The following is a 288,358-nucleotide window of genomic DNA, read 5'->3' as shown; positions in this document are numbered from 1 at the left end:
ACATATATTCCGGTTTTTTCGAAATTCAAAAACATTTTGGATTTTTTGGCTATTATATTCAAAAATCTATTTTTTATTTTTGGGGGTCAAAATCCGAAAAAATCGAAAAAACCGAAATAGCAGTTTTGTAGCCCTCCTAATTCCACACCTTTTATGTGTGAAACATTTTTCTGTATCTCTAAAGCTGTAGGCCTGACAGCTCTTCCCGCGAAACCTTTTTTTTGGGTCGAAAAGGGCAAAAATGACGTCACTCTGACGTCATTAGTGGCCAACCTATCATAGCCTTTGGAAAAAATTTTGGTCATAATGCGCGCTAGCTGCTCCCGGGAGGGTACTGAAAGTTTGGTGACGATCGGCGCAGCGGTTCTCGAGATATATCGAAAAAACTAAAGGGGGGGGGCAAAAAATGCCCCCCCACCGCCTGGAAGGTTAAACTTTGGCATCTAAATTCTCCCGTTACCCGGAATTGCGCGAACGGACGGTAGGGGTCGGGGTCTACGCAACAAGCTCTGCTTAGCGTGGGCTCTGGCTCTATCAATCCGTCCATTCAAACATTCGAGCTAAATTTATTTTAAAAAAATAAATAAAAAATAAATAAAAAATAAAAAAATGTCTCTGATGATGACTATAGGGTGCTTATATGCCAAAGAGGGGCGCCTATGGTGCTAGGGGCGCTTGGGAAACGAGGAAGACATTTGTATAAGGGTTTTCAGGGGTCATGCGCCGTTTACGACAAACAGATTCTAAGAAAGAAAAAATCGGAGAGGGGAATAACTTTTAAAAATAGTGCGGACTTTCCGCGCTGTTTGCTTAAGCGGTTACGCCCCTGGCCCCTGGGTACATCTGCCCGATCTCAGAAGCTAGATTTGGAGGTCATACTTGAAAGCAGTACGATGAAAAAGTTGGAGGCCCCTGAAAATAGGAGGCCCCCTGGAAAATGAGGCCCCTCAACAGGGTGGCCCACCCACTTTTCATGACGTTCCTACGCCCGTGTATATGTTTAAGAAGTCTTAACCCGCGCCGGGCGGGGGGGGGGGGGTTTGAACACCTGTGTGGTGAACCACCTGCGGTTTTCGCAGATATCTAAAAAAACGGCGGCGCTTGGCACACCTGTTTGTGCATCTTTTCCGCACATGTGAAAATTTCAGACCCAGGTCGCCTAAGGTCAGGTGACCAGGTCACGCCAAGTGACCTCGTCCTCACCTCAGAAAAAAAAAATAATGCTCGTCATAGCTACACCGACTGAACGATTGCCTTGAAACTTTCAGCGATTGATAAGAGTAACATCATCTATAAAATGATATGGATGACCTAAGGTCAGGTCAATTGCTTGACCTCCCCTTTATAAGTCAATGAGGAAAAATCAACTGCCTGATTTTTGTTTCACTAAACGGCGTCGTAATGGCCTAATATACCATAAATGACTTCATATACGATCAACTTTTACAAACTTGAGGCCTCTTTTTGCTCTTGAACAACTGTAAGGTCATTTGGCGTCATCACAGGTCACAAAGGTTGTTTTGCCTATAACTCCTTACAGGAACGAGATACAGCCGCGCGGATGGTCTCATTGTGTTCAGCTCGTCAAGGCGCGTCGAATGGTATTAGGTACAGTCCACAGCAGAAGTAATGTGGGGTTTCAGTCATAGGTATATTCTGCTTCTGAAGCTTAGGAACGATTGGTAAGACTACAATAAAACTTTGAATGTAGCTTATATGTATCGTCACCCTTGCAGCTGCAACTTCAGCTATTGACATCTTCTTTTCGATCACTCCGCATTAAACAATCACCAGTCAAAGCCAACCGTTGAGATTGGTAAAACCCTACATTACTATAGCGGTGGGCTGTATGTACATGATAACCTCGAGGTCATGTGACCTAAGGTCAACCCTTTACCTTGACCTTTCGAGATCAAAATGCATAGTTATGTTTCGATGCGGATCGACGAGAGAATCACTATGATTCTAACCAGTGCGCAAAACGTTGTTAGTTCGTTCCTAGCTTGGCTACTTCGAAAATTATTCGAGAAAACATCTACAGGGTGATTTTTTTACTTGTTAAAAAGTAATTAGGTCTAGTGGCATTAAAACACAAATATATATTGGAAAATCATATACCAGGATGACAAGCATGCTGGGACATTTTGATTTCATGCAGACACGATGTGAAGGAACGTCCATCGTGTATTTTACTTGTGCTTGAAGTTGCCCCCTCTCTCACCAACACGACTCAGCCCGCCTGATCACGTGTCAAACAGCACCATGGACTCACATACTCATTAGGCGGACTGAAAAGGCTCCTATCACCCATTTTCAGCTCTGACAGATATTTCCAATGTTTTCTTGTTATATCTGCCATAGCTGGGTCCAAAAACTAGAAATCTATTAAGGGCAGGTCGAGGATTTCGATACTGGCGGCCCTGGTGGTGTCTGATTCGTTGTTTTCTTTCTCCCTGAAGACTGATTCTTCAGAGGCTGCACATAAGCCAGATGAACCGTTTGAAGGTTATTTATGACTACAAGCTTGTTCGTGCATTATTTAACGTCTTTCTGGGGTGTCTCCTTGATGATCGCATGCTTCGAACTGCCTCAATGCTTCAAAATCATCGTTTTGTGCCGTTCCTTACTGAACGGCGGTGGACCATGCGTGCCCGATTGGTGGGACATTTTCAGGCTCCATTGGGGCCGAGGCCTTCGGTTAAAGCTGGACACTCCCACCTTAACATTAGTTTTGAGTTGAGATAGCCAAATTGGTGGCCATGGCCTGCAAATACCGGTTTGGGCACTCACAACATCGAAAAATGCTTTAATTCGAAGATATGGAATTTCAAACTTGCAGTTTTCGGATTCTAAGGGGCTAATGCATTGGAATGCCCCCTTAGAATTTGTGACGTCAGCGGAGATCTAACGATTTTTAAATCTTAGACTAAAACCATCGTTAACACGTGGTGGTATACGCTGCTTTGCGCGCAACGTCTGCCGCACTTTAAGGCTGCCAAATTATTGCTTCCAAATAAAGTCGCTAGTAACAGGGGAGATCCCAAAAAGTAAACAAAAGTAAAAGCCTAATATCTTGAAAACCAGTGAATATTTTTCGGTGAAATGTGGCAGATATTCGTTTTCGCTCTTTCTGAACCAAGGGACATCACTTTCATGCCAATTCATTAACTTTTTTGAAGGTGGGAGGGTCCCTTTAAAAGGGACAAATCATGACACCATACAAAATGTCCCAGATTTATCTATCACGTGCATTGCTTTTTTGCACGCGATTTTTCGATTTAGGGACCACCATTGACATTTACTTTTTAATAGTTAAAAAAAATCACCCTGTACATCTCTAGCACCGCCATTTCGACTTTTTTACCCCTGTGACGTCATCTATGACCTGACCTGAAAATGACCTCATTAAAAATTGTAGACCTTGTCCGTACGTACCTCGTGCCGTTTACCGCTTCTCGCTATCTTGCTTTGTTCTGGAGATCTCAGGGGGCGGGTATCCGCCCCCCCCCCCGTCTGTTCTAAGTTGGCGCGGCCTGGTCGGTGCGCGGGATAAGTGGGGCATTCCACGATAGATCGTACCACTTTTTTCCAATTTGACACCCTCATCTCTCGGAATTTGACGAGAATTGGTCTCAGGGGTAATCAGGGGCTCTGAATCCACCTGTAACAATTTCAGGCTTATCAGATAAGTATTTTTTGAGTTATGGTGTATAACATTTTTTGGATCTTGCTTTGCAGCGCTAAGTTTGGCGGGCTGTAACTCTAAGACGGATTATTCAAATGCCAAATGTTATATAACATTGAACTTGCAATGAAACAGAGATTAACATGTATTTTTGAAATTTCGAAAAATACGCTATTTTTGATATATGACATATCGAGTTTTCTTTCATTTGTATTTTTTGGACTTTGGGACCAAATTTTTTTGAATTTTTATTTCTTTAAAAAAATATTTGGCTCATTGTTAAGAAGTATGCAAAAAAATTAGGAAGGTGTTCTTTCTATAAATGTGTTTATTTTACGTCACCATAACGGTTTCGAATAGTGATTTCGGGAGGGGAGCTTACAAATGGCGTGGTAAAGCTGCCTAGTGACATCACGGGTTACTGAAATTTCAATTGAAGTCTGAGTCATCTGAAAAAAAGTGAAAAGAGGGTTCATTCAACCCTCTTTCCTATAAGCGCGAGGGTGAAAAGGCTGTTTGGTTCTGACATTGTTTTGGACGCCAATGACCATAGCTGTCCGAGATGAAAGTTACAGGACGCATACATGGTGTCCTCCAGAGCTCTCACAACTTTTATATCTGGGAATTTTTCAAGGTTACATGAGGTCAGGTCGGTCACGTGACATCACTGTTATAAATCAATGGGGAAATATAAAAACTGTTATTTTGGCGCCGTGGATGATCTAAAACTATCCCACGTACATGGTATCGTGATTTTATGCACTCCTTGCAAAGTCCAATGCTTTACTTTTGCATTGTTAACCTTACGTGACGTCATTTATGACGTCACTAGGGTCGTACGAGTTTTTCGTCAATAACTCCCGATCAAATGGAGCTAGAGAGTCGGGAAAGCCACCAATGGACTCGGGAAGACCTTCCGAATCGAATGATATGTCATATGATACCCTTTGCCCAGCTTCGTGACCTGAGGGGCTCTGACCTGACCTTGACCCGAGGTCAACTACTTAAGTTGACCTCACCCTAGCAAAAAGTATACCATTCGATGCACCTGAGCTAGGCGAACACAATGATGCCAAAATCGCGGCTCTACGACCATTTTTTGCGAAGTTATTTACTAAAAACCGAACCCGTAACTTCAGTCACGTGACCTGACCTCAGACGCTACCGGTTAACCTGAGACCTTAAAATCGGGTACCAATCGCTGCGACTTGTAACGGCACACACGCTCGTTTTTTCCGCGAGGCTCTAGCTCTATTAGAAGCGAAACGGCGTGCTGGGGTCGTATCAACCCCTCCGAAACCCATTTTGTTTGCGGGAAAATGAGGAATTTATAGAAAGAACACCTTTCTATTTTTTTGCATGTCGATTTGCAATGACATGAAGATTATTTTGAAAAAATAAAAATGTGAAAAATTTTGGTCCCAAAAGTCATTAGAGGCAAATGAAAAAAGATTAAGGTTTTTGCTCAATAATGAAATTTTTTCTTTCGAATTTTTAAATGGTAATATTAATTTTTGATTTATTGCAAGCTTAGTGTTGTTTACTTTTTGTTGGTTGCTTAACCCGTTCTTGAGTTATAGGCCATCAAACTCACCGTTACATACCGAAGTTAAAAAAATATAATGCAATATAACTCAAAAAGTTTTGATCTGAGAAGTCTGATATTTTGCCAGGCGTCTTTGGGGCCTATGATTACCCCTAGGACTGATTTTCATTAAAATCTGAGAGATGAGGGTGACGGGCCTGGTACGATCTATCGTGGAATGCCCCAAGTATCTTGTGTCCAATAATAAAATGATCCGTATTATGCTTTCTTTATCATGTGTAGCTTTTCAGCCAATATTCGTAATGCCCTGTACGCGACAAGAGTAATAATCGCTGCAACGATCCGTGTTTTGCTGGTGCACCTGTCTGTCAGCAAGCCAGCGCCTGTCGGTTGGGCTGCAGGTGTTCTGTTCACAGCCAATATTTATCAGCGCCGCCACAGATGTGAGCGGCTCCGAACGATGGCGTGGCGCCGGCCCGGCAGTGTGCGGCGGCCCGACTCGGGAACACACGCCATCGCACAACACGCGGAAAGCAGCGAGAGCAACCGAAGACGCGGAACATGCTGCGGCATTGGCTGCTGACCTCAGGTAAGCCTTGCTGCTTAACACCGCTGCACGACATCTTCTTGGTATGGAGTGGACACTAGCAGATCCAAAAAGGCGATCCTGGACGCTGCGGGGGAGGGGGTGTAACCCCCAAAATTCCTCTAAAATCATGATATAGATTTCGATTTTTTTAATTTTTTTTTTTTTAATTTAGTCCGAACCTTTTGATGGGAAGGATTCACAAGGACAGAGCCACCGCTAAGCGAAGCTTGTTGCGATGACCCTGCCCTCTACCCTCCGATCGCGCAATTCCGATTCTATGGCAGAATTTAGAGTCCAAAGTTTAACGTGCGCACAAAGCCGCGCACGGCCGGTCCCCTCGCTGACTTCGCCTGGCTACGGCCTGCCACCAACCGCAACCATACCTGTCAGGAGGCCCATAAATGTCGAGCGCCCGTCGCGCTTCGAACCCGGACTGTCATAACCGGGAACGCGTGCTCTCACCACGCGGAGTCCAACGCTCTAACCAACTGAGCTACGGGACCGGCATTCATTCGCATTGCTGTGCAACTAAAAGCAAACTTTCATAATAAAAGTTCTCTCTCTCTCTCTCTCTCTCTCTCTCTCTCTCTCTCTCTCTCTCTCTCTCTCTCTCTCTCTCTCTCTCTCTCTCTCTCTCTCTCTCTCTCTCTCTCTCTCTCTCTCTCGCAGTGGCCGCGGGTCTGTGCAGCTGTGGCTGGGCCGGTTTCCCTGCCGTGGAGCCCACTCAGGGAGAGCCATGGCCGGCGCCGTCTGACCTCCAGCTCGGCGACACCGCGCTGCTCATTCCGATGCCCGACCAGCTCGAATTCCGCGTCACCGGTCACAGCTGCGACTCCCTGACAGCGGCCATCTCGCGGTATCAGGCGATCGTGGCTGGTCTGGCGGCACCGCGGCCCGGCCGCAGGCGCCGGCCCACCGGCACCCCCGCTCGGCGCGTGTCTGCTGAGCTGGCTCGTGTCGACGTCAACTTGACCACCGAGTGTTCAATGCCCTACCCAGAGTTCGGCATGGACGAGAGCTACCGGCTGGAGGTGGCCTCGTCGGGCGCCACCTCCGGGCTGGCGGCGCTGACCGCCGACACGCTCTGGGGCGTTCTGCGAGGCCTGGAGACCCTCGTTCAGCTGATGTACGCTAACGGCGTCGGGGGTCTGTACGTGCGGGAGGCATCGGGCAGCGACGGGCCGCGCTACTCGCACCGCGGCATCTTGCTGGACACGGCGCGCCACTTCTACCCGGTCACCGCCATCAAGGACATGCTGGACGTGATGGCCATCAACAAGTTCAACGTCTTCCACTGGCACATCGTTGACGACCAGTCGTTCCCGTTCGTTAGCGAGACGTTCCCGGCGCTGGCGGAGGGCGGCGCCTACGCCGAAGACATGGTGTACTCGCAGCAGCAGGTCCAGGACATCATCGAGTTTGCCAGGCTGCGCGGCATTCGCGTCATCCCCGAGTTTGACACGCCCGGCCACACGCGCTCCTGGGGCGTCGGGCTGCCCGGCTTCACCACCGCCTGCTACGGTGCCGACGGACAGCCGGACGGCTCCACCGGCCCCGTCGACCCCAGCAACGAGGACGTGTACACCATGCTCTCCATCTTCCTCACGGAGATCTCAGAGCGCTTCCCCGACAACTACATCCACCTAGGAGGCGATGAGGTCCGCTTCGGCTTCGACTGCTGGTTGTCCAATCCGCAGATCGTGGCCTGGATGCAGAGTCTTAACATCACCACCCCGGAGGAGGTGGAGAACGTCTTTTTCCAGCGACTGCTCGACCTGGTTGCCGACATTCCCGGGGACGTCCAGTACGTTGTCTGGCAGGACGCCGTCGACAACAACGTCACAGTTCGGCCGGATACCATCGTGGAGGTATGGAAGGGCGGCTGGCAGGTCGAGATGGACAAGCTGACCGCGCAGGATCTGCGCGTCATCCTCTCCTCGCCGTGGTACCTGGACTACATCAGCTACGGCAGCGACTGGCACACCTACTACGACACCGAGCCGGAGAGTTTCGGCGGCAGCGCGCAGCAGAACGCGCTCGTCATCGGCGGCGAGGCGTGCATGTGGAGCGAGCTCGTGGACGAGACGAACCTGATGGCGCGCCTGTGGCCGCGGGCGTCCGCCGTGGCCGAGCGGCTGTGGTCACCCAAAGGCACCGTGCGCACCGACTTCACCGCCAGCAGGATGGAGGAGCACAGGTGAGATATACACTTAACTAATACTAAAGACCACAAACGCAGATCGATCTGTCCTTCAGGATGAGCAATAGTGCAATCTTATGCGTTGCGTGGCTTTGACTTATATCAATATTAACCCTCGCCGGCACAGGCCATTTTGCTTCCTTCGACGGCACAAAGGTTGGTTGGCACGACCCCCCCCCCCCCCACACTCGCGTTTGGCCCCTGATCGAACTAGAGCTTCGCAGAAAAAAACGAACGTATTGCCCGTCACGAGAGGAAGCCGATGATACCCAATTTTGAGGTCCTAGGCCATCGGTTGACCTTCCAGGTCAGGTCAAGGACCCAAAATTCGGGAAAATCGGAACCTGTTAGAAAGTCGTAAAGTGTGGGTGCTATGGGGTTTTCGGGATGCTGATCACGAATATCGTGATAGTTTTGATCACAGATGATGTCTTTAAGTATTTAGACCAGGTCGGGTCAGGTCAGGTCAGTTCAACCAGTAGGGGTCGTGACAGGTATTCGTAGTACGCGTCAACCGCCTCTGACAGCTTTGTAACAGTGTTACGAAGGCAAAAAACTACTTCGTAAATGTTCAAATGGTGGCTAAATTCGAATTCGGCTAAAAAACTAGCCTAGAAACATGTTAAACTCGAAAAAGAAGCATATAGAAAAATTTTAGCATATAGAAACTCATAAAAAAATTATTTAAAAAAACGACCAAGATCACCAAAGGTCAATGACCTGACCTTCAGGTGACCTTGACATCCACCCAAATGCATGGGAGCAACATTAAAGCACATGTTTGAACGTTTGGAGCCACGAAAAGCTTGCAAACGCGCGGCTAATGCGAGCCGACACACGCCGAATCGCGATTCCGGCCAAACATGGTCTCGGAAAATAGGTCACAGGTCAAAGGGCATTCAGGTCAAGGTCATGAAATTTTCAGGGTAGGTGTAAAAGTGATAAATGCGAGGGTACTGCAAGTTTAGTCGCGATCCGCCGCTTTTTGCGCGAGTTATTCGCGAAAAACTTTAGGGAGGGTGCATCAACCCTGTGCCGGCGAAGGTTAAGGCATGCTGTCTTTGCAGTAGTCTTAGTAGAAAATATATATAATGGATGCTCACTGACAAGATGTAAGTTTTCAAGACATAAGCTGTAGTCGAGTTCTAGGAATTTCGCTTAGCCTTTGTTGAGAATGCTCATTTGGCGAGTGATCATCCGTTTTATAAACTAAGGCTATTTTGATCCGTTTCAGGTGTCGAATGGTCAAGAGAGGTTACAAAGCACAGCCCGCAAATGGACCCGGCTTCTGTTAATGGGCCGTCACATCAATTAATATCAGTTACAGTTCAGGCGTCATCACCAGAATGGCGATGGTAGACATTTATTGAGTTCTGTTAGGCTAGTTTATGTTCATCAGGCCTTGCGCTTTTAAAATCAAGTAAATGGAATCAAACACGAAAGCAAAGTTTGCATCTGTCAGTGTCGTCTGTCATTCTGTCGTCTGTCGTCTATCATGGTCTGTCAATGTCAAAAAATAGTTTCTTTAGGCTACGTTCAAATGATGCTACCATGCTTTCAAAGCAATAGCTGTCATTCAAGAAAGTTTTCTATCTTCCAAAACGTTTGAGCCGATATTGTATCGCCTTGCCGTGACAGTCCCAATTGACACGCATTGCGTGGCTGTCAATTTGTGTCTCCATTAACTTGGGTCCGGTGTTCATTTGCGCAAATGCGAAAGCCGAAAGTAACCAATTATAATCATTAATCATCGCTATCAAGCAGCCAGCAATTGAAGGCATTCTATATAAAATACAAACCGCGATTTAGAGCGAGCGCTTAAAGGGACTATCCCACCTTTAACATGGGGTTTGAGTTGAGATAGCCAAGTTTGCGGCGAGGTTCAGAAACCACTATCTATCTAGGTTGCAACCCCCGCGGCCTCTTGGTGTTGAAGAAATTCGTTCCCTTCATTTGAAAATGGGCCTTGTACAAGGCCCTATCTTCAACATGGAGCGACCGTTAGTGTGACTTCACCTCGTTTAGTCATTCTGATTTAAATGGGTTTGTTCGTTGAAAAATCGCTTAAAACTTGGTCTGAACTTTGTTGTGGTGCCTACAGAGTAAAAAGAATCAGCTTTATGACAGTAATGTGGCCTGGGGAAGGAGGTAATTTTGGGCTGTGACGTCACATATTTGAAAGTTTGTGTTTGGAATATGGGAAGCCTAAGATGTTTAATGAAAAATAAATGCCAGAACCGTGTTCCTGGTCATCCAATCTATAAAGTCGGGCACAATTTAACTGGTTTTAAAAACATTTTAGAAGGTGGGATAGTCCCTTTAAGGTCTTAACGAGAATGTTTCTGAATGTGAACAGCTTACACAAAACGAGGCTAGTGAACACTGACAACTGACAAGCCAGTTCCGCCGAAAAGACGGACATTTCTGGAACACAGCCACCACAATGGTCGTAGATTAGTGTGGATATTTCGCACATTTTGTGAAGAAGCAACACGTTGGCCATAAACGGTAATGATGAAATACAAGCGGTACGCACTATACAGTATACACATTACATTCGTTCCCGTTTGCTGCTTACCTGATCAGTGCTCACAGCAGGATCGTGGTAACGGACTCGTTGAGAGCACAGTCCAGTGGCGCGGGAACCGGGGGGGCTAGGGGGGGCTGAGCCTCTCCAACTTTTCGGCTGGGGGGGCTCGTAATGTATTTGAGCCCCCCCCCCCCCCCCAGCTGGAGGAATCGAAATCGGAAATCTACCAACACAATTTCATAGATTCATACATAAGCGCGGGAACCGGGGGAGAGGGCAGTGGGGGCGGTGCCTCACAACTTTTCATGAGGCCAGGAACCGTTGGGGCAGCTTGTCCTCCCCAAATTAGGGGTTGTGAGTCACAAAGGAAGAAAGCATGTGAGTGTAAAATCTACCTATTTTACTGACTCGGCAACTCATTTGGCAGCTTAAAACCTTTATTCCAGGTTGCCAAAACGTTAGTTTCTTCACTCAGCTGAGACGGAATACCTCACTTTTTTTTGCAAATACTTTCTTCTTTTTTTCGTTGAAAAGGCCAAGGTTTGAAAAATAAGTGGCCTAAAACCGATGAGAAAGCTAGATTTGGGGGTACCCTAGGTTGATCTCTATGATGGTTCAGCCCCCCCAGTCTGGAAGAAGTTCCCGCGCCACTGGCACAGTCATGAGTGACTGGCGGTGGCGAAACAAGGCACCGCCTTGTTTCGGCTTCTGCCTGTATCAGGTCAGAGGCCGAGCCAATCATTGATACGGCTGGTCACGCTGTGTATGTTAATACATTCAATGTCGCTGTACCCTTCACAGGCGATACCGATAGTCGATAGCCATGCATGCGTCGGCCACACGTGAACATGAGTGGGAGGGTTATGGGCATGGGTTGAGAAAAAGGGAACAATTTGATCCATTCATTGCCAAGTTTCAGGGTATCCGTGGCAAAAAAACGCTTTGTGATGCATGAACCTAACGACACTCAGCTCCAAGGGCTCCGCCACCGTCTTTTGGTTGGGGGGGGGGGGGGGGGGAGGAGAGGACGGTCTGTCCTTCGGCCATCGCCCTAGTGTCTCCTTTAAACCTAAGGTACCCCCAAATCCTGTTTTCTCATGGGATTTAGGCCACTTGTTTTTCGTCATAACTCTGACACGATGAATATTCAACTAAAAAAAAAAAGAGAGAAATGGTAGGCCACCTGACACATTGTTTTTACCTATATTAGGTTGCAGCTTCCTCACATTGCCACACCAGACGGTAAAAAAGCCAAGGTCAGGGTAGTGGAGGCTAGCTAACGAGGCTGGCCGTTGTTTTGGACCGTTTTTAGCCCGATCCTTCCATAAATTCGAGACGTTATCCGGTACCCCGTCATTTGACCTCAAATTTGACCTTGAAAGTCAGAGGTCAAGGTCAAGGTCATGGTCACGGAGGCTGCCCACGGTGACGAGCTATCATGTATGTATACCCACTTTTGGTCCTCTGGGGCCCATAATTCGGGACGTTATTGGATACCCCGTCTTTTGACCTCAAATTTGACCTTGAAGATTACCTTAAAATGTGTTTTATGTCCATTTTTAGAATCAGCGTGTCCTACTTCATCTGATAACATATTTCAATTAATTCTGAATCCGACGCTGAATCCGTCGCTGAATCCGTCGCTATCTTCACGCACGTCGTGTAGTCACAGTTTTCAATAGGCTTACTACAATGCGGCGGCATTGAGCATAGTGATGTTTCTCTATTCTGTTCCACACATTCGGCCAGACGCTAAATCCAGTACTTGTGCATAATCGTCCGTGGTATCTGCGTGGCCTAATGGATAACACAGCACGTTCTCCAAACGAGTTTGCGGTCGGGTGCGGGCCCTCAGAGATCTGCGTGGTCCCTGTAGCCTCCATGGGGTCGTCCAAAGACGTTGTGAGTGCCCTCAGAACCTACGTTGGTTCCTGGAAGCCGTTGAGAGGGCCCTCAGAGACCGTCGTGGGACCCTCAAAGACTGTCGTGGGGCCCTCAGAGACTAGAGTGGTCTCTGGAGCCCACGTGGGGGACCCTCAGCTATCGTCGTGAGGGTTCTCGAAGGTCGTCATGGGGGTCCCAGAGGTCACATCAGAGGTCATCAGAAGTCATCGTGATAGTCCCCAGAGACCGTTGTGGGGACCCTAAGAGGCCAGCGTGGCCCCTGGAGTATCCGTGGGGCCCTCAGAGGCCGTCGTTGTGGCCCTCAGAGGCCGTCATGGGCCTCCAAACGTGACTTGGGGCCCGGAAAGCCGGCTTGGGGACCCAAAAATCAGGCGTGCAGCGCTCCGGATTCTAATATTGACCTTTCTATGATCCCACATCGGCTATTGTTTCTCGATCACTAATTTTCAGGAGGAAATTTCGACAATTTCGACGAGGTCCTCGTGCAAATTTTTTCGGGAGCAAAAGAAGCACCTGTACCCCATGTTTTTGGATGGAGGTGCAGCTGCATCCCTTCACCCCTCTTCCGTCGCCCTTGCTTGCATGGTTAAGACGATGTTTACCTGCAATGATGTATTTATTTCAGCAAATTGATGAACGCTGTATTTATTTCAGCAAATGTTGAAAAGCTAAGATGTTATAGTCTGCTCCTGTCAAGCTTGCGGTCGAAGTTCCTTCGGCAGTTCGCTCCTCCGTTCAAAAATTTGCGTCTTTGAATGTAAGAGCTCAGAGCTGTATGTACCTACAGAAATCACGCACTTTTCAGCAGAGCACATCGGCTGCAAGCTTGACAGGGAACAGACTATAGCGGTTTCAAAATCATGTCGTAATTATAATTGCTCTACTACTGGCATGAATATTAATGTATATTAATTCACACTATGTACATATCTTGCGGCACGCTCATTGTTCATCGTAACCAGAGTCCGTGTGAACTTAAGCCAGTGTCCCTGTCATTCCGTGTCATTGTCATTCCGTGTTGTTACGTCCCGTTTCGTTCCATGCCCGTGACATCAGAACCCTGCACGTGAACGTGTTCGCCACAGTCCGTGCTAACGTTCGTGTTAGCCGCAGTCCCGCGTCGGTGACGGATTACCTCAGTGACGTAATTGGATCACATCAGTACAGAGACTGATCAGTCCAAACAGTGACCGACTGGTCCACCACATCAGTGACCGACCGGTCTGCATCAGTGATCGACCGGTATACATCAGTTAGCGACCGGTATACATCAGTTAGCGACCAGCATACATCAGTTAGCGACCGGTCTGCATCAGTGACCAACCGGTCCACATCAGTTAGTGACCAGCATCAGTGCAGCGAGCGACTAGTTAGCATAGCAGTACAGATTAGTATAGGCAAAAGGCGATCATGATGCGGGTGCCACCGAGCGTCGGCGGTGCTCCACGCCGGCTGTACCGGACGCGCTCAGCGCCGTACCGGCCGTGGTCGGCGGCCAGCGCCGTACCGGCCGTGGTCGGCGGCCAGCGCCGTACCGGCCATGGTCAGCGCTCAGCGCCGCACACCAGCCGTCTCCCGTCTCCCCGTCTCCCCGCACCAGCCGTCTCCCGTCTCCCGTCTCCCCGTACCGGCCGTCTCCCGTCACTGCGGCTCCTGCCAGGCTGGGCACGGCTCCTTCGCGCGTCGGTTCACGGTGGCTTGCGTGGCCCGGGGCACTGGGGTCGCGCCGTTCGCGGACTGCGGGGTCGCGCCGTTCGCGGACTGCGGGGTCGCGCCGTTTGCGGACTGTGGGGTCGCGCCGTTCGCGGACTGTGGGGTCGCGTTGACGGGCGTCGCCGGCTGGTGAGGGGGTGTCCTCGGCAGCGGTCGGCAGACGCGGCGTCGGTAGACCAGCTCTGCACAGAGTAGCAGAGCGCCGGCCACAGCTCCCACCGCCAGCAGCGCGAACGCCGTCAGCGTGTGGCGCAGGGAGATGGTCTGGAACGACTGTAACGACAGGGGAACGACAGGGGAATTACTGCAACGGCAGGGGAACGCGTTACAGGAACGACTGCAACGACAGGTGAACGACTGTAACGACAGGGGAACGACTTTGGGAACCAATGAAACGACACGGGGGCGATTACAATCAGAGAGTAACGACATCATAACGACTGAAGTGACACGAGAACGACCGGTGCTCATGGTATACTAAATGCCAGTTTCGGGGGAGCCGAATGACAACCATTTGTGGACTGGCCCGCGCCCTGGAATGCGTGACATCACAGGTCGCAAGCTCGCCGGGTCGGGAGGAGCGGCCCGAGGCCCTTTTTCGTGACCGATCTCAGTGACGGCCGGTTGTTCACGCATACCGCATCTCCGGCTGAAGGTAAGAGCTGCTCAGATCCGCAGTGGCTTCTACTATGCGGATTAGCTTCGTACATTTGATGTTGAAGCTCAACTTAGCGACAATCTGATGTGGATCGATCTTGATACCGCCGGAGTTGCTTTTAATGCCCTATACTATTATCATTTGGGTATTGAATTTGATATCGGTCTGTCTCCCGCATCCCCCTGTCTCGGCAATAAGCTAAAAACTACCCTAGAAACACGTGAAACTCGAAAAGTGAGCCCAGTTGATCTAAAGTAAATGACCTTGACCTGACCTCGTGACTGGTCAAGTGGTGGATCGGCTGCATGTTGCTAGAGTTATTCGCGAAAAAAGGGGATGTCCGTTCAATCCCTCTCTTTTAATCCAAGTGCATGTTATTTAACCCGCGCGGGGCTGGGGGGGGGGGGTAAATTTTACCCCCCCTGTTATCTCCCGAACTAATGGTCCGATTTGGAAAATTCAAACGCCAATCAAAAGCTCTCATCACGAACTACTAAAAACATGTACTTAATTTAAAGTTTGAGGTCAAGGTCAAGGTCAGGTCAAGGGTACAAATTGCAAGTTTCTACAGTATCGGCCTTGCACCGTAGTTGCCGAAGAATGGAGTCATGGACTGAGACTGATCGCCCAAAACGTGTTCTTAGGCTACCAAGACAATATTAGTTGCATACAATATCATTCAGAGGTCAAGGTCAAGGTCAGGTCAGGTCAGGTCAGGTCACCAAAAAACAAAATATAGAAAAGGGCATGTGCGACACATGTTTTATGGGCCATTTTCCTCATAGAATTCAATAGGCACACTCAATAAGTGATATGGACCACCTCTGGATGAATTTCAGGTCGAGGTCAGGTCAAGGTCAGGTCAAGTGAGGTCAAATTTTGAAGTTGGTTGTTAAGGCCTAAAAAGGTGTCTATCTGATGCAGTTTTTCACGGCGAATCGAATGGTGCTATTTTTGTTTCCGTACGAGGTCTAGAACTTCCAAAAAAGTCATTTTTCAAAAATTTTGTGTGTCGTGACGTCATAAAGTTTTGAATAACTCCCACATTTTTGAACCGATTCTTCTAAAATTTGGTATGTAGGTGCACATAGACCACTTCTCTGACATATATTCCGATTTTTTCGATAGACTCAAAATTTTGGATTTTATAATGATTTTCCCAAAAAAATCAGTTTTTTGAAAAAAATTAGGCCAAAATCCAAAATTTTCAAAAAACCGAGATAGCCATTTGATAGACAAAGTAAAATTACGTATAAACTTTTTTGTTACGTCTTGATTCCTTTAAAAATGAAGATGTTAGCGGCATTTGAACTTTTGCCGTTTTTGAGGCGAAAATGGCGAACATGACGTCACTAAAACGTCAATTTCTCAAAAAATTTCCGACGGATTTCGCTCAAATTTTCAGGGAAGGTGTCAAATTGATGTAAGAAAAGGTACTGAAAGTTTGGCGGCGCTGCGCGCCGCCGTTTTTGAGATATCGCAAAAATTCGCGAGGGGGGGTAAAATTTACCCCCCCCCCCCAGCCCCGCGCGGGTTAATGAGGTTAGTGCTTGTGCGAGGAACATGTTCATAAATAGTAGAAAATGTAAAAACATGACCTTATTTCCTCGATAATTGCCAAAACTAATGCTGTACAAATATATACTTTATTTGAAAGAATGTAATATTTCGACCACAGGTCTTTTTCAAACAGTTTCAAATTAGAAACGATACCATTTCCATTTGCCGCATTTCCAACTGTCTTTCAACAAAAATTTATGGTTGAATCGTGCCCACTAGCTCACTCGCACCACTCATGAAATATTTGGCTAGCAAAAATAGCATCACATAGGGCACCTATTTTTCAAAATACATAGTTTCAGCCGTACGAGATAAGTAAGTATTAACATACCGACTGACCATAACACAAAACATCCTACAGGCCTTCGCCATTATTTCTCACAATTTCGTCCAAAGTCACCCAGCTGTCTACAAGGCATAACAGATGCAGCATGCCAGCAACTATCATATGCTGTCCAGGCTTTTACACATTTACGTGTCTATCCGTCCAGTATTCATATAACACCGTAACACCAGAATGGAATACAAAGAAAGCAAAGATGGGCATAATTGGCATACTCGCATTAACATACCTATAGCGTTCAATGCCATAACATATAGCGTTAATCAATAACACACATAGTCCACCCTCCCCCCCCCCCCTCCCACACACACACAAACACTATCTAGCTTTGAACGCGTGAACATACGCAGTACCTAGTGCACAGTAAACATATACAGTACACATTTACACATACATCGGCGTTGTTCCTAGCATTGTTTACCTTACAAAATAGGCCAAGACGATACATTACTGTTGAGTTCCGGGCGGTTCTTTCTTATCAGCAGCGATTCAGCTATTTTACGGTCTGGATGGTCTTTAGACTTGTACAATATTTTAATTTTGAGCGGAGCAGACGTCCCATCTACGATACTGTCACCGTGTTTCTCCGTAAAGTGATCACCCAACGGAGTGTCAGGGGTCCTGTTGGTCATGTCGCGCACGTGTTCATTGAACCTGAGGCGGTCCCCAATCCCACCGGTCCCCAATCGGTGGGTCGCCCCGCCCCGTCCCGTCCCCAGTCGGGAGTGTGTGGCCGCCCCGCCCCCGTCCCTGGTCGCGGATGTGGCCGCCCCCCCCCCCGCCCGGTCGGTGGGTCGCCCCACCCCCCGGTCGGTGTGCCGGCCTGCCCCAACAGACTCGCCCCACTCACCGCGGTGGGATTGCGGCACGAGCCGCGCGATACGGCCCAGGGTCGCTGACTGCGTGAGACCACCCCGGCCTCCACCAGCCGGTTCAGTCTGCGGACAGCAACACACACGAGCCGTGGGATGGCGTGCCGCCAGCGAGCAGCTGACACGGGGCTGGAGATGTCCGTCGGAGGATTAGAATTATTGGGTCCCAGCCAATACCAATCTGATATTGATAAGGTATATACGACACTTCGAGGGTAACGTTATGTTTGGGTACATTGCTGAATTCGGTATAAAGCCGACTGTTGTTTCTATTTCCTCACAGTGTTCTGGTTCGTTCGATTCAGGTTTTCGTTCTATTTCTCTACGGTTACTTTCACTCACAGGTTGGCTATGCGGGCGCCGTAGGGGAGTTGTTTCTGCAGCGCCCAGTGTGTGTGCACCACGTCCAGACGGAGCGGCGTCCACACCAGGCTGCAGCTGCTCCGTACCAGGTGGTCCGCCTCCGTGTGACTGCGACGGCAAACGTATGATTTATACGGCATACAGACAGGTGATATATTAAAGGAAGGGTGCCACCTTTTGGACACAACGCAGTTTTTACAAGATTAGCCTCACATGAACCTAAAAACCGGCTTCACTTACCTATGCTCGAGACGGTCAGCATTGAATCCGCACGTGAAGTTATCATTTGCGAGTTTTGCTGCCAGCATTCGGGCAGGCAAAAATCTTCAGCACTATTTCCTCGTCGTGTTAAGGGTATTTTATAAAACATGAAATCAGCAAAGGTATGTATAAAAGTTATACTTTTGAAGCATGTTTTATCATTTTGAAAGGGTATATTTTTTCTTTATGGTATACACTTAACCCATTTATGCCCAGGAATATTGACCATCATGAAAATCGACGAAATCAAAATATGTTATGCTCCTACCAGGGCCTTGCATGGAATCGAAAATAATTTTTGCCTGCAGCAAAAGTTTTTCGAGAAAAACGTAAAAAACATGCGTTGCGAAATCGCAACGAAGGGCACACCGGGCGCCATCAGCGTTGCGAAAACGCAACGACGGGCACACCAGACGGACATAAAGTATACACTGAACTGCCGTATATGCTAATTTGTTTTGACAAAACATCAATCAACTGTTGACAACTATTGCTTGAAAATGCGGAACCCACATCCGTCATGCTCTATAACCCGCCTAAGAGCCTCAGTGAGGAAGCATAACCTCATGATTCGCGAACGGGGAGATGGCAACACGGTCATTATCAACCATTTACGTTGTCCATTGCTGTTCATTTAAAGTTGTGGTCGACACGTATCCAGGGTGATGTTTTCTTTTTGGAAGCTAGACAGAGCCATTACCCCCACCTATCAGACCCCACACTAATACAATTAAACGGAGGATTGGGAGTAAACCAGTGCCTCACGTATGCGCGTATATCCGCAATCATTGTTAACCACCCTCCTAGGAGTAAAGTTAAATTCCATTGCAGGTTAGTCGTACCCACTCTCAGCAAAAAGAAAAAAAAGGACCGATCCGGCTCTAACAAATAACCCGCGTAAGGCGTAGCGCATCACAACAAATCGACTCCCAGTTTATCATGTTTACACCTAATCCAAAATTTTCATGGCCCCACTCTCAGCGACCTTCACGTGTAACCTCTTTCTCGAGACAATGCCAGGACAGAATGGTGATTCGACGTCAATCCGTCCTTTCCATCTTCAGGATAGTTGAATCCTCCTCCACGCCTCAACCCCCTGTTCCGGGCTGGACCGGCAACGTATATCGCAATCGGGCAGCTCACATAGGAGCGCGCCTGTAGCCGGGTGCAGTGAGTGCTTGGGAGGGGGGAAGGGGGTGGGTCATGGGTGGCCTGCCCACTTCTGGGCTCAGTCTCCAGTCTACGATTAACCGTGTCCGGTCAGACAAATGTCTCCCCTAATTCCAATAATCCTGCTAGCTCTAAAAATGGTCTGATTAGATAAAAAGCCTATCAAAGCAAGAAAACAAGCGTATACTCTACATTAAGCAGCTTATGAATCTATGCGAGTTATGAATCCTAAAAATCATTATTTTCCCAGGTCCGCCCTCATTACCCCTGCCGAAGGGCTCAGCTACCCCCAGAGGGGGCCTATCCCACTATTTGCCGACCCTCAGTTATCTTTTCTAACGTAAATGTTGGTAGTCAGCAGATTCTATCCAGAGAATGGCGATGCCTATCGGTCGCCTGATACCAGAATACATCCCCCTTATTCATTATATATGCACAATGTACATAGTAGATCCAATTTCCAAAGGACCTAATTATCTCTCAGCTCCGTTAGCATCGCCGACTGTTTGATGCATGGGTCCTTTTCCTACCATGCGATTTTCAGATGCATGGGGACACATTGCTTAGTAACAGCCGGAGGCCGAAATCTGCGAGAGAATAAGAAAGGAGTGTTAAAAATATGAAATGTGTCGCAACATTTTACGTGCGAACGCACCTTGCAATAAACATACCTATACACGTCCCTCGACCCTCATGGCATAGGCGGCGAAGCGCGGGGGAGGGGGCACCGGGGCACCGTGCCCCCTTGATTTTGCCATTTTAACATTATCCCTATAGGCGTTGCATGGAAATGGAAATGGAAAGAATGGGACCAAAAGTCGGCAGTGCCCCCCCCCCCCGCCCTTAATTGAAGATGTTCCGCCGCTACAGCCTCATGGCTACAAAATGAGAGAGAGAAAGAAAGAGAGAGAGAGAGAGAGAGAGAGAGAGAGAGAGAGAGAGAGAGAGAGAGAGAGAGAGAGAGAGAGAGAGAGGGAGGGAGAGAGTTGGGGAACGAGGAGGAGAGGGAGGAAGATGGGGGAGAGAAAGAGAGAACCCACAGCGTATCACGAGTGAAGTCTATTGTTGATATTCATACTTCCGCTACCCTGCAAATGTGCCCATCGTTGCGTTTTCGCAACACCGCTGTCTTTCCGATGTGCCCTTCGTTGCGTTCCCGCAACGCGACCGTAGTCATATTTGAAAATAGTCACAAACCCTTTTTGTAGCATTATTTCTTAACAAAATGCATATCTACGCTATTGTAAGGACTCTGCAGAATATGTTTACACAATTTTCATTACGATATTGTTAAGCACTTAGCCTACTTATCTTGGTTTTCGTGACGTTATCACTCACAAAACCTTCGACTTCCCTCTGAGAGCTCTAGGCAGTAACTTACCGGCCGCACAGACTTGTAACTGCGTAGCATCATGCGCGCAACCATGCTACACACGCTGAAACTTGTCTCATCGGTTAGTCTCTTTTACACACTTCTCAAGCTTCGATCACGTCGACGCTTGCTTGCGTTGCGAAAACGCAACGAAGGGCGTAAATGGGTTAAGAATTAAAATTTTAATTGGGAAGTTTTTCTAGTAAGTTGCATGAAGGGTGAAGGGTTCCATAGATCTCTTAAAGGAAATAGTTCACTTTTTAACATGGGTTTTGAACTGGAATAGCAGTTCCGTAGCTTGGGCTGAGACGAGCATAAATCAGGAGCTTTTACAGCCCAACGATCACCCTAGGCAAAGATATTCTATTTCTCGTCCCGAAAAAGGTGTCTTGCGTTGAGGATGTGTGCCTTGCATATATTTCCATCCAGTATGAAAAGAGCATGGGTCCCGAAAATTCTTCAGAAACTAGAGAAATTATCTACGAGAACTCTAGAGAAATTCTCGTACTGATCAATTAGGACATTCAGGGGAACATTATCAGATCGAGCAGATCGCCCAAATGCCGGTGGCTGCGATAATTTCTCTGTTTCTGAAGAATTTTCGGGACCCATGCTCTTTTCATACTGGATCGCGTGTGCCTTACAGAAACTGAAAAGTTCTTCCTATATCAAAATATAGAAAATAATCTTTTGTTATAAAAAGGTTTTATTTTCTTTGCTGATTATTTTGAACATAAAAAATCATAAATCCGTTGCAAAAAAAATAATTTCGTGAAAGTGAACTATTTCCTTTAAGCATTGTAAAGGAAAAACCTTTACTCGACTTATTTGATGTTCTTTTCTGATGTTCTTTCTGATGTTCTTTTGATGAAACCTTTAGTTCAAATCATGTTATCTTCTTCCTTTTTATTTGTTCATCTTTTTGTCTCAGTTGCGCCATCAATGCAAATGGCAGAATGATATGTTGCCATGACAACAGGATATGCCAGCCGTCCTAGCTGCCACATCAAACGACCTTGAGTTGTAGTGGTGATATAAACAACGATCTTTTTTTTGGCCAATGTATTAAATGCAATGTTTCGGTTTTTTGTATATTGTGGACGCGCTAACCACGTCTAAAAATTCAAATAAGTAAAATAGATTCATAGAACAAAAATTTCGGAAGGTGGCACCCTTCCTTGAACAGATTTTCCTCCTGAGGTATAAAAACTATGAGGCGGAGTTGGAGGTGGTCAATGCTTGTGTCAGCTGAAGCTGGCAATTTTATCTATGTACGGTCCACAGCAGAAGTAATGTGTGGTTTCAGTCATGGGTATGTTCTGCTGACTGCTTCTGAAGCCTAGGATCGATTAGCCAGACTGCAACGAGACTTTAAATGTAGCTTACATGTATATTCACCCTTGCAGCTACAACTTTATCTATTGACGTCTTCTTTTCAATCAGTCCGCATTTAAAAATCGTCGGTCAAAGCCATCCGTTGAGATTGGTAAAACCACACATTACTTAATAGCGGCATAGGCGTAGGAACAGGGGGGGCCGGGGGGGCCATGGCCCCCCCACTTTCGGAGGTGGGGGGGCCAGCAATGTTAACTGGCCCCCCCACTTTTTGCTGACTTAAGTGTCTGTCTGTACCTAACCTACCACCCGGTAACTTGACAACATTCAGCTTGCCCTTTAATGAGGATTCCTTTTTGTTTCTACAGCGTTATTGACCGCAATTTCCTTCACTCAATGAAGGAAACCATATCAGAGACAAGACTGTGAGTCCTGGTGACAGCATTTTGTTGAATACGAGGCGCGGGACAGCGAGCACTAAAAAGGTATAGGCAATACTAAGACAATACTTGCACGGTGCAGGAGAATGCGTATACAAACGACCAACGCTTGACCTTATCTGCTTGGGGTCGGCATAGTTCGTCAAAGGCGTACTAGCTGGGGGCCAGGGTGACCATGCCTCAGCCTCGGTTCAAACAGGCTGGGGGCCAGCAATGTCTGTATCTGCCACCTCCCCCCTTCCACTTTCAGTGCAGTGGCGGTCGCAGAGGGGGATCAGGGCCATGCCCTTCCCCCCTCCAAAGGCTAATCAGGGGGCCATCATATCATTTGGCCCCCCCAAACAACCAATGGGCCCCCATGGGCGTATGGGGCTCTGGCCCTTATTCGATTGTCACGAGACTCAAGAATCCCACGCTAGCTATTAACAGCTCCCAAGCCAGTCTTTGAGGGTCCTACACTGATCTCGGAGGGCCCTTCAGTGGCGGTCAAGCGCCCACATTGACCGCTGAGAACCCACATTGACCTCATTTGAGGGCCCCTAAACCGGCCTCAAGGGCCCAGCCGGCGTCTGAGGGCCTCACACCGGCCTCTGGTGGCCTCATTTCTGTCTCTGGGGTCCCAAGACTAGCCTTTAGGTGCCTTTGAGGGCCCCGCACTGAATTCTGAAGACCCGATGCCGGCCTCTAAGGGTCCGCATCGGCCTCTGAGGGTCCACCTTGGCCTGAGGGGTCCAACGCCGGCCCATGCCGGTCTTTTAGGGCCCCACACTGACCTCTAAGGGCCCATGCTGACCTGTAAGGACCCACATTAGCCTATGAGGCCTTGCACGGGATTCTGAAGACCTGATGCCGGCTTCTGAGGCCCATCTTGGTTTTTGAGGGTCTTCTGCTGGCCTCTGGGGTCCAACACCGGCCCATGCCGGCATTTTAGGGTCCCACACTGACCTCTGAGGGCCCATACTGGCCTGTAAGGACCCACATTAGCCTCTGATGGCCCAAGTCGGCATCTTAAGGTCTCATCCTGCCCTTTGCAGGCCCTGTACTGGTCTCTTAGGGCCTAAACCCTCGCCGGCCGGGGGGGGGGGGGGCGGGTGCCGCCCCTCCATAGGTTTTTTTTTCGCGATAGCTCCGAACACGCCGGCGATAGAGAGCTGAAGCTTGGCATACCTGACCTTTGAATCAAACGGGATCTTTTGACACCAACCGCATTTTCGGGTCAGATCAGGTCACTGGCCCATGTGGTCATAAGTGAACCTCTGCACGGTCTTCAGATGTCGCAACTTCGCAACGCCCTCACTGCCAGAGGAGATTTCACAGGGAAATGAACCTTGGAGGACCTAGTATCCAATAGGAGTCTCTCAACTTGTATAATGTAGTATATCTCGGATTTTTCCTAAAGTTCATATGAGGTCAGGTCATTTTCGTGACCTCACCATTAGGTATAAGTCAATGGGGATAAACTGAAAACTTTTCTGGCGCCGGGAACGATCGATCTCCAACTATCTCAAGCACACCGAATCGTGATTTCATGCACTCCTTGCAAGGTTCGATGCGTCACTTTTGCAATGTTGACCTTGCGCGACGTCGTTTATGAAGTTATAAGGGTCTTATTAGTTTTTCGTCAATAACTAGGTACCGATCAAATTGAGCTAGCGAGTCGGGAAAGCCACCTATGGACTCAAGAAGACCTGCCGAATCGAATGATATGCGACATGACCTCCTTTGACCAATTTCGTGACCTGGGGACGCCGACCTGACCGTGACCCGAGGTCAACACCCTAAGTTTACCTCACCCAAACAAAAAGTATATCATTCGACGCGCCTGAGAGAGGCGAACACGATGCTGGCAAAATCGCGGCTCTGCGGCCATTTTTTGCGAAGTTATTCACCAAAAACGGAACCGTGCCTTGAGGCACTTGACCTGACCTCAGAGGTCACCGGTTTTTGTTTGTTTTGTTGGGTTAGGCCCTTTCGGTCCAATGAGACCATTTCAGAGCCGGAAGGATGATAGGATATAGGGGGAGACATTGGTCTGGGCAGGCACCCTAATGAGTCGCCGGGGCTGAGCCCGTCCAGAGGACAGGCCACCCAGCCCCAAGGCACTCACTGCACCCGGCTACGGGGTGCGCTCCCTCGGGTGCAGCGGTGCCGCTCCAAGGGAGCAGCCCGCATGAGATAAAGTTGCCTGTCCAGCCCGGAGGGGGTTGCGGCGTGGAGGAGAAGGATTTCAGTGTCCTGAGGATAGAAGCACGGAACGGTGTCAGAGGTCACCGGTTGACCTAGGACCATAAAATCGGGTAGGGGAGAGCGGGGTCATTTGGCCGCCCGGGTCACTTTGGCCGCCCCATGCCTACGCGTTTTGACGGTCCCGAGCGATTATTTTTTAATATGGCATCATCCGCCGTCATAAGAACTACTTTGGAAAGAAACTAAGGAAACTCGGCGACGCCCAGTTTTTTGTAAAGCCAACGATATTTGAATTTTGGCTAAAAAACGTAACTTTTTCTTCTTTACGAAAAGTTGCATGGTGTCCCTTATTTGGGTGACATCAAAATTTTAACTCTATGGTAGAACAATCTGGTAATTCAGGAAGCTGTCTGACCCTTTTGCAAGTTTGAGTAACAATTTTTGCTTGTCTGCGGACCCCTTTTCCTAAAAATGTCATATTGGGGTAAATTGGCCGCCCCATACGGGGCGAATTGGCCGCCCAGCGACTCAGTTGATTTTTTGCCTAGTCTGCGAGCGACGCTCTGCGCTGGCTAAGTTCTGCCACTGCGGATGGTAATGCGGCGGAGTCTAAATTCAAGGGACGACCTAACCAAGGTGTCCGCTGATTGGCTTTCGGCACCCGGCGGCAGATGGTGAACCCGGGACGTCACATCGACCTCTACCAGGTGGCGCCGATTTTTCGTCGTGCCTAAGACGCCACCTTCACGCGGAAGAACATCCTTAAGGGATTCGAAGCAGCCGGGATATCGCCGCTCAACCGGGATATCTCCGACGACGAAGACTGCGCCGACGGCGGTCTTCGCACCGGTCGTCGCCCCAGCGACGGCAGATCAGCACGCCGCGGCCCCGGCCGTGCTCCAGCCGCCAGCCTCGGCCGTGCTCCAGCCGCCAGTCTCGGCTGTGCTCCAGCCGCCAGCCCCGGGGCCGGCCGTGCTCCAGCTACCTGCCGCGGCCGTGTCTTAGTTGCTTGTCGGAAGCCCAGAGTCCATCCGACCACTTCCGCAGCTGCGCATCAACGTTCAAAAAGCCGGTCGGAGGAAAGGGCGTTCTAAAATCATGACTAACAGCCCGGAGCGGACGATTTTGGAGAGCGAGCAACAGGCACGTATGGCGAGGAGCAAAAAGCGGGGTCCACAAGCTGGACCGTCGAACCATCGAACGTCGGGAGCTGGACGTCGAACCATCGAACGTCGGGAGCTGGACCGTCGAAGAAACAGGGGCGCTAAGGTGAAAAACAGTGAAGCGCAGTGATGACTGGAGTGGACATCCATGCCGTCGGGACCGTATTTTACAGTGGATGTGTTTAAGTGCTGGGTCGAAGACGGGGCCTGCTGGAATCGTTTTTATTTCATGTTTACGACAGAGTTTGAAATAAACAAACAACTCGTACACAAAGGACTTTTTTTGCAGTGTGATTGTCGTCTAAAGCAATCTACGATTTGGCAGCCATTACAGTTGGCTGTTGTTATCACTGGGCAGTGCTCAACTCATGAGTCGTAAGTTCGTAAATCAAATGTGGCTCCTCACTTGCACTGATTCAAATGAATCGAGTGTAAGCTTAGTCTTTTGAAAAATTTGATTTCAGGCGAATCAAAGATGAGTCACGATGCTCATCATTTGGGTCAGCATTGGGGCATCTGGATCGTCACATCAGTCATGCGTCGAGTCAATCCAGAATTCATGAGTTAAGCAAAATCTTGGGCGTCAATATTTCAGGTTGTCTCAGCTCTGTAATGGGTATATCTCTGAATCACATGCCCGGCCAAATGACCCCACTCCCCCGGCCAAATGACCCCGGTACCGGGGTCATTTGGCCGCCGTGCAGTCTTTGAAAGAACGGCTAATTACTACCGAAACGAGATGTCCCGGCATGATGCAGGTAATATGCCGGAACAACAATTGAACGCCCCACACCCCTCCATGGAGAAATCGACCAAACGCGCACTGGTTTTCTCAAAATATCGTTTTTACAAAAGGGCGGCCAAATCGCCCCGTTCTCCCCTACCGATCTCTGCGTCTCGTAACGGCGCACACGCTCGTTTTACCGCGACGCGCTAGCTCCACCTGGGGCGAAACGGCGAGGGGGGTCGTACCCGCCCCCCGCCCCCTCGGCCAGCGCGTATGTAGAAAACCTATAGGACCGAGCCGTGGAGGGTTAAACTGGCCTCTGAAGGCCCAGACCGTCTAAAAGTCCCACACCGGCCTCTGATAAGTGATAGTCAATCAGCCCAGTTGCAGTGGTCGCTGATATAAAACCTCTTAAAAACGTTATAGGCCTGGCTGAGCCTAGCTGGGCCGTTCATGCTGATTTTTATAGGTATATGGAAAAGACTCGCTTTGCACGTTTCACGCTTGCTCGTAATGAAAAAGTTGCTGGATGCCTCTGGAATTTGCATGGGTGCCAACGGCTGCGGAGGACAGGGGAACGCGTCCATCAGTTTGAGTTTATGGACGGGAGACTCCCTGAAATTTCAACCAATTTTTTTCTTTTTTTGTCATTTTTTTTTACCTCTGAGCATGTTTGCGAAAACAAAGTGGCCGAAATCCGAGGAGAAATCGGATTTTGGGGGTAGGTTAGGTTTTGGACCTCTGGGACCCTGGCCCCCCCACTTTCGAAAACGTTCCTACGCCTATGAATAGCGGTGGGCTGTACCTACAGCAAAACATGTCATGCTTTAAACGGAAAGTGACGTGATAGAGCAACACATGAAATCTTAGATTCAAATGGTTGAAAGTAAGATCCCAATCCAAAATTAATTTTGTAAGCAAAATTCACTCTATCTCACAACCAAAAGCTCAAGTCAAAAATCGATACAGAATATAGTGTAGCCAAAATATAGTCAAAATATAGCCAAAGGTCAAGATCTGCTTGTCCTTGCAACATATATTCTATGCATATTTTCATTAGTTACGCAGGATCAGCAAAACTCTGAAAATACTCACCCTGCGAATACTGTGAACTTGTCATCGCGCAAAATCCTCTCCAGACTATCCTTCAGAGAAGACTGGTAAACGATTTCATGATTTTGCAGTTCTGTTCTACCCTGAAAATACATAAACAGAAAGTTTAAGATCTATGGCTACCTCATTCAGCGCGTCGTAAGAGCTCATATTTCAAATGGGGCTGGAACATTATCACCACAAAACAAGGTCATCAGGCGCTGGTCGGGGTCATTAAGTGCCATCTGAGGTCACCGGGCGTCAACTCAGGTCACCAGGCAGCGGTCACTGTGCTCTGACCGAATTCACCAACCCCGCGTTCAGAGTCTCTCGGACGACGAAGATTCTACGTCGTCCGGCCAATCACGTTCTATAACCGCAGCCAAGCCCCCGCTGACCTTGAACGGGATTGGCCGGACAATGTAGAATCTTCGTCGTCCGAGAGACTCCGAACGCGGGGCAAGTGTCATCTGAGGTCACTGGATGCCATCTGGGGTCATCGTGCGCTAGCCAGGGTCACCGGGCTCTGGCTGTCCCGATGACGTGGTCACCTGCAGCAGCGCGTCGGCCCTTCCGCCGGGCTGGACGGCCACCCGCCAGCCGCGCCGGCCGGCCAGCTCCTGCAGCGTGCTGAACGGCAGCGCCCTCCCCACAGACACCAGCAGCGAGATGATGTTGCTCGTGTAGCTGGCCAGCAGGATGACGCAGAAGATCCAGAAGCAGCCGACCACCTGGCGCGCCGAGACGGAGCGCGGCGCCAGCTCCGCGCCTGAGGACGCGGCAATGTCAGAACAATTAGGAGTCTAGCCTAGGTAGGCTAGAGCAGCGTCACACATTCTTGCCTCACATCTTGACAATGTGAGGCTGGGGTTCTGCGCCACCCCTCTGTGTGTGGGGCTAGGGTTCTGCCCCACCCCTCTGTGTGTGAGGATGGGGTTCTGCCCCACCCCTCTGTGTGTGAGGATGGGGTTCTGCCCCACCCCTCTGTGTGTGAAGATGGGGTTCTGCCCCGCCCCTCTGTGTGGGAGGCTGGGGTTCCGCCCCACCCCTCTGCCGGGGAGTCGCGGTGGGTGGCTCCGCCTTTCTGCCGGGCGGCGCCCTCTGTGTCGTAAAGCGGGGCGGCCCGGGCGCATGCGCGGTGACCGGCCGGTGGTCAGCCGGGGAGGCGGCGCCTGGCGGCTTTGTCAAGTTATCTGAAGATCAAGGCGGACAAATACAGGCCGTACAATTACAGGCCGCAAGTGACTGAACGCCGTCTTTACCTAACAACAAGATCAGCTCTACTTTGGCGGGGTTCGGTGGATTATTAATTGCTTCATTTTAGCAGGCAAATCAACCATATCAATTCAAATTATTGTGTGACAGATGGATAATCGGAGAATGCTCGTGCCTCGTTTCACCCGGTGTCAGTGTCGGTGCGCCCTGACCTTGTTGCATCAGTATGCAGAGCACCGACCAGGCGGTGTCTCGGAGGTGCGGGGGTCGCCGGTCGGCGGCGCGCTGCACCAGACACCAGATGAGCCACACCAGCGCCGCCATGGCCGCCGCGCACAGCCACACGGCCGGCGAGAAGGGCCGCGAGTAGGCCCGCCAGTTCACCGCCGCCGCCGACGTCTGCCGGTCTGCGGAGCCAGGGCCATCGTCAGCGCCCGGAACACTCGGATCCAGTGCCGCCAGCCTCCGACAGCCCCGGAACACTCCGGTCCAGTGCCGCCAGCCTCTGACAGCGCCGGGCCCGGAACACTCCGGTCCAGTGCCGCCAGCCTCCGACAGCGCCGGGCCCGGAACACTCCGGTCCAGTGCCGCCAGACTCCGACAGTCCCTGTTAGGTAGTCTCAGGCAGGCCGGAGACCGCGGCAACATCTCAACCCCCCCCCCCCTGCGGTTTTTCGCAGATATCTCAAAAACGGCGGCGCTTTTTGGCACACCTGTTTGTGCATCTTTTCTGCACATGTGAAAATTTCAGACCCAGGTCGCCTTAGGTCAGGTCACCAGGTCACGCCAAGTGACCTCACCTCAGAAAAATAAGAATGCTCGTCATAGCTACACCGATTGATCGATTGCCTTGAAACTTTCAGAGATTGATGAGAGCAACATTATCTATCAAATGTTTATCTCGGAATTTTGAAATCGGTGACCTGAGGTCAGGTCAAATTTGCGGCCTCTCCATTATAAGTCAATGGGAGAAAATTGAAAAGCGTCTGTTTTGCACGAACGCTATTCTAGACACTCTCAAACATCGAGATGTAGGTAAAATTGACACACTGAACCGGAAAATGGCAACCGTGACCCCTCGTTATGCCCCCGATGTCATCTCAGGTCACGAACAGAATCTAACAGTTTTTCGCTAATAACTTCTGATAGAGGCGTGCTAGAGCGCTGAAAACGCCTTAGATGTGTTCGGCTCGACGTTGCGGATCGACTGATATGCAACATGACCATTTCCGGTCAGGTCATGACCTTGACCTGAGGTCAAATTTTCAAGTTGACCTTTCAATGTCAAATTATAGTTCCTTCGACGCGTCTCGACGAGAGGAACACGATGCTGGCAAAAATAATGTCATGGCTTATTTGAGTCAAAAGTTATTGCCGAAAAACGTTTTTCGTAAAAACGGCTATTTTTGGAGTTTTTGCCCTCTGGAGGGTAAACCGTTGACCTGAGGTCAAATCTGAGAACATTACACAGAAATGTCTATAAAAGGGCTATCGAATGCGCTTTTCCGCGGCGCTGTAGCTCTATCGGTTCCCGAGATAGCCGTTGGCAGTTTCCAAAATGTTGGAATAGTCAACATTGTATTCACACATTGTATTCACATTGTTTCGGAACTTTCCCCTTACCTTTGGTGACCTCTGGTGACCTAACCTTTGACCTGACCCAAAAAATGACCGAAGTGTTTTCGTTCTTATTTTGGACGTTCTTTCGATTGCCGCTTACCGCGTGTCGCTACGTGGCCCAGGAGTCGAGTTAGAAGGGGCTGTTCCTGTTCAGACACCCCCCGGCCCGGCGCGGAATCTCCGAGCACCGGCCCGGCGCGGGTTAATGCAGGCATTTGGCTCCCCTGAATTGAATTAATAAGAACTTATAGAAGTCATCGATAGACCCCAGTCATATAATTATTTGCTCGTTGACCAGATCACCCGACTGTAGAGAGGAGAGTTCTCACTGGGGTTGGCCACGACGAAGCTGTACGAGTAGTCCTGCAGGCCGGGCGTGAAGTCCACCATGTCCAGGCTGGCCCGGCGGATACGGAACTGGCCGACGGCCACCTCGGCCTGCCGTCGGCGGACCAGTTTCAGCGGGCCGCACAGGACCGAGTCCGGATCGCGGCACAGGTGCTCATCGCGCGCCAGCACGATCTCCGCCCTGACAGAACGGTGGACGGTGAAAGCAGGGGCCCTGGGGCGGTTCTGCAGGGCTCTTGAAATTCGCTTGCGCGATAAGCACGTGACCACATTTCAGCTTGGCCCATGGGTGGCTTTTAAACTATACCTACCTACGGTCAAATGGAATGATATATAGGCATTAATGGCGCGGCTGCTACAAAGTGAGTGACGCCCATCAAACATATAGCCAATGTAACACACGCACTGACAGGCGAGTGTGCTACCATTCTGTGTATTTTTCATTATCTCTCATTTATTCATTGAATTAGATTTTTATGAATAATTTATGAATACGTACCCAGTGATAATGATTGTTTTTAGACATCGGCATATTAACTGGAAAGCATTAAATGATATCTTATCACTGAATTCTGCATGGTGCCATTTTTGTTATTGAATAAGTAATGAAGCCGAAGACGGGATATAAACCCCACTGGCCCACTATTGATTAACTTAATGCCAACTGACATGTTTCCTTAGTGTTGATATTCACTTAAACTTACTGTTTTTTTTTTCTACATGACGTAGGTAGAATTAGGTAAACGGAGAATTTATATGCGTTGGTGTAATGAACGGGATACTCGCTGAGCTTACTGGCTGCTGCATAAGCGTCAGCTCTCAAAAACAGTTCATTGTTCATCTGTATGGTTTAATCTTCATGTTATCCACAGGGACAGAATACAGGCATTCGTGACATCAATGACTATATTTTTAAGTCATTTCTCACTTCTCATGGTTCGGGGATGATCGATGATCGATGATCATTAAGATGAGGTGCCACTAACTCACCAGCAGTTTCCTTCAATGCAGTGCGAGTGTGTTGAGCGAATGTTTTGTTATGGTTTGACACATCAATGGACTTTCGTAATGACCACTATCATTCTACTCGTATGTGGCATGGCAGCCACTTATTTTATTATTTATTGGGTTGGCGTGCGTCTTCTGAAATTCCTAATAATTTGCATTATTATTCTTCATTTTGCTATTTTTTTCCTGGTGTTCATTAACTGGCTACTTTGGACCACGCTTTCTTCAGGCATGCAAAGTGACACCAATAAGAAATGCAAATGGCACATTATCAGTCTCTGAACTGTTACGACCTTTAATATTTGTTGACATCAAGCCTTCATGCATGTAATGATAGGTCGCATCATGCACGGCGCAGAACTGAAAACGCTGCAAAAGGAGCAGCTCTGTCGGCGGTCCTGGCCAGCGGCGGTTAGAAGACGAAGCGGCATACCCTCCGGCACCACAATTCCCGGAACTTGAAGGTCCAGGTGTCACTTATACACCCGCAGCGTCATCACGGTCGACAGATCGAGCCGGTAGCTTCAAAGAAAGCAAACACTTTTTGTACATCTTTTAAAACAGCCTTGCATGAGTTGCTCTCAGCTCTTGTCATATTACCATACATTGCAAACAAAAAGTCTAAGCCCACTCATGCTAATTTGAACTATGAACCTATTCTGTTATCCCCCTTGCAGTGTCAGGCGTTGCGGACAACGACGGCAGCGAAATTGGACGCTCTGCTGGGCATGAGTGGAGAATAGGTGGCTACCTCTTCCATCGCCCAGCCGGAGGCACGCGATACATCTTTCGACACTAAAATCCTTCCAGAGCGAGCTGCCATCAAATAAGGTCACGGAAGACACCGGAATGTACTTCTGACGACGGGCACCCGAGTGCACCCGAGTGGACTCCTGTGTGGCGGGAAAATATAATTGCCACAACCAACAACTGGCTGGAGGGATTCCGTAGTCAACTGAAGCGTTGGCCGTTGTACACGAATCGGAACGTCACCTTGTAAGGCATTCTTTAACATTACCACTGTGCACTTAATGAGATAAGATGGCTTCGTGTTTACGTGCATAATAGTGTGCTTCACTGTAAAACGCACGTGAAAACCTTGAGTACCCCAGTGCGTCACTTCATTACAGAGCACTCCTCTGAGGACAAAGAAATCCAGGCAGGTCTGCTCGGCCTACGATATGCGACTAGTTGTTAGTTGTTACCGACGAGAAAGTTCGCCAAAGCGTCCTCAACGGGCTGCTTGCCCTGGAAAAGGACGTTATGGCGACAGCCGCAGCATTACAGCAGCCGCCAACAGACAAGCGGAGGCCAGGGGCCGAACGCACTAGGCGAAAACGCGACCACCTGGACACCATGGACAGCATGCCTTTCTGCCGTATCATGAAAAGAAGGAAAACGAAGGAAGTGATTACAACCGGCACATGCTGGGAGCAAGACTTCAAGGCCCAGCGACTAGCATTATTCAGCGAGTGATGGGCGCAGGTTCCGTAACCAGAGCGGATCGGTACCTGAGCGATGAGCATAGCTTATGTGCAAGACCGGTAACCTGCGAAGGTCAGGCAGGAGAGGGCACTCGTCCAATGAAACTACCGAGGCCCGACATGAAAATAATATGTTAGCAAAACGGGCAGCGGTGACGGGCGTGGAAGAAGTCACAGGAATGCATAATTATACGCTAAACATAGCTTTTTTCGAAAGCCATATTGTTTGTGAATCAGTGGGGGGGGGGGGGTGTTTGTGTGACACAATGTATGTAGTGTGCATGATTGCTCGCGCAATGTGCATGTATACGCAATGCGCATTGCGTAATGTGTATGCATCGATACATGCGTATTTTTAGTGCTCTTAAAGTGTAACGGAAATATTTGTGATCATATTTGCTTCCTTCTGGCTTTCTTGGTGTTCATCGCTACAGATACTCATTTTGACTTACATACATACGTTAAAGACCATCAGAGTAGACGGCCAATACTCTATTATCGGAACATGTAGCGTCTGTTTACCGAGAAAGAAAGAAGCGAACCTAGACCAAGACATAGTATGATAAAGACAGAGATAAACGAAGGCAAATCAGGAGACAACGCTACTCAGTTCCTAACCAGCGAGAGAACCAAGGACGGTGATTCCCTGACTAGTTGAGCCGGCCGCGGACCGCACCCGCCCGGCCCTGCGCTCCAGACAGCTCTGCCCGCTGCCACGCGGCGCACCCCGTCCGCCTGGCCGCGCCTGGTCACGTGACTGGTTGGCGGCCTCAGGCGGTGACCAGTCACAGGTCGGCCGCCAGTGACATGGCACAATAACACTACATACATACAGCCAAATGGCGTAGCGGGGCACCCCTCTCCTTTTACTGGGGCACCGCCCCTCTGCTGGGGTTACCCTTCCGCTGTCAGGGGCGCCCCTTTTGTGTAGATTATACTCATTTTCTTCTTGTAATGGGGCGCCCCTCTTCTACTGGAGGCGCCCAACGACTGCTGTCTGCTGGGCCTGGGGCGCCCATCTACTGCTGGGGCGTCTCTCTTCTGCCGGATATTGTCAATGGGGCGCCCCTATCCTGCTTGGCGAGCCCAACCTCTGCTGCGAGCTCCTTATTTCTGATTAACTTTTGCTGTGATGCCTCTCTTCTGCTGGGGCGCCCCTCTTCTGCTGGGAGCGTTCCTCTGCTGGAGTCCCCTCTCTTCTGCTGGGGCGCCCCTCGACTTTGCTGGGGGCGCCCCTTTCCTGCTGGAGGCCCCTTTCTTCTGCTGGACCCCTTCTGCTGCCGGGGGCGCCCCTCTTCTGCCAGTGGCACCCATTTTCTTCTTATATAGCTCCTCTTTTTTTGCTGGGGCGCCCAACTGCTGTCAGGGCGCCCCCTCTTCTTCTCGGAATGGGGCGCCTCTCTCCTCATCAGTCATGTGCGGCCCGCCCTTAGTTGGCAGCAGCATGGTTTTTTGCCGGGACGTTCGTGTGTCACAAATTTAGGTTCAATGTTGCACAAAGTATGGGACAACATATCCGCTGGCTCTCAAACTGACGTCATATACACCGATTTTAGTTCCGCCTTCCAGAGCGTGAACCACCAGCTTCTGATTTTCAAACTTGAAAAATCGTACCATGTGAATGGAAAGACTTTGGCTTGGCTCAAATCGTATTTGTCTGAGAGAAGCCAGCGGGTTGTTGTAAACGGTCAATGCTCGGCGTGGGCTCCAGTACCGTCAGGGACGCCAGAAGGCGGACTTCTATCTCCTCTCTTGTTCGCATGCTATGTAAATGACCTGCCGGATGTGGTATCCTCAAATTGCCTTTTGTTTGCCGATGATTTTAACCCTATTCCTGGCGGGGGGGGGGGGGGCCTCAGGAGCCCCCCCCCTGAGGTTTTTTGGGTATATCTCCCAAACGCGTTGAGCTAGGAAGCTCAAATTTTCTGACTTTTCCTAAAAGGCTTCTACGCAACATGTCTGAAAATTTTGAGTTGATCTGACCTCAGGTCAGGTCACCAGAGGCGGTTTGGTGACGCTACCTCAGAAAAGTTTGCAATCACGCCAGAGCTAGAGTTTTTGACCGATCAATTTCTTCTCTTCAGGGTTTAGTGAGGGTACCAGTATGTGCAATTTGTATATCTCGGAATTTTGATATCGATGACCTAAGGTCAGGTCAATTTCGCGACCTCCCCATTATAAGTCAATGGGGGAAAAATCAACTCCCTGTTTTTACCACTAAAACGGGTCGGAATGGCCCCATATACCATACATGACTTCATATACGATCAACCTTCACTACCTTGAGGTCTGTTTTGCTGTTGGGCAGCTGTGAGGTCATGTGACGTCATCAAAGGTCACAAAAGGTTTTTGGCCAATAACTCCGTACAGGAACAAGATACAGACGCGTGGATGGTCTCATTGTGTTCAGCTCGTCAAGACGCATCGAATGATATACATGATGACCTCGAGGTCACGTGACCTGAGGTCAACCTTTGACCTTGACCTTTCGAGGTCAACATATATATCATTTGATGCGGATTGACGAGAGGATCACGATGATGCCCTTAGTTTGTTCCTATCTTGACTAATTCGAAAGTTATTCGAGAAAAACTCTCTCCATATCTAGTGCCGCCATTTTGACTTTTTCGACCCCTGTGACGTCATCTTTGACCTGACCTGAAAATGACCTTAGTAAAAATTGTAGATCTTGGCCGTGCGTATCCGATGCCGTTTACCGCTTGTCGCTATCTTGCTTCGTTCTCGAGATCTCAGGGGGGGGGCCGAATCGGCCCCTCCCCCCCCCCCGCCAGTTTCTTGTCCCGGCGGAGCCCGCCAGGAATAGGGTTAAGCTGTACGCTAGAGTCGACGGTTTGGACGATGTTCGTAAACTACAAGCCGACATAGAGGGGCTTTGTCAGTGGTCAGCAACCTGGCAGCTGAAATTGAACCCTGCCAAGTGTAAGGTCATCTCGTTTACCCTGCGAACAAGGCCTATCACAGGTGTTTACACGATAGCAGGTGCAGAGGTTGAGAGAGTGCGGGAAATGCGAGATCTGGGTGTGATCATTGATGAAAAGTTGACGTTTGGTACCCATGTCGATGCCGTGCTGAAAAAAGCCAATAGGGCTCTCGGTCTTCTGATTAGATCGTACCAGACGGGCAAAAATGGTCATTCTTTGTATGATGTGAACCCCAGGCTGATCATATCAACATACTGTGCGAACATCAGATCAATAATGGAGTATTGTTGTGTTATATGGGGTGGAGCTGCCAACAAGCACCTGAAAAGGATCGAGAATGTTCAACATAAGTTTCTCATTTGGCTCTGCGCTCGATGTCGTGTTCAAAACGTCTCGCTTGATTATAAGACCCTTCTTCGGCGCTTTGGACTCGCGTCTCTCGCTGCAAGGAGACTGCAGTACGACATCAGGCTCCTGATAACAACAAAATTGACTCTCCTCTCCTTTTGGCGTCATTCCCTCTGGCAGCTCCTCCCCGTGTACTCCGCAACAGGATGCTCTTTAACGTGCCACATGCAAGAGTGAACACAGTGAAGAACAGTATGTTTGTGAGAGCACCTCGTCACTGCAACGATTTCCTAAACACCGCTCGGGCCGTAGATATCTGGCACACAGGGATGGGCGTTTTTAGGAAGCAGGTTGTCATGTATGTACTCTATGACCGTGCTCTAGTGCTATATCCAGTGTCCACCCTCACATTATTTTATTATATTTTTATTCTTATCGTCATCATCAATCATCATTTTTTTGTAGGCGTATATGTGTTTTATATGTGTATTTTATGCGTCCTGTGTTTTATGCAACGTATGACTCCACCTATAATTGGGTTGCACCGACCCGTTGATGATTATGAAAATAAACTAAACTAAACTAAATTAAACTTTTGCTGGGGCGACGCTCCTCTTCAGGGGGGCACCTCTTCTGCTGGGGCGCCTTTTTCGGATGGGGGGTTGGCGACCGCCCCCGCCGCCCCCCCCCCCCTGGATCCGCGCCTGCCACCACTCCCGGAACTTCAGAGGTCAGGTCCAGGTGTCACTTATACACCCGCAGTGTCATCACGGTCGACAGATCGAGCCGGTAGCTTCAAAGAAAGCAAACACTTTTTGTACATCTTTTAAAACAGCCTTGCATTAGTTGCTCCTGTCATATTGCTATACATTGCAAACAAAAAGTGTTTATTTAAACATGAATCTGTTCTGTTTTCCCCTTGCAGCGTCAGGCCTCGCGGACAACGACGGCAGCGAAATTGGACGCTTTGCTTGGCATGAGCGGAGAATAGGTAGCTACCTCTACCATCACCCAGCCGGAGGCACGTGATGCATGTCTTTCGGCACTAAAATACTTCTAGAGCGAGCTGCCATCAAATAAGGTCACGGAAGACACATGAATGTACTTCCAACGACGGGCACCCGAGTGGGCTCCTGTGTGTCTGGAAAATATAATTGCCACAACCAACAACTGGCTGGAGGGATTCCATAGTCAACTGAAGCGTTGGCCGTTGTACACGAATCGGGACGTCACCTTGTAAGGCATTCTTTAACATTACTACTGTGCACTTAATGAGATCAGATGGCTTCGTGTTTACGTGCATAACAATGTGCTTCACTGTAAATCGCACGTGAAACCCTTGAGTAACCAAGAGAGTAACCTATGCGTCACTTCATTACAGAGCACTCCTCTGTGGACAAAGAAATCCAGGCAGGTCTGCTCGGCCTACGATATGCGACTAGTTGTTAGTTGTTACCGACGAGAAGGTTCGCCAAAGCGTCCTCAACGGGCTGCTTGACCTGGAAAAAGACGTTATGGCGACAGCCGCAGCATCACAGCAGCCACCAACAGACAAGCGGAAGTCAGGGGCCGAACGCACTAGGCGAAAACGCGACCACCTGGACACCATGGACAGCATGCCTTTCTGCCGTATCACGAAAAGAAGGAAAACGAAGGAAGTGATTACAACCGGCACATGCTGGGAGCAAGACTTCAAGGCCCAGCGACTAGCATTATTCAGCGAGTGATGGGCGCAGGTTCCGTAACCAGAGCGGATCGGTACCTGAGCGATGAGCATAGCTTATGTGCAAGACCGGTAACCTGCGAAGGTCAGGCAGGAGAGGGCACTCGTCCAATGAAACTACCGAGGCCCGACATGAAAATAATATGTTAGCAAAACGGGCAGCGGTGACGGGCGTGGAAGAAGTCACAGGAATGCATAATTATACGCTAAACATAGCTTTTTTCGAAAGCCATATTGTTTGTGAATCAGTGGGTGTTTGTGTGACACAATGTATGTAGTGTGCGTGATTGCTCGCGCAATGTGCATGCATACACAATGCGCATTGCGTAATGTGTATGCATCGATACATGCATATTGTTAGTGCTCTTAAAGTGTAACGGAAATATTTGTGATCATATTTGCTTCCTTCTGGCTTTCTTGGTGTTCATCGCTACAGATACTCATTTTGACTTACATACATACGTTAAAGACCATCAGAGTAGACGGCCAATACTCTATTATCGGAACATGTAGCGTCTGTTTACCGAGAAAGAAAGAAGCGAACCTAGACCAAGACATAGTATAAAAGAGACAGAGATAAACGAAGGCAACCCAGGAGACAACGCTGCTCAGTTCCTAACCAGCAAGACAACCAAGGACGGTGATTCCCTAACTAGTTGAGCCGGCCGCGGACCGCACCCGCCCGACCCTGCGCTCCAGACAGCTCTGCCCGCTGCCACGCGGCGCACCCCGTCCGCCCGGCCGCGCCTGGTCACGTGACTGGTTGGCGGCCTCAGGCGGTGACCGGTCACAGGTCGGCCGGCCGGCAGACCACCAGCCGGCCACCGCGCGGCCAGTGACATGGCACAATAACACTACATACATACAGCCAAATGGCGTAGCGGGGCACCCCTCTCCTTTTACTGGGGCACCGCCCCTCTGGGGTTACCCTTCCGCTGTCAGGGGCGCCCCTTTTGTGTAGAATATACTCATTTTCTTCTTGTAATGGGGCGCCCCTCTTCTACTGGAGGCGCCCGACGACTGCTGTCTGCTGGACCTGGGGCGCCCATCTACTGCTGGGGCGTCTCTCTTCTGCCGGATATTGTCAATGGGGCAAAAGAAAGCAAACACTTTTTGTACATCTTTTAAAACAGCCTTGCTATACATTGCAAACAAAAAGTCTGTTTATTTTAACATGAATCTGTTCTGTTTTTCCCCTTGCAGCGTCAGGCGTTGCGGACAACGACGGCAGCGAAATTGGACGCTTTGCTTGGCATGAGCGGAAAATGGGTAGCTACCTCTACCATCACCCAGCCGGAGGCACGTGATGCATGTCTTTCGGCACTAAAATCCTTCCAGAGCGAGCTGCCATCAAATAAGGTCAAGGAAGACACCGGAGTGGGCGGAGTGCACCCGAGTGGGCTCCTGTGTGGCGGGAAGATATAATTGCCACAACCAACAACTGGCTGGAGGGATTCCGTAGTCAACTGAAGCGTTGGCCGTCGTACAAGAATCGGGACGTCACCTTGTAAGGCATTCTTTAACATTACTACTGTGCACTTAATGAGATCAGATGGCTTAGTGTTTACGTGCATAACAGTGTGCTTCACTGTAAAACGCACGTGAAACCCTTGAGTAACCCAGAGAGTAACCTATGCGTCACTTCATTACAGAACACTCCTCTGAGGACAAAGAAATCCAGGCAGGTCTGCTCCGCCTACGATATGCGACGTGTTGTTACCGACGAGAAGGTTCGCCAAAGCGTCCTCAACGGGCTGCTTGCCCTGGAAAAAGACGCTATGGCGACAGCCGCAGCATTACAGCAGCCGCCAACAGACAAGCGGAGGTCAGGGGCCGAACGCACTAGGCGAAAACGCGGCCACCTGGACAGTGGACACCATTGACAGCATGCCTTTCTGCTGCATCACAAAAAGAAGGAAAACGAAGGAAGTGACTATAACCGACACATGCTGGGAGCAAGACTTTAAGGCCTGGAGCGACTAGCATTATAGCGAGTGATGGGCGCAGGTTCCGTAACTACATAGAGCGGAGTCGGTACCTAAGCGATCTGTTTACCGAGAAAGAAAGAAGCAAACCTAGACCAAGACATAGTATAAAAGAGACAGAGATAAACGAAGGCAACTCAGGAGACAACGCTACTCAGTTCCTAACCAGCGAGAGAACCAAGGACGGTGATTCCCGAACTAGTTGAGCCGGCCGCGGACCGCACCCGCCCGACCCTGCGCTCCAGACAGCTCTGCCCGCTGCCACGCGGCGCACCCCGTCCGCCCGGCCGCGCCTGGTCACGTGACTGGTCGGCGGCCTCAGGCGGTGACCGGTCACCGGTCGGCCGGCCGGCAGACCACCAGCCCGCCACCGCGCGGCCAGAGACATGGCACAATAACACTACATACATACAGCCAAATGGCTCTCTTGGAAGTTGGATGTTGGATTACCTATTGTTTTATGTTTAACTCGCGACATGCTGAGGGGAGGGGGCTTTTCACGCCCTCCTCCTCAGATTTTTTCGCAAATACCTCAAAACGGCGGTGCTTGGCGAACCTGTTCATCCATCTTTTCTGCACATGTCAAAAGTTCAGACCCGGGTCGTCCAAGTTCAGGTCACCAGGTCACGTTAAGTGACCTCACCTCAGAAAAAGTTCAAAGGTTCGCTGTAGCTACACCGACTTAACGATCGCTTAAAAAGTCAGTGATGGATAAGAGTATCAGTATGTATGTATGTATAAAATGTATCTCTCAGAATTTTGAAAAACTGACCTAAGGTCAGGTCAATTTTGCACCCTCTCCATTTTTAGTCAATGGGAGAAAATTGAAATGCACTTTTTTGGACGAATGTCGTTTTTAACACCTCAAAACATCGGCTTATAGGTGAACATGGCACACTGAATAGGAAAATATGCAGAATATGCCCCCCCCCCCCGCAGCAGCGCTCGTATTGCTGGATTGCTGAATACTACATATATGGTTATGGTATCAGACTCTCCCTCTCTCTCTCTTTCTCTCTCTCTTCTCTCTCTCTCTCTCTCTCTCTCTCTCTCTCTCTCTCTCTCTCTCTCTCTCTCTCTCTCTCTCTCTCAACATAATACAAAGATTTTAAACTACGTTACAAAAGCTATTTTCGGCCGCAAAAAGTACGATCATGGTTCTGATTTGATGTGTATTTCTTACCGTAATTGAAGCTTTTTCTCGATAAACTTAATCAGATTGCCATGAAGACCAGTCTTTCTAAGCGTTCCATTGTTCGCGGCATCGTAGATCACATCTCCAGTAGCCTGAAACAAGTTCAACATTCAGTATAACGGCCGGACCGAACGGTGGATGGTTGTCGAATAACCCATTTTTTTCTTGCAGAGACTGTTTGATTGTGCAAGTGATGAGTCCATGTTTTGGATGAGTCGATGCTATGCATGACAAGGCATGTCCTTAGCATGTCCATGGTTCACACACAGCTGATAGAAATGAATGGCTCACATTTGACGTGGCAAAGCGGATTGTCCTCCCCTGGAACGAGGCGGGCCCGCCAGCCCTCTTGGCTCGGAGGCAGAGGCCGGCCGCGGCGCTCCAATGTCCGGACGACTCGAACAGGGGCCGCTGGCCGTTAGGAAACGTCCACACGTCTGTGACCGTCGCCGTGCAGTTGCTCTGAAACATGGTAACCAAACGACACATGGATTTAGCAATTAAAATGTCGAAACATTTATCTTGCGCACTGATTTTCTGTTGTCATAAAGTTTTCTGATTTTATGACCATATATGGTCATCGCCCCGCCCACTCCAGCCGTTGATAGGCTGATCAAATTTCAGTTCGGTGCCTCGTAGTTTCCCCTCACTGACTTAATGACTGTCATTCACCTACCCCAGGTAAACAAATAGTGATGGGTCAATTGTAATGCCTTAGTAACATTTAGGCAGCTGTGCCTCAGTAACAGTTGTGTCAGGTCAGCTACGGTTCAGGCCGGCGTTCCTCAGTCTCGGCTGCCGCCACCCACCGGGTCCAGGCGCGCGTGCATCCATGCCGCGTTGGCCGGCGCATCTGGGAGTGGTCTGGGCGGATCCCGGGCGACGACCAGCAGCCGTTCGGGGCCGCCGCTGTTCCAGAGGACCTGCCTCAGCCAGCCGGTGGGCAGCAGCACGGCCACCGTCAGCCCTCGGAGGACGCGCCTCTGCTGCGAGGAGCGCCACGCGCCGTGGCCGCAGGTGAGACGGACGGCGCGCCGGCGGCCGGCGAGCAGGTGCCAGGAGACCGAGCGGCACACGGCCCGGGCCAGCGGCGGGTCTGCCGGAAGGACATACAGGCGGCCGTCACTGGAGGACAGACGAGAGACACGGCCCAGGTCTGGGGAGGACAGACACGGCTGTGGCGGCTGGAGAACAGACACGGCATGGGTCACTGGCGAATCGACACGGCGTCAGGCATGGATCACTCGCGTGCGGACTGCGGACTGCTTGCCTTTTGTGGGATTCTGTTGAAAACTGCTAGTTCGTGAATGTCAAGAGGAACAGCTCGTGCTCACATATCATCTAATGTGAAGCGCACGGAAAAGCCGATTTCACGTTTCTCTCACCTCTCAAGATGAAGTTGACGTAGCCAACATCCAGGTGTCTGACATACTCTTCCACAAGGCCGGCCACGGCAGAGGCGAACTGACACTCGGTCAGGCTGTTGTGTCTCCTCTGGCCACCCTGTCTTGTCGCCGAGTGTGTCAGGTGGTGGCAAGCGGTCACATCAGCGCTCTGTGTCCGGTCAGAACCTCTGTCGTGTCCATCTGACACAATGCGGGGCGGGACGCCGCACACGCCGGTTCTGGGCGGTGTGACGGGCGGACTGTGAGGTGCCGCAGCATCGGCCGAATACTGGGCGACAAACGTCAGCACTGCGGTCACCGCCGACACTCTGAGCGGACACATTGCACCGGCCACGCTCCCCCACTGAGTGGCACCGACCTCTCGCCTGATGTGGCCTCCTAAACAGGCGCGAAAGGCGTCCATTACCGAAATGATACGCGAACGGAATGCACACGCAAAGCAGCTTGCTGCGACTGGGAATGTAATTCACTTTACGGAGACCTTGGTGAGGATTCATAGGGTAGAATCCCAGGGGAGAGTTTGATCGTAGTCCTGAACGCACCATTCGTCGGAGGCCGTCTTAATCAGCTATCGTGCCGGGGTCTTACCGCATTGTGTGAAGGTCGCTGCCGTCCAGTCGCCGCGCAAAGATGACAGTGAGCCCTGCACTTGTCACGCCAGAGCTGAACAAATGACAGTCATCCTTTTCCACATTGCGCTAAATGAAAGCAGAATGTGTAAGTGAATGACTTAACCCTCGCCCGTATGGGGGGGGGGTCGAACGGACCCCCCCCATGGTTTTTCGCGAATAACTCGCGTAAAAAGCGGCCGATCGCGACGAAACTTTCAGTACCCTCGCGTTCATCAATTTCACACCTACCCTGAAAATTTCATGACCCTGACCCAAATGACCTTTGACCTGTGACCTACTTTTCGAGACCATGTTTGGCTGGAATCGCGATTCGGCGTATGTCGGCTCGCATTAGCCGCGCGTTTGCAGTGTTTTCGTGGTTTCAAGCGTTCAAACATGTGATATGATGTTGCCCCCATGCATTACGGTGGGTGTCAAGGTCACCTGAAGGTCAGGTCAGGTCATTGACCTTTGATGACCTCGGTTCACTTTTTCGAGTTTTACATGTTTCTAGGCCAGTTTTTGGAGCTGAATTCGAATTTAGCAACCATATGAACATTTACGAAGTAGTTTTGGTGCCCTCGTAACATGTTACGAAGCTGTAAGAGGCGGTTGCCACCTACTACGAATACCCTTACTGGTTGACCTGACCTGACCTGACCCGACCTGACCTAAATACATGAAGACATCATCTGTGATCAAAACTAACATGATATTCGTGATCAGCACCCCGAAAAACCCCATAGCAGCCACACTTTACGACGTTCTAACAGGTCCCGATTTTCCCGCCTTTGGGGTCATTGACCTGACCTGCAAGGTCAACCAATGACCTAGGACCATAAAATTGGGTATCATCGGCTTCCTCTCGTCACGGGCAACACGCTCGTTTCTAGCTCGATCAGGGGCGAAACGGCAAGGGGGGGTCCAACGGACCCCCCCCCCTTATACGTTCGCGGCTGGAAAAACACCAATACGGGCGAGGGTTAAAGACTGAATGAAAGCCACCAGCAACACAAGTTCAGTACCTATCTGTTAAACGTATGAAGGATGGCGCCTGCACAGTGCACAGCCTACAAAAAAAGGCTTGCTTCAATGTGACATGCTTAGTTACGGTTACTTGAGACGTTGAGGATTATCAAATGAAGATGTGACATATATATAAAATGAATTCAAAAGTTTAGGCCATACATGAACTTATGTGTCACATACTCGAGACGTGTCGTTCCTAGCTACCGTGCTACCCTCGCCCGGCGAGGGGGGTTGATGCAACCCCCTTAAGGTTTTTCGCAAAATTTGGCATACCCTCTGGGGCAACCTTTGCGCACCTATCCTGAAAATTTCAGGTCCCAGTCTTTTCAGGTCAGGTCACCAGGTCACAAAAACCGGTACAAGGTCAGGGGAAAATTGGACTAGTTTAACGGCAACTGAATGCTAGCCCGCGCCGGGCCGGTGCTCCGAGATTCCGTGCCGGGCCGGGGGTGTCTGAGAACACCCCCCTTCTTACTCGGCTCCTGGGCCACGTAGCGACACGCGGTAAGCGGCAATCGAAAGAACGTCCAAAATAAGGACGAAAACACCTTGGGTCATTATTTGGGTCAGTTCAAAGGTCAGGTCACCAGAGGTCACCAAAGGTAAAATGTTGACTAGTTCAACATTTTGGAAACTGCCGACGGCTATCTCGGGAACCGATAGAGCTACAACGCCGCGGAAAAACGCATTCAATAGCCCTTTTACAGACCTTTCTGATTAATGTTCTCAGATTTGACCTAAGGTCAACGGTTTAGCCTCCAGAGGGCAAAAACTAAAAAATAGCCGTTTTTACGAAACGCGTTTTTTTTCGGCAATAGCTTTTGACTCAAAAGAGGCATGACATTACTTCTCGTCGAGACGCGTCGAATGAACTATACTATTTGATCTTGAAAGGTCAACTTGAAAATTTGACGTCAGGTCAAGGTCATGACCTGACCGGAAAGGGTCATGTTGCATATCAGTCGATCCGTATCGTCGAACTGAATACATCTGACGTGTTTTCATCGCTCTAGCACGTCTTTATCAAAAGTTATTGCCAAAAAACTGTTGGTGACCGTTCATGACTTCCGATGACCTCAAGGGCACACAGTGGGGTCACAGGTGCATTTTTCCGATTCAGTGTGTCGTGTTTTCCTATGAAACGATGTTTCAGAGGGTTTTGAACATCATTCGTCCAAAAAAGGCGCATTTCAATTTTCTCCCTTTGACATAATGGAGAGGTCGCAAAAGTTACCTGACCTTAGGTCACCGATATCAAAATTCCGAGATATACATTATGTACATACTGTTACTCTTATCAATCGCTGAAAGTTTCAAGGCGATCGTTCAATCGGTGTAGCTATGACGAGGATTGAAACTTTTTCTGAGGTGAGGTCACTTGACCTGACCTGGCATAGGCGTAGGAACAGGGGGGACCGGGGGGGCCATGGCCCCCCCACTTTCGGAGGTGGGGGGGCCAGCAATGTTAACTGGCCCCCCCACTTTTTGCTGACTTAAGTGTCTGTCTGTACCTAACCTACCACCCGGTAACTTGACAACATTCAGCTTGCCCTTTAATGAGGATTCCTTTTTGTTTCTACAGCGTTATTGACCGCAATTTCCTTCACTCAATGAAGGAAACCATATCAGAGACAAGACTGTGAGTCCTGGTGACAGCATTTTGTTGAATACGAGGCGCGGGACAGCGAGCACTAAAAAGGTATAGGCAATACTAAGACAATACTTGCACGGTGCAGGAGAATGCGTATACAAACGACCAACGCTTGACCTTATCTGCTTGGGGTCGGCATAGTTCGTCAAAGGCGTACTAGCTGGGGGCCAGGGTGACCATGCCTCAGCCTCGGTTCAAACAGGCTGGGGGCCAGCAATGTCTGTATCTGCCACCTCCCCCCTTCCACTTTCAGTGCAGTGGCGGTCGCAGAGGGGGATCAGGGCCATGCCCTTCCCCCCTCCAAAGGCTAATCAGGGGGCCATCATATCATTTGGCCCCCCCAAACAACCAATGGGCCCCCATGGGCGTATGGGGCTCTGGCCCTTATTCGATTGTCACGAGACTCAAGAATCCCACGCTAGCTATTAACAGCTCCCAAGCCAGTCTTTGAGGGTCCTACACTGATCTCGGAGGGCCCTTCAGTGGCGGTCAAGCGCCCACATTGACCGCTGAGAACCCACATTGACCTCATTTGAGGGCCCCTAAACCGGCCTCAAGGGCCCAGCCGGCGTCTGAGGGCCTCACACCGGCCTCTGGTGGCCTCATTTCTGTCTCTGGGGTCCCAAGACTAGCCTTTAGGTGCCTTTGAGGGCCCCGCACTGAATTCTGAAGACCCGATGCCGGCCTCTAAGGGTCCGCATCGGCCTCTGAGGGTCCACCTTGGCCTGAGGGGTCCAACGCCGGCCCATGCCGGTCTTTTAGGGCCCCACACTGACCTCTAAGGGCCCATGCTGACCTGTAAGGACCCACATTAGCCTATGAGGCCTTGCACGGGATTCTGAAGACCTGATGCCGGCTTCTGAGGCCCATCTTGGTTTTTGAGGGTCTTCTGCTGGCCTCTGGGGTCCAACACCGGCCCATGCCGGCATTTTAGGGTCCCACACTGACCTCTGAGGGCCCATACTGGCCTGTAAGGACCCACATTAGCCTCTGATGGCCCAAGTCGGCATCTTAAGGTCTCATCCTGCCCTTTGCAGGCCCTGTACTGGTCTCTTAGGGCCTAAACCCTCGCCGGCCGGGGGGGGGGGGGGCGGGTGCCGCCCCTCCATAGGTTTTTTTTTCGCGATAGCTCCGAACACGCCGGCGATAGAGAGCTGAAGCTTGGCATACCTGACCTTTGAATCAAACGGGATCTTTTGACACCAACCGCATTTTCGGGTCAGATCAGGTCACTGGCCCATGTGGTCATAAGTGAACCTCTGCACGGTCTTCAGATGTCGCAACTTCGCAACGCCCTCACTGCCAGAGGAGATTTCACAGGGAAATGAACCTTGGAGGACCTAGTATCCAATAGGAGTCTCTCAACTTGTATAATGTAGTATATCTCGGATTTTTCCTAAAGTTCATATGAGGTCAGGTCATTTTCGTGACCTCACCATTAGGTATAAGTCAATGGGGATAAACTGAAAACTTTTCTGGCGCCGGGAACGATCGATCTCCAACTATCTCAAGCACACCGAATCGTGATTTCATGCACTCCTTGCAAGGTTCGATGCGTCACTTTTGCAATGTTGACCTTGCGCGACGTCGTTTATGAAGTTATAAGGGTCTTATTAGTTTTTCGTCAATAACTAGGTACCGATCAAATTGAGCTAGCGAGTCGGGAAAGCCACCTATGGACTCAAGAAGACCTGCCGAATCGAATGATATGCGACATGACCTCCTTTGACCAATTTCGTGACCTGGGGACGCCGACCTGACCGTGACCCGAGGTCAACACCCTAAGTTTACCTCACCCAAACAAAAAGTATATCATTCGACGCGCCTGAGAGAGGCGAACACGATGCTGGCAAAATCGCGGCTCTGCGGCCATTTTTTGCGAAGTTATTCACCAAAAACGGAACCGTGCCTTGAGGCACTTGACCTGACCTCAGAGGTCACCGGTTTTTGTTTGTTTTGTTGGGTTAGGCCCTTTCGGTCCAATGAGACCATTTCAGAGCCGGAAGGATGATAGGATATAGGGGGAGACATTGGTCTGGGCAGGCACCCTAATGAGTCGCCGGGGCTGAGCCCGTCCAGAGGACAGGCCACCCAGCCCCAAGGCACTCACTGCACCCGGCTACGGGGTGCGCTCCCTCGGGTGCAGCGGTGCCGCTCCAAGGGAGCAGCCCGCATGAGATAAAGTTGCCTGTCCAGCCCGGAGGGGGTTGCGGCGTGGAGGAGAAGGATTTCAGTGTCCTGAGGATAGAAGCACGGAACGGTGTCAGAGGTCACCGGTTGACCTAGGACCATAAAATCGGGTAGGGGAGAGCGGGGTCATTTGGCCGCCCGGGTCACTTTGGCCGCCCCATGCCTACGCGTTTTGACGGTCCCGAGCGATTATTTTTTAATATGGCATCATCCGCCGTCATAAGAACTACTTTGGAAAGAAACTAAGGAAACTCGGCGACGCCCAGTTTTTTGTAAAGCCAACGATATTTGAATTTTGGCTAAAAAACGTAACTTTTTCTTCTTTACGAAAAGTTGCATGGTGTCCCTTATTTGGGTGACATCAAAATTTTAACTCTATGGTAGAACAATCTGGTAATTCAGGAAGCTGTCTGACCCTTTTGCAAGTTTGAGTAACAATTTTTGCTTGTCTGCGGACCCCTTTTCCTAAAAATGTCATATTGGGGTAAATTGGCCGCCCCATACGGGGCGAATTGGCCGCCCAGCGACTCAGTTGATTTTTTGCCTAGTCTGCGAGCGACGCTCTGCGCTGGCTAAGTTCTGCCACTGCGGATGGTAATGCGGCGGAGTCTAAATTCAAGGGACGACCTAACCAAGGTGTCCGCTGATTGGCTTTCGGCACCCGGCGGCAGATGGTGAACCCGGGACGTCACATCGACCTCTACCAGGTGGCGCCGATTTTTCGTCGTGCCTAAGACGCCACCTTCACGCGGAAGAACATCCTTAAGGGATTCGAAGCAGCCGGGATATCGCCGCTCAACCGGGATATCTCCGACGACGAAGACTGCGCCGACGGCGGTCTTCGCACCGGTCGTCGCCCCAGCGACGGCAGATCAGCACGCCGCGGCCCCGGCCGTGCTCCAGCCGCCAGCCTCGGCCGTGCTCCAGCCGCCAGTCTCGGCTGTGCTCCAGCCGCCAGCCCCGGGGCCGGCCGTGCTCCAGCTACCTGCCGCGGCCGTGTCTTAGTTGCTTGTCGGAAGCCCAGAGTCCATCCGACCACTTCCGCAGCTGCGCATCAACGTTCAAAAAGCCGGTCGGAGGAAAGGGCGTTCTAAAATCATGACTAACAGCCCGGAGCGGACGATTTTGGAGAGCGAGCAACAGGCACGTATGGCGAGGAGCAAAAAGCGGGGTCCACAAGCTGGACCGTCGAACCATCGAACGTCGGGAGCTGGACGTCGAACCATCGAACGTCGGGAGCTGGACCGTCGAAGAAACAGGGGCGCTAAGGTGAAAAACAGTGAAGCGCAGTGATGACTGGAGTGGACATCCATGCCGTCGGGACCGTATTTTACAGTGGATGTGTTTAAGTGCTGGGTCGAAGACGGGGCCTGCTGGAATCGTTTTTATTTCATGTTTACGACAGAGTTTGAAATAAACAAACAACTCGTACACAAAGGACTTTTTTTGCAGTGTGATTGTCGTCTAAAGCAATCTACGATTTGGCAGCCATTACAGTTGGCTGTTGTTATCACTGGGCAGTGCTCAACTCATGAGTCGTAAGTTCGTAAATCAAATGTGGCTCCTCACTTGCACTGATTCAAATGAATCGAGTGTAAGCTTAGTCTTTTGAAAAATTTGATTTCAGGCGAATCAAAGATGAGTCACGATGCTCATCATTTGGGTCAGCATTGGGGCATCTGGATCGTCACATCAGTCATGCGTCGAGTCAATCCAGAATTCATGAGTTAAGCAAAATCTTGGGCGTCAATATTTCAGGTTGTCTCAGCTCTGTAATGGGTATATCTCTGAATCACATGCCCGGCCAAATGACCCCACTCCCCCGGCCAAATGACCCCGGTACCGGGGTCATTTGGCCGCCGTGCAGTCTTTGAAAGAACGGCTAATTACTACCGAAACGAGATGTCCCGGCATGATGCAGGTAATATGCCGGAACAACAATTGAACGCCCCACACCCCTCCATGGAGAAATCGACCAAACGCGCACTGGTTTTCTCAAAATATCGTTTTTACAAAAGGGCGGCCAAATCGCCCCGTTCTCCCCTACCGATCTCTGCGTCTCGTAACGGCGCACACGCTCGTTTTACCGCGACGCGCTAGCTCCACCTGGGGCGAAACGGCGAGGGGGGTCGTACCCGCCCCCCGCCCCCTCGGCCAGCGCGTATGTAGAAAACCTATAGGACCGAGCCGTGGAGGGTTAAACTGGCCTCTGAAGGCCCAGACCGTCTAAAAGTCCCACACCGGCCTCTGATAAGTGATAGTCAATCAGCCCAGTTGCAGTGGTCGCTGATATAAAACCTCTTAAAAACGTTATAGGCCTGGCTGAGCCTAGCTGGGCCGTTCATGCTGATTTTTATAGGTATATGGAAAAGACTCGCTTTGCACGTTTCACGCTTGCTCGTAATGAAAAAGTTGCTGGATGCCTCTGGAATTTGCATGGGTGCCAACGGCTGCGGAGGACAGGGGAACGCGTCCATCAGTTTGAGTTTATGGACGGGAGACTCCCTGAAATTTCAACCAATTTTTTTCTTTTTTTGTCATTTTTTTTTACCTCTGAGCATGTTTGCGAAAACAAAGTGGCCGAAATCCGAGGAGAAATCGGATTTTGGGGGTAGGTTAGGTTTTGGACCTCTGGGACCCTGGCCCCCCCACTTTCGAAAACGTTCCTACGCCTATGTGACCTGGTGACCTTACCTTGAGAGCCCTGGGTCTGAAATTTTCAAAACATGTGTGGAAAAGATGCATGAACAGGTGTGCCAAAAACGAAGAACTGCAGGGGGTTTGTTCAAACACCCCCTCCCCTGAGGCCGGGGGCGCTGCTGGCTGGCACAGCGGTAATCCCCACGACCGAGCGAACACTCCCCAGTTACTGCCATCTCCTGGGTAGCAGCCGGCCGAGGAAAACGCTGCAAGAGATTAGCTTTGATCCAAGGACCTCCCACACCAAACGTGAACGCACTTGCCAACTGCGCCACAAGGGTGGTCCTATATATTAACCCGCGCCCTGCTGGGGGTCCTGGATTTCCACGCCCTGCTGGGGGGGGGGTGTTTGAACACCCCCCCTTGTAACTCGGCTCCTGGGCCACGTAGCGATACGCGGAAGGCGGCGTTCGAAAGAGCGTAAAAAATAATGACGAAATCACTTCGGTCAATTTTTTGGTCAGGTCAAAGGTCAGGTCACCAGAGGTCATTGAAGGCAAAATTTCGCCGATTTCCAGGTCGAATGTCGAAAATTTCAAAGAAGCCAACGCATAACTCGGGAACCAATAGAGCTACAGCGCCGCGGAAAAGCGCATTCGATAGCCCTATTAACGCCCTTTCTGAGTAATTCTCTCAGATTTGACCTAACGTCAACGGTTTTGCCTGCAGGGGGCAAAAACTGCAATAATAGCCGATTTTTTTCGAAAACAGTTTTTCTGCAATAACTTTTGACCCAAGCCTTGTACGAGCTTACTTTTACCGGCATCGTGTTCCTCTCGTCAAGACGCATCGAATGAACTATAACTTGACCTTGAAAGGTCAACTTGAAAATTTGACCTCAGGTCAAGGTCATGACCTGACCGGAAAGGGTCATGTTGCATATCAGTCGATCCGTATCGTCGAGCTGAACACATCTAAGGCGTTTTCATCGCTCTAGCATGCCTCTATCAAAAGTTATTTGCGAAAAACTGATAGATACCATTTGTGACCTAAGATGACCTCAGGGCATAAACAAGGGTCACGGACACCATTTTCAAGTTCAGTGTGTCTAAACCACTTGTAATTCGGTGTTTGGGAGTGTTTATAATGTCTTTCATCCAAAAGAGGCGCATTTCAATTTTCTCCCATTGACTTATAATGGGGAGGTCGCAAAATTGACCTGACCTTAGGTCATCGATATCAAAATTCTGAGATATACATTTTGTACATGCTATTGCTCTTAGCAATCGCTGAAAGTTTCAAAGCGATCGGTCACTCGGTGTAGCTATGACAGACATTGAAACTTTTTATGAGGTGAGGTCACTTCAAGTGACCTGGTGACCTGACCTTGAATGACCTTGGTCTGAAATTTTCACAACATGTGTAGAATTGATGTATGATAAGGTATACCAAAAACGGCGGCGCTCCGCGCCGCCGTTTTTGAGATATTCGCGAAAAACCACAAGGGGGGGTGTTCAAACACCCCCCCCCAGCAGGGCGCGGGTTAACTTAGAGTCACCAAATTTTCACGAGGGCGAAATCTCTTATGGGCCCACTTACCCTGTAAATTTGGCGTTTCTAAGTGCCATAGGAGCCAATAGCCAGAGGGGGGGGGGGGTCGTACCAATCCCCCTCGCCGTCCGTGTTATGCTAAAGGCCGCCGCCTGCCGAGGGTTAAATATGATAGAGAGGTGACATGGAAATGCTTGGAAAACATTTTTGTTCTTTTAGCGAATGTCTATGAGACATGATGGAATAAAACCCGGAAGAAGAAGTACACTTGTATAGTCGACTGCAGAATGATGTTCCACACCTCAGAAGCTATCAGTTGACCGGAGCGCTAATTTGTGCCGTTTATCACGCAATTAAGCGTGTCGATTGTGAGCCTTGGGACAAAGCTATACTTTGTGAACTCAGCCCGCGGATGCGGCACAGCCGCATCACACGGGCAAATAATCCAGGCAAATAATTGCCTGTGAAAAGTGAAACATCATTCTGTAGTCGACTATACAACAATGAAGACAGCGTATTGATGTCGGAACATCACTGACCGAACAGTAGGTCATCGACGAAGGCATTTAATTGTTGGTATAAATTCGAAATAATCATCGGACTTGGAGCAGGACTGATGTGGTCCCTCGGTTTGTCGTGAATAACTCATAAAAAGCGGGCGATACCCACAAAACTTTCAGTACCCCAGAATCAAATTTACACAAGCCTCAAAAAGTTCATGATTATCCTATTGATCTCTGACCTGTGATCGGTTTCTCGGGACTGTGTCAGGCCAGAATTATGATTCGTCGTAGGTAGGTATGTCAGCCCACATCATCCGTGGGTCTCCGGACTTTTTGTGACTAGGGACGTAGCGAGCCTTTGAGCTTTTTCCATGAGGTAACGTCACTTGACGTGACCTGATGACCTGACCTTGAACTGAACGACCCGGGTCTGAAATTTTCACGTGTCGGAAAAATGTATAAATCGTTGTAAAAACGCCGCCGTTTTATAGATATTCGCGAACGCATGAATACATCATCTTTGATTAAAACTAATCTGAAATTTGAAATTCGGACCCCGAAAACCCCATAAACGGGCTCATTTTAAGGAGTTATAACTTCCAAAGCTAGCATGTCCCGATTTTACCGACTTTTCGGTAATGGACCAGACCTGGTACCATTACATCACGATGCCAAGGTGAGCCAGTGACCAAGGACCTTAAAATTGGCTATCATCGGCTTCCTCTTGCGACGGTCAACAAGCTTGGTTTTTTTGCGAAGCTGTAGCTCGATCAGGGGCGGAACGGCTGGTAAGTGAGGAGGGGCCATGCCTCCCCCGTAGGTTAGTGGCCCGCTGACGAAACGCCAATACATCCCAAGGTGAGCAGTTCCGTTTTAATTATGATAAAAGGTGTAACCCGCATTGCATTTAAACTACGGTTATATGCATAAGATTAACAACAAAAATAGGGTTATTAGATCATAACGTTATACGGGAGTTGCCAGACGTGAATCAGAACTGCCGAGGCTTGATGGGCTCGGGGGTCGATGGGCTTCAAAGGCACATTGACCTAAAGGCGTCACGATAAGGAGGCATTAGGAAACGACCCTCGAGTTATCAGAGGTAGCGCACTAGCACAATGCATTGGATCAATAACTGTCGTGTCTTGCAACTTACTGTGAAGGACAGAGTCTAATGACCTATTATTCAGAGCAATCAGCAGCAATTCAATGTAAATGGACCATATCATATCCGAGTAAAGAGAGCCAAATTGTTGAACAAGCTCCTAAGTAGCCATTCAGAATTGTTGCCTGTTGGAATGGCCTGGTTCTTGGGAAGGCTAACTATATTGATCTTCAAATGCGCCGTTCTTGAGCGCTCAAGATTTTCAATACATCATAGGTGTTTGTGACTTCAGTTTAAATTTCCTTTATTTGTATGGCGATATTGCAGCCAACTATGCAGGTTATCCCTAGTTTTGACAGCTGTGTTTGTGTGTCGACGCCGTTGGTAATGGCACCTAAGCGCTTACCAGACGACAGTCTAGCAACTTTTACAATATCCCGCGGCCCGCGCCCTGCTGAGTGTGTGTGGGGGGAGGGGGGAGGGGTGCACACCCTTGCGGTTTTTCGCGAATGTCTGAAAAGAACAGCTACTTTTCATTATAAGTCAAGGGTAGAGAATTTAACTTATGTTTCTTCTTTTGGACGAAAGTCATACAAATGCTCTCAGACATAACTATGTATTCTGCATTAAATCGAAAAATTGCGCGAGGCACGGGACATTAGCCATTAAGAAATATTCAGGTTCGTTTCGAGTTGCTGGGATCGGCGGCAGCTGCGGACTCGACCAGTCACTGAGACTGAAACAACTGAATAGTACAGCCCTTGCCACTAAAACAATGTGTTTGCAGAGTAGTAAGTACTAAGTCCGATTTTACAGCGGCGGTTCAGGTGGTCAGTGGCTCTTCGCTTTTTTCCTCTTTAACCAAGGGCAAATGCAAGCGTCTTACCCCAAATAGGTACTTTCAAATTCAAGGGGCTTATTGCGCGATCCACTTTAACTGCGAAACTGGAACACTCAAGCGATACTTATTGCCCATTTCATTACTTGCAACTGTCATGCAGCAGCCGCTAAGACACGTGCAGTGGTGCAGCCGCTTTTGAAATTTGATACGGATCTTTACGATGCCAAGCGATGAAATTCTAGCGTCCAAGTGCGAGGGTCTCAGACGGCGTTACTGACAGCACCTCAAGCGGCTTTTCTGGATCGGCGGATGTCACTGGCGCGTCACGCATCAGGCGGTTTACCGCGCGAGACCGTCACGGAACACGGAGCTCTCACTCCCCGCGTCTGGGGAGCGGTGTCAGACGTCAGTCAGCTCCCGCCTGCAGTCGGCTCCTCGGGTCTGTCAGGGGTCAGTCAGTCACCCGGGTCGCCAGCTCTCCGGTGACAGGGGACAGCGGCGATGGCCGCGGCAGCCGGCGTGTGGCGCCGCTGGCAGCTTGTCCTTGCGTTGCTTCAGGCTACGGATGGTTTCGGCTCAAACATTACCGCCAGTGTACCTGAAGCTGCTCCTCCGGAGGATGGGATCGTCTGGTCCAGGGACGCAGTGATTCGACGTCTCGTGAAAGACTTCGTGAATGAGCTCAACATCGACTACATCAACTTCATCATCGAAGGTTTGTCACAAGGGTCAAAATTGATACTTTATGCATTCGGTATGCATGTTCATGTTTCAAGTTCTTTTGCCTTTGAGTAAAACAAAAGCATCAGTTCAATTTAATACCGTTTAAGTGCCATGAAAATGACGAGCACGTGTCCCTGTGGGCAGACGGGGCGCTGCTGCGGAAGGTGTGCGCGACCACCGTGCACCAGCTGTACACGGGCCGTCAGCGCGCGTTCCACGTCACGTGCAGCCGGCAGCTGGGTGACTGGGCGGCCTCCCAGCGGAGCGCGCTGGTCAGCGGACGGGGTCTGACCGTCAGCGCGGCCCCGTCGGCCGTCCAGCTGGCCGCCCAGCTCGCCTATCTGACCGAGAGGAGCCGCTTCAGCGAGCAGATCCTGGTGATCACCGAGGACGACTGGGTGCCGGACGTGGCCGAGCACAACAGCCACTGGTTCCAGGCGCGCCTCGGCCAGGTCAGCGGCAGGATGGCCGATGGGCGGAAGAGTGTGTGCCGTTGTGTGTGTTAGGTTAGGCTGCTGTCAGACATGTCTGGGAAGCAAGTGGCCGTTTTCACTTCCCCACTTTTCTTATTGTAGGTCAAAACTCAACGTAAAGGGACTATCCCACCTTCTAAAATGTTGTTAAAACCAGTTAAATTGTGCCCGACTTTATATGTAGATTGGATGACCAGGAACACGGTTCTGGCATTTATTTTTCATTAAACATCTTAGGCTTCCCATATTCCAAACACAAACTTTCAAATATGTGACGTCACAGCCCAAAATTACCTCCTTCCCCAGACCACATTACTGTCATAAAGCTGATTCTTTTTACTCTGTAGGCACCACAACTAAGTTCAGACCAAGTTTTAAGCGATTTTTCAACGAACAAACCCATTTAAATCAGAATGACTAAACGAGGTGACGTCACACTAACGGTCGCTCCATGTTGAAGATAGGGCCTTGTACAAGGCCCATTTTCAAATGAAGGGAACGAATTTCTTCAACACCAAGAGGCCGCGGGGGTTGCAACCTAGATAGATAGTGGTTTCTGAACCTCGCCGCAAACTCGGCTATCTCAACTCAAACCCCATGTTAAAGGTGGGATAGTCCCTTTAAAACACCCCTCTGCCAGCGTATCTTTTGTCACTGGAATCCATTTTTTCGTAGACATTTCGAAAAGGTGGAAAAGGTCAAAATAGGCGCTGGAATCCATTTTTTTCGTAGACATTTCGAAAAGGTGGAAGAAAGTCACTCCCACATTTCCAATTGCTGATCATGCGTACATTTGGTTTCAGGACTTGCTTTCAGCCGTCATAACAGAGGCGTGGACTTTCCCTTACGACCCGAAGCCCATTGTGGAGACGAGGGGAACCTGGTCGGTGGAGGATGGCCTTTACCTGTGCCCCCAGCTGGCCCAAGGACCGACCTCCTTCGAAGGAAGGACACTCAGGGTTGGAATCGTAGACGTGAGTTGTCAACATAGGCTTCACCGTGCTCAAGTGTCGTATTGTTGGTTATCAGAAAACTACCGATAAAGCACCAGTTTTCAAATGCAACCTCAGCAAGACGCCGCGAACGCATCTGGGAAGCTGAAACAGCCACGTCGAGATGTTTGTTTTAAATCGAGTCTCCTTTTTATTCTCACAGGCTGAATTTAAGTACCTCTGAAAACAATTTTGAGAAAAATACAAAAACATCGTTAAATATCTCTGTTAAAGGGAGATAATGACCTTTTTTCACAAAATCTGAGTTAGGACCATTTTCTGACAAAACACAACAAGTTATAATGTAAATTAAAACCATTTTGCTCAATTCGGTACCTTGCCGCAAATATCTCAACTTGAAGTCACGTTAGCGGGGAGCGCTGAAAATGACCGTTGAATAAGTACTTACATCACTTTTTGGTACTTGCATGTAATTTTGTAAAATGAGCGTATTCCTTACATTTGATCTTCATCACATCTAGTTAGTTAATGGTCGTCTATAGTGCCTTCAAAAGATATTCATGGTTTGGGGGTGGTTTATGTCTAAATTTACGCAACTATTTTTCCTGTTCATCATCTGACGCCATATGCTGCTATTTTAGTAGCAACGACTCAATTTTGAATCGGTCCCGCCGACTGCACAATAAAAGAAGATAGATACAACATTTTTGCGGCATCACTGAAAAACTTATGCAGTACTGTTATCAAAATTCTCATAACACCGTTCGACAAACCTGAAGTCTTTTTTGAAATAAATATGCTTGTATTTTTCGCTTCAGGCTCTGACGCCAAAATAATGAATTTCGTAGTCGCAATCGCAAGATTTGGCTGCGTTTCTGGCGCATGCCGTTCATTTGTGGCGCAAAATAATACTTGGAAACAAAGAAGAGTAGGCACTATGTACCCTCGAATTAGAATCTAATTAATTCTAAACCGAATTAACTCTAATTCAAATTAGAATCTGGGGGGATCCGTGCAATCGTAAGTTATATCGGACGTGGCTGCGAAACTTCTCTCGGTACGAAACTTCTCTTGATCGGAAGAAAATCGGAGGGATGAAAAAGAAAGAGCGGCAAATCGGAGCTACGTTGTACGTAAGTTGTTTCGCAGCGTTTAAATGCCAGTTTTACTACGATTTAAATGCCAAGCAGATCAGCTGACCTCGTAGTACAATGTCGATAAGTTCGAATTCCCCATACGTCTATAGTGTAAAAGTGACCCCTATTGCAAATGGGCTGTCAGGGACATCTCCTCCTCTGTAAATTTGGAGGGATCATGTGTCGGCATTCCCACGTTCGTTTCGGAGTCCATCTGTTCCATTTGGAGCCCGTCAGTTGGCGTCAAGAGTTGGCGCAGCGAGCGCCCCGAAGACTGCGTCTGCGCACGAGGCTTCGCGATGGAGGAGTATTTTGACGAAATCGCCCTCGCTGCAGAAGAAATAGAGGGACTTGTTGAGAAAGAGGAGGCCGCAGTGTGCCGACGACTTTAAACTGTACGCCAACGCCAAGACCAAGGCAATCAAGGGGCGCTCAGATGATCGGGAGGTTTCAATTGATCAGGGACCCACCAGGTGACCAGGGAACCCTCTGATAACCAGGGGTCCTTCCAGTAACCAGGGACTCCTTCAATAACCAGGGGCCCCTCAGTAAACGTGGGCCACTCAGGTTACTGCAAGAGACAGGAGTCCCTTATAACCAGGGGCCGGCAAGGTCTCTCAGGTCCGTTTTTGACAAAGCTGTTATTGACGTCATATGCGAGCCCTTTGCCACCAGCAGAGGGCCCTTTCAAGCCTTTTTAGGGCCGTTTAACGTCTCTTGAGTTTCCTTTGAGGCTAAGGGCCTCTTCAGCAGCCGAGGGGTCTTTGAGGCCTTTTTGAGGGCCTCTTAACGTCAGCTGAGGACCGTTGGACGCCATCTGAGGACCGTTTGGGGCCTTCTGATGGCCAGTAGATGCCAACTGAGGGCTCTCTGACACCAGCTGAGGGCACGCTGACACCAACTGGGGGCCTCCTGACACCAGCTAAGGGCGCTTTTATATTTGACACGAGCTCAGGGCCCTTTGACGCCCTTTGAGACCTTCTGAGGTCCGTTTGACGCCAGCAGAGGACCCTTTGGGGTCATATGAGGGCCCTTTGCTGCCTTCTAAGCGGCCTTTGAGGCTTTTTGAGGGCCGCTTGACGCCACCTGAGGACCGTTGCGGTTGGACCCTCTGACACTAGCTGGGGGCCCTCTGACACCAGATAAGGGCCCTTTAAGGCCTTCTGAAGTCCGGTTAACGCTAGCGGAGGGCCTTTTGAGGCCAAATGAGGGCCCTTTGAGACCTTATAAGGGCTCCTCGAGTCTTTTGAGGGCCGCGTGACGGCATCTGAGGACCGTTGTACTCCAGCTGACGACCGTTTGAGGCCTTCAGATGGACTTTTGGCGCCAGCTGAGGAGGGCTCACTGACACCAGCTGGGGGCCCTCTGACACAAGCTAAGGACTCTTTAAGGCCTTCGGAGGGTCGTTTGACGCGAGCTCAGGGCCCTCTGACGCAGGTTTAGGGCCCTTTGACGCCCTTTAAGATCTTCTGAGGTAGGTTTAACGTTGGCTGAGAGCCCTTTGAACCCATCTGACGGCCCTTTGAGGCCATCTTGTGGCCCTTCATTTGGCCATCTGAGGGCCCTTTGACACCAGATGAGGGCCATTTGACGCTAACCGAGGGCCCTTCGAGACCATCTGAGGACCCGGTGATCCCATCTGTTGGCCCTTTGAGGTCTTTTGAGGGCCATTGAAATTTCACCACAATGGACTTTATGGACTCGTATGGGCCTGCTGGGGAACGAGATGGGCCCTCCCGGTCTTTTCAATCATTATTTCAGTTCATTTTACATGATCTTCGGCGGTCTAAAGATTAGGAGCCCCAACTCGAATGGGGGGGGAGGCCCGTGTGCCCTCTCCTGTGTGCGGCCTTGCCGACATTACACCGCTTCCCCTCCCTCCGCCATAAACGCACCGCTGCACTGTTAGGCGCCGACAAATACGGACCGGCGCCGCAACCGGCTCCCCCGCGGCCTGCCTCGCGTTGACATAGCCCTTCCCGAACACCAGTGTAACCTCCACGCAGCCTAGGTATCGCCGCGCCCACCTGTCCGCGGCGCGGCCTCTGATGGCGTATCGGATCATTGATGGTGCGATACATGTTTTGGTCAGATTTTCGCAATTAACGCGAAAAATTGCCCAAAACACTTTTAAATTTCAAAATGGAAAAAAAAACAATTACAAAAATGACGTGAAAGTGAGCGTTTTCAACGTGTAAATTTAAAACGCTCTAGCGCAGCCATTTTTGAAGAAATCGACTTCAAATTTTGCACACGTGTTCATCAACCATATTTGTTTAACATATATTTCGGTTTTGTGAAAATTTTGAAAATTTCTTATATTTTTCTCTTGAGAAAGAGGTAAAGCTTCGCTACGATCGGCCTTCCGATCGACCGAGAAGATTCGTAAAGTTAGTTCGTATCTTCACCATTTGCGATACAACTTGCGCATCTACTTAGCCTACGATGTGATGGATCCCTCCAATATCTGTTCCGATTCAACTTACGTTTGATCGCAACTGCGAGGTGCCTTGCGATCACATGGATCCCCCCAGCCTTACAACCAAGCAACGACAAGGCGATAATCGGTATTAGGGTCCCCTAATAAAGTTTAGTGGCCCCTCTGGAGTGTGAAGACCAGCTGGGTCGGAGGTGGGTTGGGGAGCGGCAGTCCGTGGGGAGGGGCGAGGGTGGGGAGGGCGAGGGAGGAGACGAGAGGACAGACGTCAGTCAGTGAGAGGGGACGACGGTGACAACAGAGGCGGGCCGCGAGTGGCGCGTCTGGTGGCGTGATTGCGCGTGTGTGGTAGGATAGCGTGCGTGTGCTGGCATCACGCAGCCTCTATCGTGCACGGTACGGTGGTGAGAGCCAGAGCGGGACGCGGACCATGGACTCCGCGCAACACTACGGACCCGGCACCGTTGGAATGGCAGGTGGGTCCGGTCCGCCGGTATCTGCATCGTAACCACGTGCTGTGTGCAGTGTCGTTGGCTGTATGTATCGTGTTCGGCGACTGACCTGGGAATGTTAGGTCAGTTCGGTACGAGGCCTGGCAGAGGCCGGTTCGGACAGAGGCCGGTGCGGTGAGGCCGGTGCGGACAGAGGCCGGTTCGTGAGGCCGGTGCGGACAGAGGCCGGTTCGTGAGGCCGGTGCGGACAGAGGCCGGTTCGTGAGGCCGGTGCGGACAGAGGCCGGTTCGTGAGGCCGGTGCGGACAGAGGCCGGTTCGTGAGGCCGGTGCGGACAGAGGCCGGTTCGTGAGGCCGGTGCGGACAGAGGCCGGTTCGGCGAGGCCGGTTCGGCGACTGACCTGGGAATGTTAGGTAAGTTTGGTACGAGGCCTGGCAGAGGCCTGTTCGGACAGAGGCCGGTTTGGTGAGGCCGGTTCGGCGACTGACCTGGGAATGTTCGGTCAGTTCGGTACGAGGCCTGGCAGAGGCCGGTGCGGACAGAGGCCGGTTTGGTGAGGCCGGTGCGGGCAGAGGCCGGTTCGGTGAGGCCGGTGCAGACAGAGGCCGGTTCGGCGAGGCCGGTTTGGCGACTGACCTGGGAATGTTAGGTCAGTCCGGTGCGAGGCCTGGCAGAGGCCGGTTCGGACAGAGGTCGGTGCGGTGAGGCCGGTGCGGACAGAGGCCGGTTCGTGAGGCCGGTGCGGACAGAGGCCGGTTCGTGAGGCCGGTGCGGACAGAGGCCGGTTCGTGAGGCCGGTGCGGACAGAGGCCGGTTCGTGAGGCCGGTGCGGACAGAGGCCGGTTCGTGAGGCCGGTGCGGACAGAGGCCGGTTCGTGAGGCCGGTGCGGACAGAGGCCGGTTCGGCGAGGCCGGTTCGGCGACTGACCTGGGAATGTTAGGTAAGTTTGGTACGAGGCCTGGCAGAGGCCGGTTCGGACAGAGGCCGGTTTGGTGAGGCCGGTTCGGCGACTGACCTGGGAATGTTCGGTCAGTTCGGTACGAGGCCTGGCAGAGGCCGGTGCGGACAGAGGCCGGTTTGGTGAGGCCGGTGCGGGCAGAGGCCGGTTCGGTGAGGCCGGTGCAGACAGAGGCCGGTTCGGCGAGGCCGGTTTGGCGACTGACCTGGGAATGTTAGGTCAGTCCGGTGCGAGGCCTGGCAGAGGCGGGTGCGGACAGAGGCCGGTGCGGTGAGGCCGGTGCAGACAGAGGCCGGTTTGGTGAGGCCGGTTCGGCGACTGACCTGGGAATGTTAGGTCAGTTCGGTACGAGGCCTGGCAGAGGCCGGTGCGGACAGAGGCCGGTTCGGTGAGGCCGGTGCGGGCAGAGGCCGGTTCGGTGAGGCCGGTGCAGACAGAGGCCGGTTCGGCGAGGCCGGTTTGGCGACTGACCTGGGAATGTTAGGTCAGTCCGGTGCGAGGCCTGGCAGAGGCGGGTGCGGACAGAGGCCGGTGCAGTGAGGCCGGTGCAGACAGAGGCCGGTTCGGCGAGGCGGTTCGGTGACTGACCTGGGAATGTTAGGTCAGTTCGATACGAGCTGGCAGAGGCCGGTTCGGACTGCGGCCGGTTCGGTGAGGTCGGTGCGGACAGAGGCCGGTTCGGCGACTGACCTGGAAATGTTAGGTCAGTGCGGTACAGGCCTGGCAGAGGCCGGATCGGCGACGGGCCTGGGAATGCGAGGTTCGCACGGCGGGCGACACGACGGGGTCTGAGTGACATGGCTTGAATATACGTTAGGTCAGTTCGGTGCGTGACCGGGCAGCGGCCGATTCAGCCCTGACCTGGGAACTTGGGTCGGGCCGGTGGGCGAACGGGTCATAGGTGACCGCGGGGGTGAGCGGATAATGCCCCGGCTTTACTTGGTAATGGATCGGTTTGAGGTTGGCCTGGTATAATGTATAGTGGTCTGCCCGGCGAGTGGGTTTGGCGGCATTCTCCCACGACACGGCCAGAGCGGCTCGGCGTCGGACGCTGGTTGCGGCGCCAACGGGCGTCGGTCAACGGGCGCGGCACGCCGCAGACGGCCTGTCACCGTCTGGGGATCCGCTGGTTTATGTCCACAGCTGGTTTATGAGCGCAGGTGTCCTTTTATGGCAAACCGTATCCAGCGCCGTCCGGGGCCGTCGCGAGGCGTGTTATATGACCGTGTTGGGGGACCGCCGCGCCGCGCCGGGCCGGCCGAGGCGGGGCGGCGGCTAGGGGGGGTCGCCGCCCTCGTTGGGCTTGGACGGTCGGCCGGGAGGAGGATGGTGGGGCGGAGCCCCGCCGGCAGGCGCTCGACATATCCGCACTTCGACGGCTGAAAACGCGTTTGGGGTCATTATTTTCATCGGTCTTGGACCAGCGCACACTGGTCGGAAACGGTCTAGCGAGAGGCCAGCGGCATTTCCGTAAATGGTTTTTGCTTGTTATTTCACAAGTAGTGGACCGAACTCAATGAAACTTAGTATACCTCTTCTGCTATATGAAAGCTATCATTTGGGTGTCGAGCACTAAATATATGACGCAAAACTGTTAAGTTATGACGTCATAACTGAGTATATTACAGGATCTAGCTCTATTATTTGTAAACATAGGAAACTAGAAGCTGCTCTTCGGGCACCAGGAATGTATTCATGCACTCCTTGCAAAGTCCGGTACTTCACTTTTGCATTGTTGACTTTGCGTGACGTCATTGATGGCGTCACTAAGACCATTTTAGTTTTGCGTAAATAACCCTCGATCAAATTGAGCTAATGAATCGGAAAAACCGGCAGTGATTTAACCCGCGCACCGACGGGGGTCTGCGCCAACTTCGCACCGACGGGGGGGGGGGCGGATGACCGCCCCCCCCTGAGATCTCGAGAACGAAGCAAGATAGCGACAAGCGGTAAACGGCATCGGATACGCACGGCCAAGATCTACAATTTTTACTAAGGTCATTTTCAGGTCAGGTCAAAGATGACGTCACAGGGGTCGAAAAAGTCAAAATGGCGGCGCTAGATATGGAGAGAGTTTTTTCTCGAATAACTTTCGAATTAGTCAAGATAGGAACAAACTAAGGGCATCATCGTGATCCTCTCGTCAATCCGCATCGAATGATATATATGTTGACCTCGAAAGGTCAAGGTCAAAGGTTGACCTCAGGTCACGTGACCTCGAGGTCATCATGTATATCATTCGATGCGTCTTGACGAGCTGAACACAATGAGACCATCCACGCGTCTGTATCTTGTTCCTGTACGGAGTTATTGGCCAAAAACCTTTGGTGACCTTTGATGACGTCACATGACCTCACAGTTGCCCAACAGCAAAACAGACCTCAAGGTAGTGAAGGTTGATCGTATATGAAGTCATGTATGGTATATGGGGCCATTCCGACCTGTTTTAGTGGTAAAAACAGGGAGTTGATTTTTCCCCCATTGACTTATAATGGGGAGGTCGCGAAATTGACCTGACCTTAGGTCACCGATATCAAAATTCCGAGATATACAAATTGTAGCTACCAATGACCTAATAATATCCTGCGACTTTCAAAGGCCTCCGACATCTACTGTTGCTCTGGCACGGTGACAAAGTTGCAAAAAAGTGACTTGAGGTTGGGTCATTCAAAGTGACCTGGTGACCTGACCTTAAAAGGTAGGAGGTTCAAACTTGCACACCATGTGTAAAATTGATGAGGTTATAGTCATACTAAATTTCGCGGCGCTACGCGCCGCGGTTTTTCCGCTATTCGCGAAAAACCTCAGGGGGGGGCGGATATCCGCCCCCCCCCGTCGGTGCGCGGGTTAAGAAATACCTGTGTAATTGAATGCTATGCGATATGATCTTCGACAAACTTGACCTTGGGAGACTCTGAACTAGCCTTGACCCTAGGTCAACACCTCTATCTGACTTTACCCGAACAAGAAGTAGGTATAGCATTCGACGAGCCTGAGCTAGACAAACACGATGTTGCAAAAAATCGCTGCACTGCGACAATTTTTGGCGGTGTTATTGACTTTAACCGAGCCCGTGCTTTAGGCAGTTGCCTGGCCTAATATGTCACTGGTTGACCTAAGATGGGTAGTACTCGTTGCTTCTCGTAGCGATGCATGCGCTCGTTTTTACTCCGAGGCTCTAGCTCAATCAAAGGCGAAACGGCGAGGGGGTTGTAAGTACCAACCCCCTAGGCCAATGTAGAAAACCAACCGATCCGGTGAGGGTTAAATACCGTAATTTCGATCTAATGTGAAGAACTAAATCGTAGCAATTACGATAGGCTAATGCCACGTTACGCCTGTTTGTTCCCATTTCCGCTCTCTCATCTCTTTCCCTTTCTGACACACTCCCTTCTCTGCTTCCTACCCCCTCTCTCTCTCTCTCTCTTTCTCTCTCTCTCTCTCTCTCTCTCTCTCTCTCTCTCTCTCTCTCTCTCTCTCTCTCTCTCTCTCTCTCTCTCTCTCTCTCTCTCTCTCTCTCTCTCTCTCTCTCTCTCTCTCTCTCTCTCTCTACGTCAATCTTTTCTTACCTTTATAAGCGGGGTGCTACGTCAATCTTTTCTTACCTTTATAAGAGGGGTATGGGTACTCACTACTCACCTATTCGGCGTCGTCCGATGACTCGGAGTCATCATGGCCAGGCAGCTGGTGTCGCTGAGTCTCTATCAGCAGTGGGTTCGCTCGCTCGCGGGCTGTAGTTGGGGATGTAGGCGACAGCCGCTCCCATATCAAGCTGCTTATTACAGGGTCACTCGTAACGAGCAGCTGCTGTGCCACGTCCGTCATCGTGTGCACGCGCGAATCTTTCCGCGCATGATGCAGCCGATAGGACCGGAGATGTTTGTTTCGCGCCTCCTGCGCCTCCTCACTGAACATCCCGATCGGGAGCAGAAGACGGCTGACCACATCTGCCCCGTGGACCAGCAGCTTGTGTGCCGATGCGGGCATGTGGTACCACGGGTACAGAGCGATGTAGTGACGAGCAGTGTCAAGCGCGTAGACGGCATACCTCTGCACATCTATCATGCTTTTGCTGTTGATGGCCTCCAGAATCACCCTGAGTCTCTCAATGAGCTCCTGGTCGACGCCCGTGATGGCACTGAAGACGGCTGGGTCAGCAAAGGCGCGCCGGGCTGTGTTTCCGTCATTGGACGACCCGGATCCTCCCGCTCGTGGTTGGTCTACATGAAGTCCCAGACGTGTTCTGAATTCGTCCTGGATTCTGTGTTTACGCTCCTTCATCACTTTTTGGTTTTCTGATCCTCTGACGGCCCACGTCTTTAGGGGGATGCGGTAGCCAACGTGCAGTATCCATTCGAACATCCGGATCCAAGCATGTAGCGTCGATAGACCGATCTGAAGAGCCTCTTCATCCTTTTCTCGCACGGTGACAACGTCGAGTCGGTTCATTTCTGCCGGCTTGGCACCGCAGATGTTGCAATTCATGGTTGACTTGGTGACATTCATTGGCCCGCTGATGATGTTAGCCACTTTGCCGTCAATCATGGTGAGGTGAAAACTGTGGCTAACGATGAGGACGGCACCGTTGCGAAGTTTCACTTCAGTTGGCTGTTACCGGGCAATCTGCTCCTTGATATGTTTCTCTTCTGTGAGTACCGCACCAGTCGTCTCCTTAACCGACTGGATGTGGATAGGGCGGCACAGCCGTGTTGAAGAAGGCTTCGGGTTCTGCCATACTTCACTTTCTTGTACTCGAAGCTGCAGAGGCACGAGTGTGGAGCAGAAAATGTTGTCCTCGAATCGACCCGACTTCTCATCACAGGTTTGTTCTGTAGAACATTTCTGCTTATATATAGACTGACCACCGGAACCGTCCATGCCCCATTTGTAGACTAACTGCGCCTTGAATATGCTCTGTTCCAATATAGGCTCCGATACAGATGTGGAAGGCATGTCTTGGGGTAGAATGTCAACTTGCAGGCTGTCTGTTTTGCTGATGAGGGCGCTCTCATTCGCACTGACCAGACGCCGGCAGGTGTGGTCAGCCAGGCTCTGCACCGGAACCTCGGCACTGGTATCGGTACATGATAAATCTGGCGGCCAACAACGTCTCTTTGCTTCTAACACCTTGTCGTACGACGGATAGACCTTCATTTTTGTTTTTTCATTCGTCACCGCTGCAAACATTTTGTATGTCCTCTTCGAAGTTTTCCCAGCAACTATCATTGACAGGGCTTCATCAGGGGATAAGCTGCCGGGAGTCTCCTTTTCACATTCTTCTCGATAAGCCACTCTAATTTTTCTCGGTCGATCTGGGGATGCGCCTGCTTCTTTGGCAATGTAAGCAAGGTGGGGCTTCTTTTCCTTCACTGCTCTTTGACCAGTTGCCTTTAGAAGCGCCTCACTTTCATACTGATTTGCGATCTCCATCGACTTTCGCCGTTTAGATCGCTCGCTGAGCCTTGAAAATGGTGTGGCTTGTTTCGTGCTACCACTGGCAGATCCTTTGGCATCCTGCAAATCATCCAAAGATTCGACGATCTCGACTGCTATCTTCTGCTGCACATCCATCCACTGCATATATCTGGCACGAAAGCGATCATCACGACGTCCGCATGCCACCCATCTGCTCAGTATCTTTGACAGATGACTTTTGACCACCATTTCCAAATTGTCTCTTGCATTTGGAGATATTGTCTTACCATTAAATTCCCCTAATAAACACAGCACGGCACGGGACACCGTTTCAGGCGAGGTTGCGCTTGCCCATCCGTTGTTTTTTATGACCTGTAATAGCTCCCATTTGTCTATGTAAACATCGCAAGATGTGATAGAGCTCGCCATATTCGCCACGCTCAAATTGGTTACACTCCCAGAACGCGCTCACTGTGTCCTATCACCACCTAGCTCTGTGTCATCACTAGTTAGCGATATGATATTGGAAAAATTGACCTGTGGCGGCGCTGTTGACCCGGCACAAGGTCACGTGACGCCAGTGACATGCGCCACGTATTTACAGCGTCTTATATTCGCGAGCGTTTCAACTTCACTTTTCAGTCGTGTTGGTTACCAACGTATAGCAAGGCTCTTTTAATACATAAAAAGTATTTTCTGCGCTTTACACAAAATTCATAAACCCAAGCGCATCTGTTTGATATGACCAGCCAACTACACATGGATGCGTGCAGGCCTGACACAGGTCAGCGTGAGCCGGGCGCGACCGCCGAGCCGAAACTGGGGCGGGGCGGGCGGTAGTTGGCTAAGAATATGGGCTCCTGCAAATTTTGCGCAAATATGCGCAGTTAGCTTTTATGTTGCCCTGGTGTAAATTTAAATCCTGCTTCATCACACAAAAAATCAGAGTGGAACTAGATGGGACTACCTGTTGTTTCCTTACCTAAACTTTGCAGTTACATTCAAGAATCACTCTAGGAGAGACTTCTCATTAAACACTTAGCAGAGCTTAGTTGGAAAACAAAAAATCAAAACTTTCACACATACCACTCGGCAACACCATGACGATCATTTTGATATATAATATGTGGGATTTCAACTTGATGTCTATCGACAATAAGACTCTGAATATCCGGCTCAAGAAACCATTACTCTGCGTCAGTTTCCGAGTTCTGGGATACCCCATCTTTGGGGGCTGTTTAAAGTTACTTCTGGTCACCTCAAGTAGTTTTGGGGGGCTGATTAGAATAATTTGGTCAATTTGGAATCGATCTACATCAATAATGACCCAAAACTCCAGAATCGCCCGTGGCCTCTCGTGAGGGCGTTTCCGACCAGTGTGCAGCGGTGCGTGTGGGTTGCATGCATGTTAGCGTTTTACGGCGGCCTGCGGAGCAACGAATTCCTTTTTCACCGATCACGGACGGGGTCTACGATATGGCGATGGGTACTTCACACCCGTTGGCATCAAGAGTCCAGAGGGGTGTTCACGGGCACCGCACACTGCTGCGTGCGGTGTGTGCGGTACGTCCAGCAGGCGTGGGGGTAGGGGATGGGTAGGCGGCTCTGACGTCACGGCTGCGTGCGGTGGACGGTCCGCTGTGGCCAGTCCCGACCGGCCACAGCGGTCGCTGTGTGCGGTGACGCAAGGCTGAAGTAGGGACGCAGTGGGCGGAGCTTGGAGGCTGTGTGCGGTCCGACCGCACACAGGGTCCGTGAACAGCCCTCGGGTCGGCATTCAAACCAGCCGGCTGCGTGGACCGTCGACCTACGTTGAGCTCCCCACAACGGGCACGTCTACCTGTCCGGTGCGGGCCATGCGCGTGTACCACCAGGCAGGGGCTGCGGCAGACGGGGCGCCGCTCTTTACCCTGGAATCGGGGGCAGTGCTCTCGCGGCGCAGTTTGAACAATATTTTTCGCCTCGCGCTCGGACCCGGGTTCTCTTCTCACTCCCTAAGGAGTGGTCTGGCCCAGACTGGCGCGGCGGCGGGAGTGTCCGACTCGGTACTGGACTGACTGGCGTGCGCACTAACTTTGTGGGACATAATATGTATGAGACGGGCGGGACTAGCAGCGGCCAGTACCTGGCAGCAGCTGGCCGCAGTGAGATGCCTTCATCGCCTGTGGGCTCGGCCATTCACATTAGCGATCGGGCTGCCCCCCCCCCCCCTCCCAGCGGCCGCGTCGCGGGAACGCCGAGGCGGCGGGCCGGCGCATTGGGATCGTTGTTGTCATCGGCCCCGCGCTGGCCGCTGGGCGTCAACGGGCGGCGGTGACGCGAGCGGGCCGCCGCTTACAACTGGTTATGACCGTTGGCCCCTTTTATGGCAGGTCGGCCCTAGGCGTCGGTCGGGACACCCTCTGGGGCTCGTGTCCGTGCACCTCATGTCTGTTGGGGGTGTCACGTGACTGACTATTGGAGTGACACATATATCTGTGGACTTCGGGCCGGCGCCCGCCGGCAGGCTCGGAGCGAGTGTCATATGCCTGTAGGGGGAGCGACGGAGCGCCCCAGGCGGCACCGCGGCCATAAACGCGGCGCGCCTTCGCTGGGCTCGGCTGGCGGGGGGTGGGGGTGGCGGTCCCTACCTGGAGAGGGGATGGGACAGCGGGACGAGTACGGCGCCTATTACGGCTGTTGAGACGGTCGGTACCCGCTCCGATCTATCGCCCGGGGGTGGTGATCTGGAACACGCCAGTGGTCTGGGACAAGGAGGTCGGGACGGCGACTGACCTGGGGAGTAGGTCAGTGCGGTGAGTGGCGTGACCTGGCGAGGTCCAGACGGCATTGGCCTGGACAGTGGACAGTTAGGTCGGTTCGGTGATGTGACCTTGCGAGGTCCGTACGACATGCCCTGGGAAGTAAGGTCAGTTCGGGGACGTGCCTGGTAGAGGTCCAAACAGCGGTCGCCTGGAAAGTTAGGTCAGTTCGGTGACGTAACCTGGTAGAGGTCCGAACGGCGTATGCTCTGGAAAGTTAGGCCAGTTGGGTGAGCGATATGACCTGGCAGGAGCTCGGACGGCGACTGACCTGGGAGTTAGGTCAGTTTCGGTGAGTGGCTAGCCTGGCAGGGGTCCGGACGGCAATGACTTGGAATCTGGGTCGGTTCGGTGACATGGCCTTGCCCGCTCGACATGACCTGAAGAGTAAGGTTAGTTCGTTCGGTAAGTGGCGTGGTCTGGCAGGGGTCCGGACGGCAATGACCTGGCACATTGCCCCAATAGACGGTAAATAACTTTTGAAAATACCAATTTCCAATTTTAGTGTTTTCTGGACCAAAATTTTGCGAGGAATCCGATGGTGTGGTCCCCGAAATCTGAAAAATTTCCATTTTGGAGATAGCACCTATTTTTTGAAAAATAAATATTCGTCAGGCTTAATAGTCAAATAAATTGGAAATATAATGAGTTAATTTTTGTAACAACACTAGAATGTGTCGAACATGAATTAGAGATATATTTTAGCTGAGATGATACTATATCTGCGCATACATGTACATGAACTAGTACATTAACCCTCGTCGGCCGAGAAGGGGTGGGGCGGGTGCCGCCTAATAGGGCTTTTCGCGATAGCTTAAAACTCGCTTAGGGTAGACAGCTGAAACTTGGCATACCTAATCTTTTATTCAAGTTGGATCTTTTGACCTCAACTGCGTTTTCAGGTCAAGTCAGATCACTGACCTATGACGTCATAAATGAGCCTCTGCGAGGTCCTCAGATGTTGCAACTTTGCAACGCCCTCAGTGCCAGAGGAACTTTCACAGGAAGATGAAACTTACAGGACGTAGTATCCTTCAGAGGTCTCACAACTTGTATATCTCGGATTTAACCTAAATGTCACATGAGGTCAGGTCGGTCACGTGACCTCACCATTATAAGTCAATGGGGGAAATACGAAAACTGTTATTTTGGCGCCGGTAATGATTTAAAACTATCCCAAGCACATGAAATCGTGGTTTCATGATCGGACCTTACAAAGAGTACATGAAACCACGATTTCATGTGCTTGGGACAGTTTTAGATCATTTCCGGCGCCAAAATAACAGTTTTCATATTTCCCCCATTGACTTATAATGGTGAGGTCACGTGACCGACCTGACCTCATGTGACATTTAGATTAAATCCGAGATATACAAGTTGTGAGACCTCTGAAGGATACTACGTCCTGTAAGTTTCATCTTCCTGTGAAAGTTCCTCTGGCACTGAGGGCGTTGCAAAGTTGCAACATCTGAGGACCTCGCAGAGGCTCATTTATGACGTAATAGGTCAGTGACCTGACCTGACCTGAAAACGCAGTTGAGGTCAAGAGATAAAGCTTGAATAAAAGATTAGGTATGCCAAGTTTCAGCTGTCTACCCTAAGCGAGTTTTAAGCTATCGCGAAAAGCCCTATTAGGCGGCACCCGCCCCACCCCTTCTCGGCCGACGAGGGCTAATGTACTAGTTCATGTACATGTATGCGCAGATATAGTATCATCTCAGCTAAAATATATCTCTAATTCATGTTCGACACATTCTAGTGTTGTTACAAAAATTAACTCATTATATTTCCAATTTATTTGACTATTAAGCCTGACGAATATTTATTTTTCAAAAATAGGTGCTATCTCCAAAATGGAAATTTTTCAGGTTTCGGGGACCACACCATCGGATTCCTCGCAAAATTTTGGTCCAGAAAACACTAAAATTGGAAATTGGTATTTTCAAAAGTTATTTACCGTCTGTTGGGGCAATGTGCTGGGGTGAGTGACGTGGCCAAGTTAGATCTGGAAAGTTAGATTAGTCCAGTGACGTGCCCTGGCAGAGGCCCGGACGGTGACCGACCTGAGAGTTAGGGCGGTCGGTGAGTGGCGTGACCTGACAAAGATCCGGGCGGCAAGGGCTTGGAATGCTCGGTCAGTTCGGTGACGTGACCTAGCGGGGTCCGCTCGACAATGCCCGGGTAAGTTAGGTCAGGTCGGTGGCGTGGCCTGCCGTGTGTAAGCGTGTCCCTCGACGAGTCGCTTCGTCGTGTGACGTCCCAAGTAGCGGAATGTTCCTTGTCCCGCGACTTATGGCGTATCCCTGGATATACCAAGATGGTTAAACGTAAGCACGTGCTGATGGCGTTTGAACGATTTGGTTTATTGATGTTTCACCCAAGTGACCGTAATGTTCATGCTTCTTAGGTATTCTGCGCTTAAAGCATCTGCCTGGGCATCCCCCATGCTATTATCACCATTATTTATATATATACATAGCTGTGTCGTTTGAATAAAAAGCTGGCCAGCCATTTGCTTTAGCCATTTCGAAAGACACTCTTGCTACTTCACGTTGAGCACAAGAAAAAGATCCATCGAGTCAAGCTGCCCTGGTGTTTGAGGGGTGTCGATTGACACTGCCCTGGTTTTGAAGGGTGTCGATTCACACTGCCTTGGTGTTTGAAGGGTGTCGACTCTCACTGCAGTCTATTCACACTGCCCTGGTGTTTGAAGGGGTCGATTCACACTGCCCTGGTGTTTGAAGGGTGTCGTTTCACACTGCCCTGGTGCTTGAAGGGTGTCAATTCATACAATTCCTTGGTGTTTGCGAAGGATGTCGAGTCACACTGCCCTGGTGTTTGAAGGGTGTCGTTTCACTCCGCGCTGGTGTTTGCAGGGTGTCGATTCACAATGCCCTGGTTTTTTGAAGGGTGTCGATTCACACAATTCCCTGCTGTTGCGAAGGGTATCGATTCACACTGTCATGGTGTTTGAAGGGTGTCCTTCAAACTGCCCTGGTGTTAAAGGGCGTCGATTCGCACTGCCCTGGTGCTTGCGAAGAGTGTCGATTCATACTGCCCTGGTGTTTGAAGGGTATCGATTCACACTGCCCTGGTGTTTGAAGGGTGTCGATTCACACAATTCCTTGGTGTTTGCGAAGGGTGTCGATTCACGCGGCACTGGTGTTCGTATTCACACTGCCCTGGTGTTGGAAGGGCGACGTTTCACACTGCCCTAGTGTTGCGAAGGATGACATTCGTTGGGTGAGCACTGCGCCTTGTGTGATGGGCCACCGGGCATTCAAATAGCACTTTTTCTACTCTCGAGAACCAGTCCTTCTGGTAGCTTAACGAGGAGAATCTGAGTGTGCCAATCTCCTACCATTACCTGTCGGTTCCAGTTGGGGCTTTTGGTGGCGGATGAGGAGCGCAACCGAAAAATGGGTGAGTACGGCCAACAACAGCCAAACTGGAATGGGTCGCAGCACGGGACACAGTAGCGACAGAGAGGAAACACTAATCAGTATTAGGGTCCCCTAATAAAGTTTAGTGGCCCCTCTGGAGTGTGAAGACCAGCTGGGTCGGAGGTGGGTTGGGGAGCGGCAGTCCGTGGGGAGGGGCGAGGGTGGGGAGGGCGAGGGAGGAGACGAGAGGACAGACGTCAGTCAGTGAGAGGGGACGACGGTGACAACAGAGGCGGGCCGCGAGTGGCGCGTCTCCCACCCCCCATCCCCAACGGCGCCAATGTCCTCAACATTGTCTCCTCCGTCTCTTTTTCGTTTTTTTTTTATTACTTCTCTCCCTCTCTCGTCCGACGTCGTCTAACTCACGGTTGTGGCGGATGAGGAGCGCAACCGAAAAATGGGTGAGTACGGCCAACAACAGCCAAACTGGAATGGGTCGCAGCACGGGACACAGTAGCGACAGAGAGGAAACACTAACATAAACAAAAACCCAAGCGTCGCTGTTTGAAACAAAAGCGCCATATACTGCGACTTTTTTTTATAGAGATTAGAGAAGGACAACGCATTTCGGTGGGTGTTACAAGTACTGCAAGTACTGCTTCTTTTTTGCAAAAATAAAAACCTTTTTCACATACGAAAATGTGCTAGGAAATTTTCATATTTTATAGAAACTACAGTAGAAATAGTATAGATGTCGAGTAATTTTTATTTAAGAAAAAAGAAAGCTCATTATCTCCCTTTAACTTTCACAGGATCAATACGTCACCATGGAAAAGCTTCCCAATGGAGAGCTCCAAGTCTCCGGGTTCTTGGGAACTCTGCTTAGCTTCCTGGAAGAACGACTAAATTTCAGGTAAGCAAAGAAATCTCTATCTTCATTATCACTGGCTCTCTCTCTCTCTCTCTCTCTCTCTCTCTCTCTCTCTCTCTCTCGCTCTGTTTCCCTCCCTCTGCAATTATCTTACATAAATATATTGATTGCAAAAGAGCTACATTGACAAACGGACTTTCTCTCTAATTATTGTTCAACAGTGCCACCTCACACGTGTGCTTTCAGGGCCGAGATTCACGTTCCGGAGAGGCACATCTTGAAGGGGAATCTTACAGCGGGCGGCATGCTCGGGAACGTGTACAAGCGCCAGCTGGAGATCGGCCTGGCCTCGTTTGCCATTGTGGAGGAGCGCAGAGCCCTGGTGGACTTCACGCCTCACATCGAGTCCACGCATCACAGCTTCCTCATCAGAGACCCCAGTATGTATCCACAGTGGACACCGTCCACTCGTAAACCACACATTCCACACATTCCATCTACCTACTGCAGCACCGCAGTTAGTACGAAATAAATACTACCCTTCCTTCTGCGGTCCTACAGGCCACGGGACACCCTCTGACTTTTGCGGGTGCCTCACTGCGACTGATTACTCACCCACGGGTCATCTAGTGCCTATCAGGACACGCTCCGACCGATCTGCTCTGCCTCCAGCGCTGGCGCTGCCCGATGACGAGGTGAACTGGACGGCCTACCTGGCGCCGTTCGGCCGCTCCGTGTGGTTGGCGCTGCTCGGGGTGGCCGTGCTGGCGTGGCTGGCGGCCGGCGCCACCCTGTGGCTGCTCTCCGGGCCGGTGGACACGCGCTCGTCGGCCGCCGACTCGGCCTGGATCGTCACCGGCACCGTCCTCCAACAGGGTGAGTCGGGGCCGGGGGCCGGGGCCGGAGCTGGGAGACAGGATGTGGCCGGCCGATCCGGCGGCTGGAGATTATGTGATGTGGCTTAGTAACTGCACTACTTTACGTCTCGCTCGGGACATCGTCGCGTTATCACAGCGGCACTGCTGTGTAGCTTAGAGCCATATTTAGTGCATTTATCCAATTCAATCCGAACCAATAGCTCAACTCGGTGGCCCTCCGCCGTCACATAATCAGATGACCGCGTTGTGAGCTCACAGCGTCCAGTCACGCGCTATAGGGGCCTGATAGGGTTCAGGGCTGAAACAGGTAACGTGAGGCATTCGAAATCGATACCTTATGCGATCGCTCCCCTTTCCGCAACGCACTCACATGTTAAATGATCACATTCAAAACAGTCTCATATCTACCATTGGATAGATGATCTAAGGGACCCGAAAATGATGATTGATATACATGGGCATCGAACACTAGGAGTGTGCTGGAGGCTTTCACGCTGAAATCAATTTTGAATAGCCCTTTGGATATTTATGAAGCTACCATCAGGGCTGCGGAGTCGATGGATTTTCGGCGACTCCGACTCCGACTCCGACTCCGGCTTTCAAAAACCAGCTCCGACTCCGACTCCGACTCCGGGCAGAATTGTCGACTCCGACCGACTCCAACTCCCGACTCCGACTCCGCAGACCTAGCAGGGCTGCGGAGTCGACAGATTTTCGGTGACTCCGACTCCGACTCCGGCTCGTTTTTCTAAAATCGACTCCGACTCCGAGTCCGGTCACAACTGTCGACTCCGACCGACTCCGACTCCGCAGCCCTGGCTGCCATGGACTCATGCCCTTCAAAGTGTCTTCACATGCATGACGGGATTACATTGTTCACAGACTGTGTCGGTTTTCAGGCACTGGTCTCCAGCCGAATACGCTGTCGGCCCGCCAGGCGCTGATCTGTCTGTGGATGCTGACCATGCTGCTGTACACGGCCTACACCAGCAACATCGTCTCCCTGCTGGCCTCCAACAGGTTCGCCATGCCGTTCAGCACGCTGCAAGAGCTCAAAAACCTGAAGGACTGGAAGATACTCATCCGTGAAAATGGTTTTGAATATCAGTTTCTGCAGGCGAGTGGTTCATGCGCCATCCTGATATGTTGTAGTATAAAATGTTGTAGTAAGCCCAGCTTGTGCTTAGAGTCCCGAGGGGCTGCAGACATGACCAATTATACAAAATATTTCGATTATTATAGCATTCATGCCTGGAAACGGATGGGTTGGATTTGGATTCTGCTTTGATACACATTTTACAATATTTTAGTTTGCCTGGCCTATTCAAATACATTAGCCGGAAGGGTGTGGTAATAACTGATGTAAACCCAAACGGCACCACGCAGGCCAGGTGCCGTCTGCATGGCGCCGGGCGACCATCAGGGAGGGGTAACTTCGATTGTCAATACAGCCACAAAAAATAACCCGTTCCGTTACCCGTTACTCCTACCCCTACCTTTAACCCGTGATTGTGAATACGGCCACTGGTGTAAGCAAAGTGACCACGGTCAAAAATGCTTTTCCAGTCTGCACATAAGCCAACATTTTGGGATGGTATCGTTTAAAGGTGGAAATAGTTCACTTTCACGAAATTATTTTTTTGCAATGGATTTGTGATTTTTTATGTTCAAAATGATCAGCAAAGAAAATAAAACCTTTTTATAACAAAAGATTATTTTCTATATTTTGATATAGGAAGAACTTTTCAGTTTCTGTAAGGCACACGCGATCCAGTATGAAAAAAGCATGGGTCCCGAAAAGTCTTCAGGAAACTAGAGAAATTATCGCGGCCACCGGCATTTGGGCGATCTGCTCGTGCTTTTGTTACTGGAGCGCCTCTTTCCCCGAGATTGCGCCGGCCACCTGCCATGGACGAAAAATACACGACTTTGAAATCCGGCTGATCGTGGGAAAATACCGCCGGAGGTCTCGGCTATATGCAGGAATTCACCGGGATGTATAGTATATACCACTGCCTCGATGTATAGGCTATAGCCTGCAAGCTGGCTTTGGTGCAAACTGCAAACATGTCAAACATGGCATAGGGCGGATTGTCGATTGATGTAAGCGAATCAGACGTTCAATTGACATTTTCCGATTCTTATTCGATAATTACGGCCAGTTATTTTTTATTTTAGGAAGTGTTATTAGGAGCGGAGCAATAAAATCTCATTTCTCCCCTGTCTCTTTACCTATCTCTCAAATCCCTTGCTCACTCATCTTTCCTCTCCATAGGCGGCGGAACGGGGAGGGCACCGGGGCACCGTCCCCCCTTTGATTTTGGCATTTTAACATTAGCCCTATGGGCGTTGCATGGAAAGAATGGGACCAAAAGTGGGGGTAACGGCCCTGCCTGGCGCCGGAAAAGGGGGCACGACACCGGAGGACCTGCCGACCACTAGGTTTTAGAGGAAGCTTTGTTTCGGTCAAATAAGAATATCGCAGAGCTATGGGATGAGAGCAGCTGTTTGTTTCCGGTGTTTGGGTGAGATTAACCCTCGCACTTATTAGGGGGTCGGCTAGACCCACACATCGTTTTTCGAAAAAAATGGGTAAAAAGTGTTCCATCGGGGTGAAACTTTAAGTAATTTCGTGATAATCAATTCTACACATTTCCTGAAAATTTCATGACCCTGCCACTCGTAACCCTTGACCTGTAACCTGCTTGTCGAGACTATGTCAGGCCGGAATCGCGATTCGACGTATACCACATTATCTATGCATTTCCAGACTTTGTTGTGCCTTATAAACGTGCCAACACGTGAAATGATTGTAGTCTCATGCTTTATAAATTGGTGCCAAAGGGCACTCAAAGGTCAGGTCAAGGGCATTGACCTCAGATTACTTTTAGTCACTTTTTGGAGAGTCAACTTTGGAGATGATTTCCATGTCAATTTTGTCAAAATGTCAATTTTAAAGCAAAAAAAAAGTCAATTTGGGATTTTGTCGAATCTAGAGCCCATTTGAACATTTGAGAAGTACCTAATTTTGGTGCCAAATGCCAATGCAACATGTTACAAACTATGAAGCTGTCACTGGCAGTTAACACCTTTGACTAGCTGGCGTAACACTTACCGGTTGACCTGACCAGACCTGACTCGACCTATGCCAAATGCTAAAAATGCTAAAAAAAGGACTCAGGTTCAGCGCAAAATTTTGTGCTAGGTAGCATTGAGGCTAGAGGTTTGTATTTTCTATTTGTTTAATCGTCTAGTAGGGCAATGTGAGGGGGCAACAAACTAATATAAAAACATGGGCCAGGCACTGCGAATCCAGAAAGGCGACGCTGCGGGAAGTGCATACACTCAAAGAAGTCTCCAAATTCCAAAAACTGATCGAATTTGTATTCCTTACGCGTTACTGTGCACTTTAAAATAAACTTTTCGTAATATAAGTTAAGTTTTCGTATTATTCCTGAAACGAAAACGTAAATTTCTGTCGATTTCTGGCGCTGCCGGGTTATTTGTCCCAAAAGCCCCCTCCTCCTGGATCTGCCAGTGGGGTATTGGCCCTGCTTCACCAGTGATAGCAGCAGTGGCGCGGGAACTTCTTCCAGACTGGGGGGGGGGGGGCTGAACCATCATAGAGATCAACCTAGGGTACCCCCAAATCTAGCTTTCTCATCGGTTTTAGGCCACTTATTTTTCAGACCTTGCCCTTTTCAACGAAAAAAAAGCAGAAAATATTTGCAAAAAAGTGAGGTATTCCGTCTCAGCTGAGTGAAGAAACTATCGTTTTGGCAACCTGGAATAAAGGTTTTAAGCTGCCAAATGCGTTGCCGAGTCAGTAAAATAGGTAGATTTTTCACTCACATGCTTTCTTCCTTTGTGACTCACAACCCCTAATTTGGGGAGGACAAGCTGCCCCAACGGCTCCTGGCCTCATGAAAAGTTGTGAGGCACCGCCCCCACGGCCCCAGAGTTGTGAGGGCAAGCTTCCCCCACTGCCCTCTCCCCCGGTTCCCGCGCCTATGTATGAATCTATGAAATTGTGTTGGTAGATTTCCGATATCGATTCCTCCAGCTGGGGGGGGGGGCTCAAATACATTACGAGCCCCCCCAGCCGAAAAGTTGGAGGGGCTCAGCCCCCCCTAGCCCCCCCCCGGTTCCCGCGCCACTGGATAGCAGCACGCTGCATAGCTACGTTTGGAACAGAGTTGCTGTCTCGTTGAATGCGTTTGATACATTTGTTTGATCGCACGGCAGTGAAGATGTTAGCATCAATATTTCATGACATCACACAGTTTGACGACGCCATGGTTTGTTGATGTTTCCATGGAAACCCAATTTGACACGTGTAATAGCAGCGTGTTGCTTTCACCGGTGAAACAGGGCCCAGGTGGCCTACCATTTGTTTTGTTTTTTTGTTTTTAGAAAAAAACTATCGTATCAGGGCTATGACGAAAAATAAGTGGCCTAAATCCGATGAGAAGACAGGATTTGGGGGTACCCTAGGAGTAGGTTTGGCTCCGTGACCTGGTATGCCCCCCGCGCTGAAACCCTGGATCCGCCAGTGCGTGAAATAATGCATTAAAGATTAAATAACCATGCAAAGTTAGCCCTTTTACTAGTTTTACTGGCAAGGGCGATAATGTTCCCCTGAATGTCCTTATTGATCAGTACGTGAATTTCTCTAGAGTTCTCGTAGATAATTTCTCTAGTTTCTGAAGAATTTTCGGTACCCATGCTCTTTTCATACTGGATGCAAATATATGCAGGGCACACATCCTCAACGCAAGACACCTTTTTCGGGACGAGAAATAGAATATCTTTGCCTAGGGTGATCGTTGGGCTGTAAAAGCTCCTGATTTATGCTCGTCTCAGCCCAAGCTACGGAACTGCTATTCCAGTTCAAAACCCATGTTAAAAAGTGAACTATTTCCTTTAAACGTGGGTCAAGAGCTTCGGCCTAGAAGTTAGAACATTAATTTATCGCTGGCATACAGTAAAATATGTACATAGGTCAAGACCAAACTCAGCCGGTGATAATCTCAGTCCTCACTGGCTTTTGAACACGGCCTTCGAGCTCGTTCGAAACCCCAGTAAGAACCTCGGTCTTGAAAATTTATTTACACCGGCCTCGTTCTGGATTATATAGGGATGATATTATATATTACTTTGATTTTGCCGTAACGAACACAGAACAACATAAAGCTACTTAACCCGCGCCGGGCCGGTGCTCTGAGATTCCGCGCCGGGCCGGGGGGGGGGTGTATGAACGACCCCCCTTCTAACTCGGCTCCTGGGCCACGTAGCGACACGCGGTAAGCGGCAATCGAAAGAACGTCCAAAATAAGGACGAAAAATCTTCGGTCATTTTTTTGGGTCAGGTCAAAGGTCAGGTCACCAGAGGTCACCAAAGGTGAAATGTTGACTATTTCAACATTTTGGAAACTGCCAACGGCTATCTCGGGAACCGATAGAGCTAAAGCGCCGCGGAAAAGCGCATTCGATAGCCATTTTACAGGCCTTTCTGAGTAGTGCTCTCAGATTTGACATCAGGTCAACGGTTTAGCCTCCAGAGGGCAAAAACTCCAAAAATAGCCGTTTTTACGAAAAGCGATTTGCGGCGATAACTTTTGACTCAAAAGAGCCATGACATTACTTTTACCAGTATCGTGTTCCTCTCGTCGAGACATGTCGAATGAACTATAATTTGACCTTGAAAGGTCAACTTGAAAATTTGACCTCAGGTCAAGGTCATGACCTGACCGGAAAAGGTCATGTTGCATATCAGTCGATCCGCAACGTCGACCCGAACGCATCTAAGGCGTTTTCAACGCTCTAGCATGCCTCTATCAGAAGTTATTAGCGAAAAACTGTTAGATTCTGTTCGTGACCTGAGATGACCTCGGGACATAACGAGGGGTCAGTTGCCATTTTCCGGTTCAGTGTGTCAATTTTACCTACATCTCGATGTTTGGCAGTGTCTAGAATGGCGTTCGTGCAAAACAGACGCTTTTCAATTTTCTCCCATTGCCTTATAATGACCGGCCGCAAAAAGTGACCTGACCTTAGGTCACCGATATCAAAATTCCGAGATATACATTTTATAGATACTGTTGCTCTAATTAATCGCTGAAAGTTTCAAGGCAATCGATCAACCGGTGTAGCTATGACGAGCATTCTTATTTTTTCTGAGGTGAGGTCACTTGGCGTGACCCGGTGACCTGACCTAAGGCGACCTGGGTCTGAAATTTTCACAACACGTGCGGAAAAGATGCACGAACAGGTGTGCCAAAAACGACGGAGCTTTTTTGAGATATCTGCGAAAAACCGCAGGGGGGGGGGGGGGTGTTCAAACACCCCCCGGCCCGGCGCGGGTTAAGATCGGATTGTTGCATCTGAATTCTGATTCAATTTATGATCGCTTGATTATGAACTGCTCTCGGTAAGAACTGACAATACATTTTTACTTTTGTTTACTTTCGCTGTTATTATGAAGCCATTTGGAAGCAATAATTTGGTATCTTAAAAGTGTGGCAGGTGTTGCGCGCAAAGTGGTATATATCCGCCACAGCAATAGTTTTTTTCAGTATTATATTTCAAAATCGCTAGAACTGCGCTGATGTCACAAAGCCCAAGGGGGCATTCAAATGCGTTAGACCCTTATAATCCGAAAACTGCAACTTTGAAATTAAATATTTCAGAGTTTAAGTATTTCTCGATGTTGTGAGTGTCTTAACAGGTAATTGCAGGTCAGAGACCCCAATTTGACTATCTGAACTCAAAACTTATGTTATGGTGGGATGGTCATTTTAAGGTGTTATTTTGTTTTGTTTCAGAAGCTGCAGACTTTTGAAAGCCGCCGTTATATGTTCATCGATGACCTAGAAGCTGGAATAGATCGCGTTCTGCAAGGTGGAAAATATGTCCTCTTTTCACCGTATGTGAACGACTTCTATTATTGTTCTATTATGTATCTTTGTTATAGCATGATTCCAATTAATTAATTAATGACCGGATGCTTAAACCTTTGGTCACGAACAGCAGATGCATCCACATTTATCATGAGCATTCATTAGCACCTTTCCTTTCAATCATGCGTGGGGTCATCAAAGATATTTGTGAGGCTGATTTCTGCTTGAAATCTTGCATAAATCGAGTGATCCGCCATGCTAGTTACATATTCCAGTCATACAAATTTAAATATGATGAAACCAACGGATAGCTTGTGTACATGTGTCTCATTGCTCTTCACTTGCGTGCTTCATGCTCAGGAAGTGCGAAGCGTAAACTACTGTTCTATCCTGTCGTTCAGGGTTGCAAACATTGAGGCAACGGTCGAAGCCGACTGCCGTCTCATCTGGGCACCCATCAAACTGGCCTACAGCAGAGGACACGCCATTCTACAAAAAGATCTCCCGTATGGGGATCGAATTTCAAACGCGTAAGCAGTTCGTCGTCGTTTTTATCATTTAGTTAACCCGCGAGTTGCTGGGGGGGGGGGCGTTAAACGCCCCCACTTTTTTCGCCGAGCCATAGCATAAAAACGGCGCGCCGTAGGCGCGCCAAATTTTAGGTACCTGTAGGGAATTGATTGAAGTGCATTGTGACAAAGTTTCAAAAAAATTGGTCGGAAATTTTTTGAGATATCGAGGTTTTAGTGACGTCATGATTTCTGAGTTTTCGACCAAAAACGGCATATGTTCAAAAAATCATATAAAATCACAGAATGGACATAAAGACATGCCGTAAACGCCATTAGACTGCCAATACCATGAACAATCAAATGGCTATCTTCGATTATTGATATTCGTTCCGCATTTTCCAAAATCTTGAACTGAATCTTGGCAATTTCTCGTGACTACTTCACGACCATGATACATGCATTTCTTAAATTGAACTTTTTGAGCCAAACACGTACACATATGATAAAATGAATGTGACTATCGTGTTCTACGCCCCAAATTACCCATAAAACATGTGTCACAGGCTGCGAATATCAGTTTTGATTTTCGGGGATATTTGCCTACCCGGTTGACCTGACCTTGACCCTGACCTATGCTTGCCTGACCCCTACATGGAGCTGACACTCTTGTAGGCCTTATATGATGGGTTGTGCACCGTTTTGACAGAGTTTATGACGAGAGGCGCCCATTGCGAAGTCCTGAAGCCCATGCTCCTGAAAGCCCGATTTCAGGTGTTTGACCTGACCCTGACCCAACCTGTGACCTCAAAATTCAACTTTAAAGTACTCATCTGAAGCGTCTCGTCGCGTTCTTTCGTTTGCCGCCTCGTGCGTTTCGCTGCGCCTATTGGTTCTCGAGTTATCGGCTGGGGGCGTTTAACGCCCCCCCCCCCCCCCAGCAAACGGTGGGTGGCGAAATACCCCAGCAACTGCCGGGTTAATGGTATTCATTGCATAGGAATATATTTGCCAAATTTTGGATTGTATCACTACGTCGTGAATGATAAGTTTCGTGTAATGGCATGACGTTAACTAATAATTAAACAAAATGCTCAATGGTTGTGTTCTTTCTTTCAACGTTCTAATATGGCTATCAATGCGATTTACCGACATGCTCGTGATCGCCGCTTTCTTCCTTCACTTGCAGTCTTTTCAAATTATATTTTCACGCCTGAAAATGAGTTTTACTTTATCAAAAATTCGATATATGTCATTACATAATCAGCTTACATAAAATAAATAACTGCCTGATAAGCGTGGCAGCTGTTTGTTTTATAGCATCCAAGTGCTGGGCGAGGCCGGCATCATCGCCGAGACGTGGAGGAAGGAGACGGAGGCAAAGAGGCTGTGCACCGAGACGAATGTAAGAACTGGCGCCCGTCCCGAGACCCCCCCCCCCCCCAGTGCTCACTGGCCGGTGCACCGGTGCTCCCTTCCTCTGACCTCGCACTGCTCACTGGCCAATGCACCAATGCTTCTGTCATCCGACACTGCAGTGCACCCACTGGCCAGCGCACCAGTGCTTCCTTTCTCTGGCCTCGCAGTGCAGTCAGTGCTCTTTTCTTCGCTCTTTTCCGGTGAAGATTTAAAGGTCTGTAAAAGGGCTATCGAATGCGCTTTTCCGCGCCGCTGTAGCTCTACTGGTTCCCGAGTTAGCCGTTGGCAGTTCCCAAAATTGTTGAAATGGACATTTGACCTTTGACGACCTCTGGCGACCTGACCTTTGACCTGACCCAAATTACGCTGTTTCGAATGCCGCTTACCGCGTGTCGCTACGTGGCCCAGGAGCCGAGTTAGACGGGGGGGGGGGTGTTCAGACCCCCCCCGTTCCGGCGCGGGTTAAGTTTGGCCCTCACTGTTAACATCATTTTGAAGTTTGAACACAGCACGAGAATTACAGCCTGAATTACTGAGGAAACTGGTCAGCGCACATTGTATTGGAGATGTGAACAATATTTTCCAAAAAAGTTTTGATCACCGATGATGTACCGTTCTGTTAAACGCCGTGCGATTTATTAATTAGTTCAGTTATCATTCCTGTTATGATTAAGTATAGTATTTGTAATGACCTTTTCCTCGACTTAAGAAATGTAAAAAAGTCAAAAGTGATGTATTCTAATGGGTGAATTTTCGCCCACAAGGCATCATCAGACAAGCAACTAGCTGAAGCAAATGCCGCCGTTAGGAAAACAAATGTTGACAAAACGTCTCAAGTTATAGTACATTTTCTTGTTATTGCGTGGTTATTGCTTCTACATTTTATATATTGAGAATGGAAGTCGGCCTAAGTTTGGCCGAAGCTCAGCTATTAATGATGGAATATGACGATGAGTGCCGTCCGAAACGTCGGCACAAGAGCTGGGTCGCTGACGTGAACCGCCGCCGCCGAGCTCGGGGGGAATTCTTTAACCTCGTACAAGAGCTGCGTAGTGCGTACCAACGATCCCGAACGACACCGCAGCTACCTCCGGATGACCCGCGACACTTTTGCTCTTCTAAGCAAGATCGGGCCAACTATCACTAGACAACACACCAACTTCAGAGAGCCAATCGACGCCGCGCAGCGCCTGGCCGTTACGCTTCGGTTTCTGGCGTCAGGAATGGAGTTTTCGGCTCTGGCTTCCACGTACCACCTGGTAGAGAGGACGGTCCACGCCATAGTGTACGACACGTGTGCCGCGATCATCGCCGCCGTCGGTCCGGAGGTGTTGGCCTCCCCTACTCGCCGCACCTGGGAGAGGAGCGAGGCCCACTTCCGAGACCGGTGGAACTTCCCAAACTGCGTGACCGCGCTGGACGGCAAGCATGCTGACCTGCAGCACCTGCAGGCGCCAGCCAACACCGGAAGTGAATACTACAACTACAAGCACACCTTCAGCACTGTTCTGGCCACTGTGGACGGCGACTACAGATTCGTCTACGTGTCGGTGGGAAGTGCCGGGAGAGAATCGGACGGCGGCGTACAGGGTGTCCCGAAATTGATGCGCGGTTGGTGCCGCATGTTATGTTGTCCCTCCCGAGTGCTGAACAACTGCAATTTTACCGGCTCTGGCACCACGGACATCTTGCTGGTCACACGATCACGTGAACCAAGCGGCTAACCCGACCGCGGCCGGTAGTGGGCGCGGGAGGCCACTCCTGTCCAGACAGGCAACGTGGAGAAACCGCATATCACCAAAAGTGAAAAGGCACAAACTACCGATCCGCTACCGCGCCACACTGGGCCGATCGCCAGGTCTAGCACGACATGGGTAAAAAAATCGAGCTTTGTGGATGTGCAATGAAACCTATACCAATTTGTTCAAAAATGATCATACTACATTGCTGTGGTCTTTGTTTTCCAACACAATTGCTATTTCATGGCGAAAACTCAGCTTAAACACGAACTTCGGAATCGTTTGGACCGAACTCGTCCCCCGCACTCTTCGACAACGTATCTTTGATCCACGAAAACAATCACAATTTGAGGAGGAATTCCACATTTGTATACATCAAACGATAGCTCCGGGTCTGCAGAACACACATAACCACATGAAAATGGCGAACTCTTACTTGGTCATGATGTATTGGCACCGCAAAGATTTAAAGACGAAAATATAATTTCACATAATTGATGTCACACACAAATAGACTTTTAAAAAAAGTACCGCAGAGTACCGCTTCGAAAATCTCGCTACATGTCAATGATTCATTGCACTACAAGATCCAACAGTCATTTTTTGCGACTTTTTGCGACTTTGGATGTGGCAGCCAAACATCAACCCGCGCCGGACCGGTGCTCGGCGTCAAACGCGCCGGGCCGGGAGGTGTTGATTGAATACTCCCCCTTCTAACTCGGCTCTTGGGCCACATAGCGACACGTAGTAAGTGGCATTCGAAAGAGCGCCCGAAATTCTAGATGGAGTAATTAGTCATTTCTAGGTCAGGTCAAAGCCCAAAGGTCACGTCACCAGAGGTCATCAAAGGTAAAATGTTGCATATATCAACATTTCTCGAAAACCGGCCCTTACCTCGGGGACCAATAGAGCTACATCGTCGCGGAAAAGTGCATTCAATAGCTCTTTTAGCGGTCTTTCTCAAATAAGCCCTCAGATTTGGCTTAACCCTCGCCCCTAGTGTTGTTTTTCCAGCCGCGAACGTATAGAAGGGGTCCGTTGGACCACCCCCCGCCGTGTCGCCCCTGATCGAGCTAGAGCTTCGCGGAAAAGACGAGCGTGTTGCCCGTGACAGGAGGAAGCTGATAATACCCAATTGTAAGGTCCTAGGTCATCGGTTGACCTTCCAGGTCAGGTCAATGACCCAAAAGTCGGGAAAATCGGGACCTGTTAGAACGTCGTAAAGGGTGGCTGCTATGGGTTTTTTGGGTGCTGATCACGAATATAATGTTATTTACGATCATGGATGATGTCTTCATGCATTTAGGCCAGGTCGGGTCAGGTCAGGTCAGGTCAACCAGTAAGGGTTTTGCCGGGTATTTGCAGTAGGTGGCAACCGCCTCTGACAGCTTTGTAACATGTTACGAAGGCACAAAAGCTACATAGTAAATGTTCAAATGGTTGCTAGATTCGAATTCAGCTCCAAAAACTAGCCTAGAAACATGTAAAGCTCGAAAAAGTGAACGGTCATCAAAGGTCAATGACCTTACCTGACCTTCTGGTGACCTTGACAACCACCCTAATGCATGGGAGCAACATAATATCCCATGTTTGGACGCTTTAAACCAAGAAAAGACTGCAAACCCGCAACTAATGCGAGCCGACATACGCTGAATCGCGATTCCGGCCAAACATGGTCTCGAAAGAAGGTCACAGGTCAAAGATCATTAAGGTCAGGGTCATGAAATTTTCAGGTTAGCTGTAAAAGTAGTTATCGCGAGGGTACTGAAAGTTTCGTTGCGATCGGCCGCTTTTTACGCGAATTACTCGCGAAAAACCAAGGGTTCCGTTCGAAGATTCAGGCCCTGTCGCGCTAGAATGGCATATCGGCCCACTGTGCGCGCGGTGGGGATGATCAAGGACGGTGTGACCCAGGTTCCGGATGCCAGAGAATTGGGCGTCAACTCTGCGACAATTAAACTTTGGATGGACTGCAAACGATCAGGAGAGACACTGAAGAACAGCACAGTTCGAGGGCGGAAGACTGCGTTGAGCCGAGTGGCGAAAATCGATATTGCAAAGTCGACCTTTAAAAAGCACCATTCAACATCGCTGACAAGAAAACTGAATGAGATGCATGTCCCAGCATCCAAATCGACCCTCCACCAGTATTTGAAGACTATCTTGAAGCTGAAGCTGCTCAGCTTCAGGATGCAGACGTGGCCTACCGTGGTCCAGAAGTGCAGGCAGCTGGATTTCGCGAAGACCCACAAAAACTGGACCATTCTGGACTGGAGATGCGTCCTTTTCAGTGACAAGGTGCCCTTTGTGGTCTCTAAGCCCCTAACTGCCAGAACGATCGAAATGTGGGCCAACGGCAGCTCTGAGGCCGTGAAATAAATTCGAGCACTTTATAAGTTATTGAGGATAGAACAACGGCGCATCAATTTCGGGACACCCTGTATTCCGCCGCAGCGACATGGCCGCCGCCCTTCGAGACGACTCTCTGCAGCTGCCACCGCCCAATGCCCAACCCGGGACCAACACCACCATGCCGCACGTCATCATCGCCGACGAGGCGTTCCCGCTCACCACCGCCATCATGCGGCCGTATCCCGGGCGTACGTAGGCAAGTCATGCAGTCCAAGCCACGGTGTTAAACTACCGCCTCTCGCGCGCCCGTTTCGCTCGCTCCTAAATCATTTAACAAATCCGCGGTGTATTGTGTAATGACCAATCCTACCACGAACGACATCACTCATGACCGGCCTAGACTACCCAGATGCACCGTTTGCTTATTGACAACTGTAAGAACATGTAACTCAGCGATGACAATCACAGAAAACCAATGTACCGATTACCGATGCCATATCATATATTAACCCGCGACCGCCTGGGGGGGTCGGATCCGACCCCCCCCCCCTCCGTTTTTCTTGAATAACTTATGAACCGCTTACGCTATCGACTTGAAACTTGGCATACCTTCTCTCCCATTAATTTGACGTCCCCTGTGCAATTTTGAAGAAAAAAAAATCCAAAAAATTTTGAGATATATCGATTTTAGGGATGTAACTACATGGCGTTTTCAGTCAAAAAGTGGTAAATGTTTGAAAATCGCCAAAAATCAGGGTTTAAAGCAAATTGCAAATTAAGGACATGAATAGATGCAGCTCAACAAGTTCTTTAAAATGGCTATCTCGGATTTTCCATAAAATGCGTTTTTCACCCCTAAAAATTCAAAAAAACTATATTTTTTGAAAAACAGCTCATAAAATCCAAAATTTTGAGAATTTCTAAAAAACCGGAATATATGTTATAGAGCTCTATTAGAACATTAGATGTCCCAAATTTCAACTTTCTATCTTGATTTTTGACCCCCCAATTGTAAAAAATAGCTCCAACATGCATAGGGCATGGTGACGTCATAAGCATTTTCGTGAATTAGAGGCACTTCTGAACATCGCATGTGAAAACAAATGGCACCACTAGATTCCTGGGACAAAGGTCGTCTAGAAAAGTGTATTTTTATGTCAAAAATAAAAAGTTGAAAAATTGATCTTTTTTCTTAACCCTCTCTTAGTTATGTATGGTATAAACGATTTTTTATGCTTTCAATGCACACTTATCACCAAGCACAGTGACTTGGGGTCACATATAACCATTACCATCGGATTCGGCGTAAAAAATAAGCCATAAAACATGTGTCGCACGCCCATGTAGCAGAAAGTGAAAACCGTGACCTTTCGTGACCTGACCTGACCTTGACCCGTACTTAGTATGACCCCTATACGCACATGGTACCTTCACTAGGCCTTTAAGGTCATTTTTGGCGAGTTTCGCGCAGCAGCTGTCGATTCCGCTGTCCGTAAGCCTAATCATGCAAAACCCCAGAATTTGACCTTTGACCTGACCTTGACCCGAAAGTTGACCTCAATCTTAAAATCTTAAGAGTGCTTTGGGAAGGTCTCGTAGAGACCTTTCGAACGCCGCCTCGCGGGGCTCGATACGACCATTGGTTCTCGAGATAACAGGGGGGGTCGGATCCGACCCCCCCCCCCAGGCTGTCGTGGGTACGGAAATAGCCCAGGCGGTGCCGGGTTAAGTAAAAACATGGGAAAATACCAAACACCGGACCAGCTTGGGAAGGTGAGAGAAACATCAACTTTTTACCAAATTCACTGGCTATTTAGCAGTGACCATCTCACCTTACCATATGAGTTGAGATAGCCGAATTGATGGCCATGGCCTGCTAATACCGGGTTGGGCACTCAACATCGAAAAATGCTTTAATTCGAGATATGGAATTTCAAAATTGCAGTTTTCGTATTCTAAGGGGCTAATGCATTGGAATGTCCCCTTAGAATTCGTGGCGTCTGCGGAGATCTAACGATTTTTAAATCAGGCTAAAACCATCGTTAACACGTGGTGGTATACACTGCTTTGCGCGCAACGTCTGCCGCACTTCGAGGCTGCCAAAGCTTCCAAATAAGTCGCTAGGAATAGCGGAGATCCCAAAAAGTAAAAACCTAATATCTTGAAAACCAGTGAATATTTTTCGGTGAAATTTGGTAGGAATTCATTATTGATCTTTCCGAACCAAGGGACATCACTTTTATGTCAATTCACATAGGCGTAGGAACAGGGGGGCCAGGTGGGCAAGTGCCCACCCACTTTTCGAGGTGGGGGGGCCAACCATGTGTTTTGGCCCACCCACTTTTTACTCGAGGCCCCTCGTCTCGATTTGAGAGGACGTCGTCACCTTCCAGAATAAACAAACTCGGTAAAAATAAGCTCCACGAATCCCCACGCACGGACTCCAAGGGGCTGTGATGGATCCAAGGAGGCCCTCTGTTCATACTTGTCAGTCGCAGCCCCTGAGACTGATAGCCTGAGAGGCCCTAGTGGATCTGAGGAGGCCCCAATATCCACACTGGTCTGGGGAGGCCCCTGACACTGGCGGTCTGGGAGGCCCCTCTATCCACACTAGTCAGAGGTCTGAGACTAGTGGTCTGGGAGGCCCGCCATCCACACTAGTCAGAATAGGCCCCTGACACTGGCGGTCTAGTTGAGGCCCCCTACCCTCACTAGTCATAGGAGGCCCCTCTATCCTCAATAGTCAGAAGAGGCCCCTGAGACTGATGGTCTGGGATGCCTATCCATCTACACTGTAGTCAGAGGAGGCCCCTGAGACTGATGACCTGAGAGGCCCTTATAATCACACCAGGCAGAAGAGGCCCATGAGACTGATGGACTGAGAGGTCCTTCTATTCATACTGGCCACAGGAGACCCCCAAAATTTTCGGTCTGGGAGGTCCCTCAATCCGGCACCAGTCAGAAGAGTCCCCTGAGACTGATGGCCTGGGAAGCCCTTATATTCACACTAGGCAGAGGAGGCCCCTGAGACTGATGGTATGAGAGGCCCTCATATTCACACCATTCAGAAGAGGCCCCCGAGGCTGATGGCTGTGAGGCCCTTCTGTTCATATAACTGGCCACTGGAGGCCCCTGAAACCGGTGGTCTGGGAGGGCCCTCTATCCATACTAGTCAGAAGAGGCCCCTGAGACCGATGGTCTGAGAGGCTCTTATATTCATACTGGCCACAAGAGGCCCCTGAGACTGATAGTCAGAGAGGTCCACTCCTAATGAATCTGAGGGGGCCCTCTATCCACATTTACACTTTTCTAGGGAGGCCCCCGAGACTGATGGTCTGAGAGGCCCTTTTATTTATACTGTCCACAGGAGCCCCCTGAGATTAATGGTCTGAGAGGCTCCTCTATTTATACTAACCAGAGGAGGCCCCTAGGATTGATGGTCTAACAGGCCCTTCTATTCATACTAGCCAGAGGAGGCCCATGAGACTGATGGTCTGCTGAGAGGCCCTTCTATTCAAACTATATATAGTGTCTCTTAGGGCCCTATATCGGTGGCTCTGGGGGCCCCACACCGGCGCCTCTGTGGGCCACCACACCTGTGCATCTCAAGGCTCTATAGGTATACATCTGAAGGACCCACACCGACACCTTTCAGGGCCCCACACCAGTATCTCGGAGGCCGGAGCTCTGAAGGCCCCACACCGGTGACTCTGACGACTCACCGGCTCCTGAGAGCACCATGTTGATGTCTAACGGCTCCACAAGGCCACTGAAGGCACCACACAAGCTCTCACTGAGCTCTAATGTCCATGTACCGGCCTCTGAGGGATTTAAGCCAGCGCATTCATAGCTCCACACCAGCAATTGTAAGGGCTTCACACTGAAGTATCTGAGGGTTCCACACCGGTGTCTCTAAGGGCCACATACCGGCATCTCTGAGGGCCCCATACCGGCGTCTCCGAGGGTTCACATCTGGCGGGCACCCATCAGCGACTGAAGGTCCCACACTGTCGACTCCGAGAGCCCCATCTGCGTCTGGGAGCACCATGCCGTCTCTAAGAACCACAACGGCTCCTCCGTACGAAAGATGGGCGTCTGCATGCCAAAGGGGAGCGGTTCTGAGACAGTAGGGCACCTACGTGCAATAGAGGGGCGCCTATGAAGCCCATAGGGGCGCCTCAATGCGAAAGAGGGTCGCCTCTGAGGCCTACATATATGGGCATCCACATGCATTAGAGGTCTGCGACTGCAATTGATCAATGCCATGGGGATGCATTCATAAGAAACAGGGGAGAGGCATGGCAAAGAGAGGCGCCTTCAAGTGTCCATAAAAGAGAGACGTCTATGCTAATCGCACATTGTATGCGACAACGGGGCGACTGTGGGACATACAGGGATGTCTCTGATGACTATACATAGGGCGCTTATATGCCAAAGAGGGCGCCTTATGAAGCTAATGGGGGCACCTGGGAAACGAGGAAGACATTTGTGTGAAGCGGGCCGCCGTCCACTATGCGGAGCGCTTGCGGTCCGTACGGAATTTAATACAGAGAGAGCCCTATGGGCGCATGCGGTCTCCGTCCGGAGTCGGTCAGGAATGTCTCCGCATCCGGACAGCAAACGGAGAGCTCACGCACACTCGATATCAGTTGCGTATATCGTTGAGAGCTGTTGCGAGGAGCATGATAAATGTAGGAAGTATCATTAGAATATATGACCTTCTCCTCGGAAAATGACCAAATGAATGAAAATGATTATTTATTGATGAATTGATGATATTTCGGTCACAGACCTTCGTCTAAATCGAATTCGTGAAATCGTACAAGGCAAAAGTAGCTACTTTTGCCTTGTACGATTTCACGAATTCGATTTAGACGAAGGCCTGTGACCGAAATATCATCAAGTCATCAATAAATAATCATTTTCATTCATTTGGTCATTTTCCGAGGAGAAGGTCATATATTCTAATGATACTTCGATATCAGTTGTTACAAAAAGAAAATATGGCCATTGCCTAGCATCACAAGATGGTGCCATGCCAAGGAAATAATATTAATTTACTTTGTCTTGAAAGAGTTGAAATTCAATCTTAAATTTGCAATTGAAAACTCGAAGACGGGCGACGGGCCATGTCCGCATCCATTCCGTCTGCGTTCTCCGCACAAAGTTCAACACGTCGTACTTTGGTACTTCGTCTCTGCGACAGCCGTGAGCCGCGACAGCCACTTCGGATGTCGATTGATAACCCGATTTCGAATTTAGCTCGAGGGAGGTCACGCGCGACTTGCATAACGTGACTTCCGAGTCGGGACTGAATATAATTACGCCAATTATCAGCGATATGTGTCCACACAACATGGATGCGGTCCGCACACGATTTCCGTACGGACCGGATGCGCCCACCTAAATTCCGTACGGACCGCAAGCATTCCGCACAGTGGACGGCGGCCTTAACCCTATTCCTGGCGGGGGGGGGGGGGGCCTCAGGAGCCCCCCCCCCTGAGGTTTTTTGGTTATTTCTCCCAAACGCGTTGAGCTAGGAAGCTCAAATTTTCTGACTTTTCCTAAAAGGCTTCTACGCAACATGCCTTAAAATTTTGAGTTGATCTGACCTCAGGTCAGGTCACCAGAGGCGGTTTGGTGACCCTACCTCAGAAAAGTTTGCAATCACGCCAGAGCTAGAGTTTTTGACCGATCAATTTCTTCTCTTCAGGCTTTAGTTAGGGTACCAGTATGTGCAATTTGTATATCTCGGAATTTTGATATCGGTGACCTAAGGTCAGGTCAGTTTCGCGACCTCCCCATTATAAGTCAATGGGGGAAAAATCAACTCCCTGTTTTTACCACTAAAACGGGTCGGAATGGCCCCATATACCATACATGACTTCATATACGATCAACCTTCACTACCTTGAGGTCTGTTTTGCTGTTGGGCAGCTGTGAGGTCATGTGACGTCATCAAAGGTCACCAAAGGTTTTTGGCCAATAACTCCGTACAGGAACAAGATACAGACGCGTGGATGGTCTCATTGTGTTCAGCTCGTCAAGACGCATCGAATGATATACATGATGACCTCGAGGTCACGTGACCTGAGGTCAACCTTTGACCTTGACCTTGCGAGGTCAACATATATATCATTCGATGCGGATTGACGAGAGGATCACGATGATGCCCTTAGTTTGTTCCTATTTTGACTAATTCGAAAGTTATTCGAGAAAAACTCTCTCCATATCTAGCGCCGCCATTTTGACTTTTTCGACCCCTGTGACGTCATCTTTGACCTGACCTGAAAATGACCTTTGTAAAAATTGTAGATCTTGACCGTGCGTATCCGATGCCGTTTACCGTTTGTCGCTAACTTGCTTCGTTCTCGAGATCTCAGGGGGGGGGGGCCGAATCGGCCCCCCCCCGCCAGTTTCTTGTCCCGGCGGAGCCCGCCAGGAATAGGGTTAAAGGGACCCTCCCACCTTAACATTAGTTTTGAGTTGAGATAGCCAAATTGGTGGCCATGGCCTGCAAATACCGGTTTGGGCACTCACAACATCGAAAAATGCTTTAATTCGAAGATATGGAATTTCAAACTTGCAGTTTTCGGATTCTAAGGGGCTAATGCATTGGAATGCCCCCTTAGAATCAGGGTTGTATACGACTCAATCAATAGCAATCAATTCAATCACGACAAATTTGGGAAACCAATCAAATCAATCAAGTCAGAGCAGTTTTCGGGAATTGATTCAATCGACTCAAACGCGACAATGAAAGGAATCAATCAACTCAATCAAACGACTCAAACCAAGATATACATTAGGTTTTTTGCCCCACCAACTTGGAAAAGTGTCCATAGCAGTCTGGTGTACCTACCTACCTACCTACCTACCTACAGAAGAAACAAAAATATTGTCATTTAAAATTATAAATTGCCATGCCATTCAAAGTTTTTATGTAATAAGGAAGGATACCTAGTGATGGACAGGTGGATCATGATATTGAGGTTCAATGGGTAGAATTGGAGCAGAAGTTTCATTTAATGGGTGCAAAATAACCCAGTAGTTGACTTCAACAAACGCCCCTTAACCCAAATCACCACCTTTCACCTAAAAGTTGTCAATTTAATTTTGGCCATATTCCAGCTAAGTCATCAGGCCATCTACCCCATGTAAAGCCCCCGTCTGTCTCTTATATATGTGAGTTATGCGGAGCTCTTCTGAATTGAACCCTGAACATAATGAACCTAGCTAGGTTACATGCCACACTGACACCATATTGATATGAAAGTGTTGAAAATGTGCTATAAATTTGACAACTTCATTAGGTATGCTTTATGAAGACAGCAGGAAAGCAGGTAGGTACCTACTTACCTGCCTAGATGTGTCACTGGCTACCAACAGTACCAACGAAGGTAGATAGGTTATATGTGAAGAATTCAAAACATTTTATTGCAATACAATTTGAAACTGTTAGGACTGGGGGATAGGGATGAGCATTAAAATATATTTAAAAGGAAATGGAAAGGACAGGGACTCTGGAACCACAGGATAAGTTAAGGACAAAGGAAGAAGAACAATGAAAATTAAATGCCGTTGGTGCGACTGCGAAAAAACAAAGAAAACGTTTTGCCAAGAAGTATGCTAAGCTTTTATAAATCCTTATTCTTCGTCTTTTGATTTTTTGGTAAGATGACGTCATTGATTATCATGTAGTATGGTAGATCATCATAAAATAAATCGGTTGTACAACACCAATTTCGTTTTAATTATTATTTCAATTGAAATAAAACCACTTAATAATATTCGGTAAAATATTTTAAGGAAAATGAAATATGTTATGCCTAGGCTCTCAGGAGAAAAGGATCAACAAACGTTCTGCTGCAAATTAAACAATGCAGCAAATTAGCTATTAATGTAAACGTAATTAGCGAGACGAAAACGGCGCTTTTGTTTCAGCTATTTTTGTAGGGGTTTCAGATATTTATAGAGTTCAGTGGATTGTTTCTGAGGAGATGTGGAGATGTGAATTAGTAATTAATCACACTTTATTAGTATATAGGGCCTTGCACTTTATCATCTGGATTAAAAAAAAAATTCCTGCTGAGTGCAGAAAGGTAGGTAGGTGCATCGCCAGGTTCTATCACAGGATTGGACTCAATTGGAGCAGTTATTGCAGTTGAAAGTCAAAGTTGGCTGTTCATGTTTAGGCCCTGTTCTTTATTTGGCCATCTACTCCATATTGCAGTTGTGATGACAAGCAGTTTTCAGTGTAGTTTTGTGATCTTTGATGTCATCAATTGGTGTCATTATTTTTCGTCAACTAAAACTTATTTCAACTTTCCATTCAATCGACTCAATCATACGAGTCACTCTAATTTTCGGGAATCAAATCAGTCAACCAGTCGCTAAAGTCAAACGAGTCAGTCAACCAGTCATCTCGAAAAGTCAATCGACTCAATCCAATCAACTCAAAATACGCGCTGAATCAAATCAATCAATTCAATCGACTTGATTGGTATACAACCCTGCTTAGAATTTGTGACGTCAGCGGAGATCTAACTATTTTCAAATCTTAGACTAAAACCATCGTTAACACGTGGTGGTATACGCTGCTTTGCGCGCAACGTCTGCCGTATTTTAAGGCTGCCAAATTATTGCTTCCAAATAAAGTCGCTAGTAACAGGGGAGATCCCAAAAAGTAAACAAAAGTAAAAGCCTAATATCTTGAAAACCAGTGAATATTTTTCGGTGAAATTTGGTAGATATTCGTTTCCGCTCTTTCTGAACCAAGGGACATCACTTTTATGCCAATTCATTAACTTTTTTGAGGGTGGGAGGGTCCCTTTAAGGGTTTTCAGGGGTCATGCGCCGTTTGCGGCAAATAGATTCTTAAAAAATCGGAGGAGAGGAGGAATAAGTTTTAAAAATGGTGCGGACTTTCCGCACTGTTCGCTTAAGCGGTTACGCCCCTGGGTAGGTAAGTACATCTGCCCGATCTCAGAAGCTGGATTTGGAGGTCATACTTGAAAGCAGCCAGCAGGACGAGGCAAAAGTTGGAGGCCCCTGAAAATAGGAGGCCCCTGGAAAAGGAGGCCCCTTGACAGGGTGGCCCACCCACTTTTCATGACGTTCCTACGCCCGTGTCAATTCATTAAAAAAAAAAATTGAAGGTGGGAGGTTCTCTTAAATACTGACTCGTAACACCGACAAAATACCAAAAACATTAGGGTTGAAATACCAAATACCAATTTGGTTTCGGTTCGGTATCGGTATACTAAAAAGTTGGTGTCCGATTGAAATCCCGAAGTTGATTTAATGAAAGGTCGCCAAAATGTTTTCGCTAATAACTTTTTGCAAAAAGGAAATAGTCGCGCGCTAGGTCCCATTGTGTTTAGCTGGTCAAGACGCATTGCATAATATCCATTTTGGTCTTGAGAATTCGTGACCTGAGTAAGTTTTCACTTTGACTTACCTGCCCAGCCGGTCTGCCGTCGGATGAAATAAACCGTTTTTAAAGGGACCCTCCCACCTTAACATTAGATTTGAGTTGAGATAGCCAAAATGGGGTCCCTGGCTCACAATTACCGGTTTCGGCACTCAAACATCGAGAAATGCCTTAAACCGGAAATATTGAATTTCAAAATTGCAGCATTTTGATTCAGAGGGGCTAATGCATAGGAATACCCCTCTGAATGTGTGACGTCAGCGCAGATATCTAACGATTTTTAAATGTTTGACTAAAACGTTTTGTAGCACGCGGTGGTATATGCTGCTTTGCGCGCATAAAGTGCCGAACTTTCAGCTGCCAAACTATTGCTTCCAAATAAAGTCGCTAGGAACAGCGGAGATCCCAAAAAGTAAACAAAAGTAAAAGTCTAAAGTATCTTGAAAACCGGTGAATATTTATCGGTGAAATTTGGTAGATATTCGTTTTCGCTCCTTCTGAACCGAGCGACATCACTTTCATGCCAATTCATAAACTTTTTTGAAGGTGGGAGGGTCCCTTTAAGTAAAGTTTTAAGACAGGCAACGATAAGCCGGTGCTGAACAGCATCACGCCAGATCCGACAGCTCCAGCGGACGTGACCAAGGCCCTAATTACAAGATTGCACGGACTAATTTCTACTAAACCTACCAGAATATAGTTTCACGGTTGGATATTTCAAAAATTATTCGATCAAAATTTCTTCATTATTATCTCGTTATCATTTATAGGCAATTTTATAAATAAGCCTTCAATTTGTTTGCCTTTTACTTGCAAAATAACTTTCTAGTATTGGGTCAACATCGTGGTATAGCAGTAGGAACCATATCTGGCAAAACCACAATACCTACAACCAGCAGAAATGCAGCCACCAGGTGTCGCTACAGTCGCCGCACAAATGTCGCTTCTGCGATTTTATCACAAAGGCGAAGAGGACGGGTTCGCTGTCATTCGAAGTGCTCAATGACTTCCACAACCTACTGCAGCGGTACTAGAAGCCAGGGTGTATAAAACAACGGGTACGCCATCGACGCGGAAAGCGCCCATTTTACCTGGATGAGCTACAGGGTAATGATATTTTTTTAATATGGCAAAAAAAAATAGAACATTCGATTCTGACAAGTAAAGTCAAATTCAGAGACCAGTTATTTTTTAATAATATGTACCAGGAATAACATACTGACCATGGTTAAAAGCTAGTCGAAAAGCGTATAGTTGATCTTAGATGGAAGCAATCAATGGAAGGCAGAGATGGCGAGGCTTAAAGGAACTATCCTACCTTCTAAAATGTTGTTAAAACCAGTTAAATTGTGCCCGACTTTATAGATTGAATGACCAGGAACACGGTTCTGGCATTTACTTTTTCATTTAACATCTTAGGCTTCCCATATTCCAAACACAAACTTTCAAATATGTGACGCCACAGCCCAAAATTACCTCCTTACCCAGGCCACATAACTGTCATAAAGCTGATTCTTATTACTCTGTAGGCACCACAACAAAGTTCAGACCAAGTTTTAAGCGGTTTTTCAACGAACAAACCCATTTAAATCAGAATGACTAAACGAGGTGATGTCACACTAACGGTCGCTCCATGTTGAAGATAGGGCCTTGCGCAAGGCCCATTTTCAAATGAAGGGAACGAATTTCTTCAACACCAAGAGGCCGCGGGGGTTGCAACCTAGATAGATAGTGGTTTCTGAACCTCGCCGCAAACTTGGCTACCTCAACTCAAACCCCATGTTAAAGGTGGGATAGTCCCTTTAATGACTGCCCTCCTACACCCCTGCACTGGAACGCCCACAGCCCCACAGATGCACATTCATGCAGGGTAATGTTAATGGGAGGAATGTGCTTGGCTGTCTTGATTTCAAACACGGAATACCTTGCTGAAAAACCCGCCTTGCTCAGCGCAACTATTTATATACAATGTGAGCGCAACAGCAGGACGCATGAAATCGACCACTGCCAGTGCGTCCCGGCCCCCGCCGAATTTAGTTGGTAGCACTGCTGCTCCACGGCGTAAATTTCTTACCAGCCCTCTTACCAGCCCTTAGGGTTTACATGTTAAATGGCCTGTTTTCGGCGAGCGATATCTCGGTCAACCTTTGAAGGAATAAATGGTTCTTAGTCTCAAATGATGGATCGATGAGACAATTCTTTCCGACAATTCCTCTACCGTTTTTCACGAAAACCCAGCCGATCTTCTACGGCGTACAGGGTAAAGATTTCTCTGCACGCCATCACAGGCGATGGGTCTCTGCGATCGTCGGCGCGCGGTCCTCGGTAGCGCAGTCGGTAGCGTATTGACTCAATTGAGCTACGGATCCAAGGGTCGTGTGTTCGAATTAGTGATGTCAATTACAGAAAATCGGAATACCGATACCAAACCAAATACCAACCAAAACCATCAGGAAATACCGAAACCGAACCAACTTGAGAACATGAGGAATATACCAACTTTTTACCGATTTTTCAAGCTTGTATACATTACCAAGGGTTCATAATACCAACAAAATACCAAAAACAATCGGATTGAAATACCAAATACCAACTTGGTATCGGTTTGGTATTGGTATACCAAAAAGTTGGTATCCGATTGACATCACTAGTTCGAATCATGGAAGTGCCGCGTGATTTTGGCTAGAATTGAATGATGTAGGTTCTTGAATGTTTGCATAATCAATTATTAATAGCTAATTGAATGTATCTGCCCTCTACTCGGCCCCTAAAACCTTTTATTTAAGAAATATAAGCAATGATTGTCGCGTGCGCGTCACGACTGCCAACCATAAGCGCTACCATATTATAGGTTGAACTAGCTTTTTGCTAGTCCTGACCGCATATAGTAGGTTTTCTAGTAGTTAAACTAGAAATTCCTACCAAAGTTCGTCCTACCCTTCACTCAATATACCCTAATGCGTTCAGCAGAAACTGGGTCCTGGGCTCAATTTTATAACCGCCGTGGAATGGATATGGCAGCACTGGCTGCATTTCAGCTGCAGAAAACTGCTATCAAATGCAAAATGGTTTTCACGCATTTCATTCCATCGTATGTTGACGCTCCAAAGAATCATTTCGTTTATGCGTTTGTCAGCACTGGTATCATTGTAAATGTTACCAAATGCCGTGCTTACATTAGTAAGCGATGTCGCAGTCAACGATGCCGCTGGCAATGCAGTTCTCAAGCACGCCTGTGGTGACGGCACGGTTTGTCAGGAGACGCTCGATTGCATCCACCGAACACGCAACAAACCGCTTGTCGACAAGGCGCTGGAATGCCACATACATAAAGTCGAGGACCATTGCGGCCCCCGCTGTCTATCTGGTCATTTTCGGAGGGGCTGATATCAGTAATCAACCTGCGCAGGCGGCAGAAGTCGTCCACCCAGACGCACGACTCGTGGCCTTTCACTCGCAGCAAAAAGTACTCGGGTGCATGAAGCCGTAGTTGCCATGCAGCTCCCCCCCCCCCCCCAAATGCGGCCGAAGTCGCTGTCTGGCCCAGCGTACACGGCCCAACATGATCTCCAGGCCCATGTCACTCCACTTTTGATGACATCATAAGGGGGCCTAAGGACAATAATGGCGCGGTGCGTCACAATCGCTTTAAAGCTACTTGCCAAAAGTTGCCATTTTTCAAAATATTATTTTGAAATAAAGTTACAAGCAATAAAAATATTGTAATAAAGTTGTTGATTAGATCGATACCATATCTGAAGACTAACTGAAAAATGATTTATTCATAGTAAAAATATAAGCTCGATGCGTTTTTACGTTGCTTTCCTGCAACTGCAGAGGATTTTTAAATCGTCTATATCTTCAAAACCGGCCATTTCTTAGCATATTGCTGCTCTTTTTTATCGCTAGAAAATTAGTTGGACTTTCCCACGACACCAACGGTTGAGCGATATGTGTAGTGTCACCAACAATCTTCAAACGAAGTTAGTCATTTTTACGTTGTAAAGGAATGGAGCACCCCTTGCGAGCATCAGGGGTGACGTCACTCAGGATCTGTCTCTGATTGGTCGGCGGGAGAGTGACTGTACCTTCTATAGATGGCCTTGAAGACCTCACAGTTAGAGGACGCGCAAAAGGGTCATGCGTCCGATGCCGTCCAGTAGAGCACTTCACGGATAGGCTTTTCAGGATCCGGCCCGGCCCATATCCGGCAAGTCATATCCAGATCCGCCCATTATCCGTGTTTCTTTGAATTTCAAAATCCGGCCCGCCCATGGCCCGTATCTCAGCCATACATCCAAAAAATATCCATAATAATCCGTTTCATTACAAACCGGTTGTGAGACTATCAGCATATCGCCATAAGATCCAAACGTTGGACACTAGGAAGCTATCAAATTGTAATAACAGCAATCTTAGCCACTGCAAAATACATTTTGTGGTAAAAGCTGCATTGCTAAGGATAGGGGTAACACATTGACATGGACCTCAGCATTTCACAAGGTTGGCTATCATTAGAATTGTTAAGAATCTACTGTGGTCTATAAAAGGAAGAGTACTTATTCATATAGCAAAACCACAATCAATTAGTAAGTCAAATGGTAGGTAATAATAAGTATAATACAATGAATAAATAAAGTTTCATGACATTGGGAACATTCTATATGGGAAAAGGCAGAATCAAAACACCTCAAAACACATTGTTTGGAAACTAGCCTTGGAATGTGGTCTGACACAGTCTACAAAGAATTTGACACTGAAAACCCAGCTGAAAAGGTAGGTATTAAATAGGCTTGAGCCTGACTGGTCCTAAAATGAAAGGAAGATAAGTTAAACCGGCATTTTGTCGTATCAACAAGACGACACAACACAATACACAGACAAAATTGACGATAGTGGCGCAAAAAAGCAAGCAAGGATTGATTTTTTTAAGATCCGCTCTCTCTTTATGAAATAGGCGAGCTGATGACGTAATATTGATTCGTTTACCTGTTTAAGTTGAATTTCTGATCAGAAAATATTTTTTGGCGTCATTTACACTGAAAATGTTGATAACATCAGAATTTAATATCGTCTTGGATCATTTTTATTTCTAAAAAAATCATCCACGAGGCATTGCGCCAAGTTTAGAACTTTTTTTGCAGCGTTTTATTCAGCTGGTTAAAAGCATCTGTTATTGCGCATGTGTTTCTAACCTTGCGCAGTGTTTGTTGCTGTCTGGAAGATTGAAAAATTCGAGAACGCATTATCGTTTTTATACATATTATATGGGGACTGTTCTCAGGACAAGTGAGTTATTAACACATTTTTTTTACATGATTCGTATCTTATTCAGGAACCAGCGAGCCATGGTGGATATGATGCCATGGCGGTTGTTCTCGCTTCCTCGGTTAGGAACATGGCTGAGTCTGCAGATTTTATGTTGTGACCATCTATATTTAAAAATTTGGTTGGTGCTGTCATATACCTTACAGACTATCGTGGTCTTCGAGGCGCGGGCCAATCGACTCAATCATTCACGGTACACCATCATTCATTTCCTCGGAGGAAGGACCAGCTGCAGACGCTGCCCTCTCATCACGCCGCCGTTTCATTATACTTCACTCCATTTCTCTGATATACTTTCTAACGAATTGTGAGTTTTTCGGGCCAGCACGGTGAACATCAGAAGCATGTCGCGGCAGGGTTTTCTTCGTTGCACGTTTATGATAAGTCAGACACTATTTTGTCATCGTCCCTTATTTTGGCTTTGGGACGCCCTGACTCACCCGTTGCCATAACAAAAATACCTGTGAAAGCAAAAATCCTTGCTTTTTTCTCGAGTGCGTCAATAGATGCATACGAAATTCTTGCCCTAGTGACGCCATATCAAGGACATTAAAAAACAAGAATGGCGATTGGTGAACTTGAAACACTTTCTCGTACACCATAGAGCTGTCACCAGAAATGGGTGTCATTAATTCGATTAAAATATGATTTTCACGAAAACAATAACTGAAAATTGAGGTCCCAACTCCCAACCCCATTATCCCTAACAGCTATACGCTATGGAATTGTACTTTGCGTGAACTTACCACTCATTTCAACGCAAAACATTTAAAGTTCCTTGAAACAATATACAGAATGTTATAGTGCTCCATGTTCGCACCAAGATTCGTACAGCCAAGGTTGGGACGCTTGTCACGTGATCCTTTTTTCTGCTTTTCCCAAGCCTACTCACGATTTTCATAAGCCTTGATTTATTCTTGAAACACTTTGCACAGAGGCGTTTGTAGTTAATTTATTTACAAAAAAAATAATTCAATGATATTTGAAATTAACACACATTCTTACCCGCAATCTCAAACAAACTCAAACAAAAGTTGAATTTATTCGCGTTTCATTAATTTGATCAGCTGGCAACCATCACCCATCGTCCTCGATCTAGTCGAACTTGGCGCACTCGGATAGTGTTCGAAATTTGTGACGCTTGTTGCTATGGCGACCGGGCAGTACGTACGCTTTTTATTCGTCAACAAGTGCTTGTGAGCACACTTTTCAACACAGTCTTTATGCGTCAGTTTGTGTGACGCGTCATATCTGAAACATGCTTCGTGAGGCTCCAAACCATTCAATTCACCTTCAAAAGAACTGTTTTGTAACATTTTCGATATGTTTTTGGGCTTAAAGGGACTATCCCACCTTTAACATGGGGTTTGAGTTGAGATAGCCAAGTTTGCGGCGAGGTTCAGAAACCACTATCTATCTAGGTTGCAACCCCCGCGGCCTCTTGGTGTTGAAGAAATTCGTTCCCTTCATTTGAAAATGGGCCTTGTACAAGGCCCTATCTTCAACATGGAGCGACCGTTAGTGTGACGTCACCTCGTTTAGTCATTCTGATTTAAATGGGTTTGTTCGTTGAAAAATCGCTTAAAACTTGGTCTGAACTTTGTTGTGGTGCCTACAGAGTAAAAAGAATCAGCTTTATGACAGTAATGTGGCCTGGTGAAGGAGGTAATTTTGGGCTGTGACGTCACATATTTGAAAGTTTGTGTTTGGAATATGGGAAGCGTAAGATGTTTAATGAAAAATAAATGCCAGAACCGTGTTCCTGGTCATCCAATCTATAAGGTCGGGCACAATTTAACTGGTTTTAACAACATTTTAAAAGGTGGGATAGTCCCTTTAATTGCTAGCTACATTCATCCTATCTTGCGTGAGGATAGTCATCACTCGGGGACCAGTCGTTGAAAGCAAGAAACAAAGACGAGGAGAAGGTCTTGTAAAAAGTCGCAGCGATTGCATTGAGCATTAAATGACGAAAATATTTTATCCCCCCCCCCCACCGCCTCAGGCGATCACGTGCAGTCACCCACCTGGTTCGCACCACGTGAAGCACGAATGTTTACCTGCGACCTGGCCTGTGCTGACTGGTGGCACACCTCCGGCAGGCTCTGCCGGCAATGTCGCTGCGGCACACGCTGCCCGCGTTCGCGCTGCTGCTGCTGGGCCTGCTGATCAGCGCGGCCGTGCTGGCTGCCGAGAGACTCTGGCGTCGCTCCGACGGCCGCTCCCGGCAGTACCGCCAGAGGCACCAGCTCGCGCAGCGCTGCCCGTCCGTCATCATCACCTCACCCGAGCCGATCCCTCCGCCGCGACACCTGACGGCCGGCCGCGACTGCCACCTGGCGGCAGACGATCGAACCACCGCGGCGCCGCTGTTCGACTGGCCCGTTTCGTCCAGTGCTCCGGTGCGGTACCTTTCCACTGGGTCGGGCCGACCGTCGTCACACAGCGCCGACTCGACGGTGACGGACGCCGAGGTGCCACAGCACCACGTGCAGGTGCTGGTGCACCGGCGGCTGGCCAGCGCGGCGGGCCGGGGCTCGGCGGTCGGCTGGACGGACGGGCCGGGCCCCGGCGACGTCCCGTCCACTGTCCCTGATCCGCACAGAGACGGCGCCTGAACTCACTCAGTGGTGAACCTGTGCGAGAAACACGCACCAGCTGCCCGGCTCGCTGGCATTGCTTATACACCGTTCACTGTCACGGTGTCACGGTTGTCACGATGCATCGTAGTGCACACCTGCCTTGTTTTGAGTTTTTTTTTTTTACTTCCGGCGACACATCCACGTTGAATGATCTACAATGCAATGTTTGTAATGGTTGTATGCACTTTTTAATTTGTCAACTGAACACTGGCGGAACCGTTTACGACGCTTAGATAAACAAATAAAGAGTAGTCACCAGATGTCGTGAACTGTTTGGTCAAGAAACAGATGTGTCCATAGGTGTAGGAACAGGGGGGGACGGGGGGACGGTGGCCCCCCACTTTTCATAGTGGGGGGGGCAGCAATGTTAACTGCCCCCCCCCCACTTTTTGCCGAACTTTTTAATGTATTTGTAGGTATCACCCCGAAGAACAAACTTGACGGTTCTCCGGCCTGCCCTTCCATGAAGATTTCCATTTGTGCTTCATCGTTCTTGAGTGCAATTTTCCTCCACCCAATGAAATGTAACTTTGTCAGAAGCAATAAGTGGCAGCTTAGGGGCAGCGCGCGCTGCAAAGAGAGACAATACTGGCGCAGCAGAATGCGTAAACGGCGTAAACTAACAATTTGTTAGGCGGTCTTGCATTAGTTGATCGGTTACTGGCATAGGCGTAGGAACAGGGGGCAGGGGGCAATGGTCCCCCACTTTCGAATGGGGGCCAGCAATGTTAATTGCCCCCTCCACACACACACACACACACACACACACACACACACACACACACACACACACACACACACACACACACACACACACACACACACACACACACACACACACACACACACACACACACACACACACACACACACACACACACACACACACACACACACACACACACACACACACACACACACACACACACACACACACACACACACACACACACACACACACACACACACACACACACACACACACACACACACACACACACACACACACACACACACACACACACACACACACACACACACACACACACACACACACACACACACACACACACACACACACACACACACACACACACACACACACACACACACACACACACACACACACACACACACACACACACACACACACACACACACACACACACACACACACACACACACACACACACACACACACACACACACACACACACACACACACACACACACACACACACACACACACACACACACACACACACACACACACACACACACACACACACACACACACACACACACACACACACACACACACACACACACACACACACACACACACACACACACACACACACACACACACACACACACACACACACACACACACACACACACACACACACACACACACACACACACACACACACACACACACACACACACACACACACACACACACACACACACACACACACACACACACACACACACACACACACACACACACACACACACACACACACACACACACACACACACACACACACACACACACACACACACACCTTTTGCTGACTTTTCACTTCTTACGTTTCACGCTCGCTCGTAATAAAACATGTTTTTGGATGCTTCTGGAATTTGCATGGGTGCCAACCAGTGGCGGATCCAAGGTGGGGTCACATGGGTCATGCCCCCTTGGGGCCCGGGGGCAGCACAGGCCTACCAGGGGCACCACCAACCTATCAGGGGCACCACAGACCTGACAGGGGCACCACCGGCCTGTCGGAGCACCATCGGCCTAGCAAGAGCACCACTGGTCTGCCAGGGGCAACACAGACCTGTCAGGGACACCACAGGTCTTCCAGGGGCACCAAAGGCCTTCCAGGGGCACCACCGACCTCGCAGGGGCACCTTGGGCCTGTCAAGGGCACCACGGACCTGTCAGGGGCACCTCAGGCTTGTCAGGGCCCAGGGGCACCACAGTCCCTTCAGGAGCACCACAGGCCTGTTAGGGGCACCAGAAGCCTAGCAGGGGCACCACCGGTCTGCCAGGGACACCACAGACCTGCCAGGGGCACCACAGGCTTGCCAGGGGCACCCACTGGCCTCGCAGGGGCACCACCGGCCTCGCGGAGGCACCATGGGCCTGTCGCTGGCACTTCAGGCTCGTAAGGAGCACCACAGTCCTTCCAGGGGCACCTGCGGCCTAGCAGGGGCACCGCAGGCCCGCCAGGGGCACCACAGGCCTGCCAGGGCAAAAACAAATAAATAAAAAATGAAAATAGGGTACCACCAAAATTAAGTGGCCGAAATCAGTTGATGTTTTAATTTTGGGTATAGGTAGGGAGGGGCACTACTTCGATTCATGACCCTCCCCTTGGAGTTTTCCTGGATCCGCTCCTGGTGCCAACGCGGCTGCGGAGGCCAGAGGGACGCGTCCATGAGATTTAATTTCTGGACGGGAGTCTCCCCGAGATTTTGGTCGATTTTTTTCTTGTCACGTTTTTTTTTTAACCAATTTGAGCATGCTTGCGAAAATAAAGTGGCCGAAATCCGAGGAGAAAATGGATTTTGGGGGTAGGTGAGGTTTTGTGCCTCTGGGAGCCTGCCCCCCCCCCCCCCCACTTTCGAAAACGTTCCTACACCTATGGATGTGTCACTGGCTATCAACGCGTTTCCTCGCAATCCTAGGGATGCCGTCCGATGGACCCCCGGTTTCTCGCAAATAACTCGCCGATCACAAATAACCGATCACGACGAAACTTTCAGAATCCCTGCGTTAATCTATGTCATAATTTATCAATTTTAAACATACCCTGAAAAGTTCATGACCCGGAACCAAATGACTGAACCTTGGACTACCTGTTTCTCTGCATAGACCATGACAGACTGGAATTGCGATTCGGCGGATGTCAGCGCACGCCGCACTTTATCCGTGCGTTTCCAGACCTCGTTTGTGATTATGATTACATGTGAACTTGTGTTACATTCTGTTATTGTTATCACTAACATAGTTATTGCACTATGCGATGCTGAATTAATGATAATAATAAAATAATAATAATTACAAACGTGCTCGGTGCTAGCATGGGACGACATATTTGTCCCATGCGTTATGGTAGGTATCAAGGTCACATAAATGTCAGGCCTGGCTGGATCCTTGATTCACGGCCACCTTAGGTATATGAACTTGACTCACTCTTCTGAGTCTTGTAATTCGGGCAGATTTCGGAGCTGATTTCGAACTAAGTACCCATCCGAACATTCGTAACTTATGTTGGCGCCCGTGCAAGGTGTCAATGTATCGCTTTGCACTGATGCAGTGCAATTTTAGTAGGGATACCTACACTCAGCGCCTTGAGGGTAGATTGAAACCAGATTGAAACAGGTTGTGCACTTGTGATTTATATTTTATACTGTTTATTATTTCGGAGGCATTTATCGACACTCGTGGACGTTGTGTGTGTGTATACGTACAAAATTAGTATATACCTATCACACATCAATACAGATAGCAATATGCATCATACGGCCATTGCACCCGAGTTGCAGCATGCACTGACACGGTTTGGCGTCAACTTCCATAGAACGACAGGACGGAGACCTGACGAGTGACGCGAATCCTCCCAGCTCAGGGGAATGTGTGGAAAACGGCAACGCTGACGCAACACTTCTGGCCCGAGCTGGCATTATTCGGGTCTGGTGGGTGGTGCGCTGGTGACATGCCCTCCCCGCCGGAGCCCCACCCTGGTCCGGATGTTTCCGAATTCCGACGGGCCGGAATGCTGTGTTTACAGTTGATACAATTGTCACTAGGCTACGATGGGCACAACCGACGCCCGCTTACGTGTTCGACGTACTTGCATGCGTGCTGAAAGTCATTGAGTGAGTAGTAGCGACTATTGGGCCGGTGGGTCGACGGCGGGCCCCGGCGACTATTACGCAGATCGCTGCAACCCAGTCAGGAAATGTGGGGCTTGATCACGTTATCGTATCGCCTTCATAACCTACTGCGCAAGAGTTACGACTGCTGGATTATACGGCGCTTATCAATCAAAATCACGTAAGCACTAGGGTCCACGTCAAGTGAAAGCGAGCAAAGAACAAACTAGCCATAAAAATCAGCTCAATACATTTGCAATTCATACACATTATGACTTACTAACTTATCCACGACATTAATCCAAGCCTTTCGGCCACGGCTGGCCGTAAGGCTTGTCAAATGCTATAATAGACAGCAAACACAGCATACATGTACAGTCACCAGCACTTGCTACTAATCACCTCGTTTTTGTTTAGTAGTTTGAAGACCGATCAATTCTCAGTCGCGCAAGATACGTCAAACGATCCGTTTGGTCCTCCGATTTTCGAATATCTAACTTGTTTTTGTATATTCAAAGCATTTTGGGATGGGGAGCCAAAAAACCTCTTTTCTGCCCTAAAGTGTGCCCCAAGAAGTCGTAGAACCTAGCCCCGCCTCTGATCCACAGACCACTAGTGCCATCTCTTGTCTGCCGAACAAGCCGCAGAAGTAAATAAGGTCACGTGACCTTTGCACACGCTACAATTACTACGCAGCTGTAGTGGGGGAAGCGGGGCGGAGGCGTGGAGAGGGACGCGATCGGTCGGCTGGGGTCTGGTCGCCGAGGTCAGAGGTCATCCGCCGGAGGGTGTTTGAGCGGTTGGGCCGTGTGGGCTGGGGCCTGCGGAGTGGGGAGCGCCTGGACCTGTCTGGAAACAAGCCCTACAACGCTGTGACAGTCGGGAATATTGTGAGGAAAGAGAGAGAGAGAGGGAGAGGGAGAGGGAGAGGGAGAGAGAGAGAGAGAGGGAAAGAGAAAGAGAGGGAGAGAGAGAAAGAGAGGAGAGAGAGAAAGAGAAAGAGAGAGGGAGAGAGAGAAAGAGAGAGAGAAAGAGAGAAAGAGAGAGAGAGAGAGAGAAAGAAAGAGAGAGAGAAAGAGAGAGATAGGAGGAGAGAGAGGAAGAGAGAGAGAGAGAGAGAGCTAAGAAAGACTTGAGGGGAGGGGAACGGGAGGAGAGAAAAGAGGGACAGAAAAGGAAAACCAGAGAGGGTAAAATGAGAAAGAGGGCAATGGGTAAATCAGTGAGAGGGAGCGTGAGAGGAAATATTTAGTTGTGTCAGCTTGTTTCACATGTAAAATGTAAATTTGCTTTCCATCATTATAGCTTCGGATTGGAAATTAAATCTTAGCATCCTTATGATAAACCCACGTTGACGGGATGCAGAAGCGGCGGAACATCTTCAATTAAGGGGGGGGGGCACTGCCGACTTTTGGTCCTAATATTTCCAAGCAACGCTCATAGGACTAATGTTGAAATGCCAAAATCAAAGGGGGGCACGGTGCCCCGGTGCCCTCCCCGTTCCGCCGCCTATGACGGGATGGGGACGCTTTTATGGTCGTCGTTGGGAGCTCGGCACTAATGGGGTTTGGGGATGATGTTGAAGGTTTCGCAAATGTTTCATAAAAGAGATGCTTTTTTTGCACAACCTATTAAGCATTTTTTTACGTTTGCTATGAAAATGTTAGGCCCAGTTCCTTCAAGATCAGGTCCACGACTCCACAGCTTACAACAGGAGCTAGCTAACATAACAACCCGCGCCGTGTTGGTGGCATGAACTTTCGTCTAACTCGGCTCCTGGGCCACGTAGCGACACGCGGTAAGCGGCAATCGAAAGAGCGTCAAAAATAAGGAGGAAAACACTCAGTCATTTTAAGGTCAGGGCAAAGGTCAGGTCACCAGGGTTCATCAAAGGTCAAATTTTGTTGATTTCAACGTTTTTGAACACCCGACGGCTAACTCGGGAACCAATAGAGCTACAGCGCCGCAGAAAAGCGCATTCGATAGCTCTTTTAACGCTCTTTCGCCAACATGTCCTCAAATTTGACCTCAGATCAACGTTTTAGCCCCCAGAGGGCACCGCTCTGATTGACCTCAAATTTGATCTTGCAGATCAACAGTGTTTTTACCGCTCTAGCACATCTCTGTCAAAAGTGGGTAAAAAAAACTGCTGAAGACCTTTTATGTCCCAAAATGACCTCAGGGGCACACACAGGGGCCACAGGTGCAATTTTCCGACTCAGTGTGCCATGTTTACCTATGGACCGATGTTCGAGAGGGTGTAGAAAGAAATTCGTCCAAAAGAGGCGCATTTCAATTTTCTCCCATTGACTTATACCTAATGGAGCAGTCGCAAAATTGACCTGACCTTAGGTCACAGACATAAAAAAAATCCGAGCTATCCATTTTATACATACTGTTACCCTAAGCAAGTACTGAAAGTTTTAAAGTGATCGCTCAGTCGGTGTAGCTACAGCGAGCTTTCGAATTTTTTTCTGAGGTAAGGTCTCTAGACGTTACCTGGTGACCTGACCTTGAATGACGCTACGCGTCGCGTCGCCATTTTTTCGCGAAAAGCCTGAGGGGTGAAGGTCGTAAAAACGCCCCCCCCCCAAGCACAGCGCGGGTGGTCGACATAGCGACTCGGACTGAACAAATGCCTTTAACGTTTCAACGGTTGAATAAGGTGAGAGAATTGAGGTAGGCTTGTATCGGATTTTCTTATGCTTGTCGGTAGTTTAGGTTGAAGTTAATTTCGCGAGCTGTCCATAATCATTCAAGAGGGAAAATTCAGCTGCACATCGTTACAACAAACAACAACAACAAAACACATTTATTAAGCATAAAATGGAAATAGGCAAATTGTCCAGGTGGTGGTGCAAAAGCTGATGCTTAAATCGAGGCACCACCACCTGGTAACGTAAACAGAATAAATGAGTACGGTCCAATCCAGGGCTGCGGAGAGTCAGGTCGGCCGGCCCGACAGTTGGCATTGGTAAGCGGTGATAGCGGGTCAAAGTAATACCAAACATTCTCAAATTTTGTAGTAAAGAGCCAGTAGCTTACGAATATATTAAAAAAAACAATTAGAAAAAGAATAAGCGGACCGGTTACGTCTATCAAAGACTTCTTCAGCGCTTTTTCAAAAACGTATAAGAAGAAAACTAGCACAGTGACAATTGTTTGAAATAAAATTGGATTCAGTAAGAACTAAGAACTTCATTGTCCGAAAACCGCTGACAGTTGATAGCTCAATGACACTTAATGCCTGAAACAGACTCTTCCCGCAGGCAGGGAATCGCATGCGAGAGCCTATTCATACGTTTATTTATACGTCCGTGATTCAAATACATGGAAGCACGCTCGCATCAATCGCACGCACCTCCCGGATGCGATTAATGCGTGAAGAATTATTATGTATTGTAATAGGCTCTCGCATGCGATTTCCTGAACGCGGAAAGAGTCTGTTTCAGCCTTTAGAGCCGTGCATAAGGAGGCGTGAAAACACTCTCCTCATCTCGTTCTATTACGAGAGGACCATGTCATGGCGTGAGAAAGGTGTTCTCAAAATAAATGACACTGTATGAGTGTCATTGGATTCCACTGATCCAATGACATACTGACATTGGATCAGTGGACAAACACTATTAGCAGTAGTGTTTGCAGTAGGTGTTTGTTTGCAGTTTGCAGTATGTTTGCACCTATGTTTGCAGTAGGTGTTTGCAGTAGGTGCAGTAGGTAGGTGATCTGGTGTTTGCACCAGATCAGACACCTGAGATCAGTGTCTTCCACTGATCTCAGGTGAAAGCCGTTTCGCCTTCCACCTGAGATCTCGGAAAGTTACCGACCGATTTTGAACATTCAAAGAGCGTTCGATAGCCCCACCAGGGAACTACCTTGTTACCAGGTTTCGTTGACCTAGGTGCAACCCATGACGTCACAAGGCAGGTCAAAGGTCGCATTTTTTTCACCGATATAGTCTAAGGAATGCGTTACAGTCAGTTAACACATCAAATAAAAGGCATGTTATCGAAAAACATCGATGAAGCGTTGGTTGTCTAATACATATGTTGCCTAAAGAGGTCATTGATGCCAGGTCAGTTCACAGAGGTCAGGTCACTAAGGGTCACAATATGAGCCCAACTATGCTAGGGTCGTGTGATACATGTTTTATGGCCAACTTTACATTTAAAATTCAATGGTGTGGGCTAGACGGCCATTGGGGCCAGTTTAGATTACATTCTGGTGGAGGTCAGGTCAAGGTCAGGTCAAAAAAGGTCAAATTTCATAGCTGATATTTTGCATAAAAGGGGTATCTATTCGATGCAGCTCATCACAGGAAATCCAGTGGTGGTCTTTGGTTTGCTCTGTGTGTTCTGTGACGGCTAAAAATTGAATTGGAAATTTTGCGTAATACATTTTGAGTAGTTTTTTGCCATAAACTGCTAAAAATGGAGCTATCGAGTTTAAGTTTGGCATATCTAGAGCACCTAGTTCTATAACATATATTTCAGTCTTAATTTTGAAAGTTGTTGGTATTTTCGGTGTGTCTTCTATAGTTTTGATGGTCAAAATCAATTTTTCTTTGGAACTAAGAGTTAGCAGTTTAGTAGCGCTGTTTATTTTACATCTTTTTGATCTTGCATATTTTTCGTTATCTTCAAAACTGTAAGCGCGACAGCTCTTCCGCTAAACCTTTTATTGGGTCGAAAATGACAGAACATGACATCCCTCTGACGTCATTTGTGACTAACCTTTCATAAGAACTCTGGAAAAAATTTGGTCACAAGGTGTAAAAATTATGCCTGGAGGGGTCTTGAAAGTTTGGTGGCGACATTTGCTATACTTTAGGAGATATCGACTGAAAAGGAGAGAGGGGGCCGTTTCGCGCCGCCCTCCCCCCCCACGGGGCTTTCAGTTGCTGCTCTCACAGAACTCTTGGTTATATTACAACGTAGTGGAATTGCAAGTGGCAACATAAGCTTCCTGCCAGCGCCGGACCAGAGTTTAAACATGCAGGCTGAATTTTAACGTTTAATTTTTGAATTTTTAAACCGTTGAGCTTTTTAGAAGTTGTATGAACTGTGCAGCTCCTTTTTTGGTCCATCACAGCGGGCTTGTATGTCACTTGTTAACCAAAATCGAATTAAAAACGTTTTGTTTGGTCTGGCTACCTCGCCAACTTCTTAACTTGATCGTTTAGTAGCTTTTGATTGGGAACTGCCCACGTTGTCGGTCTAGCTTTTCTTGTCATAGACACTGTCTATGACACGAGAAGAGGCTGCTGACATCGTTTGCCGCGGTTGGATAATACCAATCCACGTCCCAGTGGCTGCTCGATCGCACTTTCCCTGGCCCACCTCTCCCAGCAGGCTAGACTTTGCCCGGCACAGCCGTCGCCTCAGTGCCTCGGGCGGTGACCCGTTCAAAGGGGCTCACAATTCGTATGGTGCCGTGGCTCTCAAACCAATACAGAACAGTGAAACGAAAAGGCTCACTTTCCATATAAGGCGAACGGCTGATTCTGGCGCCAGGGCTTCATTCATGCTAAGGCGCCCAATCACAGCGCCGCATTTCAGTTAGTGTCGGGCGCAAAAGCTACTATGCTCCGCCCCTCCATCACGTGACCCTGCCCTCACGTGGCCTCAGTCACGTGGTGTTTCCACTTCTTGGCGCATGGCGGCGCTAGTCTCGCAGGGGCGGTGGTAGCTTGCTCCCCCGCCGTCCGGGGGTGATGGGTAGCAACTGCTGGTGACTGTACTTCCGTGGAGCACTGTAGAAAGTAGAAGCTCCTGGTGCATTCTCGATATGGCGCATTGACTAAATTGCACCACGATTTGAACTGAGTCATAACCTTGACCTTATCACTTTTCAATTTAACCTTACCATGTCAAATAACAGGGTAACGCAGGTAGTTGAAAAACCCTTAATGTGAGGTCTTCAGTGTCACAAAAAAGCAAACTGGGTCGTTGCTATCAACATAGAGTAATTCCCATTGAAACAGTAGGCAGACGAAAAAAATATTTCATGTTATTTAGCCATCGGGCCAGTCACGCCGATTTTAGAGATCATCTCGTTTCTGAACGTGGCCAGATCAGTGACGGCAGAACACCTTCAATTATAGGGGGGGGGGGAGACTGCCGACTTTTGTCCCATTCTTTCCATGCAACGCCCATATGTTAAATGTTGCAGGGCTTATGTTAAAATCCCAAAATCAAAGGGGGGCACGGTGTCCCGATGCCCCCCCCCCGTTCCGCCGCCTATGGGCCAGATATTTCGTTTTGAAGATCCGACATGAGTTAGAGTCTGGAGTCGTCTGGTAGAGACTTCGCATCGTAGGCACGCGGGCGTAGAAGCATTCGTAGGTGTCGGATTCCCGGATTCTGATTTGTTAGGTCAAAAGCAGCGTCTCCTTCTGTCGCACCTACATATATTTGTGTGCACAATATACGAAGCATGTTAAAAAAAAACTACCTCACTTGACCTAAATTAGCTTAACACACCCTAACCATTCATCTATGCCCTAACCATAGGCATTTTTAAACTATTTTTTCTTTCTTTTTTACTGGTCTGCTCTTATGTTGGATGTTAAGCAAGGCTCTATAACGGGATTCATGATATAGGCCTGCTACAGCCTGCACCCACCATCAGCCACCCCATCAGTCTGGGGGTAGACCAGCTTTAATCCGGCAGCAATGGGTAACCGACACCGGCTGTGGGCGACAGTGGCGCCTCGCTGCGGCCGAACCGAGCAACACTGGCCGTCCAGAATAGTCACCTGAGTCAGACGTCTGGAAGAGGCGCCGTAGGGGACCGTGGGGGGAGACATTTGGGGGGGGGGGGGGGGCGGTGAGTCACTACGGGGTAGGTAGTGGGTGTGGGAGTGGCTGGCAGCCGGACTGACTCCGAGACTCGGCCGCACGGCCGCGCCGCCCCCGCACCCACAAACCGCAGGGAGTCATGTGACGAGTAAACACCATTTTTCATTCAAAATTGAAGTAGTTCGTTAGGCACTTCTTATCGTCAAGACCAGCCTTTTATAATCTCTGGACCATCCTTCTCTGCTTCGGGCCGACGGTCACCCAGTGACAACCGGGGTTGAGTGCAGACACTGGACAGCCGAATCGTCTTGGGCCCTGGTGGCCGATCGCGATGACACTTCGATCTAATCAATTTTACACATTTCATCAAATAAATTAGGTACCCTGACCTATACGACCTTTCTGTTAACCAAGACCATGTCAGGCTGGCATCTCGATTTGGCGTGTGTCGGCGAACATTATCCGTGCATTTCCAGATTTTTTTTTTGTGATTAATAGAAGCGTGCCAACATGTGAAACGATGATGGTCCCATGCATTATGGTGGGTCTCAAGGGCACTTGAAGGTCAAGTCAAGGTCATTGACCTTTGGTGACCTCATGTGACTTGACCGAGTTTTACGACTAACCAGGGTATAGTTTTTTAGAGCTGATTTCAAAATATGGTACTCATCTGACCATCTGAGAAGTGGCCTTGGTGCCTATGCATAATGCATCGAAGATGATATCAGTGGCGATTTACACCTACCATGCGGCGGGACCATGCCAGGCCCTGCCATACCATGCCCGGCGGGACGCCTTCTAGTTGACCTTACCTGACCTAACATACCCCGAATGCATGGTAGCATCATCCGTTCCATAAAATTACGCAATTCGAAATCAGGACCCCGAAAAACTAAAAAAATATTTCTATCAGAAGTTCTAGCCAGGTCACGATTTTCCCGACTATTGAGTCACTGACCTAATCTGGAACGTTAGCGAATGACCTAGGACCTAAACAGTTGATATCATCGGCGTCCTTATGTCACGGGCAACACGCTCTTTTTTCGTGAAGCTCTAGCTCAATCAAGAGCCAACAGGCTCGGGGCTCTCACGGATCCCCTGCCTCGCCCCCCCCCCTCTCATATTCTAGACGCTGTTAAGTGGCCAATACAGTCGGGGGCTAAGCTGTTATCCTTTTGTGGAAATTGGGCAAAGACTGATCACTACTGGGACTATCTTTGAACCTTAGCTAACACCTTAGCCGAAGGAGCCGTATGAAGTGAACACTACTCGTCGAACAGACCGCTAGCCAATCGTTAGCTAGTGCTGCCACCTACCAGCGGCTCCGTTGGATGTTGTTCTGCACATTCTGCAGCTGTTTTGCTCGGTGGCCACCTGACTGATGACGCAGGGCCCGAGGTATGCGCCCCTCCCCCTGGTCTCTGGCTCTCTGTCAAACCAGGCTTCCCCAGCTGAGCTAACCCGAGTCGGGAGCGGGCAGGTGGTGGCTCGAACTAGAGATGTCAATCGGTTATTAACTTTTTTTGGTAATTGCAGCTTGGTTAAATTCCCATGTTTTTGGTATTTCCCCATAGTGGTGGTTGGTATTTGGCTTTGTATCGGTATCCCGATTTTCTGCAATTGACAACTCTAACTAGAACGGTCAACGTTAGCGCAGTCCAACCCGGCACTTGCCGGGGTATTCCTCCACATATCACTTGCAGGAAGGGGGGGGGGGGTGTTCCGTGTTTTTAAGCTGTAGCGCGGCGAAACAGTGGGGCCTTTTATCGCCCCCCCCCCCAAGTCGTGGGTTGATGGGAGAATATGACCTTCCTTTTTCCCAAAGAAAATGATTGAAACCATGTTACAGGGAGTATGAGAAATCAGTTAGTTTGCAAACTACCTAGGGAGTTTGCAAACTAACTGAACGATCAGGTAGTTTGCAAACTCCCTAGGTAGTTTGCAAAGTACCTGGTCGAACAGGTAGTTTGCAAACTCCCTAGGTAGTTTGCAAAGTCCCTAGTTAGTTTGCAAACTCCCTAGGGTTGTTGCAAACTACCTAGGTAAAATGCGAAAACGACGAAACAACAGCCATATACGAGTATCATATGTAAATAAGACGCGATGAATTGGTTTAGAGCTCAGAATGAAGCTTGACAGCAATGGTGCATAATGAGATGATGTGGTGTTTTGATGACGCTCTTTCGCAGCTTACTATTTATTTTTGTCTTGCTCGCAAATATCACCTTACAGATTATTATCTGCTTTCTTTTCTTGTAGTCGACAACAGCATGCTACGTTGCCATCCACCTCCTATCCTTGGACGTCAGCGGCCTCTCCTCCACCGGTCTGGCGTTCATCAGAAAGCGGATGACGTCGCCATGTTTGGCGTCTTCCACGACTCGAGAGTTATTGCCGCTCAGCGCTTCCTCCCACTCCCAGAGCTTCTGATCGAACAGTTCGTGAGACAGTGAGACATCCCCACAGAACCATAGAGCAACCATAAAACAGAAACTGCGATCACTATGCTGCCTCTCCACACTCCGCTCAGCACTGATGACCCGCCTGCACTGTGCACCGTCCACCAGCCGTGACCCAACAGCGCCTTTCATCCATATCCCGCATAGTGATGTCAATTTCGGAAAATCGGAATATCGATACCAAACCAAATACCAACAAAAACCACGAAGAAATACCGAAACCAAACCGACTTCGGAAAATGAGGGAAATACCAACTTTTTTTTTACCGATTTCTTAGCCTCTTATACATTAGTGAGGGTTCATGATACCAACGAAATACCAAACACATTACGATTCAAATACCAAATGCCAAGTTGGTATCGGTTTGGTATCGGTATACCAAGAACTTGGTATCCGATTGACATCTCTAATCCCGCAGGCACACACTGACCTGACCTGTCAAGCTCAGGGCAGTCAACTGCTGGCTACCAGGATTGGGTGGAAGCGGGGCGTTGGGTTGACTGGTAGGTACTATCATATATTTTCCGTTTTTTTCGAAACTTAAAAAACTTTTTTGATTTTTTGGGTAATATATCCAATTTCATTTTTCATTTTTGGGGGTCAAAAAACAAAAATTTTTAAAATCCGAGATTGTAAATTTGTAGCCCTGTTGATTTCACACCTTTTATGTTTTGATAATTTTTCTATATCTTCAAAGCTGTAGGTCTGACAGCTCTTCTCGCGAAACACTTTTTTCGGTCGAAAAAGGCAGAACATTACGTTATTCTGACGTCATTTATGGCCAACCTATCATAGCCTCTGGAAACTTTTGGTCACAATGTGTAAAATTGATGCCCGGAGAAGTCCTGAAAGAATTTGATGGCGATAGCTGCAGCCGTTTAGAAGATATTGACGGAAAAGGACAGGGGGGCCGTTTCGCCCCCCCCCCTACGGGGCGCGGGTTAGAAATCAGGATGTCATCTTTAGTCAACCCAACGCCCCGCTTCCACCCGATCCTGGTAGCCAGCAGTCGACTGCCCCGAGCTTGACAGGTCAGGTCAGTGTGTGCCTGCGGGATACGGATGAAGGGCGCTGTTGGGTCACGGCTGGTGGACGGTGCACGGTGCTGGCAGGTTATCAGTGCTGAGCAGAGTGTGGAGAGGCAGCATAGTGATCGCAGTTTCTGTTTTATGGTTGCTCTGTGGTTCTGTGGGGATGTCTCACTGTCTCACGAACTGTTCGATCAGAGGTTCCGGGAGTGGGAGGAAGCGTTGAGCGGCAATAACTCGAGTCGTGGAAGACGCCGAACATAGCGACGTCATCCGCTTTCTGATGAACGCCAGACCGGTGGAGGAGAGGCCGCTGACGTCCAAGGATAGGAGGTGGATGGCAACGTAGCATGTTGTTGTCGACTACAAGAAAAGAAAGCAGACATTAATCTGATATTTGCGAGCAAGACAAAAATAAATAGTAAGCTGCGAAAGAGCGTCATCAAAACACCACATCGTCTCATTATGCACCATTGCTGTCAAGCTTCATTCTGAGCTCTAAACCAATTCATCGCGTCTTATCTACATATGTACTCGTATATGGCTGTTGTTTCGTCGTTTTCGCATTTTACCTAGGTAGTTTGCAACAACCCTAGGGAGTTTGCAAACTAACTAGGGACTTTGCAAACTACCTAGGGAGTTTGCAAACTACCTGTTCGACCAGGTACTTTGCAAACTACCTAGGGAGTTTGCAAACTACCTGATCGTTCAGGGAGTTTGCAAACTCCCTAGGTAGTTTGCAAACTAACTGATTTCTCATACTCCCTGTAACAACCATATTGTTCTTTTCTTATGCAATACATACATCCAAGAAATGTATTTTTATTTAATTATACCCCTATGCAGAAATAACTATTTTAAATCAAGTGATGCCTTGCATTATAGCGTCCACTCCTCTGTAGGCACTGGGGATACAAAATATGGCGTTGCTGCTACAAACTAATATTGACTAGTTACATAATTCCATACGGCTATTTTGAAATATTTTGCAAAAATAAGGCTGTATAACTTAAAAATAAGCCTGTTTTTACTTAGATAAGCCACAAGTGTATTTAGTTTTCAGCGCACAGATGAGACAGCTCCGTCAACAAAAAATGAAATGAAAATGCTGCCCATATCTTCAATGATTTTAAATTTCAAAGTTGACGCATACCTACTGTTAATAGCTGCACCAATAGGTGGCTATATAAAAAATGAACATCTTCCGGATCGCCCTTTCCACTAAGTGTCACTTAGCAGCAAAGGGACGTCACGAGTACCTACTGCTGGGCCCTGGTAGGTGGGGGTAATGGCCGTGCATGATGCCTTATAAACGGGCACGACCCCGCGGGACCTACCCATAACTGACTTGGGCCATGTCATGAGCGTTGCAGCAGTAATGTGTGATCAGTAAACCCTTTTATTGTATGGTGGTGTTCCCAAATCTGCAATGACTTTCCAATCGGTGATCTCAATTCCGAACAGCTTTGCCCATAAACACCAACTGCCTAGTAATCAGCGGCGGCACCCAGCCCCTCCGTCGGTCTCATTGGATGATAAATCCCGACACACCGTGACATCGGGCGCTGCGTCTGGTGCGGTCGACAGACGGTAGCCGGTGTATTTTACACGCCGGCGCGGCCGCCCGGCCTCCCGAATGTTTCCAGTTTGACTCACCCGGCCGACTGGGAGGCACGGCAAACAGGAGCGATCCAAAACCAACAGTGCGGCTGGTGGCCGGCCGGCCTGACCCGACCTGACCCCGGCTGGTGGCCGGCCGGCCTGACCCGACCTGACCCCGGCTGGTGGCCGGCCGGCCTGACCCGACCTGACCCCGGCTGGTGGCCGGCCGGCCTGACCCGACCTGACCCCGGCCGCCGCCGCGCCGCCCCGCCCCGGAGGTCAGCCGCCGCCGCGCCGGTGGACTGCTGCCTCCGGTTCCGACGGCCCACCGCCCGGAGATCCGCCGCGGAGGCACGCGCCGCGGCCCGTTTATAAACCAGGTGCCAGCGCGGCCGACCAGCGCGCTGCCGTCCGGGGCAAATATTTGAGCGGCCCTCAGTCGGATACCGACCGATCTGTTCCCTCCCCTTTCCCTCCCTGCTGGCGAGGTAGGGCTAGCCAAGCAGAAAGAGTGGGCGATCCTGTAGTGCTCCAGTGATTGATGATGAGGCGGGGAAGAAAAATGCAGTGGGCAGTTAAATTGTTTATAGGGATTGTATAGATAAGGAAGAATCCAACTGAGGAGGGCAATAGTCTTTTGTGAGGCAACAGTAGTGTTTTATGTATCTTAAAAATAGCTGTTACTCTGCGCATCGCTTCATTTTAAGACACCGTTGCGTCATTAAGGGATTATTAGTCAAACAAACTGACGGAACGGTGAATGATGCTTCATAAATATAAAGGCACGTAGCGAGGCAGAAACGATTTCTCAGTTTCATCAGAAACACCCTATCTCATTTAAGCCAAAACTAACACATTTGTCTGTTCGTCATTGCGTCTCTGTAAGCGTGGTCCTCGTCTCACTGCGGACGGGGTACACGCTATACTCATTTATCGACCTACGTTCTCATTTAGAGCAGCGGAGATGCATTAAGTTTCTCTCTAAATGCCCATAACTTGTCTCACGCGTGTCCTTAAAATTTGACACCACGGCTCACTAATTAACAGCGGTCGTGGGACTTCACTCTGTGATGAGAGTCGTCTGAAGAGGTCGACACTGACACGCCACAGCAAGCCTGTATAGGTGGGTAGGTCGGCCCCCGCCGGAGTCATCATCTTCGAACAGCGTGAGACATCCGAACCCAAAACTGGACGGTGCAGGAAGCCCAGCCGCAGAATCAGCAACAAAGACAGACTCCGGAATCTGACGGAATGTTCGCGATGCCGTTCTCTCCGCGTGCCCGACTGGTCACAGAGGAAGCTGGCGCGTCTCGCTGCGTCCGCTGTTGGTCGCCGGAGTTAGTCACGGGGGCGCGCTGCCAGGACGGTGCGCCCTCGCCGTCATCCCTCCGCCGCGCCGGCGATCGACAGTTCGGGGCCGCGCCTGTCACCAGCGCGCACAGTGTCAGGGCCACGCGCCGGCAGCCCGTGACAGCGAGACACGTCTCCGTAACGGTGCCATCCCGGTAGAGGGGAGGGGGCGCGCCCTCACGTCCCCACCTGTCGGAGCCGTGTGACGCAGAATGTGACCTACATTAGTAAAGAACTTTTACATTTTTTTAATTGCGACTTGACACTGAAAAGTTTGGCATAGGCACTGCTGCTGAAAGTGCGGTAGCACCCTGTGGCTGTTGATCAAGAGGTCAAGCAAATTACTTTTTCATTCAAGTAGACATTAATACTTAAATGCTAATTTCTATAACAGATTGTGATGAGTTTTGTCCTGCTGGGTCTGAGGCTCAATGATGTAGTATTGACATTGTTTTCGCATCTAATTCCAACGGGCAGACCACTGCGGATTGGGTTCGCAGCTCAGCGATGGATTGGTGACGCCTTGTTGAGCGGCAAACGCATGGCTCGCTGACAGTCGACAAGCTGGGTATGTATAGGGTCCTCAAGCGCGGTGAAGGTGACGCACGGCGTCATTCAGGGACCCGTCTTGGGTCCTGTCTTGTTCCTCCTTTTCACTAACGACTTTGTACAGCATATGGCCCACGGCAAGGTGGTTATGTACGCTGATGACGTTCACTTCCTTGACGCTGACTCTCCTATCAACGTTCAGGCCCTTAAATCCCGAGTCGAATGCAATCTCTCTCTGGCAGTGAAATGGTTTACTCAAAACAGGCTGAAAATAAACCCATCAAAAACTGAAATGATCATTCTCAAATCCATCCGCCAGGGTATGGATACCAGTTTATCGGCCTACTTTCGTAATGACGAAATTTCACCGTCTTCAAGCGTCAAGGTCCTGGGCGTCACCGTCGACTCCCACCTGACCTGGGAGAAACATATCACCGCCATCGTCCAACGCTGCAACCTGATATTGATCAGTCTCGCTCGGCTGCGCAACAGAGTCCCTAAATCCACGAAGCGCATGCTCATAGAAGCGCTTGTATTCCCGCATATACGATACTGTATCAGTGTTTGGGGAAGCTGCAACCCAGAAAAAGCGCATTCAGAAAATATAACTTCGGTGCTCGCATAGCGTGTGGCCTGAGCCGGCGCGAACATGTAACCCCAGCACTGCAGGAGCTAGCCTGGAAATGTGTTGACGACTTGGTTTGCGATCATGATCTCACCATTGTACATCTGCTGACCTCAGCTAACGCCCCTGAGATCTTGCGTAATAAGCTGGTGTTAAGATCTGACGAGTCTACCAGATGTACAGTCTGTCTTAAAAGTACCGCGCAAAGTAACTGTGGATCCATCAAGCCTGACCGAGCAAGGGCCTGCTATAATTTGAAAGTCACCGAACCAATTCACCTTGGCCATGGACGAGGATGTCAATTGCTTCGGTGACTGAAATTTGGCAGGCCCTTCCTCGGTCAGGCTTGATGGATCCACCGTTACTTTGCGCGGTACTTTTAAGACAGACTGTACTCGTGCGACCGAGAATGGACTATTGAATCTGCCTCGTGTTAGAACCGAGCTCGCCCGCCGTGGCTTCCTTTTTCGTGCTAGTAAGGAATGGAATGGTGTTTTGTGGTTTTTAGTGTGCTTGTACTTTTGCTATGTGGTTTTAACTAGATATTTTATATTTTTATTTCGCATTGTATAGGACATGGAAGTCATAAAACCCATTGTATGGAGACTTCGAATAAACGTCTGTCTGTCTGTCTGTCTGTCTGTCAGTCTATACGTGGCCCCTTGTCATCGCAATGCAATGCAGACAGCACTAGCAGTCGATCCTTCCTGATATTGGTATGCTTTTGGTATGAGTATTTATTCACTCCCATCCGCAATTACTACGCATCAGCCACAGAGTTTTCATTTCGACAGGTTTTGTCAGAATTTATTCATGATATGATATGTGCCGGGAAAACGACGTCGCATCAACGGCTTCGTGATGATCCATAACATCATAAAATTGCAACATTCATGACTAACAAACATTTCGACGATCAGTTTCAAAAGAAGTATCAGGGAACTTTCAGCCATAAACTGACACTGGCAGCTAAACGAGCAGTTTTTTTCGACATGCGTTGGTTTAAATTTGGAACGGATTCGCAGCTCAATGCGAATGTCTATCGGCGTAGACTCATACCAGTATTCGGCCGTCTGCCGGCTGATCTGCGGGTGACTAATTGAACCAGCGTCCCACTGGAAATCAGATCGTTTCCATCCTCTAGCTCTGATTCTGACACCACCGGACCCCGAGGTCACCTAAGACCTGGTGCATTCCTTTTGCCAAGTGTCCTTAACGTTTTGGTCCGTGATACAATAACTGATGGTGCTTCAAATTGCTATTGTTATTTCTCCCCTTTGTTCGAGCTGGCAAAGGCATCGTGGTGGTTACGGGTCTGTATTCTCACTCAGCACACGTCTTCGGGTGAAAAAAACAACAGCATCTTACACGGCCATTTGCATGAGCATAGTTTTCCTCGTGAACATGCTTCCAACAAAATCGCAGCACAATGGCTGAGTATTCAAGTTGCCAAATAATACATTGGATGCACATACGCGTTTCACTCATTCACATTTCACATCAATACGGCAATGGAGGAGAGGCAGGTGGCGTTAGACGAACAGCAGTCAGTAACCGGTCATCCGGGCGGCGGGCGGAGCGAAGCGAAATGGCCTGCCGCGCAGATAGCTCGAAACAAGCGCCGCGCAGGTGTTGGCACATCTCCCGCCGCAGAAGAAAAAAAACATTGAAACCGCGATTCTAAAGATGCATTTCGCAGCGTCTATTATTTTATTGATTACATTGCAGGTCGCCTACAGTTATGTCATAAAAGTCAAGAAATTGCACAGAATTTGCAATATGCCAGAGCCGACTGGTGTTTGATTGACCAGGCAACGTATTCAGGCTGAACACTTTCCGTGCAAGTAAATATTTCCATTTTACATCAAAACAACGGCTGTGCATCGACACACATCTTTTCAGTTTCTCAAAGCAGCATAATCACCAATCACCACACGGTGACAGTGTTAATGGGCGTCGTTTTACAGTTCCTGTCAGTGTTGTGGCGGGCGGTAGTTATAGCGCCCCGGGGCAGACGATCGAGTGTTGGGTTGGGACCGCTGTCTAGTCGGGCCCAGCCGGTGCAGGTGACTAACATTAGACGCCGCCGGGCCACTGGGGCTGAGTCAGGCCTATTTCTGTCGGCCGTGTCGGTGGTGACGGCGGCGGCGCGGCGTCCCCTGTCGAAGGCGGCGGCCGCCGCGTCTCCCTGTCTCAGCGGCCTGACGGATCAGCCGGCGATCGGAGGCAGTACCACCCGAAATAGGGCCGGCCCGCTGACTCACGGCGCCGCTTTGGCAGGGACAGCGGCCGCTCGTCCTGTCACTCACCGGGACAGTCACACAGCAGACGTCACCACAGGTGTCTTGACGGGACGCTGACCGCAAATCAACCGCAACATAGAAACAGAATGCGGAGTGAAATGTGTTCGGGTTCTCAAACTAACCACTGTAACCCAGCGGCTTAATTAAAGGAAGATGCTCGATATGTTGGACATCAACTGCAACAGCACACCTCCGTTTGATCTTCACATGTTGTGCATTTATCGCATTGCATTAGACCTATTTTGCTTGTATTTTGCCATGAGAAATCGTGCACGCATTTCACGTTCTTGTATTGCGTTACACACCAAGATAATCACTCTGCAAACCGAACTCGGCCAGAGTCTGACCATGTCCATAAGGACTTCGCTCGTCGACTCATCAACGACATGCTCTGCACACCTTACCTTATTCTTCAACGTTCCTTCCCTTTCCCGAGACGCGAGCTCACAGACAGGAGACAGGTGTATTTACACAAGACCATGCCGCCGCATTTCCCGCCATCAGAACTTCGCCGCTTCAAGCTCTAAACCTTCAGACATCCGGCTGGCCAACGACGTATTTCGCGGCGTTTCAGTGCATAAGGTCGCCCTCGAATAAGTAGCCTCCTGTCCACCATACATGTTCCTTTCCCGTCCAGCTTAATTGGCACGCCGGGACACGGCAGGCTCGCAATTGACAAAAGTTGTCCTTCCTGCGCTCAGTCGTTTGCGCAGCAGGTTGTAGAACGCACAGCCGAGCTGGAACGCGGGTGTGTCCTAGCAATCGGTGGCATCGCGTGACGGGCGCGGGACAGACCCCAACACAACTATCCCGCCTGTAGCCCAGCTGCCGACATTCCGAAGTCCGTCACCGATGGTCGCTAGTACCTCAGATGACAGTTGTCGGGGTGGGGAGGCTTTTGGGTATACCTGGTTACCCTCAGCCGGATCGTGATCGGCCAGGGGATAATGCCGTGGTTGACGCACTCCTACTCCCAGACGAGGGCTCCAGTACGGGATGCAGGCGCGCCAAGTCCTGTCGCGAAGGACCCACGTAGTGCGGTGAGGACGGACGAGGGCTGGCGTGGCGCACCACGAGTGGCAGACCACTAGGATGCCCTTGATCGCCTCGGGTCCGGCTGTCTGCACACTGCTGCTGCCACCGTCACATCCTCTGCGAGTGACCCCTTACGCCCTCTCAGGTAGAGGTCTGCACCGGCCGGCTGCAGCCGCGGCTGGCTGCAGCCCCACGGCTGTGTGCCGGGGCGGCTGCAAATATCTCCAAGAACACGGCTACGGCTGTGGCCACGGCTGTGAGATTTCAAGCTCAATCTTAAGTACTCAAATATAAAATTTTAAATCCTTAATCTTACATTCTGATAAGCAGTCTATGAGTCTAGCCTGCATGTAAAAATCATGCAAAGGATGCCCAGCAACATTGAAAATGGTGAAGCCTTTGTAATGGTTTTACCATTTGCTGTAGGGGAGTTTGCACTCTGGTACAGAATACTATTTATAGGTACCAATTGTTCCTTCATTAACCCTCGCCCGTATAGGGGGGGGTCGAACGGACCCCCCCATGGTTTTTCGCCAATAACTCGCGTAAAAAGCGGCCGATCGTGACGAAACTTTCAGTACCCTCGCGTTCATCAATTTTACACCTACCCTGAAAATTTCATGACCCTGACCCAAATGACCTTTGACCTGTGACCTACTTTTCGAGACCATGTTTGGCCGGAATCGCGATTCGGCGTACATATGTCGGCTCGCATTAGCCGCGCGTTTGCAGTCTTTTCGTGGTTTCAAGCGTTCAAACATGTGATATGATGTTGCCCCCATGCATTAGGGTGGGTGTCAAGGTCACCTGAAGGTCAGGTCAGGTCATTGACCTTTGATGACCTCGGTTCACTTTTTCGAGTTTTACATGTTTCTAGGCCAGTTTTTAGAGCTGAATTCGAATTTAGCAACCATATGAACATTTACGAAGTAGTTTTGGTGCCTTCGTAACATGTTACGAAGCTGTCAGAGGCGGTTGCCACCTACTACGAACACCCTTACTGGTTGACCTGACCTGACCTGACCCGACCCGGCCTAAATGCATGAAGACATCATCTGTGATCAAAACTAACATGATATTCGTGATCAGCACCCCGAAAAACCCCATAGCAGCCACACTTTACGACGTTCTAACAGGTCCCGATTTCCCCGACTTTTGGGTCATTGACCTGACCTGCAAGGTCAACCAATGACCTAGGACCTTAAAATTGGGTATCATCGGCTTCCTCTCGTCACGGGCAACACGCTCGTTTTTTCCGCGAAGCTCTAGCTCGATCAGGGGCGAAACGGCAAGGGGGGTCCAACGGACCCCCCCCCCCCCTTATACGTTCGCGGCTGGAAAAAACACCAATACGGGCGAGGGTTAAGAGTTTGACAGTTTCAGAAAAATGCAACATGTTGCATTGCCACATCCCTCTCAAATCAATCTCACCTGATCATTAGGAGAGCACCTTACAGCTATTGAAGACGAGCGTTCAATAATTATTTCAGGTACCTAATAGAAAAAGAAATCATGCCTAGGTTAAGGCAGGTAAAGGCTTAACAAAATATTATCTGAAATACCTCTTAGATGTATTTCTGGATTTTCGGCAAGTCCAATTACATAATATTAAACTAGCGCTTTATGTTCTAACTGGTGTGTGAGTGACCGCTAACAGAAAATGCTGATCAACGAAGCCAATGGAATTAGATTATAAGTGAGGAGCATGAACCTTACTTACGGTTAATTCACATGATAGTCAAAACCCTGAACACGTAATTCACATGACGGTGAAAACCCTGAACGTGCCCTGAGCACAATATTTCTTACGCGAGCTGTTGACTTTACTAATAAAATGACGTCTTCTTCTAAAAATGTTAAAATTTGATACTTAATCTTTTTTTTAGAGCAAGTTTTTAACTGCATAGCATTATTATTTATAAATTATAATTTTTATAGCTGGTTATAGTGAAACGTGAGTGAAACAAAACAATTTATTGCCATTTTTTCTATTGAGGTCATTTAAAACTCAAGTACAATTTTTGATTGAAAGAGGCAATTGTGGCTCGCACGTCCTTGGGGATTTGAGCGCAGATCATTATTTGGAAAAATCAAAATAGATGAATGTTTTTCTTTCTTGGATGCTCACTAGTACTAGTGTTTTGATGCCTTGCATATCAAATTAGTTTGGGACTTGCTCAGAAGGCTGCTTCAAGCCTGGCATATCACATCCCAGAAAATATCCAAGGTAAGAAAGAAGCAAGAGTTTTGACTAGACAATCACTGTTTGACAGTCCATCAACTTCAGTTTCATTTTCCATACCTAACATTGATAATGAAAAGCATCAGGGTCTGTTGTTCTGTCCCACAACCATGCTTCAGAATTTGGCATTAGATGTCTACACTGCTAGTGCTTCTATTCTGGTTCGTTGTTTATGTTTTCTGTTGACATGTAGGCACCTAGGTACCTACCCATCTTTCTTAACAACTTGCAAGGGCTTGTGTAGGCATGCGTTGCGCATCAGGCTTCAGGTCTTCGGCCTAAAGCCAGATATACAACCACTTAACCTATGATGCTTCATGAGCTTGAGAATCTATAGCCCATTGCAATGTGCTTTTGGCTATATGATATGTTTCAACTAAAAACAACTTATTATATACTATTTGGTTGCATTTCATTGAAAGTATCCACGGCCGGCTGACGGCTGGCTGCCCACAGTTTGCCACGGCTGTGGGCGGCTGTGGCTGTGGAGCCACGGCTGCGGGGCGGCTAGGCTGTGGAAAATTGCAGCCGTGCAGAACTCTGCTCTCAGGGCTCGTCACACCGGGTCTGCCGCCGAAATCAGTACCGGCACACCGCTGAGACCCGGCGCACAGCGCCACGCTCCCAGTTGCAGTGTTCTGCCGGCGTCGTATGTCGGAGGCGAGTTGGCGGCTGGCGCTCCAGAGGATTTTGGCCAGGATGTGAGGCCAGAGCTTGAGTGTGCGGCCATTCACCGTAAGGAAACGTTGATAGTAAGAGGGGGAGGGCTGCCGAAGAAGTTCGTTTGCATGAAGCTAATACATAAATCAGTCTAACTCACAGACGCTTATTTCGCTATTTCAAAGAGGCCACAGTTCACCATTCGTTGCAGTGCCGTTTTCGCACCAAAACAGCGTCATCGCCTTCCACCTGAATACTGCCTCCATGCAGCTCCTTCAGTAGTCTGTAGCCTTGCCGGATCGTCGTGTGAAGGAAGTAAGTGATGTAACTGATGTAGCTGGATTTCGGCTCATCAATAACATGTTCTTTCTTTGGAGTGATATCGACGTACGCGATGTGTCCCTCCGACATTTTAAATACATGCTTGTCAGACCAGCTTCATGAATTTCGTCGTTTCCGAAAGTGTCTTATTAGATGTACAGTCAGTCTCAAAAGTACCGCGCAATAGTGCGGGGGATCCATCAAGCCCGACCGACGGAACGACTGCTAAATTTGAGTCAATTGACATCCTCGTCCATTCCCCAGGTCAATTGGCTCGGTGACTTTCAAATTATAGCAGACCCTTCCTCGGTCAGGCTTGATGGATCCACCGGTACTTTGTGCGGTACTTTTAACACTGACTGTACTTTGCAACGCACTCGATCTTGACGTCCTAGTCCCATGAGGCTAGCTCTGTTGTGACTTGCCCAACTTGACGAGGAAGCTGTTGGCAAAAGCAGCAGATCCCCTGGAGTCCAATTCATGCTTTGTTCTTGGCTGGTCATAGGCCTCGAGTTTTCGAGCATACAAGTAGTAAATAAGACAGTGCCAATCGTAGAGACCTGCGAACAGCAAAGAACGTCAGTTCAGCGGTGTCAGTGGTGATGGCGCGTAACAGACACGCGTCGGAACGGAGTGCTGGCCGCTCGCCTCGCGTCACCTCCTCGCGCCGCGTGCTCGGCGCTCCGGAGGTGGCCGTAAGCGTCGCCGACAGCAGCACGTGCTCAGCCAGAGTAGCGTCATCGCTGACTCAGTGGTCGCCCTCTCACCGTCCCGAAATGACCCGACCGGGACATAGGCATCGTTGGCCCTCTCGAGTCGGTGCCACAATAAAAGCAGCGGGCCAGCAGCGGCGCCGAGTGAGAGCGCGTTCGAGTGGCATCCTCTGCGCGCAGCACATCGGTGAGCGAGCGAGAGCGAGGGCAGGCAGACGCCAGCCAGCCAGCCAGCCAGCCGACGGCGGGACGCTATTTTTACCGGCCGACTTGAGGATATATTTTTGATTTGGAAGTCGAACAGCCGGCGCGCCTAGAGGCAGTGGCCGCAGTCAGCGCGAGAAGCCCCGCCTGCCGACATCGCCCCGGACTCCAGCCGACTCAGGTGACTCGGGAGACACACCGGCACTGACCTGACCTGACACGAGCTGGCGAGGTCGGGCTAGGTCGACAGGTGCACGCGACAGTGGACGCCAGCGCGGACAGATCCAGGCAGGTGTGGTACAGGAGTACCGGCGGAGGCGGCGTCCCGGCCCGGTGGCAGCTAAGTGACACCTCCCGCTCGGGAGCCCCCAGCACACGTCTGTAGCCCCGTTTCCATGACACTTCTGAATCCGGATTAGCTCCGAATCCGGATTCAAACGACCATGAAAACGGCACATTTCGCGTTGGGGGATCGGATCGGGTAATCCGGATTCAAAAAGAAGATTAGAGAGGCCGATCCCACTTTGGCAGCATATGGCAGCACTATTCCCTTTGCGGCAGGCTGCGCCGCCGCCATTTTGAACTGAGCGTTTCGGCGCCAGTTTTGGTCTGCGGTTTATGTTTGCTGCAATAATTGGGATAAATTTTCTTAACCAATTGTTACAAAGCACGGCAGAAACTTACATGGTCGCAAGAGAAGACGACAGACGACACTACACACTCAGCACACCCACGTCCACCCTCCCCGAGCGGCACCGCGCGACACTAGGGGACGCGCCAAGGTCGCGCCGTCTCCCCTACCCGCCGCGGCGGGGACCCTCGCCGCCGGCCGTACAGTCTCGCCGCCGGCCGTACAGTCTTTAAACACTGACACCGTGGTCGCTGAATCCCAGTCGGTAGTCTCTGCGCACAAACGGTGGCACAGATCCCTGAAAAGACACAACTTACCGCTTGATTCGCATTAGCTTGAGAACGTTATGAAGGGAATTATGAAGTAAATCGCCGCAGCGCGCCAGTTACGTCTACCAATCCCGGATTAGAGAAGCCGATCCGGATCGGCCAATCCCGGTGCGAATCCTGTTTCGGGAGGGATCGGTCATGGAAACGGCACTGCTGATCCGGATTCGCCGATCCGGATTCGCCAATCCGATCCTGTCCGTAGTGTCATGGAAACAGGGCTTGTGACACTGCTGTGCCCGGTGACCTCCGGGGGTGGCTGAGTGGTCGAGGTGGCGGGACTGTGAACCAGTGCTGACAGGGTGACAGCTGGTGCGAGTGAGTTTCGGAGAGTCGGCCAGTGAACGACAGAGGACGTTTTTGGTGATGATTTGACATTTTGAGAGATACTAAGTCCAGCTTAGGCGTAAGCTGCAACTCAAACCATTTGGTCATTCTTATCAGGCAATTTATCTACTCTATATGCTGTGTTCGCAGATGCAGCCTGCAGGGTTCCATTCCTCACAAAATAGCGCGTAAACTCGCCTTTATCTGTTACTTACGGATGCTCTGTTTTGATAAAACAATTTTAACGATAGAGTTCATCTACAAATATCTGACATGATATACATTTGGTCGTCAAGATAAACATAATTCTGCCGAATTAGTTTTGGATGCATATTTGTGGAGAAGCGTGTCATGAACTTACGTTAAAATGGTATATTTTCATATTCGTCTAATCGTGTTCATTTCAATGACCAAAATTAAAACGGTTCAACGAAACTATAAGAACGAAAGTATCACATGATAAGGTCATATGACGATCAACATATATTTCTACAAAACTGATTTTTTCCCCAAGCAATCGCAATAATTCCTTAGTTAATTGATTTTGAAATGCTAATGTAAATCCCTGAAGACCGTCGCCGTCACATTGACCAAGAATTGTCAATTCCAGAGAAGCTGTACAGAGCTGTATTGACGTTTTACAAGCAATAGTTACACAATGCAAAATGTCTTGCGTTTACCGCTACATTATTCAACAACAAAAGTTTAAAAGCGAACAAAGTTTAATCTCAGACTTGTCAGGTGTATGCTTGGATAAGTGATGACAATAGAGACATTGTCTTTCAGTTTCAGCTAACCATTCATATTGTCTTAGACAGTGGTGACTGAGGGCGGCGTCTTCTTCAACTAGACCACCCCGATCTCCCGTAGGTCTAGGCGGTGACACAAATCACGGGATTCAAATTTATTTTAGTAATAGAGTGGCAAGAGAAGTGGGCCTTGATAGAATCGGGGCTTTTTGTTACGTTTCCTTGCATGTTAGCGGCATTACATTCAAAATTTCGGCAGAAATCTTCATTTTATTGGAATGATCTAGCTGTATGATGATGATGATAATGATGATGATGATGATGATGATGATCTTAAATGGTTTATGATTATGTCTGTCTTTTTTACCAAGTCTGTCAAAGGGACAAAAAGACTTGGGAGTTAGGAGGCAAGCTATTACACGTATACTGTTTTCCAGGCTGAGATGTGGTGATTTTACTTTCAGAAATATGATTTAATCAAATATAAGTAAAAAAAGCTTCCCGCTAAGTGAAAGTTGCCCAAGTTTTCAGATTGCTTATTCTATGCATGCAAGAAGTGCTCAATGTTCACGCAGTGTGCATTACGCATTAGATTGAGTTGTGGCTTCATTTTCGAACATCTGTCGTTCTTAGCATGGTTGCTCTTGCTAGGTGTGCCATTTCCAGCCTTGGGGGCAACCGTAGACCTTTCTGCACATGATTAGCACAGCACTTACTTTAGCACCAATCCAGGAATCGGCGAGGAATTTCATCAAGCTTTGAGAATCGATGAATCACGCGGGGACTTGATGCATTCCTTTTCCTTCGGCCATGAGCTGCCACTCAGGATCTTGTTCTTAGCTTGTTCAGTGTGTTCTGTTTGTGTTGTAAGCCAGCTATAGTAGCCACCCCATGATACGGCGAGTGACAGGACAAGGTGCCCGCCCCCGGGCGCCGCTGCTGGCCAGTTGAAAGGTGCGGGCAGCCGACGTCGGCCCCGAACCGGTCTCCGGCGGCACCAACACAAACACGTGTCTGAGTCACCGCGCCGCCGCCGCGCCTGCGCCGCCAGCGCCGAATTTGGCGCGCCAGATAGGATTTCAGCGCGGCCAGACCTTTTGTCTGGTGGTGGTGGCCGCACTCTGGTGCTGATAGCCTTGCGGTCTGTGGGACGATCCAGCTGATCATCGTTTGCCGCTTGCTGACGAGCACGGACGGGGCCGGCGCTATCTTTAGCGCCCTGTGCGGGCAGCTCTCCAGGGCTCGCCGGGAGCGATAACGGCAGCAGCAGCGGCGATGGCAGTGGCGGTGGCTGGGCGTTTATGCGCGAGCCGACAAGAACCGCTCATGGGGCGTGCTCCGGGCCCTAGTTGACCTCTGTCGGGCAGTCCGGGTGGGTGCCAACTCGGTCGAGGCCGGTGGGGAGACGATCCGAGATCTGAGCTCTCGGAATTTATCACTGACAGAGGCCCGGACCATCCAAGCTCTGATGGATGGCGGCGCACAGCTGGCAGCACGCTATCGCAGATCTCCAGATAATGGGATACATTCTGCCGTGTTTCCTAACACCCAGCGACTGGTGGATCCAGGGGGGATGTATTTTAAGCAAATACCCCCTTCGCACTGCCCAAAATCGATGCAAATTTGTCGTTTTTCTAGAATAGGAAGAAAACTAAATGAATGTAGCGAATCCATGAAACTAAATGACTTTTAAGGGACAAGTTTGCTTTTAATTGCACAGCAGTGCGCAAGAAATCGAAATCCAAAGAGTTCATAGAATTTGAAGAAACTTCCTTGAGGTATCCCCCATAACGTCCGAAATCGCCCTCTGGATCCGCCTATGCACCCAGAAGCGTTGCAGCTTCGTCAGGGATTGGATTTGTGTAGCTGTGATTCCGGGAACAGTCCTAAATAGCCTGTCGGGGGCGGTTTTGCGGAAATGTTTTCACGGCATTTACATTGCTAGGGGCGGGCACATTATGTGGCGTGCTCGTAAGCGACGTGCACCATATCGCCAGTATTGCATGGCCCCAAATTCCCAATAAATCATTGTGTAATTGCACTTTCATTCTGCAGCGATAAAACAGTGCTTTGAACTGGATGAAACGCATTTTCAAGCAACTGAGACATCCGACATTTTGACTCACAACGTTCATTACAACTTCCATGCACCGACTCACGTATGATGCTGAAACGATAGTCCTGAGGATGATTTTGCCAACAGAAAATCGCAGGCTGCGTTTTTTTCATTAAGATTTAAGTTGCCTCCAATATTTATCAATTACGCGAAACAAAAATAGCCACTGATGTAAAAATATATCACGCAGCCTAGCTGATATGAATGCTTTTTTCGCGTGGCCGGTTTAACTTGCAGGCGATTTGAGGAAATAAATATGCCGGCAGCGGGCAATTTTAGGTTGGTCAAACTGGTGTCTGAATCCTGTGTAGAAAGTACATTTCGTTGATTTACTAGTTGAATTTCCTCCCGATTCGGCAGTGCTGAGCGTTTAGCTACACATGAATGTTGATATCGTATAGGTACTTTCTTAGCCCCAGTTTTTGTGCGCAGTGTTCTCTGCCCTCCCTCTCTCCCTCCCACCTCCTCCCGTCGCGGTGCCTCCCCGCACCACCCCCCATAACAACTGACCGTGACCTGTGTGTCCCCGCAGCCACCATGCCGTTCGTTCCCAAGATGGGCGATCAGGCCAAGTGCCCGGTATGTGACCGGGCCGTGTACGCTGCCGAGGAGCGCGTCTCCGGCGGACACAAGTACCACAAGACCTGCTTCAAGTGCAGTGAGTAGTGACTGCGGTGTCCTACTCCGGCCACTGGGGTCAACTGCGACAAAAGCGTCCTCTTTGTTACTGCGGAGGGTTGGGTGCTCTTTTGTTTGGACCGTAGCGTAGCTCGTGCTATCCAAGTACTGCTTTTGCATATTGTGCTAACTATATAATGTTTTGGTGTGATTTATTGTTTCCAGTGTTTATCCTGAATTCATTCGTGATGCTTCGTTTTTTATAAAAATATAGTCCGAACCTTTTGAATGAAATGATTAACTAGGGTGAGTCCCCGTTTCACATATAAATGTTCATATTTTACCCTGATTCTGACCCTGATCCCTATTCACTATTACTATTGATCGCTATTCACTTTTGATCACTATTGATCGGTGTTCTGGCCCGCCTTCTCACTCTGACGGCTAACCGGCCCTCTGCAGGTATGTGTAACAAGGGTCTGGACTCGACCAACTGCGCCAATCACCAGACGGAGCTGTACTGCAAGCTGTGCCACGGCCGCCGCTACGGACCCAAGGGCTACGGGTTCGGCGGCGGAGCTGGCGCGCTCAGCATGGACAGCGGCGAGCAGTTCGGCAACAAACAGTCCGCATCGTAAGTACAAACAGTTCGGCAACAAACAGTCCGCATCGTAAGTACAGCTCGGCAACAAACAGTTCGCATCGTAAGAACAGTTCGTCAACAAACAGTCCGCATCGTAAGCACCTACCTACATTTCGGGAAGAAACACTCCACATCTACATAAGTAATGTTGGGAAAATAACAGTCCACATCGTAAAGAACAGTCTGACAATAAATTGTCCGCCTCGTAAGTTCAGTCTGACAAAGTACTTTACGCCTCGTAATTCCAGTCCGGATGCCCCCACAGCGTTGAAAAGTACCCCCTTTTTCACAGCAATGCATATGAAATTGGCATTTTTCTCGCGTGGAGAAGGAAATTAGCATATGAGCTCGAAAAACTTGTCTTGGATTGCACATTGATGCATAAGAAAGTGCCGGATTGCATGTTTTAGCATTTGAAGAAACGTTCAGTAAGAGGTAATGCCCAACTGCAGTGTTCAACTACGCCTTTATGGAAGCAACACTAAAAGCATAACAATGTTGAGATGCGTTTATTTGCTTGTTTTATGCTTAAGAGTAAAAACACATTTTGCCTATTAGTACATTGAAGAGTTTCAAGAAATTTGTTGAGCTTTGCGGTGCGCTGCCTATTACGCATAAAATTTATCTTCATTTTGCCTCACCAAACATGTGATGAAGACACGTTTGTTCTTTCTCGTTGTAGAAATGTTTTATTCGCTCGCGTGCTCCAAGTATAAGAGTGACACATTTAGCACTTAACAAAGCGTTACTGTATTACATATGGATCCAGTGTAAGCCCTATGGTGGAGCCGGTCAGGCCAGCACTGGCTGATTCCGCGTGGAGCGATCAGAATGCCTGGAAGCATGCTGTGCCGCACTACACCGCTGTTCGGCGGCGCAGCGGACCCGACTGAGCGAACACCCGCTGTCCGTGTGGCAGTCGTGGCTCCGCTGTTCACGTATCGAGCTCCCGCAGTCGGTGTGACAGTCGGAACGCGGGCAGCTCTGCTGCAGTTCGCTTTGGACTCTGAAATAAGAAGCATCCTGCAGCAAATTGCCTAGCCAGGTAACATCGGCAAATCATATTCATTCGTAGAAAGCTACCTATGGCGGTAAATGATCTTGCAACAACTTCCTAAAGAAAAGCTACGGCTGCTGAGTGCTCAGTATACTTTCTAGGTAAACTGTTACGGTAATGCTTTTTCAGGCGAGTGCCCGGTGCGAGATAGAGATAGTCGAATATACTCGTAGAGATATAGTCGAAGCAAATCGCCAACCGCCTAGGTAGAATTTCTGGTACAGGAGACTTGCGATGAATACATTTTATGCATAGGTTCTGATATATGTAAGCGGCTCTGTATGTCTCACAAACCGGAAAATGTCGCGAAACTACTTCATGGCAGATACATAATATTCATGTAAATGCGAAGCCGAACATGAAACGGCGCACGGTCCATGCATGACGGTCGCTGTTACCTGACTGTGCCCTCCGATTACTTTTCCATTACGTTTGAACTGCAAGTTACCTGTCGGTAGATTGACAACATCAACTTGCCGTATATTTCCGTGTCATTGCATCGGCTCAGACCTGGTGCTGGACACTTTGCGCGCCCGAAACTCGCCGCCGTCATTTTCCTTTGGTCACGAAAGGTCACGAGGAAATGCGGTCAAAGCGGTCACGTGAACACAACGGTTTTATATGAAGATTCAACGCCGTCAGCTGGCATCGATTAGACAATAACGTTGGGAACATAACAAGGACGTCAAATGGACTAACCTTTATTGCAAACAATGATAATGTAATTATCTCTAACGTCCGAAATATTAACTTCATTAACCCGGCGGCCGCTGGGCCTCCGCGCCACCCGCCGGCCGCTGGGGGGGGGGGCATATAGTTGCCCCCCCTTTACTTCTGCTACGATATCGTCGCAACGCGAAGAGATAGAGAAGCGAAACTTTGCACACATCTTCCTGAATACCTAGCCGAGGTTGTGTCCAAATTTGGTGTCGATCCCATTTGAAATGACGTCACAGTGACGTCATAAGTGAAATTATAGATTTGCGACTCTCATATTCCTCACGATACATCAGATATATGGGACCGAATATAAAGGGTCGATTATTGGTCAGAAACTAGATGGAAGTGGAATTAGATGTTTTAGGATGACAGCAGGTGCTGTCTAGTTCATTTGCAGTTGAATGCTCAGCGTCATCAGAAACGGTCCATATCGGAAAACGACAAAAATTTATGACGTCACTGTGACGTCATCTTAGGTGCTACAACCACCAAACATTCCTCAAACATTGCCTAGGTATTCATTTGAAGCTATGCCGAGTTTCACGTTCGCAACTCATCAGGTTTCGGAGATATTTCACAAAACGTAAAGGGGGGGGGGGCAACTTTATGCCCCCCCCCCCAGCGGCTCGTGGGTTAAGATACATTTCTACAGCCAATAAATCAACAATCACTCCAAGTACCAGCGAATATTATTTTACGTTATTCTCATACCAACCAAAATTAACTTAATTTTAATGAAATGACGGACGCCACCGTAGCCCACTGCACCACTAAATTCCTGGCATCTGTTTCCCATGATGAGTCTACGATGGAGTTATCGGCTAGCCCTCGTCCGTATCGGCATTTTTTCGACCGCTTGCGTATATGGAGGGAGGAGGGGGAGGTGTTGATCGGGCCCCATCCCAGCCTTCCGCCCATGATCGGGCTAGAGCTTCGCGAAAAAAGTCGGTGTTTAAGATGCCGGTGTTTAAGGTGCTAGGTTATTGGTTGACCTTCCAGGTCAACTGAGTGACCCAAATGTCGAGAGTATGCTCATGCTCATGTAACTTCTTTAGGTTACATGCGCTGTTATTGTTTTTTGGTCTTGATTTCGTTCCCATTTGTTTTGTTCAAAGATACATTTTAATACATTTGTATTAATACATAATTGGGGTGGGTCGGGATACCTTAGGTCAGGTCAGCCATTAGGGCTAGCTACACGTAGTAGGTGTTTACCACCACGTAAAGCTTTGCAATATGTTACATGGGCACTGGGCAGTAAGTAAATCCAAGTCTCTAATATTCATATAAGCGTTAAATTAGCTAAAAACCTACTCTTAAAGTCGTAAAACTCATCGAAGTTAACCAGGGTCATCTAAGGTCAATGATCGTGACCTAAAACCGTTCTGTGTGTGTGTGTCTGCAGGAACAACTACCACTACCCTCAGCTGCAGAAGATCGCCCAGGCGCCGCCGGGCGAGGGCTGCCCGCGCTGCGGCGGCCGCGTCTACCAGGCAGAGGAGATGCTGGCCATGGGAAAGGTGGGTGTCTGAGTCGCTCCACAGGCGCTGCTTCAGGGAACAGTGGGTGGCGCCGCGGGGGGAGGGGCGGCCGGGGTGAGGTGAGGAAGGGATGGCTGACTACACAGTGGATGTCCGAATTGAGAAAAAGGTATGTTAATGTTGTATAAGCTGCCTGATTCTGCTGTAGAAGTGTGTGCTGGTAAAACACGTGTCGTGGTATAATGATTCGTAGTTTTAGGGCGCACCAGCAGTGAGGCTATATCGCACGTTTCGTGGTAAATAGAGAACATGGTGTGCACTAGATTGTAGACTTACAAGATATGTTCAAAATCACGATGTCATTGCCAATGGTCAACCCAAATGTCAATGTCGCGATGTCAGTGGCGCGATAATATGAAAGAGAACAACGGTCTACAGTACCCATATACATACTATATGAATGCTCACAAAACGGACGTCAACATGACCATAACTATGATGCTGAACATAAAAAATATCTCGGCGGCGATCTTAATTTCATGATTCCGAAGTCTGCCAATCAAGTATGAAATTTGTCTCCTGAGGAACATTTTCCAAAAATAATTAATCATTTAACCTCATCACAGGGACCTTTATCCCATAATACTAGTGTCAAAAATTGATGACACAATCGTTCTTATGAGGAACACAACGCGTAAAATAAACTTCAAGGATAAATGCCATCTTCAAACACTAAAACAGCTTCATCGGATGGTGTTTTTATCGGATGGTGACTAACAGTTGTCAGCAACATCGGACATGTATTCTCTAAAACTACCGCCACTAATACGTGGTCGTGGTCAGAGACTAACACTAGAACGTGATCACAAAAGGAGCAGATGACAGAGACAGTGTTCACATCGACCGTGTCCCGGCAGGAGTGGTCGCAGACGAGGCGAGCGGTGGATGGTCGTGATACGAGAGGTCACGGAGGAGGCTGAAGGCATCAGAGTCGTGACACGAGAGGTCACAAAGAGGCTGAAGGCACAATGGGCGTGACATGAGAGGTCACGAACGAGGCTGATGGCGGCGGATGACACGAGATGTCATGGACGAGGATGATGGCGGCGGATGACACGAGATGTCATGGACGAGGATGATGGCGGCGGATGACACGAGATGTCATGGACGAGGCTGAAGGTGTCTGACCGTGATGCGAGATGGCACAGAAAGGCTGATTGCGGCTAAACCGTGATACGAAAGGTTGATGAGTGCATCAGGGCTGTGATACGAGGGCCATAGACAGGCTGAAAGCGGCTGGGCGATGGAAAGTTGGGTTATACTAATAACCGATACTTTACCGGCCAACCGCTTATGAAAATGTGTCTCATTTCGGGGATCACACTACATTCCAGAAAGCGATGCATCGCAAATGTAAAAGTTGGAGCTCCATAATAAGTCAAGGGAAGTGCTTTACTTCCAAGTCACTCCCTTGACCCCATACGTTTTCCCATCTCCGGACTCCGACGTTGCCGTCAAGGACGGATCTAGTGTTAAAAATTCTCCCTCGGGGATGCTTTTCTGGGTTTTGATTCACCCTTTGCATTGCTTTGTGTCATCACTCATATGAAACCTTTTTTAATTCATAGCCTGTTTTTCTCAACAAGCTATATTATTGCAATACAGGAGGACACATTTCTCCTCATTATCAAAACAAAAAAGTGTTTCCAATTTACAGGAGACCCCCTCATTCTTAGACGTTGGTAACCGCAAGGGTTCACCCTATTCCTGGTGACGCAACTCAGGGGACGACGGTCCGGTAAATTGGCGGCAAAAGGAATCGAACCCGTATCCTCCCGAACCTCGAACCTTCGTCTCAACAACGGCATCATTTATTTCGTTTGGAACTCCATATTCACGGCTATTCTGTCCAAGTGCCAATACATAAATACATATATGCTGAATGGTAAAGATGTTAAAGGAGAAGAAAGTACAGCACGTATGACGTGGTATCACACAATATAAGCGCCTAAAGCGCCTTCCTGATAAAGCGCCACCAGGACCGCCACAGCTTTCAGCTGATACAGGGCAAAATGTTCATACCACGCTACAGGACACGTTTGGTTTTCATCGTATGATTGATACCCCATTTGTGCATACGTGTTTTCTATCTTGCTTTCTCGGCGTACTTACAAGATGACTTGTCTAAAAGAAAGATCACAATCCTTGATCGTTTTAACAACGGAAAGTTAATCGTTGGCCGCTTTTGAATCTAAACAATTGGTGTTATTAAAAAATGTTAGTCACCAAGAGACACCACGGTAGTCTGATCTGGATATGACAGGGACATGTTCACATCGACCGTGTCCGGCAGGAGTGGTCGTGGACGAGGCGAGCGGTGGATGGTCGTGACACGAGAGGTCACAAAGAGGCTAAAGGCATCAGAGCCGTGAGACGAGCGGTCGCAGACGAGGATGATGGCGGAGGATGACACGAGATGTCATGGACGAGGCTGATGGCGGCGGATGACACGAGAGTTCGCAAAAAGGCTGAAAGCGGCTGGGTCCGGTGATGCGAGATGTCACGTGCGACGATAATACGCGATGCTAGAGGTCATGGACGAGAATGAGTCGTGATGCTATGGGTCACGGATGCTGATGAAACAGGATGCTCCGTGTGTCCTAGTGATTACCGTTTTTTACCACGATTACAACCTTTTCTCGGCCGGAAAGCTTCACGTTCCCCGACTTGTTTTGTACGGTCAGACCCATCGGTCTAGCGAGACCACCATTTCAGAGTCGAAAGGATGATAGAATTAGCGAGATACATCGGTCTGGGTGGTCACCATGTGGGTCACCGTGACTGAGGTTGTCTGGAATGACAGAGCCATCCATCCCCGCAAAGCGTCAACCTACCGCACGAGGGCCTGCTCCTGGAGATCTACTCACTTATGACGCAGCTGACAGTCCAGCTAGGTCCTAGGATCGGGGGGTTGATTAGGATTTGTGCGTCCTAAGAATAGATCAGAGTATATCAGAGGACGTCGTTTGATAGGTGTTCCTGTATTAAACCAGAGTCTGGGAACCGGCCGAGAGGGCCACACCAGGTGCAGGAGGACCGTGCTGCCATCTGTATGTGGTACTTTAAACTTTCGATTAAAATTATCACCGGTAACCCGGGTGCGGGAAAGGTCAGGTGATAGGCCCGTGTTGTCACTCGCGACAACCACTGCTTAGCGTGACGCCCAAGCCACTCATTAATTTCCTCGGAAAAATGTCTTCAAAAAGTGTAGAGGCCTCATAATTGCCAGTGATGCATGATCCTAGAGGTCACAGCTGGGGGCGGAGCTTGCTATACAGATTACAGTGCAACGCCTGCGATTTTCCCCCACGAATCAGCGCTAACCCCATCAACTTTAACTTGTTTGTACGACTTTGTGGCCTAAGGAATCAATCTTTTTTCACATTGAGAAGCTTGGAATGTCTGTTTACTGCGAAAGATGGTCGCTGTAATGATAGGAATTGTTTTAGTCGAGCATCTTATTGCACATGACAATCTGACTTTGTAGGTTTGGAGACTTCTTCCTACCATTATCCTTGCAAAAACTCCATGACCCACGGTCACAGACAAGGCTGAAAATTGAAAGTAACTGAGTCGTCGATTACTTATAAGCGATAATTCACGGTACTACGGCTCCTTATTGATGTAGCGTGTCATTACGAAGCTGAATCCCGATTGCTCTGAAAAAGTGTTCGGTCTCATTCCTCTTTCTCCTGGGGTATCATTGAGTTTTCTTTTCTTTTCTTTTCTAAGACTTCGTTTATGCCCAAAGTATGTACTTCTTTGACATTATACGATGGTGCTGTCGACGATGGTGCTGCAATTCGTCTCAGTACAAGCGAGGGTTTCATTTTGATTTTTCTAATTTCTCAGTAGCGCTAAGTTTACTTTTTGTGAAAAGAACTTCAAAACCTAGAGCAACCGTGCAAACGTTACGTTCATAGTATTGAAACCTAAATCAATTCCGAGCATATCCACGTAAATGACCAGGGCTGTGGAGTCGATGGATTTTCGGTAACTCCGACTCCGGCTCCGGCTCCAACTTCCAAGACTGACTCCGACTCCGGCTCAGACTCCGGTCAAAACCGTGGAGTCCGACCCATTTCAACTCCGACTCCACAACTCTGTAAGTGACGGTGATTTGGTGTGATAAATAATAAAAAGAGGTGAATATCAACAATGGTTATTGCTCATCGGCGGACGAAAACAAATCTACACAAGCACAACGATGTGACTGCAGCAACGACAAGCATTAACAATGACGATAAGGTATCCATGCAATGACGTGGGGCCAGCTGCGCGTAAATATATGGATCTCTGTGCAAACTGGATGTGGTTGTTTGCTACACCAGAAGATACCGCTGTTCCTGAGCGGAAGTAAGTGATGGATCGGGAAGGAGCGGTCGGTCACCCAACGAGTCCCCAGGCGCTGGTAGCTGTTAACCCGCGCCCCCCTGGTGGGGTCGGTTTATAGGTAACGCGACCTGAAGCCACTCGCACCAAAATCCTCTTGCACCAATCATTGGATTCTGTTGCACCGCATACCCACTCCAAGACTCTGCCGTGACAATTTACCGATAAGTTCTGCCAAGCTTCCGTAGTTTTACGTTATGAGCACGTGCAACAGAATTTATCACCGTAGATTAGCTAATTATGATTTTTCTCGTCTACCTAGCTAAATATTTTGATGTAAGAGGCCTCTCGTGTGTGTGTGTGGGGGGGGCTGTTTTTGCCCCCCCCCCCGTATCTCCGAAACCACTGGACAAATTTGCAAAATTTAAGCGGCGTTCGATAATTATCTCAAATATGTCGGGTTTCTCCAATTTCGTTGACCTCAGGGTCACTGCTGACGTCACAGGTCAGGCCAAAAATGAAAAAAAATGAAACATTTACAGGTCTTTCAGGGAATGCGCTATATGTATCATCGATAAAAACGCATTTTATCGAAAATCATCGATAGAGCGTGAGTTGCCTAGTACATATGTTGCTAATAGAGGTCTCTGATACCAGGTCAGGTCACAGTGGTCAGGTCACCAAGGGTCAGCACATGAACCCAATGCTGCTAGGGCTGTGCGATGCATGTTTTATGGCCAATTTCTCAATCTCAACTCAATGGAGTTGGCTAGACGATCACCAGGCAGGAATGATTTAGGTTACTTAAAGGTGGAGGTCAGGTCAATGACGGGTAAAAAAGGTCAAATCTCAAAACTGGTATTTTGGCAAAAATGGGCATCGATTCGATGCAGCTTGTCACGGGGAGTCTAATGGTGGTCTTTGTTTTGCGCTACGTAGTACGTAGTCTAGAATTGCTAAAATTTGAATTTGAAAATTTGACGTCATCAAGTTTAAACATTTTTTTCGCAATAACTTGGCCAAAAAGAGATATCGATTTCAACTTTGGTATGTGGATGGTATGTAGATGCTGGGGAATATCACATATATTCTAAAAAAAAAAATTGAAATTCGAAAATGTGTTGGATTTTTTGGCTGTTATATAAAAAAAAATATTTTTTTTTTTAATTTTTAGGGGTCACATTCCAAAAATTTCAAATATCAGAATAGCAATTTTATTGTTTTTGTAATTCTACATCTTTATGTCTTGTACATTTTTCGGTATCTTTAAATATATATTCCTGACAGCTCTTCCTGCGAAACCTTTTTTGGGTCAAAAATGGCAGAACATGACGTAATTCTGACGTCATATGCGGCCAACCTATCATAGCTTTTGGAAAAAATTGGTCCCAATGTTTACCTTGATGCCCAGGAGAGCTCTGAAAGTTTGGTGACGATTGGCGCAGCATGGTTTTGGAGATATGTCGAAAAGTGTGGAGGGGGGGGGGGAATACCCCCCCCCCCAGGGCGCAGGTAAAAGGGCGGATTGACGGTTGCGGGAATACGCATCGAGGGAATAGGGGTCTCCATGTCTGACAGTGGGATCAATGAGATGCGCTGTTCAGCGGCAAAACGCTGCCCCATGTCCCAGTCTTATACATGTCGTAAAATGGATTTGCAGCGCAATAGCTGCAGAAAACGGTTATTGTTGCAAAATGTTTTTTTCTGCATTTTAGTCCATCGTATATCAGAGGGAAACAATCACGTAAAATACAAAATTCGCGTATGCGATAGAATCAGCTACCGGCTTGCATGAATTGCGAGCCTTTTCCCGAAGTGCGGTCTCAATCACGAGTAATTTGCATTTAAAGATCAGGATTTATTCTTAGTTAACACTATTTTTCTTTTAACATCACCCGATTTGAGTCGCTTGGCTCGCTTGGAATCGCGCCGCCTCTACGCTACTTTTGAATTAAAAGTACCACTCCAGGCAGCTGATTGCCCGTTAAAGGGACTATCCCACCTTTAAAGGAAAAGGGCCACCTTCGTGAAATATGAAGATATCGTTGTTTTTCATTTTGACATTATTATTTTTCATTTTCTTTTTAAAACTGGTGCCAGAAGTGCACAATTCGCGAAAAAGTATTTAAAACTATTTAACATATTGGTACTATGTTGATACTCTCTACGGCACCTACTGTATGATGGCATAGCGATGACGTCACACTCAAGCCAATCAGCGTTCAGAAGACAGACTTGTCGGATTGTGTCAGATAAGCTGATTGGTTAGAGCTGAGCTGGTTGGAGCTGATTGGTAAAAAACCAAAGCCTCACCGCGGGTGGCTGTATTGTCGGATAAGAACGCATTCCTGGGATAAGGACGCATTCCTGGCGTATTTTCTTTTAAAATTGCCGATAACTACGAATGGAGGCCGAAATCGGCCGTAAGGACGTAAACAGTAAGGTTTTCGGACACGGGCTACAAGATGGCTATCTCAGTTTCAATCCCCATGTTAAAGGTGGCCCTTTTCCTTTAACATGGGGTTTGAGTTGAGATAGCCAAGTTTGCGGCGAGGTTCAGAAACCACTATCTATCTAGGTTGCAACCCCCGCGGCCTCTTGGTGTTGAAGAAATTCGTTCCCTTCATTTGAAAATGGGCCTTGCGCAAGGCCCTATCTTCAACATTGAGCGACCGTTAGTGTGACGTCACCTCGTTTAGTCATTCTGATTTAGATGGGTTTGTCCGTTGAAAAATCGCTTAAAACTTGGTCTGAACTTTGTTGTGGTGCCTACAGAGTAAAAAGAATCAGCTTTATGACAGTAATGTGGCCTGGGGAAGGAGGTTATTTTGGGCTGTGACGTCACATATTTGAAAGTTTGTGTTTGGAATATGGGAAGCCTAAGATGTTTAATGAAAAATAAATACCAAAACCGTGTTCCTGGTCATCCAATCTATAAAGTCGGGCACAATTTAACTGGTTTTATTAACATTTTAGAAGGTGGGATAGTTCCTTTTAAAGTGGAACATAAATTTTGTACTCAACTGTACAGCTTCTTTATTTGAACGCTTTGCAATTTGCAAGAAAGAGCACTGAAATCGATTCGCCACGGCTGTGGCTTTGGATATAAGTACCACTTTAGTACCATTCACCTAACGCTGCGGCTGGATTACCAATGGTGGTCTTGACGTCATCAACCAGACCCGGCTTTGGACTCGGCGAATTCGCTTTTTGTCGGCGCCTGGCGCTTGTCGTAAACAAAATTCGTTAGGACGTGACAAGTGCTTTTCGCCCGAGCTTTTTTTTTTAATGTGAGTTGGCTCGGGGATCGGTTGTTGAATGCTAACGTTTGTATAGTCCAGTAGGTACGAGACCCATACGAATCGACTCCTAAAATCTGCGACGCTCATTCATAAGAGGTTCAGCATCAGCCGAAAAGTGATTATTTCCCTTTCACGTTCCCATAGGAATCATTCGTTTACTTGGATAGTGGATATACATTCGGCAACACCGGTATCATAATTTATAAGCTTGGGCCCAGGTTCAAAGCTGAGCTGGTTGCGCTCCACTGAAAACCAGACCCCTCCCCCATCCCCAATCCCCCACAACCCCCCGCCACCCGCCCCCCCCCCCCCCCCCCCCACCACCACAGGCTCGCACCGCGCAGCTTCCCACTCCGAATCGCGCCGCGAGCAACGGTTGTCTATACTCGGGAGTATTGTATACATAAACATAGGGGCGCGAAGGAGCGGTAGCGAATGGGGCAGGCTAACGGTTGAAGCCGTCTCCACTTCAAATTCCTACGCCTCATTTTAAAAAGGCTCAATGGTATACGGTATGCGTACAGCTATATTCGAAAATCACTTTTCGAGGCTGATAATTCACCTCTGCGAGAAACAGGCCAGAAGCTGAAGGGTACTTGGGTCAGAGTCATTAAGTTTTCAGGGTTGCTGTAAAATTGATCAACTTGAGGGTGCCTCTTGCAATTTTTGTTGCGATCGGACGCTTTTTATGCGAGTTAATCGCAAGAAATAGAATGGGATTCCTTCCGACCACACCCTTATAAATGTGAGGGTTTAAAGACGAAAGTAAATATGTTCTTGGGATATTGTTTAATCCATTTGTTGCCACAGTGAACAACATGCAGCCGGGCCATACCGCGATGCTGTCCTTACGGAACCAGTATGTACATACATCCAGTGGTCCAAAGAACTGTCCGTCATTGTACCCATCCTGGCTCCTCAAGGAATCACTGGTAATTATTTTGGGACACACTAGGTCGTAAGTGATATTACCCCGCCTATATGAGTTTCATTTCATTCAAAAAGCCGGTCTCGGCGTTCCACCTTCTCAACCCTCCTGTGGCGATCACCTGCCGACGTCCCTGCACCGCCGCCCAGAGTCGGTGCCGCCGTGCCACCCAGAGTCGGTGCCGGCAGTGCTGCCAGATTTGGAGGATTTCCGCAAATCTGGAGGATTTTGAACTCTATTTGCGGACAAATTTCGCTTTTGGAGGATTTTTGATTCTGGAGGAAAATCTGGAGGATTTGTCGCCCGATTATTATATTCAATTTCATGGAAAAATATAACACATTCAAGACTAAAAAGGCATTTTCCTGCCCAGCGTCACCCTACCCGTTAGGATATATCACGTCCTTTATCACCGTGAGACTGCAGAATGTCTCAGTCTGTAGCTATATTTACGAGGGTACCAAACTACTGGCGGATCTAAGAGGGACATTTGGGGCAAATGCCCCCGGCCCCCCTGCAGCGCCTGAAATCGACGAAAATTTTCGTTTTTTTAAGATAAAACGAAAACTCAACAACTTTTATAAGAAAAAGTATCTTTTAAACTGCACAGCAGTGCGAAAAGATTCGAAATCCGATGGGTTTTTAGTATTTGGTGAAACTTTTTTGGGGGTATAGCCCCCCGCAGCGTCCAAGACCGCCTTTCTATATCTGCCAATAGGATTTGGAGGAATCTGGAGGATTTTTGTAACTGATATAGAGGATTACAGCCTTCCCCATCTGGCAGCACTGGGTGCCGGTGCCGACGGGCCGCCGCCGCCGCCGCCCACCCCGCGGCGGTATCGGTCGCTCCAGCGAGCTCCAGCGGCGGCGCTGGCAGCGCTCCAGCTGGCCGACGCCCGCTCCGCCCCCGTCCGTCCATCCGTCCTCAGCTGGTGAACAGTGAACACAGCCCGCTCCCCGGCCGGGTCCGCCCCCGTCCCGGCCACTCCGCCCCCCTTTCCCCGTCAGCGCCGCCCGCTCCCGCCGCCCGGAATGCCGTCGGAATCTCCTCGTCCACACAGACGCCCGCCAGCGTGGATCACTGTCTTCTATGTCGTGCTCGGTCGATCAGTTACACAGTTATGACTGCTCTGCAACCTGCAGGCTCAGGTACTGAAAGGGGGCCCTGTGCTAGTGTTGATTTGATGAGGTGGAACCCGTAAAAGCTGTCATGCAGCAGCGTTGGAAATGTCAACTAATTAAATCACAATGTACATTTATGAAGGCTTCACCCTACCGTGACGTAATGATATATACCTACCTAGTACCTACAATCTACAGCATAGTCATGATCATTGATCATAATGAATTGATACCGTAACAATGATAGTCAGCTTTTGTTCAGCCTATATAAACATATAAACACTGAGCGGGAAACGCCCCCTTTAGCATTTATCTCAGAGCCTATTATTTGCATCAATGTTAGTTGGATACTTCCAGCTCGTGCTGGAAATTACACAAATGTTTATCACAGTCTAGTTGACCTTGGACGTTGGCCAGGCAAAAGAAAGTCAAACATTTCAGAGCACCGGCGCGGCACTGGCGAGTGGCGAGGACCACAGGGTCACTCAGCTCTGCACGGAGCTCCTCGCGACTTCATTGTACTTGGTTATCTTATTTGTTATAGCATTCCATATATTCGTGCACAATGCATCGAAGCAGGCCATAGGTGCACACTGCACAGTTAACCAGGTCAAGGAGCATGCATTTCAGCGATTCTAGCGAAAGACCAACGAGGCATGTGAGGGAAGACTCGTAGATTGACTTATTAGACCGCTGCAGTCAGGCAGCTGTAGTCAGTGATGGTAGGCACGGTAGTAGAGCCTCACTACGCGTATGTAGGCAGCACCAGTTGACTAACCGGCCGGTGCCCCTGGCAGAGCTGGCACAAGCACTGCTTCCACTGCGCCGACTGCAACAAGAAGCTCGACTCGCTGACACACAACGACGGCCCCGACCGCGAGATCTACTGCAAGTGTGAGTAGCCGCGCCGTCGGCACGACGGCGGCACGTGACGCCGCGTGTGTGCATGAAGGGGACACTTCACCGATAGTGTGAGGTGATCTTGGACTGCTGCCGCCTCTAACACCGCTTTTCTCAACAGCACGCCGCTGCAGCTGAATTTTGTGCATCAATAATGTTGTTAACTCATGTGTGTCCTTTGATGAGTGTCATTTTTGGTGTGGTGACCCAACAAAATGTTTTGTTTTGCCCACGACATCATTTAGATGGTGTATTATTATCCTTGCATAATAATTTGTATCTTACAATGACAGTATGAACCACTTCCAGCTCGTATCTTCATATTGTAACATTGACATGAAACGTTACAAACACAGTTCTGTTCCTACATACCTACGATCCATGCGAACAGTTATAACAACAGTTGAAGCCGTAATATAAACCTTTTACTGAAGCAAACAGCATCACCACTTGCCAGGAACACTAAATGCGAAACAACATTCCCCTTCCCAACAGACAGCTTGACTTCAGCTACTACGAGTACCTATATAAAATGCCATGCACTACACGCAATTACACTTCGTAGAATAAGGTTTCTGACAAATTTATATACCTATGCGAACGTTTTCCCTTCGTGCAATTATTCTTGTGGTGTTTGCAATCTGAGGTCACGCTCAAACATGCGAGAAAAAAACTTGCAAACGCGTTCGTGGGGTCGGGTATCAAAGCCGAACAGGTGCCATATTTCGCCACTCGCTCTGACAAGCTAATGCCGGCGAGACGGCTGCACGGCGGGTATCTGATGACCTGACCAGCGGCGCGGCGCGTCGGACCTGTTGGTACGGACCCAGGGCGACGGTGATGGCTGGCCAGCTGCGAGACAACCGCGGCGCGACCCGGTGCCAGCTCGGCGGCAACAAACGCTGGCCGGCTCGACAGCGGAGCCGCCCGTCTCGCGGCGGGCGGCTGGCCCAGGAACAGTGGGCGGCGGGCGGCGGCGGCGGCGGTGGCAGTCGGTGGTGGTGGAAACGGCAGAAAGGCGCCGAGTGTGTGGAGAACTGAGCGAGCATGGAAGGAGAAAATGCCATTAACGAACGAACGAAAAGGAGGAAGAAAGTGAAGAAGCGAAGAAACTGGGACCAGCTGAACGAACAACATAAATCTCAAACGTCTCAGGTTACGGAGCCTACCAGTAGGTGTGACGAATAGGATTTTAAGCTAAATTTAAGAAGTGTATCGTCGCGTTCAATGAATTTATCAGATGTTTACCGTTTCACCTATATTCATGAAGCCGTTTAGCATTAAAGTCGTTCAATGCCCGTTTTGTAATTTATGTAAAGATTGTGTTAACCCCATACATTATTCAATTCGGGTTGCCTTTTGAACAAGCCACTTTCCCGTTTTATTTCTTTGAATCTCGAACTCTTGCTAATGTCGTGATCATTTAATCAGCTCTGCTCAGAAAATATGAATTGTAATAGACAGTAGACACCAATGATTATCAACCGATTGCAGTTGATTTGATATGTGAGGTTCTAAGTTTGATAGTACTCTAGCCGAAATGTCCTCCCGATGTTGGTAATAAATGCTGGCTGCTGGTCTCAGAGTCGATCGAGCACGCGCGCAGCCAGGGTATGTCCAGCGGGTGGATCGGACCCATGCTGCAGGTCATCGGAGCCATGAAAAAGCTGGACGATTTCAAAGGTGAGGCCCGATGATTGCAAGATCAAGAACTGAACCGGAGCTCTGTGTGCATTCCCAGTGGTGTTTTTAAAAGCGCGATTTTCGAGACAAAGGAGGTGATTAAAGTGAAGGTGAGACGAAGCGTAACGAAGAGAGCGAGAGAGAGAGAGAGAGAGAGAGAGAGAGAGAGAGAGAGAGAGAGAGAGAGAGAGAGAGAGAGAGAGAGAGAGCAATTGCACTGCGGTAAGGTGCACATAGCCTGATGCAACAAGACCTTTATAAGAAACAAATGTAGTAATAATCCATCATGCCATTAAAGGGACTATCCCACCTTTAACATGGGGTTTGAGTTGAGATAGCCAAGTTTGCGGCGAGGTTCAGAAACCACTATCTATCTAGGTTGCAACCCCCGCGGCCTCTTGGTGTTGAAGAAATTCGTTCCCTTCATTTGAAAATGGGCCTTGTACAAGGCCCTATCTTCAACATGGAGCGACCGTTAGTGTGACGTCACCTCGTTTAGTCATTCTGATTTAAATGGGTTTGTTCGTTGAAAAATCGCGTAAGACTTGGTCTGAACTTTGTTGTGGTGCCTACAGAGTAAAAAGAATCAGCTTTATGACAGTAATGTGGCCTGGGGAAGGAGGTAATGTTGGGCTGTGACGTCACATATTTGAAAGTTTGTGTTTGGAATATGGGAAGCCTAAGATGTTTAATGAAAAATAAATGCCAGAACCGTGTTCCTGGTCATCCAATCTATAAAGTCGGGCACAATTTAACTGGTTTTAACAACATTTTAGAAGGTGGGATAGTCCCTTTAAATCCAATAGGCCACCACGCATTCTACACAGATTACATGTAAAAAACTACGCATAGCAATTCATTTAGCACTACAAAACACAACAGTGCAACATCTTCGTCAAAAACAAATGCGAGCTATTCCCAATAGGATCGCTTGAACACCTTACGATTCCACGTCATAAAATTCTGGTAACCTCCTGGCGGGAAACTGAGTCCGTCCGACCTGGCTGGGTGCCACCGGTCCCAAAACGGCGGCCTCCGACTATGTTACTAACACTACGGGTGCGCCCCAGAGCTGGCACAAGTCGTGCTTCAAGTGCGTCGCCTGCCAGCACTGGCTGGACTCGACCACACGGCACGACGGGCCGGACGGCGAGCTCTACTGCAAGCGTAAGGCCCGCTCTGGTGCAGTTAGCTAGACACTAGTCAGTGTTTGATGGGCGCGAGTCGACGACGGGGTCATTGTGCGCCCATATACCCAGAGGCCCATAGCCCATATGCGTATACGTATAGATAGAACCCTGCAGCAGAAGCTTGCTCGAAGACTGGAAGGGGCTATTGCTTAGATGCCAATTAGTGATAAGTTGAAAATCTGCTTTCGGGTAAAGTATAGGTCGCATGCCAACATTGTTTCGTGTATGATCAGTATTTAATTTGAATGGCAATATGCATTGTTTAGATTTTCTAGCATCGCCTTCTCTTCGACAATCGTCCATCACGTAGTGAATTTAATTTTAGAGAGCACTTAAGTATGGAAATGGCACTATCCTGCTAGAGAACAGATCGATCTTAGAATGAAGGTAGGAGTCATTGGAGAGGAAATGTAATAATGCACTACATGATTAGGACAATCCCAACTCCGATTGATTGGAAACGCAATGATATGAGGTCACTTATAATTAAGATGCCACACGTTAATAACAGTTTTGATGATTGTATTCACATTAATGCATATGTTTCAGACATGTGCATGGATCCGAGAAAATGGATCTGGGATCTGGTCCCACGGATCCTGATCTCGGATCCGACGGGATCATAGATCCAGCTCTCTAATTTATCGAGAGATCCGTAGCTATAAATCCCAGTCTCATTTTTTGTTTGAGATCCAGTGAGATCACAGATCCTCACTTATTTTTTATCAACACAGAAATTCCCTCCAAAACACTTACTGCAATTTACAAACGTTCTGTTTTAGTGATGTTATGTGATTGCACGTCATAATCGATAATTTTGTGGCACGCATTGACATAGAAACTCTTTTATTAATGATTTCAAATGTTGTGCATGATGGGATCCACTATGATCATAGATCCATGTTCTTTGTTTATCGTCATATCTTTAAGATCATAGATCCAAGATATTTTTTCTCGCCGGATCCGATGTGATCATAGATCCTAACCTGCAGTTTGCTTCGAGATCCACTGAGATCATAGATTCATCGCTTGGATCCATGCACAATCACATGTCTGATATGTTTATCTAAAAAATAGATAAAAAATAAACACATCCAGTGATGTATCGTTGCATGCGTAATATGATGTGCTAGACACAACTTGTAAGTACAGCGGAAACTTGTGCCTCTGTACTTTTCACTAACCTCTGCATGGTGACGCTAATGTTTGCTATAATAACTTTTGTTGCAGGCTTGTGTTATTAGAGTCAGGCGTAAAATATAACATGAATCTGTATCACTCCTTATTTCAAATTGAGTAAGTCGCTGCGCCCTGGGAAAGAATTTGAGGTGTGGAAGAAATGCATTGCTTGTTTCCAGGGAAGCAAACGTCGATTAATGTATGTAGGTGGATTTCAAATGCCAGCTGAATGTTTACTGTTCATCTTAGTTACAATGCGATCTCTAAATAGAACCGTCCGAAGCGCAGGCGCAGCTAAGTCACTGCTATCCTGCACTTTGTGTCCGCTGACCTGACGTGACCTGACCTGGTGGTCGCTGCAGTGTGCTACAACCGCCGGTTCGGCCCCAAGGGGTACGGCTACGGCGGCGGCGCCGGCGCCCTCCAGATGACCCTCACCGATGGAGTGTAAGTGAACGTGCCAAACACGCTGCATGGGCCGCCCGGTCCCAGACCGCACGACCTGCTGGTCGGTCGACGTTTTGCAATGTTTTTGTGTTTTATGTTTTATGAAGTTTAAGTTGCAGCCGTCCTAATTTATGTAACACGTTTTTGTTGGTGTGATTTTTGTCTCCCACTGTTCTAGTTGTTCCGTGTCGCTGCCTGTGCGTCGATTAACTGTGTCACTGTCCGGGGCTGACCTTTAACCGGCACGGTGCCCCGGTCCGTCACTAACAGCCGGTCTGGTTTCAGCCGGCCGGGGGCGCTGATCTGCGTGGGAGCTGACCTCCCGACGGGTGCGCGGCGCTAGGAAGCTGCTGACCGCCCCTAACTCCCCCAAACCGCTGCGTGGCTCGTGTCCGGCGGCCGCGGACCCTGACCTTTGACTGCTGACCTCTACACCCACCGGGCGGCGCAGCGCCGCTGACAGCGCCACCGGAGGCCAGCCGACACGGCCCGTTCCCCGTACAGGACACCGGGACACGGCTCGCCGAACGACTCCGGCACGTGGCGACACTGCGCAGTGCTGCAGTTGGTTGAATTTCTAACATTATTTTATTATCGATTATCTTAACCTGCCCGGTCGCCTTAAGTACCTAAATAAATACCGTACGCGATGAGCAGTAGTAATGAATTTGAAGTAAAACAGTAAAGCCTAGCGTAAAATGACATGTTCGGCTGGCAAGTGTGCAAGGAATTGAAGCTTCACGCGCGCTCTTTATGAAAACACTTAAATCGATTAGACAGCCTTATGTATATAGTCGGACTAATGACTAGCAGTTAGGCGTTACGGCTGTGCTCCACGTGCCATTTCACACTCAGAACTCTACCTGATCCCGTTTGATTTTCATTTTCATCATTAGACCTGATACTATCGGACTGCCATCACACTGCCGTACAAAGAATGGAGACAAACTGGTAGGTCATATCGTATGAATGGCACTGTCATGACACCTGCTTGGACACGATTTGTCCTCAGTTCTACCCCTCGCCCTCGGACCCGCAGTGCCCGGCTCAGCCCCGCCCAGGTCCCGCCCCGCTGACCGGTTCGTGGCCGCTGGCAGGGACGGTGAGGTAATGACCAACAAGCCGACGGTCAACATCCAGGCGTCGATCCAGGCGCCGCCCGGCCAGGGCTGCCCGCGCTGCGGAGGAGCCGTCTACGAGGCCGAAAAGAAACAGTCGCGCTTCCGGGTGAGGGCGACAGACCGAGTCAAAACCAGTTCAGCATAGGGGAGAGTGGGGAAAGATGCCCAGGGTTTTGCTATGTCATATATTATTCGAAAATGACGATCGGAAAGCAAAAACTTGGAGTTTCAACGGAAGCCGACATCATTTTTCTCCAAAAATATCACACTTTCGTGCCTGAAATATGATAACTTTTTTTGCTATTAAGCATTTTCCTGAAGAAGTGAAAGGGGGCATCTTACCCCACAGGGTGGGAAAGATGCCCCCTGGGGTTGGGGAAGATGCCCCCTGCACTATAAGTAACATGAATGGGCACGTGAATCGCCTGAACGAATCAGTAGTCCCTTCGAGCCTGCAGTAGACACCAAACGTCATCGTAAGGGCCCTCAAAAGTAGTCGTAAGGGGCTTCAGAGGTCATCGTTAGGGCCATCATAGTCCAGCGCGGCCAAACAAGCCTCCGTGGTGGCGTTCGGAGACCACTGTGGGGCCCTTATAGGTCTTCATGATGCTTGAGGGCCCTCGAGCCCATCGTGGGGACCTCAGATGCCAGCGCGGCCCGTGGAGGCAACGTGGGAGCCCTCAAAGGATGTCGTGAGGGGCCCTGGAGCCAATAATGGGGCCCACAGAGGCCGTCGTGAGGGCTCTCAGAGTCAGATGCCGCCCAAAAAGTCGCTGTGTGGGCCGAGAGACCGGCATGGGGAGCACCCGACCGTACTGGACTCTCAATAGTCCCAGATCGGCTTTTGTCTCCCATGACAAGTATGTAATAAATGATTTGACGGGCTGCTTGAAGGACAGCCTAGGGATTTAGGGGGGCGTCTTTCCCCATCAGGACAGGGGGCATCTTACCCCAAGGTACCGAAGTAACATTAAATCAGTACAATTTGTTAGCCATAAAACTATACCCTGAAACAAACTGTTTGGGACACAGTACACGCATGTTAATGTATCACGACTATAGCAAGGGACGCAAAAATTATCTACCTTCTTTGATATTTACTTTACAATGTTTTGACACCAAAATATTTTTTGAAAGCAGCAAATAAAAAACATGCAATCACCAGCCAGCCGTTGCCCAAATGAGCTTCGCAAATTTTTGTGCAGTTAACAATGCAGGCTTCCGCTTTACGCTAAGAACATTAGTTTCCAGGTTCGATTATTTGTTTCGCCGCTAGAGGGGGTGGGGCGTCTTTCCCACCCTGGGCATCTTACCCCACTCTCCCCTATCTATCTTTTGAATTAAACTTTAACTATTCTTTGTGTCACTGCGTTTTAAAGCTAGATTTACATTTTGGATTAGATATTCTTGTCGTTTTTACGCGTTTGTTGTGCCCTGATAATAATTTTCGTACGATTTATCTCCAGGATTACCACAAGACGTGCTTCAACTGCAAGGAGTGTTCTCGCATCTTGGACTCGACCAATGCCTGTGACGGCCCTGACAAGGACATCTACTGCAAGCTCTGCTACAGCAAGAAGTTCGGCCCCAAGGGCTACGGATTCGGCGGTGGCGCTGCCTTCCTGCAGTCGGACACCATCGAGTGAGTTCGGCACCAGACACCAGTGAGAAGGTGCAATAGGTTTCATTGTTATGCTTTCGTGGTTTATGTGATTGCATGTGATGGCCACTGAGGATCGTAAGAGCAAGTTTGGGGGCGAAGTTGCCGTGGCCGACCGTAGGTGCTCAGGATAATTCGTTTTCTTTTACTGGGCGTCAGGTTTTAACATTTTTTTATAAGATCGCAGTAATGCATACCATCGTAACAGATTGGACAACGCTTTCCTAAATTAGTTCCACTGAAGAGTGAGGGCTCAGACGCCCAGACCCGTCAGACTTCCCGCCGAAGCCGCCTGATGCGGTGGCGCCCAGTTGCACACACGGTGTCCGTCCAGCTGACCCGCAGGCGCGCTCGTTTCCAGATCGAACATGCCGTCGCAGGACTGGACGCGCACCGACACCACCACCATCAAGGCGTCGCCGGGCCAGGGGTGCCCGCGCTGCGGCGGAGCCGTGTTCGCCGCAGAGATGATGCTCTCCAAGGGACGCGTAAGTTCGACATTTTTAACAAACACCGATCAGGGAGAGATCAGAATACAAAGCAGCTGGACTGGCTGGCAATGTAAATTTGAAAGAACCTTATGAAGATAAGAAATGTTATCTGAAAATTGAGGACCAAAATTCGGTAAAGCCGTGTCGAAAGTTGAACCTATTTGCTAATGAAGGTAAATTACTTACCTTTCCAACAAACAGAATACGTTTTCCGTGTTTGTGATTTGTCCGGAGCCACGCAGCTATTCAGGTGCGCTTCTTGTACTGATCATACACAGTTTTCGTGCATGCCGTAGGATTATGTCAGCAGAAATGGTTCAAACGGCGAACCGAGTGCTAAATCACAATAGAAATAAATACGCCCCGGATATATTAATCTGCACTTTTGCATACCTCTGGTCTGCACTGTCTTTGAGAACGTTTTACGCAACGCGCGTGCTGATCCCGTCGTCGTCTCCGCCGGTAGGAGTGGCACAAGTCGTGCTTCAACTGCCGGGACTGCAAACGTCCCCTGGACTCGACCATCGCCTGCGATGGACCCGACAAGGACATCTACTGCAAGACCTGCTACGCACGTCGCTTTGGACCCAAGGGCTTTGGCTTCGGCCACGCGCCGACCCTGGTGTCGGGCTCTGTGGAGGAGCAGGCCCCGTAAGTGTCATCCACTAAACCGGAGAAATCGGTAATGTTGCATGTATTCCCGTCCCCCATCCCTCAGGCAATCTTACGATTGTCTCTATTTCCCGCTTAAAGGGACCCTCCCACCTTCAAAAAAGTTAATGAATTGGCATAAAAGTGATGTAGCGTGAATCACAAAGAGCGAAAATGAACATCTACCAAATTTTACCGGAAAATATTCAACCGTTTTCGAGATATAAGACTTTTATTTTTGTTTACTTTTTGGGAAATCCGCTGTTTCTATGACGTCACATAAAGGTTTTCTTTACGTCGGCATTTGGAAGCAATAATTTGGTATCAAAGTGCGACAAATATTGCGCGAATGATGCGTTTATCTTATCAAGGTCAATATATGATGGCCAACAAAGGGTTCCAGGACAATTCTTCTTATGGCATTTTTTCGTATCGCAATTCTTCGTCTGCAAATCTTCGTCAGGGCATTTATTCGTATCGCATTACTTTGTCTCGCATCAGGGTATATGAAAATCGGCTCGCATTTCTTCTTCAACGCAAATATATGCAAGAGTAAGCATTGATGGACAAATAAATGCACCGACGAAGAATTGTAGACGAAGAAATGCGGACGAAGAAATGTCATGCGAGGATTCGTTCGGGTACCATGACATTTATGTGATTTCAAAGTCAAGGTTCACAGCTGATCTGCTAAATCAAGCCAAGAATCCAAACTATCAAAAAACTATAAATATTTGTTTGTCTGTCACAGAGGTCTCAAGCAATATAAGGTTGACATATGTTGAATCAAAAATCTACTGCCACAACTCACATCTCCTGCCTTAGTTTATCATTGTTGTTGTTATCAACTTGCTTTCAAGAGAAACAGAAGCCAGTAGGTCTGATATCACTTCAGATGATTGTTTCAAGATCTGAGTTCAAATGGAATTAAAAGCAAGATCAAGATGAAACAGGGATTATTGCTGTTAAAGTAGTTTGGCCATGATACAACAGGCACATAAATCATTAGCCAAATCAAATACTGGTTGGTTTGTCAAGATGTTTATTGTCTGTCGTCTGTCGAGCTGCTATGAACACTGAACGCTCTCACTCTTACTTTAAAGAGAGTAGTTTAAGTTGAATGGTAGTGAGCTGTAATTAGACAAAGCAGCTATTCAGTGCTCACATCAAGCCAGGCTAGGAAATGGCATCAACTGTGGTGGGAGGAAGCAGGTTCGGCAGGCCTATGTTGTAAACTTCTGTTGTGTCTTGTGTTTGATCAACTGATGTTTTCTGCTCTGTTTTGTGCAGTGATAGTAGCAGGTAACTGCATGCTTGTCAAATTATGTGAATAAACGAATTCATAACATTGCATTTTTCTCTCCATGCAAGGAACAAGTAAGATGTAGAAAATGTAATAGAGGGCTGCATTGCTGATTTCATGCACTTTATCAGAGCTTTATTTAGAATTGCTTTCCTGAAAGCTACACACAGGCCACAGCACTGAAATTCACAATGTCATAGCTTTTGGCAGAAAAAAAGAAAAGACTTGCCTAGGTAAAATTGGCTGAAAGTATGGCAGAGCAGGTCTTGATGCGCATGCCCATCCGTGTGCTTGCCGAAGCCGAACTGACTGCAACACATTAACTCTGACCCACCATGGTGGCTGGCATATCCTGAACTTTCACCACTCTAAACAAGACAACTTTCAGCCCTCAGCATTGTATTAAAACACTGTACATGGCAGTTGACACTCAAAATTTGTTTCAGTGCCATCCACGGACAACATCAGTCGCCATTCACCAGGCCAGTAAAAACAGAATAGATAATAGCTTCAAACCCATGTAGTCAGAGTTACTAGGTCTGCACCTCAAAACAAAATCCAGGTGACATTCACCACGCCAGTAAAAAAACAGGTAGGTACTTAGGTAACGTAACAGCTTCAAATCTGGTAACATGTTGGTCGGACTTAACACTACCATATGTACATGGAATAATATGATACCAAACAATAGTGCAACCATTCTGGACAACAAAAGTGTATGATAAAATTAATTTAGAATACTTTGGCAGCATGATTTACGAGCACAGGCAGGTGTTACCTACCAGCCTTCTCAATGCTCGTAAAACCAACATTGTAGTTTTGATTTTACCTTACATGATAACACACTTGGCTGCAATGGCACATTTAATTTAACACTGTGAAAAGACCAGTTATAACCACTTCACAAGCACAATTGCACCTCATGCCGACATCCTTTTCCAAAGACAGTCGGCAGCGTCTTTTGTCAAAACTGGAAGATCAATCCCCTTTCAACTGTTAACATCAAAAATATTTCTTCATGGTGTGATCTCCTATGGAAACCTTGCGGGAAAAGAATTAATGTCAATTGTCAGCTCTTCAAATATCTTTGGACTTAAACTTGCAGTACCATATCCAGTTTGCTTTGATATTTTGTTTTTCATTCCATGTTGAAGTTGAACACCAAGCTCCAGATATAGCAGGCAGCTTGATCATCTTCGGCCTTGGTATAATATCAGTCCAATTTCCAGTGTTGGGTATATTCTAATATTCAAATTAAAATGAAAAGCAATAGGCTTTCTCAGCGCCGACGACGGATTTCACGTTGATAAAAAAGAGAGCTCAAGGTCAGCAAAACTCGGGTTCAAGGAATGGCGGGCGTTGAAATGACTGCTGACGTCATCAACAAACCGCTAATGGTTAAGAGATAGGGACTAAGCTGGTCCCACCCTGCAAGTAAAGGGAAGAAATTTCTTGAACACCATAAAGCTGCGGGCGTTGCGACCAGGATAAATGGTGGTTTCTGAGCCTGGCCGCAAACTTGGCTATCTCAACTCAAAACTAATGTTAAGGTGGGATGGTCCCTTTAATTTATTTCATCTGTTTTGTTGTTTGCCATCAAAAGATAAATATCTGAGGTAATGCGTCCCATATACCTATGATGAATTTGCTCAGCACTGTGAAATAAAATTAATCTTTTGTTGGTTGTGGTTACATGTCGTTCCTTTTTCCATGTTTTTTTTTTTGTACAACTGTTTGTTGTTACGCTATATGTAAGCAATAGCTGATTGTGAATTCTGATCTGGTCATGTTCTTGGCGTCCTTTGTGACTGCGGTCTGCGTTTGACAGGGGCGCCGGCATGATCCAGCCGAGCATGGGCAGCAAGGCGCCGCCCGGTGAGGGCTGCCCTCGCTGTGGCTTCGCTGTGTACGCCGCCGAGGCCATCCCAGTCAGGGACAGGGTGAGTGTTTTTTTATACCGGTCACCCTGGTGACACGTTCAAAGAATGAAGTCTACCCGCGTTCATTGCTAAACGGGTCATCCCGCTTTAGAAAAGCCATTTAATCGGCTGAAAAGTGTTGTTGCTACGTTGGAGAGTATTAGCTATGGATTTTTTACCAGTGTTCACCGAAGCTCTCCATCAGTATTTTTTTTGTGTGCGAAATTCGACTTTTTACGACTTTGTATCCGTATGGTCATAAAACAGTTCCTTCCATGAATTTGGTAGCGCCAGCTATCAAATATTTTAAACGTGGCTTAACAGTTTCAATTCATGCAACGACACGGAATTCAGCGCAACAATGCATTAAAAGAAAACTTATCTGAATTGCCACAAAATTCATATGTTTCATTACTTAAGTGTTTTCTTATTTCTACCACAGCCCTATTGACTTTGTAAGTGCATTCGCTGGTAAGAGTTCAGGTGTTTCTAGTCATCAAGCATCAGTATTTACTTAGCGACATCACCCTGACCAACTCTGTTGTTGTATAGACGAATAAGCATTTTGTTTTAAGACCAGTTAGATAAGAGTCAGACGAAAATAAAATTAAAACGTAGACGTTGATGTTTTTTGTCGTCTTTTTTAAATTGGCATGCGCGAGGTGAATGGCGTTAACGGTAAGAAGCTTTTCTTTTTAAGCTGGCAGGGTCCATCAGGTGATTGTAGTATCAATTGTCGATGAAAGTTGAACATTACCTGCTCGAATATTTTTACCTCTATTTTGTTACAGAACTACCACAAGAAGTGTTTCAACTGCAAGGAGTGCTCCAAGAACATGGACTCGACGAACGCCTGCAACGGCCCGGACCTGGAGATCCACTGCCGCACCTGCTACGGCAAGCTGTTCGGCCCCAAGGGCGTCGGCTTCGGCATGGGTGCCGGCGTGCTCAGCATGGGCTAGGCGTGCGCCGCAGCGTGGTACCGCCGGGTGGGGAGACCGCCGCTGCGGCGGCGGGCCGCCGAGCCGCACGCTGCCGATACGAGCGACACGAGCCTGACGCGCCGCCCCGCGCAGCGCGGCACCATGGCACGTAGTCTTCCTGTACATAGACTCGGACTAACATGGTGCTCCTAGGTGGCATGGGGAGCCGCGCTGCGTGGCGGCGGTGTCCGTGGGCCAGGCGCGGCGACCGGCTGCGCGACGCGAACTGAGCGGGCGTCACCGAGCGCGAGGCGGCGGGGACGTGTGCGAGCGGGCTGACTGAGCGAGCGAGAGAGAGCTGCCGGAGCTATGATGCGCGCGCCAGCGCGAGTGGAGCTGTCTGGGTGCCGACCGTGCTGGCAGCGTCTGTCCGCGAAACGGACCGGGGCCGCGCGTGCCGGACGGTGACATACGCGCCCTCTGCCATTGATGAGTTTCTCTCCAGCAGCCGGCTGGAACTGCAAGTCGCTCAGCTTGTTTGGACTTCAGTTTCAATATTAACACAAACGCAAACTGTTCCATCGCTACTTGTTGAGATATAAAATGAATAAAATACAACATCTGAGAACTGTTTGTGCATCTTGCAGTTGTTCTAATCGCTGTTACATCTCGGGAGACAGGTACGCAATACGCATGCCTACGTCATATGAATTCAATTGGCCCAAAATTAACGTATATAAGAACGTTTCTTTGCCTCCAAAGTTGAATCACTAGTGTAAAAAAGGCTCACCATAACGTTACACCGTTTAAAGGTAGTGTGCCACCTTTGAAAGATTTCCCATTTTATTTTTCCTAGGATAAGAAGCTTCTGTTTTTACCTAATATCGCAAAAAAATCAAAAAATGGGCCTGGAATAGTGCCTTTTTCGCCTAAAAGTTTTTCGGTTTTTAGATATGTATAACAGCTGTAGTGGGCTCACCTGTAAACAGGCGTCGGGCAACAATCGCGAATGCGGCGCACTTGTGACAATAAGCAAAGGTCATTATAGTGTTACGACCATACGACGTACGGGAATGAGTTATCAGCTGTCTAATCGTAGACAACACAATGTCGAGCCTTAAACTGTAAGCCCGTATTGGTATTGTTTCTTTTATTTGGCTGTCGAACATTATTTATGGTTTGAAATATGATTTTATGTAAAATAATTGATATGAAAAAGCCGTCTTATAAGTTATGACCCCATTTCACCACACGCAAGTGGCAGAAATGACAATGATCAGCTGACGCATTTTTCTTGGCCGAAGTCAGAGCGCGCGGCCCGACGCACCACGCGTATTTGGAAATTCCGACCTCGACGAGCATCAGAAGCCACCTAACAGGCGTGTTCGAAACCGCAGGAGATGATGATGAACGGGTTTATCGAAACTTGATTGGATGAGCATATCGGTAATAGCGATTTCAGTGTGTGCATTTATTGTTCATAGTGGTGTGAAATGTGGTTGGGGTACGACCGACAACCCGTCGGGGCGAATTTCGCACTGGGGTACTCAAAATTTGAAGAATTTAAGACGTTTCCATGAGTTTTGAAGGTATGGATAAGTTCTAAAAATCCGGTTCTCCTTATCTGGGCCATTAACTCCATACGGTCCAAGAAAGCTGGCACACTACCTTTAACAAGGTCGGATGGACGGGATTTGGTTTTCAATGTGTTGGTTTCTGACAAGCCACATACGTAAATTATACGTGTTGGGCACAAACTCGTACCACATAGGTCCACAACAAAATGTCAAGGGCGAGGCAGTCGTCGTCCCCCATCACACTACACGATGTGCACGATGTTTTACGTCAGTGTAAGCCAGGATGTGGTGTGGAGTCCCTGACATCTCCACCTGACCTTTGCACTGGTGTCATGAGCCTCTGTGACGCAGTAAGGTCTGTGACCGGACCTGCGAAATGGCGAGGGTGAGACAGGGGTGAAGGGGCATCGGAGCGAGAGTTGTCTGCGACCGGATCGCTGTGACATGACGCCAGACAACGGGGAGGATTGGCATTATCACAGGGTCAGTCCGGGTAAATTTGTATTCTGTTGGGAAGATTCCCTGCTTCCCCATCACGACAAATACAGTAGGGGAGAGTGGGGTAATTTGGCCGCTCTTTTTAGAAAACGATGTAACTAAAAATCGACAACACATTTCTGCATTTTCTCAACGCTGACAGGTGTGGCATGCATTTTACTTTCTTGGACAGTAAACTTGAAATGATTGAGTAACTACTTATATTGAAATTGTGGCGTATTACAAAGGTCTGCAAAGCGGCCAAATTGCCCCACTAGCAGGGTTATTTGGCCGGGGGTGTGGGGCAATTTGGCCGGTGTTAGTTTGAGGCCTTGATTTTGGTTATAGGCGAGTCAGCTTCACATTCAGCAATGACGCGTGTCCTACGACGCATTTGAAGCATTTTGGAGGTTGACTCAGCCGTCACAGGGGTCGAAAATAGTCAAAATAGCGGCTCTAGATGCGATGACAGTTTTTTACGAATAACTTTTGAAGTAATCAAGTTAGGGCAAAACTAAAAGTACCATCGTAATTCTCTCCTCATTACGCATCGAAACATGTATGTGTTGACCTCGAAAGGTCAAGGTCAAGGTCAAGGTCAAGGTTGGCTTCAGGTCACGTTACCTCAGGTCGTTTGACCTCAAGGTTACGTGAGTTCAAGGTCATCATGTATATCATTCGATGCGCCTTGACGAGCTGAACACAATGAGACCATTTGCGCGGCTGTATCTTTTTTTCTGTTAGTTTTTATTAGCAAAAAAGAGTTAGGTAACCTTTGATGACGTCACATGCCCTTACAGCTGTCCAATAGGAAATATGGCATCAAGGTAGTCAAAGTTGGTCATTAATTATGTCCTTTATGGTATAATTGACCATGACAATTCGGCCGTCCCAGCATAGTGACTCTGAGCGCACCGGCCAAGTTGCCCCGCTAGTCCCGGCCAAATAACCCCACGTTGCCATTCTGAAAATTTTTGTCTATAAAGTCGTCATGGCTGTATAGAACTAGATGAAATTGCTCTTGGAACCGCTGAACACCCTCAAAAATGGCGCTATAATGTTGGAATTCGTTTACAGCCCAAATACTACATGTTATACAAATTTTTAAACGGAAGTAAAAGTTACCATTTTCTTACGTAATTCACCTGTTGTTAATTTTGAATAAAACTAAGAGGGGGAAAGCTTTGACATTTGCTCTCGAGTTAGTTCTGCCGATGACAAATGAATAGAGACTTAAGTTATTTCATTCACTTTTATCAGCTTTCGTACAGGTGGGGGCGGCCAATTTACACCACCGGCCAAATTACCCCACTCTCCCCTACACATTTCAGCTCCACTGTCCTTGCGCAGCTATCAACGCAAATACCTAACCGGCCGTTGTCATGTACATTTTTTTTCGGAGTCACCTGACAACGCCTCCAAATATCAGGTGCATATGTATGTCAAGTGTGATCAAACGATTGATTCATAGTTGTAATTTATTTAGTTTTTAGCCGGTGAATTCACTTAGTTGACATTGGTAGATCATCATCTAGCTTTCCCATAGCGATGCCATGTATTCTATGGGAGTAGGGTGACATTATACTTTCAGCAATACTTCCCGCTACATTTGTAGCTACCGCAGTGCTTACCGTAGCATTTCCGTTTTCCGCAGTACTTTGTGTGGCAGGGGGCTCTGCAGTTTTTGGTGCGACATTCGCGCTTGACGCAAACCCCGCGATCTCCCCTGCGCACGCAATGATGGTACTCATCACAGCTGACCTTTGCACACGGGTTGATTACCACACAGACGCCCACGCTTCCTCGGACTTCGCAGCGCTCGTGGCTCGAGCAGCTGACGCTCACACAGGGGTTCACCGACACGCAGACACCCACGCTGCCGCGCTGGCGACACTCCATGCCGGAGCCGCAGACCACTTTGAGGCAGGGGTTGACGGTGACGCAGATGCCGTTGTGGCAGCGGGTGCCGGACGGGCAGCGCACCAGCACGCACGGGTCGATCGGCACGCACTCGCCGTGGACACACTTCATGCCCGTTGAGCAGCGCACCAGCGAACACGGGTCGGTGCTGATGCACGCAGGTCGACCGCCGTTGCTCACACAGCGCTGGCCAGTGCCGCAAGAGATGACGGCGCACGGGTCGAATGTGACGCACACGGCGCGCCCGCCACGCACCTCGCACCTCTGGCCGGCGCTGCAGTCCACCTGGCGGCACGGGTTCGGCAGCGGCTCGCAGACGCCCTTCTTCTGGTTACATCGGGTGTGGGGCGGGCAAGGAGGACAGGTGCGAATCGCACTCGGCCTGCAGTGGCCTCTGCCGCCGATGACTACACAGACCAGCTTGGCACTGCAGCGGACCAGCTGGCACGGTTCCACCTGGATACAGGTGGCCTTTCCCCGGTACACAACGCACTGGAACCCGGCCTGGCACTGGAAGAGACTGCAGACGTCCACTCCCGGAGTGGAAGCCGCACAGAACGCCTGGCCGGAGTATTCCACACACACCGTGCCGGGTCGACAGTGAACTCCGGCGCACACGTCCACAGGCCTGGGGAACTCCAGACAGAACACCTGGTTGGCGCTCACCACGCATTCTGTGTAAGCGGGACACTTAACGGTCGAGCACAAGTCGCGGATAGCCGGCGGTGTGCCGCGCACACACACTGCCTCGCCGTTTTGCACTTCGCAGCGGGTGTACTCGGGACAAGTGATCAGCTGGCAAAGGCCCACGCACTTCGGTCGTTTCTTATCCAACACGCACCTATGCCCCGAGCGGCACTTCTTGAGTGCGCACGGGTCCTTGATGAGCACGCAGACGGCGCCGTAGGGCTTCCGGACGTGGCAGCGATGTCCTGCGCCACACATAACCTTAGCGCAAGGGTCGGGCGGTGGCTTTACCACCGGATCCACCACACATTCGGCCATTCCATTGCGGACGATGCAGCGTCGACCTGATGAGCACTTGGCCTTGGAGCAGGGATTGACGCAGACGGCGAGACCTCTCCGCACCAAGCATTGCTCGTCTTTTCCGCAAACGAAGTCGGCGCACGGGTCGATCAGCGGCTCACCTTTGACACACACCGGGAGGCCATTGCGTAGCTTGCACTTGGTGTTGCCCTTGCAGTGAATCAGCGCACACTTGCTTATACAGATGCCACGCCCGTTTGAAACGACACACTCGGTACCAGCAGCGCAGTACTTCAAAGAGCAAGCATCAGATGGAGGCATGGACTCGATGCAGCGTGGGATGTCGCCACGCACCACGCAGATTCTGCCTAACGAGCAGCTGAAGGTGGCGCACGGGTTTTTGACGAAGCGGATCCACACGCAGAAGGCCTTCCCGTCACGTTCCACGCACTGCGAACCGAGGCCACAATTAGCCAGTTCACACAGGCTGGGATTCAGCAGGGGAATCGGACGGCACACAGCTGTCGACTGCTGTGGGGGACACAGGCCATACCGTTTGCAAGCCTTGCCGCGTAGCATCTCACATCTCTCGCCAAACCTACACATTGGTTTGCAAGCAGGAACACAGGATCGTCCACAGCCGTAGTCGCAGCATTTGTAGCCGGGCTCAGAACAGTCCGAGTCCTGCGAGCAATGATCGTCCGGCAACAGCGGGCACTTCAGAACCGAGATGGCGTCGTTGTTTGGGCACTGGCCAGGTCGGCTGGCTGTGGGCAGCTCTTTGATGGGAACTGGACCACCCCCAGAACATCGCACCGGGCATAATATCTTGGCCGAGATGGGACACAGACCACACTTCTTAGTAGCCGCCTCTGTAAGAGAAATAATTAATAAAACCAAATACATGTTGTAACACGATTGACGCCCTATTTTATAAGAAACAACTGCCAATTAACAACTGCACCAAAAATATGTCCACTAAATTTAGCAGCTCGCGCCCTGCTGCGAAAGAGTTGTTTGTACTTACATCTATTGCGATTTTTCACGAATATCTAAATCGCGAAATCTAGCACGCATTAATTGCCCATATTACCCATCCGAGAGTCAGATTGAGCCAAGGGACAAGCCTAGATGCAGCTCATGCCCACATTAGCCCAGATGGGTTCCATTTGGAAGGGGTGGCTAGGGTGGCCCTCAAAGATTCGATCCGTCTGCCAGCCAAAACTTCTACTGCTATCAAATGCTTAGATAAATTCTCTATAAGCCGATATGCTTCTTCACGCTGTAGCCTTGCAAACCTGAGAACGAACCCTGAATACGAACCCTAAGTGACTATGTGAAAGTAAAGTATGTGATACATGTTTTATGGTCATTTTACATGACAAATGCAATTATGTGGGTCAGGAAGCCTTTGGAGCAAGTTTAGCGTATGTTCTGGTGAAGGTCAGGTCAAGATCAGGTCAAATTAGGTCAAATTTCAAAGTTGATATTGTGGCATAATTTGGGTATTGATTCGATGCAGCTCGTTACGGGGAGTCTAATGGTGGTCTTTGTTTTGCGCTACGTGGTCTAGAACTGCTAAAAAGTGAGTTTGCAAGTTTGGCGTCATCAATTTTGAACGGTCTTTTTTTTCGCTATACCTACGCATACGATATCGCTATCGCTATACGCTATACGCTATACGACTGGTTCCGGCGAGAGGGGGCACCTGTATCCTCCTCACAGGGGAGCACTGCCGCTTCAACCCTATTGGCCGTAGTGTCTAACGGTGGCGGCCATATTGCGCAGACCAGGAACCGGCTGCCGCCTGTGCTGAGGAATAGGGAATTCGGGACCTCGATTTACGTTTGCGGCCGCCGTATCCGTTACGATCAAGTAACGTAGATACGGAGCCCGGCATCTTACGCAGAATTGAGTGGGGAACACGATCGTATCTTCAGAATTCCTCGAATTCACTCTCCGGACCTACATTTGCCCCGGCCGAGGGGGTTGATTGAACCCACCTCGCTAATGCGCCGCTAATTAAACTAGAATTAAGCGGTAAAGTGGTCGTATGCGGCAAAGTATAATGCAGAGTGACTGGTGGGAACCCGGTTTAAAGGTCTCAGGTCAACCGGTGACCTCTGAGGTCAGGTCAAGTGATCTAAGGCACGGGTTTGGTTTTTGGTAAATAAATGCGCCAAAAAATGGCCGTAGAGCCGCGATTTTGGCATCATCGTGTTCAACTAGCTCAGGCGCATCGAGTGATATACTTTTTGTTCGGGTCAGGAGACCTGGAAGAAGCACGCCCACCGGTACCAGCCCGTAACGATGACAGAGATGTTGGCGTTCACAGGGATCTGTGTGTTGAGGTCCTTCTTCACGGACCTCACGCTGAAACAAATCTATGACGCAAAACTCGGGCCACCCGCCTTCAAGGCCACGATGGGAGCAGGCCGATATGGGACGCTACTCCGGTACATCACATTCGACAATGTCACCTCGAGAGAGGAGAGAAGGAAAGGGGACAAGTTCTGCCTCATCCGCGACATCTTTGAGAGGTTTGACGCAGGCCTCCGAGTTCAATTCTTGCCATCAGAGTGTATAACGATTGACGAGAGCCTCCTGCGCTTCAGAGGACGCTGCCCATTCCGCATGTATCTCCCCAGTAAACCAGGGAGGTACGGGCTTCTCTTCCGGGAGGCGGCGGACGCAAACCACCGCTATCTATTGAAGGCGTGGCCCTATTCGGGCCGCCCGGCCGCCCCGGAGCTGTCACCGCCGGGTGTGCAGCTGGACGGGATGACGGAGACGGTGCGGTACCTCGTGCAGGAGGTCATGGGCACGGGCCGTAACGTCACCCTAGACCGACTCTACACCTCCGTGCCGCTCGCCGAGGAGCTCCAGGGTCAGCGGCTGACGGTGGTCGGAACGCTAAACAAAAACAGTAAGCTCCTGCCCGCCAAGCTCACAGACGTCAGGGGACGATAGCCAGGAAGCAGCCTCTTCTGCTTCAGAAACGGGGTGACTCTCGTGTCACACTGCCCAAAGCCTCGGAAACTCGTCCTGGCGCTGTCGACTCAGCACGACGCTGCTCTCGTGGACGTCAGAAGACGAAGAAGCCAGAAGTAATACTCTATTATAATGCAACGACGTCGACTCCATGCTCGAGACATGCATGGGAAAGCCGACTCTGAAGCGATGGCCGACTGCGGTATGGTTCTTCATGCTCGGCATCGCCCAGGTCAACGCCTTCACCATACTCCATTTCAACCGCGGTGAAGACGTCAACGGGCGGGAGATGCGACTCGCCCTGGCCGAACAGCTCATGGCGCCTCGGCTTCAGGAACGAGTGGCCAGTCCGGTTGGGCTGAACGCAGACACACTGGCTGCCCTGGCAACCGTCACCGGCAAGAGTGCGGCTCGCCCGCGACCGGTCACGCCCAGCGAGCAGGCAGCGCGGGGGCGGTGCGTGACCTGCCTGAAAGAGATCAGCGGCGGGCGCGGCTCCGGCCACCGAACAGCCAAGGAGAAGATGCCGAAGTACCCGCCCTGCAGTACGTGTCAGGAGTTCGTGTGTAATGTGCATAGCACGAAAGTCCGCGTGTGAAACGAGTGCAAGAGTGATTAGTAAACACTGGTGATGAGAACCCTGCCGGTGTGCGTATATGTGTTGTTCCAAATACATGTAGAATGTGTTGTTACCATGATCAGTGAGAACGGCCATGTTTGTAGCAGCAGTGATCAGAAACGACCATGCGATGTATCGCTATTCCACCATTTTCTAGTGTCACTGGAGGTGTGTAATGTCGCTTCAGATAGATGTGCCATGGATTGTTTGTAACACGTAAAGTGCGCTCGTGTTTCGCGGACATGAGTTTATGGTTTGATCTGGAAATACCTTTTCTTCTTTACAATCATGAACTTTTTTCTTGGCGGATTGGGAGCATTTGAAATGGGCCCATTGTCGCAATGGCATGGATATGTTGACACAGGTGAACATATATATAACAGTCAGGTCAAGGTCAGGTCAAAAAGGTCAAATTTCAAAGTTGATAGTTTTGCATAAAATGAGTTCGATGCAGCTCGTCACGGGGAGTCTAATGGTGGTCTTTGTTTTGCACTACGATGTCTAGAACTGTTAAAAATAGAGTTTGAAAAATTGACGTCATCAATTTTGAAGTTTTTCGCTATAACCTGGCCAAAAAAGAGGCATCGATCTCAAAATTGGTATGTAGATAGACGGCGGTAGGGACTATCACATATATTCCGTTTTTTCGAAATTCGAAAAACGTTTTGGATTTTTCGGCAATCATATTCAAAAAATCTATTTTTTTTTACTTTTGGGGGTCAAAATCCAAAAATTTCAAAAATTCGAGATAGCAGTTTCGTAGCCCTTTTGATTCTACACCTTTTATGTCTTAAATATTTTTCTGTATCTCTAAAGCTGTAGGCCTGACGGCTCTTCCCGCGAAACCCTTTTTTGGGGGTCGAAAATGGCAGAAATGACGTCACTCTGACGTCATTAGCGGCCAACCTATCATAGCCTTTGGGGAAAAAAAATCATCACAATATGCGATAGCTGTTCACGGAAGGGTACTGAAAGTTTGGTGACGATCGGCGCAGCGGTTCTGGAGATATATCGAAAAAACTAAAGGGAGGGCAAAAAAAATGCCCCCCCCCCCCCCCCACCGCCTGGAAGGTTAAGAAGGTGAATGTAGAACCTATATCGATGAAAAGTCTGGACAGCAAACAGATAAGGGCCCTCTTCGTGAAGGTCATGCAAGCGAACGGGCAAGGAGGGACCATCATCTATATTAATGAAACCAACATGAACCTGTTCTTACGACGCTCGCAAGGTCGTTCTCTCCGAGGCACGCGCTGCTCAGTCAAAGCGGCGTACGCTAGGGGACCAAACAATACATCCATGTGATAGGCGCTGTTAGAGCCGCATGGCCCCCATGAGCGGCGGTGCCGTTGCGACGCCGCTCAGCCGCGGTGCCCTCCATCTATGGTAACTGAGCTATGTTGCTATGGTTACCGGATTGTTTTGTTTTGTTTACTTTCTTTCGGCTCGATTTTGACAATGTATGGATAGAATCTGAATAATTACGAAAGATAAAGACGAAATATGTGATTGATGACTTGCAAAAATGTTGTTTGAGTGAAAAAGAAGAATTTTGACTATGAATTCAAGCGCGAACAGGCGCCATGTACCAGACAGGAGCGAGGAAGAGGTTCTTTTTTTTTGAAAGGATGACTGCGGAGAATGGTTGAGGCGCGCTCTCGAGGTCTGCCCAACACCGCTGGACCAACCCACTCAGGGGGGCGACACGGCTATTCGCGCAATGTATTCAGTTATGAGCCGCGCGGGGACTCGGTATGACGCGGCTGGAGGCAACTGCTCAGCGCGCTAGGATACTTCTGGCGGGACCGGGCGCTGAACGGTGTGCAATGAATGGGTTATCGGCGGGCAGACAGAGATGAGGTATTGAATTTTAATTGACATCAGCAATCGGCTGGGGAAGGAGAACGTTTCTAATCGAGCTTGGGCCGGGAAAGCCGAAAATGTCACGATCGGCTCAAAGCTGCGTCAGGGCCGGGTGCCGTACCATGTGTAGTATATTTAGGCGGGCAGACAGAGATGAGTTATTGGATTTAAATTCACCTTACCATCGGTTTCTGGTGGGGTTTGAAGACGTTTTTAGTTAAGCTCGGGGTGTGGCAACCCACTGGCGGATCCAGGGGAAGGCATTTGGGGCAAATGTCTTCCCCCACAACCGGGGCAGCGCCCGAAATCGCTTTTCGAGAATAAAAGAAAACTTCACAACTTTTCTGAGGAAATATCGGTTAATCACACTGCACAGCAGTACGCAAGGAATCGAAATCCGAGTTTTTTTTTTAAATAAATTCGGAGAAACCTTTTTGGGGTAAGCCCCCGCAGTGTCCCAGACCGACCGCTTCCTGGATCCGCCACTTATGAATAAGTCACGGTCGATACCGAGCTTCGACGGGACCAGGCGCTATATTACGTTGTACCTACAAGGAAGAGGTGGACACTGGACATACATCTAACCCCACATCCTACTGCTATACCCGTGCTTCTGTGGGTGAAGCACTGAAGCATCACAGAATCCCACAGGACCTGCAAGTCGACGAGGTGGCCGCTTTGGCTGCCGGGTACTGCAGCTCCCTGGAGTTGCCTGGGACCGATGGTAAAACAACAGCTCCGGCGGTGCCCCTATGGGTCGTAGTAGTTAGTGAATTCCCGTAATGTAGAGATCATATCCTCAATAATCTCCATTATGATTTTATATTCCTAAACAATACGACAGACTAATTATGCTTTCCTACGTTCAGGCATTACCTCTGATGGTTATACGCCTGCACGAGTACCACATGTGTTCGGACGGGGTGATCTTTCTACAATGTGCGCACCATCCATGGGCCTATGATGCATCGAGGTTTAAAAGAATGAAGTCTATAGATCAATCAACATAACAATGGTGGTATGCAACCACATTAAAATATCTCCCCCGCTCCCGCAGCGTTCCAACGCCCCTCCGTTATGCATTCGCATTGTGTCCGCCGAGCCGGCTTGCCTCCAATGACGTCATCGGCCGGCCGGCGGCGTTCAAGGTCAAACGGCTGGTGTCCTTACCTGGAGTTCTATAGCCTTGAACCCACTGTGGTCTGCGGCATTGCCCCCGTACACACCAGGGTTACCGCTGCTAGGGAAATTTCCCTTTTCTATGGAAATCAGCGAAGATCTAGGGATATATGGATTTCACACGAAATCTAGGGAAATACCAACAACCCCAAAAATTGTTGTTTTTGCCTGCTTCTGCGTTGTTCCATTTCGGGTGCAGCTAATTTTTTACATCAAAGCTTTTGTTTTGGCGCAATTTTTACAATGTCTAGCGCATATCACTCCCATTTGGTCAAACTGACGGTGCAAAATAATGCATCGACTCGTCCACGGGTGGAGAATTGTGCTGGTCTGGGGGTGCTCGAGCTCTCCCAATTCCACGCCAGCCACGCCGGCTTGGCTTTGGAGCCGCGGCCGGGCGGCGCGGGTCAAGGTCACCGCTAGGCGGCGGCGGATTTGCTGCGCCCGAGCACCCCCAGCTGGTCACAATTCTCCACCTATGGACTCGTCTCTTACGCCAGTACTACCGCTATACCCATACAGCAGTTTCCCGCGTCCTGCAACACACCACAATTTGCGATATATCACGCAATTATATTATACCACATACAGTAATTTGCTATATGCCAGCAATTTCATCCGAATCTCTTACGTTAACCTAACAGAATGTAGTTAATTGCTGTTTTAGGACGCAGCAACTATAACCATAAGCGGCGGAACGGGGAAGGCACCGGGGCACCGTGCCCCCCTTTGATTTTGGTATTTTAACATTAGCCCTATGGGCGTTGCATGAAAAGATGGGACCAAAAGTCGTCAGTGCCCCCCCCCCCTTAATTGAAGGTGTTCCGCCGCTACTGACTATAACACGAATGGTTAAAATGAGGAAAGTACGTCAAATTCCATGAAAATAACCGCATCTAGGGAAATGATTTTAAAAAAGGGAAATTTTCGTGAGAATCTGGGGAAACCAGCGAGACGCCAGCGGTAACGCTGGTACACACACACGGACCTGGAGAGCGTCGTGGCGGACTTCCCCGGACTGGAGCTGCTCAGAACGGCACCGTACAGCGCTCCGCTGAACCCCATCGAGGCGGTTTGGTCGTCCATGAAGGGCGAAGGCCCACATGAAGCGAAGCATGTCAAGCTCCTTGCGGTAGATGATGGACACTCCACAGGGAATGACCCAGCTGGAGCACCGCCTGCGCTACCTGGAAGCGAGAATTGACGCGGCAATGGAGCAGATCACTCCAGTGATGTGCCTCCACTTCTATAATCATGTGCAGCGCCACTATGCAGGGTGTATGTCCCTGGCTGACCTTGCCATGGGCTGCTAAACGGTAAACGCCACGGCGGACAATGAGCAATGCCCGTGACATGCTCCTACAACGATCGTGTACATATCTGCGACTTTTGAGCACCCATAGATAGTAGTGAACGTACAAATGTGCATTGTGAAATCATGCTCGCACGGATTGTACCATACTACGCATTTCTCTTGCACCTGTTTCATGCGTGTCCAATATAACTGGGTGCAACTAAATGAACTATTGCGGAGCAAAGATGTGAAACTTGGCGACGAGGATGAGATGGGCATGAAGAGGAAACCTAAGTTGCGGAGTGAAGAATCCAAAGGGACGTCGGAGAGCCAGTGATGTCTAGTGGCTAAGCAAACAAGGTGAGGTCGAGGCCGGCAACAGTAGCGACTGATTACGGATATTCGCGGAAAGCAGGACGGGCGGATCGGCTCGGGTGGAGTCACGGCTCAGGCTAGCGAATGTGTCAGTCGGGGATCCAAAAAGGTGTAGGCAGGAAGTAGCCTGGTGGATCGGAACGTTGCCGTGCTGTCGGACGGTCGAGGTCGAAAGAGCATAAGAAAGAGCTAAGAAGTGCTGAGTAAGGCGGCATCAAAAGAATAAAAGTGTAAGAGAGAGTGTGGAAATGGCATAAGACCGAATGTTTAGAAGTAAAAGGACTGTGAATTTGAACGAAATTTTTGTGCTGGAGCTGGTTGATTGTTGTGCTGTGTTAGTGGTTGCTAAGCAACCAACCTACATTGACCTCGAATCGTGCAGATTCGGGTCAACGACCAGTCTCATACATACAATTTGCATACATACAAACAGTATGTATTGTAGCATGGCTGCTCTTACTTCCGCAGGATGCGCTTATGCGTCTGCCTAATATTGAGTGATCAATATTAACGAGAGCTCTGAGACTATTTATAAATGCCAAAACTGTGCTCTGATGGGCGACTATGATTTGATTATGAGTCACTTCTGCATGCAGGATTATCCACCAGAAGTAAACGTTGCTGAAGGATATTGAGAATATTGTCACTGTGTCACCTGGAAACATTGGAAAGTGGCTGGACGCCGCAGACGGGCTGCCCTTAGGCTTATACGCAGACGTCAAGGTGACTGGTAATCCCAAGATCAGGAGGAAAGCTATCTGCGGGATAATATGTGCAAAGCTTCAGGAGGCTGGGTATCCAATATCCATATACCAGTGTCGCAAGTGTCCACAAAGTGGAAAACGCTGATAAACGATTACAAAGGGTCATAGAGAACAACGGAAAGTCCGGACGGGGTCGCCAGACATGCCCCTACCAAGGCGTCCCTACGAAGAAGAGCTTCGGGCGATCGTTGGGAGCGATTGTGATATCAAACCGGGAGTTGTAATGGGTAACCTGCCGTTGAGTACCACAGAGACGCCCGGAACGCCTGCCTCCTTGTCCACTGCAAGTGGACTCCGCGATAAAGCGGAGACGCCTATCGAAAGCGGAGGTCGCGTGTCTCTAAACGCACAGCCTGAGCCCCCCGGCAAGAAGCGACGCGAATCAGAAACAGAGACACTCAAAATACTGCAGCACCTTCAAGCGGTGGAAGCGCGGAGTGAGGGACGCCACCAGGGGCGTTTAGAGCTGTCCCGTAGCATGTGTTGTAGATAATCTGTCTAATGAAGGACTTTAATGAGGATTAGCCCGCGGATAAACACGAGCACCTGTAAAAACGAACAAACAGCTGCTGTGACAGCTAGTGAAAAACGATGATTTTGAAATAGAAAGTGAAACATGTGTGAATGATAATTTCTAACAAATTTACCGTCAGTACGAAGCAATACTGAACCCATAACAGTGGTGGCAGCGGTGTTAAATATGTCGGACCATTTGGTTTTGGAGAAGTTTGAGAACGGCAGTGCACAAGATTCATAGGCGTAGGAACGTTTTCGAAAGTGAACGAAAGTGAAAGAACGTTTTCGTTCCGGGCGCCAGGGTCCCAGAGATCCAAAACCTAACCTACCCCCAAAATCCGATTTCTCCTCGGATTTCGGCCACTTTGTTTTCGCAAACATGCTCAGAGGTAAAAAAAAAAAAATAGAGACAAAAAACAGAAAAGAATTGGTTGAAATTTCAGGGAGTCTCCACTCTCCCGTCCATAAACTCAAACTGATGGACGCGTTCCCCTGTCCTCCGCAGCCGTTGGCACCCATGCAAATTCCAGAGGCATCCAGCAACTTTTTCATTACGAGCAAGCGCGAAACGTGCAAAGCGAGTCTTTTCAATATACCTATAAAAATCAGCATGAACGGCCCAGCTAGGCTCAGCCAGGCCTATAACGTTTTAAGAGGTTTTATATCAGCGACCACTGCAACTGGGCTGATTGACTTTCACTTATCAGAGGCCGGTTTGGGACTTTTAGACGGTCTAGGCCTTCAGAGGCCAGTTTAACCCTCCACGGCCCGGTCCTATAGGTTTTCTACATACGCGCTGGCCGAGGGGGCGGGGGGCGGGTACGACCCCCCTCGCCGTTTCGCCCCAGGTGGAGCTAGCGCGTCGCGGTAAAACGAGCGTGTGCGCCGTTACGAGACGCAGAGATCGATACCCGATTTTATGGTCCTAGGTCAACCAGTGACCTCTGACACCGTTCCGTGCTTCTATCCTCAGGATACTGAAATCCTTCTCCTCCACACCGCAACCCCCTCCGGGCTGGACAGGCAACTTTATCTCATGCGGGCTGCTCCCTTGGAGCGGCACCGCTGCTCCCGAGGGAGCGCACCCCGTAGCCGGGTGCAGTGAGTGCCTTGGGGCTGGGTGGCCTGTCCTCTGGACGGGCTCAGCCCCGGCGACTCACTAGGGTGCCTGCCCAGACCAATGTCTCCCCCTATGTATATCTTATCATCCTTCCGACTCTGAAATGGTCTCATTGGACTGAAAGGGCCTAACCCAACAAAACAAACAAAAACCGGTGACCTCTGAGGTCAGGTCAAGTGCCTCAAGGCACGGTTCCGTTTTTGGTGAATAACTTCGCAAAAAATGGCCGCAGAGCCGCGATTTTGCCAGCATCGTGTTCGCCTCTCTCAGGCGCGTCGAATGATATACTTTTTGTTTGGGTGAGGTAAACTTAGGGTGTTGACCTCGGGTCACGGTCAGGTCGGCGTCCCCAGGTCACGAAATTGGTCGAAGGAGGTCATGTCGCATATCATTCGATTCGGCAGGTCTTCTTGAGTCCATAGGTGGCTTTCCCGACTCGCTAGCTCAATTTGATCGGTACCTAGTTATTGACGAAAAACTCTTATTTCCACACACTTATTTCACACTCTCTTATCACACTCTCTTAAACACACTCTTATTTCCAAAGGTACCCATGAACAAAAGGCAACCTTTCATTTGTAGCTAATTTTGAATGAAATTGGGGAAATTGTAGGTAGGGTAGGTGCATAGGTCCGTCCAGAAAAGGCAACCCTGGGATTTACATAATTCTCCACCCCTGTCAAGGTCGCATTAATCATGCAATATGTATATTCACCAGATACACACCCACCTTTTTCGCAAAAAAACTTCTTATATCCATCTCATTTCTAAATTCTACCTGACTCAAACCAGATCTTCATCTTAGTGCCTTGACCAGATCCACAAAACGAAACCGGTTGGCGCAATAAACATCAGATATGTCTCTTCTGCGCTGAATTTGAAAATTTTCGCGCTAAATCGCTAAACTGCTGCATGTTTTAGACGGTGTTAATTCTACCTGCAAAGCACAGATTATCCGTGACAGAAACGGCACCGTGGCCCATCTTTTTGTGTTTAGTTGGTTGAATCGTGTTTAAAGTAAAGAGCGAATCTCAGACATTGGAGTGCTCTCAAAAGTGGGGGGGCCACACACATTACTGGCCCCCCCACTCCAAAATGGTGGGGTGGCCGTGGCCCCCCTGGCCCCCCCGGTTCCTACGCCTATGACAAGATTGGATATCATGGCTGGAGGACTACTGTTTGTTTGGTCAGATGAAGAAGTGGAATACCGACAAACTTGTGACAAATTTGCGTTTCTTTGTTTCTGGTAATTACAGCGCACCCTCAAACGCACCGATCAGCAGATACACTCTGCTAGTACAGCGGCTCATAACAAGAGCAAAATCAGGCATGATGCGCGCATAGTGGAACATAACTATGAGCCGGGCAGCCGCGTCTGGCTCAGACAAAATGCGGTACAGGGTGGAGACGTGAGAAAGTTGTCCCCTCGCTGGAAGGGACCCTACCGCGTGATAGCGAAACGTCGAAACTGGACATATCTCATTGCCTGTGAAGGAGAGACGACGGAAATGACGGTCCACCACAACCGCTTAAAACCGTATCACCCAAGCACGGGAAACTCACCCACTGGGGCCCCTGTTTACCCCACTCGCATTTGGCGACGCAGTCAACGCTCATCGCCTCATCAGTTCGGCCCAGTCCCACAGAACCGAGACCGAGCATTAGCACCCAGGAGGCATGATCCCCAGTCAGCTGACAAACAAGTAAGGCCACATGGCGACAAAAAGCCGCGGCAAGACAAGTCCTCTATGCAGCAGGACCTGGTCACTCAGGCGACTCCAAATGTGCCAAAGTCGATTATCACGAGAGCGGGTCGAACTGTCAGACACCCCATTAGGTATCACTAGTCAGCTCATATGAGCTGATTCGGCTTGAAGTGGATGAGGTATTACTATGTGAAACGGAATATCCATCCTGTTTTAAGTGGTGATGTATGACAGAAGTGGCATGTACATTTTGTGTTCCTAGGTAATGCCTGTGGTTTGAAGTGTTCATTGCTCATGTATGAATGTACATATGTGTAAAGTGTTAAAGTGTAGGGGAGAACGGGGTCAATTGTAACATTTTTTGCATTTTATCATCTGGTGCAAACACGTTTGCAGTTATAAAGCTCTTTCTTTTATTTTCAGAGGCTATGATGTTTTGTCTTTAAAATGCAGTTAACACATTTCCGAAATAAGTTATTTTTCAGGTCAAAATTGTTGTCCGAAAAAGTCAATTCAGCTGTTACAATTTACCCCAGATAAGGGGTCAAAAGTAACACCACCCGGGGCAATTGTAACATGTTAATTTGCAGGCTACAGCAACACAATTTTTTTCTTCAAAACTTTGACTTAACAAAAGTATTGAACACTTGTTCATCTTCCCAGACTTGGCAGGAACGTTTTTTCTCAGGAAAAAAAGGCTTAAAACCTCGCACTTATACAGGGGTTGGATGGACCTCCTCTCCCTCGTTTTTCGCAAATAAATCGCGTAAAAAGCTGCCGATTGCGACAAAACTTACAGTTCTCTTAATTCTAGCAATGTTTCATATCCCTTGAAAATTTGACGATTTTGACATGATGGCCACTGACCTATAACCTGTTACATTTGACCCCTGCAAAAATGTTACAATTGTCCCCGTCGCGCCTTGACATATTTTAGACGAAACTGGCGCAAAAAGATGTTGCATGTACAGCATTTAATGCTTTCAAATTATGGACAACAAGCCTGCCAACGCTTACACAAAAGTCTGAAGTCGATATCTTTTCAATGGCGGGAATGAGCTAATCAAATATAACGGTATAAAATTTACAAAATGCTCTCAAAAACACATTACTGAGCACAGCTATCGACATTCCCGGCACTTTCGCTTCAAACTCCGTTGGGAAAGGCAGTATAGAATTGCGCATTTTCGGTCTCAACATCAGCTCATTCTATTAGTAAGTTTATGAATTATTAACACTGTTACAATTGCCCCGTGTTACATTTGACCCCGCTCTCCCCTACCGTCTTACCTGGTGCATCAATGTCCGCGGGCCATGCAGAGGTTGATCAGTTTCCGGGGCGGAAACTTTGTCTGTGGGGGATATTGTTGTAGATAATCTGTCTAATGAAGGACTTTAATGAGGATTAGCCCGCGGATAAACACGAGCACCTGTAAAAACGAACAAACAGCTGCTGTGACAGCTAGTGAAAAACGATGATTTTGAAATAGAAAGTGAAACATGTGTGAATGATAATTTCTAACAAATTTACCGTCAGTACGAAGCAATACCGAACCCATAACACATGCATCAGGAGTGGATGGTGGTGCTGAGGGTGTTAGTGGGCGCAAAGAGGGGGGGGCGCGGCGAAAACTGAACATATACGTGTACACGGTGGCGAGGCAGCCCCACACGGAGATAGAGGTGGTGCCGCGGCAGAACAGTCGGACGGTGGACGGCGGTACGCACCTACCAGAGGCGATGCTTGCTAGACGACGTCTAGACATCCGTTATTAAGCCGTTATTGCAGGTTGTATTGTTTCGTGTATTTCATTTAATAATTTGTTTGATTTCAGACACGACGCTCCGATTTAAGCGATTGCGCTTATGTGTGTGTCTGCGATAAGTTTACATGCATGTTTTGCAATTGTGATTAATAAACTGGCTGATGATAATGCTGATGATGATGTCTTTCGTGTTATTCTTGTTTTGCTACGTTTTTTTTTTTTTGTCCATTTGTCGTAGAGTGTAGGGGACAGGGGGCGTGCAAACCCTAGAAGTGAGGCGCAGGGTACTGTCAGCGTACAATGCCACTGGTGATTTGCCCGGATCGATAAACTGTGCCGGACTACTTAGCTTTGGGCTACCGTGCATCGCAGCCGTGTCGTATATTTGCGATATCTACCTCACATGAATCGTATCTCATGCAAATCAGGGCTCAAGCCAATTATGCGGCTCTGAAACCGTCAGTTCAGCAAAGCCCAACACGTTCCACGCGCCATCGCTCTCAGGCGCTCGGGATGAAGAGAACATCGCTCATGCGCCTGCTGAATGAGTCCAACCTGAAGGCCTACAGGCTGTCTGTGCGTCGGAAGCTTACTGAAGATGATATGGAGAAGCGAGTGAAGATGGCGCACAGGCTTCAGGAGAACCCGGAAGTGTGCGAGAGAGCTTGGTTCTCCCACGAAGCTCATTTCTGGTTGTGTGGCCATGTGAACAGTCGGAACGCCGTGTACTGGAGTAGAGGTGGAAATGACTAACGTTTTCCAAAATCTTGACTAATGACTGACTAATGACTAATGACAATTTTGGTTGACTGACTTTTGACTGACTAATCTTTGGTCTCAAAAGGCTTGATTGACTAATGAATGACTAACGCCATTTTTCTTGATTTTGACTAATATTTGACTAAATTTCGGAATTTGTTAGCACTGCGTAAATAATTCCGATCGACACCGGAAAAACACAAATCGATCCCAAATTTTCTCCCTAATCATTTTATGGCCAACGCGATGCGAAGCCACCGCAAGATATCTTGTCGGCCGCTACGACGCCTGGTTAGTGAGATAACAGGCGGGGAGGAGGGGGGGGGGGGGGTAAAATTTATCCCCCCAGCCGGGCGCATTCGGCCGGCGACCCCCAGTGGGGCGCGGGTTAACCCTCGCCCGGCCCTGGCAGGGCATTTTTCGTAACGCGGCCTGGCTGGGGGGGGGGGGGTCGATGCGATCCTTCTGGCGTTTCGAAACTAAGCGTCGTGGCGTTTCGCAACAAAGACCAGTCGATTGGTCTCAACGAGTACTCGCGATTGGTGGTATATTTTTACCATGGGCCAATATTTGACCCAGTTATGACAGGTCATTGGTCAAAGGTCAAATTTCGTGGAAAAACTATAATTTTCCAAATTACTTAGCCAATATTGGCGAATTTATGAAAGATAGCGTCATTAAACTTTCACGACCGCGTTTCGCAACGAATTAGCAACAAAATGAGGAATAGTTGACTGCATTTCAGTCATTACTGGCGTGACGTATTCCCCGGGAACATGGGAGGCCACGCCCGCCGCTGGCGAGGACGTTTGCGAATATCGAGAGCTTTCCAACTAATCGAGTCAACATTGGTGCGTCTATGAAAGATAGAGACTTGCAACTTCGAAGAGCGTATTCCTCAGAAGAGCGTATTCCTCAGCTGCAAAATTACATATTGTTGAATTTTTATGATGATAAAAAGGCTTTCAATGACGTCACGTACCACGGTACCTGGCCCAAAAAGCCGCAAGGCTATGCTCGCTGACCGGCAGCAGCAGCGGCCGCCCGTCAACCGGAGACCTGGGGAAGTGGGGAGTTCACTGCCACTTGTAGGAACAGTTTTGAAGGCGTTTAGGTGGAAATTGAACCGCAGATTCGGATTCAGGACCTCAAGAAACCCCACTACGGACACTAAACACAGCTCATATCACGGAGGTCAGCGTGTGAACATGCGAGATCATCTTGGTTGACCTTGGAAAGGTCAATATACAATGTAAAGATCATGTCCAGTCAAATTCTGACATAAACCACACGGAATAGCTTCGTTCTTGTCGATGAGATCACGTCCAGTTACGGTATGTACGATTTTGTCAAAAACGGTCGGAGGTTGTATTAATTATGACGTCATAGCTCGGTGAACTGACATGACCCGATTTTTTTTTTGTCTAGCAAAAGTTGTGCAAAGGATACCCCAGAGGCTATTGAAAATTTCAGCACGATCCGACTAATAGTTCAGCGCGCAACGCAAAAAAAAAACTCAGGGGGGGGGGGGGTCGCATCGACCCCTCCCCTGTTAGGGCGAGGGTTAAGTCACCTCACGAATCACGACAAATTAGTCGACTAATATGCAACAAAATCATTGACTAATGACTGACTAATGACTAACAAACATTTTGGTTGACTGACTTTTGACTGACTAAAAAAGTGCTTGACTAACGGTAGTCGACTAATTTTTGACTAATGACTAATATTCATTTCCACCTCTATACTGGAGCGACAAAAGACCGGATTAAGTCCTGCATAAGCCGCTTCACTCAACGAAAGTCACGGCGTGGGCCGCCATGCGACAGGGTCAGCCTCCAATCGGTCCCTTCTTCGAAGATGAAAACGAGCAGGCGGTCACCATCACTGCGGAGCTGTACACCAATCTCGCCCTCATCCCTTTCTGGGAAGCAGTCAGACACCTGCCTGGAATCCATGTCGAGGAATAGTGGTTCCAACAAGACGGCGCGACGCCACATACGGCTAGTGCCACAATGATGTGTCTACAGACACGCCTCCCTGGGAGACTCATCAGCCTGAAGACGAAGGTGCCGTGGGCCCCCCACTCGCCGGACCTGTCACCGCCTGATTTCATGCTGTGGAGACACTTGAAGTCCAGAATCTACTAGACTAAGCCATTGGCTGAAGGCGGCATCAGCTCGAGGAGATGAGGCGAGTCAGCGTGGACAATGACATGGTCGACCGCACCATCCGGCACTCCGGAAAGTCTGGCTGTCGCTCATTCTGGAGTGCAAGGGGGCTCATTTAGAGCACCTCTTCTAAGGCGATGTGGGTGCCGGAGACTAGTGGTATGGGGCTCAACTTGTTTCCCCCGAATTTGGCATTCAGATGTGGTATGCATAGTTTGTGTATTGCAAATACATTTCCTGCTATGAAATATTTTAGGTAAAATTTTACCTGTTTATTCCGTTTTGGGGGAACTTTTGAGAATTCTGTTTTCAATGGCTTTATTGAGTAAAAAACAGCTTTTTATGTTAGTGGTGACATTGACCCCTTTAAACATGGACTGTGCACTGGCTTAGCCTAATCGACATTTGAGGCAAAATTTTACAAGCTTCTTAAATCACTTTAAATTGGTAGAATGGCCGCGAAAATTTATCTACAGATTCGTCTGGCCTTCATCTGTTGAATGAAAGTTCTATAATCATAAACAATTAAATATTTTTGGATAAAATTGATCTTTTGTAGACTCTGTTCTCTATCGCAACTGCAGGATTAAAATATGCAACCGAACGGAAGTGTCCCTTAAGACGACAAACGTGACGCGACATGCAGCGAAATTTTGGAAAATAAAATCCATCACATGGTTGAAGGACATCTCTGTCCATCTTGCTGTCCATCTGTCAGTTTTTGAAGCGTATTGGTAAGTTTATTCATGTTTTAATTGTTAACCCTTCGCTGATATGTAGATTTTAGAAGGCATACATTTTTAAAATTTAAAAAATCTGCGTTTGAGACCAGATGCAATTCCAAGCATATATACGCTTCCCATCAAGTAAGTGCCTGACTATATATATTTTTTTATGTGAGAAACTACCATTTCGTCAAAATATGTAAAGTAATCTTAACGAACTTCTCCAAGTCTTCTGACGGAGTGTGTGTGGGTAAATATTTTGCGTGTGCATGGCAAAATCTTTTTCTCCTAATAAAAAGTTTGAGTGCTCATCATCGCTACACCGACTGAAGATTGCCTTGACACTTTCAGCCATTGATACGATTAACAGTGTCTGTAAAATGTACCTTTCAAAATGTTGATATTGGTGACCTAAGGTCAGGCCAATTTTGTGACCTTTTCATTTTAACCGCGCTATCTGGAGGCTAAACCGTTGATCTAAGGTCCACTCTAAGAACACATTAGCGAAAGAGCGTCAAAAGAGATATCTGAAATGCGGTTTTGCACGGCGCTGTAGTTCTGGTTTCCGATTTATGCGCCAGTTTGTCGAAAAATGTTGAAATAGGTCATGTTTGACCTTTGAAGACCTCTGGTGACCTGACCTTTGACCTGACCAAAAAAAATGACTGAAGTAGTTTCGTCATGATTTTTTACGTTCTTTCGAATGCCACTTGTGTGTCGTTACGTGGCCCAGGAGCCGAGTTAGATGGAGGGCTATCAATGACCCCATCAGGGCGTTAAACATCCAGAGGCCCAGCAATACACGGGTCATATAATATAATGTCAAAATTTTATGTCACCGGAAATCATTTGCAGTTTTTTTACTACAACTATCCACTCGATGAAGACAGAGAAAGGAAAATGGTACGATTTGGCGTTCAATCATCCTTTATCAACTGACTGGTAAAAATGCAGTTTTTGCGCAAAGTAAAGATATCGGTTTGATTAGTAGGCCTCTGGCAACTTTTGGAAGCTGCATACACTCCCAGCCAAAATACATGAATTAAGTATTTACGCATGTTTCTTTTCTTTTGCAGCGACGGCGGGGATGAGGCCGAGGTGTCTCAACGTCCCACGTCGCGCGCAACGCCTACAGCGAGGCGGGAACAGCAGAGGCGGATCTGGAAAAGTCAAGAAGACACCATGTTTCAGGAGGAAAGGGTGCTCTCTGCTGTTGAGATGGCCGAGGAACTGGCTTCTCACACTATGCCGTCGGGATTCATTCTCGTCAAGATGCCACCGACTGAGCTGAAGGAGGACGTTTTGTCCATCCGAATGGAGACCCTGGACGTAGCGCGAGGCCCTCTAGTGGTGCGCAGTTTGACGATATATCAAGATCTGCGGTACCAAATGCATGTGTCTGGCCGAGAATTGTCTACCTCCGCCACGGCCCACTTGGTAAGGAACACAGAACGATTTCAAACCACGTCGGAAGTGCTGAACGTGCTGGCGTTTCTAAAGGCGCAGCCTCTAGAAGAGTGCACAATGACATCCTGCCTGGAAGTGGAACTGCTGCAGAAGCTGGCTGAGGACGACACAACCGACTGCAGAGTCTTCAGTGTGTTCGCTGTCGAGCAGCTCCGACTGAGGACCTGTCCCAGAACCGCCCGCAAGTACAGTAGGTCTACTAAAAAAGTCCCCCGCTCCAGAGGCGGCCGGCCGGCCGAACCCCCGGATTCCAGCCCCGACTCTATTGCGCAGGCCGCGGCAGCGACACGGGTCAGGTCGCGGCGCCCGGCGAGTGGGTCAGTTGGCGGCGGCCGGCCGTGGAGTGAGGACGCCGTGTGTGGGGCGCAGAGATGCCGCAGTGCAGAGGAGGGGGAAGATAGCGACTCTGCACTATGCCGGAAATGATGCCTTTGTGATCTAAATTAAACACCTGCAGACGCAGTGCATCTCATCCCTCGCCCCATTCCTATTTTATCATAATCCTTCAATAGGTAATCCGTAATAACCATTCAACGCAAGCAAACAAAACAACCCGTTTAGCGGCGACATCATCTCGGATAAAAAGCGACAGTGATGATTAAAATAGACTTGGCGCGAGGGCAAATCGAGGGGTATATATGTATCACATACCGAGTATTTTGTTCCCATCTAGCAAATCAAGATTGGAGATCTTGTCCAACAAGTCAGCGGCCGTTCTAGACACAGATAAATGCTTTGTTTTCGGTCGCATCATTATCTGCAATAATTCGAAGCGAGGTTTAACCCTCGCCTGCCGAGAAGAAGGGGTGAATGCCGCCACCATGTATTTTTTTGCGGTAGCTCAAAGCACACTGATGATAGAAGGCTGACATTTCATACGCCTTGCATTTAATTCAAGCCGGATCATTTGACATCAACCACGTTTTCAGGTCAGGTCACTTAACCATGACGTCTTAAGTAAATCTCTGCACGGTTGTCGGTTATAAAATGATGCAAATCCGCAATGCGTTAGTGTCATTATATATTAACACATGGTTTCCCGTGTGTAAATGGTTTTAACGCACGACGTGGGTGGATTGGAGCACGAGTGTGTTAATGCACGAGTGAAACGAGTGCATTAACGCACGAGTGCTCCATTCCATCCACGAGTGCGTTAACCCGCGCCCCGTTGGGCTCTGCCGAGCAACGCGCCCCGTTGGGGGGGGGGGGGGCCATTTTGGCCCCCCCCTAAGATCTCGAGAACCACGCAACGTAGCGACAAGCGGCAAACGGTGTTGGATAGCCCTATCAGGGAACTACCTTGTGACCCAATTTTATTGACCTAGGTCAAACCGATGACGTCACAGGTCAGGTCAAAGATCCAATTTTCACCGTTTACAGGCATTTCAAGAAATGAGTTGTAAAATCGAGTAAAATGCATTTCATTGAAAATCATCGATGGGGAAATGTTCTTCAAACACATATTTTGCTAGTTGAGGTCACTGATACCAGGTCAGGTCACTGAGGTCAGGTCACTGGGGGGTCACAATATGAAAGTGTCGTGTGATACATGTTTTATGGTCCATTTTACATGACAAATGCGATTATGTGGGTCAGGCAGCCTTTGGGGCCAGCTTAGGTCACGTTTTGGTCAAGGTCAGGTCAAGGTCAGGTCAAGGTCAGGTCAAATAAGGTCAAATTTCAAAGTTGATATTTTTGCATAAAATGGGTATCGAATCGATGCAGCTCGTCACGGGGAGTTCAATGGTGGTCTTTGTTTTGCCGTACGAGGTCTAGAATCGCTAAAAATTGAGTTCAAAAATTTGACGTCATCATTTTTGAACAGTTTTTTCGCTATAACTTGGCCAAAAAACGAGATATCGATCTGAAATTTGGTATGTATATAGAAGAGCGCAGGGACTATCACATATATTCCGGTTTTTTCGAAATTCGGAAAAATTTTGGATTTTTTTTTAGTTTTTCTAAAAAAATCAATTTTTTGAAATTTTTTGGGTCAAAAACCCAAAATTTTGAAAATCCGAGATAGCAGTTTTGTAGCGCCGCTTTTTGTCTATTAGACCATATAAAGAACTTTGAAATTGCTTGATAACTGTAGATTTGGTGAGCGTTTCAAGATTGCATGTTTTTTGCTCATTTTTGCTCGAACATGACCTCAGTTTGACCTCAATAACTCCTGACCTAAGGTGACCTAAGACTTGAAATTTGGTGTGAAGGTGTCAAATTGATGCCCGGAAAGGTACTGAAAATTTGGCGGCGCTGCGCGCCGCCGTTTTCTTGCTATTCAGGAAAAACCACAGGGGGGGGGCCAAAATGGCCCCCCCCCCAACGGGGCGAGGGTTAAAACCATTTATGCACGGAAACCATGTGTTAAACTAATTAATACATGCTTAACGGTGCGAATTTAAATTAAAATTAATCTTAGTCCATGGCATTAAAGGGGCTTTTTATGGGAATTCTTAGAAGAAAGTCAATGACCCTTCCGAAAAACTTAAGTCGAGAAATTCATCACTGCACGAGCGTGCACCAATTTAAATTGGTGCACGGCTACCTTCGAATTAACGCACGGTTAATCTCCAGTGAACGCACCGTAAAGTATGTATTAATATATATTAATACACGGTTTCCCGTGCATAAATGGTTTTAACGCACGAGATGAGTGATTAGAGCACGAGTGTGTTAATGCACGAGTGAAACGAGTGCATTAACGCACGAGTGCTCTAATCACTCATCGAGTGTGTTAAAACTACTTATGCACATGGAAACTGTGTATTAAAAATATTAATATATGCTTTAAGGTGCGATTCCAGGCAATCGCCATGCTAAAGGGCTTTTATTTTGGGGCCACAGGGGCTTGGTGTTTTAGGGATATAGAAAATTGTGAACGCATGCTTACACGATAGCAGCACTCTGAACTGTTCAATTATTTTTGTGCATTAAGTGTATGGTTATGTGATATATCATCTCATTATTGACGAAATTCGATAACGAAAATATATCCATTTGTTTAATATAGGCGTGCGTTAATCGAAATTAACGCACGCTGAATTTCATTAGAGCACGCTCGTGGCAATAACGCACTGGCTCTCCCAAATTCGACAACTTCGAATCCCCAGTGAACGCCAGTGAAAGTATGTATTAAATAAGCATAATGGGGAAATATGGAAACTGTTAAGTTGGCGTCGGAAATGATCTAAAATTATGCCTCAAGCACTTCAAATCGTGACTTCATACATTCTTGGCAAGGTCTAATGCTTCACTTTTGCATTGTTCACCTTGCGTGACGTCATTTATGACGTCACTAGGACTAGGGTGATAGGAGTGCTTCGTCAATAACTCCCGATCAAAATGAGCTAGCCAGTCGGGACAGCCATCAATGGACTTTGCAAGACTTGCCGAATCAAATGTTATGCAACATGTCCTCCTTTCAACAGCTTCGTGACCTGTGTTGCCCTAACATGAGTCATGACATTGACCTCAGGTAAACATCCTAAATTGCTTCACCTAAACAAAAAAGCGTATAAATCGACGCGTCTGAGAACAGAAAACACGATTGTATCGAAATGACGATAATGCGACCATTTTTGTGAAGTTATTTACCAAAAACCGGTCGAATGCCTTGGGACCCTTGACCTGCCCTAAGAGGTCACTGATATTTTAAAATCGGGTACCAGTCGCTGCATCACGTAACGAAGCAAACGCTCGTTTTTTTCCGCGAGGCTCTAGCAGCTAGCTCAATTATAGGAGTTAAACATGGGGTTGGGGGATCGCTCCCTTCTCACTCGCTATTTGGCCGGGATAATGTTTGCAATTATTGTTAAAATCTAGCATTTTAAGATTTCAAATGACCCATTTTCCCCGCCCAAGTCTTTCAATTCAAGGTCATAACACCATGTCACGTCAAGTGACCTTACCTCAAGGAAAGTTCCTGTGCTCATCATATCTAAATACACCGACTAACCGATCGCTTTAGAACTTTCAGCGATTTCAATGGGCAACACTATATGCATTTGAAACGTTTACTTTGCAAGTTTGACATTGTTGACAGAAAGGCCGGGTCAATTTTGAGATCGCTCAAGTCAATGGGAGAAAATTGAACTGTGACATAACTATGCTCTGGTGTAGTAAATAATTGGGTTGTTCGAGCCAGCGACAGTGATCTGCGGAGGCGAGACTGTTCCCGTGGGACGATTGCCCTGTCAGGACAGTCCAGCCGTCTCCCAAACGGTCACCCGAAGAGGATTATGTGTCCTGGAATGGATCCGACATCAACTACAGGCTGGCTGGTGGGGTGACCTCCAGTCCAGAGAGGGAAGCATGAAGACTAGGGGCGATGCGGATTGTTTTTTCCTGAGGATAGCGAGGACGGAAGGAATCTAGCACCCTTGACCCTTCCTCATACTGAATGTATCTCAAGCGTTTTTTTTTTTTCTCGACATCGTCAATGTGTCATGAATAAAAATATGAAATCCGGGAGGATAAATTAAATATAGAAATTGTGGCCAACAGAACATTATCAGTTGCGTTCAACATACTCGTAAGCATGATCACACACCCAGCTTACATATGAGCCATGTAATAATTATTTTTGATAGACATGCTTAAGTTATGAAATCATCTTAAGTGTTTGTAAAGTTCCACGATACGGATCTAATATCCTGCTATGCATCATTACAATTTCTGGTCAGGTCATGTCTTTGAACATAGGCCAAATTTTTCAAATGACCTTTAAAGATCAACTTTTGATTCATTCGAAGCGATTTGATAAGAGGAACACGAGGCTGGTAAAATTAATTTCAAGCAAGTTTTAAGCTAATAACTTTTAAGTGTTTGTGGAAAAGCAATTGGTTTTCTCATAATACCGATGGTGGCAGTTGCTGTTATTTACGTGCTAAGCCGTTCACCTTAATTAAATCTGACAATATTATTCAGACATAGCGGTAAACGAGCTGATTGTTGTGTTAGGTTAGGCTCGGTCGATTTCAGAGTGGGAAGGATGGCAGGAATTAGGGGGAGACAGGGGGCCCGGGCGGGAGTCCTGGACCTCATGCTCCGCTGGGGCCGAGCCCATCACGTGGGTTGGATTGCCCTGACACATGGATAGCTCTGGGCGGTGTTTCACGGCCCCGCGTTGCAGCACGCTGCGCTGCGCTGCTGCATTGTTGCGGCGGTTGATATGAATTCGGCTCCACGCTAGCGTTGCGAGCTTCCGAGTCTGTTGATGTTTCCATGGAAATTGGAAACCCAATGCACCGGTGCGCGCAACGCACCCTGTCCAAGCAAAATTTTACCACCGATGACCTCTGGTGCCATGACCTCTGGCTCTAACCCGATCTAAAATTGGCAGAAGTATTCTTCTTCTTCTTTTTGCTATTTTTGACGCTCCTTCGAATGCCACTTAAATGTCCAAAGCTGAGGTATAAGAATGATGCTCAATCCCCATTTCCCCTCGAACAGGGCGTGAGAGTCTAAGGCATTCCTGTGGGGCACGGGCTAACAATGAGTATCTCATAATCATTGTGGCCAGGCCATGACCATCTACTGCCATTCTTGAACACCGGTTTCGGTGCGCTGAGCGGTGACCGTCCCGTTTGTTGGATTCTACAGCTGGCTGGCGGAAAGCGTCACCGGCCGCCCGTCCACCGCCCGCGGGCCGGACCGAGCGGTCCCGCTGACCCTACCTGACCTGATACCGGCGCGATACGGGACAGGCATACGGGGGTTCGGCTCAGCGGAGGCAGCGCCCACTGGTGCCGGGGACTTTTTTAATAGACCTACTGTACAGCCCATCACTCCTCGGAACAGCTGTCATCTGGAGCCGGACAAGTCCCCAGCTATATGAAGAACTCCGAAACTCTGGACTCTTCATCTTACCGCACCGGTCCACACTAAGGAGACTTACGTCTGCACTCAGTGTCCAGGAAGGCCTTGAAATCGGTACGATGAAGTACCTGCAGATGAGGAACGCGAAGCTAACGCCAAGAGAGAGGATAGTAAATCTCGCTATGGACGAAGTCTACTGCGCCCCAACGCTGGAGCTCGCCGGCGGAAGACTGCATGGGGAATCAAGTGATGGCTCTGGAAAAGCGACCACAACGCTTTTCTGCACCCACATTTCATCTGTCGCTGGCAGATACGAGGATCTGGTCACGATGTCACCAGTGGCGCACGTCACAACGCAGGAAATGGTGAAGATGTTCTTCAACGTAGTGAAAGGCCTCACGGAGCTCGGATTTCGTGTGGTCTCTGTCACCACCGACGGACATCGCACAAATCAAAGCTTCCACCGAGCGCTCGGAGATGGCACCCACCCCGAGTACATCGTGAACCCGTGGAGCAGTGATGGGCTGGGAAGAATCAACACGATGTTCGATACAGTCCATCTGTTCAAGAACATCTTCTTTAACTTGTTGAACAAGAAGACTCTTCTCTGCCCGCCGTTCGAAAAGACCGGAGCTGCCCTAACGGTGAAATCTTGTCACCTTGAGAAGCTTCACAGAATGGAGTTCGGTTCTCCAGTGAAGATGGCCTATCGTCTCTCCGATAAAGTCCTCAACCCGACGAGCATAGAGCGCGTGAACGTGAAGCTGGCAGACTCCGCCACCCACGAGACCACCATAGCAGGGCTCATGGTGTACAGTAAGGAGCCTGGGTGCGACGGATTCGCAGACACTGCCGAGTTCCTGAAGATAGTAAGGACTTGGTTCAACATTGTGAACGTGAAGTCGCCATTCAAGCACGTGGCAAAAAGGGACGATTTACTCAAGCCCATCTGCCTGGAGAATGAAGACGGTCTGAAGTACCTGGAGAAGTTTGGCGCTCTGATGGAGGACTGGGATCGACAACCGGGAACGGCAAAAATCTCCTCTGACACTCTTCGGGGTCTCGTCCTGACATGCAGAGGCCTGGTGGGCCTGTCAAAGTACCTGCTGCAGGAGTGTGATTTAGAGTACGTCTTGCTAGGTAAGATACAGTCGGACCGCATAGAGGGTCACTTCGGCCACCTCAGAAAACTTGCCGGTGGCAACTTCTGGGCCAGCCCGCGCCAGTTTACAGAAGGCGAGGCTATCATCCGTGCCAAGAGCCTGCTGTGGCTGTCTGGGTACACTCCGGATGAAGTAGCGGTAGATATGCGGCTCGTAACTCAGCAGCGAGAGGAGAACGACCACCGTGTGGCAACAGAGCTAACACAGATCGCTGCGGAGTCTCTCCCCGCTGAGGAAGGTCCAGAAGAAGGCAAGGACGCGGTGTTTCACATGGCCGGCTACTTGGCCCACGCTGTGCAGAAGAAGCACAAATGCAACCCTTGTCGTGACCTTCTCGCGGATGGTCATCGCAAAATTTCTGTGAAAATAGCAGTCAGCGGAGCTGAGGAGCAGGAGCCTGCCGCTACATTCACAGACCTGCTGAACCGGGGAAAGCTGCTCCAGCCATCTGCCACTTGTCTCAAAATCACTGAGGACATATGCTCCATCTTCAGGTCCCTGAGAGTTGAGGCTAAAACCCGCGCCATTTTGTTTGGGTGCACAAACCCCAGGAGAGTGTTTAAGGAGATCTCGCTGAACCTCTTGGAAGAAAAAGAAGGCTCCCAACTGGAGTGCGCGGCTGGTCACAAACTCAGCAAACTCATCTTGCCCACCATGGCGGGGGCGCTGTTCAACGCTTGCGTCTCCAATCATGCCAAGGACCTGAACAGCCTAGCACACGCCGAAAAGAGGCCAAAGCAAGCACAGGGACGCGCTGGTCGAAGAAACTCGGATTCCGACAAGATCCGAAAGCTGACTGGATCGAAATGAGTGAACATTTGAGCGCCTACGTTCTCCGGTACATGATCTCAGGTTCTCAGGTACATTCAGACTTGGGGTCAGAGTTGGGTGGGAAACTACTGAGAGAAGTAAATAGGAAGGCATGCATGTGTATTTTTGCACAATACAAAATAAACTACTCGCAGCATTATTTAATAGTTTTCGTTTGAAAGGTGGGGTGTTTAACTAAGCGTCAAGTTTCGAGGAAAACGCAACTTTATGCGGGAGCCGATCCCCGATCATTAAAGTGCAGGGGTCGCCCCCTCGCTCTGACCTCTCCGTTGGCCATGTCCCTTAGAATAAGTTAGTAGCGTTTCTTTTAAAGGTAGTGTGCCAGCTTTCTTGGTCCGTATGGAGTTAATGGCCCAGATAAGGAGAACCGGATTTTTAGAACTTATCCATACCTTCAAAACTCATGGAAACGTCTTAAATTCTTCAAATTTTGAGTACCCCAGTGCGAAATTCGCCCCGACGGGTTGTCGGTCGTACCCCAACCACATTTCACACCACTATGAACAATAAATGCACACACTGAAATCGCTATTACCGATATGCTCATCCAATCAAGTTTCGATAAACCCGTTCATCATCAGCTCCTGCGGTTTCGAACACGCCTGTTAGGTGGTGCGGTAGACCACGCCCAAAGCCAGGGCCCCGGTAACGTGAGGTAGCCGAGTCAGGGCAGCGTGCGCTGACCCAAGCCGGAGCCGCGCGTCCTCCCGGTGTCATGCGATAGCCCGGGGCTGCCCGCGGGGATGCGGTAGACCGCGCCCAAAGCTGCGGCCCCGGCTTGGGTCAGCGCACGCTGCCCCGACTCGGCTACCTCACGTTACCGGGGCCCTGGCTTTGGGCGCGGCTTCTGCTCATACTTTGTGGTGCGGTGGTGGTGCGTCGGGCTGCGCGCTCTGACTTCGGCCAAGAAAAATGCGTCAGCTGATCATTGTCATTTCTGCCACTTGCGTGTGGTGAAATGTGGTCATAACTTATAAGACGGCTTTTTCATATCAATTATTTTACATAAAATCATATTTCAAACCATAAATAATGTTCGACAGCCAAATAAAAGAAACAATACCAATACGGGCTTACAGTTTAAGGCTCGACATTGTGTTGTCTACGATTAGACAGCTGATAACTTATTCCCGCACGTCGTATGGTCGTAACACTATAATGACCTTTGCTTATTGTCACAAGTGCGCCGCATTCGCGATTGTTGCCCGACGCCTGTTTGCAGGTGAGCCCACTACAGTTGTTATACATATCTAAAAACCGATAAACTTTAAGGCGAAAAAGGCACTATTCCAGGCCCATTTTTGATTTTTTTTTTGCGATATTAGGTAAAAACAGAAGCTTCTTATCCTAGGAAAAATAAAATGGGAAATCTTTCAAAGGTGGCACACTACCTTTAAAGCTATTGTGATTATGAATTATCTAAAGCGCAACAAAAAGCACCGAATCGAATGTAATGCTAGATTCATTGTTTACATAAGAGGCAAAATTTTGCCTCAAATGTCGATAAGGCTAAGCCAGTGCACAGTCCATGTTTAAAGGGGTCTATGGTGGTGAACAAACTACTGAAGTCCGAGAGCCATGTTGAATAACTTCTCGGCGTTTTTTAACTGCGTTGTATTTTACTCGTATCCATGATTTTTATTTTTCAAGCATGTACCTTTTTGTGACGAAAAATGCCGGATAGTTGGGTCAGAAAATTGGTACCTATATCTCAATGCAAAAACACGTTTACAACGGACGTCAAAATGATGTAGAAGGTAGATGCTCCACGTAGCTAGCTTAACCCTATTCCTGGCGAGGGGGGGCCTCAGGAGCCCCCCCCCCCTGAGGTTTTTTGGTTATTTCTCCCAAACGCGTTGAGCTAGGAAGCTCAAATTTTCTGACTTTTCCTAAAAGGCTTCTACGCAACATGTCTGAAAATTTTGAGTTGATCTGACCTCAGGTCAGGTCACCAGAGGCGGTTTGGTGACCCTACCTCAGAAAAGTTTGCAATCACGCCAGAGCTAGAGTTTTTGACCGATCAATTTCTTCTCTTCAGGCTTTAGTTAGGGTACCAGTATGTGCAATTTGTATATCTCGGAATTTCGATATCGGTGACCTAAGGTCAGGTCAGTTTCGCGACCTCCCCATTATAAGTCAATGGGGGAAAAATCAACTCCCTGTTTTTACCACTAAAACGGGTCGGAATGGCCCCATATACCATACATGACTTCATATACGACCAACCTTCACTACCTTGAGGTCTGTTTTGCTGTTGGGCAGCTGTGAGGTCATGTGACGTCATCAAAGGTCACCAAAGGTTTTTGGCCAATAACTCCGTACAGGAACTAGATACAGACGCGTGGATGGTCTCATTGTGTTCAGCTCGTCAAGACGCATCGAATGATATACATGATGACCTCGAGGTCACGTGACCTGAGGTCAACCTTTGACCTTGACCTTTCGAGGTCAACATATATATCATTCGATGCAGATTGACGAGAGGATCACGATGATGCCCTTAATTTGTTCCTATCTTGACTAATTCGAAAGTTATTCGAGAAAAACTCTCCATATCTAGCGCCGCCATTTTGACTTTTTCGACCTCTGTGACGTCATCTTTGACCTGACCTGAAAATGACCTTTGTAAAAATTGTAGACCTTGTCCATGCGTATCCGATGCCGTTTACCGCTTGTCGCTATCTTGCTTCGTTCTCGAGATCTCAGGGGGGGGGGCCGAATCGGCCCCCCCCGCCAGTTTCTTGTCCCGGCGGAGCCCGCCAGGAATAGGGTTAAACGGTTCATGAGTACTCAAAAAAGAGGGAGGCCGGATCTGATAGGACCGAGAGGACAGGTCCCCAACAACGACCTCTACGAGGTCGTTGTTATAGGCCTGGTTCTGAAATTTTCACACCCCGTGAAAACAAATGCAAGATAAAATATACTTAAAAGGGCTTTTTATAAATGCGCGTATCAATACATTCTTGAACGAAACCGCGAAAACGAAATATTTCCATCGAGAGTTTTCAAAGAATTTCATGCACGAGGCCTTGGCATGAAATTCTTTGAAAATCCAAGATAGAAACAGTTCGTCGTGGTAGAGTCCTAGATATTATTTCCTGTATGTCCTCGCTATCTGCTGAAAATGGCCAAAATTTACCAGAAATAGAATACTATTACACGTTACTGAAATACAGGCAGTTCAAAGTACTTTCTTTATACGGCCTTGTCATCAATAAACGTCACAGCAAATCTTACAAATTTACTTTAGAAGAAAAGCTCCCGATGAAATCAGTGTATACAAGAAAACCATCCAAGAAAACGTCTCGCGCAAAGTTTCTCTGATTGCTGGATTACATTGCGATGCTGCATCAAACATACAGGAAAAACTTTATTTACGCCAGGCTCTGTGCACCTTATACGAGTGGGGACCACACCTAAACGAATGGGGAAACTTTTGTTAGTCTTTCGCAAGACGTACACAAGAGTGCTAAACATAAACAAGGTGCTGTTTGCCACAGCACCAATTGAAAACCATCGTATTCCTAAGTGAGGGCAAAATTCGATTGAAAATTTCTGATTGTTGATAATGATACCTATTCCCTATTTAGATCCATTATCTCACCTCCTTAACCCTTAGATCTAACTAGACCTCCCAAATCTGTTTCATAAAACGTTGGAAAAACGTTGAATAAATTGTTGAGAAAAAGCCATGCCTCTACTGCCAATCATTAAATGGTATTGGGTTATGAGATCCTGGCATTATCGACTGCATTTCCCAGATTACAGGTAACCATGACCGGTAACGATTGTAGCGGTTCAGACCCTGGTTCAGATGACTTACCTGTCCCTGTCTCGTGCAGGGCTGCCGGTCGGGCGGCGGCCAGCACCAACGCGGCCAGCAGCGTGCCGGCCGGCGCCATGGTCACCGCTCATGGGTCGGCGCCGCCGGCTGGCCGCCGCTTTATACCGGGGCCGCTCGCCCTATCAAAGGTCAACATAGTGACACGCATCAGGACAGCTCCCACATGACCGCGGGCAAAACACTGCCGCCTGCTGTATTCAGAAGCCGGGTCAGAGTGCTGACATGATGTTACATGCTATATGTTGCCATCAGTAGCGTAGACTCTAATGTGAAACGCAGCATTCTTTAAATATACCAATGCTACCAGAAACACGGTAAAGTTGTAGCTATGGTTTTATAGAGCAAGGCTTTAGTTAACTTGATTTAAGGCTTGAAAAAGAACTGATGGAGGACGTCCCCATGGACCCTCCCATGGGGGAGGAGGTGTCTCAGTGACCTTTCAGTCCTCTAATAATTTCACAGATCCGCCATGCCTATGACCTCTAAATACAAACGTCATACAGTTGCTCTCCCATATTTGAACAGCGCTGACCCACTAAGCTGTGGTGGATGACGGACATTGTGAAAGTGTGCCACGGGTGGGCAGCAGGATGTCTCTGGGAACGGATCAAGCGCTTCGCTGACATTCCTTGACCTTGGGCCTAGTGAAGCCCTAGTGAGCCTTTCGGTTAGGTTAGGCCAAAAGCAACGTCTCGATGTGTTGTGCAATGTGCATTGGAGCTCCACAAGAGCATCCAGCAGCAGCAGCAGAACGCGTGCGTGGCGAGCGTCAGGTCCAGAGTGCCGGCCGCCCCGGGCCGTGACCTTGACCCCGCGCCGCCGGTCGCAGCGGCGCGCTCAGCGGGAGGCGCCCGGCAGAGGCGCGCAGAGGGGGCGCCTCAATCCGGCCGAGCAATGCTATCTAACAATAACATAACCAACATTCGTTTTTTTCTCTTCACAAAAAAAAATCGACCCTCGCCGGTCGAATTTATTTTCAGATTTTCAGCGGCGCTTGGCGTTGCAGTCATAGAGATCTTACACAATAATATGCCCGTTTATGCTCCTATATGACAAGATATGAACGGGTTTTCCGGGACACTACAAGCGTCTCCTCTGAGACGGCCCGGAGTCTGGCCCTCCGCGAGCAGCGGGCAGTGGCAGGCGGGGGGCCGCCTGCGCACTGTAGGCCGGCAGCCTGAAAAAGCGCTAGAAATTCCCCCAAACTAACTGTCCGCAATATGAACAAAATAGGTATCATTTAATCCCAAATTGATCGGAGAATACGATTCCGATGCTAGTTTTGCCCTAAGGTCAAAATTGAGGTCGTCAGTTGTCACCAAACACAAGACAATTTAGACTCTCTATAGGGCACCACATTTACCGATTTTAATGATGAACTTTAGTGGTAATTTATTAGTTGACCAATCGTCGTTTTGAACGAAATTTCCTGTCAGCCTAGTTCAGGGCACTGTTGTTCACTGTGCCAACATCATTCTGACATATTGCATTGCTTTTCTGCAAGATAAGCTAGCTGTTTGCAAGCAGCTGCAAGACGTAATTTAAAATCATATCCAATTTTTTATTAGACTTTTATAAAAACGTTATTTCGAGCGGCTAAAAATGAACATTTTATAATAGCCTCTGATTACTCATCTTTTGTTCCATATAGGTGCTTTGCTGCTTTTCCCTGCTACTTTTCGAGATATGCGCCAGTAAACCACATGATGTAGGGGCAATTGTCACCTCGCCGCTCTACTGAAGGCCCGACGCTCTTTAAAACGCTGGAAGTTGTGAAAAACAAACGCTTATAATCTAAATAAAATATATGTCCCTGAGCTCAGAATTGATCAACGCACACAATGCTGTCAACATTTCTGGGCCAAACTAAAAAATTCTGTCATTATTAGCCCCTAAACACAAGTCAGTGATAATTAACAACAACTTGCTCTTTAGTTAGACTTTTTGAGAAATGTTATTTCGAGCCGCTAAAAATGGCCATGCCATACAAACCACCAATCATCTTTCTGTCATGCCCTACTCGCAATTTTTGCTAATGCCTGCTACTCTTCGAGGTCACGTGACCTCACCATTAAAAGTGAATGGGGAAATAAGGAAACTGTTGTTTTTGCGCATGGAATGATTTCAAACTATCTAAAGCACACGGAATCGTGATTTCGTGCACTCCTTGCAAGATCCGATGCTTTACTTTTGCATTTTTGACCTTCCGTGACGTCATTTATGACGTCACACCGGTCATAGGAGTTTCTCGTCAATAACTCATGATCAAATTGAGCCAGCGACTCGGGAAAGCCATCAATGCACTCGGGAAGACCTCCCGAATCGAATGATATGCGATACGACCTCCTTCGATTAAGTTCGTGGCCTGATGGGCTCTGAACTGACCTTGACTCGAGGTCAATACCTTAAGTTGACCTCACCCGAACAAAAAGTATACCATTCGACGCGCCTAAGCCAGGCGAACACGATGGTGCCAAAATCGCTGCTTTGCGGCCATTTTTTGCGAAATTATTTGCCAAAAACCAAACCCTACCTTGGGCTTTTTGACTTCACCTCAGAGGTTACCGGTTGACCTGGGACCTTAAAATCGGGTATCAATCGTTCCGCCTTGAAACGGCGCACACGCTTGTTTTTTCCGCGAGGCTCTAGCTCCATTAGGGGCGAAACGGCAAAAAGGGGTCGTACCAACCCTCCCCCCTCGGCCGGCCGAGGGGGTGGGGGGTCCGACAATAGGTCCGGCGAGGGTTAAGCAGCCCCACTTCGTTTTTAGCATGTTTGCTTGTCACTGAGATCAACAACTCAATCACAAATAATTTCTAGCACTTTTCCGGACCCCCGGCCCAGTGTGCTGCGCCCCGGGCGGAAGGGCCGCTGAGGCGGCGGCCTCCTCTGATTGGTGGAGCGGCGTGTCATGTGGACGATGGCGGCGCGGGGTTCGAATGCGTTTGCACGGTCCCTCTGTTCTAAGCCGCTCGGTCGGGCAAAGTCGGCAGTATTCTTGTTCTGGCATGTTTTTGCGTCCCCCCGCCCCTAAACCACCACCGTTTTTTACGCGCACCACACGTTAGGATGGGCGTTTCCACAAAATGCGATTTTTCCCAGCTAACGGTCCCCCAGTTTTTTTTCTAGTAAGCACCTTTTCCCGGAGGAGGGCACACACGACAGGGCTTTTAGTTTGTGTGGGGACCCATTGCGCCGCGCGGGGAGAGGGGTGTCAGCCCGTTAGCAGGGCAGTCTCGGTTGACACATGTGTATCAGCTTGTAGTTTGTGTCGTGTTCACTTGGGCTGAATATGCCGAAAGCCCCTGTTTGCACAGCTATGGTGTTTTCCTTTGAGGGGTTGGAACTTGGAGGTGGGGTTTGCACAGATATTGGTAGAGTATAGCATGTCTAATTCGCCTAATTATGTTTGCTGGCAGCTCGAAGCGGAAGCGGAAAGTAAGATTATAAAAGATAGTATTGAAACTGATAGACAAATTGAATTATAATTGGAAAACAATGGGAACGTTTTTGGGTTATATTACTTTAAGTTGGCTACACATGTGTTTCGATATAAATCTTTTTCAAGCCATAAAGACAAAGTCACTGTAAATAATTCGCCTAAACATCAAAGGACTTTGATGTTTACCGCACTTGGTGAAACTGGGCCCTGGTGACGTATGTGTTGTTTAGATCCGGGTGTGCTGTTGCCTTTGGCGTGTCAAAATAGTGACCTTTGCGGGCAGCCTGTGACACGGCCCGCGCCGCGGTATAAGAGCGGCTCCGCACACTTGCCCTCAGCACTCGGCACCATGGCCTCTGTCACGTGCCTGCCGCTGTTATTACTGGCCCTGGCCGTTGGTCCCGCCACAATACAAGCTTGCAAAGGTTAGTGCTTATGCCATAATTTCGGCACGACACTATATAGTCATATCTTACCCCAAATCTATCTTTACGGTTACCTCCCAAAAAGTACGGAGTTGAAGTGCATTGAATCAATTTCTACGTGCTTCGATCATTACAGATATGGGTGAACATTTCATGATTTTTTTTCTTTTTTTTTTGTCCCAGCACGGTTCGTCGGTAGGTCATGTGCTCACAAGAAGTAAGGTATACTATTCGATAGCTGACGGCGAACTGATTTCAGTGATGTGTATCTTTATATGTGTATCATGTTCGCACATGTTAAAATTTCAGACCCGGGTAGGTCACCAGGTAACGTCAAGTGACCTTACCTCAGAAAAGGTTCGAAGGCTCGCTAAAGCTGCACCGACGAAACGATCACTTTGAAACTTTTAGCGATTGATATGCGAACAATATATATAAAATGTACATCTCGGATTTTTTATGTCTGTGACCTAAGGTCAGGTCAATTTTGCGACCTCTCCATTATAAATCAATGCGAGAAAATTGAAATGCGCCTCTTTTAGACGAATGTCGTTCAAAACCCTCTCAAACATCTTACATCGGTTCATGGGTAAACATGACACACCTGAATCGGTAAAATGCACATGTGACCCATCTGAGGTCATTTCAGGTCATGAACGGTCACCAGCAGATTTGTGGCTATAACTTTTGATATAGACGTGCAAGAACGGTGCAAACACGTCAGATGTGTTCAGCTCGACAATGCGGATCGACTAATGTGCAACATGATCCTTTCCGGTCAGGTTATGACCTTGGACTGGGGTCAAATTTTCAAAATAACCTTTCAAGATCAACAAATAGTTCATTCGACGCGTCTCGACGAGAGGAACAAGCTATGCTGCCAAAAGTAATATCGTGGATCTTTTGAGTCGAAAGTTATTGCCGAAAAACTGTTTTTTCGTGAAAAGGGCTATTTTTACAGTTTTTGCCCTCTGGAGGCTAAACCGTTGACCTTGGGCCAAATCTGAGAACATAGTCAAAAAGGTTTGTAAAATGGCTATCGAATGCTCTTTTCCGCGGCGCTGTAGCTATATTGGTTCCCGAATTAGCCCGTAGCCGTTGGCAGTTTCCAAAATTATTGAAATTAACTAAATTTGACCTTTGATGACTTCTGGTGACCTGACCTAAAAGATGACCCGAGGTGTTTCCGTCATTATTTTTGACGCTCTTTCGATTGCCGCTTACCGCGTGTCGCTACGTGGCCCAGGAGCCAAGTTAGATGGGGGGGGGGGGCTATTCAGACACCCCGCGGCCTGGCGCGGAAGTGGTGGAGCACCGGCCCGGCGCGGAAGTCGCGGAGCACCAGGGCACCAATCGAGGTGCGGGTTAACCCGCGCCCGGCTGGGGGTCCTGGATTTCCACGCCCTGCTGGGGGGGGGGGGGTGTCTGAACACCCCCCTTCTAACTCGGCTCCTGGGCCACGTAGCGATACGCGGAAGGCGGCGTTCGAAAGAGCGTCAAAAATAATGAGGAAATCACTTCGGTCAATTTTTTGGTCAGGTCAAAGGTCAGGTCACCAGAGGTCATTGAAGGCAAAATTTCGCCGATTTCCAGGTCGAATGTCGACAATTTCCAAGATGCCAACGCATAACTCGGGAACCAATAGAGCTACAGCGCCGCAGAAAAGCGCATTCGATAGCCCTATTAACGCCCTTTCTGAGCAATTCTCTCAGATTTGACCTAACGTCAACGGTTTTGCCTGCAGGGGGCAAAAACTGCAAAAATAGCCGATTTTTTTTTAACAGTTTTTCTGCAATAACTTTTGCCCAAGCCTTGCACGAGCTTACTTTTACCGTCATCGTGTTCCTTTCGTCAAGACGCATCGAATGAATTATAACTTGACCTTGAAAGGTCAACTTGAAAATTTGACCTCAGGTCAAGGTCATGACCTGACCGGGAAGGGCCATGTTGCATATCACTCGATCCGTATCGTCGAGCTGAACATATCTAAGGCGTTTTCATCGCTCTAACATGCCTCTATCAAAAGTTATTTGCGAAAAACTAGATACCATTCGTGACCTAAGATGACCTCAGGGCATAAACAGGGGTCACGGACACCATTTCCATGTTCAGTGTGTCTAAACCACTCGATATTCAGTGTTTGGGAGTGTTTATAATGTCTTTCGTCCAAAAGAGGCGCATTTCAATTTTCTCCCGTTGACTTATAACCCAGCCAGCAATTCGCTTGGGCTGAACTGTGGCAAGCGTCGGGCAGCTTGGGCTTAGCTTGGGTTTGCCCACTTTGATCAAAACCAATGTATTTTTTACTAGGGCTGAGCTGGGGCATGCCGCAGCTATGCCCACGTGCGGATAGCAGTAGCTCAGCCCGACATCTGCCCGCGCATCCAAAACAGGCTTAACTTGGGCGGAGCGCGGGCTGATCAAGCTGGCTGTGTCCTTCGGCTAACTGGAGTAAAGCCGGAGCTTAGCCATACTTGTCCGGCTGTTCGCGCATGCGCAGTTCTGCGCCAATCATGTGCAGCGTTTGTGACAGTCTGTGCGCTGTGCGACGAAACGACACACCGGTGTTGGGGCATTTGGTGGTTGATGTTTGGGCGCGTGTGACAGCGCGAAGAAGGGATAGTGCTCACTGCTCTTATCAAGTGGACTGGCATGGAGTTTTACGGTAGGTAAGTGTATTGAATGGTGCGCTTGATCGTATGTAAACGTCATGATTTTGACTGAGATTGACGCCATCAAACATGAAGCTGAATAACTGTTCAGCCTGGCGACTTATACCCTCGCTCAGAAAAGCTGCATTCCGTGCCTTTATATCTTTGTGAAATACTAGCACTTCTGAACCAGGAAAATGAAATACAAAACACAAATATTTATCTACTTATCACCGAGCACGCTCATTCTCTGTCCGCATTTAAAATCAAATGAACACTTTATACGGATCAATGAGAAGTGTTTTTACAGTATTAATGCATCAATAAGTTATTTTTCAAGCAAACATGCAATGTAAATTAAACCAAATTAATCTCTTTTCAGGTACGTACCATTAGAGCAAATGGTTCCAAAAAATGGAATAGTTATACAAACCAGGACCGGGTGGACGCCGCAGTCGCCCTCGCCAAGTGGTTTAGCGGAAACTGCCTGCTTATAATTAAGTAGGTATATATACATATACGGAAACTGCGCCGAAAGCCCGAAAGCTGGCCGACCACCTACTGCAGATGTGTGTGTGTGGAGGAGCCAGACGCCTCCAAAGCTCCCATTCACCAGAGTGAAGTTCCTTATAAACGATTGTTTGCTTATTGCTTTATGTCTTATGAGCGATTACTTGCTGTCCTTACTTTATGCTTTCAGTTGAGTGTTTAACCAAGTATTATGAACGGGGAGGGAGGCTAGCGGGCCTTGTGATTGTTTTATTGTTTTGATGGCGTTTTTTCATGACTCATGCCATATTACTGCTGCAGTTTGCAGTCCACTGTTTCATGTATTTGTGTTTCATTTGACGTGTCTGTAGTCGTTTGAAATATATATTCAATCAAAGTCAACCACTACTTTCCTTTTGCAATGCTCGAGCCTCGATGACCGGTTAACAGAGCATATGAGTGACCGTAACAATTTTAAATATGCATTGAAACCGCACAACCTGCTGAAAGTGCATTGGCTGCTACTTGCTACTTGATCCAGTGTGAAGCAAAAGCAAGATGAAGTCAAGTCGAGACTTGAGAAAACAGGAGCCATCACTCGAGCCGAACCCGAGCAAAGCCACAGCAGTTTGCAATGTATAAGCCCCATTCACTTCTATGGCTTAAGTCGGGATAGACAGGGCACACAGAGTGGGCTTGCCGGAGTTCAGCCCGCTCGGGCCCAGAGTAATCTCCATTATATAAATGGATTCACTGCTCGGGCTTAAATCGGGCTAACGCCAATCGTCGCTCAACTAGGGCTAAACTACGGCTGTCCGGAGCTCGCAGAGCGGGCATACCTCCGGCAGAGCATGGGCTTTAGTCGGCGTATTTGTGTCATACGCCGACTTTAGCCCAAGCCCTAGCCGACTTTAGCCCGACTAAAAATCTCGGGCAATCCGCACTTGAGCCTGCTTGGGCCCGGAGCAAAATTGCTGGCTGGGAAGGGGGAGATCGCGAAATTGACCTGACCTTAGGTCATCGATATCAAAATTCTGAGATATACATTTTGTACATGCTATTGCTCTTAGCAATCACTGAAAGTTTCAAAGCGATCGGTCACTCGGTGTAGCTATGACAGACATTGAAACTTTTTATGAGGTGAGGTCACTTCAAGTGACCTGGTGACCTGACCTTGAATGACCTTGGTCTAAAATTTTACAACATGTGTAGAATTGATGTATGATAAGGTGTAATAAAAACGGTGGCGCTCCGCGCCGCCGTTTTTTAGATATTCGCGAAAAACCATAAGGGGGGTGTTCAAACACCCCCCCCCCAGCAGGGCGCGGGTTAACCTGACCTGACCCTACTATGGTACTACCAGACGCCGGTGGGGCCCTTAGTCACCAGTGTGAGGCCCTCAAAAGTCACCATTGGGTGGCCTTTAGATGCGCAGGTGTTGGGTCCTCAGAGCCGCCGATATAGGACTTTAACCCTCGCCGGACCTATTGGTTTTCTATGTACAGTAGGTCTACTAAAAAAGTCCCCCGCTCCAGAGGCGGCCGGCCGGCCGAACCCCCGGATTCCAGCCCCGACTCTATTGCGCAGGCCGCGGCAGTGACACGGGTCAGGTCGCGGCGCCCGGCGAGTGGGTCAGTTGGCGGCGGCCGGCCGTGGAGTGAGGACGCCGTGTGTGGGGCGCAGAGATGCCGCAGTGCAGAGGAGGGGAAGATAGTGACTCTGCACGATGCCGGAAACGATGCCGGAAACGATGCCTTTGTGATCTAAATTAAACACCTGCACTGCAGTGCATATCCTCCCTTGCCCCATTCATATTATATCAAAATCCCTCAATAATCCGTAATGACCATCCAACGCAAGCAAGCAAACAAAACAACCCGTTTAGTGGCGACATCATCTCGGATAAAAAAGCGACAGTGATGATTAGAATTGACTGCGCGAGGGCAAATCGATTGGTATGTATGTATCATATGCCGAGTATTTTATTCCCATGTAGCAAATTAAGATTGGGGATCTTGTCCAACAAGTCAGCGGCCGTTCTAGACACAGATAAATGCTTTGGTTTCGGTCGCATCATTATCTGCAATAATTCGAAGCGAGGTTTAACCCTCGCCGGCCGAGAAGAAGGGGTGGATGCCGCCACCATGTTTTTTTTTTTGCGATAGCTCAAAGCACACTGATGATAGAAGGCTGACATTTCATATGCCTTACATTTGATTCAAGCCGGATGATTTGAAATCAACCACGTTTTCATGTCAGGTCACTTAACTATGACGTCTTAAGTAAACCTCTGCAGACTGCACGGTTGTCGGTTATAAAATGATGCAAATCCGTAATGCACTTAGTGTCATATAAGCATAATGGGAAAATATGGAAACTGTTAATTTGGCGTCGGAAATGAGCTAAAACATACCTCACGCACATGAAATCGTGACTTCATACATTCTTGGCAAGGTTTAATGCTTCACTTTTGCATTGTTCACCTTGCGTGACGGAGTGCTCGTCAATAGGAGTGCTCGTCAATAACTCCCGATTAAAATGAGCTAGCCAGTCGGGACAGTCATCAATGGACTCTGCAAGACTGGTCAAATCAAATGTTATGCAGCATGTCCCCCTTTCAACAGCTTCGTGACCTGTGTTGCCCTAACATGACATTGACCTAAACATCCTAAATTGCTTCACCTAAGCAAAAAAGCATATAAATCGACGCGTCTGAGAACAGAAAACACGATTATCGAAATGACGATAATGCGACATTTTTTTGCGAAGTTATTCACCAAAAACCGATCCAATGCCTTGGGGTCCTTGACCTGCCCTAAGAGGTCACTGATATTTTAAAATGGGGTGACAGTCGCTGCGTCACGTAACGACGCAAGCGCTCGTTTTTTTTTCCGCGAGGCTCTAGCAATTAGCTCAGTTATAGGAGCTATACATTGGAAACCCAATGCACCCTGTCCAAGCAAAATTTTACCATCGATGACCTCTGGTGACATGACCTTTTGCTCTGAACCGATCTAAAATTGGCTGAAGTATTTTTTCTTCTTTTGCTACTTTCGACGCTACTTCGAATACCACTTAAATACCCAAATTAGAAGAGTCAGACATTTTGTTTTTCTCACAGACAATGACAATACAAAAACAATGTAATAAGACCAGACGTTTCGACAACAAAGTGCCTTCGTCAGTGGAAAACAAGATATAGGCTTTACATCGATAAAAAATATAGATTTTTTATATATTTTATCTTCTATGTTTTTTATCGATGTAAAGCCTATATCTTGTTTTCCACTGACGAAGGCACTTTGTTGTCGAAACGTCTGGTCTTATTACATTGTTTTTTATTGTCATTGTCTGTGAGAAAAACTAAATGCCGAAAGCTGAGTAAGGTATAAGAATGATGCTCAATCCCCATTTCCCCTCCAACAGGGCGTGAGAGTCTAGGCATTCCTGTGGGGCACGGGCTAACAATGACTATCTCATAATCATTGTGGCCATGAACATCTACTGCCATTCTTTAACCCGCGCCCCACTGGGGTCTGCGTATAACACGCCCTACTGGGGGGGGGGGGCTATTCATAGTCCCCCTCCTAACTCCGAAACTACTGGGCCGATCGTCAAAATTCAAACGGCGTCTGATAGCCCCGGAAAAACTGTCGAGCGAAACCTAATTTCATTGACCTCGACGTCACCGATGACGTCACAGGTCAGGTCAAAGTAAAAATTATTAGCATTTTGACTTCTTCACGTTTTGGGCTCTGGCCGCCGTCTTACAAGTCAGATCAGGCTCATTTTTGGTTCACACACTCGTGAACAGATGCTCTAGATACTCTGAGGGTACCAAAGTTGTACTTTGATTTTCAAGTCAAGGTCAGGTCATCACAGGTCACGAAAATATTATATCATCCGTCGGTCACGTGACACATGTTTTATGGTCCATTTAGGCCAAACATTTCGAATTTGATGTCGTTTGTGTCATTCGAGGTCATTTTGAGTCAAATTTAGCTTAGGTCAGGTCACTTTCAGGTCAAAAAAGGTCAAATTTTGAAGTTATAATTTTTCAACAAAAAGGTGTCTATTGGATTCAGTTTGAGCTCAGGAACATGATGGTGCTACTTATATTGGCGTACGATGTCAAATTCGTGCTGAAAAATTGATTTGAAAAATTAATAATTGTTAATTTTTTGCAATAATGCGTATAACTTGGCCATTTTTGAATATATTTAGCTAAAACTTGCTAGAGTTAGTCATAATAATGCGTTCTATCACATATATTCTGTTTTTTCGAAAAGTCAATTTTTTTTTGAAAAAATGTAAAAAAATAAATTCTGAGTTTTATTATATAAAATTTTCGAAATTTTCAAAATTTCGAAAATCTGAGATAGCAGTTTGATAGCGCAGTCTATTCTGAGTCCTCTCATGCAAAGAAATTGGATCTAGCTTAAAAACTGAGCTCTTGGGAGCGATTGCCGTGGTTCAATGTTTTGTGTCGAAATCGGCCGAACATGACGTCACTCTGACGTCATTTCCGGCCGACCTATGGTAGGTACGAAGTTCAAATTTTGACAAAAGGTGTCAAATTGATGCAGCCGAAGGTACTGAAAGTTTGGCGTTGATACGTCAAGCGGTTTGGAAGTTATTGCAGAAAAACGGGAGGGGGCTATAAATAGTGCCCCCCCCCCCCCCCCCCCCAGTGGGGCGCGGGTTAACACCGGTTTCGCTGCGCTGAGCGGTGGCCGTCTCGTTTGTTGGATTCTACAGCTGGCTGGCGGAAAGCGTTACCGGCCGCCCGTCCACCGCCCGCGGGCCGGACCAAGCGGTCCCGCTGACCCTACCTGACCTGAGCCCGGCGCGATATGGGACGGGCAGACGGGGGTTCGGCTCAGCGAAGGCAGCGCCCACTGGTGCTGGGGACTTTTTTAATAGACCTACTGTACATGCGCGCCGGCCGAGGGGGGGGTACGACGCCCCTCGCCGTTTCGCCCCTGGTGGAGCTAGCACGTCGCGAAAAAACAAGCGTGTGCACCGTTACGAGACGCAGAGATTGATACCCGATGTTAAGGTCCTAGGTCAACCGGTGACCTCTGAGGTCAGATCAAGTGCCCCAAGGTACGGTTCCGTTTTTGGTGAATAACTTAGCAAAAAACGGCCGCAGAGCCGCGATTTTGGCAGCATCGTGCTCGCCTCGCTCAGGCGCATCGAATGAAATACTTTTTGTTTGGGTGAGGTCAACTTTGGGTGTTGACCTCAGGTCACGGTCAGGTCAGCGCCCCCAGGTCACGAACTTGGTCGAAGGAGGTCATGCTGCATATCATTCGATTCGGCAGGTCTTCCGAAGTCCATTGGTGGCTTTCCCGACTCGCTAGCTCAATTTGATCGGAAGTTATTGACGACAAACTAATATGACCCTAATGACGTCATAAATGACGTCACGCAAGGTCAACATTGCAAAAGTGACGCATCGTAGCTTGCAAGGAGTGCATCAAATCACGATTCTGTGTGCTTGAGATAGTTGGAGATCTTCCCGGCGCCAGAATAGCAGCTTTCATTTTTCTTCATTGACTTATAATGGTGAGGTCATGAAAATGACCCGACCTCAAATGACTTTAAGGAAAAATCCGAGATGTAATACGAGACGTAGTAGCCTTTGCTCATATTAATGTTCAAATAATGCACAAAATTGGATATATTAAAATAGTACTGATATTTCGCCCGGCTCGACAAGCTATACGTCAGCACAAACACCCTAAAAAGACAACAAAACGACCACAGAAGAAAGACAGGATATACGTTACCCTTCCTTTCATAGACGACACCCTGACTAGGAGAGTAGATGCTGCCCTAAAATCAGTCAATCCGAGTCTCGCGGCGTCTTGGAAGAACGAGAACACCATCCAAAGACGCCTTGTTCACTCGGCGTTAGACCCACCTCCATGCCGCGCTGGAAAGCGTTCATGCCGCACGTGCACCAATGGTCTGACGGGTCGGTGCACCACTAAGAACGTGGTGTACACAATCACGTGCACCATATGTGCTGACTTGGGAGGACCACCGCAAGTCTATATCGGTGAAACCAAACGGTGTATCAGATATAGATTCGATGAGCATTTCCGTGACGGCGCGAATCGCACTCGGCAGACCCCATTCGGTGATCATATGGAACAGTGTCACCCCAATGTGTCAGAGCCACGGCTGTCTGTCTCCATCATACGCCGGTGCAAAGATGCAGCAGACAGAAAGATAGCAGAGGCTCTGGCCATTCGGGACAGGCGTCCCAGTCTGAACAATCAGTTAGATACATGGCCTCTACTAGGGTAGCCCTCTGGTGTCTGACCGACATGGTGTGTGGTATAGGTCTCTGGCCTCTGCAGTCTGCACATCGTCTCCTATTGCTGTTGTGTGTTTGTTCTTCGCTCTACCGTACTGTTACATGTATTTGTTATCATATGTATAAAATGTAGTCAACGTATGTTATAGGTTCTTCCAATGTTCTTATATAGGACAAGTTTTGACTATCGGCTGGCGTTTGTTCCCGTGGTAAAGTCACACGTGTCTCTTTCTTTCTTGCATTTTGTTAAACCTAAAGTTGTATGTGTGTACTCTGATGATGCCGCAAGGCGAAATATCAGTATTATTTTAATATATCCAATTTTGTGCATTATTTGAACATTAATATGAGCAAAGGCTACTACGTCTCGTATTACATAGTATATATAACGATGCTCATCACAGCCATCCATTTCATTTGCGAAAAATCCGAGATATAAAAGTTGTGAGACTCGTAATGGACACTAGATCCTGCAAGTTTCATCTCCCTGTAAAAGTTTCTCTGGGACTTAGGGCGTTGCGAAGTTACGACACCTGAGGACCATGCAGAGGTTCACTTATGACGTCATAGGCCAGTGACTTGACCTGACCCGAAAATGCGGTTGGTGTCAAAAGATTCGGCTTGAATCAAAGGTCAAGTATGTCAAGATTAAGCTCTCTGTGTAGCCAGCGTCTTCGGAGCTATCGTGAAAAAAACTATGGGGGCGGCACCCCCCACCTCGGCCGGCGAGGGTTATTAGGCACTGGTGTAGGCACTCAAGAGTTGGGGCCGGGGCTGTGAAACCCTCAGAGACACCAGTGTGGGGGCGCCGACGAAGGCCCCCACAGTTGCCGTTATGGGCCCTCAGAAAAATAAGTGTGGGATCATCACAGGCGGGAAGTGCCCCTAGAACTGGCCCCTCAGGCAGGTAAAAACTCGCAGAGGCCAGTAACAGGCCTTTGGAGACCACCGAGGTGCCCTTAAAAGGCGCAAGAGGCGCTCAGAAGCCGGCGTGGGGCCCTTATGGAGATCTTAGTGTGGCTATTTAGGGGCCCGTGAGGTGCTCCATGGGCCCTTCTGAGTCGAAATATGGCCATCGTTAACCCTCAGCGGTCAAATGGCGCCGCAGGGCCCCTCGGACCCGAGTCCGAGTGTTCCTTTGAACCCGATTGGGGGGGGGGGTACATGTCCCCTTAGACCCCTAGCTACGCCACTGCTTCATATGCATCATGTCAGGTAATTAAAGCTCGCCCCCCCCCCCAGCTTGAAAATCGTTCCCGGGCCCCTGAGTTTCCGAGCACTGATGTTTGGTGCTCCTTCGTCTCCTGCGCAGATGTGTCCAAATTTTGCGCGAAACGTATTAGACGCGCCGAAGAGTTTGCCAACCTCGTTCACTACGTGGAGGGCGTTGCGTACTGCTTCAGAAGTATCGGAGCTCTCTTTTGCAATCAGTTTTGCGCAATGCGCTCCGCAGTATACGAATAACGCCACGGGCTGTTTGTGGCGCAGGATTGCCTGAGCTCCGTTGAACATTCCGGCTATGTCCCTGCGCCGTCAAATGCCATTTCTCTCAGGTGACTGGGAGGAAGACCCAAACAACAAAGCGCATCTTCAATCATAGCCGCCAAGTCAGCACCAGTCGTGGACCTGGGTTTGTAGAACCCAAGGAACTCTTCATGAACATTAACCCTCGCGGGCCCGGGGGGGGGGGGGCGTTTTTCGCCCCCCCCCTGGCGAATATTTGTGATTGCTCCCGAACGCTTAGGGATAGCAAGGCGAAACTTTCAGTACCTTTTCTCCAATCAATTTGACACCTTCTGAAGTAAAAAATTTGGACCTAGCCCCCTTGATGACGTCACAGGGTCGATTTTTCTAGACCCCTGCACGGGAAACTTCGGCGTCACAGACGCAAACTTCAAATAGCTGCTAAAAATAGAGTTTTAGAGATAAAGACAAATTACGAGCACGGTTGTGTAGTGTTTGACCTAGAGAAAAATAGAAAAATAGTTTTGGTGACCTGAGGTCAGAGGTCAGGTCAACGACCCCGAAATGTGATTTTAGTTTTTCGCAAATAACTTCGACAAAAATGGTCCTAGAGCTTCGGCAGTGGTACCATCGCATTCGTCTTGTCAGGCCGCGTCGAATGATATATATTTTGTTTGGAAAAGGTCAAGTTTCATGTTGACCTCATGTGACCTCGAATGACCTTTGGTTGGCTTTGACACATGAAAGGTCGCCTATGATGGATTTGTACCCGCTGATTACGAATCTGTCATCTATTTTCCTCTAAGCCTTCATTTAGAGCTTCCGGATGGCAAAATTGTCTTATTTATTATTACTAACTTGAATCAGTGAAATAGCCTCTACCAAGGATACTCTTCAGTGACCTTGACCTTTAAGAAGCCTTGTATCGTAAGATGAACCACAAATAGGGAACAGATAAGCCTCAAAACATTTCAAAACATTTTGGAAGTTAGCACGCAAGATGTACGAAAAAGTGCAAAGTTTGAGGTCAATTTTGAGCGTGACCTTGACCTTGACCTTTAATTTTGAGCACAGTTTCAGAATCCTCAGATTCTTTGCTTTCCTATGACACTCAATTTTGCCGGTTTGATGCATCTTGCCGTCTTCTAGAACGCTTACCTTGAGATCACTACACATGTGCCGGTTTTTTTTTGCCTTTGACCTTGACCTCTGACCTTGAAAATTGACCTGAGGTCAAAAATTTTAGATGCTTTAGAATCGTCTTGTAAGGACCTTTCGCTTGGTATCGCTTTTGTTTCCGTAACCCCCTTATTTACGGAGTTAGACAGGGGGGGGGGGGCGAAAAACGCCCCTCCCCGGGCTGCGGTGGTTGGGATTACCCCCCGCGCCCGGCCGGGTTAAGTTCGTCGTCCACAAAACGTAGACTGATGGACCCCTGTTCTATACCGCTAACATCTAGAGTCCCATCTACGAAAACAGAGAAGAATTTCATCTTCATCAGAATTTTCCCCAGTAATATTCCCGACCACATCGGCCGTTATCTCCCTCATCACTTCGTGACTCAGATCAAGGATTTCGGTCTGTACATCATGACTCGTGAACAATTCCTTTCGCTTCAGCCACTGCTACAGTTCAGGGCTGTCTGCGGCCCTCAACTCAAGAAGTTGGACGAAGTTGCAGGAGTCCTCTGTATGTCCACGCAGAGCCAGACCTTGCCTGGCCAAAAATCTGATGGTTGTCACAATTTTCAGCAGGCTTGCCCTTGCCGTCTCTTGTTCTCGCTTCTCGGCCGATGAGACTGTCTAGTGCCTGCCTGGGAGATGGCTGGCTAGTGGCTCAGACTTTAGTGACAAAGCATGTTTGTGCATCTCGGAGCGAGCGTGCCCAGCCATCTTTTCTCTTGCTTTTTTCTTGTTACAGAAACCGGCGAAAGAGAACGCAGGCTCTTGATGACGGAAATGCAGGGCTCGACCAAGCTCGCATGCCTTGGCGCAGTTAAAGCAAAACAATTTTCTCGAGTAGGACAGAAGTGGAGCCATAGATACTCTTTGTACCATGTAGCTTGAAACTTGAGTTTTGGGGCCCACTTTTTGTGTTGGTATGATTGCTGGACTGGGCTGGTTTGGGGACGTCAGCTTCGAAATTTCCCATGGTTCTTTTGTACGCCATCCATCGAGTTTGAGTTTTTAGAAGTGTGCACAGGATATCGAAATCATTACGAAACTTAAATGAAACTTACACATGGCATATGTATACGGGCAGACAGCATTACGATATTCTACAAGAATCGCTCTCACGGCACAGGTTTTGGCAGGTCTACGGTGTCGGAGTTGGTCGGAATCGACAGTTTTGGTTAGAATCGGAGTTAGAGCCACCAAAATTTGGCCGATTGCGACTCGGAAGTCGGAAGCCAGAGTCGGCTTTTGTCGTGGTTTCGTCATTCATGACGAAGAAAAACATTGGTGACTGAAAATGAATGCCTTTCTGTCAGGCTGAATTCTTAACCTACGAGGCGGGCACGAGCCGCTGGGGGGGGGCATAAAGTTGCCCCCCCCCCTTACGTTTTGTGGAATATCTCCGCAACCTGATGAGCTACGAACGTGACACTTGGCATAGCTTCAAATGAATACCTAGGCAATGTTTGAGGAAAGTTTGGTGGTTGTAGTACTTAAGATGACGTCACAGTGACGTCATAAAGTTTTGCCGTTTTCCGATATGGACCGTTTCTGATGTCGCTGAGCATGAAACTCAACTGTAAATGACCTAGACAGCACCTGTTGTCATCCTAAAACATCTAAGTACACTTCCAACTAGCTCCTGACCAATAATCGGTCCTTTACATTCGGTCTCTTACATCGGATATATCGCGAGGAAACTGAGTCTCAAATCTATAATTTGACTTCTGACGTCACTGTGACGTCATTTCAAATGGGATTGACATCAAATTTGGACACAACCTCGGCTAGGTATTCAGGAAGATGTGTGCAAACTTTCGCCTCTCGTATCTCTTCGCGTTGCGACGATTTCGTCGCTGAAGTAAAGGGGGCAACTATATGCCCCCCCCCCCCCAGCGGCCGGCGGTGGCGTGGAGGCCCAGCGGCCGCCGGGTTAACTAGTGGAGTACGTCGGCTCTAAATTTCATAATTTCGATACTTTTGCAACGCCCGATTCGAAATTCCTTCTAACATAAGGTAAGCTGCTGGAGGAGTCGTAAAATATCTCGATTGATGGTTATGAAGACAAATGAAACGTGTTTGGCGATGCAATTTAGAAGGTGGCATAATTGATATAGCGGAGTATGTTACCTATAAATGCAACCGTCAGGTACAAGCAATTCCGTAAGAAAACGTTATGGGAGCCTGGGGAGTACTGGACCATTATTCCTAAGCCTGCTTTGGTATTTTTCTAAAACGTTTTCAACAGGTCAGCAATGGAGTGAAGCTGGCCACACCCAGGAGACGTCTACGTCTCCTCCTGACATTTGTCCTACAGGACAAATGTCAGGGAGGCGACGAACTAGCAAGGTGACGTGACGGAAAGTCGGTAGGAAATTTAAAATCTAGCGACCCTACGCCATGAGTTAAAACGATTTTAATTTTTAAGAATACGCACCTACGAAAAAAAATTACAAATTGTGCGTAGTACGAGTAGACTCCAGAAACATACATGTAAACCGATCACGGATGGATGAGAACTTCAGCATCAAGAAGGAACAAAAAAGTGAGTTGCTATTGATTGAGCGACGATCCATTACATGCGACGAATAACTGCAAAACGCATATTAACTACTATTGAACGGGCCTCATCGATAGGGGGTACTGTATCCCGCTAATTTTGGATAACGGGGGGACCGGTCCCCCGTCCCCCGTTGGCGCCGCCCATGGGAGGGGGGATTACGACGAAACTTTCAGTTCCCTGTAGTTAATCAATGTTCCACCGGCCCTGAAAATTTCATGACCCGGACTCAAATGACCTTTAAGCTGTGATTTATTTCCTAAGACCATGCCAGGCCGGAATCGTGATACCCCGACGGCCGACACGTTACGGAACCAGGATGGGGCAGCCCTGGTGAACATCGAATTCGACGTTTTGTCCTACAAGGCGCACATGACGATGGTGGACACGAAGGATGACGGCCCCATAACCAGTGCGGCGCCACAGAGTGGCACCGTGTGTGTGGTGCGGCTCCATTGGTAATGAACAACATCGACGAAGTCATGCAGCAGCCCAAGTGGCAGGTCAGGGGCGTGAACAAGGAATAAGTCAGAAAATCCAAAGAACAGATTCAGCAGAAGCTTCGCGAAAGTCTTGGAATGATGTTCAACAAGCCGCGCTGCACTGGTAGCGGCAACTCCAATGACGGCAATACCGCACGTCGGGCGTTCAGGTCGACTGCGGAGTTCGCCACTGCCACAGGCTTCAACGAGGAGCTACCACGTCGTCCTTCCGTGATATTGGAGGCGGTAACATGCTAGAGGCCTCTGTCTGTATCAGTTTTAAAAGCCCGCTGTATGGAGACGGCCAGGCTGTTCACCAGCCTCTACAGTCTACAACTGGTACCCGATGCCGACAAGACTGCACCGACGGGTTATCCCATCAGCAGAGGTGGTAGAGCAGAATCATCTGCCGGTGGGGCTGCCGAGCGAGGACGTAGCCGAGGCACAAAGACCTGCGTGTTTTCAAGGCTGCACCACACGCGAAAAGACAGCAGACTCCACACTGTCCGACACCTTCGGTAGCGCCTCCTCATCACGAGTGATCAATTCATCAGAAACATCCGTCAAGAGGACTGACGCGCTCGTCAAACAAGACGTCGCCATCTCCTTCTAGAGGAAAGGACCTGACGCTGAAAGAATCTGCTGCAGGCGCAGCGCATCAACTCAGGTTGTGACGGCGAGCGGGTAGTGGTCACTGCTGTCAGATGCTTCTAGTCACGTCATGTGCCGTGCAGTGATTGTCGTTGTCAAGTCATGTGGCTTGTAAATCGCTGCCTGTAACTTATATGCCTTCGATTTGAACCACGAGTTTCATACTCATGCATTCATGTGCATAAAGCATAAATCCAAAGCATATCATACAGCTGTATGAAATAATGTTGAGAAAAGAAATCGTACGGCTGTACGTGTTTACGAACGTGTGATGCATGAACGAATTGACCCTCTGATAGCACAGGCAGCTTTCTGACACATGACTGAAATGACTTTCACTTGGTCATGGAATCAATGCCCACAGCGTTGAACTGAACGAAAAATGACCTTCATATTTTTGAAAGAGCTTTACAAAAGCTATCGATTGCTTTTTAAGCGCTTTTCTAGCCGTGCTGTTCGTTTTGTGTTTTTAGATAATCGGCAAATACATTGTAGTTGGCTGAGCTGGCTGCCTTGGCTGTGATCCCAACAAGGGCGTTGGCCGTCGATTAAGAGCGGTTTGATCATCAATAACGAATAACGCCAAATGTGTCTGTGGTTGAATATTGAACCGGCATAACCATCTTTCTGTATTATTTTCAGGTGATGTTAGATGCTCCGCAACGCCGCTGATCGTACAGCGACCTGGCCAGTGCCCAAACAACGACGCCATCTCGGTTCTGAAGTGCCCACTGTTGCCGGACGATCATTGCTCGCAGGACTCGGACTGTTCTGAGCCCGGCTACAAATGCTGTGACTACGGCTGTGGACGGTCCTGTGTTCCTGCTTGTAAAGCCACATGCAAGCTCGGTTTGAAGTGCGATCTGGTCCGAGGCAAAGCTTGCAAGCAGTACGGGCTGTGTCCTCCAGCTCACTCGACCGCTGTGTGCCGTCCGGCTCCCCTGTTGAAGCCTAGTCTCTGTGAGCTGGCCAATTGTGGCCTCGGCTCACAGTGCGTGGAACGCAACGGGAAGGTCTTCTGCGTCTGGATCCGTTTCGTCACAAACCCGTGCGCCACTTTCAGCTGTTCCTTGGGTAGAATTTGCGTGGTGCGCGGCGGCTTTCCACGATGTATAGAGTCCCTTCCACCAACCGACCCCTGTTCCCTGACGAACTGCGCGATCGGCACTGAATGCGTCATCTCCAACGGGCGTGGCATCTGTATCAGCAAGTGTGCGCTGGTCCACTGCAAGGGCGACACCAAGTGCGAGGTCCGAGATGGCCGGCCGGTGTGTGTCAAAGGCGAGCCGCCGATCGATCCGTGCGTCGGATTCGTCTGCGGCAAAGACGAGCAGTGCTTGGTACGCAAAGAAGTCGCCATATGCGTCAACCCCTGCTCTAAGGTTCAGTGTTCTGAGGGTCGCCGCTGCACGGTACGCAGCGGAATGGCTGTGTGTGTGCTGGACCCGGTCAAGCCACCGGCAGACCCGTGTGCCAACATCGTCTGCGGAGGCGGCTACCGCTGTCAGGTCCGAAGGCCGTACGGTGCTGTCTGTGTCCTCATCAAGGACCCGTGCGCCGGCAAGAAGTGTCGCTCAGGACAGAGGTGTGTGGTGGACGGGCGCCAGCCGAAGTGTGTCGGTCTCTGTCAGCTGGTAGCCTGTCCCGAGTACACCCGCTGTAAGGTGCAGAATGACGAGGCAGTGTGCGTTCGCGGCACACCGCCGGCACTTCAAGACCTGTGCAGCACCGCAAAATGTCCGATCAAGACGAAATGTGTGGTGAGCGCTAATCAGGTGTTCTGTTTGGAGTTCCCCAAGCCAATGGATGTATGCGCCAGCGTGTACTGCCGCCCCGGTACCGTGTGTGTTGAGGAAGCCGGCCGGGCGTTCTGCGCCGCCACTTCTCCAGGAGTGGACGTCTGCAGCCTTTTCCGATGCAAGCCAGGGTTCCAGTGCGTCATGTACCGTGGGGAACCGGTCTGTATCCAGGCGAACCCGTGCCAGCTTGTGCGCTGCAGTGCCAAGCTGGTGTGCGTAGTGATCGGCGGCAGAGGCCACTGCAGGCCGAGTGCGATTCGCACCTGTCCTCCTTGCCCGCCCCACACCCGGTGTAACCAGAAGAAGGGCGTCTGCGAGCCGCTGCCGAACCCGTGCCGCCGAGTGGACTGCAGCGCCGGCCAGAGGTGCGAGGTGCGTGGCGGGCGCGCCGTGTGCGTCACATTCGACCCGTGCGCCGTGATCTCTTGCGGCACTGGCCAGCGCTGTGTGAGCAACGGCGGTCGGGCCGTCTGTATCAGCACCGACCCGTGCGCACGTGTTCACTGTTCATCGGGTATGAAGTGTCACCACGGCGCCTGTGTGCCTACTAACCCGTGTGCCCTGATCCACTGTCCGTCCGGCACCCGCTGCCACAACGGCATCTGCATTGCCATCAACCCGTGCCTGAGGGTGAGCTGCGGCGTCGGCAGGGTGTGCCGCCGCCGCGGCAGTGTCGGTATCTGCGTCATTGTCAGCCCGTGCGTTCGGCTCACCTGTCGCAAGGGCCAGTACTGCGTGCGCAAAGGCAAGCGCGAGGTATGCGTGCGCCGCAGATGTCGCAGTAAATACTGCAAGAGAAGGAACAAGTGTCGCAAATACTGCGCGAAATGCAAGAGCAAGGGCAGGAAATACTGTATCAAGTGTCGCAAATACTGTGGATATTATTACGGCCGGTACTGCACAGGAAAAAGGTGTAAGGGAAAGTGCTCTCGCTGTGTAAGCAAGCGTTGCAAGAAGGGACGCTGTGGCGGTGATGACGATGATGACGATGATGACGACGACGACGACGACGACGATGATGATGATGATGGAGATGATGATGACGACTGAATATGTCATAAGCTTTGGAAGGAATTGACGTTGATTCGCGTTTTCTGGGTCTCCTATCAATTTACTAGCCCATTTGAAATAGCAAATCGCTTGGTGTTTACTGTTTAAGTCTGTTACTGCTTTTGGGTCATCAGGTCGTGCAAATTGAAGGTGTAAATTAAAGGACCCTTGCTGAATATATAACCAGGGCTGTCAACCGAGAAAAACGAAGAAAAATAAATTGAAAAGCACAAATGTGCCATATTTGCCACCGATGGACCGAAAAGGCATCTGAAACATACCATAGCATATAGCCATGGCAAGACAACACGCTGCAAACACACTTTGCCTCTTCTTTGCAGATGGGGCACCGCGCCGCCGGGCACATATGGTTGCTGTATTGTTCGCAGCGCCCGCCAGGGTTTCGTCCTATCCTGTGTAGGTATTGTGCCGACGCCGACCAGTGACCGGCTCGTAGCTGGTGGACGTCGGCCGCCCTAGTTCGATCCAGGCCGGTCACCGGCGGAGGGGGGGGGGAGCGAACCCATGAGGTCCCGGTACCATCCCTCGGGCCACCGCCGTCGCTCGCGCCCGCGCCGATCTTGCCGCTGCTCGGTGGACCGTCTGAACGTCCAGTGGGGCTAACTCCTGCGGCAGCTGTGCCGCCTCCTTGGCCAGGGTGTCCGCGCTCTCGTTTCCCTCGAGTCCGCAGTGGGAGGGGACCCACTGCAGATGGGCCCGGCGTCCCCGCTCCGCCAGCGTAATCAGGACCTGCCATATTGTGGCACCCAGCCGTGATTGCTGGGCCGCCGGTCCCGCGCGTAGGGCCGATAGGCCCGACTGGCTGTCGGGTCGGTGCACAGCATCACCGGGTCGCCCGGGTCCTCCTCTGGGTGGTTCAGCAGCCAGCTCAGCGCCGTGGCCAGAGCCACCAGCTCGGCTCAGTAGCTGGAACACAGCCGGCCCGCCGGAGCTCGCAGTTCCTGCTTCTCTCCTCCTGGACGAACCACCAGCGCGCCAGCGCCTCCATTGTCCACTCCGACCTCCGCCGAGCCATCCGTCCAAATCCAGGTCGCGAACTGGGTTAAGGCTCCCAGGCCCGTCTCCGCCGCCCGTCTTCTGTCCGCTGCCGACGCGCCCAGCGGCAGCTCGCGGACATCCAGGGCCAGCGACCACCAGCCGCGCCCATCCACGGCGGCGGGCGGCGGGAGATCGTCGGTTCGATGGGGCCCGTCACACCGGCTGCCCTCCAGACTTCCCGGCCCAGAGAGCGCCACGCCCCGGTACTCCTCAGGCGTACGGTGGGACAGGCCTCCGCTACTCTCCTCAGAGGGTCTTCCGGGGGGGGGGAGACAGTGCTTTGGCCAGGAATCTCGCAGCTAGGGACTCTCTTCTTGCTGCGACTGGCACTAGGCCCGCTTCCGCCATCACCGCGTGGTCCGGAGTGGAGATCGGGCATGCTGTGCAGATGGTCGCGGGCCGGATCCGGCCTGCGGGCCGTAGCTTGCCGATCCCTGTATTAGAACGTCGTAAGGTATGGCTGCTATGAGGTTTTTCGGGATTCTGATCACGAATATCATGCGAGCTTTTATCACAGACGATGTCTTCATGCATTTGGGCCAGGTCGGGTCAGGTCAGGTCAGGTCAACCAGTAGGGGTCGTGACGGGTATTCGTAGTAGTAGGTGTCAGCTGCCCCTGACAGCTTTGTAACATGTTACGAAGGCACCAAAACTACTTGGTAACTATACATTCAAATGGTTGCTAAATTCGAAATTAGCTTCAAAAACTAGCCTAGAAACATGAAAAACTCGAAAAAGTGAGCCGAGGTCATCAAAGGTCAATGATCTGACCTGACCTTCAGGTGACCTTGATACCCTCCGTAATGCATAGGACCAATATCATATCATATGTTTGAATGCTTGAAACTACGAAAAGACTGCAAATGCCCGGCTTATGCGCGCTGACATACGCCGAATCGCGATTCCGGCCAAACACAGTCTCGAGAAATAGGGCACAGGTCAAAGGTCATTTGGGTCAGGGTCATGAAGTATTTAGGGTAGGTATAAAATTGATTAACTTGGGAGTATTATAAGTTTCGTCGCGATCAGCCGCTTTTTACGCGTTATTCGCGAAATACCGAGGGGGTCCGTTTGATACCCCCCCCCCCCCTATACGGACTTTAACCCGGGCACCGACGGGGGTCTGCGCCAACATAGAACCGACGGGGGGGGGGGCGGATGACCGCCCCCCTGAGATCTCGAGAACGAAGTAAGATAGCGACAAGCGGTAAACGGCATCGGATACGCACGGACAAATTCTACAATTTTTACAAAGGTCATTTTCAGGTCAGGTCAAAGATGACGTCACAGGGGTAAAAAAGGCAAAATGGCGGCGCTAGATATGGAGTTTTTCTCGAATAACTTTCGAATTAGTCAAGATAGGAACAAACTAAGGGCATCTTCGTGATCCTCTTGTCAATCCGCATCGAATGATATGTGTGTTGACCCCAAAAGGTCAAGGTCAAAGGTTGACCTCAGGTCACGTGACCTCGAGGTCATCATGTATATCATTTGATGCATCTTGACGAGCTGAACACAATGAGACCATCCGCGCGGCTGTATCTTGTTCCTGTACGGAGTTATTGGCAAAAAAACCTTTGGTGACCTTTGATGACGTCACATGACCTTACAGCTGCCCAACAGCAAAACAGACCTCAAGGTAGTGAATGTTGATCATATATGAAGTCATGTATGGTATATGGGGTCATTCCGACCCGTTTTAGTGGTAAAAACAGGGAGTTGATTTTCCCCCATTGACTTATAATGGGGAGGTCGAGAATTTGACCTGACCTCTTAGTTCATCGGTATCAAAATTCAGAGATAAACAAATTGTAGCTACTAATGACCTAATAACATCCTGCGACTTTCAAAGGCCTCCGACATCTGCTGTAGCTCTGGCACGGTCACAAAGTTGTAAAAAAGTGAATTTAGGGGTTGGGTCATTCAAAGTGACCTGGTGACCTGACCTTAAAAGTTAGGAGGTTTAAGCTTGCACACCATGTGTAAAATTGGTGAGAAAATAGTCGTACCAAATTTCGCTTTCCCGCTATTCGCGAAAAACCTCAGGGGGGGGGGGGACGGATATTCGCCCCCCCCCCGTCGGTGCGCGGGTTAACATGTCTCCATCGAAAGATATTGTCGAAAAGAAATCGTGACGTGTGATATTGTGACCCACAACCTACTAACCCGTGACCGTGTTCTATGATAATTGTGACTTTCCGGTTCTGATACCGGGACAAATTAGGCTCACGGGAGTAGGCTCCGAGTAAATATTGAACATTTAGGTAAAACAGATATTATACTTCTGAATATCTAATTCTATGTGTGAAGAGCGTCAACTCAATCGGTTGACACCGCACTAGTCGCAATCTTTCGACTGTTGTGCATTGACATTTACAAAAAAAAAAAACAGGAAAAAATCAATGTCTGTTTATTGTAAGACAAATAATACACAGTTATACATACAATGTTGACATGCACAGCAAACCGTCGGCTTTGCGCATCTTGACGTATTTATTACAGTGAAGAGAACAACAATGATGAGCAGCATTCATGACAGGCTTGACAGTTCAAAGTTTATGCAAAATGCCGTTTGCTTGTGAAAATGTAGTTTGGAAACAACATTACGCAATAACTGGCTTCAGAGCAATGTTGAACCATGTAACTTACCATGTAACTAGCCATGAACCAGTAACCATATTAGTGTACCCTCAATGTACCCTTACCATTCGCTGTCTTATTCCCCTTCCTTATACAAGCTGTCAAATATTGATACAAAATATCGCACACGACATAAGTGCACCTGTCCGTTAAAAAGAAAGCTGACTGTATCTACATACATAATCCAGTTAACTCTATTGAATCACCTAATACCCAGGTATTTTAATTCTGAACCCACAGGTATGTACGGCTACAGAAAGCAGATTAAAAATGAAAAATAAAGGCAGGAGAATGTTACTTTACGGAAAGTAAAAGAAATATACATCCTACCCGTTGTAGCTGACCTGTAACAGCCTACCGGTAGCGTATTTATGCCGGCAGACAGTAAAACGATACCTTTTTACGAGCGCAACGATGACCAGCGGGGCACCTCCTTTTACCACACAGCTCGAGGGAACCCGCCGGGCCTTCGCAACTTCCCCTGCCTTTACGAACGTAGCACTTCGTGCCACTCGAACACTGAACTTGGGAACAGGGATTGACAACGACGCAAACGGGCTCCCCCTTGCGTACAACGCACCTTGTTCCCCGGACACACGTCTTGGCGTCGCACGGATTGACTGCTACACAAACCCCAAGCCTCCCACGCACTTCACATTTAGTTCCAACCGAGCAATTAGCGAGGGCGCAGGGGTTAGTCGGTACGCATACCCCTCGTCCATTACGGACTTCGCACTTCAATTCCTTTCCGCATCTGACCAATGCACACGGATTCGCCGGTACACAAATCCCACGGCCGTTACGAGCTTCACATTTCAATCCTACACCACAACGAACCAAAGCGCAGGGATCAACGGAGATGCACACAGCGCGTCCACCGTTAAGCGTACACTTCTGGCCGGTTTTACAAGTGACCACAGCACACGGGTTATCGTCCTTGATGCATGTACCCAAAGCACCCCTTACAACGCATCTGAATCCCTTCTCGCAATCAGTGAATGAGCATGGATTGGTGCATACAGCGCGCCCGTTCCGGACAACACACTTCGCACCACTGGGACACTGAACGGAGTCGCACACGTCCGTGAGACCCTCAGGCGTTCCGCATACTGCCTTTCCGTTACGAACGCTGCACGTTAGTCCTGCTTTGCAGCGCACCAGCTTACATGGGTTAGTTTTGACGCACACCCCACGATTGTTACGTACAGTGCAGGACAAGCCAGCTGAGCAACGCACCAAGGCGCACGGGTTACCTGGGACGCACAACCCGCGACCACCGTTCACAACACATTTGAAAGAAGCAGGGCAATTGATCAATTCGCATGGGTTTATGCAAACCGCCTGTCCATCCCTTTCGACACACTGCCTGTCACTACGACAACGAACAAGTGCACACGGTCGCTGAAGAGGCTCGCAGACATGAGCGCCTTGACGAACGACGCACTGGGTCCCGCTCTTGCATTTGACCAGAGTACATGGGCCGTCTATCGTGAGACACACCCCACGGCCGCCCCTGTTAACACAATCCGAACCTTTTGGACAACGGAACAGGGAGCAGGGATCCACTACGTTTTGGCTCTGCACGCATGTGGCCTTGCCATTTTGCACGACACAAGTTGACCCCGAGGGACAGCCAAATGACGAACAGAGGTCGACAATCTTCTCTGGAACAAAGCAGAACGCCGCGTCGCCGACCGAAACACACTGCTTTCCCGATGGGCAGTTATATCCTAGACAGGGGTCGACGTTCGGTGGTGTAGGAGGAGGAGCAATAAAGGCGCAGAAGGGCCGGCCATCACGTATCACACATTTGGTGCCGGATATACAATCAACGCCACCGCAGGGGTCTTTCAGATTTTCCGGTCCGCGGCAAGCAGCGTACTCCCCAAAGACTTCGCACTTTTTACCAGTCGGACACCGCACGTTATCGCACGGATTGGTTTTCGGCAGTGGCACGCAGACTACATCACCTGAGTCCCCAGTACACCGAGTGCCCGCAGGGCATTTCGCCTTCTGACAAGGGTCAGTTGTCGGGGTAGCAGGCACACAAACAATCAAATCCGACTGCACTTCACAGCGCATTCCTGATGGACAGGTAGCTGTCTTGCAAGGATCAGCCGGAGTAGGTGAAGGCGCACAGATAACCTGACCAGATTGCACCTCGCACTGGGTTCCCGAAGGACATTTGACATTCTTACAGGAGTTTTCTGGCTGAGGTGCAGGGATACAGACAGCCTGGCCGGACTGTACAACACACCGGGTACCGGAAGGACACTTGGCCTGTCTGCAAGGATCAGCTGGAGTGGGAAGGGGCGTGCATACAGCATCACCCGATATGATCTCACATCGAGTACCCGATGGGCATCGGACACTCTTGCAAGGATTAACCGGAGGAGCGCTGACACAAACTCCCTTGCTTCCCTGAGCTTCACAACGTCGGTTAGGGCCACATATCACATCCTCGCAAGGATCAGGAGGGGTGTCACTGATACAGAAGGGCTTGCCTTCCCGCGCGGCGCACGTGGAACCTTCACCACATTCAAAGTCAGCGCACGGGTCTTTTAACTGTGCGCTTTGTAGGCACACAGGTGCCCCCGCAATGACAGCACAGGTTTGACCGTCAGGACACAAGAAACCTCTACAGGGGTCAGTGCTGGTGTCGATGACACACACCCCTTTACCGTCCCTCTCTATGCACCGGCGCCCGGAGACGCACGTCACCACAGCGCAAGGAGCTGTGAGGTTTGACCCGGCGCTCTTCACATCCGTGAGTGCGCACACGGCAACACCATCCTCTATCTTGCACGCTGATCCAGGCTGGCACTTCAGTGTTGCGCACTTATCTTGCAGTTTCTCTGGTTCTGGAGGTTTCTGTTGACACTCCTGTGTGCGGCACCGCGGCTGGGAGCAGACGGCGGTGGACTCTTTTAGGGAGGCGCCCGGCTTCAGAATGCACAGCTGGTCCAGACGGCAGACTGGGGTGCAGGCGCGCAAACAGGTCTGCCGGCAGCCGAACACGCAGCATCGGGTGCCAGGCGCAGCGCAGTCCGCGTCACTGGCGCAGTCCTGCTGTATCGGCCCCGCCTTACAGAATCTGCTGTTAAAGGGACACTGGCCGGGCTTGGAGTCCGGAACCACCGTAATAACAGGTACCTGGCCCCGGGACTGGCAGGAGCAGATGTCTCGGCACGGGTCCGACTCGGGCGACGCGCAACATTTTTGGCAGATGTCTCTGAGCTCACCGGCTGGAACAAAAAGTCAGCGTCTGGTGAGTGTCGGAGGGTTTTCTGGGTGAGGGAAGGATACGACACACCTCATTCTGCCCATAGATCATATGAATGTGCTGGCTGTCTTGCGACACAAAGATTCAATTTCGAGGTCTCGAATCAGCCGGGGATACCACCCAAAAGGTCGGGGCTACGTTTTTTTTTTTGGCAAACGCTTTTGGAATATGTTGATAAAGCGGTTTCATTTACACAGATCGCGTTAGTCCTGTCCAGTGGCGTCGAGTGATGCATCTACTTTTTACTCAAAAATAGATTGAAAACAATATGATTTTGACATAATTGTGACAATCCAAACCTACTCGATGTTTATCACCATAATGTCATTTATCCTTGAACACTCTTAAACTCGAAAAAGTAGCCAGAGGCCACTGAAGGTCAATGAACTTAGCCTGACCTTCAAGTGACCTTGACATCCACCAAAATGCATGGTTTCAACACCATTTTACATATTGGCACATTTTAATCACACAAAGTCTCGAAACACATGGATAATGTGCGCCGATATACGCCGAAGCGCAATTCTAGGCTGAAATGGTCTTGAGACACAGGCCACCATGGTCAGGATCATGAAAAATTCAGTGAATGTGTAAAATGGATTAACACACGCGGGGCTGGGGGAGGGTCAATTTTACCCCCTCGCTAATTTTTGCAATATCTCAAAAACGGCGGCGCGCAGCGCGACCAAACTTTCAGTACCTTTTCTTACATTAATTTGACACGTTCCCTGAGAATTTGAGCGAAATCCTTCGGATTTTTTTTGAGTAAATGACGTTTTAGTGACGTCATGTTCGCCATTTTCGCCTAAAAAAACGGTAAAATTTCAAATGCCGCTAACATCTTCATTTTTAAGGGAATCGAGACGTAACAAAAAGGTTATACGTGATTCTACTTTGTCTATCAAATGGCTATCTCGGTTTTTTATTTTTTTATTTTGGCCCATTTTTTTCTTCAAAAAAACTGACTTGGGAAAATAATTATAAAATTTAAAATCCAAAATTTTGCGTGTATAAAAAACCGGATATATGTCAGAGAAGTGGTCCATGTACACCTACATACCAATTTTTAGAAGAATCGGTTCAAAAATGTGGGAGTTATTCAAAATTTTATGACGTCACGACAAACAAATTTTTTGAAAAATGATTTTTTGGAAGTTCTAGACCTCGTACGGAAACAAAAATAGCACCATTCGATTTGCTGTGAAAAACTGCATCAGATAGACACCTTTTTAGGCATTAACAACCAACTTCAAAATTTGACCTCACTACTTGACCTGACATTGACCTGACCTCGGCCTGAAATTCATCCAGATGTGGTCCATATCACCTATTGAGTGTGCCTATTGAATTATATGAATAAAATGACCCATAAAACATGTGTCGCACATGCCCTTTTCTATATTTTGTTTTTGGTGACCTGATCTGGGGGGCTCAGGCCCGGGTGACCTACGCCCGGGTGGCCTACGCCCGGCTGACCTACGCCCGAATTGCCTACTCCATCGAATGTCTACGCCCGGGTGACCTACGCCCGGCTGACCTACGCCCGAATCGCCTACTTCATCGAATGTCTACGCCCGGGTGACCTACGCCCGGCTGACCTACGCCCGAATCGCCTACTCCATCGAATGTCTACGCCCGGGTGACCTACGCCCGGCTAACCTACGCCCGAATCGCCTACTCCATCGAATGTCTACGCCCGGCTGACCTACGCCCGGCTGACCTACGCCCGAATCGCCTACTCCATCGAATGTCTACGCCCGGCTGACCTACGCCCGGCTGACCTACGCCCGAATAGCCTACTCCATCGAATGTCTACGCCCGGCTGACCTACGCCCGGCTAACCTACGCCCGAATCGCCTACTCCATCGAATGTCTACGCCCGGCTGACCTACGCCCGGCTGACCTACTCCATCGAATGTCTACTGCTCCCCTCCTGTCCGATTAAAGAGTGAAGATTTCGCATACCAAAGTGACCCTTCCGGGGGAACCGGCACCCGCAAGTCAGGTAACAATGGGAAGGGTCGGAGGGACCGACCGCCGCGCCGCATGGTGACAGGTGATTCCCGGGACGTCCGAGCGTCGCCTTTCAGACGCATCGCCGCCTCCCCCCGCCGCGCCGTGCCGCGCCGCACAAAGCAGACGGACCCTGTCGCGGAGCGAACTACCCGACCAGGCTGTCATCATCGGCGGAGAGCCTGAACTGCTTTTTTTTTAATCGTTGAGCTGATCAAGCTTGAGTAGCCATGCTTGCGTATTTCACGCTTCAGCCCTGCTGTGAGCCATGTTTTATGATTTCTCATTTCAGATCTTAACAATGATCTTAGGTAGGAAGAACCGTGAGAAACGCCCCTCCCCTTTAGCCCTCGCCGGTATAAGGGGGGGGGTCGAACAGCCCCCTCTCGGTTTTCGATAATAACTCGTGTAAAAACTCCCTGATCGCGACGGAACCTTCATTACCATCGCGTTCATCAATTTTACACCTACCCTAACAATTTCATGACCCTGACGCAAATGACCTTTGACCTGTGACCTACTTTTCGAGACCATGTTTGGCCGGAATCGCGATTCGGCGTATATGTCGTCTCCTCTTAGCCGCGCGTTTGCACTCTTTTCGTGGTTTCAAGCGTTCAAACATGTGATATGATATTGCTCCTATGCGTTAGGGTGGGTGTCAAGTTCACTTGAAGCTCAGGACAGGTCACTGACCTTAAATAAGCTCGGTTAACTTTTACATGTTTCTAGGCTAGTTTTTTTTTTAGCTTAATTCGAATTTAGCAACCATATGAGCATTTACGAAGTAGTTTTGGTGCCATCGTAACATGTTACGAAGCTGTCAGAGGCGGTTGACACCTACTACGAATACCCGGCAAAACCACTACTGGTTGACCTGAACTGACCTGACCCGACCTGGCCTAAAAGCATGAAGACATCATCTGTGATAAAAACTAACATGATATTCGTGATCAGAACCCCGAATAACCTCGTAGCAGCCACACTTTACGACCCAACTGGTCTCGATTTTCCCGACTTTTGGGCCAATGACCTGGCTTGAAAGGTCAACCAATGACCTAGGACCTTAAAATTGGGTATCATCGGCTTCCTCTTGTCACGGGAAACACGCTCGTTTTTTCGCGAAGCTCTAGCTCGATCAGGGGTGAGACGGCAAGGGGGGTCCAACGGACTTCCCCCGCCCTTATACGTTTGCGGCTGTCAAAACACCAATACTGGCGAGGGGAAGTGTGTCACCGCTAGACTAGTTATTTGACCATATACTATTAGGTATTTATCTATATTTATTTATTTACGATCTCAAGCCTCCACGTGGTAGGTTTTAAAGCTTACGTCATTGCACAGTATGTCTTAAAAGTACCGCGCAAAGTAACAGTGGATCCATCAAGCCTGACCGAGGAAGGACTGCTAGTCACCGAAACAATGGATATCCTCGTCCATTCCCCAATCCCCAGGTCAATTGGTTCGGTGACTTTCAAATTATATAGCAGGCCCTTCCTCGGTCAGGGTTGATGGATCCACCGTCACTTTGCGCGGTACTTTTAACCCTCGCCCTGGCAGGGCATTTTTCATAACACGGCCTGGCAGGGCGGGGGGGGGGGGGGTCGATGCGACCCCCCTCGCGATTGGCTCCTATGGCACCTAGAAACACCAAATTTGGTAGGTAGGTGGGCCCCCTGGATTTCTCACCCCTGTGCAAATTTGGCTGCTCTAGGTCAATATTTAGAGAGTTTTTGGGGGATATAAATGTAAAAATTTCGCTAAAATAGGTCTAATGTTTTTCGCTTATAACTTTTGATCAAAGATAGAGCAAAAAGAAAAGCAGACTGTACATACATTGGAGTGTTATGCATACATACATAGGTACAAACCATGGTCACAAGTTCATCGGTGCAAAACTCACAGCGGCCTATATAACGCACTATGCCATATACTATTTTAAAGACCTTATCTTTCAACCATTCAACAAAATAATGCATAAAGCACTGGTATGCTGCATTCCAGCGTGATTGAGCTTTTCCAAGGCATTTCAAAACGGGGTGTTTTATCCAGAATTGGAGGATCAAAAGCATGCGATAGCATGTAGTATTACGGGTATGGTAAGACGCTATACTTTGGTTGTCACCTGATTATGAGTTTCGTTTGCATAGAAAATGCATTTAACGTTCCGTTTTCGTATGAGTGTCAGTAACGTGGCCTTCGGATAATAGATTTAGACGAAGAACCGTTTCAAAAACAAACAATACTTAACCCTATTCCTGGCGGGGGGGGGGGCTTCAGGAGCCCCCCCCTGAGGTTTTTTGGTTATTTCTCCCAAACGCGTTGAGCTAGGAAGCTCAAATTTTCTGACTTTTCCTAAAAGGCTTCTACGCAACATGTCTGAAAATTTTGAGTTGATCTGACCTCAGGTCAGGTCACCAGAGGCGGTTTGGTGACCCTACCTCAAAAAAGTTTGCAATCACGCCAGAGCTAGAGTTTTTGACCGATCAATTTCTTCTCTTCAGGCTTTAGTTAGGGTACCAGTATGTGCAATTTGTATATCTCGGAATTTTGATATCGGTGACCTAAGGTCAGGTCAGTTTCGCGACCTCCCCATTATAAGTCAATGGGGGAAAAATCAACTCCCTGTTTTTACCACTAAAACGGGTCGGAATGGCCCCATATACCATACATGACTTCATATACGATCAACCTTCACTACCTTGAGGTCTGTTTTGCTGTTGGGCAGCTGTGAGGTCATGTGACGTCATCAAAGGTCACCAAAGGTTTTTGGCCAATAACTCCGTACAGGAACAAGATACAGACGCGTGGATGGTCTCATTGTGTTCAGCTCGTCAAGACGCATCGAATGATATACATGATGACCTCGAGGTCACGTGACCTGAGGTCAACCTTTGACCTTGACCTTGCGAGGTCAACATATATATCATTCGATGCGGATTGACGAGAGGATCACGATGATGCCCTTAGTTTGTTCCTATCTTGACTAATTTGAAAGTTATTCGAGAAAAACTCTCTCCATATCTAGCGCCGCCATTTCGACTTTTTCGACCCCTGTGACGTCATCTTTGACCTGACCTGAAAATGACCTTTGTAAAAATTGTAGATCTTGACCGTGCGTATCCGATGCCGTTTACCGTTTGTCGCTACCTTGCTTCGTTCTCGAGATCTCAGGGGGGGGGCCGAATCGGCCCCCCCCCGCCAGTTTCTTGTCCCGGCGGAGCCCGCCAGGAATAGGGTTAAGCGTTTGCAAGCAAGGTTGCCTAGCGCAATATATAGCCCCACTGCAAAAGGAATGTTTTAAACATTTTCCTCATCTATTTGCCCCAATTAGCAACAATGCATCGCAATATAGCCACTTCTGGATTGTAAAGCATTTTAGCATGTAAAATGGTAGGCATATGGATGTCTTCGGAGCCAGGTGTCAGGGCGTTTTGTGAATTATATACAGTGATTGTTTGTAGCGCGATCACTGAGAAAAAAAAAATTGACTCCATATGGGTCAAAACTCTTGAAAATGCTCCCATGAAAAACCTTTGCCGAACGTTCCGACAGGAGTAAAAAGGGAGTTACGAAGGGGTTTTAGCATACGTCGCGAGGCTGCCGGTGGCCGCCATCTTTTGCGCGTAGTACACAGCACGTTGTGCGGGGCGGCGGGCGAGGTGTTAGTGAAGAGCGTGTTGACTTAGACGGACCTGACCTATACAGTGACGGATAATTGGAACTTACTTTGGATTTAAAGGTAAGCTTAGCTGTATTTCTCATCATGCTTTTATCGTGCCAAGTGGTATAATGCTGTGATGAGAACATATGGTAACCCCATGTTCTTGATGGGCTGGAATGGTCTCTGTAAGGGTAATTGATTTGTTTTGTTCCTCTGAGTGAGATAAAGATCGGAAACAGCATGCTCTGAGTTTCTAGGTATTGGCAAATATCATACATTATTTCCCTCGAATAAATTGGAAAGTTAGGATTACACAAGCTTTACACGTCATGGATCCTATTGTTATTGCCCAATTATTTTAATATCCATACCAATGAAAAATATCAGATTTGAAGGGCTTTCAAAGCAGAGCCAGAAAATTAAACTATCTTGGCATTAAAACCTTGATTTTTCTAGCCTGATGAAATCCTCAGGGCTCAGGGCCAGTCTTTTCAGCATGAGGACTAGGCAGGTTGAGTGAGCCCCAATAGAGCCGTTACGAAGCCCGCAGGAGTCGCGCGCGGCCCTCAGATGCCAATTTTGAAAGCCAGGAACCTTTGGTCTCCAGAGGTCGGTGTACCTACTCTCTCCCGCCGCCACACAACTATATGGGTAAATGTCATAGTCTGAAAATGCTCTCTGGGTTTCACATGCTTGTTCATAGCAAGAAGTAGGTATCTGTACTTTTCCGAACTGTTTTATAGTGGTAAGGTCATAAATCCGCGTGCCCGACCTTCCAGCATATGCTACACCGATCCGTCGCCATGGTGCAGTGGCCCGACCGGTGGAAACACCGTGGGGCGGGAAATGGAACTGGTGATTTTGCCTTAAATTGTGCTTAAAGATTCCACGCAAGAATGACATGGATGAAGCATAATTAGTGCCAACTGCGCGGCGCCTCGTGGACGTAAAAATTAGCCGATCACCCCCCCCCCCCCCCTCCGGTGACGGATAAATGTTATGTCCCGCGAGTGTGAACCTAACCTAACCTGATATGGACGATTTCCGGCACCAGCTGACACACGTCTTATGCAGGGCACACCCGGTTTACGTGCTGGGTGATCTGAATTGGGACGTGCTCCATCCCAGCAAACCTGGTGTTCAGCAATACCTGGACCTGCTTCACGACCTCTCGCTGAGCCAGCTAATAACGACGCCGACGCGAAGTGCTCCGAACGCGCCACCGTCGCTCCTTGACCACCTATTCACCAGCCACCCGGAACAGTGTGACTCGACCAGGGTCGTCACGAGTCACATCAGTGATCACGACCTGATCATCACCCGAGTGACGGGAACACGCATCCGACGCGCGCCGAGGAGCATCACCGTGAGGTCTACGAGACATCTCAACAAGGATCATCTCTGCCTTGACCTTTTGACGGCCGACTGGTCGTCAATCTACGAAGCTATGACACCATCCGAAAAATACGACGCGTGGCTGACAGTGTGGGACAGTGTCATTAACCAGCATATGCCATTCACTCAAATCAAGGTCCGTAATTCGCCCTGTCCCTGGGTGAGCCATGGTGACGAGGACCTGAGGCAGCTGATGAGTGACAGAGACAGCGCCCGTGCTGAGAAGGACAGAAATCCATCTCCCAGCACCTGGCACGCGTATCGTGGCCTGCGGAATGCTGTCAAGGGCCGGTTAGCCACCGCCAGAACAGCTCACTTCAGAGATACATTCAAGAACTCAAAAACCACACACTGGAAAGACATTCGCAAGTACATCGTGTCTGCCACAAAGCGGGAGCCCCAGCCGGACTCCGACAGGTCAGCTGATGTCACGTGGGCGGACCGACTAAATCGCTATTTTGCGTCCGTCGGACCAGACACAGCCGCGGCGCTGAACGCGGCCGCTGACGCGGGTGAGACGGTACCGCCCCGACCTCCGAGGGTGTGCGCCGGCTCATTCCGTGTCAAACCGGCGACTCTGCCCGAGCTGTCGGCTGCGCTGAGCCAGCTGGGTTCGTCGAGGGCGTGTGGCGAGGATGGTGTCACTGTGCAGTTGATCCGATTGACCTTCCCTGTGATCGCGCCACATTTGCTGTATATTGTGAACGACTCGCTTGTGTCCGGCACGGTGCCGACAGCGTGGAAATCTGCCGTCATTACTCCACTTTTCAAAGGTGGTGACCGTTCTGAGCCAAATAATTTTAGGCCAATTTCGATTTTGTCCGTTGTAGATAAACTCTGTGAGCGTGTAGTTGGAAATCAGTTAATGTCATATTTAAGCGAACATCATATACTTTGCGCTGAACAGCATGGCTTCCGCCCAGGCCACTCCACGGAGTCGGCGATGCTGTGCGCTGTTGACAGGCTTGTCAGCAGCATGGACCGTGGCCTCGTCTCCACGTTGACGACGACAGACACGTCCAAAGCGTTTGACAGCGTGCAGCATTGCCGGCTCCTGGAAAAGCTCGGATGGTATGGTGTGGATGACCATTGGTTCCGCGGTTGGCTCGAAGGCCGAACGCAGCGTGTGGCGGGGTGTACAACGCCAGTGGCGGTGACACATGGCGTGATCCATGGGAGTACTTTGGGACCGATCTTGTTTTTACTATTTGTTCCGGGAGTGCTCTTAAATAATGTCTCGAGAATAATGTCTCGAGACAAATACTAAGAATTTGTGTTACGCATGGATTTTGGCTGTCTCATGTGTCTCATCTACTTGTCTGACTAGCATGTCATTTTAAGTATATCATTTGTGTGATATAAATCCTGTACTTATTTATACCTATTGTGTCAACAAACGAAACATGGCGCAGCCGGCAGGATTTCCATTAGTAAAATGTAACGTAAGATAGTAAAAAAAAGCAAAAGACACGATTAGGTACGAGAAATATTCACAACAAAGCAAGCAAGCAAGGAAAGCAGCAAGCAACCAAGTGTATAGGTATCAAGCGAATATTTCAACAAAAAAAAAAGAAACAAGCATATTCAGTACAAGTAAAAGTAAAAAGTCAAGCAAGCAAGAGAAACAGTAAAAAGCAAGAAATCAAGAGAAGCAAGAAAAGCAAACAGAGAGCACCTGGCATCCAAGAGCCAATCATGCCTGGTTCGTTTAAGCCACCAGATAACTTCGATTTTACATCGCCAGATCAGTGGCCTGCCTGGAGAGAACGCTTCAAGCGATACAGACTAGCGTCAGCTCTGCACAAAGAAGATGAAGAAATTCAAGTATCAGCACTCATCTACAGCATGGGACCCGAAGCCGAGGGCGTAGTGCAATCTTTCGTAGGTGAAGCAAACACTTTTGCAGCAGTGATAGATAAGCTGGATGGATACTTCATTCCGAAGCGAAACCACATCGCCGAAAGACAGTGCTTTGAACAGCGCAACCAAGCGGAATGGGAGTCCAATGAGCAATACATCCGTGCCCTGTTCACGCAAGCTGATAAATGTGACTTCGCCGATAAGCAGGAGCGTCTAAGGGACCGGTTATTGGCTGGGATGAAAGACAAGGAACTTTCAAAGAAGGTTCAGCTTAAGGCGCTGGAAGAGGCTGTTACTCTCGATACAGTTATACAGATGCTAAGAAACACGGATATCATTGAGGGTGACACCAGATCAAAGGAACCAATCGGGAGTGTTCAAAGAGTGTACCAAACTCATTATCAAAAGAGACAAAAAGCACACAAAGGGCATGAGCAACAGAAGAAATTCCAGCCAAGATACAAGCCAAACCAAAACAGAGCAAACATAAGTACAAGCACGACCTGCAAATACTGCGGGCGCGCAAGACACGACAGTCCCAGTGAGTGTCCGGCCCGTGGAAGAACGTGTGCCAAGTGTGGGAGGCGAGACCACTTTGCCGCAGTGTGTCTCTCAAAAGCTCCCGGTCATGTCACTGAGACAAGTGCATCACCGCAGACAGAGCAAAGCGAGAAGATGACATTTTTAGGAGAAACAGAAAGTGGCGGCGTATCAGATTGGCGGGTGCAGCTGGCTGTCCACGGAGAGCAGTGCTCCTTTAAAGCTGACAGCGGTGCCGACGTAAACGTGCTTACCCGACGTCAGTTCCTGGCTTTCAAGGATCCAGTTCAGCTGAAACCAGCCGATAGAAAGCTGCAGAGTGTGGGACACGCACTGGATATCGTCGGCATGTTCAGCGCTGACATCTCATACAAAGGGATGCTACTGACGCAGGAGGCCTTCTATGTCGTTGACACATGTGAGAACCTGCTATCACGAGAGACCTGTTCCAAGCTGGGAATTCTGAGATTCGTAGACGGCATTCAGCAGAGCGTCTACGGAGAAATCGGCCTGATGAAAACTCAACCAGTCAAGCTGGAGGTGTCTGCAGAGGCAAAGCCATGTGCTGTCACGTCGGCGCGGAAGGTTCCGATCCCTCTCATGAAGCCTGTTGAAGATGAGCTGCTCAGAATGGAGGAAGCGGGCATCATCAGACCCGTCACGTGCCCAACAGAGTGGTGCTCCCCGATGGTGCCTGTCAGGAAAGCTGGAGGGAAGGTCAGGATCACAGTCGACTACAAGCACTTGAATAAAGCAGTAAAACGGGAAATATTTCCCATACCGACTCTGGAACAGCTCACATCAAAGCTCAGCGGAGCAACGCTGTTCTCAAAGCTAGACGCGGTCTCCGGATTCTATCAGCTCCCATTAGACGAGGAGAGCTCTCTGCTGACTACATTCATTACCCCGTTTGGAAGAAAGGCCTTTCTCCGCCTGCCGATGGGGCTCAACATGGCTCCGGAATGCTTCCAACGAAAAATGGAAGAGACTCTCAAGGATTTACCAGGAGTTATCTGCTACATGGATGACATCATGTGCTTCGGTGACGAGGAGAGCCATGACGCGCGGTTGAAAGCCGTGATGGAACGCATTGAAGCCTCTGGTCTCAAGCTAAACCAATCGAAATGCGTGATCCGTCAGTCTAGCGTCCTCTTCCTGGGAATGAAGATTTCTCAGGAGGGACTGCAAGTCGACCCAGAGAAGCTGGAAGCAATCCGAGCTCTAGAAGCACCGGCAAACACAAAGCAACTGCGATCACTCCTGGGGATGATCAATCATCTTAGCAGGTTCGTTCCGCGCGTGCAGGAAACACTGAAGCCACTGAATGAGCTCCTCAGAACAAATACAGCATGGAACTGGTCGTATCCGCAAGAAAAAGCACTTGCAGAGGTAAAGAATCTGCTGACACAGGCACCCGTGCTGGCATTCTTCGATCCATCAAAAGAGACGGTCGTCAGCGCCGACGCGAGTAGTTTTGGAATAGGAGGTTGTATCCTCCAGCGCCACGGAAAAGGCATGAAGCCCGTGGGATTCTGCAGCAGAACACTGACCGATACGGAGAAGAGATACGCCCAGATCGAGAAAGAGCTGCTAGCAGCGACATGGACGTGTGGAAAGTTCCACATGTTTCTCTCAGGTCTTCCAGAGTTCCGACTGGAATTGGACCACAAACCACTCATCCCTCTCATCAATTCAAAGAACCTGGAAGACGCGCCTCTCAGATGCCAGAGGATGTTGATGCGGCTCATGCACTACAACGGTACAGCCGTCTTCGTGCCAGGAAAGGAACATTGTATTCCAGACTATCTGTCGAGGAATCCTCTGAAAATGACTGCAGACCACGTAGGCGAGGTCATCCAACAAGAAGTATTCGAACACTGTACGGGAGTGTTCAGCGACCTCCCTGCCAGTGTGAAGAAGCTGGAAGAGATCAGCAAATGTCAGCAAGAGGATGACCTGATGAGAGCAGTGTCAGAGCAAATTCAGAATGGATGGAGAGAGAGTGCGAAGACGGGCCCCCTCAGCGAGTTTTTCAAGGAAAGAGGTCAGTTGAGCGTGCTACACATGACGTTCGGGCCCCTGATCATGAATGGTAAGCGTTTGGTGATACCAACTCGCATGAAAGCAGACATCATCAGCAAAATCCACGACGACGGCCACTTCGGAATAGGGAAGTGCCGAGAACGAGCCCATGCGTCGGTGTGGTGGCCAGGTATTGGTGCAGACTTGAAGCAATATGTGTCAGCTTGCAACTTCTGTCAAGTCAACTCGCCTATCCAGAAGAAGGAGCCTCTTCTATCGACAGCAGTGCCGACGAAAGCATGGTCGCACATAGCAACTGACATCTGTCATCATGCCAACGCTGACTACCTTGTCACAGTCGATTTATTGAGCCGCTTTATAGAGATACAGAAGCTTCCGAGCACCACAGCTGCAGCAGTGATAGAGCGCTTGAAGTCGCTCTTCAGCCGTTACGGTATCCCTGACTGTGTGACTTCAGACGGTGGCACGCAGTTTACCTCTCAGACATTTCGGGACTTCTCCTCTACCTACGGTTTCAGTCACCGCATTACAGATCCGCACACGCCGTCTGCAAATGGAGCTGCAGAGCGTGCAGTGCGCACCGCGAAGTGGGTACTCAAACAAAAGGATCCACACCTAGCGCTCTTGAACTACCGAGCCACACCCATTGAGGCGACTGGCCACTCACCTGCTCACATGCTGATGGGGCGTGAGCTGCGGACGCGACTACCCAAGCTCACTTCTGAAGAGGACGGACTAAAAGAGGCCCGTTCGAGAGACATGCAGCAAAAGAAGAGGACGGAGCAGCGCTACCGGAAGCGTCACGGGGCCAAATCGCTGCCTGTCCTGGAGCGGGGTGATCATGTCAGAGTTAGAACAGAAGCGGAAAAGCAGTGGTCGGAAACGAAGGCATTGGTAACAAAGAGACTAGGCCCTCGAAGTTACCTGATCAGTCACCGAGGAACGACCTATCGTCGAAACAGGCGTCACCTGAAGCTCGTGTCTCGCGCTCCAAAAGCCAGTGTCCATACCAAGTCAAACTGCAACAACCCACAGCAAGATGACTTTGACTATCTTGTCACCTATCCAGCCCACGTAGCACAACAGCAGGCGAGGCAGCCACCGGAACAAGCCCACAGCAGCCCACGTGTCACTCGAAGCGGAAGGGTGTTCGGTTAAGTGGACTTAAGCTCGTGCTCTCGAGCTTGCAGGGAAGGTGTTCCGGGAGTGCTCTTAAATAATGTCTCGAGAATAATGTCTCGAGACAAATACTAAGAATTTGTGTTACGCATGGATTTTGGCTGTCTCATGTGTCTCATCTACTTGTCTGACTAGCATGTCATTTTAAGTATATCATTTGTGTGATATAAATCCTGTACTTATTTATACCTATTGTGTCAACAAACGAAACACTATTTACCAACGATTTACCTTCTTTTATTCGCCACGGACAGCTCATCATGTATGCCGACGACGCGCAGTTTATCGATGCGGATGCTCCGGCCAACGTGGGTGACCTCCGTACTAGAGTAGAGAACACGCTCAAAATTGTTTTGAATTGGTTTACTCAAAATCGTTTAAAAATTAATCCCTCAAAAACAGATCTCTTGGTCGTGAAGTCTAAGCGAATTCACTTAGAAATCAACGAAACATTTAAAATTCATTTTGGGGAACAGCTCATCAGTCCTTCTCCTTCTGTGAAGGTTCTTGGCATAACTTTGGACTCTTATCTCAATTGGGACCTCCAGATATCTGCCGTCATCAGGCGCTGTTATGGCATGTTGGTGGGACTTGCAAAGCTGAGCCACCGACTACCACACGAGACCAAAAAAGTTATCATCGAAGGGCTTGTTTATCCCCACATCACTTACTGTCTGACCGTTTGGGGCGGCTGCACCAAAACCCAAAAGTATAGGATCCAGAAAGTTCTAAATTTTGGTGCCAGGATCATCACCGGACTAAAGAGGTCTCAGCATATTACTCCCGCTTTAAAAGAACTGGGATGGCTCAAAATTGATGAGCTGATTACTAAATGTGACTTGGCGGCACTTTGTCGGATTCTGGGGTCACCTGAGTCGCCTGAGCATCTCCGCACGATGATTGTGTCCCGTTCAGATGTATCAGAAAGGACCACGCGGGGATCGGAGAGTATGCTGCTGCAAATGCCACGCGTGCGCACAGAACTCGCTCGCCGTGCATTTATGTGCCGGGCTACCACCGCCTGGAACCGCCTGCCAGCCGAGCTCAGGAGGAGTCGTTTACTGTGTCACCCACGGAGGTGAATCGCGAGACATGGGGAGTAGATGTGCACAGTTTTATCGCATTTTAGCAATTTATAGTGATTTGTAAACCATCATTTTTTCGTGTTTTATGAACATGTTGACTGTGTTTAACTAATGTACTGACTCTGAAATCGGAAGAGCCACGATGTGGAGATTTTTATGAATACAATACAATACAATACAATACCTAACCTAACCTAACCTAACCCCCCTTTTGCTAGCGGCTGCGACCGCCAGTGCACCTACTGTTGGCGTTTTGCGGCCGCTAGCATAAATTATATACCTACCCAAAAATAACTGAAATTCAAACGCAGTTTATGGCGCACCATTCAAGAGGTAAATGTTCTACATACACATATCACAAACGAAGCAATAAGGTACTCAATTAACCCTCGCCGGCCGATGGGGGGACGGCGGGTGCCGCCCCCCCCCTAGGGTTTTTTCCGCGATAGCTCCTAACACACTGGCGATAGAAAGCTGAAACTTGGCATACCTAACCTTTGATTCAAGCCGGACCTTTTGACACCAACGGCATTTTCGAGTCAGGTCAGGTCACTGACCTATGACGTTATAAGTGAACCTCTGCACGGTCTTCAGATGTCGCAACTTCACAACGCCCTCCCAGAGGAAACTCACAGGGAAATGAAACTTGCAGGATCAAGTATCCATAACGAGTCTCACAACTTGTATATCTCGGATTTTTCCTAAAGGTCATATGAGGTCAGGTCATTTTCGTGACCTCACCATTAAAAGTCAATGGGGAAAAATGAAAACTGCTATTCTGGCGCCGGGAACGATCTCCAACTATCCCAAGCACACAGAATCGTGATTTGATGTACTCCTTGCAAGGTTACATGCGTCACTTTTGCAATGTTGACCTTGCGTGACGTCATTTACAACGTCATCAAGGTCATTTTAGTTTTTCGTCAATCACTCCCGATCAAATTGAGCTAGCGAGCCAGGAAAGCTACCAATGAACTCAGGAAGACCTGCCGAATCGAATGATATGCGACATGACCTCTTTCGACCAACTTCGTGACCTGGGGGCGCTAATTTTACACATATCCTTAAAATTTCATGACCCTGACCCTAATGGCCTTTGACCTGTGACCTACTACTTTTCGAGACCATGTTTGGCCGGAATCGCGATTCAGCGCATGTCGGCTCGCATCAGCCGCGCGTTTGCAGTCTTTTCGTGGTTTCAAGCGTTCAAACATGGGATATGATGTTGCTCCCATGCATTAGGGTGGGTGTCAAGATCACCGGGAGGTCAGGTCAGGTCATTGACCTTTGATGACCTCGGTTTTCTTTTTTGGAGTTTTACATGTATCTAGGCTAGTTTTTGGATCTGAATTCGAATTTAGCAACCATTTGAACATTTACGAAGTAATTTTGGTGCATTCGTAACATGTTACGAAGCTGTCAGAGGCGGTTGCCACCTACTACGAATACCCGGCAAAACCCTTACTGGTTGACCTGACCTGACCTGACCTGACCCGACCTGGCCTAAATGCATGAAGACATTATCTATGATCATTATTAACATGATATTCGTGATCATCACCCCGAAAAAAGAAACCTATAGCAGCCACCTTTACGACGTTCTAACATGTCCCGCTTTTCCCGACTTTTGGCCATTGACCTGACCTGGAAGGTTAGCCGATGACCAAGGACCTTTAAATTGTGTATCATCGGCTTTCTCTCGTCACGGGCAGCACGCTCGTTTTTTTCTGCGAAGGTCTAGCTTGATAAGGGGCGAAACGGCAAGGGGGGGGGCAACAGACTCCTGTCCCCTATACGTTCGTGGCTGGAAAAACACCAATACGGGCGAGGGTTAAGAGTGTGTCCTTTAATAACCCGCGCCCTGATGGGGGCCATTTTGGCCCCCACCCTGTGGTTTTTCTTAAATAGCGAGAAAACGGCGGCGCGCAGCGCCGCCAAATTTTGGGTACCTTACCGGGCATCAATTCGACACCTTCACACAAAATTTCAAGTCACAGGTCACCTCAGGTCAGGAGTTATTGAGGTCAAACTGAGGTCATGTTCGAGTAAAAATGAGCAAAAAACATGACATCTTGAAACGCTCACCAATTCTACAGGTAATAAGCAATTTTAAAGTTATTTATGTGGTAGTGCAGTAGAGAAAAGACGGCGCTACAAAACTGCTATCTCGGATTTTCAAAATTTTGGGAATTTGACCCCCAAAAATAAAAAAATGATTTTTTTTAGAAAAACTCAAAAAATTTTCAAAAACTTTTCGAATTTCGAAAAAAAACCGGAATATATGTGATAGTCCCTGCGCTCTTCGATATACATACCAAATTTAAGATCGATACCTCTTTTTTTGGCCAAGTTATAGCGAAAAAACTGTTAAAAATTGATGACGTCAAATTTTTGAACTCAATTTTTAGCAATTCTAGACCTTGTAGCGCAAAAAAGAGACCACCATTGAACTCCCCGTGACGAGCTGCATCGAATCGGTACCCATTTTATGCAAAAATATCAACTTTGAAATTTGACCTAATTTGACCTGACCTTGATCTGACCTTGACTTGACCTTGACCAAAACGTGACCTAAGCTGGCCTTAAAGTCTGCCTGATCCACATAATCGCATTTGTCATGTAAAATGGACCATGCAACATGTATCACACGACACTTTCATATTGTGACCCCCAGTGACCTGACCTCTGTGACCTGACCTGGTATCAGTGACCTCAAATAGCAAAATATGTGTTTGAAGAACATTTCCCCATCGATGATTGTCAATGAAATGCATTTTACTCGATTTTACAACGCATTTCTTGAAATGCCTGTAAACGGTGAAAATTCGACCTTTGACCTGACCTGTGACGTCATCGGTTTGACCGAGGTCAATGACATTAGGTCACAAGGTAGTTCCCCGTTGGGGCTATCCAACGCCGTTTACCGCTTGTCGCTATGTTGCGTGGTTTTCGAGATCTTAGGGGGGCCAAAATGCCCCCCCCCATCAGAACGTGTTGCTAGGCAGACCCCATCAGGGCGCGGGTTAACACAAAAGCTATTGTGTATTTGTGTTATTGTGTATTATTGGGTTTCTGAACCTGTTGATGGTATGCAATAAAAACAAAATAAATACAAGTGTAGAAGGTAACGGTTGTGGGAATGGTAGGTCGTTACAGGTCTCGCGGGTTTTAGCGGTAGGTTTTGCACCTAGAAAATTTAGTGTACTTCAGGCTATATCTTCGTCGTCTTAAGCTTTTAAGTGTTGAAGATGCGATCGACTTGTTGGGTAACAAGCCGGCCACGATCGTGTAAAATTACTTCATTGTAGATCGATTAGTTTCTGAGATATGACCGGAAATGTAAAAGTGCCAAACCTACCGCTTAATCTCGCGAGACCTGTACAAATAAAGGCTTGCATAGTATTGACGGTATTGACGATATTTCGGAAAGTTTGGGCCCCCATCTTGTTTGGGCCCTTTTTCTGAAAACCTGCCCCCGCAAGGCGAAATCCGCGGCGCCGTCCCTGGTGCTGGGGGGGGGGGGGGGGATCCTGGTCGGCCTGTCCATTCGGACGGGCTAAGCCCCAGCGACTCTAGGCCCTATGGTGTCTGCCCAGACAAATGTCTCCCCCTAATTCCTATCATTCTTCCGGCTCTGAAATGGTCTTGTCAGACCGAAGGGGCCTAACCCAACAAAACAAAAACAAGCAAGCAGCGTGCGCCAGTCGCAGCTGGGCTGGCTGTGCAGCGCCGGCTCTCGATGACACGTCTATGGCCGAGTGGGAATGGGCGTGAATTGGTGCGTGTGCCTGTACTATAGCATAAGTGACCAACCTGAGCTGTTTCTACTTTGATATATTGAGCCTGACTCTGGAATAGCCACACTTGAGTGGAACGGATCTAATTGGGACGTGAACTGAATAAATGTATGACTATGACTAAGCAAGTATGAGTAAGCACACAAAATGCAACATAAATCGGTTTCTTCGTTGGTGATATCACGAAAACGTGTTGGCAAAAGTCTAATTTTGTTACAAAAATGCGTGATAAAATTACTCAAATTAATTTGAAAATTCATAGATGGCGTCAGGGTACCGAAGTTGGCAGGTGAAATCGATCTCCCTTTCTTTTCCGGGGTCCACCTATGATCCACCTGGCACCTCTTGTTCACTTGTGAACCTACAAAAAATGTTCATTTCAATCGCTATTGCATTTGTTATTTTACACACTTAACGTCATGATCTGAGTAGAAAATGTTCGCTGTGTGTAATTACTTTCCAATACCTTCCAACATTCACTGGACGCGCCTAGATATTTTTTTAATGTATAGCTTGCAAGTGTTCCAGAACTTAACTGAATTGAGTCACTCCAGGACAATCTAACTATTACCAAGCCGCTCATCAAATGCTACGTTGCATATCAAATTCAATATCACACCCCATTTTTGGACGCCTAGATCGTGCTATTATAACCCTCGCCCTGGCAGGGCATTTTTCGTAACGCGGCCTGGGGGGGGGGTGATCCAACCTCCTGGCGTTTCGAAACTAAACGTCGTAGCGCTTCCCAACAAAGACAAGTCGATTGCTCTTTACGAGTATTCGCGACTGGTGATACCTATATTTTTATCCTAGGTCAATATTTGACACCGTTTTGGCTAGTCAACGATCAAATTACGGGGAAAAGCTAGAATTTTCCAAGCTATTTAGCCAATAATGGCAAATCTATGAAAGATATCAACATGAAACTTTCACGACCGTGTTTCCCAATGAATTAGCAACAAAATGATGCATAGTTCACTGCAGTTCAGTCATTACTGGCGTGACATAGTCCCTGGGAACACGAGAGTCACACCCGCCGCTGGCGAGGACGGTCCTAATTGACCTGAGGTGACCTTGTACAGTCGTGTACAGGTTGATGGTCCGCTACTCTTTATCCACCGGGTTCCTATGGCTCAGCATTGGCAGCAGCCGCCTGGTACCGGTAGGCTGTGCCGCATGACCCGAGAGTGAAGCGGCACAGTCTACCCACGCCGTTTGACATCGGCTCGGGTCGCCGGGTGGAGCGGCTGTCGCGTCCGACCAGCGCGGGGGGAGGGGCTCGTCTCGGTGGCTGGCGTGGGCTGGCGAGTGGTGTGGGGCGTGTTGGTGGACCATGGGGGCTGGGCGGGTGTGTGTGGTCACTTGCTGCATTGCACATTTTGCGTCGCTTAACAATTGCATTCCTGTTTTTGCTAAGCACAATGCACGGAAGACCCAGCGAATATAATTTACTTGTGCATTGTGCAAAACGTGATTTGGCACGGTATTGAGGCAACATAGGTCTTGTGCCACATAAATGCATTTTAGGCAATACGCTTATGAAAATGGTAGATTGATCGGATTGCTCCTGGATGTCAATTCGTATGCTAAATGTCCAGATGTATTAAATGAACGAATGAATGACTCAATCAATCAATCGACAATCGACATGTAAATATAAAACCGTATAAATGGCTCGCAACCACTAAAATCAAACCAGATCCTAACTCGGAAAAGTAGCCGGAGCCCCGATGAGGCTCGAACCGGGACTCCACGTTGGAAGTTTTGCCAATGATCCATCATCATTCCACCAAGCTAGAGCGACCGGCACCCGAAACCACAAAAACATTCATTGACTTTGCTGCCGACCTCCCGGCCCCGCCGCCCGGCCGGCCAGACTTTGCCCCGGCCGTGGCTACCATCCGGTGTAGCTCAGCGTAGGAGTGCTAGACTGTTGAACTGACCGGTTGTGATAGGCCCGGTTCAAGACGCTTCGCGTGCTGGATGTTTATTTCTGTGTCCGAGGCTATGCGATTAGTCCACTTTTCAGAAAGATTATTTGGTGACAGGTCTGTTTTCTTTCTTTGCTGCAATTCATGAGAAGACCGTATGGACCCTTACCTGTCCTTCCGCACCCCACTTGGGAGATGGGTGTTTGAACCCCCCTGGGTTTTGTGAATATCTCTAAAGCGAATTTTTGGAGGGTGGATTACGATCGGTTCTATGCGACAAGTGACCACACACAACCAGCCCCAGGTCAGCTCACTCCCTCCAAACATCACCCCCGCCCCACACCACACCCCCGCCCCACACCACACTCCAGCCCGCCTCATCCACCGAGCCGAGCCAAATAGACAGGCCTGACCCTTACCCCCCCCCCCCACTCCCCCAGCCGGTGTAACGCAGCGTCCGGTCAAATCGCTCTACCAGGCGACCCGAGCCGGTGTCATACAGTGTGGGTAGGCTGTGCCGCTTCACTCTCTGGTCATGCGGCACAGCCTACCGGTACCAGGCGGCTGCTGCCAATGCTGAGCCATAGGAACCCGGTGGATAAAGAGTAGGGGACCATCAACCTGTACACGACTGTACAGATCGAGGAACAATTTTGAAAGCATTTAGATGAAGATTGAACCACAGATTCGGATTCAGGACCTCAAGAAACCCCACTAAACACAGACATGCGAGGTCAATGACCTTTGTTGACCTTAGAAATGTCAATATACAATGTAATGTTTCATGTCCTGTCAAAATCTGACATAAGTCACACAGAATAATTTCGTTCTTGTCGATGGGATCGCGTCCAGTTACGCCAGATGTACGATTTTGTCAAAAAGAGTCGGAGGTTTTACCTATTGTGAGGTTATAGCTCGGTGACCTGACATGACCCGAAAATATTTTTTACCGAAAGATTGAGCTGAAAGTTAGCAAGTAGGTAGGCACCCACTAAGCCATGCATATCCATGTGCCAGATTTGGGGTGCTGTTGCACGTGCGCACGTGCAGGGGTCGATTCCAGATCTCGAAGACGGCTGGACCGATTGCGCTCAAATTTGGTACACGGTTAGGGAGCAGTTGGTAGGGTGCCGTGCAAAAGTCAGTTGGGACCCAGTTGGCACGTACGCACATGCAGGGTGCCGCTTCCAGATCTCGAGAACGGCTGGGCCGATTGCGCTCAAATTTGGCACATCACTAGGGACCGGTTAGTAGGTCTTGGGGTGCAGTGCACAAGTTATTTGGTGGTACCCCCTCGCAATTTCGCACGTGCAAGGCCCACCCTCCCGCTCACTCCGCTGGTCGCCCCAAAAGGCGTTTTACTGGTGTGCACGATTACTTTATAAAAATGCTGAAGTGTTGCAAGTGATTGACAAATATTGTCCAAAGCATGCTGCCTTTGTCGGACCAAATTCCGATTTGGGCATAGGACAAAATCGGAATTCTGAAGGTACAAAATCCAATTGGCACCACTCTAACAGATGTGGTAAGGTTGTGATAGGTTTTACCGAACGGAGATATAGACGATCTGCACAACTGACGAGAGAAGCCAACCTCTGTCAACTGGCTGGTGTGCAGCAAGCAGATATTGATATTCTGCAACGGTTATTTTTGTTGTTGTTTTAATCTTTCTTCAATAAGATACCTATGTTAGAGCTGTTGTGCCTATTTGTTTATACACCAAACAACATCGGTGATAGCCAGATAACTATTTCATGGCGTGCAAAGAAAGACTGTTCAAGTTACCCAACGGTCGGGTTATTTGAATACACCGTCACTTGACGGAGAAGCAAGGCTTTACTTCACATTTTTCAAAAAATATGTTCAACTTGAAACTTGATGCACTCTATGGCAATGACTCTTGTGAAGTTGTTCTTAGGAAAATAAAAATTTATTTCATTGGCTTCCACTCGCCAAACCCGCTTTTCCTATAGCTCAATCAAGGGATGAATCACTGGGTGGTTCTTTCGACCCCTCCTCACCCTCCTGCAATTGAAGTTAGCCGTTGGTAAAGACACTAATTCGTGCAGGGGCTCATTTTCACTTGTCCTTTTAATGTAATCGGTGACTTAAGCCAGCCGGCCAAATGAACAAAAATCCATACAAACCCAGGTGATGCCACGGGCCCACGGCCCTCATCCTTGTCAGCGTCCACTCCCTCGGCGGCGGCGGCGGCGGCCCGCCGTGCCGTGCACCGCGGCATGTTACCTCTCGCCGCGCCAGGGGCCGCGGGGCGGGACGCTACCCCCCGCTGCGACAGGCGACCCCTGGGCCTGGGCACCGCCGCGGCGGGCGACGGACGACAATAGCGCAAACAAAGGATGGGGCCGCCAGTCAGCCGGCGTAGTGAATGGGTAAATCCTTACTCGATAACACAGCAGGGACTGCTCCACGAACACGGGCAGGCCGTACGGCAGTAGACATTCGATAGAATAGGCGATTCGGGCGTAGGTCAGCCGGGCGTAGGTCACCCGGGCGTAGACATTCGATGGAGTAGGCGATTCGGGCGTAGGTCAGCCGGGCGTAGGTCACCCGGGCGTAGACATTCGATGGAGTAGGCGATTCGGGCGTAGGTCAGCCGGGCGTAGGTCACCCGGGCGTAGACATTCGATGGAGTAGGCGATTCGGGCGTAGGTCAGCCGGGCGTAGGTCAGCCGGGCGTAGACATTCGATGGAGTAGGCGATTCGGGCGTAGGTTAGCCGGGCGTAGGTCAGCCGGGCGTAGACATTCGATGGAGTAGGCTATTCGGGCGTAGGTCAGCCGGGCGTAGGTCAGCCGGGCGTAGACATTCGATGGAGTAGGCGATTCGGGCGTAGGTCAGCCGGGCGTAGGTCACCCGGGCGTAGACATTCGATGGAATAGGCGATTCGGGCGTAGGTCACCCGGGCTGATCCCATCTGGGGCCGATTCGAGATGGCGCACTAGGAAGCCAGTAGGACTAGGCGGCCAAGTGACACTTGAATGTAGTGACACTAAGCGGTATTTTACACCAATCGGCTAGTGGCTCAGCGCGAACCGAAATCGCATAGTGACGCTTGAAATCAAGTGTTACTAGGGCGGCAGGGCCTTAGTGCGCCAACGCGAATCGGTCCCTGACCTGACCTGACCTTGACCTTGACCTCTGAATGATATTGTATGCAAGGAATATTGTCTTGGTAGCCTAAGAACACGTTTTGGGCAATTAGTCTAGGTCCATGACTCCATTCTTCGGCAACTACGGTGCAAGGCCAATACATACTGTAGAAACTTGCAATTTGTACCCTTGACCTGACCTTGACCTTGACCTCAAACTTTCAATTAAGTACATGTTTCTAGTTGTTCGTGGTGAGATCTTTCGATTGGCGTTTGAATTTTCCAAATCGGACCATTAGTTCGGGGGATAACAGGGGGGAGGGGGTAAAATTTACCCCCCAGCCCCGCACGTTCGGCTGGAGACCCCAGCCCCGCGCGGGTTAAGAACCTTCGTTGCGACCGGTCGTTTTTTTCCACGAGATATTCGCGAAAAACCGAGGGGTCCTCCCGATCCCTATAAGTGTGAAGATTGAGGCACTTCTAAAAGCTGCGAGTGCCCTAACTCGGTAATTGCGGGCCAGATACTTCAAATTGGCTATCTCAATGCAAAACTAACGTAGGTAAAGGAGCTTTCAAAAAGCTTTCAAAAGCGCCTTTCTGCAGGGAAGAAGCTGTGTTTGTTCACGAGTTAATGCACTGATATGTGAAAAAATGTCAAAGCGGGAAACAAAACGCGTTATAACCTTACATTTGGTGACCTCCAGTTACCTCAGCGATGGCCTGATCGAAAATGACCTGCATGACTTTGAAATGTCCTGTAGCGAGCTAGCCATTGCTTTTTCCGCGTCTTCCTAGCTTTTTTTTGTTGCTTTCGGAGATAACCCGGTATGGCCAAATAAACCCCCTCCCCACCATGACGAAGTTTGCTGAGAAGTGGGACCCCCACACGGACGCGGGTTAGGCAATAAAAATAAGCCTATCAGGACACCGCACCTTCCTGGTAATCGGCACATACTACCATGGCCATCTATTTAGTTTATGTACAATGGCCTCCAGCTATACGATTGCCCTGCTCCCTCCCGCGTCTGAGGGCCGCTTACGGCGTTGCGGGCAGGTTTGACACCTACCTCCCAGCCCGTCGACGGCGGTCTTCTGAGCGCGGCCGCCGCCGGCTGTCAGCAGGAGTGTCACGATGACGGCCGCCGCCGCCGTCCGCTTCATGGTGACAGTGCGCCGCCGTCTGCCGCCGCCGCGCCACTTTATACGTGCCCGTGTGACGCGCGGCCGTCACGGGCACAAGGCCACCGCGACGCGCACCTGTCAGCGCGGTCACAGACCTCGCCGTGTCGGGCTCTGCAACAGTGTGACAGGAGACGGAAATCGAAAACCAAATTTTCGGTGAACCGATGCAAAATCAGTAAAACGCCATCTGGGCGAAAAAACGAGCGAGCGAGAGAGTGAGCCCTGCACGTGCGGAAGTGCGAGAGGTTTGTGCATAACACTCAACTGGCTTGTGTACCGAAGTTTCGTGCAACTTTGGCCCATTTTTTGGTTAACCCGCGCCCCACTGGGGTCTGCGTATAACACGCCCTACTGGGGGGGGGGGGGGCTATTCATAGCCCCCCCTCCTAACTCCGAAACTACTGGGCCGATCGTCAAAATTCAAACGGCGTCTGATAGCCCCGGAAAAACTGTCGAACGAAACCTAATTTCATTGACCTCGAGGTCACCGATGACGTCACAGGTCAGGTCAAAGTAAAAATTATTAGCATTTTGGCTTTTTCACGTTTTGGGCTCTGGCCGCCGTCTTACAAGTCAGATCAGGCTCATTTTTGGTTCACACACTCGTGAACGGATGCTCTAGATACTCTGAGGGTACCAAACGTGTACTTTGATTTTCAGGTCAAGGTCAGGTCATCACAGGTCACGAAAATATTATATCATCCGTCGGTCACGTGACACATGTTTTATGGTCCATTTAGGCCAAACATTTCGAATTTGATGTCGTCTGTGTCATTCGAGGTCATTTTGAGTCAAATTTAGCTCAGGTCAGGTCACTTTCAGGTCAAAAAAGGTCAAATTTTGAAGTTATAATTTTTCAACAAAAAAGGTGTCTATTGGATGCAGTTTGAGCTCAGGAACACGATGGTGCTATTTATATTGGCGTACGATGTCAAATTCGTGCTGAAAAATTGATTTGAAAAATTAATAATTGCTAATTTTTTGCAATAACGCGTATAACTTGGCCATTTTTGAAGATATTTAGCTAAAACTTGCTAGACGTAGTCATAATAATGCGTTCTATCACATATATTCCGGTTTTTTCGAAAAGTCAAAAAGTTTTTGAAAAAAATGTAAAAATATAAATTTTGAATTTTATTATATAAAATTTTCGAAATTTTCAAAATTTCAAAAATTCGAGATAGCAGTTTGATAGCGCAGTCTATTCTGAGTCCGCTCATGCAAAGAAATTGGATCTAGCTTAAAACCTAAGCTCTTGGGAGCGATTGCCGTGGTTCAATGTTTTGCGTCGAAATCGGCCGAACATGACGTCACTCTGACGTCATTTCCGGCCGACCTATGGTAGGTACGAAGTTCAAATTTTGACACAAGGTGTCAAATTGATGCAGCCAAAGGTGCTGAAAGTTTGGCGTTGATACGTCAAGCGGTTTGGAAGTTATTGCAGAAAAACGGGAGGGGGGGCTATAAATAGCCCCCCCCAGTGGGGCGCGGGTTAAGCCGCAAAAATTAAGTTATCTGTTCATGTACAGCGCAGCAGGGCCTACTTAGCTTTTCGAAAATGACAAAGTCGTGTGTGCTGCAGCATTGCACAAATCTTTTTTTTTTTAAGCTGCATGTGGCCAATGTTGTTTGATAGTATGGCAGCTTTGGCCCCGCAAAAATATTCGTTTAAAATTTATGGTTTCCGCCTTTTCTGCTCATTTTTGCCGAGCGTATGACAGCATTAGCCATTTAACCGTTAGCCGGTACCCGTTTTTAAAGTCTCAGGTCATTCGGTAACCTCTGAGTTCAGGTCACGTGACCCAAAGCACGCGTTTCCTTTTTCATTAACCCGCGCCGGGCCGGTGCTCAGAGATTCCGCGCCGGGCCGGGATGTGTCTGAACACCCCCCCCCCCCTTCTAAGTCGGCTCATGGGCTATGTAGCGACACGCGGTAAGCGGCAATCGAAAGAACATCCAAAATAAAGACGAAAACACTTCGGTCATTTTTGAGTCAGGTCAAAGGTCAGGTCACCAGAGGTCATCAAAGGTAAAATGTTGACGATTTCAACATTTTGGAAACTGCCGACGGCTAGCTCGGGAACCGATAGGGCCACAGCACCACGGAAAAGCGCATTCGATAGCCCTTTTACAGACCTTTCTGATTAATGTTCTCAGATTTGACCTCAGGTCCACGGCTTAGCCTCCAGAGGGCAAAAACTCCAAAAATAGCCGTTTTTACGAAAAGTGTTTTTCGGCAATAACTTTTGACTCAAAAGAGCTATGACAAAACTTTTGCCAGCATCGTGTTCCTCTCGTCGAGACGCGTCGAATGAATTATAATTTGACCTTGAAAGGTCAACTGGAAAATTTGACCTCCGGTCAAGGTCATATTGCGTATCAGTCGATCCGCAACGTCGAGCCGAACACATCTAAGGCGTTTCTTTCAGTGCTCTAGCACGCCTCTATCAGAAGTTATTAGCGAAAAACTGTTAGATTCTGTTCGTGACCTGAGATGACCTCGGGGACATAACGAGGGGTCATAGGTGCCATTTTCCGGTTCAGTGTGTCAATTGTACCTAGTACCTACGTCTCAATGTTTGAGAGTGTATAGAATAGCGTTCGTGCAAAACAGACGCTTTCAATTTTCTCCCCTTGACTTATAATGGAGAGGCCGCAAAATTGATCTGATTTTAGGTCACCCTCACCGATATCAAAATTCCGAGATATACATTTTAATGATAATGTTGCTTTAATCAATCGCTGAAAGTTTCAAGGCAATCGATCAGTGGGTGTAGCTATGGCGAGCATACTTATTTTTTCTGAGGTGAGGTCACTTGGCGTGACCTGGTGACCTGACCTAAGGCGACCTGGGTCTGAAATTTTCAGAACATGTGCGGAAAAGATGCACGAACAGGTGTACCACGCCGTTTTTTAGATATCTGCGAAAAACCGCAGGGAGGGGTGTTCAAACACACACCCCGGCCCGGCGTGGGTTAATAACTTCGCAAAAAAAAAAAACGGTCGCAGAGCCGCGATCTTAGTATTATCGTGTTTGCCTCGCTCAGACGCGTTGAATGGTGTATTTCTTGTTCGGATGAGGTCAACTTGAGGTGTTGACCTCAGGTCAAGGTCAGGTCAGTGCCCCAGGTCACAAAGCTTGTTGAAGGAGGTCATATTGCAAATCATTCGATTCGGCAGGTCTTCTTGAGTCCATTGGTGGCCTCCCCGACTCGCTAACTCAATTTGGTCGGGAGTTGTTGACGAAAAAACTTATTACCTAAGTGACGTCATAAATGACGTCACATTAGGTCAACAATGGAAAATTTAAGCATGGAACCTTGCAATGAGTAAATGAAATTACGATTCCGACATGCCTGAAATAGTTCGAAATCGTGTCTGGCGCCACAATAGCCGTTTTAATTTTTCCCGTTTACTTATAACTGGTGAGCACGGTTCGTCGGAATTTCGAAAGCTGACGGTGAGGTGATTCCAAAAATGTAGTTTTTATCAAACTCGTTCGATGACCTTTTTCAAAAATTGCCTATTTTTTATTCAACGGGCTGTCTCGGACATTCTTGAAATCATGGGCATGTTTTTTCGTGTCCTAGTGAAAGCTGAAGGCGCCGAAAGAACAATATGTAGCCAAAAATGCTCTCAAATATAAATATCCGTCTCCCACAGCCGACAAAAAGGCGCACTCTGGCACAGCTCAGTCACGATGAACTAAAGTCAGCCACAGAGAAGCGCGTAATGACCCTTATCGACTCGCAGACCCGGCACTCCCGGCCCGCCCAACCGACCGGCGACCACGGAAGGAACGTTCGGCTCTCGTTCCACCTACAAACCAAGTGTCATATTTGCTAGTTTAACGGTCCACATCGCCATCAAAGCTATTCAAGATACCTGTGAAGAAAATTCATTGTTTTGCTAGATTTACAACATGCTTTAAAGGGACCCTCCCACCTTCAAAAAAGTTAATGAATAGGCATAAAAGTGATGTAGCGTGAATCACAAAGAGCGAAAATGAACATCTACCAAATTTTACCGGAAAATATTCACCCGTTTTCGAGATATAAGACTTTTATTTTTGTTTACTTTTTGGGAACTCCGCTGTTTCTATGACGTCACATAAAGGTTTTCTTTACGTCGGCATTTGGAAGCAATAGTTTGGTATCAAAGTGCGACAAATATTGCGCGAATGATGCGTTTATCTTAGGGACCGTGTATATCACACCACGGTGAGATTTACACAATACCGGCCATTTGTGTAAATCACACCCACCCCGGTGTGATATACACAATTTTGACCGACTGTGTAAATCACACTCCGAGAGTGTGATTTACGCGAGATGCCACACCAGTGTGTATTTCACACCATCTTCACCACATTAGGTACCATAGAGATGGCCGATCGAATCAGCTGACCGCCTGGCCTAGTGGTGAAGGTGCTTGCACCACGATACGGAGGTTGCGGGTTCGAGTCCCGTCGGCGCCGGTGCTTTTTCCCGCATTTTCGCTTTTCCTTGGTAGCGGTGGGTTCGCTGCCGGCCGACAAGTTTAAAAGCACCAATACAATATGGAAAGCGACGTCTGAATGCTCGTGGCGAAGCGGTGCAGTGCCGAAGGCAATGCCTTAGGAGAGATTACAGGCAATGGTAAGTCAAATATTTTTAGGTTAACCCTCGCCCTGGCAGGGCATTTTTCATAACACGGCCTGGCAGGGGGGGGGGGGGGTCGATGCGACCCCCCCTCGCGATTGGCTCCTATGGCACCTAGAAACACCAAATTTGGTAGGTAGGTGGCCCCCCCGGAGTTCTCGCCCCTGTGCAAATTTGGTTGCTCTAGGTCAATATTTAGGGTGGTTTTGGGGGGTATAAATGTAAAAATTTCGCTAAAAACAGGTCAAAAGTTTTTCGCTTATAACTTTTGATCTAATTAAGATAGAGCAAAAAGAAAAGCACCAGTGAACTCAGCACGTCAAGACGCGTCGAATGATATACTTTTTAGCTTGCTTAAATGTACTTAAAGTTTTTCTTAATTTTTAAGTAAACTTTAATTAATCAATTAAGTTCAACTTCACCAAATTGCATCATATCGCATATCATTCGATTCGGCTGATCACCAGGAACACAATGACACCATTTTTAAGCTCTAGCGTCATTATGTGCCAAGTTATTGGCAAAAACGTCATTTGACCTCAGTTGACCTCATTTGACCTGACCCATGGATAAGTACACCAAACAAAGAAGCACCAAGTGACCTGCTGTTAAGCACTGTGGTTTCAAAGCACAAAAGTGATAAAACGAAGCGGATATCTCCAGTATTTTCCGAATTTAGTATTTTCCCATAGGCTTAACATTACGACGTAATGACCTCTAACTGACCTCAGGTCAGTGACCTCAAAAAAACGAACTATATGTTATACAACTCGGTGAACTTAGCACACCCTGAAAGTTTGAAGGAAATCAGTCCAAAACTGTGAGCTGGACAGGTGCATAAAGAAAGTTGAAATTTGACCATGACCTTGTACCGGTTTTTCTGACCTGGTGACCTGACCCAAGGTCACCCGGACCTGAAATTTTCAGGTCATATGTAAAAAGGTTGCCCCATAGGCTGTGCCAAATTTGGCGCCGCCGTTTTTACGCTATCTTCGAAAAACCTTAGGGGGGGGGGGGGGTCGCATCGACCCCCCCTGCCAGGGCGAGGGTTAAGTGGTTGTGTATCTGGCTTCAGGCCTTCGGGTTAGGTTAGGTTAGGTTGGGTCAGGTCTAAGGTTTGGTTAAGTGTCTTTCCAGGTGCTGCGTGGTTTGACACCCAGGTGTGATTTACCCACTACCGAGCACACAGTGTATATCACACCCTGGTGAGATTTACACATTGGCTAGGCCTACTGTGTAAATCACACCCAGGTGCTGCGTGGTTTGACACCCAGGTGTGATTTACACACTAGGAGCACATTGTGTATATCACACCACGGTGTGATATACGCATTTGCCGGGCCTACTGTGTAAATCACACCCAGGTGCTGCGTGGTTTGACACCCGGGTGTGATTTACACACTAGAAGCACATTGTGTATATCACACCCCGGTGTGATTTACGCATTGCCGGCCCACTGTGTAAATCACACTCCGCGTGGTGTGATATACACAGGAGTAGTGTATTGTGTAAATCACACCCGGGTGAGGTTTACACTACAGTGCGATGCATTATGTAATTCTCACCGTGGTGTGATACAGTGTTCGCCACGGGCCGGGCCAGCCCAACGGGCCATGGGCCGGGCTGGGCTACGGGCTGGGCCGGGCCCCCAAATATCATTAGTTAACGGGCTATGGACGGGCCGGGCCAAGAGCTTTGTGCACTATGGGTTTTGCGACTAATGTCAATTGAAGAAAATTTGGAAACTGATGCAAACAAAACCCACTGGGAAAATACAAAACTAAACCAAATTTAAGCAATGTGAAAGAAAACCTACTTGATATTGAACTTTGGGAATCTTGAGAATTATCCAATATCACATCATGTCACACATAGGAGGGTTTTCATAAAAATGCTGCAACCAAAAAGATCAGAGAATCTCTAGCATCATTAGTTTGTTAATAAAAGTTAAAATGTAGTCATCAGAATAACTTCTTAGCACTACAACTCCAAAAACTAAGAAGCCACTCAACAATGATGGGCTACAGGGCTACATTAAGTTTAACACTTATATATTGATATGGCGATAGTGAGACAATTCCAACACAGTCTTTTATCCTTCACCGACGGCTTTTTAACGAACAGAACCTTAACCCGCGCACCGACGGGGGGGGCGGATATCCGCCCCCCCCTGAGGTTTTTCGCGGATAGCGGGAAAACCGCGGCGCGTAGCGCCGCGAAATTTGGTATGACTATAACCTCATCAATTTTACACATGGTGTGCAAGTTTGAACCTCCTAACTTTTAAGGTCAGGTCACCAGGTCACTTTGAATGACCCAACCTCAAGTCACTTTTTTGCAACTTTGTCACCGTGCCAGAGCTACAGTAGATGTCGGAGGCCTTTGAGCGGCTCGCCTGCCCGTCCGGTCACTACGTACTGATACTTGCGCAGGCCTTTGAAAGTCGCAGGATGTTATTAGGTCATTAGTAGCTACAATTTGTATATCTCGGAATTTTGATGTCGGTGACCTAAGGTCAGGTCAATTTCGCGACCTCCCCATTATAAGTCAATGGGGGAAAAATCAACTCCCTGTTTTTACCACTAAAACGGGTCGGAATGGCCCCATATACCATACATGACTTCACATACGATCAACCTTCACTACCTTGAGGTCTGTTTTGCTTTTGGGCAGCTGTAAGGTCATGTGACGTCATCAAAGGTCACCAAAGGTTTTTTGCCAATAACTCCTTACAGGAACAAGATACAGCCGCGCGGATGGTCTCATTGTGTTCAGCTCGTCAAGACGCATCGAATGATATACATGATGACCTCGAGGTCACGTGACCTGAGGTCAACCTTTGACCTTGACCTTTCGAGGTCAACATATATATCATTCGATGCGGATTGACGAGAGGATCACGATGATGCCCTTAGTTTGTTCCTATCTTGACTACTTCGAAAGTTATTCGAGAAAAACCCTCTCCATATCTAGCGCCGCCATTTTGACTTTTTCGACCCCTGTGACGTCATCTTTGACCTGACCTGAAAATGACCTTAGTAAAAATTGTAGACCTTGTCCGTGCGTATCCGATGCCGTTTACCGCTTGTCGCTATCTTGCTTCGTTCTCGAGATCTCAGGGGGGGGCGGTCATCCGCCCCCCCCCCCGTCGGTACTAAGTTGGCGCAGACCCCCGTCGGTGCGCGGGTTAAAAGGATACTCACAAAACACACTGTAAGTAACGAGGAATTCTACAGAGTATTTCGCGATGAAAGCTTCTTTAAATGTCCATAAAATTGTCAAAATAAATCACAACAAACCAGCCCCCTCTCAACAAAATTTGCAATCATGGCGGCGGTGCTATGTTTATGTGGCGGCATCTAGGTAGTATACACAACAGTATATCAAATAAATACGTTTTTTAAGTAAGTACCAGGGTGAAAAACAAAATTAAACAAATAAAAAATAAAACCTAAATCACAAAGTCTGAAAACTTGAACGAAAAACAAAACAAATACTTGATCATATATGTTTTATTATACAATTGGTCAAAATCGCTACCTGCCGCAGCTGCGACAATTAAGAAGTGTTCGCTCATTTTCGATTGATGATGATGATGCGTAAAATTCGTAAAAGTACCCAATGCCATTTCAAGCTTACCATGTTTTCTGCTTACGCTGCTAGCGATATCCATATCTTGAAAAGAGCCTAACATAAAATAACAAGGAAAGTAGCAGATAGTTGTCCACACTCCACAGAGATTCGGTTGACACGTGGGCATGAATTGAAAATAGTTTAAATCAGTTTTGCTGATAAATGGATGGATTTTCTCTTTTTTTGGAAGACAGTGCTAAAGTTAGTGTCACCTATTTTGTATGCTTTCTCAGGCTGTTGATATTGCAGCATCTATGGAGTGAATTTAACAGCAAGGTCAATCCCAGACAGATTCATCAATTCCCATAAGTCAAGCTTTTTTCTGCTGGTAAGTGCTGGGAAGTATAGAGTATGTTGCAAATACTTCCTTCAAGTATGCATTAGAGTCACCAATTATGAATGATAATGTTCACACACATCAGCTTGCAAGATAACTTTACTCATAGAATGTAGTTAATATAATCATGGAAACTTTTTATAGGTGTGTAATCATGACCTAATTGACTGAGGTGCTTGCTGTTACTGTTAAAATTTGTGCCATAGGTGCTTGAAATGATTATATTCATTGAAAAGAAGGGAGTCATGATTGCCATGTTAATATTCATGCAATTTGAATTGTTCTCAAAATAGTGTAATCAATCATGCTTATTATAGCAATGGACTAAGACAATAACTAGATTGCTATTTTTGACGGGCCGGGCCGGGCTGGGCTTGGAATATTTGCCAACAGCGGGCTACGGGCTGGGCCGGGCTCTGAACCCATGGGCCCGGGCCGGGCTGGGCTGGGGATTTTGGGGCCCGTGGCGAACACTGGTGTGATATACACGCGTCCTTTATCTTATCAAGGTCAATATATGATGGCCAATAAAGGATTCCGACAATTCTTCTTATGGCATTTCTTCGTATCGCAATTCTTCGTCTGCAAATCTTCGTCAGGGCATTTATTCGTATCGCATTACTTTGTCTCGCATCAGGGTCTATGAAAATCGGCTCGCATTTCTTCTTCAACGCAAATATATGCAAGAGTAAGCATTGAGGGACAAATAAATGCACCGACGAAGATTTGTAGACGAAGAAATGCGGACGAAAAAATTGTGCTACGAAGAAATGTCATGCGAGGATTCGTTCGGGTACCATGACATTTATGTGATTTCAAAGTCAAGGTTCACAGCTGATCTGCTAAATCAAGCCAAGAATCCAAACTATCAAAAAACTATAAATATTTGTCTGTCGCAGAGGTCTCAAGCAATATAAGGTTGACATATGTTGAATCAAAAATCTACTGCCACAACTCACATCTCCTGCCTTAGTTTATCATTGTTGTTTTAACTTGCTTTCAAGAGAAACAGAAGCCAGTATCTGATATCACTTCAGATGATTGTTTCAAGATCTGAGTTCAAATGGAAATAAAAGCAAGATCAAGATGAAACAGGGATTATTGCTTTTAAAGTAGTTTGGCCATGATACAACAAGCACATAAATCATTAGCCCAATCAAATACTGGTTGGTTTGTCAAGATGTTTGTTGTCTGTCGTCTGTCGAGCTGCTATGAACACTGAACGCTATCACTTTTACTTTAAAGAGAGTAGTTTAACCCGCGCACCGACGGGGGGGCGGATATCCGCCCCCCCTGAGGTTTTTCGCGAATAGCGGGAAAACCGCGGCGCGTAGCGCCGCGAAATTTGGTATGACTATTCCCTTATCAATTTTACACATGGTGTGCAAGTTTGAACCTCCTAGCTTTCAAGGTCAGGTCACCAGGTCACTTTGAATGACCCAACCTCAAGTCACTTTTTTGCAACTTTGTCACCGTGCCAGAGCTACAGTAGATGTCGGAGGCCTTTGAAAGTCGCAGGATGTTATTAGGTCATTAGTAGCTACAATTTGTATATCTCGGAATTTTGATATCGGTGACCTAAGGTCAGGTCAATTTCGCGACCTCCCCATTATAAGTCAATGGGGGAAAAATCAACTCCCTGTTTTTACCACTAAAACGGGTCGGAATGGCCCCATATACCATACATGACTTCATATACGATCAACCTTCACTACCTTGAGGTCTGTTTTGCTGTTGGGCAGCTGTGAGGTCATGTGACGTCATCAAAGGTCACCAAAGGTTTTTGGCCAATAACTCCGTACAGGAACAAGATACAGACGCGTGGATGGTCTCATTGTGTTCAGCTCGTCAAGACGCATCGAATGATATACATGATGACCTCGAGGTCACGTGACCTGAGGTCAACCTTTGACCTTGACCTTTCGAGGTCAACATATATATCATTCTATGCGGATTGACGAGAGGATCACGATGATGCCCTTAGTTTGTTCCTATCTTGACTAATTCGAAAGTTATTCGAGAAAAACTCTCCATATTTAGCGCCGCCATTTTGACTTTTTCGACCCCTGTGACGTCATCTTTGACCTGACCTGAAAATGACCTTAGTAAAAATTGTAGATCTTGACCGTGCGTATCCGATGCCGTTTACCGCTTGTCGCTATCTTGCTTCGTTCTCGAGATCTCAGGGGAGGCGGTCATCCGCCCCCCCCCCCCGTCGGTACTAAGTTGGCGCAGACCCCCGTCGGTGCGCGGGTTAAGTTGAATGGTAGTGAGCTGTAATTAGACAAAGCAGCAATTCAGTGCTCACATCAAGCCAAGCTAGGAAATGGCATCAACTGTGGTGGGAGGAAGCAGGTTCGGCAGCCCTATGTTGTAAACTTCTGTTGTGTCTTGTGTTTGATCAACTGATGTTTTCTGCTCTGTTTTGTGCAGTGATAGTAGCAGGTAACTGCATGCTTGTCAAATTATGTGAATAAACGAATTCATAACATTGCATTTTTCTCTCCATGCAAGGAACAAGTAAGATGTTGTAGAAAATGTAATAGAGGGCTGCATTGCTGATTTTGCACTTTATCAGAGCTTTATTTAGAATTGCTTTCCTGAAAGCTACACACAGGCCACAGCACTGAAATTCACAATGTCATAGCTTTTGGCAGAAAAAAAGAAAAGACTTACCTAGGTAAAATTGGCTGAAAGTATGGCAGAGCAGGTCTTGATGCGTATGCCCATCCGTGTGCTTGCCGAAGCCGAACTGACTGCAGCACATCAACTCTGACCCACCATGGTGGCTAGCATATCCTGAACTTTCACCACTCTAAACAAGACAGCTTTCAGCCCTCAGCATTGTATTAAAACACTGTACATGACACTCAAAATTTGTTTCAGTGCCATCCACGGACAACATCAGTCGCCATTCACCAGGCCAGTAAAAACAGAATAGATAATAGCTTCAAACCCATGTAGTCAGAGTTACTAGGTCTGCACCTCAAAACAAAATCCAGGTGACATTCACCATGCCAGTAAAAAAACAGGTACTTAGGTAACGTAACAGCTTCAAATCTGGTAGCATAGGTATTGGTCGGACTTGACACTACCATATTTACATGGAATAATATGATACCAAACAATAGTGCAACCATTCTGGACAACAAAAGTGTATGATAAAATTAATTTAGAATACTTTGGCAGCATGATTTACGAGCAGAGGCAGGTGTTACCTACCAGCCTTCTCAATGCTCGTAAAACCAACATTGTAGTTTTGATTTTACCTTACATGATAACACACTTGGCTGCAATGGCACATTTAATTTAATACTGTGAAAAGACCAGTTATAACCACTTCACAAGCAAAATTGCACCTCATGCCGACATCCTTTTCCAAAGACAGCAGCGTCTTCCGTCAAAACTGGAAGATCAATCCCCTTTTAACTGTTAACATCAAAAATATTTCTTCATGGTGTGATCTCCATATGGAAACCTTGCAGGAAAAGAATTAATGTCAATTGTCAGCTCTTCAAATTTCTTTGGACTTTAACTTGCAGTACCATATCCAGTTTGCTTTGATATTTTGTTTTTTATTCCATGTTGAAGTTGAACACCAAGCTCCAGATATAGCAGGCAGCTTGATCATCTTCGGCCTTGGTATAATATCAGTCCAAGTTCCAGTGGTGGGTATCTTCTAATATTCAAATTAAAATGAAAAGCAATAGGCTCTCTCAGCGCCGACGACGGATTTCACGTTGATAAAAAAAGGGAGCTCAAGGTCAGCAAAACTCGGGTTCAAGGAATGGCGGACGTTGAAATGACTGCTGACGTCATCAAAAAACCGCTAATGGTTAAGAGATAGGGACTACGCTGGTCCCACCCTGCAAGTAAAGGGAAGAAATTTCTTGAACACCATAAAGCTGCGGGGGTTGCGACCAGGATAAATGGTGGTTTCTGAGCCTGGCCGCAAACTTGGCTATCTCAACTCAAAACTAATGTTAAGGTGGGATGGTCCCTTTAATTTACATTTTGTTATGAATCCAGCTGCGCTTGATGCCCGCGGAGGGCAACTTAGCGGGGTTTCACTGTCAGAGACTGTACTAGCGACAGCTGCTCAGCCACACGACCGTTCAAAGGTTACCCTGCCCACCGGGCGCCCCACTCCAGTCCAGCGGAGGCCGGTACAAACTCTGACAGTGGTTTTCACAAAACGCAATTTTTGAGAGAAAAAAAACATCGTACGATTTGTATAAAAACTACATTTTTTGGAATCAGCTCATCAGGAGTGCACTTTCCCTTCGTAAGGATATGGAATATTTGCTTGAAAGGTCAGATATGATATGTCTACAAGAAACTTGGTTGTTTAAAGAGGATTTGTATAGCCTCAATAATGCACACCCAGACTTTGTTGGTTTTGGAACAGCTACTGCTGACTTACAGAGTAGACTGTGTACTGGGCATGCTCCTGGAGGAGTTGCAATTCTATTCAAACAGTCTCTGCAGAGCTGGATCGAACCAGTTCATTTTGAGGTTGATTGGTGCATAGGAGCTAAAGTATCCATTGACGACAAACAGTTCTTTGTTCTTAGTTTGTATTTGCCTTATCAGTGTGTAGAAAATGAATTAGACTATATCGAGAAATTAGGAGAGCTAAGTTCCATAATAGAAGGGATAAGCTCAACATCATATATCCTTGTAGGTGATTGGAATGCAAATCTAGGACGGACAGGACAAGCTATGTTTGCAAAGTATATGATTGAGTTCTGTGAGGAACATTCACTCATTAACACTAGTCAAGCGCTATTGCCTTCAGATAGCTTCACTTTCGTCTCAAGTAGCTGGGGAACTGTGTCCTGGCTAGACCATGCAGTGTGTAGTGCGGACATGCACAGGATCATATCATCAATTGAGATAGGATATGGCATTGCTCAAGACGATCACATGCCTGTTAGTGTAAATCTGAATATACCCAAATTGCCTAGTCATTCGGAGAGTAAGATGGCTGGAAGTAAGAATGTTGATTGGGATAGAGTAACCAAACAGGACATAGCGAGGTATAGAAATGCTACAGACCATTATTTAAAGAAAGTGAAAATCCCACAGGCTGTGAAATGTGCAGATGGAAACTGTAAAGAGGTAAATCATGTACAGGACATATTTGTGTTGTATGAAGGAGTAGTGAATTGTCTCAGCAAAGCTGGGCAAGAGCTACTTGCGGGAAGGAGGGAGAATGGTGCTCAATCTTCCAAACCTGGATGGAATGACTATGTTGAGGAGTTATATGAGATATCAAGGGAGAATTTCATTGTTTGGAAGGAGGCTGGTAAGCCGAGACAGGGCCCCGTTTATGAAGCTCACAGGGAGGCCAAGGTTAGATTTAAAAGTGCCTTGAGATATATTAAGAAGCATGAAAATGAGTTACGCAGGGAAGCATTGGCCAAAAAGCTAGTTGAGAGGGACACCAAAGGTTTCTGGAAGGAAGTGAGGGTAATGAGTGGCTCACAGGTACCTAGACCTACTATGATGGAAGGGGTACGTGGAGAAGAGGATATTGCCTCTTTATGGAAACAACATTTTCAAGATTTGTTTAACTCTGTTGTGAGTAAGATGGATGAATTGAGTGAGGATATTTCAGGGGACTGCGAAAGTGCTCTCGTATCAGTAGATGAGGTAGATGCTGCCATCAGGGAGCTAGCTATAGGTAAATCGTGTGGTTTAGATGGGATCTCTGCTGAGCATTTAAAGAATGCGTCAGGTCGAATTGTACCTCTACTGAGTCTGTGTTTCACAGCCTGCATGGTTCATGGAAAGTTGCCAGATTCTTTGATGAAAGTAGTTCTAGTCCCTGTGATAAAGAATAAGGCTGGTTCCATCAGTTCGATGAATAACTACAGGCCAGTAGCATTAGCCAGTATCATCAGTAAGGTGTATGAGATCATTTTGCTCAAAAAGTTAAAACCTTTCTTAGGTACTCAAGATAATCAATTTGCTTATAAAAAGGGTATGGGAACAGATCAATGTGTATATGCTCTAAAGGAAGTTGTGAGTATGTATAGATCTATGAAGGGCAATGTGCACTTATGCTTCCTTGATGCCAGTAAAGGTTTTGACAGAATAAACCACAGTCTACTCTTTGATAAGCTGAACCGCAGGGGAGTACCAGCATGTTTAGTTAGAATATTGTCTTTTTGGTATACTAGTCAAAAGATGTGTGTGAGATGGGGATCCACATACTCAGAGTTCTTTGGAGTGTCAAATGGTGTAAGGCAGGGAGGGATTCTGTCCCCATATCTCTTCAGCGTCTATATGGATGACCTGAGTTCACTGCTCAATAGGTGTAGTACAGGCTGCTATATTGGAGAAAGAATTGTAAACCACTTAATGTATGCAGATGATCTAGTTGTGATGGCACCGTCCAGTGTAGGATTGCAGCGTTTGCTTAATGTGTGTACTGAGTTTGGAATATCTCATGATGTTAAGTACAATGCCCTAAAGAGTTGTGCAATGTGCTGTAGTTCAGATTTTCTGCGGAATGTACGAAAACGAGAGTTTTATGTGGGAGGGGTGCCGGTTGCCAATGTAGATCGAGTTAAGTACTTAGGTCACTACATAACTGATAACTTGTCCGATGATGCTGATATAGAGAATCAGACTCGTGTCTTGCTTCGCCAAGGGAACGCAATGTTAAGGAAGTTTCACATGTGTAGTACTGATGTAAAGATGAAATTGTTTAATGCTCATTGTAAGCCTATGTATTGTTCGCAGTTGTGGTGGTGTTTCAAAAAAGGAACTATGAAGAGGTTTGTCACTAGTTATCATAACCTTCTTAAAAGGACCTTAGGGCTATCAAAGTTTGAGAGTACCAGTGCTACCTGTGCATACTTTAGAGTACCCTCATGTGAGGCTGTCATTAGAGGCTTAATATATAAATTCATGAAAAGGGTTGATCTGAGCAATAACGGTATCATGGCAGCTATATGTTTGAGCAGTTTGAGGTACCAGTCAAGGATCAGGAGGTCATGGCTGGGAAGGCTGTATACAAGGGCAGACATGGATGTCACCTGACTCCCCTGTGTTTAGGCTGCAGTGTGTGTCTTTTTTAGCATGTGTGTTTGTGTGTGTTTTTATGATGTGAAGGGTTTTTTTATGGACCAGTATGGTCTGGAATAAAGTTTTGTCTGTCTGTCTGTCTGTCTGTCAGCTCACCGTCAGCATTCGAATGGTATATCTCGTTTCTTTTGTGCATGAAATGACCTTCCGACGAACCGTGTGAGGTCACGTGACCACCTGACCTCATGTGACCTTTTGGGAAAATCCGAGATATACAAGTGGTGAGGCCTCAGGTGTATACTACATGCTATAAGCTTCATCTCCTTGTGAAAGTTCCCCTGACACTGAGGGCGTTGCGAAGTTGCGACATCTGATTCTGAGAACCGTACGGAGGTTTATCTATGACGTCATAGGTCAGTGACCTGACCGGACCTGAAAATGTGTTTGATGTCACAATATACGGCTTGGATAAACGGTCAGCTATGCCAGGTTTCCGCTTCATGTCGCTGGTGAGCTTGGAGGTATGGTATCGGGAACAAAAACCTAGGGGGGGGGGGGAGGCGGCAGATTTTAAACTGGGCCAAAGTTGCCCGCTTTTGGTCTAAAAGTGTGTGGCAACATTGTCCACCTATATTTTCATTTTAAAGAAAAGAGATACCACTTCTGAATTTGTGTGTATCCCGACCTTACCTCAGCCACTACAAGTTCGAAAAACACAAGTTCAAAACTGGCGCACCCGTTTACCGTCCTCACTGGATCCTAACCAACCCTGATTTTCCCTTAATTTTTCATGGGTTGTTTTAGACTCCCAAGCCCTTCAACTTGGTCTTGGAACAACTCAGGGCTGCTCCAAAAGGTATCCGATGAACAGTCCTACAACTACAACTACAACACATAACAACAACTTTTCTGCACTTGTAAAAAGTTAATTGTAAAAAGCTGCAGCTAAACAAACTCTTTTTCCAGGCGTGGGCCAAAGTTGCCCTTGGTTGCCAAAGTTGCACGAAACTACGGTACTGCACCTTACTAACCAGTCGCTAGCGTTGTGCCAAATTTGTATGCAATCACCGCTCAACCGTTGATTTCACTAGAAAACCCAACTAATTTTCTAGCGACAAAAAAAAAAACCGGCAATATGCTAAGAAATGGCCGGTTTTGAAGATAAAGACGATTTAAAACCCTCTGCAATAGCAGGAAAGCAACGTTAAAACGCATCGAGCTTATATTTTCACTATGAAGAAATCATTTTTCAGTAAGTTTTTAGATAAGGTATCGATTAACAACTGTATTACAGCATTTTTATTATTTGTAACTTCATTTCAAAATAATATTTTCCAAAATGGCAGCTGTTGGCCGGCAGTTTGGAAGCGATTGTGGCGCACCGCGCCATAATTGTCCTGACGCCCTCTTAGGATGTCATCAAAAGTGGAGTGCCATGGGCCTGCGGATTTTCAGCTACTAGGCTTTGACGAGTGTGGACGTGATCGGCCACGCTCCGCCCCAGTTAGGGTTACCCCGCTCTTAAATACGCGCTGGTTGGGTTGTTTTAGACAACAGACCAGTGCTTTTCCTCATCTCCGGTCTACACAACAGAATAGGCAGCAATTCTGCACGCAATCAACTACATTAGAAAGAATAATATCAAAAAAGTGTCATTTGCACCGACTCCAAATCGGCTATTACTTTACTGCTATTAAAACCAAACACAGATAAAACATCACATTGTCTACCTAATCAAAAAAAATCTCATAACACTACAAAATGTAGATAAAGTATTAAACTGCTCTGGATACCGGGGCATGCTGGCATCCCCGGCAACACCAGAACAGACACTCAGCAAAAAAAAAAAAACAGCCAATCAAACCCTGAAAGAAATCACATAAAATGACCACAAGAAGATGTTGCAAATTACATAATTAACGCACTTCAGTCTTTGTCTATTCGATTGGGAAGCAATTCCACACCCACGTCTCCACCCCATCCACCCCAAAATAGGACATTTGGTCTTCTCAAAGCAGGATACCCGTCAAGGAGAAACAGCCCTGGCAAGGCCAAGAATTTGACACATTTCTCTCACGCATTCACGCATCTACGACAAAGCACCCCCACCCAATGTCCACACTAGTCCGCACGCCTACTGTCAGGCTTACCATCGCACACATTCTCCTTCACTGCCCACACTATAGGGGAAGTTGGGGCAATGCCGGAGTTGGGGCAAAGCCGAAATTCGAGATATTTCGAAAACCGTACGACATGGGTGCCGCCTGTCAGTGATGCTCTGAAGCTTAAGTGACTACCAATTATCGCATGTTTGTTACCAGTCGTCATGCGGAATACTTCGGCTGTGAGGGCGCCAAGAGCGTTTTCAAGGTACGTGTACTACATGCGTCTTCGAAGCTGCATTTCCTACTCATTATGCTACCGTTTGTCTGGCCAATTCGGTCAAGTTATCTTCAGCACGTCTTTGCATCAGTGTGCTGCCTATTTGAAATTTATACAGCACGTTGAAAAGTTATGGGCCTGCAAATGAAAGTATGGCTGGCTGGGGTAATGCCGAAAACGTGCAATTACGCGCGTTAAAGCACGCTACGTGAACTTTACCGCTGTAGAATAGCAACGCGTATTTTTAGTCACACAAATTACACTTTTAACCGACACAACGGCCTGCTACCATAAGGAATGATTTACCTGGCCTTTTCTTATTATATCACACAATTATAACTTCCAGTGTGCACCAAGCGTCCTCAAGCTCTTAAAATGCGTGTCAGCTTTGACGAATTCTGGATAAAATTTGAGGTGAAATAGCAAAACATTCCCCTACCTTTGTTCCCGAAGAGAAAGCGATTTTAAATCCAGTCATTTCAATCTGTTTCGCTATCATCTCGGCTGGTTTCGAATTGGGAAGTGTTATATATCGTTCGGTTTTCTTTGTCTTTGTTGTCGCGCTTCGCTTTCACGAATATTGATAGCTTTTCTTTTCAAGTTGACTAGAAATCCTTTGGGGTACTTTAACTTCGTGAACGATGCCATGATGTGCTGAATCTCTTCATCTATAAACTCTTCACTACAAATGCGATACGCTCTAAGGAAAAACCCCAAAACAATCCCACTTTTAACCCGATCATTGTGTCCAGAATAGAAATGTACGTACGACTCTTTGTTTGTAGGCTTTCGATACACTTTAAATTTTGGCTGACTCCCACGTATGATCACAGTATCAAGAAATGCAATCGTCCCGTTGCTTTCTTTCTCAAGTGTAAACTGAATCTTTTCCTCTACCGAGTTAAGTCTATCAAGTTTGTCCTCTAAGTTCGTTTCTTTTGGCACTACTACGAGGATATCATCAACATAACGCAACCAAATTACGCTACTGCCCATGATGCCCTGATAATGGTGCTTAGAGGACAAACTTGATAGACTTAACTCGGTAGAGGAAAAGATTCAGTTTACACTTGAGAAAGAAAGCAACGGGACGATTGCATTTCTTGATACTGTGATCATACGTGGGAGTCAGCCAAAATTTAAAGTGTATCGAAAGCCTACAAACAAAGAGTCGTACGTACATTTCTATTCTGGACACAATGATCGGGTTAAAAGTGGGATTGTTTTGGGGGTTTTTCCTTAGAGCGTATCGCATTTGTAGTGAAGAGTTTATAGATGAAGAGATTCAGCACATCATGGCATCGTTCACGAAGTTAAAGTACCCCAAAGGATTTCTAGTCAACTTGAAAAGAAAAGCTATCAATATTCGAAAGCGAAGCGCGACAACAAAGACAAAGAAAACCGAACGATATATAACACTTCCCAATTCGAAACCAGCCGAGATGATAGCGAAACAGATTGAAATGACTGGATTTAAAATCGCTTTCTCTTCGGGAACAAAGGTAGGGGATATACTAAAAAACCACACAAAAAGAAATGGAGAAGAAAAAAGTTTAGTGTATAAGATTCCTTGTGGTTCTTGTGACAAATCATATATAGGGGAAACCGGGAGGGGCTTAGACGCTAGATTAAAGGAACATAAGCGGGACATGCGAAACAACGCAGAACATAGCGCGGTAGTAATTCATGCTCAGAAAACACATCATTTACCAAGATGGGGCGGGGCAGAAATTATAGCATTATGTAAAAACAAAGACAATCGGAAGGCGACAGAGGCGGCATTTATAGCAATGAACGAAACGATTAATATTAGGGTGGGTTCGATGAAATGGGCAAAACCAGCGGCGATGTATAGTTTAAAGAAGACGCGTCATTAGTTTGAATAAGTACCTACTTGTTCATGATCGTTCTGTATAAATTTGTTGTTATCCATGTGTCATATGTATGTCAGTGATCTATTTTGCTATCATTTTTCGTGGATATTCTCCTACAGGTGGATTAGTAGCGAATATGTCATATGCATGAATTTTTAAAATCAAGACGATTGCACTGTGACGAGCTCGAATGTTTGTGTGCTATATCTTGTTTTCTCTGTGATTATGTCATGCTGATGAAGATTTAATAATCGAAACGCGTCCATGCACTATTTGTTCCGTGTTTTTCTATAAGTTACATTGCAATACATGTTCGACAGCATGACGTCACCACTGTTCTCATATCTGGTTCCAAAACGCACATATGGAAATTATCGGGAATAAATCACATGTTAAAATTAGTCGACGCTCGATTTTCTCAGGTTCAGTTTTTGCTCGTTTTGCTCGCTAAAACACGTGCTTGTTCGAAAAACATAATTGGAGCCAGCGTCCTTTTGAAAAAAACGAACTATATTTGTGTGCATTTTTTTCGACGTACCATTTTTCAAGCAATTTTGTTTTTATTTTATTTTTGAAACGAACCAAAGTTTGTCCTACTTGTGGTTCAAAAATGCTTTGGTAATGAAACTTCAAAGTGATAAAACCATGAAGAATATTGGATGGAACAGTGGTGAATCAAATTCAAATTTATAATAATTGCAATTATTAAGTGCTGAACCTCATCAATAATTCAAGCCATGCATGGCAAAATTCACGATGCAGAACAGTTCAGAAAATTGAATTTGGGTCGAATTTACTACGTTAATTTAGGTACCCACCTGAATGTTCAATATGATCCCAGATTTCGGAGCCAGGGCCAGTAGGTAGCTAGTTTAAACATCCTGTAGGTTACAAAAATTGTGTTGTGTGCTTTCGGCATAACCGTTAGTAGTGGTGCATGGTTGTGCTTTGATGTTGATTTTTGTTTTGTTTTGTTGGGTTAGGCCCTTTCGGTCCAATGAGACCATTTCAGAGCCGGGAGGATGATAGGATATAGGGGGAGACATTGGTCTGGGCAGGCACCCTAGTGAGTCGCCGGGGCTGAGCCAGTCCAGAGGACAGGCCACCCAGCCCCAAGGCACTCACTGCACCCGGCTACGGGGTGCGCTCCCTCGGGAGCAGCCGTGCCGCTCCAAGGGAGCAGCCCGCATGAGATAAAGTTGCCTGTCCAGCCCGGAGGGGGGGTTGCGGCGTGGAGGAGAAGGATTTCAGCAGGGTATATAGAACAACGGGTACACCAACGACGCGGAAAGCGCCCATTTTACCTGGATGAGATACATGGTTGGTGATATATTTTTTGAATATGGAAAAAATAGAGTATTCTATTCTGACGAGTAAAGCCAATTTCATAAAGCAGTTATTTTTATATTATATGTACCAGAAATAACATACTGACCATAGTTTAAAACTTAGTCTAAAGTTAGTTGAAAAGCGTATAGTTGATACTAAGATGGAAGGAATCAATGGAAGGCGGAAATAGCGCAGCTGTTTCATTCTGAAAATGTGTTCGCAAGCAGGATTTACGTGATGCTAGCGACATCTATTAATGTAATCGGGGACGCTGATTGGCTGACCGAGTCCGTGAGCAGTATCACTAATGTGCGCCAGTACAGGGTTGATGCAATGTGCGCATGCGCAGGAACTTGTGCTCTCATGGAGGGGCTTTTGGTACCTCGGGCAGCGCCCAATGCTTTTTGGACCTGTTATGGCCTCCGCATCGAAAAATGCTAGATAAAAAGGTTGTAGAGGAAGCTTGAGGCTACCTTTCCCCACAATAATATTGGCACTTTATCTTTTAGCTTACGTGTGAGGCTCGCTTGAAAAAGGTCGATTTAACATGGAAACCCTATAGGGTAGTAGTTTTTGAGCGCCCATTTGGCCTAATGCTACCAACTGTTACTGGCTACCCCTGGATTTCAGTATCCTGAGGATAGAAGCACGGAACGGTGTTGATGTTGATGTAACTAGCTATCTTTGGAACACGACTAAATGGTGCTGATGGTGCGAAAAGTAATGTCTGATCTCCACACCCATGTCTGACGTTGATCACTGCTGACTGATTTCATTTTATCATATGTGATGGTAGCACAACTTGTACCTAAAAATGGCACAAACCTTGTCGTTGAACACTGACAGTGGATCCTGACAGTCCAGGCAGGGATTGTTGATCGGACGCGTTGCTTACGTGATCACTCTCGGTGTCTGTTCCGTGACGTCATTACTGGTCCTAGAACGCTTCAGGGCTGGAAGTGGACAGTTACAGTGTATGGACAGGCGTTTGGGCCGACCAGATATCGGCCCTGCCGCAGGACGGGCAGATCATGCACATCCGTCCATCCATAGACTTCTGCTCAAAAGCATTTCTTATAGAAGCGGGTGGACGCTCACGCCCCCCGGTCATCTTTGAGGGTTTGCTTTGATGGAAACGAGAGTCGAGACCAATCACCAAAATATAAGCATGCCCACACACACCCAATTTAACTACAGCGTCCTACCCCGTCCCAATCGTCCCGAGTCCAGCAGCCACATGGGTTTGTCAACACTCGATTAACTAGCAGATGCGGTAGATGACAGGAAGTTTTAATTAACCCGCGCCCCGCTGGGGGTCCTGGATTTCCACGCTCTGTCGGGGGGGGGGGGCCTGTTTGATCACCCCCCTTCTAACTCGGCTCCTGAGACACGTAGCGATACGCGGAAGGCGGCGTTCGAAAGAGCGCCAAAAATAATGACAATATCACTTGACACTTTCTTTGGTCAGGTCAGAGGTCAGGTCACCAGAGGTCATTGAAAGCAAAACTTTGCCGATTTTCAGGTTAACTCGCGCATGACTGAGGTATTTTCCCATAACGCGAGTGACTGGGGGGCTCTCCAGAGCCCCCCTCCTATCTCCGAAACTACTGGGCCGATCATCAAAATTAAAACGGCGTCTGATATCCCTGGAAAAACTATCGAACGAAACCTATTTTCATTGACCTCGAGGTCGCCGATGACGTCACAGGTCAGGTCAAAGCAAAAATTATCGGCATTTTTGCTTGTTCACAATTTAGGATCTGACCGCCGGCTGACAAGTCCGATCAGGCTCATTTTTGGTTTACGCACTCCTTGATATATGCCTCAGATACCCTTAGGCTAACGAACTGTTACTTCGAATTTTTCAGGTCAAGACCAGGTCATCCTAGGTCACAAAAATTGTAATGATGTATCGGTCACGCGAGGCATGTTTTATGGTCCATTTTACTCGTCAACTTAGGAAACAGTGTTGTGTCTTTTGAGGTCAAATTCAGCTGAATTTAACCGGAGGTTAGGTCACTTTCAGGTCAGAGGTCAAATTTTGATTTTAAAAAAGGTGGATATCAGATGCAGTTTGAGCTCAAAACCACGATGGTGTCATTTATATTGCTGTTCGATGTCAAAAACGTACTAAAAAATGGTTTTGAAAAATATATAATGGTAAAATTTTGACACAAATGTAAATAACTAAGCTTTTTTAGATATTGGGCTAAAACTTGCAGTGTGTATTCTGTCATATATATTCGGTTTTTGTGAAAAATCAAATATTTTTTATATAATTTAGTATAGTAAAATATACTAATTAGTGAAACATATTTTTCAAAAATTTTAAATTTTCGAAAGTTCGAGATAGCAGTTTGATAGCTACGTGTACTTGTAGTCCACCGATACAAATGAATTGGATCTAGCGTTAAAACTAAGCTCCGGAGAGCGTTCTCTGCAATTCAATATTTTGCATCAAAATCGGCCGACATGACGTCACTGACGTCACATCCAGCCAAACTACGGTAGCTAGAAAGTCGAAATTATAACACAAGGTGTCAAATTAGTGCCGCTGAGGGTACCGCAAGTTTCGTGTTGATCCGTCAAACGGTTTAGAAGATATTGCCAAAAAACGGGAGGGGTGGGTGGGCTCTTTAGAGCCCCGCCCCCCAGTCATGCGCGGGTCAAATGTCGACAATTTCCAAGAAGCTAACGCATAACTCGGTAACCAATAAAGCTACAGCGCCGCAGAAAAGCGCATTCGGTAGCCATATTAACGCACTTTCTGAGTAATTTCCTCAGATACGACCTAGCGTCAATGGTTTTGCCTGCAGGGGCCAAAAACTGCCAAAATAGCCGATTTTTTTATAGTTTTTCTGCAATAACTTTTGTCTCAAGCCTTGCAGAGCTTGCTTATACGTGCATCGTGTTCCTCTCGTCAAGACGCATCGAATGAACTATAATTTGACCTTGAAAGGTCGATTTAAAATTTGACCTCAGTTCAAGGTCATGACCTGACCGGAAAGGGTGATGTGCATATCAGTCGGTCCGTATCGAGAGCTGAACACATCCAAAGCGTTTTCATCCCTCTAGCATGCCTCTATCAAAAGTTATTCGTGAAATCTGTTGATACCATTACCATTCATGACTTGAGATCTCAGGGACATAAACAGGGGTCACGGATACCAGTTTCATGTTCAGTGTGTCTTAGTGACTTGTGAATAATGGGTCTCGTCCAAAACAGGCGCCTTTCAATTTTCTCCCCTTCACTTATAATGGGGAGGTCGTAAAATTGACCTGACCTTAGGTCATTGATATAAAGTTCTGAGATATACATTTTGTACATACTATTGCTATCAGCAATCCTGAAAGTATTAAAGCGATCGGTCACTTGGTGTACCTATGGCAGACATTGAAAGTTGTTATGAGGTGAGGTCACTTGGAGACCTAGTGATCTGACCTTGAACGACCTTGGTCTGAAATTTTTACATGTGTATGTGTTAACCATCACGGAAACTTCAGGATGCTGCTGCGCTTCCGCCTGCAGAGTGGGGACAAGGCACTGGAGGAGCATTCTGTCTACCAGCATTGCCGCGCTTAACACCAGCAAAACGGTACAGAATGAAATGCTCTCCGACCTGCTGCGGCTCCTGCAGTGTGCGGTGTCCGCCAAGGTGGCAGCCTTGTCACTGTGGGCTCTAATTATTGAGACCAGACTGTGCACGCCGGGAAACGTGAGATACCGTGAGATACAGGTGGAAAACATGCAATTTGGGAAGATCGTATCGCCATCGTGGATGTCTTCGAAGAATTGCCAACGCCGCAAACGACGACAAAGAGGTGAAATTGTCGGGAGAAAACCTAGCGAACTCATCCTGAACGCCCTGAATAGTCTGCCTCGACAAAAAACACCTGATCGCGCAGTGCTATCATGGTGCCTCAGCCTGAAAGTCGGCGTCGCGGCTCTTGTGCAGAAAGTGGCTCCTGTTGCGCACTACGTCTTCCGTGCTATGCACCGTCTGAACCTCGCTACGTCAACGATGGGATTTATGCGGGCGGTGAAGAACGCTCAGAAGGGACAACGGAGACCGTGATGGTCTTGGTCACCGACGGTGCCAAACGCGCGATGGTGCTGAAACGAGCACAGAAGAGGCCAGGTGAAAGCACGCAGCGGCTGATTAACCCGCGCCCCAGTGGCGGTCTCAGCCAACTTCGTCCTAGTGGGGGGGGGGGGGGGGGCACATGTTAGCACCCACCTCTAACTCAAAAACTAAGAGGGCTAGAAACACGCAGTAAAAAGCTGCCGATAGCTCTCAATGCGTACGTTTGAAAGTATTTCGGTCATTTTTCATCTTAGAGCAATATTGGGGTCACTGGGGCTCACCAAAGGTCAAAACTTGCCAAAAGTCATTATATTTCTCAGAAAACATGCATTTATCTCAGGAACCATGATAGCTAGAAAAACGTTTGGAAAAGCAATCGATAGCTTAACTCTTCTTTTGATATCGTCATATCAAAATTGACCTTAGGTCAACGGTTTTCCAGTGGGCAAAACTCCAAAAATAGCTGTTTTTACGAAATGTGTTTTTCGACAATAACTTCTGACTAAAAAAAAGCCACAACATTTCTATTTCCAGAATCTGTTCCTCGCCGAGACGCGTCGAATGAACTATAATTTGACCATGAAAGGTCAACTTGAAAATCTGACCTCAGGTCAAGGTCATGACCTGACCGAAAAAGGTCATGTTCCATATCATTCCATGTATCTCAATAAGACGAACACAATGAGACCATCCCCAGCGTCCTATCTCTTTCCAATCGAGAGTTATTGGCAAAAATCTGTTTGTAGCCTCAAATGACCTCGGATGACCTTTCTAGAGGCTATCAGCAAAAACGACACCTTGGTCGTAACGGGTGGTCCAAATCATTGTGATTCTGAAATATTTGGACTGTTCCTATGCGTACACACGATCTAGAGGCATTTTGATTTTTCTCCATTGACTTATAATGGTAAGGTCACGCCACTGACCTGACTTTAGGTCACGGATAAAAAAAAATCCGAGATATACAAATTGTGGGCGCCCATAACATGCAATCCACCAAGTTTAAAACCTTTCTGACAAACACTGCAGGCTGGACATGATTGCAAACTTATTCGGCTTGGTCAGTTAACTTGACGTGGTGACCTGACATGACCTGGGGTCAAAAATTTCACACATTGTCCAAAATTGATGTACAAAAAGCTACTCCAAGCGGCGCGGCGCTACGCGCCGCGGTTTTTTATTCACACGCAAAAAAAACGCGACAGGGTGGTAACACCCCCCCCCCCCACTGGGGCGAAGGTTAAGCTCTGCGAGACTCGCGTTGTGAAGCGATGCACTTTCGTCAACCGCTTTCGTGAACAGTTCGCGGTGATCGTGGAGTCTGTGGACGCCCTGCGCCTGATGTCCGGCTGGACAGTCGTCACTAGCGCAAAGGCAAACATGCTGCTGAGGGCGATGGCGGCGTCGGATTTTCTGGTGGCCATCGCGGTGATGAAATCTCTGCCCAGCCTGCTGCGACCATTGTCCGCACCATGCGGAAGAAGCAGAAGAAGAGTGCGGATCTGGTCGGCACACGACCTGGGCGCGCCACCATCAGCGCCCTCTCGGGTCTGCGCAGCGATTCCGCTTTCGAGCCGGTGTTTGCCAAAGCGCAGGAGATGGCAGATGAGCTGGTCACAGCAATCGAGAAACCGCGCATTCGACTTTCAGGGCCAATGCTAGCGAAGACTTGACGACGCCGACGGCTCGCCCGCCGCCCCTGCCGCTCCCGCCGCGCCCTAGGCCATCTATAGAAGGCTAGGCCGAGGCCACCCGAGGCGCGCACCCGAGGCCGCGCCTCGGGCTGCCGGTGAAGCGTCGTCCCGGTCGGCTGATGGCCGGCAGGAGCGCAAGAACTGAACGTCTGCGGAAAGTCAGGTGCTGATGTCGGCTTGCGGCGACTTCATCATGGGCAAGAAGCGGCGGTACGATTCGAGAGATCTCAAGCCGGACGACCTGAGCAAGCTGAGCCGGTTCACTACCCAACAGATCTACGACAAGGCCAAGTATATGCGCCGTCGCCATGCCAAGTAGCTTGTTCAGCGTGATGTGTGCGCTATAATAAAGAATGAGACGTTTTACATCACCTTTGTGTTTTTATTATATAACCTACCAGCCATAACAGGGTATGATTGGGATGGAAGACACAGTCAACACTTATTTCTTTATTTTTATTTATCTTTGAACACAGTACACACAACAATGGCGAATCACATACACCCCAATCCGGACCAGTCTCTGATTTATCGAGTGATCTGTATGGATCATGAATCCTAGTCCAATATTTTGCTTGAGATCCACTATGATCCACTATGATCCATCAGTCAGATCCAGGCACATGTTTGCTCCTTGGGGTGACCCAGTGGGTAATGGCACGCTGTTACTTAACGTTTCCGGGTGATGGCACGCTGCTACTCAACGATTTCGGGTGATGGTACGCTGCTTCTTAAGGTGTCACTCTGCTTCCTAAGGACTCTTGGTGACGACAGTAATGCCTAAGCTTATCTATTGCCGCGAAAAATAGTTGAAAATGGCTATCTATTTACTTACTACCATATCTGCACCCATATTCTATCTTAAAGGAAGGATCTACCAGTTGTCACTTTTATTACTATTTTCGCGGCAATATTGCAGCTTAATAAGCACCATGTCGTCACAGTCCTCATATTGCCGCGAAAAATAGCATGAAAAAGATTATCAAGTAATTTCCTACCATATATGCTGCTATACTCTAAAGAATCTGGCAGTTCCGAGAACTAAATAGCCAGTTGTTTATTTTTAGGCTCGAAAACTCACCGAAAAGGTTCATGCAGAACTTCGAACAAAGAACTTCAAACACAATCTGCCGAACATGACGTCACTTTGACGTCATTTACGGCCAACCTATGGTAGCTAAGAGCTTTTCTGTTGACACGTGCAGTTAATGCAGCAGGAGGTACTGAAAGTTTCGTATTGGTACATACATATAGCGGTTGGGAAGATGTCGCATGAAAGCGGGAGGAAGCTCTGTACAGCCCCCCCCCCCCCGCGGGGCGTGGGTTAGCATGCTGGCAGCGGTTGTGCCCCCGCTCCCACATCTGAGCAGAGGGTAGAACAAATGTTGAAAAAAATAGAGACCTGTAATACAAACTGATGCACATGTCCATGGTATCCAGAGATGCACAGATGCCGTCAAACAACCACCGCTGGTGGTTGTTTTTAAAGGTATTATCAGGTTTTTTTCCGAAATTTCGGAGTTACTCAGTGAAACGTGTAGAAGAAGGTGGCTGAGGTCCCAATCCGAAGTCATTCGTCTCAAAATTACCTAATTTCCAAATGGTGGGCCTCCAAAGTTGATCCGTCTGCCAGCCAGTACCTGGAGGATGCAGTACCAAGTACTCGGATACATTTTCCTATAAGTCCTATAAGGCTTTAACACTAGCTAGAGACTTCTAGAGATATTTTGTATGCCAGATAAGGCCGTCGCATACCAGATAAGGCCGCAACGGCCGTTCAACGTTACGTGGGGAAATGGGAGAAATCTAAATACTTTTTTCTCTGACGTCTCCACTCCAATATCTAGCGCAACTGGCAAGCGTTGTAAGCATTGGCTCGTGTCGTCGTATATAAGATTTGTTTGACGGATATTCCGTTAGTTGAGTGTGTTGTTGTAATTTCTGAGGCTGTATGAGTTGGACGGAATGGCGCCATCCCGCCAAGTGCGAAATCGGCGGTGTAGTGTGAAGGGTTGTGGAAAAACAAAGGCTGATTGTCCCGATCTCAACTTCTTCCATGTTCCGAAAAAATCGTGTCAAGTAAGTCCAATTTGAAATGCTGGAGATTGCGGGGCAGGCACTAAGTGAAAAACAGTTGCATATTTTACGAAATTGTATTAATATATGTTTTTATGTCATACATGCACATATGTAATGATCAAATGTTTGAAGTGTTTGAAGTGTTTGAACACACAAATGTTTGAAGTGTTACTCATAGTTCAAACAGTAAGGCGTACGAGTAAATGTGTGGATGAAGTCTGAGTGGTCCGAGGAAAAAAAACAATCGAACTTGACCTAAGTCCTAACATTACCTAATAACCTACTAAACTACAGCCTCCCACGAACCTACAACCTACATGCTTACAACCTACAACTCGGAGTTCATCTACACATATAACTGAAGTACTCAATGTACTATCTGTGGTTGCTTGTTATCTGTTACTTGTACTGGAATGGCCAGCCTTGCAATTTTCCCAGACCTTTGATCATAAAGCCATGCTGTTTTTAGGAGACTTGCTTGGGTGGCTGTCCTAGAAGATGGCTTGACGGACAAGCAGGTTGACGAAGCACTTGTGTGTAGCTGCCACTTCAACCCTCAAGATCTTTTGCTTGAAGAACGGGCTAGAACGTCACCACATGCCCTACCGTCAATAGCAGTCGTGGAAGGTGGGTTTGGCATTTCCTTCGTAATTGAACTGGTTTTTAGATGGGATGATGTCTATTATATCCCTGATAATCCCCTTAAGTGGCACTTGAAATATTATGAAAGTGAAATATTATGTCTATTACAGGCCGTAATAGCAAGTGGCGGAGGTGATGAGCATGACGGCAATTTGAGTGCGCCATCCCCTCCCCGGTATGCCTCAGTGCAACCGGGATGCAAAAAAAAAAATGAGTGCGCCAGCTTGTCCAGCGGAACGCTGTGACACGTCCAGCAACACCACCCAAAACGATAACAGCCACCGTCATGGTGGATAACTTCGCCATCGGCGCTGCACGCCGATTAGTACATGCGAAGTTCACCGCAGGGGAGTTTTAAACCATCGAAAAAAAAAACTGGCTGAAAATCTGCGTTCGGTAGACATCCTACCAGCAGCAAACGCTTCAGACACAGGCCACAGCAGTTTGGCGACTGCTTCACGATATGGGTTCAGGTACAGGACAAGTAAAAGGATCAAGAGTCTTTGGCTGGGTGTGTCAATGAATCAACGCTGAGGGAGCTCCAGTGCTTTCGATTAGGCCGTCAAGATGTTTACTCTACATGAACAAGACCAAGGCCCTAAATACAGAAGAGACGTGGCTAACGACCAGGATTGGTCATGCATTGGAATGGGGGGACTGCACTAAGCCCGTCACGATACCCATACGTACCGCCAGGGAAAGGCGAGAGATCGTGGTAGTGGCGGCCGGCACGCCGATGGATTTACGAGAACAGCTTCCTGTGCTTCACAGCAAGAAGCAAGACAGGGCAAGGACAGGGATGGCGAGATGAGTTCAGAGCTCTTCATCCTTCGTCATGGACAACGCCCCGTACCACAGCAAACAGACCGAAGACAGTCGCTGCCCAACTACCTAAATCAGACTGGCGGACATCAAGAACTGGCTCACCAAAAGCAACATTTCATTTTCAGCTGATGCCACGAGGCTCGAGCTCCTTTAGCCCAGCCAGCAGAACAAGAATAGCCGTAGTACCTGAAAGACAACCTGATCCGCGACTGGGGACATTAGGTGGTTCGCCTCCAATCCGGCCATCCGGGAGCTGAACGTCGCGCAGCAGGTGTGGGGCGTCATGAATCGCCACGCTCGCTCTCCATTCCGTCCCGCTGCACCCGTGCAGATATCACCAGGCCCATTTGGAGGAGCCGAGGAGCGCCGCGACTAGTGAGGTCTGGGCGACCGCCGTCCGCCGGGCCAGGGCGCTCGAGGCCGAATACTGGACGACAGACATCCTCCAAGATGTTTGGCACCAGTCCTCATCAACCTTGGTGACGCTGATGACGATAACGACTTTGTATGACTGGTGACGACGCGGAGGTTGAACTTGGTTGAGCGTAAACATGGAGGACACGTAGGTGTGAATCGATGTTTATCCGCACTTTAAGCGATATGCCGTTTTTTATTGGAATAGATACAGCTATTCCAAACATGCTATTTATTTCATTCAAGTGATAGTTAACTCATACCGGGTGTCCCACATTTATGTACCACATTTTAAAAGTGAATAAAGTCCATGTTTATTTAGACAGCACCGGGGGGGAAGGGGCATATGTTACCACCCTGTTGCGTTTTTTGCGTGTGAATACAAAACCGCGGCCAGTGGCGTGACCTTACCACTATAAGTCCATGGAGAAAAATGAAACTGCCTCTAGATCCGTGTGTACGGCGTACGCATAGGAACAGTCCAAATATTTCAGAATCACTGATTTGGACCACCCGTGACGACCAAGGTGTTTTTTTTGCTGATAGCCTCTAGAAAGGTCATCCGAGGTCATTTGAGGCTACAGATTTTTGCCAATAACTCTCGATTGGAAAGAGATAGGACGCTGGGGATGGCCTCATTGTGTTTGTCTTGTTGAGACGCATCGAATGATATGCAACATGACCTTTTTCGGTCAAGTCATGACCTTAACCTGAGGTCAAATTTTCAATGTGACTTCAAGGTCAAATTTTCATTCGACGCGTGGGTCTCGACGAGAGGAACACGATTCTGGCAATAGAAATGTCGCGGTTTTCTCTGTCAAAAGTTATTGTCGAAAAACACTTCATAAAACAGCTATTTTTGGAGTTTTTGTCTTCTGGAGGCTAAATCGTTGAACTGAGGTCAACTTTGATAATGACCTAATCAAAAGAAAAGTTCAAAAGCTATCGATTGCTTTTCCATGCTTTTTTTCTAGCTATCACAGTTCCTGAGATAAATGCATGTTTTCTGAAAAATATAATGACATTTGGCAAATATTTACCTTTGATGACCTCCAGTGACCCGAATATTGCTCTAAGATGAAAAATGAACGAAATACTATCAAACGTACGCATTGAGAGCTATCGACTGCTTTTTACCGCGTCTTTCTAGCCCTCTTGGTTTTTGAGTTAGAGGTGGGTGGTAACATATGCCCCCCCCCCACTAGGGCGAAGTTGGCTGAGACCGCCACTGGGGCGCGGGTTAAGACTATGTGACGTCATTTTACAATGAAAATATTGGAATAGGCGGATCCAGGTACCTGGGAAAGGGAAAAATGACACAAGTGTTTGCCATTTTTTAGTTAAAGGTAGTGTGCCACCTTTGAAAGATTTCCCATTTTATTTTTCCTAGGATAAGAAGCTTCTGTTTTTACCTAATATCGCAATAAAAATCAAAAATTGGCCTGGAATAGTGCGTTTTTCGCCTAAAAGTTGATCGGTTTTTAGATATGTATAACAACTGTAGTGGGCTCACCTGCAAACAGGCGTCGCCAACAATCGCGAATGCGGCGCACATGTGACAATAAGCAAAGGTCATTATAGTGTTACGACGTACGGGAATGAGTTATCAGCTGTCTAATCGTAGACAACACAATGTCGAGCCTTAAACTGTAAGCCTGTATTGGTAGTGTTTCTTTTATTTGGCTGTCGAACATTATTTATGGTTTGAAATATGATTTTATGTAAAATAATTGATATGAAAAAGCCGTCTCATAAATTATGAACCCATTTCACCACACGCAAGTGGCAGAAATGACAATGATCAGCTGACGCATTTTTCTTGGCCGAAGTCAGAGCGCGCAGCCCGACGCACCACCACCGCACCACAAAGTATGAGCAGAAGCCGCGCCCAAAGCCAGGGCCCCGGTAACGTGAGGTAGCCGAGTCGGGGCAGCGTGCGCTGACCCAAGCCGGGGCCGCAGCTTTGGGCGCGGTCTACCGCATCCCCGCGGGCAGCCCCGGGCTATCACATGACACCGGGAGGACGCGCGGCTCCGGCTTGGGTCAGCGCACGCTGCCCTGACTCGGCTACCTCACGTTACCGGGGCCCTGGCTTTGGGCGCGGTCTACCGCACCACCTAACAGGCGTGTTCGAAACCGCAGGAGCTGATGATGAACGGGTTTATCGAAACTTGATTGGATGAGCATATCGGTAATAGCGATTTCAGTGTGTGCATTTATTGTTCATAGTGGTGTGAAATGTGGTTGGGGTACGACCGACAACCCGTCGGGGCGAATTTCGCACTGGGGTACTCAAAATTTGAAGAATTTAAGACGTTTCCATGAGTTTTGAAGGTATGGATAAGTTCTAAAAATCCGGTTCTCCTTATCTGGGCCATTAACTCCATACGGTCCAGGAAAGCTGGCACACTACCTTTAATGTGGCATTCCACGATAGATCGTACCAGGCCCGTCACCCTCATCTCTCAGATTTTAATGAAAATCGGTCCTAGGGGTAATCATAGGCCCCAAAGACGCCTGGCAAAATATCAGACTTCTCAGATCAAAACTTTTTGAGTTATATTGCATTACATTTTTTAGCTTCGGTATGTAACGGTGAGTTTGATGGCCTATAACTCAAGAACGGGTGAAGCAACCAACAAAAAGTAAACAACACTAAGCTTGCGATGAATCAAAAATTAATATTACTATTTAAAAATTCCAAAGAAAAAATTTCATTGTTGAGCAAAAACCTTAATCTTTTTTCATTTGCCTCTAATGACTTTTGGGACCAAAATTTTTTACATTTTTATTTTTTTCAGAATAATCTTCATGTCATTGCAAATCGACATGCAAAAAATTAGAAAGTTGTTCTTTCTATAAGTTCCTCATTTTCTCGCAAACAAAATGGGTTTCGGAGGGGTTGATACGACCCCAGCACGCCGTTTCGCTTCTAATAAAGCTAGAGCCTCGCGGAAAAAAACGAGCGTGTGTGCCGTTACAAGTCGCAGCGATTGGTACCCGATTTTAAGGTCTCAGGTTAACCGGTAGCGTCTGAGGTCAGGTCACGTGACTGAAGTTACGGGTTCGGTTTTTAGTAAATAACTTCGCAAAAAATGGCCGCAGAGCCGCGATTTTGGCATCATTGTGTTCGCCTAGCTCAGGTGCATCGAATGGTATACTTTTTGCTAGGGTGAGGTCAGCTTAAGTAGTTGACCTCGGGTCAAGGTCAGGTCAGAGCCCCTCAGGTCACGAAGCTGGGCAAAGGGTATCATATGGCATATCATTCGATTCGGAAGGTCTTCCCGAGTCCATTGGTGGCTTTCCCGACTCTCTAGCTCCATTTGATCGGGAGTTATTGACGAAAACCTCGTACGACCCTAGTGACGTCATAAATGACGTCACGCAAGGTTAACAATGCAAAAGTAAAGCATTGGACTTTGCAAGGAGTGCATGAAATCACGATACCATGTACGTGGGATAGTTTTAGATCATTCTCGGCGCCAAAATAACAGTTTTTATATTTCCCCATTGATTTATTACAGTGATGTCACATGACCCCTGACCTCATGTAACCTAGAAAAATTCCCAGATATACAAGTTGTGAGACCTCTGGAGGACACCATGTATGCGTCCTGTAACTTTCATCTCGGACAGCTATGGTCACTGGCGTCCAAAACATTGTCAGAACCAAACAGCCTTTTTCACCCTCGCGCTTATAGGAAAGAGGGTTGGATGAACCCTCTTTTCACTTTTTTCAGATGACTCATACTTGAATTGAAATTTCAGTAACCCGTGATGTCACTAGGCAGCTTTACCACGCCATTTGTAAGCTCCCCTCCCGAAATCACTATTCGAAACCGTTATCGTGACGTAAAATACATACATTTATAGAAAGAACACCTTCCTAATTTTTTGCATACTTCTTAACAATGAGCCAAATATTTTTTTAAAGAAATAAAAATTCAAAAAAATTTGGTCCCAAAGTGCAAAAAATACAAATGAAAGAAAACTCGATATGTCATATATCAAAAATAGCGTATTTTTCGAAATTTCAAAAATACATATTAATCTCTGTTTCATTGCAAGTTCAATGTTATATAACATTTGGCATTTGAATAATCCTTCTTAGAGTTACAGCCCGCCAAACTTAGCGCTGCAAAGCAAGATCCAAGAAATGTTATCCACCATAACTCAAAAAATACTTATCTGATAAGCCTGAAATTGTTACAGGTGGATTCAGAGCCCCTGATTACCCCTGAGACCATTTCTCGTCAAATTCCGAGAGATGAGAGTGTCAAATTGGAAAAAAGTGGTACGATCTATCGTGGAATGCCCCTAATGTCAAATGTCAGGTCGCCAGATGTCATCAAAGGTCAAATTTAGTCAATTCAACAAATTTGAAAACTGCCAATGGCTAACTCGGGAACCAATAGAGCTACAGCGCCGCGGAAAAGCGCATTCGATAGCCCTTATACAAACCGTTCTGAATATTGTTTGCAGCTTTGACCGCAGTGTAATATTTTAGAACGCTTATCATATAACGTAAGACGAATATTTGTATTTAGTAACGCCACATTTACTAGACAGCCAGCAATCGACTCTAGCTCGAGTCTCC

The 288,358-nt window shown here is 48.3% G+C and overlaps 9 protein-coding genes across 17 annotated transcripts; 5 read left to right on the top strand and 4 right to left on the bottom strand.

Annotated features, from left to right (window-relative positions):
• Positions 1-5,594: 5,594 nt before the first annotated feature.
• On the top strand, positions 5,595-10,262 carry LOC122384386 (beta-hexosaminidase subunit alpha-like). The gene is made up of 3 exons (XM_043371755.1): positions 5,595-5,820; positions 6,490-8,017; positions 9,255-10,262. The coding sequence occupies exons 1-3, from the start codon at positions 5,793-5,795 to the stop codon at positions 9,313-9,315; spliced, it is 1,617 nt and encodes a 538-aa protein (XP_043227690.1). The 5' UTR covers positions 5,595-5,792; the 3' UTR covers positions 9,316-10,262.
• Positions 10,263-13,052: 2,790 nt separating this feature from the next.
• Positions 13,053-42,183, bottom strand: LOC122384385 (glutamate receptor 3-like). Of its 3 annotated transcripts, XM_043371751.1 has the most exons (10): positions 41,871-42,088; positions 41,568-41,671; positions 30,876-31,075; positions 29,139-29,333; positions 28,263-28,480; positions 27,715-27,815; positions 17,944-18,072; positions 17,580-17,667; positions 14,053-14,441; positions 13,053-14,020 (listed from the first exon to the last, which is right to left on the bottom strand). In XM_043371751.1, the coding sequence occupies exons 1-9, from the start codon at positions 42,066-42,068 to the stop codon at positions 14,097-14,099; spliced, it is 1,578 nt and encodes a 525-aa protein (XP_043227686.1). In that variant the 5' UTR covers positions 42,069-42,088; the 3' UTR covers positions 13,053-14,020; positions 14,053-14,096. The 3 variants fall into 3 exon arrangements, with proteins under 3 accessions (XP_043227686.1, XP_043227688.1, XP_043227689.1); XM_043371753.1 differs by having other exon boundaries at positions 13,053-14,441; positions 41,871-42,183; XM_043371754.1 differs by lacking the exon at positions 17,580-17,667 and having other exon boundaries at positions 13,053-14,441.
• A 181-nt stretch (positions 42,184-42,364) lies between these two features.
• Positions 42,365-43,426, bottom strand: LOC122384397. The gene is made up of 2 exons (XM_043371779.1): positions 42,965-43,426; positions 42,365-42,675 (listed from the first exon to the last, which is right to left on the bottom strand). Exons 1-2 carry the CDS (start codon positions 43,386-43,388, stop codon positions 42,365-42,367), a joined length of 735 nt encoding a protein of 244 aa, XP_043227714.1. The 5' UTR covers positions 43,389-43,426.
• Positions 43,427-55,091: 11,665 nt separating this feature from the next.
• On the top strand, positions 55,092-56,335 carry LOC122384396. The gene is made up of 2 exons (XM_043371778.1): positions 55,092-55,821; positions 55,974-56,335. Exons 1-2 carry the CDS (start codon positions 55,608-55,610, stop codon positions 56,333-56,335), a joined length of 576 nt encoding a protein of 191 aa, XP_043227713.1. The 5' UTR covers positions 55,092-55,607.
• A 781-nt stretch (positions 56,336-57,116) lies between these two features.
• On the top strand, positions 57,117-106,151 carry LOC122384384 (glutamate receptor ionotropic, delta-2-like). The gene is made up of 9 exons (XM_043371750.1): positions 57,117-57,276; positions 74,652-74,752; positions 74,957-75,150; positions 75,383-75,586; positions 76,488-76,705; positions 82,413-82,513; positions 82,889-83,017; positions 84,317-84,401; positions 105,370-106,151. The coding sequence occupies exons 2-9, from the start codon at positions 74,667-74,669 to the stop codon at positions 105,883-105,885; spliced, it is 1,533 nt and encodes a 510-aa protein (XP_043227685.1). The 5' UTR covers positions 57,117-57,276; positions 74,652-74,666; the 3' UTR covers positions 105,886-106,151.
• Positions 106,152-131,522: 25,371 nt separating this feature from the next.
• On the top strand, positions 131,523-164,193 carry LOC122384383 (muscle LIM protein Mlp84B-like). Of its 7 annotated transcripts, none has more exons than XM_043371743.1 (12): positions 131,523-131,870; positions 136,371-136,496; positions 136,919-137,090; positions 140,282-140,396; positions 150,899-150,995; positions 155,416-155,500; positions 156,598-156,727; positions 158,088-158,263; positions 158,643-158,769; positions 159,239-159,423; positions 162,555-162,666; positions 163,437-164,193. In XM_043371743.1, the coding sequence occupies exons 2-12, from the start codon at positions 136,376-136,378 to the stop codon at positions 163,605-163,607; spliced, it is 1,491 nt and encodes a 496-aa protein (XP_043227678.1). In that variant the 5' UTR covers positions 131,523-131,870; positions 136,371-136,375; the 3' UTR covers positions 163,608-164,193. The 7 variants fall into 7 exon arrangements, with proteins under 7 accessions (XP_043227678.1, XP_043227682.1, XP_043227683.1 ...); XM_043371747.1 differs by having other exon boundaries at positions 131,582-131,672; XM_043371748.1 differs by having other exon boundaries at positions 131,628-131,977.
• A 2,897-nt stretch (positions 164,194-167,090) lies between these two features.
• Positions 167,091-199,575, bottom strand: LOC122384382 (neurogenic locus notch homolog protein 1-like). Its single transcript, XM_043371741.1, has 2 exons — positions 199,479-199,575; positions 167,091-169,401 (listed from the first exon to the last, which is right to left on the bottom strand). Exons 1-2 carry the CDS (start codon positions 199,555-199,557, stop codon positions 167,210-167,212), a joined length of 2,271 nt encoding a protein of 756 aa, XP_043227676.1. The 5' UTR covers positions 199,558-199,575; the 3' UTR covers positions 167,091-167,209.
• A 3,708-nt stretch (positions 199,576-203,283) lies between these two features.
• On the top strand, positions 203,284-222,298 carry LOC122384409 (neurogenic locus notch homolog protein 3-like). Its single transcript, XM_043371792.1, has 2 exons — positions 203,284-203,366; positions 219,806-222,298. Exons 1-2 carry the CDS (start codon positions 203,291-203,293, stop codon positions 222,010-222,012), a joined length of 2,283 nt encoding a protein of 760 aa, XP_043227727.1. The 5' UTR covers positions 203,284-203,290; the 3' UTR covers positions 222,013-222,298.
• Positions 222,299-225,777: 3,479 nt separating this feature from the next.
• On the bottom strand, positions 225,778-252,783 carry LOC122384410 (neurogenic locus notch homolog protein 1-like). Its single transcript, XM_043371793.1, has 2 exons — positions 252,678-252,783; positions 225,778-228,956 (listed from the first exon to the last, which is right to left on the bottom strand). Exons 1-2 carry the CDS (start codon positions 252,769-252,771, stop codon positions 226,081-226,083), a joined length of 2,970 nt encoding a protein of 989 aa, XP_043227728.1. The 5' UTR covers positions 252,772-252,783; the 3' UTR covers positions 225,778-226,080.
• Positions 252,784-288,358: the final 35,575 nt, after the last annotated feature.

This window comes from Amphibalanus amphitrite, unplaced genomic scaffold (genome assembly GCF_019059575.1).
Source record: "Amphibalanus amphitrite isolate SeventyFive unplaced genomic scaffold, NRLGWU_Aamphi_draft 000188F_arrow, whole genome shotgun sequence".
Classification (NCBI taxonomy): Eukaryota; Metazoa; Arthropoda; class Thecostraca; order Balanomorpha; family Balanidae; genus Amphibalanus; species Amphibalanus amphitrite.
This window is presented reverse-complemented; position numbering and strand designations above follow the sequence as displayed.

Bases quoted from the DNA above. Each gene is read 5' to 3' on its own strand.
- LOC122384385 (XM_043371753.1), bottom strand. From the start codon at position 42,068: ATGTGTCGTTTGGTTACCATGTTTCAGAGCAACTGCACGGCGACGGTC. The intron at 27,816-28,262 runs GTGACCACGTCA...ATGTATTTTCAG, and splicing joins GGGCCGACGCGCTGCTGCAG to GGTAGAACAGAACTGCAAAA. The intron at 14,442-17,579 runs GTGAGTGGGGCG...CTGTCGTTACAG, and splicing joins CGTGCCGCAATCCCACCGCG to TCGTTCCAGACCATCTCCCT.
- LOC122384386 (XM_043371755.1), top strand. From the start codon at position 5,793: ATGCTGCGGCATTGGCTGCTGACCTCAG. The intron at 5,821-6,489 runs GTAAGCCTTGCT...TCTCTCTCGCAG, and splicing joins GCATTGGCTGCTGACCTCAG to TGGCCGCGGGTCTGTGCAGC. The intron at 8,018-9,254 runs GTGAGATATACA...GATCCGTTTCAG, and splicing joins AGCAGGATGGAGGAGCACAG to GTGTCGAATGGTCAAGAGAG.
- LOC122384383 (XM_043371743.1), top strand. From the start codon at position 136,376: ATGCCGTTCGTTCCCAAGATGGGCGATCAGGCCAAGTGCCCGGTATGT. The intron at 155,501-156,597 runs GTAAGTGAACGT...GGCCGCTGGCAG, and splicing joins ATGACCCTCACCGATGGAGT to GGACGGTGAGGTAATGACCA. The intron at 158,264-158,642 runs GTGAGTTCGGCA...GCTCGTTTCCAG, and splicing joins CTGCAGTCGGACACCATCGA to ATCGAACATGCCGTCGCAGG.
- LOC122384384 (XM_043371750.1), top strand. From the start codon at position 74,667: ATGGAAAAGCTTCCCAATGGAGAGCTCCAAGTCTCCGGGTTCTTGGGA. The intron at 75,587-76,487 runs GTGAGTCGGGGC...GTCGGTTTTCAG, and splicing joins CGGCACCGTCCTCCAACAGG to GCACTGGTCTCCAGCCGAAT. The intron at 84,402-105,369 runs GTAAGAACTGGC...CACCTCCGGCAG, and splicing joins GGCTGTGCACCGAGACGAAT to GCTCTGCCGGCAATGTCGCT.
- LOC122384382 (XM_043371741.1), bottom strand. From the start codon at position 199,557: ATGGCGCCGGCCGGCACGCTGCTGGCCGCGTTGGTGCTGGCCGCCGCC. The intron at 169,402-199,478 runs GTAAGTCATCTG...TTTCTCTTACAG, and splicing joins CCTGCACGAGACAGGGACAG to AGGCGGCTACTAAGAAGTGT.
- LOC122384410 (XM_043371793.1), bottom strand. From the start codon at position 252,771: ATGAAGCGGACGGCGGCGGCGGCCGTCATCGTGACACTCCTGCTGACA. The intron at 228,957-252,677 runs GTAGGTGTCAAA...TTTTTGTTCCAG, and splicing joins CGCCGTCGACGGGCTGGGAG to CCGGTGAGCTCAGAGACATC.
- LOC122384396 (XM_043371778.1), top strand. From the start codon at position 55,608: ATGGCCGCGGCAGCCGGCGTGTGGCGCCGCTGGCAGCTTGTCCTTGCG. The intron at 55,822-55,973 runs GTTTGTCACAAG...CCCTGTGGGCAG, and splicing joins CATCAACTTCATCATCGAAG to ACGGGGCGCTGCTGCGGAAG.
- LOC122384409 (XM_043371792.1), top strand. From the start codon at position 203,291: ATGGCCTCTGTCACGTGCCTGCCGCTGTTATTACTGGCCCTGGCCGTT. The intron at 203,367-219,805 runs GTTAGTGCTTAT...TATTATTTTCAG, and splicing joins CACAATACAAGCTTGCAAAG to GTGATGTTAGATGCTCCGCA.
- LOC122384397 (XM_043371779.1), bottom strand. From the start codon at position 43,388: ATGGACGCCTTTCGCGCCTGTTTAGGAGGCCACATCAGGCGAGAGGTC. The intron at 42,676-42,964 runs GTGAGAGAAACG...TCCTTCCGGCAG, and splicing joins CGTCAACTTCATCTTGAGAG to ACCCGCCGCTGGCCCGGGCC.